This window comes from Dipodomys spectabilis, unplaced genomic scaffold (assembly GCF_019054845.1).
Source record: "Dipodomys spectabilis isolate Male_0828 unplaced genomic scaffold, ASM1905484v1 ptg000138l, whole genome shotgun sequence".
Lineage (NCBI taxonomy): Eukaryota > Metazoa > Chordata > Mammalia > Rodentia > Heteromyidae > Dipodomys > Dipodomys spectabilis.
Window position 1 is genome coordinate 2,643,972 of NW_024870815.1, and position 254,337 is coordinate 2,898,308.

The 254,337-nt window shown below is 43.8% G+C and overlaps 3 protein-coding genes across 3 annotated transcripts; 2 read left to right on the top strand and 1 right to left on the bottom strand.

Annotated features, from left to right (window-relative positions):
- The first annotated feature begins 95,861 nt into the window (after window positions 1-95,861).
- LOC122116939 (PDZ domain-containing protein 2-like) lies at window positions 95,862-186,785 on the top strand. The gene is made up of 19 exons (XM_042690526.1): window positions 95,862-96,364; window positions 106,075-106,217; window positions 110,263-110,395; window positions 112,768-112,923; window positions 141,112-141,208; window positions 147,863-148,008; window positions 150,862-150,981; window positions 151,849-151,963; window positions 156,118-156,191; window positions 156,316-156,541; window positions 157,965-158,082; window positions 160,158-160,290; window positions 166,752-166,833; window positions 168,199-168,233; window positions 170,078-170,252; window positions 171,730-172,493; window positions 177,185-177,329; window positions 184,371-186,540; window positions 186,647-186,785. Exons 1-19 carry the CDS (start codon window positions 95,909-95,911, stop codon window positions 186,783-186,785), a joined length of 5,427 nt encoding a protein of 1,808 aa, XP_042546460.1. The 5' UTR covers window positions 95,862-95,908.
- A 92-nt stretch (window positions 186,786-186,877) lies between these two features.
- On the top strand, window positions 186,878-202,186 carry LOC122117029 (PDZ domain-containing protein 2-like). The gene is made up of 6 exons (XM_042690641.1): window positions 186,878-188,364; window positions 189,353-189,470; window positions 193,363-193,464; window positions 194,247-194,517; window positions 197,047-197,181; window positions 199,451-202,186. Exons 1-6 carry the CDS (start codon window positions 186,962-186,964, stop codon window positions 199,615-199,617), a joined length of 2,196 nt encoding a protein of 731 aa, XP_042546575.1. The 5' UTR covers window positions 186,878-186,961; the 3' UTR covers window positions 199,618-202,186.
- Window positions 202,187-208,889: 6,703 nt separating this feature from the next.
- On the bottom strand, window positions 208,890-241,983 carry Golph3 (golgi phosphoprotein 3). The gene is made up of 4 exons (XM_042690642.1): window positions 241,428-241,983; window positions 222,738-222,869; window positions 219,554-219,668; window positions 208,890-210,831 (listed from the first exon to the last, which is right to left on the bottom strand). Exons 1-4 carry the CDS (start codon window positions 241,653-241,655, stop codon window positions 210,407-210,409), a joined length of 900 nt encoding a protein of 299 aa, XP_042546576.1. The 5' UTR covers window positions 241,656-241,983; the 3' UTR covers window positions 208,890-210,406.
- Window positions 241,984-254,337: the final 12,354 nt, after the last annotated feature.

Consider the following 254,337-nt stretch of genomic DNA (forward strand, 5'->3'; position numbering starts at 1 on the left):
GGTGACTGAGAACTTGGGGATCGGGGATCCCAGGGTGGGGATGCACGCAGGAAGCCGCGCTGGATGTAAACACCGCAGGGTCTGAAAGAGAAACCCAGCCTCCCGCGGGCCTGGCTCGGGGCGGCTTCCTCCTGCGCGCCCCGGGGCGGGGAGGGACCGGGAGGGACGGGGAGGGGGGGCTGCCAGGCCGGGAAGTTTTGACAAGTGTGGCCGGGAGGGACGGGCCGCCGCGGGATTGCATTACCATCTTTTCCTAACCTCCCAACCCGCCGAGGAAGGAGGGAAGGGGGGAGGGAGGGGGCCTCCGCAGCCCACCCCGGGGAGCACTCGGGGAGTCCTGCGGGAACCTCGGGAACCTCGCCGGCGTGCGCCCCGGGGATCGGGAGCCCGCCCAGCCCGGCCTCGCCGCGCCCCCTCCCCGGGGCCTGTCCGCAGGTGATTAGGCAAATGACCCCCCCCCCCCCCCGCCCCCGGGGAGGCCCAGCCCAAGCGGATTACCCACCCCGAGCCTGCTGCTCCGGGAAACGCGCTGGAAGCCCGGGCCGGAGCCGCTTCCCGAGTGACTTCTCCGCTGGAGGTAGGGCGCGGCCCACACCTGGAACGGGGGGGGGGGGGGGGGGGGGGGGGGCAGGTGTCACCCCGAGGGCTGTCACGATCTGGGTTCATGACTGTGGGCAGGTGGAGACCCAGAGCAGCTGTGGCCGGACCCCTGAGGTGCCTTCGTCCCAGGCCCCGGGGGGGGGGGGGGGTGACCTGGTTGGGTGCTGGTTGGTTTGTGATCGTAGACTTTGTGTGTTCGGAGGACTGGTTTGGATCTGGAGCGGGTGGGTCTCCCTTTGGACGGAAGGAGGCGCCTGTTGTGTGTGAAGTTTCTCCGGTGTCTCTTCTAAGAGGGGCTGTGGCGCTGGGTGCCCAGACCTGGCGCCCCCCCCCCCCCCCCGCAATCCACACATCTGCCCCCTCTGCCTCCACATCTGGGCCTGGCTGATCTGTCCCCCAGCCGGAGGGACCCCGTTCATGGCCCCACAGAGGTGGCTCTCTCGTTTGAGCCCGGGGTCTGTACCGCAAACGACCCAACAGTCGGCTTGGACAACAGCCCAGGACTGTTGTACAAAATGTTGTGATTAGATTACCCACAGATCGAAAGAGTTTCAAAAACCAAAGATGCTTGGTAAGGACTGTCTCTCCCCCCCCCCCCCCCCCCCCGGCCCGGGGCAGGCTATCATATTAGGATAAAATGGGGAGAAAAGATTTTTGTGACTGCAAACGGTGCTTTTCTCAAAAACACATATCAAGCTAAGCCTGATACAAGGGTGAGAGTACGAACTCTGGAAACGACGCCGGTGTGTCTATATTCAATATGCAAATACTCTTGCAAATGAATTTCTTTAGAACATTGAAGATGAAAGGCTTGGCGTAGGAGCGGCTTTGGGACAGAGTGTCAGGTCCTAGAGGAAGTGTCTCACATGGACTGGGAAGAAGGAATAGGCCCCAGGAATTGGACAGGAAGAATGGAGAGCCTAGCATAGCTGTGCTCAGCCCTGCGCTCTGAGCCTGCACTGCTAGATGTAACCAGTCCAAGTTTTCAGCCTCCCCTCATCTGTCATCCATGGTGAGAGGAAGACACAGGGCAGCACTTTCCAAATGTGTGTGTGTTTGTGTGCGTGTGTGTGTGTGTGTGCGCATGTGCATGCAGGTCCTGGGGCTTGAACTTAGGGCCTGAGCACTGTCCCTGAGCCTCTTTTGCTCAAGCTAGCTACCACTTGAGCCACTTCTAGCTTTTTCTGCATAGTTTATTGGAGATGAGAGTCTCTCAGACTTTCCTGCCCAGGCTGACTTTGAACCATGGTCTTCAGATCTCAGTCTCTGGAGTAGCAGCTAGGATTGTAGGCTTGAGCTACCAGCACCTGACCAAGTCCTGTCTCTGTTTGCCTTTCCCTTCCATGAATTATCCAATGCTGTGCCTGTTCCAGGCAGGAAATAGTTCAGTCATTTGTTGATGGGACCCCCTGCTCCACCCTGTCTCCTGAGACATCACCTGTACAACGGCCATGTTGCTGGACCCTGTTTCACTCAGGCTTTGCTCAGTACCCATGCTCTCCTCTCTAGAGAGAGAGTTCACCAAGTTGCCACTTGGGAATCTTTTCCTGGGTATCACTCTGGCATTCAATTTATAGCCTTCCTGTTCTCTATCTCAAAAATACACGTATAGGCTCAGTGGTTCACATCTGTAGTCCCACCTACTTATAGGTAGAGACTGGGAGGCTCAGGATTTGAGGCCAGTCTTGCGGATGGGGGGTGGGGTGGAGCTATTGAGAACTTTCCTCCATCTCAGTCAGTTGGTGCACACTTGTTGTCCTTGCCATAGGTGGGAAAAATCAAAGACTGAGGCTGACCCTTAGCAAAACAGAGATTCAAGACTGATAACCAGTGAGAGCAGGCCACTTCCCGGCCTCTAGCTCTACTCCTGTGTCCCAGAGACTCTCAGCTCTGATGATTGCTGCACGACTTGTATCTCCCGCCCTGGGGATCCTCACTGAGCAGCTGGTCACCCACACCCTGGAATGGCCACTGCTGAGGTCAGCCCCAGGGTCCCCAGCGTCACACTCAGTATTCATTGTTTCTCCTTCTCATGTCGTATCCTCTGTCTTCTAAACCTCCATGTCTTCCTTTTTAAGTTCTCTTCCTGGTAAAATGTATCTTCCAGAAAGAACTTCCTATGAAGACATAACAAGGGTAGTACTTAAAAAATATTCCCTCCAAGGTTGATTGGCAGTTTGGGCAGTGTCTGACGTCCATGGTGAAAACCTCTTTCTCTTTGAACTTGGGAAGTAATGTCTTAAGGTTTCTGCACTCCTGATGAGTTACCAGATGTCCTTCTAGTTCCTGATGCTTCCAATCCATTTCCCACTCACTGAAGGACTTCAGGATTTCCTCTGTGTCCCTTGTAATATCCCTTCTCTTGCAGTGAAACTTTATTACATCTTGAATGGCAGCCTTTTTTCTAAAAAACTGAACAGTTTTCCTTTCTTTCTTCCTTTTTTTCTTTTTGCTGTCAATTCTGGGGCTTGAACTCAGGGCTTGGACACTGTTCCTGAGCTGCTTTTGCTCAAGGCTAGCACTCTACCACTTGAGCCACAGCACCACTTCTGGCTTTTTCTGTTTATATGGTACTGAGGAATCAAACCCAGGGCTTCATGCATGCAAGGCAAGCACTCTACCACTAAGCCATATTTCCAGCCCCAACTGAACAGTTTTCTACAGAGTTTAAAAAATAAAATTTCTTTATACATATCACCTTATGTGGAAGAAATAACTGTATTGTCAAAGCTCATAGAACTCATAAACTCTATAGACCACGATAAAGACAATTTACCCCATGAAGGTTAGAATGTGTTTGTGACTTTAAGTGTCACTATCCCACAATACTCTGAAATTTGTGAAATTTATGTAATCACTTAATCACAATAAAAACTGCAAATAAATAAATAAGTTCTCTTCAAGCCCCACAACCAACAAAAAATAAAACTAAAACATTCATTGGAAGATGGATCTCAGGAACTTGATCATTTCTTTTTTTTTTTTGGTTGATTGTGAGGCCTGAACTCTGGGCCCGGGCGCTGTCCCTCAGCTCTTTAGCTTAAGGCTAGCACTCTACCACTTGAGCCACAGTGCCACTTTCAGCTTTTTCTGCTTATGTAGTTCTGAGGAATTGAACCCAGGGCCTCATGCATGCAAGCACTCTACCTCTGAGCCACCTTCCCAACCCCAGGAACTGGATCTTTACATATCTTTTCCTTTAATACTTTCTATTTCCTTTTAAAATAATTCTGCTTCCTGGAAAATGTCCTCATCTTGTCTCAACCTATATATTCCATTTTTATGTCTGCCTTCAAATTTTTGACTCTGGAAGAGTTCCTTGAAATTCTGAGATTTTCTTTTAACCTCCTGTTATTGTTTGGTGGATGCAAAGCTTCTCAGCTCTGCAGAACTCATTAAAGCTTCTTTGAAGTATTTCTCTCCTCCCTGCATTGTTTCTGTTTCCTCTGATTTCCCCTTCAGTTTTGTTTATTTTTGTTTTGGAATCTCCTCCATGTTGAAAGGCTTTCCTCAAATGTCTGAGGACCCTTGACCAGACACTGGAAAGCTAATTGGAAGGTCAGCAGGGATGGAAACCTGCACTCAGGAATGGCTCCTTCTTTCTGACAAGGACCCCCAAGCAGTGTCGCACACCCCAGAACAATGACTGGCACCCAGTCAACTTTCCACATGTAGTCCTGAGGTTGGACAACCTTGCTGAGGCCAGGTACTGATGAATGTTAAGAGATTTGTGGGTGACTGGAACATGCTTTAGTACTCTTAAGATTAGCTGGCTGGTGTCTCATTGGAAAACTCCTATCATTGGAGGCAGCCCATTCTTCTCTGGGGAAATGCCCAGGTGAAGAAAAATCTTGGAGAGGAGATTGGTTGCTGTTAGGTTTTTAAAAAGAGGTGGCTGAGTAAGAACAGCACCATGCACATGGTAATCAGGTAAGGGGTAGGTTTATTCAGTAGACCTGCTGGAACCAGGCAAGGTTGGCACTCCACATGGCTGGCAAAGACCTGGGAAAGAGAGCTGGCAAAGACCTGGGAAAGAGCTGAGAAAGAGACCCAGGAAAGAGCTAGAAAAGAGCTCATCTGGGCCTGGGCTAGGCCTTATCTAGGGTATGGGCTGAGAAAGGTGTGGCCACATCAAATTCAGACGAGACCTCAGTGGATGCAGATGTGACCTTCCAGGTGTGCGAGTTGCCTAGGTAACGCAGGTACTGGGCGGAGACTTTGCTGTGAGGAGGGTGGAGTCTGCTTGCCATCCAGGAGCGGACCTTACAGTTGCCTGTAGCACACTAAGACCAGATAGGAGGAAAACCAAATCTAACCATTGGTATGGAGACTTTCTTTTTTTTACCCTGTGGGGTATGTGGGTTTGGGTGTGTGTTGGTATTGAAACTTAAAGGCTTGAACTCATGGCCTGGGCAGTGTCCTTGAGCTTTTTGTGCGTAAGACTGGCAACTCCTGGTTTTTTGGTTGTTAATTGGAGGTAAGCCTGGGCTGGCTTTGAACTGCTGTTCTCATATCTCCTGAGGATCACAGGCATGAGTGACTGGTAACTGGTTCATTTCTGGCTTATTGGTAGTTAAGCACCCGCTGCATGCTCCTTAATCCAATGCGACCTGGAGCAACACAATAATGGGAGACCAGACAGCGCAAGTGAGATTTGACCTGTAGCCTTCTACCGGCAACAGAGCTCAAGGTTTCATTAACCCAGGTTTTTACTGGTCTTGTGCTGGGAAGTAAAGTATGAACTTCAACTTGTGACAATATTTTGTATACAAATGGTAGGTGACCTTCTTAGTCTGAGGAGAACTAAACAATAAACAGCCTTCAATTTGCATAAACCTAAGTGTACGTGTAGGTTCACACAGGGTTTAGAGTGGAATCTGAGCTCCCATTAAGCCAAGACTGATTGACCTTTCCCGAAAAACTCTCAGTGTTTCTAGAATGTATTGGGAGAAGGCATTCCAACCCCCCCCCCCCCATCCTTTCAGGGTCTCACAGCTTGGATTTTCAGGTTCTCACAAAGAAGGTAAGAGCCTTACAGATTTTCCTGCTCAGGCTAGCTTCGAACCTTAGCCTCCTTAGTTAACTGCTAGGATTATGGGTGTAAACCAGTGGTGGCCAGCTCTTCCCTTGTTTGTTTGTTTTTGAGTGGTTCTGCTTCGCCTAGCTATGGCCTAGCTTGTCTTTGTCCAGAGCTGTGGTGACTTAGCAGAATCTTCAGGTAACAGAATACAGTTTCTCACCTGAAATCCAGAGTGAAGGGAGATGATTCAGGGGTCTGACTGTCATACACAGACCCTAGGCAAGCCCTCCTGATTTGGGGGAGTCTCACTGCACCTTCAATGTATGGTGCTCCCAATTCCAGGAGGACCTAGGACTCTGGGCATGGATCCTCCCTACTTCCAGCCTCGTGTATCCCTGGGCCAGGTTTGGAACTTCCTCTTTCTCATCAGCAAAGTTAATTTCCATTTCGAGTGCTTGCCAGCTTCCACATTTTGTTGGAACCATCCTTTCTCTTGTTTACTTTATCTTTGAGTTGAACTTCCTGGCTTCTCCCCAAACTTTAGAAAATCCTTATGAATCTCCTTTTAGTCCATCATATTTACTAGCAAGTGCCTGATGCCTCCACTTTCCTTTGCCTTAGTTCTTCCTGCTACTACAGGTACCTGCTGGGGCAGACATGCAGGTAGACCCCATTGCATATTGTACTTTGATCTCAGCCATGTAGAACTGCCCAGTGCTCTGAACAGAGCGGCTGTCAGCCATTTATATCAACGTGATAAAGTCTTCTCCATCCAGTCCTTATGCTGCCACTGGGCACAGGGTGTTTGTGAATGCTTGATGCTGTGGCTAACAGGCTTCCATCAGTGAGGAGAGCTGGATGTGACATTAACCTCTTGGAAGTAGATTCATGTTGGGTTCCTTCTTTGGTCCTCAGCACCTGCCCGCTGTGTGGGCTTGGAAGCTTTGCTCTGGGATACTAGCCCATTGGGCTTACCGTGCCTCCATCTCCACTCCTGAATCAGGTTTAGAAAAGAACCTGCAATGAAGATGGGTGACGAGGTGTGAAGACAGATGTGGAGTTTTAGAAAGTTTGTTATTCCTAAGGGGGAAAACCCTTCTGGCCTTCTGGTTTCTTCTGCATGCAGCTATATGGAATTGCTTCTGGCTGCTAGCCTCTAGCCTTAGCACGAAGCCTTCATGTAGGAGAGAGCCAGTAGCAGAGAGCCCTGCCCTTCCTCCTCACTTCTGGTCATGTGATCCCATTCATTTCCTCCCTGTTTAGGCCATTGGGAGTCACTGTGGTATCATTTGCTGCCAAACTGATAGCCAGGTGGGGGATTGTTTATGGATGGCCATATGACTGAAAAGAGTCTAAAAAAAACACAGGGTGGCTCAGGTTTGTTATTTGCTTCTTGTTTTGATTCTTCTCTATGTTGCCTACCTGCTTTCTTTCCTTCTTTTTTCTCTTTCCTTCTTTTCCTCCCTCTCTCCCCTCCCTCCCTTCCTTCCTTCCCTCCCATTCTCCCCTCCCTCCTTCCTTTCCTCCCTTCCTCTTTCTTTCTCTTTTCTTTCTCTCTTTCTCTTTCTTTCTCTCTCTCTCCCTTCCTTTCTCTCTCTCTCTCTCTCTCTTTCTCTCTCTCTCTCTCTCTCTTTCTCTCTCTCTCTCTCTCTCTCTCCCTCTCTCCCTTAATTGCCAGTCCTAGAACTTGAATCCAGGGCCTGGGCACTGTCCCTTAGTTTCTTTTGCTCAAGGTTAGCACTCTACCACTTGAGCCACAGCACCGCTTCCAGCTTTTTCTGTTTATGTGGTACTGAGGAAACGGACCGGGGGCTTCATGAATTAGCAAGCACTCAACCACTAAGCCACATTCCCAGCTTATATTGCCTATTTTGTATGTAGATGATACTAAGAGACATTTAGAGGCAAAAGGAGATTCTTTGCTTTGGAGATTGCCAGCTGATCCCAGTCCCCTGGGATATCCTGGGCTGTCACTGCAGTGATGTCTTTTTAAATGACATTTCAGTGACATAACCTCATGCAGGCTAGCCTGTGAAAAGCCAACCACTGGGTTTGACTCCTGTTGCCCACTGTTGTCTCTTTGCATCCCAGACTCTGAAGATGACATGAATTCTAGAAGGGCTCTGTGGTGTCAGGAGACAAGAATGTAGGAGAAAGGAGACCGCTGTTTCTGTGTTTCTCTGTTTCATTCAAATGGCCATGATGCAGTCTATTTTTATGAATGAAAAACCTGTCAGAGCTGTTCAATGGCTACATAACAGACCGAAGGGAAACCTTAAATTACTCTTAGCATTATGTCCTCATTGTCCTGTTTAAATCTGTCTCTTTCTAAACCAAGACCTTACGGAGCAGTGCTCATATCATAATACAGCTAAGATGCATTGAGCTCTCATTATCCACGAAGCACTGTATGCGTGTCATATGTGAGCTGATGCTCGTAAGAATACTGGACAGAAGATGCTGTTATTCCACTTTGCAAAGGAATTCACTGAGACACAATGTGTTTACAAGGACCAGGGTTTTTAACCATCTCAGGAATAGAACAGAGATTCAGATACAAGCCATGAACTTCCAGGGCCCATCCTGTACTCTATAACTTGTATACTTTACACTATCTGCCTCATCCTTGTAACCTAAACATCTTATCACCTGTGCTTAAAAAAAACAACAACCAGGAATTAAAACACTATTTGAATAAGAAACCACCAAGACTTCTCATGTTATTTCTATAGACCCGTTAATTCCCCCCTGCTCCTCTCTCACCCTGCAACTCCTTCTGCAGAATTGGACATAAAAGTAGTATGGGTTAGATTATCTGAGGCTGTCTTGAGAAATCCCAGACATGGGAAGCCTAATTGGGAGGTGATGCTGAGACATTTTTTATTTTTAATTCTCTTCCTTCTCCTCCCTCCTGTCTCTCTCCAGCTAACCACCAAGAGAGGTTGTCCAGATTCCTGTCACTGTCAGTACAAACAACACAAAAGCAGACAGCCTTTGCAAGACACTAATATTTGGGGCACTTGTTGCAATGACGGGCTACAGGTTGAACATGCACTGGCAGAGAATTGCTCTTTAAAATGGGGTTCCCTGAAATGGTGCTTGCCAAGTAGTGTTTTCTAGGTAGTTGTTCAATGCCTGTCTGGTTACACTTTGGAGTCTAGAGGTGCTGTGATTCTCTTGATCATTCTTTAAGACTTTGGGCTGACCTCTGAGATTCTTGTCTTCACTGCTGTTAGAAAATGTCAGTGAACAAAAAAAGGGCAGTAGTGTGCAAGCTTTGAGAGTTTCTGTTTGGAACTCGGGGGATATTTGTGGGGATGGAGAATAAAGGAAAAATCTACAGGGCCATTTTGTCTAGTTCAAGGGCTGTGGGCTTAACAGTTTCACTCATTAGTCCCTTTGTAAACAAATATACAATGTATAAACATTCTGGAGAATTTTTTTTACCTTAATAATCCCCATTCTCATATATATCACCTTACTGTTTCCATTTCCATTCATCCTGCAATGAAATCTTTTTGCAGAATTACAATCTTTTTTCCAAAGGTCAGATGTATTTGGGACGAGTACATATCTAATCCATGTATGCGTTTGTGTATTCTCATTCCTCTACTATCTCCCCAACTTATTTTACTCCTTGCTCTACCAAGAGGATTGCCTCCATGGCCTGCAGCATCTGCTTCTTTTTGCCTTTTGCTTCTGGCTGGACTCTGCTGGTGGAGGCAGGGCATCACAAAGCAAGGAGAGAGAGAGTTGGGGTGTCTATCACCCCCCTGTCCTCCTCCCTACCTTGTAGAGGTTCTGCCATTGCTGATTTCTCGAAGCTCTTGAGGAGCAGCTCACTTTCAGGGTTCCAGCCATTATGTAGTCTAATAGCCCTGCTACCTCCTCTCCTTGCTTTTCAAACCTGGAGGTACTAATTGCTCTCCCACAGTTGCTAGTCTCCGGATGCTGCACCCTGCTGGACTCCTGTCTTCACCTCTAAATCATCCTAGTATGAAACATTTCAGTTAAACCTTTGAGTGCCCTTCTTATTCCTGATTGACCAGGCCTCGGTCATCTCTTCCCCATATATAATCTTAATTGACAGGTCTGACTGCAAGATGTCAGGGACATTACTTGACCATATCTGAATGTATCTTGTGTGAAAGTTGTATGTGTTCTTCTTGTGTGTCTCTTCTGTCTTTCTTATTAGATTAGTAGGCCCGTGTTTCGGGGAGAGGGAGATGGAAGAGGATTATTCTGACCTCTGATCTTGTTTTCAGTTTGAGGTACACAGATCTTAACAGTTTGCTATTCTTGAGAGAAAATGACATGTGCATAGTAGTGTGTGCATGGGTGTGGATGTTGTGTATCTGTTATTGCTTAGGAATCCTCATAACCTTATCAGTGTTGGTTCATTAATTTATTCAGTCACCCATTGCCAGGTACTAGTTAGAGACTGCATACTATGGCTGGTTCAGCACTCATGGTTTTTGTTTCTGTTTTTGTTTTTTTTTCTTTTATGTGCTGGTCCTGAGGCTTGAACTCAGGGCCCAGGCTATATCCCTGAGCTTCTTTTGCTCAAAGATAGCAGTCTACCATTTGAGCCACAGCTCCACTTCCAGCTTTTTGCTAGTTATTAGAGATGAGAGTCCCATAGGTTTCCTGCCCTGGCTGGCTTTGAACCGCAATCCTCACATCTCAGCCTCCTGTAGCTAGGATTACAAGTGTGAGCCATTGGTACCCAGCTCATCCATCTTTTTAAAGGGCTGAAATAGAACTTTTTTTAGGCTAGAAAGAATCTCCAGGTGTATTTAACCCAGTTTCATTCTCCCAAGGTGATGAAGCCCAGGCTAAGAAGTCCACGGCTTGGTCTGGAGCACATGTAGAAGGTGGTGAGTCTCATACCAAAGTTGGTGTTGCATGACTGCTCCCCTCTCCTTTCCCATCATCCTGCAACTGTACCACATCTGGATGCTTTCTGGTGCTGCTGTCCTCCACCCAGTGGCCTTCAACATCCCCCCTGCGGGCCCCCGCTGCTTCCCACTGTGCTGCAGACACTATCCAGACACCCACCACGTTCTGTGCTCATGAAGGGTCTCATGGGGTTGCAGATAGTGGAGTCCAACCCTAGCCTCAGGGATCTCCACGTGGCCACGGCTGGGGGAACATTCAGTCACTCTTGGACCTGGATCTCCACCAAACGTAAACTTGGAGGAGCATTTTATATGTGTGTATGAGGTACCAGGGTTGGATTGGCTTAGGTAGCTGTGGGGTCTGTGGTTAGAAGAGCTAGAGACTCTGCACTCATTTGCAGGAGATGTGGCCAGGGCTGCTGGCTGAGGATTTCCCTGAATCCCTGTGTGTCAGGGGTGGAGAGGGTCCACACTTAAAGGATCTGTGCTACACCAGTAATGATGGCTTCTCATGGGTCCACTTAGCACAAAGACCAGAATGTGAGGTCTTCCTAACAAAACCAAACCTCCAGCTCTTCTGTAAAGACGGGGAAGACAAAACACCTTTCCTCAGACAGCTCATCCGAGAGCGAGCTCAGGTCACCGTGAGACGAGATGAATGCTGGTAGGTAGTTAGTGTTGCACGCTCCCAAGTGCTATGGTCTTTTGAACGTGCAAGGCAACCCAAGACCTGAAGAAGCAGGACACACACCTGTGAGACACAAGTCAGAAAAGCTAGGGAGAGGAGGCAGGCTTGGCATCCTCAGTGACTTCCTCTTCCTTGTCAGGCTTTGTGCTGGGTTTGTTTCCTTGCTTGCTTGTGTTTTGGCGTGTATGTATACACACCAGCTCTGGAGCTTGAACTCAGGGGCCTGAGCTCTGTCCGGGAGATTTGTTACTCAAGGCTAGCACTCAAGCCTCAGCTCCATTTCCAGCTTTTTGGTCATTAATTAGAGATAAAAGTCATCATGAACTTTCCTGACTTTGAACTGTGATCCTCACATCTTAGCCTCCTGAGTATCTCAGATTACAGGTGTGAGCCACCAGATCGTGGCTTGTGCTGGGTTTTAACTGGGGGATGTCATGCTTCAGTAGCTCAGTGTGATCCCCATCTGGACCTTAGCCTAGACCGTAGAACCTAGCCCAGACCCATAGTGACATACCCAGTTATGCAGGAAGGATTAAGGTGATAACTCACACTCAGGCTCTGACATAGGGCTTTCCAAGCAGGAGTCAGCATTCAGCATCCCTGCCTTACTTGTCCCAACTATAATGTGAGGACAATGTGAGTCAATACCTCAGAAATACACAGGAGCTTTAATAAAGTGCCACTTCTAGGCAGGTTAAGTTGGGAGTTCTGCCTCTTCCTTCTCTGATATTCTTAACCCTTCAGATCTGTAAGTAAGCTCCCTCTACAGGTTTTCTCATGAAGAGGAAGTTGAGTTAAAAGATCTTTTGTCTATTTTTTTTTAAGTTACAGGGATTTGAACTCAGGCCTCGTGTGCTAGGCAGGTACTCCACTGCTGAGCCGTGCTCCCAGTGCTGCTTTTTGCTTGTTAGTTTTGACATAAGGTCTTGCTTCCTGCCTGGGAGTGTGGCTGGACTACAGCTTGCCTATTCTAGGGTCCTGTCATCGCATACCACTATATTCAATTCAGATGTAGTCTTGTGGACTTGATCCTCCATCCTCCCAGCCTCAGCCTCCCAAGTAGCTAGCATTACAGGCACATGTCACTAGCATCTGATGAAGATCAGTTTTCTTAATGGAGAAAAACCAAAGACAGGGAAGCCAATTTCCATCTCTCATGCTGAAATAATCAAACCTTCATACACCGAGGTCTGTATGTTACTTTAAAACAAAATCCAGTCATGTCTACTGGTGAGAATCTATATGTGGTCAGTCTCTCTGATAGGAATTTTTTTTGTTTCTAGCTGTCTCAGTCCTTTTTCTGTCACTGTAGCAGAGACTCCGATATTGGAAGGCATTTTACTCTCCTTTATGGTTCTGTGGGCTGGGAAGCCATGGGCCTTACGCTGTGTCCGCTCATGGTGGAAGTGGAAGGCAGGTGGACCCGTGCAGGGGAGAAAACAAGATGTGGGCTCACGTTTGTGTCACTCCTATGAGGAAGGTGTTAACCCATTGCTGAGGACTCCACCTTTGTGACCGGAACACCTGCCACTTAGCCACACCTCCAACAGTGACATGTTTGGGACCTGGCCTCATGTGAGTTTTGCTGTGGTCAAATCATGTGCAAGTGTTAGCACTAGCTAAATTTCAGCAACTCCCCTCAGTTCCTCCTGCGTAGGTTGCCTCTCCTTCCTGACTCACTGCCCTGCTGAACGACCGCCATCACGATTACCAGTCTCATTCTTCCCTTTGAACAGAAATGTATTGGCTGTCATGCACATCATGTACAGCGTGTGGAGTCTTGTGCCTTGTGTCTTCCTTCTTTGGTCACTGACTTAGGCAATAGTGAAGCTCCCAAGTTATTTAGACCCTTCTTCAGAACTTTCTAGAAAAGTTCCCATTTTTCTTCCATAAAATCTTCTCTGGCTTATGGTAGTGTTGGTTATGCCCTCTAGCAGTGCCAGGGCTGAGCTCAGATGGTTAGTCCCGATGCTGTAAGATGAGGCGTCTGAGGGCAGCATGGGTGGGTCAACTCATGATGGCATTGGGAGGATTCAGGGCCACATTGCTGCCCAGGGCTTCTCCTCAGCATCACCCGCCGCAGGCATCACCGGCTGCACAAGCCACTTGAAAGAAAGAGTGGGAAAAGGGGAGGGGAGGAGAGAGACAAAAAGAAGGAAGCAGGATGGGAAGAAGAGAGAAGGGGAGGGAGAGAGAGAGAAACAGGGTGGAGGGGGGGAAGGAAGGAAAGAAAAAAGAGAAAAGGAAGGAAGGAAACAAGGAAGGATGGATGGACGGACAAGGGCCAAAATTCAGTGGCCCTCAGCCACTTGGGTGGCAATACCCATCTTTCCTAGAAAAGAGGTGGTTTTTTCTGGATCCTTGTATACCCAACATTTGGATTCCCATATAGTCCCCTATTTTGGATTTCTCAGTCCCCCTGAGAAAGTCCACTTATAATCTTGTGATTTTGTGTTGTGTTACCATGGCTATCTATTTAACAAGGACAAGTGAGAGGAAATATGGGGAAAAACTATACAATTTATCACATATGCCCAGAAAGAAGGTAGGATCTTACACACACACACACACACACACACACACACACACACACACACATCAGAAATGAAAGGGTTGCCTTACGTAAGTCTTCACAAATTCTCTCATGCTGTGGGAAGATATTACACTTATTTTATTTTGAACATCAAAGTATTATTTGGGGAACGCACATTAGCCTGAGATGACCTTCCCCAGTGTTAGTTTTGGATGCTTGCGGAGGTCAGCTGGGGCAGCCATATTTTGAAAAGAAGACGGCTTTAAAAAAAATTGAGTAATATTCTAGGGCATCTGACCTCACAGTTACAAGTGTTAGATTTCTTTGTAAACAGACTTTTAAAAGATCATTTAAAAATGGCACAAGAAACTTGAATAGCTTATATCAAAGTGAAGGGGATATGTTCAGGGAAACTCTAAATGGAACTGTAATCACAAGAACAGGTGTAAAAATGCAAGGACACCGAAGGATTGCGTAAATGTTCTCTTGGTAGGGTGGGAACATCTGGCCATAGGCCATAGAAGGCCATCTAGTCACTGGGTACATGAACACACAGATAAATATTCTTCTCACTGGCTTGCCGAGGCCTGTCTGCCTGTATTGGTACTTTTTGTGTGGCATTCGAATGATGTTATAATATCCAAACGACCTTTGGCAGAGAGAATGTTCCCCATCCCTGTAAGTGTACATGGAGATAGAATGAAACCAGAAATCTTTCTAAATTAGCATTAATATAAATGTTTTTATATATATTTATATACATACAATTTTGTGTGTCGTTATATTGTGATCCCAAAGTAAATCTATTAAATAGAGCCTATTTTGTTATCTCAATATTACAAGTGTGTATACTAATATACATTCTTGCATTTACATCATTTATCTGATCAAATTGTCCATAGAACTTTCTCAGCTATTATCTTCAGGAGACAGTAGAGGACCACTTATGTTTCGAGTCACCTTGTGAGCCAGTGGAGACATCTTTGATTTGCCTCTAATAAAAGGGAATGAAAACTGATGTCAGGAACTTTCCTCTGCCATCATGAATCATTATGTTAATAATGGCACTCTTACTTCTCACTTGAGCTTTCTTGGTTTGCAAGAGCCAAGTCAAAATTTAAAAATGAATAAAAACTCTTAACAGAAAATAAAATGAATTAAAGCTATAACAACTGAGAGAGAAGCGAGGTAAGGGGGTGACATTGTCCAAAAATAGATGTCCTCATTACCTGAGTTATGTAACTGTAACCCCTGTTTATTGCCTGCATGATAACATAAAAATTAAAAACCAACTATAATAAACTAGCTAAAATGAAATAAAACTAAAGTAAAACCTAAAGACAAATGAGTAGAAATTTTTTTTAAACTGCCAGGAAAAAGAATATGGAGTCGGGCGCCAGTGGCTCACGCCTGCAATCCTAGCTACTCAGGAGGCTGAGATCTGAGCATCGTGGTTCAAAGCCAGCTGGGGCAGGAAAGTCTGAGGACTCTTATCTCCAATAAACCACTAGAAAACCAGAAGTGGCACTGTGGCTCAAGCGGTAGAGCTCTCACCTTGAGCTGAAGAGCGCAGGGACAGCGCCCAAGCCCAGAGTTCAAGCCCCACGACCGACCAAAAAAAAAAAAAAAAAAGGTACTCAGGCAAACATGGGATTTAGAGGTGTGTCTAACAGAGTGAGTGGGTTATGTTTTTCATTTTTTGTTTTGGTTGGTCATGGAACTTGATCTTAGGGTCTGGGTGCTTTCCTCAAGCTCTTTTGCTCAAGGCTAGCACTTTACTACTTTGAGCCACAGGGCCACTTCTGGTTTTCTGGTGGTTCATTGGAGATAAGAGTCTCACAGACTCTCCTGCCTGGGCTGGCTTTGAACTGCAACCCTCAAATCTCAGCCTCCTATCTAGCTAGGATTATAGGCATGAGCCACCAGTGCTGGCTTTGAACTGCAACCCTCAAATCTCAGCCTCCTATATATAGCTAGGATTATAGGCATGAGCCACCAGTGCCCAGCCTGAGTGTTTTCTGTCCTGTGCAACCAGTCTCCTTGACACTTTTGGTAACAGGAGGATGAAAACAGTGAGCAGGACTTGCAGTACAAGACAGGTCCTTTACAGAGTGATCTTCTCAGCCGGCCAACCTGTGGTTTTGGTGAAGAAGCAAGCATGGAGAATTTCTCTGTGGAGCCCTCCTGGGCACAGGCACAGGAAGGACAGGCTCCGTGTCTCTAGCTCTGTGCTTCATGGGAATGTGAACTTCTCTCCTCCCCACAAGGCATTCGGCCAACAAGTAATCACAGCGGACAGAGAAATTTCCACTAGGAAAAAAAAATCCAACTAGAAGCTACCTCATTGAGAACCTTATTTTCTCCTAAAAGGTATTATTTGTCACAGGTCTATCACTGACCTTCCCTCCCGACCCACTGCGGCTGTTTCTGTCCTGGTCAAGTTGTACGCCATTTTTATTCATGAAAAACTATAGCCTGCCCAAAACTTGCCACATTTGGTGTATTAGGGTTCTCTTGAGAGACTCAGCCAGATTGTGTGTGTGTGTGTGTGTGTGTGTGTGTGTGTGTGTGTGTGTGTGTGTGTGTGTGTTGTGTATGTGTGTGTTTCCACGCACACACACGTGCACGAAAAGAGAGAGAGCATGCCAGCATATGAAAGAAATAGATTAAAATTTATTATAATAAATTGGCTTTCAGGGTTGTGGAGGCTACTAAGTCCAAAATCTATAGAGCAGGCTAAGAGGCTAGAAATAATTTATTGAGAATCAATGTTCAATTCTATAGGGCTGGGAGACAGCCAGAAACTCAGGCGGAGCGTCTGTATTAGAGTCTTGAGGACAAGTCTATCTCCTTTGGGAGCCTTTAATTTTTTCTTAAGAGTTTGAACTACTTGAACAAACATTTTATGGAGCTGAGTGCTGGTGGCTCATGCCTAGAATTCTAGCTACTCGAGAGGTTGAAAGCTGAGGTTTCCAATTCAAAGCCAGCCCTGGCAGAAAGGTCCATAAGAACCATCCAAAAGACAAAAAATGGATATGTGAGTCACATGGTAGAACACCGGCGTTGAAGAGAAAAAGCCAAATAAACTCAAGGCCCTGAGTTCAAGCCCTATTACCCGCACAGCTGAATTAGGAGATCAAGAATCTCAAGCCAGATTTGGCTGCTTAGCAAGTTCACTGCCCCCTATTTTACAATAAATAATAATACTATAAATGTACATCAATCTCATCTATGCTAGTTTCATGTAAAATATACCTTTGTAGCAACATCTGGAGTGGTATTTGATTAAGCAACTGAGCACCATAGCCACATCACAGTAACAAACAGCTTTTACAGTTGGGTCAGTAACTATTTGCACTGTTGTTAAGCTGCATTTTGAAGAGTGAGATTATAAATTCTGGGGCTTGAACTCGGGGCCTAGGCACGGTTGCTCAAGACTAGCACTTTACCACTTGAGCCACAGCACCACTTCTGGCCTTTTCTGTATATGGAGTACTGAGGAGTCGAACCCAGGGAGGCAAGCACTCTACCACTGAGCCACCTTCCCAGCCCTTTTTTATTTTTTAAATCTTATTGTCAAGGTGATGTACAGAGGGTTACAGTTCATGTGTCTTTTAATCTTGTAGACCCGGGCTCCGTCTCACCCCCATCTCATAATTAGCGGTCCCATTTAGAGTTTTGATGATTAAGATCTATGTTACTCAGAGGTAAACATAAGCATTTGAAATATATTTTAACTAACAAATACTATTACATTGCATTTTGATTTTTTTCTGTGAACCCTACTCTTCTTGGAAACTTGCTCATTCATTTTACCATCTTTTCTATCTTAAGACAAAAAAAATCTCTGCTTCTCCTATAGTTTTCTTCTAGAAATGCTTTTGAATTTAGGGAGGATATTTTGCCTTTCATATGGAAAAGATGTAATTAGACCTTTATCTCATTCTGAAGGGAAAAACTAATTTAAGATGGATTAAAAATAAGTTTCAAATAAATTAAAAATCATTGCAATGATTAACATGTTCTCACCTAAAAATATATAGGTCACTGTTAAAGCTGCTGTTCCCTTCTGGGAGTTTTTCTTCCTGTAGTTTTCAAATTATTTTTATATCTGATAAGGCTAGTCAGCCTTTTTGAACTTCTTTTTCAAAATGGTCTTATTCCCATCTTATACTACCATATAAACATTCAACTGTTTTCAAGTTTCTTAGAAAGTCTTACCGAGGGATTTGTTGGAATTTCAGTGAAGACATTGGTTAGGAAATATTAATATCTATTAAATAAATATTAAATATTGATTTTTAAAGTATCCCCCCCATCAACATAAATAAGGCTTATCACCCCATTATCCAAGTGTTTGATGTGCTTTGAGGATCGCAGTTCAAAGCCAGCCCAGGCAGGAAAGCCTGTGAAACTCTTATCTCCAATAAACAACCAGAAAACGGAAGTGGTGCTGTAGCCCAAGTGGTAGAGCGCTCGCCTTGAGCTGAAGAGCTGAGGGACAGCGCCCAGGCCCAGAGTTCAAGCCCCATGACGGACAAAAAAAATATACTTTGTCATTTCAATTACTATGATGACCGTACCTTTTTTCTAACCTCTATTTGATTGCTGCTGGTATCCAGGAATAAAAGTGATCTTTGAATTTGGAATTTTGTTTTTGTAATCTTGTAGTTTCCTTGAATTAATTCTAACTGAATGGAGGTTGGTTTTGATAATTGATTATAAGCAGTTGACTGCAGGTCTTAAGTATGTTTGAAATGAAAAATTCTATTTCTCTTGCCACACATTGAGCATGACACACAGAACATTGCCTCTAAGGCATATAAAGGTAAAAACAGCAGTGTTCTGGTAGTGGGAGGTAACCAGGTAGGCTGTCATACTCAGTTCTGGGTTCTGCTGACAGGCTGTCCAGGTAGCACTATTTTCACCTCTGTATGATCTTGGAAACTACGTTGCAGATTGTTCTACAACATGGTAACAATGGTAATATTTGCTCATGGGGGTGAAGATTTAATGAACTGTTTGCTGTAGCTGGCCAGTTGAAGCTTTCAGTGAATGTTAATTACTATTGTAGAGTAGTGCTGCTGAATTTTAAGATTTAGATTTATTAGTCCTTTACCAGGAAGCCAACTCTTCCCCTTTCAGAATCTGACTTAAGGTGTTGTGCTTTTTTTTGTCGGTTGTGGGGCTTGAACTCTGGGCCTGGGTGCTGTCCTTGCACTCTTCAGCTCGAGGTGAGTGCTCTACCATTTGAACCATAGTGCCAGTTCAAATTTTCTGGTGGTTAATTGGAGATAAGAGTCTCAAGGACTTTCCTGCCCAGGCTGGCTTTGAACTAAAATCCTCAAATCTCAGTCTCTTGAGTAGCTAGGATTACAAGTGTGAGCCACCAGTGGCTGAGAATTTATTTATTTGTTTTTGTCTGTCTTAGGGCTTGAACTTGGCATGGGCGCTGACCCTGAGCTCTTCTCAAGGCTAGTGCTGGACCGCTTGAGCCACAGTGCCACTTCCAGCATTTTCTGTGTATGTGGTACTGAGGAATCAAACCTGGGGCTTCATGCGTATTAGACAAGCACTCTACTTAGGCCATATTCCCAGCCCGATTTATTTATTTTAGTGTTGTGTTTTTTGTTCAGTGATAAAGGTCATTTCTAGTATCTACACACTGGGTAAAATGCAAGTTGTTTCATCATAGTTTGCTTTAAAAACTTTGCTGAACAGCCTCTTGTTATTGAGGGTATCTTCCTGCTCTGTATTAATTGGCACTATCCCTAGTGTCTGGTTAGAGTGATAAACTAGAATCCAGAGATTTGAAGTGGTTCACATCTAAGTTTTGGAGACAGACATAAAAACACCATGACTGCCGGGCGCTGGTGGCTCACGCCTGTAATCCTAGCTACTCAGGAGGCTGAGATCTGAGGATTGCGGTTCAAAGCCAGCCCGGGCAGGAGAGACCGTGAGACTCATATCTCCAATAAACCACCAGAAAACCGGAAGTGGCGCTGTAGCTCAAGTGGTAGAGTGCTCGCCTTGAGCTGAAGAGCTGAGGGACAGCACCCAGGCCCAGAGTTCAAGCCCCACGACCGACAAAAAAAAAAAAACACCATGACTGTGATTTGTGGGCCCCACAAGTACCCTAAGACCCCTCCTCCCTACACACACACACACACACACACACACACACACACACACAGATGGCTCAAGACTTTAAAAACACCATGACTGTGATTTGTGGGCCCCACAAGTACCCTAAGACCCCTCCTCCCTACACACACACACACACACACACAGATGGCTCAAGACTGTGACCAGCAGAGCTGCCCAGGCCCCTTCTCCATTTGCTGAAAGAAAAATGCTCATGGCTTCTGCTTCCTACTAGTTAGTGTCTTTTATCTTGGTCCTGAATAACTGGCTCTATTCCTTCCTAGTATCTTCTCTCTTTTTTGTTTTTGCTTTTGTTTTTTTTTTTGGTTGGTTGTGGGGCTTGAACTCTGGGCTTGGGCGCTGTCCCTGCACTCTTCAGCTCAAGATGAGTGCTCTACCACTTGAGCCACTTCCAGTTTTCTAGTGGTTTATTGGAGATAAGAGTCTTACGGAGTTTCCTGCCCAGGCTGGCTTTAAACCTCAATCCTCAGATCTCAGCCTCTGAGTAGCTAGGATTACAGGCGTGAGTCACGAGCACCCAGTTTGGTGTCTCCTCTTAACCAGCCTGTCTTTTAAGAATTCAACTTCTAGGAAAGCACTGTTGTCCTTCTTTTCTGAACCTTAGAAGAACACGGACTAGCCCAAGACTCTGGATGTCATGGCTTGTTGGGAAGTGTCTGTGCCTCATGTTAAATAGGGGCCATGGTGGGAAACCATGGGAGAAGAAATCTGAAGTCGTCATTTCTTATTCCTTTGTGGTTGAGTAGGCTTGGTTTACTTTACAGTTTGTTATTTAATAGATACTTTAAAACCCAGTATTTAAACATATCAATTTTATTTAGCCCTTCATTCCATTTATCAACTCTACAGACATGGCACCATCTGGTGATAAATGTAGAGCAGTAGTTGGACTTTGTCATTGATTGGGTCATTCCTGAGGAGTGGCCTCCATTTATATCTCAGTTCTTGTCAGTGCTTAAGTGGGTAGTTAGAATTGACACATCTCCACTATGACCCAGCAAATTGTCAGACACTTCATTTTTTAGATAATAAAGGACAGATTGAGAGCAACTAGATATCCTGGCAGTTTTCTCCAGTTTCTTCTAAGCAGCAGGAAATGCAAAGCATCCAGTGTCCTTCAGAATGGTGAAATCAGGTTTTGTAAGAGACAAGCTTGGTTTATCATCCTATCAGTCTTATCTTCATGAGCCGAGGCCTCAAGCATTCTAAGTGAACCCTTTACCAAGTCTACCCCTTCAGCCTTCCATATGAAGTTTACACAATATTTCCTGCTTGCAATTTAATTCCCTTCTTCTTTTCTTCATTCCTATTCTGTCTTCAGAGATCTATAAGGATTAGAATTATTTTTCAAAGCAAAATTTTAAATGTTCCCCCCCTCTTTCTCTTTCCTCTCTGTCTCTTCCTCTCTTTCCTCTCTCTGCTGGTACTGAAGATTAAACTGCACATCAGCTTTGCACTCAAGGCTGTCACTCTGACACTTGAACCACACCATTTCTATTTCCAGCTTTTTTAGCCTTAAAGGCTTTTCTGTCTGGGCTGGTTTTGATCCAGGATCCTCAAATCTTAGCCTCCTGATTAGCTGGGATTTCAGGCTTGAGCCACCTGTGTTCAGCTTCTTAGTCTTTTTTTATATCTTCAGTATTTCTTAGATTGAAAAATAAATTGCAGTTGCGCATAGTAAAGTGTTTTTGCGGCCATACTGATCTATGGGCTCCCAGGTGTGATTTTTCATTCTGTTGCAGACAGGGTTCTCGACCAATACCTGCCTCAGAAGCACCGGAATGATGAGACATCTTTCTGCTTATACTTTATATGAAAATCCATTAAGAGTTTTCAAGCTTGGCCTTTTTTTTTTTTTTTTAATCATTCATGGGACCTGAGCTCTGGGCCTAGACGCTGTCCCTCAGCTCTTCAGCTCGTACTCTACCACTTGAGCCACGGTACCACTGCAGCTTTTTCTGCTTATGTGGTGCTGAGGAATCGAACCTAGGGTCTCATGCATTCAAGGCAAGCACTGTACCACTGAGCCACCTTCCCAGCCCCCAAACTTGGCCATTTCAAAGAAGCATTTTTATTTTGTGCTGGTACTGGAACTTGAGCTCAGGGCTTCACATACACTCTTAACTTTTTTGCTGGTCCTATACCACTTGAGCCATGCCTTCAGTCTAGCATTTTTGCTGGTTAATTGGAGATAGAGAGTGTCTCTGACTTTTGTGCCATGCGGGCTTTGAACCATGATCCTAAGATCTCAGCTCTTGAGTAGCTAGAATTACAGGCATGAGTCACCAGTGCCTGGCAGAAGACAGTTCTATTTTTTTTTTTTTTTGGGTCCAGTCGTGGGGCCTGAACTCTGGGCCTGGGCGCTGTCCCTCAGCTCTTCAGCTCAAGGCTAGCACTCTACCACTTGAGCCACAGCGCCACTTCCGGCTTTTTTTCTTTTTGCTTATGTGGTGCTGGGGAATCGAACCCAGGGCCTCAGGCATGCAAGGCAAGCGCTCTACCACTGAGCCACCTTCCCAGCCCTAGTTTTATTTTTTAAATCTTCTTTGCTATATGGTCAGCTTATGCCTTAAACTGTCTACCCACAATGTATTTCACCATGGCCTTAGTAGCCATTTCTATGAATGAATGAAAGCAAAAAAAAAAAAATCCCCTAAATTCTCTGCACAGAGTGTTTTCTCTTTTGTGCTTTTCTAGAGTGGCTTTAGATGGTATCTTCATTTGCAAAGATCAAAATCTGATCTGCAGGAACCCTATTTTGATTGGCTCTGTGGTGGCCAGAGCTGTGTAACGAAATACCAATGTATGAAATGATTATCGTTCCCTGGGGTGGTAGGCTGGGGCCAGAACGCATTCTTTGTGAATTCAAGGGGGCCAAATGGAAGCTGTAAATGTCCTGGCAGTCAAGTCGGGTAAATAAGAGCTTGTATAACCTCAGACACAGAGATGGGAAGGTAGCTTTCTGCCTGTGGTTTATGACTGAGCTCTCTAGTCCACAAGGTGACATTTAACTGAAGGCTCTCTATAAATCTTGCCCTCTGTGATCCATGAGTTCTAAGACCCACATCTAATATTTGCCCGAGTGATTGGATTGGATGTGCTTTGTACAGTTATTCTCTCAGGAATGTGCTTTTAATAATGTTGGCTCATCTCAACCCATTTTGCCATCTTTTCTAGAGCTTAGTCTGAGTTTATCCCCCTCCTTCTGAGTTTGCAAAAACGCATCAAAAAAGCTTGACAGCTCTGTAGATCATCTTCGCTGATGAAACAAATGGTAATGGTTTCATTCATGCAGCAGTGTACTAAACAGTATAATCACCTGGGAGTGTCCTTCCTGCCGGACAAATGAATTCTTGTGTCCATTTTACAGAGGAAAACAGGACCACAGACAGGACTTGGTGGCCAGGGTCCCACTGTTCGGAGTTTGTACAGAAGCAAGTGCAACAAGGTACCACAGGAAAACACAGCAGCTAATTCCTACCCCAACTCAGATTCCCACTGCCCCGCCTCTCCTGGGGGCTCTACCAAGGGGCCTTACAGACCTGGGGAATTCCCTAAGGAGGGGGGAAAGGGGAGAGGAAGGGAAAGAGAGACAACAGGTATATTTAGCAGTATTGCTCTCCCTTATTCCTTTCAGCCTATCTAGACTGTACAGTCAGTTTCTTCCTGCACCTATGCTTTAGGCTGCCTTCAAAGTGGACAGCTAGTTTAGCAAATGTTACATTATTTTCATAATCAATAGCAATAGCAAGGTAACACATGAATAAGTAATTGCATAATGATTATAAATGTTTACTTGAGTTCTGAATGAAAGGACCTATCAGATTATTTCATTGGTATCTAGTTTTCTTTCCCTTTAAGGGGAGAAAAGTACACAAGTCAGATATTGAATTGTCCAGTTATATTTTCAGGTGAAACTGGAATTCAGCTGCTGTCTATAATTTAAGTAGTAGGCTGGTTCATAAACACAGAATAGAGAATTTACGTCAGATTAGGCCTATTTCTCTAGGAGGACTTGGGCTCATCTCTGTAGCAGCCCCTTTCCTGGATTTCCTCATTAATTACATGAGTGAGTGAGACAGAAATCTGATTTTGAACTACTCTTGGATATCTCAGAATCAAGATGAGTGAGTTGTGGGGAGCTGGGGAGCTCTGGGGACCCAAGAATACTGCTTCAAGTCCAGAAGAACAACGGTTATCTTTTGTGCTGTTGGAGTTGCCCTGCAATGGAGAAAGCATTCTCCTTGTGAAAACAGACAGAAGCCACTGTGTTGTCAAGAGAAACCACCCCCATCACTTGTGGGCATAAGATACCATGAGTAAAGTTTTTAAATGATTGACTGAGTGAACTTGGGGGTGTGGCCTAAATGGTAGATCACCTGTCTAGTAAGTATGAGGCTTTGAGTTCAAGCCCTAGTACAACCAAGAATATTTTTTAAGTTAGGTAAACAAAATAAAATAGGGGTTGGAGGCATAGCTTAGGTGGGAAAGCACCAACCAATGAACGGAAGCATCAGATACAAACCAAGTCCCATTCTTGGACAAAAAATTACAAACAAGCAAACAAGAAATAAAATAAAATGACAGATTGAGAGAAATGTATAAAGCAGAAATGAATAATGCAAAACAATAGATTATTAGCATATATAAAACCTGTGTAGGGCTGGGAAGGTGGCTCAGTGGTAGAGCGCTTGCTTAGCATGCATGAGGCCCTGCGTTGGATTCCACCACATAAGCAGAAAAAGCCAGAAGTGGTGCTGTGGCTCAAGTGGTAGAGCGCTAGCCTTGAGCTGAAGAGCTGAGGGACAGCACCCAGGCCCAGAGTTTAGGCCCCATGACCAAAAAAAAAACAAAAAACAAAACCTATGTAAATGACTAAAATAAACGAAGCAATAAAAACCAACAAAGGATTGATTTTAGGGCCTCTCACAGAGACCCAAATCCATAAACACTTAAGTTCCTAATATAAAAAGGTACAGTGTTTGCATATAATTGCTGCACCCCTTCCTGTACACTGTATTTAAATAATCTCTAGATGACCAAAGCCTAATACAATGTTGGATCCAGAGTTCTTTGCTTAGGAAATAATGACAAATAAAGATGGTACATGCTCATTGAAGATACACTTTTCTTCTAAATATTTTTGACCCATGGTTGGTTGAATCCAGAGCTACAGACCATGTAGATGTAGAAGGCCAGTGCTATAGCATATGAAAATACAAATTGCCAAAAAAGAAGGAGGAGGAAGAAAGAAAGGAAGGAAGAAAAAAAAACAAAACAAAAAAACCAAATGCTTGATTCTTCTGGGAAACAGAGAAATGCAAATCAAATCACCATTTTTTTTCTGCTACACTGTGCCATCTAGTTTGAACAACATTAAGGTTAAAGTTGGGCTTAGGTGAAAATTAGAAAATTATAGCCAGAGGCAGCAGTTCACACCTGTAATTCCAGTTACCTGGGAAGCAAAGACAGGAGGATCGTTAAGTTGAAGCCCAATTTAGGCAAGGTTAGTGAGAACCTGTTTCCAAAGCAAGCCAAAAATGGCTGGGGATGTGGTTTATGAGGTATTGCTTGCCTGGATGCACAAGGATCTGGGTTCAATCCCAAGAACTTCAAAAAGAGAAAGAAAGAAAGGAGGAAAAGGAAAGGGAAAGGAGAGGGAAGGAAATTTAAAAGGACAATAGAATCAAGTCAGAGTTTGGGAAATTTGAGTATTTGTGTACGATCAGTGGGAATAAAACTTGTCATGGGTGCTTTGTCAGTATGTATTAAAATAGTTACACATATGCTTCGACCTGAGACTTGCCTTTGTGAAATGACATTCTAGTGAAATGCTTGCATGTGAACACATATTCACTCCAGAAGTGTTTGAAATGGGGAAACAGGAAAATTAAACATTTATCAGTGTAGTAGAATGAATAAATAAAATATGGTTAAGTCTCCGCATTTTAGATTACCCATGTGACAGTCCTTAAAGGGCGAAGCGTGTCTTTGTGAATGGGAGCATCTCTAAAGTTGGTCAGTAGGTGGAAAGAGATGTGCAAGTACAACATACGGTCACCATGGTAAAGCGATGCATCCTTGCCTAAACTAGTGTAACAGTAAACGCTGCCTCTGGAAGAGTTGGGTGGAAAAACCATGATTATTTGAAAGAGAGTAGAATTAGGGAGAGGATTAAGCATTGTCTATGTAGTTTGAATTGCATACCAAAAGGATACCCAAATGCATGTGTCGAACAACCTAAGTATACGTGTGTTTAAAGTTCATTACGCTAAGTGAACTCCGAAAGCCCTAGCAACTAGCAGGTTTGAAAGCCCTAGCAACTAGCAGGTTTCGTTGCCCAGTTCTTTATCTGCCTATAGTGACGCCCCTTCCTCCCCTGCCACGCCTCCTTTCTCCAGTGAGCTTCTCCCTTCCTCCCTCTTCCTCCCTGCACTGAGGAGCTGCCAGCTGGATGAAGTCCCCCCTCTGCCCTTTCCACTCTTCTGGGAACTGTGGATTGGCACAGCCCAGTGAACACCCTTGATAGACACTGCTTCTGTGAAGGATGCTGAGAAACATGGACTCTGCCACTGCCCAGGACCTCTCCTTAGCTCTCATGCTGTTGCCTAGGGATAAGTTCACTCATCTGGGGTTGGGACGAAGTGACTCTCTCACACATAGCCCAGAAGCATGTGTTCATCCAGCCAGAGTCTTATCAGTGTCTGCCCAGTGTGTCCTGGCTACAGCCATTTATCTTACACAACCTCACTCCCCTTCTGCCTGAATCCTGGATGTGTTGATGGGCAGGGCTGGATTTGTGTACACTGACCCTCCCCCCCACCCCCCCAGGAGGCTCTGAAAATCCTGCCACTGGGAATGACTCTAACGACCAACAATTTGAGAGGCAGGGACAGAGTGGGGATTGTGTTGGGAAAGCGACTCTGGCCTCAGAAATTTGTGAAGCATTTGTTGCCTTGAAGTTAGTCCCACCCACTCCCTTTTTTTTTTTCTTTGTGTGAGTGTTTAGGCTTGTACTGGGTGCTGTCTCTTAGATTTTTTTCACTCAAGGCTGATGATGTTCTACCACTTGAGCCATAGTTCTACTTCTGGCTTTTTGTTGGTAACTTGGAGATAAGAGTCTCATAGACTTTTCTGCCTAGGCTGGCTGCAAGCTAGGCAAGCTTTGAACCTTGGATCTCAACCTGCTAAGTAGCTAGGATTACAGGTATGAGCCCTGTTACCCAGCTGTAGTAACCCTCTGTAGAATGGACTTAGTGGGTCAGCAGAGGACAGTTTCCTGTTGCTTTTGGGGGTGGAAAAACAGAATTGATGATGGATGATGGCCTTTTTTTCCCTGAGGAACCGTTTCAACAGCAAGAAAGTCTCCTCTCTGAGCTGGTTTCACTCCTTCTCCTTGTTACCAGTTGTCCATTGCTCTTTTGGAACAGTGAAACTGATTTGAGGCAGGAATCTGACAGAATACAGCTTCACCGAGAACTGCTCCTTCGCCTTGGATGAAGAATGCCACAGGCGCTAATGCACAGGGTCACCTCTCTCTTCTGGGAAGAGAGCCTCCTGGGGGGGTGGGGGGGAGGGTCAGAACTCCATCAGTTCCCAGGCTTAGATGGCTTGGGGGAAGGGGGAGAGAAGAAAGAAACAGATATTCTGAAAGAAAAATAGAGCTGTTGGCCCACTGGGTGCCATACCTAGCCTTGAAAGGTTGTTTAGCTGAAAGGCAGTGGGAGTCAGGATGGAGCCGTTCAGCACAATGAACTTCAAACACCCAGTGTGTGCTTGGGGCACATCAGGAGAAGCTTGGACTCCAGGGGTACAGTGCAGTGGTTTCGGCCCATTGAGAGTGGTGGAATGTGGAGGGAGCAGAGGATGCCTGTAGAAGCTTTTCTGAACAAGAATGTGGGTTGGTCAGGACTGTCTACTAGAATTTGTGAAGTAGTGGCCCCTTTGTATTGGGTTAGATGCTCCAAGGCATATTAACTTAGTTTAGGGGTGGGTGGGCTGAAGGATGCTTATCGAGCCTTCATTCTAATGCCTCCCCATGGCAGGTAGTCAGTTATCAAGCCTTGATAGTGAAGCTTTTCTTAACACCAAATCATGTACTGAGAAGCCACTAAGCTTGACTGGTTTTAAGTACCTGCTCCTTGAAATCTTCCCAATAAACTCCAGGAGGGATAGGGTCTATGATAAACACATAGTGCTAAGACCTCATCATTTGCAAGTGGTACCATTAGATGATGGATAAACACATGTTAGGCAGAGCCCAAGTTCCAAATTGCGACTCTGGTATTCTGAGCCAGGAAAAACTTGTAGACTATCTCTCCATTTTCCCCTATCACACATATTTTGTGAGTAGTTCTGTTGTTCCTCTTTGAAAAGATTGATTTATACAGTTGTACAAAAACAAAACAAAATCCCAGACCTTTTTCCTCTCCATGCTATGAAGTTGCTATTCAATAAAGCATTTGGAAGGCCACCCAGCCACTTGAAATCTGAAGTGTCACACTGAGGGGTTGTTACCAATACGTATTTACATTGGAGCCACAGTTTGAACTCTCTTCTGGCAATTGATTAATTTACTACGAGAGCCAATAAATCCTTGAACAGATGGGGAACAGATTGAAGGGGTGGAGCTTCTGTTTCAGGCTGTTTTCTTTTGGAATGCTTTTAACACTTGGATTGTGTCCTTTTCGTTTAATAGTTCATGTTGGTCATTTGGAGGCTGCACAGAAGGACCTGTCAGGCTGGTAGAAGGGAAGTAATTGAGTCTTCCCAAGACCTGGCGTGGCACCTACCTAACAGCTATAGGCAGAGAACATTTGAAAGTGCATTTTCTTAAAAGGAGGACTGTATAAATAATAGATGAGGTCTGAAGGAGCGATCTGTGTATAACCAGGCTGTGGGAGCCATGGGAGAAAAGTCACTCACTTGCCAGTGCCTTTTTATGTTTAGGGTAGAAAAACTGTCACTTTCTTTCAAGAGTTTGGAAAAGAGCCTGGTTGTGGTCCTGGCGTGTCACTCTGAAGGACTTCTTTCTCTGCAGGCTTTAAAACACACGTGAACCATTACCTCCTTCTTGAGTGTTGACAGGGCTGGAGCATTTGTGATTTTTTTTTTTTTTTTGGTTGTAGGGCTTGAACGCAGCACTTGGAAGCAATCCTTGAGCTGTTTTGCTCAAGGCTAGCATTCTACCACTTTGAGCCACAACTCCACTTCCAGTTTTTAGGTGGCTAATTGGAGATAAGAATCTCTCGGCCTTTCCAGCCTGGACTGGCTTTGAACCATTATCCCCAGATCTCAGACACCAGAGTAGCTACAATTACAAGCATGAGCCACCAGTACCTGGCTATTATTGTTTTGGGGTTTTAATACTTTTTGTATCTATCCCAAGCTAACCTCAAGCTTTAGATCTTCCTACCTCAGCCTCCCAAGTGCTGGGATTACAGACATGCACCTCCATGTCTGGTTTGCATACAAGGTTTTTTGAATAGAGCAATCTGAGGGAGGCTGTAAGAACAGCATTGTCCAGTGGAACTTTCTCAGTGATAGCAGTGTTCCTTTTCTGAGTGGACACTCAATCAGCCATGAGCCCCTGACATGTGACTCACATGGTTGGGGAACTGAAGATGTGTTTCTTTGATGTTGGCAATCAAACCTGAGCCCTCATGAATACTAGACAAGCCCTATACTCAGCCACACTTCTAACCCAGGAAACAAATTCAATTTTAAATTTCAGTAGACACATGTGCTAAGTTGAATATCATTACTGCCCAATACAGTGCTGTCCTTCTCTTTTTTTCCTATGCAATCTATAATAATTCTCTGTTTTTCACGGCCTCCTCTTGGGAGATGAAAATTCTGTAAAGTTTACTCCTGCTAGCGGAGGAAAAAAGAGATGAAGAACTTGAGACTCAAAGGAGCCAACTGAATGGCTCCAATAGTGGACTAATGTAAACATCGGAGCCAACACTGCAGCAGGGCCTCTTCTGCCCACTTCCACCTCTGACTGCCCCTCAGAGCCCAGCCTTAGATGTCAATTACAAGTACTACTTAGCAGGGGACCCCGTCCACCAAAGAAAGGCTTGCTTAACATCTGGAATCTTGGCTGCAGGCCACGTATTTAATCATCTGCTTTAAAATCAAACAGGCTTAATGAGGGGTGAGGGTTGGGGAATCTCTCTGGTCCCTTAAATCCAAGGAGGGGTTTCTCAGGAACCAGAGGAAGTGGGCCAGACAGGTGGAGGACTCCCTCCCCACCCCTCTGGTCTCTTTGGCGTGGCCCTGTCTGTGGCAATTACCAGCCAGGAAGGACCTGTGGAGACCTGTGGTTCTAGTTTCCTATCCCTCATGAGCTGTAAAAAGACCAGACCCCAGGACAAATGGCATACACTTGGATAATCCTGATTTTATCAGTGCTTCAGGCAGCAGCGTTAGCACACCTCTTGCTGCCACTGCAGTGTGAGCCAGAACGCTCAGTTTCAAGTGCTTTTATTGGCTTCAGCTTCTCCTTACATTCTTTGATTCTTGTTGTTCCACCTCATGCCTGAGGATTGGAAGGACAGCTGAGATATCCCCATTTCTAGGGGGCTCCTATAACCCCTAAGAACATGCTTCTCAACCAGGACTGAAAGCCTTGGAGAAGTGAGTCTGGGTTGAAACCAGGTCCCAGCAATCCTGGTGTGGATGTAGTGCCAGATTGCCTAATCATTCTGCCACTAGCACATTCTAGCTTTGCCAACCTCATGCCCACATCATGCTCTGTGCCCAAAGCAACAAAGGGAAGGAGAGATAGATATTGATGTTGAAGGCTTGAGTAAATGAGAAAGAAATCTGCTGGAACATAGCAAAGTTATTCATTATGCTTGAGTGTGTGTGTGTGTGTGTGTGTGTGTGCCTGCGTCTGCACACATGTGTGTGCACATACATGCACTGTATGCTGGTACTGGGCTAGAACTCAGGGCCTGGTCATTGTCCCTTAGCTTATATACTCAAGGTTGGTGCTCTACCACTTGAGCAACACCTCTTCTTCCAGCTTTTGCTGATTAATGGGATAGAAGAGTCTTTCAGATTTGTCTGCTCCTGCTGCCTTCAAACCCCATAGTCCTCACATCTCAGCATCCTGACTAGCTGTGATTATTGGCAGGAACCACTAGCACCCAACTCATTTTGTTTTAAACCATTTGTCAGAACTAATTTCTGAATTACAAGTCCTCAGTCAACTGAGGGTCTCAATCTCTGAGTAGTTAGGATTTACAGGAGTGAGCCAGGGGAGTCTGATTCTTCTCCATCCCTGTTCAGTCCAACATTGATTATGGTTTGTGCAAAGGGAAACACTGGGTGTGTGAGTGATAGATTTTAACTTTCCAGGTGAGTATAAAGGTACAGGTAAGATTGTGTGTGTGTTCTTTGCCTCCTTTCCTCCTTGTATGAGTCTATGTGCTTGGTTGTTCACTGAAACTTCAGACTAGTTAGAAAAAAAATTGGTATAGACACTCATTGGCATGAAGTGATATAGAACAAAGATTCCCAGATCGAGCTGCTGTCAAGGTACGCACAGTCCATTTCAGAGATGCTCCACAAGACTGAAATTTGAACTGAAGTTTTGACCTGAAGAAATGTAGTCATAGGCCGTTCATTCCACCAAGTTCCGGCCTCTGTGGCCCACAGTGATGTCTGGCCAAGTCTTGAATGGGTTGGAAGCCAAGCATGGCTTAGTGTGTGATTTAAACAGTGGTCTTGGGCCAAATTCTCCTAAGGCTAAGATTCAGGGACGGGATTGGGTCATGCCTGACTTGATGAGTTTCCACCTCTTCACTTTTATGCATTAATAAGATCATAATGATTTCTGAAATAAGTTTTAAGGGAAAAGCTCCCCCAGTCATACCATCCAATGCATATCAACTGAAGTTTGCCCTTCCAAGTATTTGTTTTTAGACCCGTCTGCCTGCACTCTCATAATAATATGGTTATAATTACAGTGTGTTCTGATTTTATTCCTTTTTTTCCCCCATGGCCCAAAATTAACTTTGGGGTAAGCTAGTGAGATCCAAAGGATTGGAAGAAAATAGCCTAAGTGTGGCTTTATCTCTAGCCCAAAGAACAAACCTTAATGATGACTGCAGGAAAGGTTCCAGAAAGGAAACCAGAAGGTAGCTTGAATGTTGAAGAGTGTTTCTGTAGCTCATTTATCTTGTCTCAAGTTCAGTCAGTGGGTTGAGTGTTTATGGGGGCCCCTGTCCCTGCTCCCCCATTGTAAAATCCATACATTGAAATGCTAGCCCTAAAGGTGCTGGTATCGGGAGGCATTAGATCAGGATGGTGGCCCACTCCTGGGTGGCATTAGTGGGCCTAGGGACCAGTTCCACTGGGAGGCCGCATTTCTCCTGCCACGGGACACGCAGCAGAAACGCAGCTTTCTAGGAAGAGGCTCCACCAGGTACTGCTGGTTCCTTGAACTTGGACCTTCCAGCCCCCCAGAGCTGTGAGAAATAACTTCCAATTGTTTATGAGCTGACAAATGTATGGTATTTTGTCACAGCTACTACAAGAAAGTAGGATAGCAAGCTAATTTTGTGTGTGTGTGCGTGTGCATGTGTATGCATGTGCGTGTGCACGCGCGCGTGTGCTGATCCTGGGGTTTGATCTCAGGACCTGGGTGCTGATCTTTTTTTGCTGAAGGCTAGTGCTCTACCACTTGAGCCACAGCTCCAGTTTGGCTTTTTGGTGGTGAATTGGAGATAAGAGTCTCATGTACTTTCATGCTTGGGCTGGCTCTGAACTATGATCCTCAGATCTCAACTGCTTGAGTGGCTAGGTTTATAGGCATGAGCTGCCTGTGCCCAGCTAGCAAGTTACTTTTGGTCCTGGACATTCTGACAGGATTTATCAGAGAAAGCATCTTCCAGTGTAACTAAGTTAATGGGTGTGTGTGTGTGTGTGTGTGTGTGTGTGTGTGTGTGTGTGTGTGTGTGTGTCTGTGTGTGTGTGTGTCTGTGTGTGTGTGTGTGTGTGTGTGTGTGTGTGTGTGTGTGTACCAACGCCAGTACTCTCATTTAGCTTTTTTACTCAAGTCTGGCGTTCTACTAGGTGAGCCATACCTCCACTTTCAGCTTTTTGCTGGTTAATTAGAATTTTTTTTTTGTCGGTGGTAGGTATTGAACTCTGGGCCTGGGTGCTGTCCCTGAGCTCTTCAGCTCAAGGCTCGTGCTTTACTACTTGAGCCATAGTGCCATTTCCAGTTTTCTGGTGGTTTATTAGAGATAAGAGTCTCACCATACTGTACAGAGGGGTTACAGATACATGAGCAAGATAATGAGTCCTTTTCCTATCGAGCATTGTTACCCACTCCTTTATTTTTCCCCTACCATCCCTTTTCTCCCCACCTCTCCAACTCCTCCCTCCCACCCCCCCACTGCACAAAGTTGTAAAGTTCATTTTCAACATACTGTCTTGAATATCTCATTGTTACAATGGGTCATCCTGTATCCTTATTTCAGCATTGTTATTTCCCTCCCCTTCAAATTAGAAAAATGTATATACAAGATGCAGGACACTGGAATCAAATACACTGACAACAGGGGTTTTACCTAGGGGGAAGAACATGCAAAGAAACAAAAAGAAAATCACATGATACATTATAAGTACATTAAAAAGAACAACAACGATGAAACCTCTTGTACCCCTATCTTGGGGTTCATTTCGCTTATCATCAGGTTATATGGTCATATGTACATAGCTTTTGACCTCTTCTGCTTGTCCTAGACATATACTAGTTAATGCAGATAAAGGAAACCATGGGACCTATATTTCTTTGGGCCTGGCTTATTTCACTTAATATAATTTTTTCCAAGTCTTTCCATTTCCTACTAAATGGGGTAATATCATTCTTTCTGATGGAGGCAAAGAATTCCATTGTTTGTGTGTATGTGTGTGTGTATCACATTTTCTTGATTTATTCATCTACTTAGGGGCATCTGGGTTGGTTCCATGTCTTAGCTATGATGAATAAGGCTGCAATAAACATAGTTGTTCTGGTAGCTTTAGTATGGCCTTGTTTGTGATTATTTGGGTAAATGCCTAAAACTGGATTGCTGGATCATAGGGGAGCTCTAACCCCTCTATATAGTATCTTTACAATTATGTGTGTGTGTGTGTGTGTAGGTATTTGTTAGGCAACTTCTTTCTATGAAGGTTCAGGCTACATTAAATTTGGAATAATTTTGAAATAAAAACTTAATAGCCTGTATAACATTGACATATTCATATCAACAAAATTAAGTTGGGAGAATATTCCTGTAGCTTTGTTGAAGTTTAATTGAAAATAAAAAGTGCTTATTTTATTTTGTCAGTCATGGGGCTTGAACTCTGAGTCTGAGTGCTGTTCCTTAGTTCTTCAGCTCAAGGTGAGCACTCTACTGCTTGAGCCACAGCGCCACTTCCAGTTTTCTAGTGGTTTATTGGAGATAAGAGTCTCACAGACTTTCCTGCCCAGGCTGGCTTTGAACTGTGATCCTCAGATCTCAGCCTCCTGAGTAGCTAGAATTACAGGCGTGAGCCACCGGCACTTGGCTTTAATTAGAAATATTTGTCTCTCAGATTTGTCTGCTTAGATTGTCTCAACCTTGATCCTTGGGTCTTAGCCTCCTAAGTAGCTAGGATCATAGGCACGAGCCACTGGTATCCATCATAAAGTGACTTTAAATCATCTCAGAAGTGGACATAGGGTACACCCGCTTCCTCTTCTCTACTCCACCACGGAAGGAACTTCACTATGGCATCACGGTCGGTCCCTCTACCTTTGTTCATCCTCACGGTCTGCGCTGCCCTCTCAGGAGATAACCGTGCTCGTGCCTGAGCAGCGAGGACTGGCGAGAACCTGTGTCACAACTGACTTCTTCCTTCAGGACTGTGGACCACACGCATCATCTTCCTGCCTCTCTTAGGCAGCTAGCTGTTAAACTGCAGCCACATGCCAAGGAAAGCCCCCTCCTCCATGCTCACTGAAACCCTCCCAACAGCACGGGCAGCTATTTGCTCCATTTTAATGGAGCTGGAATTCAAGCGTATAGACTCAGTACTGGTTGCATTCAGCACGGTTGACTGGACCATTTTCAATGACCTGTTCTCACACTTCCAGGTACCGACAGAAAGGTGCAAAACAAACCCCAACTACCTTGCTCTAGTGTAGGGGTGTGCATGTTTGGCAGAGTAGGATCCATGAGCCCAAGAGGGACCTGACTGCGTGCATCAGCTAGTCTCGTGGTGGTGAATGTTGGCCCACAGAGCTAGCCCATCCTGAGTGCTTTTATACCTCATCACATTCTCATGTCACACCCTCATGTGCTTCCTTTGTAAACCCAGCTGCCTCGCTCACAGCTTGATGCCTGCTTGGACCTGCCCACTTCTAGCCATGAGGTATGCTCCTCTCCCCAGATGAATTCATCCACTCAAGAAAACATTTATCTGCTGGGCACCGTGACTCATGCTTGTTTCCCAGCTACTTGGGAAACACAGATTTGGAGGATTGTCATTTGAGACCTGCTCAGGCAACAAGTTAGGGAGACACCATTTCAACCAATAAGCCCAGTGTGGTCACAAATGCCTGTCTGCTGCTCAAGAGGCCATCAGAAGAGCACTATAGTCTGAGGCAGCCACAGGCAAAAAATGAGACCCCCATCTATAAAACAACCCATGGTAAAAAAAAAAGGGGGGGAGGGGGATGCGGGGGTAGGAGGCCCAGGAGGGGCTGGCTTTAGTGGCAAGCATCCTAGCAAGTGCCAGGCCCTGAGTTCCAGCTGTATCTAGTGCATTGGTTGCAGGTGAAAATTAGACCACCTGGCTTCCCCCAAGAGGGATAGGCAAAGGACTTAGGACCTGGAAGGCAAGTGAGCTCCAGGCTGTCTTGAGAAGGGGTGAGGGGCTCCCGTGGGGTCTGGGCATCCTTTAACATTGCCCTTCACTCCTGCTGTGTAGCATCTGTCTTGGCCTGAGGAGGCCAGGCCCTGCCAGAGGAAGAGAGGAGTGTGGAAGTCGTACAAGGCAACAGCAACATGTGAAATGCTGTTGTTGTATGGGAATTCAGTCACGAGAAGCAGAGAAGCCGCAGTTTGAAAGGTCGAATCGGGTTCTTGTAGATTAGAATCTTTACAGACTTTTCAGCACAGGCTGGCTTCAAACTTCAAGTGTCAGCCTCCTGAGTGGCTAGGATTACAGGTATGAGCTACTGACCACCATCTCATGATAAGCTCTTGCCATTTTGAGGGGCCTTGACCTAACTTAGCTTCCTCGAAGTGGCCAAAACACTTGTATGGGGCATGGACGAAATGACAAGCGTTTGTTTTCATATAACACTGGAAGCTGGGAAGGACAGGGTAAACTGCCAACATGGGGCAGAATGGGCAGAAGAGACCCTTGGGTCTCTTCCAAGGGTACTAATTCCATCCTGAGGGCCCCACCAATTTGCCTCACCAAAATCTAGTAACCTATCAAAGATCCTGTTACCAGAAAGTCCACTTCCACCAACCTCTATCCTGGCATTCAGCATAAGAACTCTGGGTAGAATGTAGTGATAGTGACAGGAAAGGTCCTTAGGAAAGGAACACACTTTCAATAAACTGATAAGATATCTACCCCTGCTCCTGACTTCATTGGTGTGTGAGGGACTTGGAGTATTCTCCCCAGGCCCAGCCTGTGGGCAGTGTCTGTTCCTAGAGTGACTCCCTGAGGTTTCCTCAATTACATTTGACCATTTGGACTTGGTTGACTGGCCTGAGTCACAGAGCTATGGTTTTAAAACCAATGTTGTATCACCTTAGACTGGAATGAAGTCTATCATTAATCTTTAGATGGGTGGAGTACTCCAAAACCCATCTGTGACTTACTGTGACCTTCTTGAGTCTGTAGGATTGTTGAAGTGATTAGTGTTTACTCCAGCTTGAGTTCCCTTTGCATTTACTTCCTCCTGTCTGAGGGCTAGCTGCTACCCATCTATAACCATTCTAGGTACAGGCATGTACCCCACCAATTTGCCTCACCAAAATCTAGTAAAGTTACTTAAGAAACCTACCAGAGCTGGGCATAGTGGTACATGCCTGTAATCCTAGTTTCTTGGGAGACAGAAGTGTGAAGATTGAGAGGACAAAGCCAATCTCAAAAAAAAAAAAAAAAAAAAAAAAAAATTAGGCTTTTCACATGCAATCCTAGCTATTCAAGAAGTGGGGACAAGATCACAGTTTCAGGCAACCAGGCCCCATCTCAACCATTAAAACCTGGAAGCACTGGTACATGGTTGTTGGGCCCAACTGTTTGGACTGAGGCCCAGGCCAAACAAGGATAAACACTAGATCCTATTAGAAAAGGCAAAACATGGTGGGGGGCATGGCTCAAGCTGTAAAGCACTTCCTTGGGGAGTACAAAAGTCCTGAGTGGGGGGGGGGCAAGGGGACTCAAGTAGGAGAGTGCTGCTTAACCTGTGCAAAGCCTTGGGTTCAAATCTCAGTACGACCAAAAACAGAAAAGAAACCCACTGAAAACTTACATGGCATGGAATTATTCATCCTTTTCCAGTAAGTAGAAATGAGATAAGACATTGTGAAATATAATAATTTCTGTTTAACGTTCCATGCTTTATGAATTAAGAAAATCTTGTTTCAGTTGGATGTTATTATTGAACCCTATTGACTACATAATAAAAGCATCAGATAAATATATTTGGGTGACATCCAAATATATTTGTGTAAATTCAAGGCACATGAAAATATTTTATTATTTTCCCTCATTTTATTTTGCTTAGATCTGATCCATGTTTCTATTTAAATCTAAGTAAAAACCAGGAATAGGGACTATAAGAGGACTCTAAGATTTAGGGAAAAGGAACTTGTAGTTTAAGGTGTGTCTTGATATTACTTTGGATCTCAATGCAGATTAAAAAAGAATAAAGACATTTTCTTTTACCATATATAGTAGGGTATAAGCCCCTGACATAAGCAAGAAGGTCTACAGAAAGGTTTTAGACAACATAAATATTTATGACATTAGCATATTTAAAATCACATTGGAGATCGAAAGGACATTACCTTTTAATATTCCTTTCACCACTTGATAGGAGACTTATTCAGACTCACATCTACTTCTGGATTCCAGAAGATGATTCATCTGGGTTAGGTTTTGAGGGTCTGTCCCCTTCTTTTCCATCTTTATTGTACAGGGCTGGCCCTGGACAGATATTTTACATATTTTACTGTTGTGCCTCTCAAGTAACCTGTAAGATAAATGCCTTTAATGTCTCATTTGACAAAGGGGACTAAGGTCCAGAGAAATTAAGAACTTGCTCAAAGCCACACGGCTCATCAAAGACAAACTCAGAGTAAAGCTCCAGAGTTTCTGCTTTTAACCATCATGCCACTCTGTAGCCTTTAGGATTATAAAAGGGAGCATGGTGGTCCAGCCAACTACCCCACTCTGGGGGGTAGGGGCAGGAAGATCGGAAGTGTGCCCCCTCCCACCCCTGCACCCCTCCACCCCTGCGCTCTTCCACCCCTCCCTCCCCACCACCCCTGTGCCACCCAACACAAAGGTGATAGGTAATGAGACACTATCTTAGAAAAAAAATACAAACAAAAGAGTTGAGGTGTGTGGCTCAAATGGTAGATCACTTGCATAGCATGCTTGAGCTCTGGTTCAAGCCCCGGTACCACCAAACAAACAAGATCATTTCCCATAGGAATTACTGTTAAATGTAACACATTTACTACCACGTGTATGGTAAACGGATCTGCATAACCATTAAAAATTTGCACTAATGTGAGTCTAAGAGGATTGTTTCATCTCCAAACATAGTTGGTCATCCAAAATAAAATAGTCAAAAAAGAGATTCCACCTATAACTCCTCAGACTGAAATGTAGGAGAGTTTTCTCTTTGTGAGATAGTTTCAGGGAAGGAAAAGAAGACAACCTTATATTTTATTGATCTTAGTATATAAGTCCAGTCAGTTGGCATAGTTGTCTATTTCTGAGCTATTTACAAGCATTACCTCATTTTCTTCCTTGCACATCCTTAAGGAAAGTGGTGCTGTCCTAGACTCACAGAGGAGTAAACTGAGGCACAGAAAATGAGAAAGTGGCCCAGCACAATACAGAGATTATGTAGTAGTGAGATTTCAACTTTGCCCAGTCCACTTACAAATTCATGCTTCAAGAATTGAGGTTGACCCCTCTCTATATCAGCTTTATAATAACCACTGAAAAAGAGAAGAAGGAGGAGGAGGAGAGGAGGAAGAGGAAGAAGAGGAGGAGGAAGAGGGGGAAGGGCGGGGGGGTTGGAGCTCCCACCTTGTAACGCACGGACACTCCATCTTCAGGCTAGTGCCGCCCACTTCCTATCTCTTCTCTGATTTCTTCCTTTCTAAGCCTGGCCAGAGTTTTTGGCTGCAAGCAACAGAAATCTCCATAGTAACTTTAAGCAGAAAGGGATGAATTCAAGGATGTTAGTTGGTTCGTGAAATTTCTGAGAAGAACCAAGAATCAGGCTTGGATATTATAGAGACAGGGAAAGAGCCAAACCACACTGTTGGACTGTTCTAGAAGAAAACACACATGGCCTCTGCTTGCTGCTCAGGCCTCAGGATTTGAGGGCCTGACCGCAGAACTGTGCATTACCCACCGTGCTTGTCAGAAGGGCTGTGACAGGACTCCTCCTGGGTCCTGTTCATGCTGGAACATATCAGCTGGGTGAAGATGATCACCAATGCCTGCATTCCGGCTGCAAGGGAATATGGGAAGTGTGGGTGGTTTGGTTCCCCCCCCCCCCGCCCCCCCCCCCCAGCCCCGCCAGATTTTCTGCAAAATTGGGATTAGATGAACTACTCTTCAGTGTCCACCAAACTCAACTGGCCCCATTTCTAGCCCCAGCCTTAGCTCCTACCCATGGGTGGCTTAGAAATAGCAGAAGCTTTTGTGTCCAGTGTCTTGGAGGCTTGGAAGGCCACAACCAAGGCCACAGCAGATTGAGGGGCTAGGGGGCAGTTCTACTTTCCGTCTTGTGATGTCGCCTAATCTCTGTATCTCCCTTCCCTCCCCCCCCCCCCCCATGGTGAAAGGAGCAAGGCAGTGGCTCACCCCTGTAATCCTAGCTACTCAGGAGGCTGAGATCTCACGATTGTAGTTTGAAGCCAGCCCAGGCAGGAAAGCATGTGAAACTCTTAACTCTAATGAACCACTCAAAAACCAGAAGTGACACTGTGTCTCAAGTGGTAGAGCACTAGCCTTGAGCAAAAAACCTGAGGATCTTGAGTTCAGGCCCCAGAACTGACACATAAAAGGGAGGGGGCGACCAATCCCCTTAATCCTCATCCTGAGGCCTCTGCCTATAGGACCTGTCTGTCCAGTCCCACTACCTTGGGGCCTAGGATATTAGCATCTGAATTCCTCCATGGCTTGTGCCTGGATATCTAGTCCTGGGTAGATTTGGGTGGAAGTGTGGAGTGGCATGGGCTTGCCCGAGTGTACTCAGACCCCACAGTCTGAGTGTGCCCAAACCCCAGATTCCACAAGGAAGGCTCCTCCCGGCTCTGCCTGCCCTTCTGTAGCTCCTCCTGGCAACAGTGGGATCGCCTGGAGGTACTTCGTGGAAAATTCATCAAACTTCACAAAGGAAACGATTCCACTATTCAAAGAAAATGACCCCGTTTAAGTCTTCCTAGTATGACAGTATTCTATGAAGTTATGTTTCTTTTCTTAAAAGGCGTGAAACTAATATTTATTAGCATCTGCAGACATGAGATGCTTCAGCTACTGATGATTTTTTTAAATGAAAGTTATTTATTGGGAAGATTGACCGTACAAAGGGGTTTCATTGTGATACCTTATGTTTTGTTTTCATGGAAGAAGCTTTTCTTCTGCTGTCCAGCATACCAATTAGAATTCACTAAGCAAGGAACACAAACGCCTATTCCAAAATTTGTCTCTTAAATTAAGCTTTTATCTACTGGCTCCTACAGCCCAGCACGTGAATAATGTGTTAGCATCTTTCTTATTGGGTTTTATTTGTATACTAATAAATGTAAATATATTACTAAATGTATACTTCCATTATGCAAGGAAGCATTTCTACACATGTATTCAGTATTCAATGTACTCTAAAATCTTTCTCCTTTTTTGTGTACATGTCACTTGGCGTTTTTGCTTACAGCTGGTGCTCTTATCACTTGAGCTGCTTTGCTGGGTTTTTTTTTGGGGGGGGGGAAGGGGTTGGTGTTTTGTTTGTTTTATTTTGTTTTGGTTTATGTCGGTCATGGGGCTTGAACTCTGGGCCTGAACACTGTCCCTCACTCAGCTCTTCATCTCAAGGCGAGAGCTCTAACACTTGAGCCACTGCACCACTTCCTTTTCTGAGTGGTTTATTGGAGATAAGAGCCTCACAGAAGCCAGGCACCAGTGGCTCACGCCTGTAATCCTAGCTACTCAGGAGGCTGAGATCTGAGAATCGTGGTTCAAAGCCAGCCCAGGCAGGAAAGTCGGTGAGACTCTTATCTCCAATAAACCACTAGAAAACCAGAAGTGGCGCTGTGGCTCAAGCAGTAGAGCGCTCGCCTTGAGCTGAAGAGCGCAGGGCCAGCGCCCAAGCCCAGAGTTCAAGCCCCACGACCGACCACCCCCCCCCCCCAAAAAAAAGAAGTCTCACAGACTTTCCTGTCCGGGCTGGCTTTGAACCATGATCCTCAGATCTCAGCATCCTGAGTAACTAGGACTTCAAGCATGAGTCACTAGCCCTGGGCTTCCAATGTAAGAAATATATTGTGTCCTTCTTTAAGGCTTCCACTTTTCTGTTACTTTTAAGAACAACATTCCATGTAAGCCCCAAATCTGAAAATAATACACATCTGAAGAAAATATGCTAATTCCAAGACTAGAAGAAGGGGGAAAGGTACAGAAAATAAGGTTTAGCTGATGGTCAGCCAGTCTGCTTCAGACAAATTAATTCCTATGTCTGACTAGTCACCTAGTCTGTAAAATAGAATACAAATGCCAGGAACCTAAGAGTTATTGTAAGACTCTCATGCTCAAACCCTAGACACAGTGTCTGGCACATAATTTTATATGAACCTCTCATCCTTTCAAGAAACCACAACCCCTCCCAATACCACACACATACACACACACACACTCTCTCTCTCTCTCCCCCTCTCTCTCTCTCACACACACACACACACACACACACACACACACACCACTCTTGTGATCAAGATGGGTTTCTGCCTCTCACTTTGGTCATTACAATGAATAGTTTTCATCTGCTAGGTAAATAAGCAGATCAAAGTTTAAGTGATTCAAAATGGGTAGGAGAAAGCCAAATCTGTTTAACACACTCTCTCAGGCTAACTGGAGGGCAGAGCTTAGGCAGTATTAGAAATGAAGTTATCAGAATTCAGCCTTTTTCTGGTTGTCTTGAAGTCTTGACTTAGCCCAGGAGCTTGCTGTATATGTGTTAATTTTCCTTCAGGGTTCGTTTAGCAGAAATAAGCATTGAAATCATTTGCATTCTAATTGGGTCACTCTCCAGCCTTCCCTCGCCTGTGTGGGTTCTCTCTCCAGTGCTGGAACCAGGTGTCTCCCTGGGTCTCAGGGACTCAGATGTCAATGTCTGTAACTCTTCAGTGGTTTTCACCCCTGCCACAAGAGCGCCGCAGTCAAAAAGCTAAGAAAACCCCTAGTTCAAGCAACACACCCACGCGGCTCCAACAAGTAAAAACTTGCAGGTTTTTTAAATTAAAAGTGCTAATAACAAGAGTTGGTGGCATGCTTGTTCCCAGCCAGTCATACTCAGAACTCCGTTTCCAGCATTTGAAAAGAGAATTTAATGAGAACATAGTTCATCTCTCAGGGGAGACCTTTGAAATTTGGAGAGGACAGATGTAAATGTGAGAGAAAGAGACCCAGAGAAGTACAGATCCATTTCCTTTTTCTTTCTTTTTTTGGCTAGGGCTTGAACTCATGGCCTTGTACTTGCAAGAAGCACTCCACCACTTGAGCCACACCTGCAGACCTTTTTGCTTTAGTTTGCTTTTTAGATAGGTCTTGAACTTTTGCCCAGGCTGGCCTTGAACCAGAATCCTTTTGATTTCTACCTGCTGAGTAGCTGGGATTACAGATGTGTGCCACCATGTTCAATCCCTATTTTCTTAAAGAAACAACGGCAGTAATTTTTGTTCCCGTATAAATTCTGCTGAAATTGTGACTACATTGTACACAGACCTACTTCCTAACAGAGAATTGACATAGAAAGCCAGTGAAGCAGACTTGAATTCGGTCTAGCAGCCCCAGTAATTCTGACATGACTGTGCTTGTAGAGAATGGGGCAGCATGAAATATTTACGGTCAGCCTGGCAGGGATCGGTGTATCCAGAGGTTGAATTCAGAAAAATGTAGGGCACGGAGAAAGCCTGGCGTAAACAGAGAAGGGGCACCTAGTTGTCCCTGAGCGAGGGACCATTTTCAAGGGGAACTGCCATTTCTCTTTATAATTAGAATCTCTAGGGAACCTTCATTGAAAACCTTTCCTTCCTAAAAAGAAGAAAACAGCATGGGTTGCAGAACGAGTGATGTGAAGGAACATTGTAGGCAGATGGCATCTACTATTCTGTAGCACCCACCATCCTGTGCTGTCCTGTAATGAAACACCTATCATCACCAGATCCACTGCCAAGTCCAGGCAAAGACAGCCGTGGTTCTGGTTCACCTATCTTAGCCTTTACTGGATAGATTTAGCTCATGGTCTCCCTTAGATTGTCCCAGCTATAATTCTGCCAGTTACAGCACTCTTGTGTTGGATGATGTTCCTAACAGAGGCAAAAAACCCCAAGGCCAGAGGTTGGTCTCCTGTATGCCCTGCTACTTATTCCCTGGGATCTTGGACAAGAGTACCATCTTTGTCTTACAGGTGTTTTAGGTACACAGGAGGCATAGGTGGGAGGACCAAACTGACCTTGGGTAAAAATTTGAACCCCCTCCCTGAAAAATAACTAAAGCAAAAAAGAGTGATGATGTGGCTCAACATAGTAGAGCACTGCCTAGCAAGCCCAAGGCGCTCAGTGCTGCCGCTGGTGGCACCCACCTAAAACCCTAGTTACTCAAGAGGCAGAATCTGAACAATTTGAAGCCAGCCCACACAGAAAAATTCATGAGACTCTTACCTGAGCCAACAAAAAGCTGAAAGTAGAGGTGTGGCTCAAGTGGTATACCACCAGCTTTGAATGTAAAAGTCAAGTGAAAGAGCTCCAGTATCACGATAGAGAGAGAGATAGATAGATAGATAGATAGATAGATAGATAGATAGATAGATAGATAGATAGATAGATAGATAGATAGATAGACAGACTGATAGACAGACAGACAGACAGACAGATAGATAGATAGATAGATAGACAGACAGACAGACAGACAGATAGATAGTAGATAGATAGATAGATACCTGTACCTACATCTATACTATATTACTCCAGGATTGTGTGCTACATAATTCTATTTATGTATTAATTATTTTGTTCCAACATTGATCTTGTATACAGACAACATTACTCTGCACAGATGTGTTTTGGAAAAACAGATTACAGCAGCCTAGCAGAGTGCAGTCAGGTTCAGGAGCCCTTCGCCTCTCTCTCAGCCAGTCCCATTTGCTTGATAGCACAGAGTTTCCTCTACATATTTCCACAGAGTTTTGTTCACAAATCCTCCAGTCATTAGGGTAAAGAGGAGGTTGGTTTGGCAGGCGCTGAGACTATTAGAATGTGTATGTCAGGGGCCACGGGAGAGAATGTGATATATAGTAGGTTTCATTCTGGTTGGTGGCAAATGTTGAAGAAGTCGAAAGACAAATCCATCCAAGGCAAATGACTATTTGGGGCTTTTTTATATTAGAATTAATTTTTCTGGATTCCTGTCTCTCTCCCATCTCAACATTCTCTAGATACAGAGTACTAATCTATCTTTCTCTCTGTCTCTGTCTCTCTCTCTCTGTTTCTCTCTCTCCTTTTTTAATTGGCCATGGGGCCGTTCCTCAGTTCTTCAGCTCAAAGCTATTGCTCTACCACTTGAGCCACAGCGCCACTTCCAGTTTTCTGGTGGTTAATTGGAGATAAGAGTCTCACAGGCTTCCTGCCTGGGCTGGCTGAACCGTGATCCTCATATCTCAGACTCCTGAGTAGCTAGGAATACAGGCGTGAGCCACTGGCACCTGGCTGAGTACTACGTTTTCTAACTGTGAGACCATCATGGTTCTGGTATCCGTCTTGGAGGCTGTGGTTATCTGGTCCGGAGCAGGCCCATCCTCCTCGGGTCATTCAGAGGCAGCAAGCCACGTCCAAGCTTGGCTTCTCAGGGTAGCTGCACTGCGTGGACCCTGATCAGGGCGAGGGCCTCTGCGCACCCTCAGTCAGGTGTAGAGGCCTCATTTCTCCTCCCACTGGGTCCTCAGTTACCTTTGAACTGGAGGTGAGTGAGTACACCTGTCTGTCCTTGTATTGCTTCATACTTGAGGGTGTTGACTCTCCCAGCCCAAAGAGCAAGGCCTTGAGAGCCAGGTGTGGTGTTCTTTGTCTTCTGAGACCTTTGCATGTCCTCATTCAGATGCCTTTTATTTTTAGGCTGGGCTTGCCCTGATTGGAAGATCACTTTTGCAAGAATGACCTGCAGATGTTCAGTTGTTTTCCTTAAGGTTCCTTGGGTATTTGCTAATTGTAACTAGAGGCCTTAGAAATCTGCAAGGGAACAGTGCAGAAACCACTGGCTTAGCTGCTGCTAGACCAAGCATTTCATTCAACCTGAGGAAAAAGTTTCTATGTACCTTGGTGGGGGGGGGGGGGGGGAGGAATCGGGGGAGGGGTGGCAGGAAATCAAGGCTTTAGCTTGCATGTGAAATAGACTAGGAGACCTGAGCCTTTTGTTGTTGTTGGTGGTGGTGGTCATGGGCTTGAACTCTGGGCCTGAGCACTGTCCTATAGCTCTTCAGCTCAAGGTGAGCACTCTACCACTTGAGCCACAGCACCACTTCTGGGTTTTCTGGTGGTTTAGTGGAGATAAGAGTTTCACAGACTTTCCTGTCCAGGCTGGCTTTGAACTGCGATCCTCAGATCTCAGCCCCCTCAGTAGCTAGGATTACAGGCATGAGCCACTGGTGCCTGGCTAGACGTGAGCCTCTTTACTAACATCTATCAGTATTTACTGCAAGCTTTGTGCTAATTGTCACCATAGCAGACATGGACACTTTTAAGTGTCATAGCACTGTTTGCAAATGTGAAAAGCTCCTGTAGACAGGAGCAAAAACTGATGCAGATGGGATTCTATATTTGAACAGTGGGAACACTGCACCTGCTGTGAAAGGTAGAGGCACTCAGGTGAGCCACGTCAAGTTTGCGCGGGACTCAAAAAGACTTCAAGAGGCACAGGATTGGGCCAGTGATTGCACCTGGCACCTGCAAGGTAGAGTGTATTATAAACCTGTGGCCATGGAGAGGCAGAAAGGAGATTGGAAGTCAGAGTGTTCTCCACTAAGGAAGCAAGAAAAGAGAGATTCTGAAGGGAACTCTCAAGAGTTCAGAGTGAAGGTGCAGGGAGGTGAAGTTGTGTTGGGAGGGGAAGGAAGGAAAGGCGTTGGGTGAATTGTCTCTGACACCTTCAGAGGGAAATGTCAACTTCTCCTTAACCTGGAACAAATTGGAGTAAGAACAAAAGGGCTCCTGGGAGTGAGGCATTAAGATGAGAAAGAACTAGCTGGAAATTGTTGATGGGTAGCCTTCTGAGTGTTTCAGAATTCTTCTTCCAGGTTGTTAGAGTTGGCAAATGGAAAGAACAAGATGCCATAATGTGGTTCTCCAAGGTCACATTTTTTTAAATTACAGAGATAATCAGGCTCGTTAGTTCCACTTTCTGTTCTGATTTTTAGGATGATTTGAGTTTCTTTTTCTTCTATGTTTTTCCTTTTTTGGCAGTACTGGGATTTGAACTCAGGTATCACTTGATACCAGCCTGGACTGTAGTCTTCCTGTTTGTGCTCCTCTACTTCACTAGGAAGATAGGCCCATACCACTGTGTCCAGCCATTGGTTGAGATTGAGTCTTGAGAACTTTGTTTGCCCAGGCTGTTTATGAACCACTGTTGTTCCTCACCTCATCTCTACCTGCCAAGGAGCTAGAATTACAGGCACCAGCCTGGGGCTTGAACTCAAGGTCTCACACTATTGCTTAGCTTTTTCACTCAAGGCTGGATCTCTTCTATTTGAGCCACAGCTACACTTCTGGCTTTCTGGTGGTTAATTGGCAATAGTCTCTTAGATTTATCTGCCCAAGCTGGCTTTGAACTACTATCCTCAGATCGCAGGCTCCTGAATACAGTAGCTAGGACTGCAGGCGTAAGCCACCGGTGCCAGGCACTACCCACCTTGTTTTTAATTTTGTTTCACCAGAAGCAACACCTTGCCCATCCCTAACCAGGAATTCACTGAGGACAGAGGGAAGGTGAAGTTCAAGGTGCTCCTGAGAAGGAAAGCAAAAGGTCCCCATCTTGTAGATGACAGGGCTCCTGCCCAGGATCCAAGTGGGTGTTCTGTGGGGCTTTTCGGGGAGAATCCCAGGTGGCTTGTGTTGTTCCCTCCCTTCCCCCCTTGTCAGGTAAATGGTGGCCTGATCAGAACTGGCAGCCCTTTTGGGAACTGCTCTGCGCAGACTTCTGAGTCTTTTAACACCGCCACTAGCTAGCTGAGCGCTCTGCTTTCCTTCTCCCATTTCCCTTGTCACTTTCAATTAAGCCAGGAGGCTCTGGCACCAGGACAAACCGGCAATATGGTTAGCGATATGAGGAAGCCGAAACGGCAGAGAGACTGAAATGTGAAGACACAGAGGTGGAGCTGGTCGGTTGTGCCTAAAAGCCACAATGACCCCACTTGATAAAAAGGCCCCCGTGGGGCCAGCACCGAGATGGCCTAGAACATCCTGTGTCAGCACGGCCAGTGCCTCACACTGTCCCATCAGGAAACGGAGGGTGGCTATTGGCTTGTAATTGATAGCTCTAATAAGGGAAAGCTCTTATAGAGCCTGTAGTTGTATAACCTGAAGCTGGCTCTTTCATTTTTTGAGAGAAGTTTTAAGTGCACAGCAAAATTAAATGACAAATGTAGAAATTTCCCTATATATACCCCCCTTTATCCACACACATGCAGCCGGCCCCATCAACACACCCCCCCCCCATCACAGTGTTTATTTCTATTTGCTTTGTTTATTTACTTTGCAGGACTTTGTGCTCTCACTTAGCTTTTTGGCATAAGGTCAGCACTCCACCATTTGAGCCATACCTCCACTTCTGGATTTTTGTGAGTTAATTGAAGATAAGTCTCTTAGATTTGTTTGCACAGGCTGCCTTTGAACCAAGATCTTTAGATCTCAGTATCCTAAGTAACTAGAATGCTAATTGTAAGCCACATAAACTTCGTTTACAGTATTTTTATATTATTTATTTATTTATTTATTTTTGGTCAGTCATGGGGCTTGAACTCTGGCCTGAGTGCTCTCCCTGAGCTCTTCAGCTCAAGGCTAGTGCACTACCACTTTGAGCCACAGCGCCACTTCCGGTTTTCTAGAGGTTAATTGGAGATAAGTATCTCATAGACTTTCCTGCCGCAGCTGTCTTTGAACCACGAACATCAGCTGTCAGCCTCCTGAGTAGCTAGGATTACAGGCTCGAGCCGCTGGCGCTCTGCTTCTGATTTACGGTATTTTGTACAGGGGTGAACACCTAGGCGGACCGTATACTCTTTTGTTTTACTTTTTTATTGTTATTAAAAGGTAATATACAAAGCCAAGTGCTGGTGACTCACGCCTGTAATCCTAGCTACTTAGGAGGCTGAGATCTTAAAGCCAGCCCAGAGTTCAGGCCCCAAGACAAAAAAAAAAAAAACAGAAAAGAAAAAAGTGATATGCCAAAGAAGTTACAGTTACATACGCCAAGTAAAGAGTACATTTCTTTTTGGATCGTGACACCCCTTCCTTTGCTAGCTCTTAGTTTTTCCCTCCCTTCCTCACCCATAAGTTGTAAAGTTCATTTTCAACATAGCCTTTTATTTTTAATTATTATCTTAGTTGTTCAAGGGGCGATCCATTCTGATGGGTTTTGTTAGTAAGACAATCTCACCATATTCCCTACGCTGGCCTTGAACTCACTGTGTAGCCCTGACTGGCCTCCTACTCCTGATCCTCCTTAGCCTCCTGAGTGCTGGAATTACAGAAGTGCGTCCCATACCCAGCTTCTCACATTCTTAGTTAAAAACAAACTAGAGATGCCTCAAATCAGGCATGAGAAGTCTAGAAGTTTCGTGCCCTGCTTGGTGTTCTTAGTGTCAGAATTTGTATTGTTGGAGGTCCCTCAGGCACATTCTTGTGTCTTTTGTTTTTAAACTGTTTCAAATAAAAGTTTAAGACCTGGAAGTCACTATTGCCCGATTCCCATGGGAAATCTCCAATTATTTAAAGAAATTCTTCATGTGGGAAGAAAAGGGGGAAACAAATCACTGATTGTTTGGAGGCCCATAGAAAGAAGTTTCCATGGACGGCCCAACTTCCTCCTGTTTCTGAAAGCTGTGGTTTTGTGAGTTGAGTTCCTATAACCACAGAGCCATTTGTGATTCCAAGAGAAGATCCTTCATGGTAAAAATGAGAAATACCTTGAAAGTAAGTGCATCTCTAGGTCCAAATGTATCATTGAGTAAAATGTGGTGTTTGATTTCTTCAAGAGCTCACTTCACCCTTCCTCACTTGGGTAAGAAAAATTAAGAATTTTCATCTTAAAAATGGAGATATGCAAAACTCACAGGACTGAATTATTGTGAGAGTTATAAACTATAGACTGGATGCAGTAAGTGTTTCAAATGTTGAGCTTCAGTCAGGAGCTGGTGGTTCACACCTATAATCCTAGCTACTCTGGACGCTGAGATCTGAAGATAAAGGTTTAAATCCAGCCAGGGGCAACAAATCCAGACTTTTAGTTCCAATTAACAACAAAACCCAGGAAGTAGAGGCCTGGCTCAAGCAGTAGAGCACCAGCTGTGAATGACAAAGCCCTGAAGGAACTCTGAGGCCCTGAGATCAAGCACCAAAATTAATCAGTCAATCTCTGAGCACCACCTGGAACTGTGTAACATCCACTGTTGGGCTTTGGGAGGAACAAAGGGTGAACTCTAGGGAAAGGATTTCACTGGCTACAGAAACGATCCTCAGAAATAATAGAACATTCTAGCTCACAGAAATGACACTGACCCTTGGAAAATACTCTTAGAGCCGACTCACAGCAAGTGTGGAGGATTTGCTAAACATATGCTCTGCACAGGGCCAAGAAAACACCTACTCAGGACCTGCCTTGACTACCTTTAACCCGCCCAGCTGGGGTGCAGCGAGGTACCTGTCCGTGTCAGGTATAGACCAAATATCCATTGCATCTTAAGTTTCTAAAAGTCCAATGAATGGTACCACAGTCACTATTTCACTGTAAGCTATCCTCCCCCACCTCTCTCTCTCTCTCTCTCTCTCTCTCTCTCTCTCTCTCATTGGCGACCCTTGTGGAATTTTAGCAGGATTGTTTTGGTAGCCTTTGTCAGCCAAATCGAGAGGTGGCCAATCTCATGCTCCCCAATAGGATCTTGTCTCGGAATATTTTCAGGGAAACTCACCAAAGCTGAGCTTCAGAGATCCCAGGACCGTGAGAGGCAGTGGAGAGGATTCTCAACCTAAAGGTGGCTGGTGACAGGAATTTTCTTTTCCTCATTACTGAGGAGTATTAGTTACCACCAACTCTTAGAGCCTGTCACTGGACGTCACTCCCCGTGAGTTCAAGTAATGGTAGGGCTAGATTTAGTCTCTACACTCCAAACTGTTTCCACTTCTTCGATGTAAATTATGGAACCCTAGCTCAAAGGATTGCTTGGCAAGGCAGACTAACAGTGTGGACTAAGCCACTATGGATGACTGGCTGGTAGCCAAAGGACTTTGTTCTCTGAGGGCCAGAGAAGCAGTGACGCTTGTGGTGAGATCTAGGCTGGTCCAGCCGGTGAGATGTCAGGTGTGTGGAGTGGAGCAGGACATACGTCATCCGTAATCAGACTCTCTTCACCCATAGAAGGTGGCCTTTTTCTCCATGGAGGACTGGAAGAAACGTGTTCATCTTTTCTCTATGACCGACCCAGTCCTTGTTAATAATCCTTCATTCTAAAAAACACTGGCGGGAGATGGCCAGTGGACCTAAAAACACATGGTTGTTCAGGCCCAGGTACGTGAGCCACCGTGAAGTACGCCCCTTACTCAGTGGCATGCCTCTGCATCACGTTGCCCTCGTGGCCTTCCTCCACCCTTTCCTTGTTCAAGGAACCCTCTGCATGAATGCAGGAGCTGGAAGGTGGTGGCTCCTCCAGACCTGCAGGCCAGAACTCTCCCAGCTTGCACAATCAGCAGGGTGTTCCCGTCCCATAGACATAACCATCTCGGATCACCCAACAGGAAAACCAATGGAGCACCTGGTTGGCTTTCACAACCTACTGTGAGTTTCATCCAATTGGGGGATGAGGAAGGAGAAAGGCAAAGTTCAGTGCTTCTCATTGGTTTGAGGTCTTTTGTGCGGTTTATTTTTATCACATGTGGTAGAAGCCTTTCATTTTGCAACTTCAGCCATGAGAAACATGGCAGTCAAAGAACTGGCCAAAGGGAAATGATAAAGAAAAATGCACATCCTATTGGCTTTCTAAGAAATCCCATATGATAGCCGTTTGTATGTATTCACTTTCGTGGCATGAAGTACATTCACATTTTTATGAAACCATCACCAATATCTGTCTCTAGAGGATTTTTTTTCCTATAACCAAAAGTTTGTACAGTTAAACAAAATTCCCAATTGCTCTCCCCACCCAGTTCATAGTATCCAACCTTCTACCTACTGTCTATGACTTTGATGACTCAAGTATTTCTTATGAATAAAATCATAGAATATCTTTCCTTTTTGTGAATACCAAATTGCCATTGGCAATAATGTCTCCTCATGGTTTATCCACATTCTAGATTTTGTTGGAATTATCCCCATGTTAATGCTGACCACAATTCCAGTGTCCATATTTACCACATCTTGTCTGTCCATTCACCCATTGGTGGATATCTGGATTGCTTCTACCTTCCTGCTATTATGAGTAGTATTTAGTACATAGGTATGCGACATGCATACATAGGTGTGTGTCTAGTACTTTTGTGCATGTCCAGAAGTGGTACTGTTAGTCCTTTCTCTGCTGGAGATACTGGAATCATTTACTAACTGGCTGCCCTTTTTATGCTCCCTTGATTCCCCTTCTGTTCATGGAGAGTCTTCGGGATATCTGTAGGCTGGGCTTTGTAGGCTGTAGGCTGGAGAGCCATTAGTGGTCCATAGTCATTGGCTACAAAGATCCATATCTTACCTATACGGTACCATGTGAAAATTTGAGTCAGGAAGTTCCATGTTGTGACTTTAGCACTTCCTCCAGTGTACCCTGTTTGCTCACCTCTCTCTGGGCCAGTTTTTACCTGGGCACAATGAAGAAGCAGAAGCCCAGGAACTAAGGTGACCATGCACAAAGCCCCAGACTGCTACCACAGACAGCTGGCCAGAAACTCATCTTCCTGGAAATGGGATGGGGAAGTGGCCATGTCCTTAGAACATTCTAGCACATGCTATAGAGCTAGTATTGTGAGGGAGCACAGTAGAATTCCCCTTGAAGTAAGACTTCGGTTCTTTGTTGAGAGGATGTGCCAGAGAGGTGGAATAACTGGTCTGACCATCACTTTTTGGCAGTTGTCACAAACTAATACTGAAGAGAAAATGCAATAAGCAGATTTTACCTCTTCTGTGATTGTATTTGGTCATGGGCCAAAAAAATTTCAACCCTTCCCATCCCCCCTTCCTTTTCTCTACTTCTTTAAAAAAAATCAGACTTCATTCTCTTCACTTAAAACTCAGAACAGGCTTCTACTCTCCTTAGTCAGTAAAGAAAATTCCAGGGCATCTCCCACACAGTCAGCTTGCCAGCCTTGGGCCTGCATGTGGATGTGCAGCCTGGCCTGGGTTCTCTGCCTGGGGTGCAGTCTAGACGCTCATCCGCCTGCCATGCCCTCAGTCCCACCACTGAGACACATGTGTAACTGGGGGTGTGTCCTCCCTTTCTTGTCTAAAATAGGTGAGTGATCTGGGTGATGGTTTCAAAGGTACTGTGTGAGGGCTACTGCAACCTAGTTGGAGCATGGGTGAAAAATGTATACCAGGTATTTTTCAATGATTTGTTTTGCAGTTCTATCCATGTTTAATCTTAGGCATATATGTTTGCTGATGAGAAAGTCACTATTGTTGGTTCAAATGATGCATCTGCTAAATTTTAGTAAACATTCCTAGGCTATTCCTCAAGTTTGTAGCAATTCATTCCAATTCACAAAGTATAAAGACGTCCATTTCCCTCTTCCTGACCCATCTTCAGGTCCTTACTTGGACTAACTCTTTTTTTTTTTGTTAGTCATGGAGCCTAAACTCTGGGCCTGGGCACTGTCCTTCAGCTCTTCAGCTCAAGGCTAGCACTCTACCACTTGAGCCATAGCACCACTTCCAGCTTCTTCTACTTATGCAGTGCTGAGGAATCGAACCCAGGACCTCATGCATGCAAGGCAAGCACTCTACCACTGAGCCACCTTCCCAGCCCCACGGGCTAACTCTTGATCACCACTTGAGACTCGAGTCAGCATTACTTTTTCACAGAGTCCTTTTTATGGTGCAATGATGAAGAGAACAACCAGTGGTTTAAAATCCTTCTGGACAATCTTTTTTTTTTTTTTGTCGGTCCTGGGGCTTGAACTCTGGGCTTGGACACTGTCCTTGAGCTCTTCAGCTCAAGGCAAGTGCTCTACCGCTTGAGCCACAGAACCACTTCGGTTTTCAAGTGGTTTTTTGGAGATAAGAGTCTCATGGACTTTCCTGCCCCGGCTGGCTTTGAACTGTGATCCTCAGATCTCAGCCTCCTGAGTAGCTAGGATTACAGGCGTGAGCCACCGGCACCCGGCTTAAACAATCTTTTTGTTGTTGTTGTTTGTGGCATCTTTTTTAAAATTGTTATCATAAAAGTGGTGTACAGAGGGGTTACTTAACTATATGATATTTTAAAGTGCATGATATTTTTATATAACAAACAAGTTTAGGTGTCAAGTTGTTTGAATATACTAAACATGAAGAAAATAACGTTGAAGCCAGGTGCTGGTGGCTCATGCCTATAATGCTACTCAGGAGGCTGAGAGCTGAGGATCCTGGTTTGAAGCCAGCTCCAACAAACAAAGAGACTCTTATCTCCTTTAATTTCTTTAATGAAAAGAAAGTCCATTTAGTTTCCCGTGGTGTGTTAGTAAGTTAGGTTGCTAGTTGGGAAGTTCCTTGCCTCATCACAATTTTAGTTTCTGGGCACCACATTTTAAAGCAAAATATACATTTGGTACATATTTTTGTTTCCTCATGTCTAAAGAGACACAGCTAAGGTATATATCTCCTGCAGAGCCCTGCAGGAGAAAGGCATAGGCCATTTTTGCTAGGTTTAGTTTTCCCCTGGACTCCCCGAAAATTAAAGTTGTTTTTAAGCAGTCTGGATCCAATACGCTGGCAGAGCAAGGTTGGCTCATTCTCTTTCAGAAACAGTTGAGCTGAATGCACTCATAAATGAAAAATGATCTGAGGGCTGTGGGTGGGGCCCTGGAGCTTAGGAGTGAAGCAGGAGAGAGAGCGTGTGTGTGAGGGAGAGAGTGAGAATCTGTTCCTAAGCTCAGCAGAGCATGGGGCGCTGGAAAAAAGTCGGAGCACGCGCTGGCATGGCTCACATTTTTGTTGATAGTTAATAACCCACGACTTTGAAGAACTGAATGGAGAATGGAAATGAAGCCAAACAAACTGTGGAGTTTATCCTGTACATGTGACAGCTGATGCCCTGCAGAGAACACTCACCTGATCAGCTCACGAATCAGGTAGGAGAGAGACCTGAGCGGCAAAGTGAATCCTACTTCCTATCTACTCACAACTTTAATCTTCCAAAAGATTTAAAACAATAACAAAAAAAATACAGGAGGAAATGAGCAAATACTACTTACATAAGCATCTGGCTTAGACTAAATTGAGTTGCTATTTGCCAAAGCAAAAGATTTTGTTGTTGTTGTTAGTTTGATAAACACATGAGTTTTATTGGTTTGATAACCAAATGAGTTTTATTCTGAGGATTGCTTTTAAAAAAAAATCATTAAAAAACACCATGCAGCACTTAACATTAAAAATCAATTTTAAAGTTGGCAGATGATAAATGGACAGCAGACACTGTCTTAGAACATATATTTTAAAGATAGTTGACCTAAAATTGATTTTCAGGCTTGAAAATGTCATATTTCAGAGCCAAGGAGGGGCTCGCTAATTTCTGCCGGCTTTCGTAAGCCAGGACATGAATGTTTAACAGCTGTGAACTATCCCGAAATTGCCCAGCATCCAGAATGAGCTCCAATGCACTGATGTTTTCTCCATTAAGGCTGCCTGGCTGCTTCTGCCCAGCTCCCAAGTCAGGGAATGGGGAGGTAATGAGAAAGTACAGCAGGGATCCTGAATATGTGCCACAGTGTGGGATTAGTGCAGAGGACTGGAAATGGACAGGGTGACATCTTCGCCCTCAGAAGTAGCAAGTAATCTACTGGGGAGGACGATGGGTTGGAGCTACCCATGAGGATAATTTGAAAACGGATCTGTAGCTCCTGTGATCGTGGCAGAGTCTCAGAGCATCATCCTTTCTGTTGTCAGGGCCTGGCATTTGTGATAAGAGAGACAGGACAGAATAAAGACCATCCCTACCCAGGTTCCTGAGATAGTCCCAGTCTTTGCTCTCCCCAGGGGCTGAGATAACCCAACATAGTTTGTCCTTCTGCAGAGCTGAGCTGACGTGTACATTGGAGACTGAGGTGTGTGATTCAGGTGCAGAGAAAGTGACAGGGGAGCAGAGAACTTAGGTCTGTACACTGCCATAGCCTGGAGACTGGAACTCCTTGCTTTGAGCTTTGAGAAGGTCCTCATAGCCACAGGTCTGCCTGAGAAGGAGGATGTGAAAATCTTTTTATTACCATGTCCAGACTGGATATTTCTTTATCTTGCATTCACCAAATTCTGTGGCTTTATATTTTAGGCCAAGAGGGCAGGGCTTTGGCCAAGGGTAAATCAGACCTTATTGCTCTATTTTTTTTCTTAATTTCTCAGGGTCTGCAGCTGGACTTCTATAGGGACAGGAAAGAGCATCTCCTATGGGCTTTTAGAAAATTTCTCCATTGCCACCTAGCTCTCTCGTCTACTGTCCAACTATGGGAGGGTCCCTTTTGTCTATCATCCTTCAGACTGATCTGCCCTATGTGCTATGTGCAGTAAAGGGAAGGCCTTTGGAAGCAATTGGGCTAGTAAGCTATGGCCCAAGGGCCAAATCTAGCCTGCCTACGCTTGTTTTTATAGGACCTCGGTTAAGGATGTGTTTTATGATGGAAAGGATCGAAGAAACTGGAGGTATATAAGACAGAGACATGTGTGGCCCACAAAGCCTGAAATGCTGACCGTCTTAGCCTTTTAAAACATTTGCTAGCTCTTGATTTTTTAATATCATTCTTGTGTGAACATGGGTTCATACAGCTCTTTAAATCCCCAACTACTTGAATAGGCTGTTCTTGGGGAAGCATTTTAGTTTCTCAATCTGTGTTAAATGGCCTGTTAGCTCCAAAAGAGTAAATTCAGGAGCCAGGAAAGTTGGAGATTTTCTCCAGAGTTTAAACAGTGGTAAAGAAGCCATGCCTGTGGTTGATTTGTTCCCCCTTTCCCTGGTTTGTGAGCCTACAGTTACGTGTTGATTGTTTGCCCTACTGAAGAAACCCAAGGGAAAGCAAAAGTACTAACACATTAAAAAAAAAATTTCCTTTCCTCCTTGCTCTTATTTATTCTGTTGGGTTTTTTTTTTTCATTCATTTCTTCTTTCCCCTCTTTTATAATGGACTGAGTTCCAGCCAGATTTTCACAATTGGTGAGTGTTTGCTATTGTCACTGTGGGCAGGGGGTAGGGGATGGAAGGAAGATGTTTTCTATTATTAAAAATCAAGAGAGGGAGTTAACTGAATATCGTGTTAAAGGAGTGTTTCTTTATGGCTTTCTTAGGAAGCTTACCGGAGGCCTGCAAAACTTACTCCTGAACACACAGTTCTCTACCTAGCACAGTATTTCATTGTTAATGTCATTTCTAATAAGGGAAGAGGGAAATCTGGTGACCTTGTTTAACTTGTGCAAGCCTGGCACAGGGCTGACTTCTGTAAGTAGCTTATTGTCCATTGCAGAAGCACAGGAGAGCCTCTCACAAGAAGGTTGTAGTTGGAGGAGGGAAAAAAAACCAAAATGGGGAAGTGGCGCTGTAGCTCAAGTGGTAGAGCGTTCGCCTTGAGCTGAAGAGCTAAGGGACAGCACCCAGGCCCAGAGTTCAAGCCCCACGACCTACAAAAAAAAAAAAAATGGACCAAGACTAAAGTCTTTTCACCAGGCTAGTTCAACCATCTCTCCTTATATTTGGAAACTGGTCGCAATCAATAAAGAAAAATGGGGGTGGGACTCAGTTTGACAGATGAAAACAAGTGAGGAAGGGTGAAAATATGAGTAGTATGGTGCCTCATGGGAGAGAAGAGCCTGGAAAACAAGATGGCGCCTGTACACTTGACAAGTCAGTTTGTCAGAGCCAGGAGGGGTGGGTCTTTTAATCTGCCATGGGAGTCAGGCAGCCTGCCTCACTCATATTTAGTAAAGGGGTTGGCTCTGAATTTAGAGATTAAGCAACCTGCTGTTCCTGTATGCACTGGAATTTCAGATACAGTCAGAAACCTAATTTGCGTAACTGCTGAAACTCAATTGGAAACCAACCAGACTGAGACCTGGCCACTGCACGTGAGGGGGACAGTGAGAGCTGATGGCATGGAAGGGAATTCACTGTGCTTGCCCAAGAACAAGTGATCTGTGTGGCTTTACTCATTTGGTGTGGGGGGGGGGGGAGGGGAAGCATGTTTCAGGGGGAAAGGGTTAGTTGGGATTCCCAGGTCTTGGTGGAGGGTGAGTAACTGCCTCCTCTGGGTGAAGGTAATGCCTGGTGTCTCAGGGTACTGAGGGCCATCCCATGTTCTCCACATTTAGCCACACCAGCTTAAATGCACAGAAAAGAGCAGGCAGTTAAAGGCTAATTGCTAAAGTAAGAGTACAAGCCACCACTGCTTAGAGAGTCAGATCATTTATACTACGTTGAGAGGCTTCAGTGTTTGCTTCAAAGCAGGGATGCCTGTCCCCTTTCTTTGCAAAGAGGGTGAGAATCTTATCATGTTGTTGTTGTTGTTTTCTGATGAGTGGGATTCAAGTCTGAACATGTGTGTAGGTGCATGTGTGTTTGCAAAAGTAAGCCCGGAGGAGAGGAGCTATGATTTGGAGTTAGAGAAAACTTGCAACCATGTCCTTGAAAGGGGCTCAGTAATCTTGTGACTCAGTAGCTAGCAGAGTGTCCCATGGGTGTTGGATTCCTCTTAAAAACCAAGAGCAATACAAATGTGATTTCCTGCAGTGGGGGCCAAGAGGTGTAGCGCAAAATTCCTCCTGCTGTAGAGGTCTAGAGTCCAGCTAGTGGCCAGAGAACAAGATGGCAGGATGGTATCTGAAGCGGAGTGTGTCAGGTCTTCTGGTGGCCCGGCTGTCCCCACAAACATATTTGTCCCGGGTTGCCTTGGTTTGTGAGCCAGGTGAGCAAGGCCATGCTCAGCACCTCAGCAGAGCAAAGTGAGCTCTAAGCCTTTCATGGGGCACCTGGGTGATGAGTCAGGCAATTAGAATGACCTGGAACTCTGGTCTTCCTTCCTGGAGACTCTGTGCACCTGTATTTTACACGTGCCAGAGGAACTCAGCTCTTACAGGAACCAAAGGGATTCCTTGGGTCCCAGAAAAGGGTCAGTCTAGCCTCTGCATGTGTGTTGGTTCTAAGGTGTGGAAGCTTTCAGGCAGGCTTAAAGTGATAAACACTTGGGCCATTTCTTTGCCATTCTCATTTCAACACTTGATTTTTTTCTCAAATTAGGAGATGGAAGCCAAGCTGAAAATTGGCACAGAGGCATGATTGAGGGAGGCACAGGTCACCGTTGGGCAATGGTTTGGTAATGAGCCTCTGCTTCAGAGAGACTTAGACCAAGGGTAGAAGGCCGTGGCAGATTCCTCACTTTAGAAAGAGTTGCTGGTCTTCAGTTCTTACATTTTTCAAAAATGTACCCTTGTAATAAACACTTACATTTCCTTACACACTCACCCCCATACTTCTCAGAAGATAGGTCCTGCAGTGAGTAAGTTAGACTCCTACCCAAGCCAGGAGCAAGCAGAAGTGCCTAAACCAGAGATAAGTGAGCAGAAATTCAAATACAGTGTACTTGACTTTCTTTTGAGTGGCTGAAGTGAGCTTAATGGGACAGCATCTTTTCTTTTTTTTTGTTTTGTTTTTTGTCTTTGTCAGCCCTGGGGCCTTGAACTCAGGGCCTGGGCACTGATCCCTGAGCTTCTTTTGATCAAAACTAGCACTACTACTTGAGCCACAGCACCAATTCTGGCCTTTTCTGTTTATGTGGTACTAGGGAATCAAACTCAGGGCTTCATGCATGCTAGGTAAACACCCTACCCCTAAGCCACATTCCCAGTTTCAGGACAGCATCTTTTCTTCTTGCCTTTCATTTCACTTTTGCCTCTGTAGCAAAAAAGTTCCTCTGTTGTGCTACTGGCTCCCTCAGCAAGAAGAGGTTCCGCCCTTTGAGGCCCCTCGAGTTTGACTTGCCAACTTCCACCTCCACCTTCAGCTTGAACACTCAGATTTAAGTTCCCAGACGGCTGCCTGTGGGGTAGAGACTGGACTGTCGGCAGGGAGAGGCTGGCTTTGGAAAACATCACAGGTATTTTATTATAACAGAAGCAAGGCCGTGTTGGCAGGGGAGCGATAAAGACTGGAGGGGAAACGGCAAATTACCTCTAAGTGCTGCAGAGAAGATGCTGCTTGGGTCTTTTGTGCAATTCACTTGACAGGCTACAACTTGTTGGACTCCACTTTATCCCTCAAGCGAGTGAAAGAATGTGAAGAGAGAAGGAAACTGTGAAGCTGAGAACCATACGTACTTGGAGGCATGTTGATATATGAGAATTTCACTGGGGTTCCATTAGCCTGGCCAGGCCTTGTTGGAATCCTGCTACTTCCCTGAGACTTGGCTTTCTTTGATTTTTCTTTTCTTTGAATATTTCTTTATTATCGTTGAGGAGTTGTACGGAGGAGTTCCCATTCAGTGCACCTTGATCAATGTCCCCCTTTCAACATTTGTACCCACCCCTCCCAACCCCCCCCTTCCCTCATTATTTTAATTCTTAATTATGTATTGAATTTATTTTTGCCATTTAACAAAGCAGTTGATGAGCACAATGCATCTTGATCCGTGTCATCACGTCCCCATCTTTACCCACCTTTGGCCCACCCCTTCCCTTATTTTTCTCCATTCTGTGGTTTAGACAATGAATTCTTGCCTGTGTTTTCCCCTTCCTCCCTTCATTCTTCTACCCCTCTCCCATGGTCCCACCCTCCCTCTTGCAAGTACCCCTATTCCTGGTACCTATTTTCTTGTCCTTTGAGGAAGGCTTTTTTTAAAGAGTTCCACTAGTTGCATTCTCCACTCTCCGTCAATTCATTTGTAACCCTTTGCTTCCCACCCAGTGTGTTTGCTTACAGATTTAGAGGCACATTGAGCTACCCAAACAAGAGGGGAACTATGCGACCTATGACTTCCTTTTCTCTCTTTCTTTCTTCTCTTTCCCTCTCTCTCTTCCTCCCTTGTGCCTTCCCTCCCCCTCAATTTTTTTTACTCAGTACTGGTGATTGAACTCAGGGCCTCCTGCTTGCTAGGCAGTTGCTGTACCACTTGAACCATGTACCAAGTTCATTCTTCTTTTGTAGACTGTTTCTTAGAAACTCATGCTTTTGCCTGAGCCACCCCCTAACCTTAATCCTTCTACCTCTACCTGTAGCTAGAGTTACTGGCATGTGTCACCATGCCAGGCTCTCTAAATACAGACATTCTGAATGAATTCCTTAGGAAGGGTAGCAAAATGTTCATAGTAGACCATACACATGTATAATCCCGTTCAGAGGAGGAACCCCAGTGATGTCCATAGTTACCCGATCATCATTGCTATGTCACAGTGGGAAGAGAATGCTCTCGGTTTGGTTTTTTTCCCCTGGAGGCTCTTCATCTACTCTGGAACTAAACTCTAGATTATCCTAAAAAACAGTCTCAAAACTGCAATATCAAACTTTGGAAACAGTTGCCTTGCTAGGCCTGTGACAGTGTGACACTGCTGATTTCCCTGTGATAGGTTCCTGTCAGATCAAACCAGGAGAATATACTTGATTTTAAGACAGGATTTATCAGATTGGCTCACCCAGTCAAAAGCTGAGAAGTCTCACAATAGCCCTTTGAACCTGGACAGGGACATTAGAAGCCGCTCAGTCTGAGTAGCTTAGAACCTCAGAAAAAAAAAAAAGATAGAAAGGTCGCTGATGCAGCCCTAGTCTTGGGCCCAAGGCCCAGAAGTCCCTGGAGAGTGGCTGGGCAAATCTACCTTCAAAGAATCTGGAATCTGCAGTCAGTAGCAATAAGAGCAGAAGCGATTACACACCCACTTCAGAAGACTGAACAGAGCCAGAGAGATCATCCCCTCTTCCTCATTCTCCTGCCTTCAGCCTATTGGATGGTGCTGCCCACACTCGGTTCACTCACATAACCCTCCCCGACTCCCCACCAGTCTTCTCTGAAAGGTTCCTCACAGACACCTCTGGATGCATGCTCAACCAATTCTCTAGGCTTTGCTCAATCCAGTCAAGATGACAGCCCAAATTAAGCATCCAGATTATTACTTGAACCGTGATAGGCAGAGCACTAGGGTGTTTAAACCGTAGGGTTTAGCAACCTATTTTTAGGTGAGCAAACCTAAGTAGGGTAAGCATCAGAGCTATTATCCTGAGTGTGTGCTTATGTGCACGTGTGTGTGTGTGTGTGTGTATACATGGGTACATGTGTGTGCACAGCTGGGTTAGAGAGGAAGAATAATTGCAAGATGGAGCTATTTCATGACATTCATGTGAACATGGTATATGATTAGTTTTTAGCAATAGAATTTTGATATAAGGCTGCATCTTGGTTTGGGGCCTTTCCGTGCTTCTGTAAACACATGGTCTAACACACCCATGATGTCCTCATTCGAGGAACGCCTTTTTGTCTGGTGACAGCTGTCCTGTGGGAGTTCCAGTGTCCCAATGATCTCCCCAAAGCTGAGGTCAGTTTCCTGTTGATTTCCTGATACTTTGGTGGAGAGAGGAGAAAGCAGCCCACGGGGCTGTGGAGACAGGTCCTGTGAACAAACTTGAAATCCAGAGAAAAGCTGACCTTCGCTTTTCCTGAAAAAATCGATCCTATTTGGAAAGCCACGGTGGATATGGTCGGGGGAGGAAGTGCTGCTTCCAGTACAAGAATGATGCTCAAGACCTGGAGACAGGAAGCCAGCCCGGGAACCGCTCAGAACCAGGCGCACTTGTCTCAAAGCCATGATTAGTGGAAGGACCTGTGGGGGGGTAGAGGGGGAGGGCGGCTTCCTACCTAAGGCAATTGTTTGGGTTGTCCTGGGTGATGGGATGCTCAGTGCACAGCATGGCACATCTGTTTCAGGACTATTTAGAACCCAGGCTTTGATCCTCAGTACTTAGTGAACATCCAAGTGGTTGTCATGCTGGGAAGTTGTGAAGACACTACCATATGACAAAAGCCTGCAAAGCTAATGCAGTTCTGTCAGAGGAGGGAGTGATTCAGCCAATAGAGTCCCAGCATTCACTTTATGTGCACAAGATCTTTAAGCACCTCTTCCTTTGAACTTAGATTCTTTTTTTGGGGGGGGGAGGGTCCGGTCCTGGGGCCTGAACTCTGGGCCTAGGCGCTGTCCCTCAGCGCTTCAGCTCAAGGCTAGCGCTCTACCACTTGAGCCACAGCAGCACTTCCGGCTTTTTCTTTTTGCTTATGTGGTGCTGAGGAATCGAACCCCAGGCCTCATGCATGCAAGGCAAGCGCTCTACCACTGAGTCACCTTCCCAGCCCTGAACTTAGATCCTACTATAAAAATTTACGGGGCTCTGAACCGGGAAGGGAAGTAAACTTAATTCGTTTCTGTTGCTATTATTTGATATACACATACATATGCACGTGTGTGTGTTTGTGTGTGTGTGTGTGTGTGTGTGTGTGTTCAGCAAGTGAGTGCTGGAACTGGGGCTCAAACTCAGGGGATCAAACTTATAAGCTTACCCTCGGCATTTTTTTTCTCATGGTGAGCTACCATGTAAGCCATGGCTCCAGTCCAGTTTTTTGGTTGATTAATTGGAGGGAGAGTCTCATGGACTTTTCTTCCAGGGTTGACTTTGAACCAGGATTTTTCAGATTTTACTCTCATCAGTATCTAGTTTGAAGCTGAGCGCTACCAGTAGACCTGGCGGTTTGCGTTTTTTCTCATGTGTTTATTCTGTATAGGGGGATTTCATGTGAGCTTCCCGTGCACGGTGCCATATGCATGTGTGCCAGGCATTCCCACCGATCTTCTCATCACTCTCCTTTCTCGCCTCAGGATAATATAGTTTCATTGTTCTGTTTTCCTATTTGGCAGCAGTCTATTTCAGCCTTATCTATCTCCTTTTATCCTCATGAGCCCAACCCCTCTCTTGCGAGGGTCCCCCTCCTGTTACTCTTTCTTCTCCCCTAAATCTTTTGTAGCTCAACAGCAAAAAGATTAGTGGTTATTGTCACTAAACTGTTACTCAAATGTATGATTTCCTCCTATTTCCTTGGATGTGGGCAGCAAAGTAAGTACACCAGCATTTGCAGTCACGCTGTCTCAGTCTCCAGGGGACTAAGTATTACAGTGGGATTCATTGTCTCCATCTGACAGAAAGGACACAAGAAGATAGGGTGAGAAGTTGACAGCAGGCTCATCAGATAGTTACAAAGCAGGAAAAGTGGGAATAGAGGCAACTTATCTGAAAGTAAGAGTAAGATGCTAGGGGAAACAGGAAAAGCCTCTTGGCTATGGGCAGGTTGGTATAAACTCTCAATCCCGACTCCCTACTGGAAGGTCCACCTTATGCCATATGAATTCCTATGTACCTGCTTCCCCGGCAAGGAAGAGGAAGGAGGAGGAGAGTACAGAGCTCTCTGTGTAAAAGAGTGAGAAGTGGGGCCCAGAAATAGGTAGCGTTGATCGGCTTCAGAGTTGTCAAGGTCTTTGCTTTCTCACAGCCATTATCTGGACTTTTGCAGAGGGGTGCAGGCTTCACACGCCGCCTCCGGTTCCCCAAGGTCTTTTGGTGTTACCAACTCTCACTGTCTGCCTGCCCAGTTCCAAATCCCCCTCGGAAACCATACATACTGTTTATAGGGATCGTGTTCCAGTATCATCCATACTCATTGCTGTTTCAACATTGTCAGCAAATTGATTGCTAGGTCCAAAGAAGCACATTGAAGTTACAGTATTATACTTTCTTTTTTAATATCCAGAATACTGTATTACTACTAAATTGGGTTTCTTTGTAATTCTGTGCATTTTATATATTCAATAATATTGTGCTGACACTTTAGCAGATACCAAGACAAGTGCACAGAATAAACATTGAGCCAGAAAGAGACTCTCTATCTTAAAGGCTATCATATTCAATTCTTATTTTCTGAGTTGAAAAAATAATAATAACCAAGGCCGTTGTGGGGATAATCTTGCTATGAACCACCTGAGAACCTTGCTCAAATGCAGGCCGGAGATCTGGCGTAGGGTATGAAATTTTGCTTTTTTAAACAATTCCAGAGTAGTCAGGCTGCTAACCAGAGCAATCCAAATAAAGGATGATGTTTTGGAAACTCACTTCTCGTGATTTGAACATTTCTTAGAGATTAGCTTTATACTCGGGAAGAGAAAAAGGAAAAGGTCCCCCAGGCAGATCCACCGGCTTCATAGTGCAGAGGTGACTCATCTAGAGCCCAAAACCACTGGCAGGTTGGGAAATGAGTTGGGTGGGGCTCAGGCCTGGGAAAGGCTGCCCAGGTGGAGGATGGTGGGGTTAGGAGTAGGCACGAGTCTTGTCAGGTGACTACCCTGCCAGACTTTCCCTGGGAAGTTGCTGCAGCTTCGGAGGTCCTGTTGCTGAGCCCTTGGGCCAGTGGGCAGGCATCAGGTGCAGTTTTTTTTTGAGATTTGAGACTAGGATTCAAACTTGGTACCTGACACTTTTGCTCATTGTGTAACACTACCAACTGAGCCATGCCTCCACTCCCAGCCAGGTATGTTTTTAAATAAGTTCTTATTTTTTGCCTGACCAAGTTTGGATCATGATCCTCCTATTTTCCCTTCCAGGCTACATGGGAAGGCTTCCCCAGCCCCCTCATCTTCCCTCCCCCCTCACCCCCCCAGACATCAAACAGCCAAAATAAAATGATAGGAAGAGTTTGGGGAAAGAAAGCTACAAAGTCTTTTTTTTTTTTTTAATTTAAGGATGTCTATTTTTATTAAACACTGTGTTTTTAACTATAAAAAATGTTACTATAAAGGTGATGTACAGAGGGATTACACTTGCATAAGTCAAGTAATGAGTACATTTCTTTGGGGACAATGTCACTGCTTACCCTTATATTACTTAAAGGTGGTCTCGGCAGCAAAATATCTCCCAAAGACTTTATACATCTGCTGAGCAGCTCCAAATAGAATGGTGACTTTGTTATAACTGCAGGGAGAGCTGCTGGGGGCAGGGAAAAGGAACCCAGATTCCCACAGAAATGTATCACTCCTGCACTTCCAGAGTATGGTAATTGTGCTGGCCCCATTAGTGAGTCACTTCACACCCTCTGCTTTCTTTTGGGGCTGCTTTTCTACTGTACTGGAGCCAGGAATCCTTTGGGTGAGCGTGTTGGTACGAGTCAGAGGATACTCTGTCTGTCTGCTGGAAGGAAGTGACTTTACTGCTGTTCTAGGGTGGCAGAAATGCTTCAAGATTTGTCTTTTTGAGAATGGCAAGTTTTGACCTTGTGTTCCAGACTAGATTAAGAAACAGACACATTTTTAATATCTGTAAAGTGTTTCTACAAATATTCCAACAGAGCGATAGCCCTAAAATGGATAGTGCTTTGTTCTTCTTCCCGGGCAGTAATACTGCCTGACAAGGAGGGCGTCTGGTCAGTGGCAATTAACCTTGATGTTGATTAAGCATTAGACTGCTACACCTCCTTCCAGTTGCTTAAGGAAAGGGTACAGATTTGCAGAAACAAGGTATAAATCATATAATCCTAACAATTAAGGTTTGGGAATTGCAAACAATAGAAAAACAATCCTGGCTTATTTAAGAAAAAAAATAGGGGGGTGGATAAAAGGAAAACAAAAAGATAACGAAAAGAAAAAGAAATTTAGTGGTGGAATTTTAGGAAACTCACAGAAGTCTGTGAAAGTGCTAGGGTCTGAGCTTATGAGAGTAAGAACCAAATAAGAGAGGTGCCCAAGGACACCTTCAAGGTCATGGCACACACACAAAGCCTGCTTGAAGTACCCCCACCACGATGTCTTCTAAGGTCATTCCCTTATGATCCAGAATGCTAGAAAGGTCCTCCATGAGCCAAATCTAAATCATATGGCTGTAGACAGATGTCTGTGATCTAGGGGAGAGTATAGATGGCCCTCTTCCCATATAACAGGGCTTCTCCCAACCCCACGGGTTTACCTGATGCTTGATAGCCAGAAGAGATAACATTTTCCCTGGCACGAAGGCAAGGAGAAATGGATCTTCTCTTTGGCCACCATCTTTCCATCATGTTTCCCAGTTTTCTCTTTCTTGCCCTACCTCTCTTGTTCCTTTCCCCAATGCCCCCTCTTTCTCAGGACTTGCATTGGCTCGTCCACCACCAAGTTCAGTGTGACAAGTTTCCTGTGGGCTGTTTGTCTTCATGTCTAGGAAGTTCAAGATCAAGGTGCCAGCAAGTTCTACGTCTGGTGAGGACCCCTGCCTCATGCCTACTGCCTCCCTGCTATCCTCACATGTGGAAGGGACCAGCTATCCCCATCAGGCCGCTCAGGGCTCCATCCTCACGACCTCATCCATAACCTTCAGAAGAGCCCCAGTTTTTTTGTATATATTTTGTTATTGTAAAGATCCTGTACAAAGGGGTTACAGTTACATGAGTAGGTAATGAGTGCGTTTCCTATCGAGCATTGTTACCTCTTCCTTTGTTTCTCCACTACCATTCATTCCCTCTCCCCCTCCCCAACTCCTCCGCCACCCTGAAGTTGTAAAGTTCACTTTCAACAGTGTCTTGCACATTTGTTACAGTGAGTCATCCTGTATCCTTATTTCAGCTTTTTATTATTTCGCTTCCCCTCCCCAAATTAGAAAAATGTATATACAAGATGCAGGACACCGGAATCAAATACAGTGAAAACAGGGGTTGTATTATGGGGGAAGAACATGCAAAAGAAACAAAAAAATCACATAGTACATTATAAGTACATTAAAAACAACAGCTTAGAATCATCTTGTATGGTTGTATGTACATAGCTTTTGACCTTTTCTGCTTGTCCTAGACATATACTAGTTATTGCAAATAAGGGAAACCATGGGACCTATGTTTCTTTGGGCCTGGCTTTCTTCACTTAATATAATTTTTTCCAAGTCTTTTTCCAATTTTTTTTCTTTTTGAATTTTCTATTGTTCTTGTGAGTCGGTCTCTCTCCCTCCTTCCCTCATCTTCTTTCCCCTCCCTCCCCTCTCTCTCTCCCATCTCTTTCTCTGCCCCTCTCTTTCCCTTACTCTCTCTTCCCCCTCTCTTTTTCCATTCTCTCATCTCTCTTTCCCTTCTCTCTTCCTCCCCCTCTCCTCTGTTTCCCTCTCCCCTCTCTCCCTCTCCCTCTCCTCCTTCCTCCCCTTTCCTCTCTGCCTCTTCTCTCTCTGTGTCTCTGTCTCTGTCCCTTTCCCTCTCTTTCCCCCTCTCTCCTCCCCCCTCCATGGGAATCATGGTGTTCAGAGCATCTGAGTGGGAGGGAAATCTGTCAACACATGGAGCCAGCATGAGACCACAGCGAGCTCTAGGCTTAGTTGGGGCCAGCTCTTAAGAATATCACATTGGAAATAGTTTAAACACATGGATTTTGGTGAGATACTGACATTCAGACCACAATAGAGTCAGCCATATCATATGGAGCCATTAAAACCTTCTTTCACCTAGCATAAGGCCATTTGAGACGTAACCATTAACACTGATCTGCCCGTTTCAGTAGTCCATTTATTCCCTCTGCTGAGCAGTACATTTTTGTGTAGATGCGCCACAGTTGGTTTGGTTTATCCATGCCTTGAGCATCAGAATTCCCGGGATGCCTCATGCAGAAGAGGTTTGTGCTCATTCTTTGACACATGGTGGTCTAATGGACAAGAAAGTTTAGCTTTCACCAGAAGTCTGGTTGTCCATTTTCATAATGTTTCCTGAAGCATTGAGAAAAAAAATACACAAAATAATGCCGGGCGCTGGTGGCTCACGCCTGTAATCCTAGCTACTCAGGAGGCTGAGATCTGAGGATCTCGGTTCAAAGCCAGCCCGGGCAGGAGAGACCATGAGACTCCTATCTCCAATAAACCACCAGAAAACCGGAAGTGGTGTAGCTCAAGTGGTAGAGCGCTCGCCTTAAGCTGAAGAGCTGAGGGACAGCACCCAGGCCCAGAGTTCAAGCCCCACGACCGACCAAAAAAAAAAAAAAAATACACAAAATACTTGAGTATGTATGTTTGCTTTTGCTTTGCCCAAAAGTATCAGCACTAGATTTTTATCTGAGTACAGGTCTTATTTCCATCTCTTATTACACCTGAAAAAAGTGCAAATCCTTCTTGGGTTTTGCTTATTCCTTTTTAAAGATAGTTTTAAAGATACTGGTCAGATCCTTAAGGGAATTCAGTCATTGTTCTAGCATAATGAGGCTTCTTAAATTGCAATTATTCCACAAACAGGGATGCAGAATTTGAAGCCTCTTTTAAAGTACTGTTTTTAGTTTAAAATTGGGCTTATTCCAGTCAGTGTTTTGGGTTGTAATTTTGAGATATCCATGCCAAGAGATATAGTTATGACAACACTGCTCTCTAAAATTCAGGTTAGAGAAGGAACATAAAAGAGGGTGATTTGAAATAATTACGTGATGGGAATGTCTGAATTTGTAAACTCTGAATACTTTTGATTTATGATCTGGTAAAAATAACATTTAACGAAACCCTTCTTGGATTTCATAACCTCATTTGAACACTTGTGGGCTGCTGATTACAGCATAGAAATTCCCTCTAAAGATTCCAAGCTGACCACAAGAACTGGCTCAGTGAACCACTTGTTAGCTTTCAGTGGGAGCAAGCTTAACTTACTACATTTGTAACTAAAGAATAGTTGCTCGAGCCAGGTGCTAGTGGCTCATACCTATAGTGCTAGCTACTCAGGAAATTGAGACCTGAGGAACTTCAGCTTGAAGCCAGCCTGGGAAGACTATGAGATGCTTATCTTTAACTAACCAGCAAAAAGTCAAAAGTGGATGCGTGGCTCAAGTGGTAGAATGCAAGCTGTGAGCTAAAAAAACAAGAACTCAAGGCCTTGGGTTCAAACTGCGGTACCTGTAACTCCCACCCACTCCCCCCAAAAAACACTAGAAAACAAAAACAAAAAACAGTTTTTCAGGTTAGATACCTATTTTTTTTTTAACTAGTAAAGAAATTCTGTAGACCTTCTTTTGCTTTTGTTTTTACCAGTTCTGGGGCTTGAACTCAGGACCTGGCCACTGTCTCTGAGCTGTTTTTTTTTGTTGTTGTTTGTTTATTTGCTCAAAGCTAGCACTCTACCACTTGAGCCACTTTTGACCTTTTCCTGATTATGTGGAACTGAGGAATCGAACCCAGGGCTTCATGCATGCTAGGCAAGCACTCTACCACTAAGCCACATTCCCAGCCCCTGGAGACCTTCTTTTAAAGGATACTTGATTCTGCTATCTTCTTTGTCTACCTTTAAATAAAATTAGTTTCCATCAAAATTTGAACACAATGCTTTTGGAATTTAAATGTGTTAAACTTCATCTGGAAGGAAGAAAAGTTAGTAAGAAATTAAAAAAAATAAGAATGAGGTGGGCTGGGAAGGTGACTCAGTGGTAGAGCGCTTCCCTTGCATGCCTGAGGCCCTGGGTTCGATTCCTCAGCACCACATAAGCAAAAGAAAAAAAGCCGGAAGTGGCGCTGTGGCTCAAGTGGTAGAGCGCTAGCCTTGAGCTGAAGAGCTGAGGGACAGAGCCCAGGCCCAGAGTTCAGGCCCCATGACCAGACCCCCCCCACCCCAAAAAAAAGATTGAGGTAAAAATGAAAAAAATAAAGATAAAGGAAAAAAATCACAAAAAAATAATTTAAAAAGTAAGAATGAAGTAGGGTGTGTTCTCACCCACAGCAAAGTATGCGTTAAAGTTCTAATAATTAAAACAGTGTGACACTGGAAATGCCAAATAGACCAGAGGGCCAGGGTAGGAAACCCAAATAAGCATTTAGGTGTCCGGAAACTTTGCATATGAAAGGTAGTATTTCAAAACTGGAGGCTAAGTGACAGTTTATTGAATAATTATGTTGAAATATCTAAAACTTCGGGGGAGGGAGTGTAAAGTTAGATCCTGACTTAAGTCCTATGCAAAAATAAATTCCAGATGGCATAAAGAGCTAAACATAAATCTGGGAAATACATAGCAGACTATAGAATTTTTTTATTATCTATGTTGGGAAGCCACCTTAAGTAATACTGTAAGTACATGAAAGAAAGATCCACTAGATGCTTCGATGTGACAGTCTACAATGGAAGTCAAAAGTCAAGTCAAGAGAATGGTTTAGAGCGGGGCGTCAGTGGCTCAGACTTACAATCCTGCCTAGTCAGGAGAATTGTGGTTCAGAACCAGCCCAGGCAGACAAACACTCACGACTCTTATCTCCACTTAACTAGTCCAGTAAAAAGCTGGAACTGAGCCGGGCGCTGGTGGCTCAGGCCTGTAATCCTAGCTACTCAGGAGGCTGAGATCTGAGGATCGAGGTTCAAAGCCAGCCCATTCAGGAAAGTCCATGAGACTCTTACCTCCAATAAACTATTAGAAAACCAGAAGTGGCTCTGTGGCTTAAGTGGTAGAGCACTCACCTTGCACTGAAGAGCAAAGGGACAGAGCCCAAGCCCAGAGTTCAAGCCCCGCGACTGACAAAATAAAAGCCAGAACTGGTGGTGTGGCTCAAGTGGTAGAGCACCAGCCTTGAGCAGAAAAAGCAAAACAAGAACATGAGACCCTGAGTTCAAGCCCCAGTAAAAGATGATGGCTTGAAGAGTGATGGGAAGGAGTGAGGCTTATTTGACTCAGTATATTTCCCCACCATAGGAATATTTTTTACACAAATGTGTCCACAAATTGCATAATGTGTCAATGTGTTTGCCATAATGTGTGGACCATAGTAAGCACTCATGTAAATTATAGCATCTCTGAGTATTTTAAAACCACGCTCTCCACTTACAATGATTCACACTTACAAGAATGTAGTGCCATGTGCATATGTATTTTTGTAAAACTTCTCTTATGTTTTGAAAAACAATGCCTTTTTTATTATCGATACTTTGAGTGCGTTTAGAAAAATGCACTGGTGCCGGGCGCTGGTGGCTCACGCCTGTAATCCTAGCTACTCAGGAGGCTGAGATCTGCGGATCGCGGTTCAAAGCCAGCCCGGGCAGGAGAGACCATGAGACTCCTATCTCCAATAAACCACCAGAAAACCGGAAGTGGCGCTGTAGCTCAAGTGGTAGAGCGCTCGCCTTGAGCTGAAGAGCTGAGGGACAGCGCCCAGGCCCAGAGTTCAAGCCCCACGACCGACAAAAAAAAAAAATTAAGAAAGAAAGAAAAATGCACTGGTGTTCTCATTGAAGGGGGTAACAGATTATTTGATTCTGTTATTAAATGCACAGCAAACTTTGGCTTGCAGTGAACTACAGTGCACTCGGCACAAGGATGCAAGTATGACAGGAATAGGGGGTTAAAAACGGACCAGGAGGGGTGTACACTCTTTATTGATAGGATGTCCACGTAAAATCCACTCAAGCGCAGGTTGCCAGAGGTTTTGTGTGTGTGTGTTTTGGCAGGTTCTAGGCCTTGAACTCTGGACCTGGGTGCTGTCCCTAAGCTCCTTTTGCTGAATATTAACACTCCACCGCTTGAACTATAGTACCACATGTGGCTTTTTCTGTGATTAACTGAAGAGAATAGTCTCATAGACTTTACTGTCAAGGCTGGCAGCAAACTGCCTCCTGAGAACCTAGGATTACAGGTCTGAGCCATCAGCACCCAGCTCAGAGGGTTTTTTGTTTTGTTTTGTTTTAATTTTTTTTCCCAGTCATAGGGCTTGAACTCAGGACCTGCACACTGTCCCTGAGCTTCTTTTTCTCAAGGCTAGTGCTCTACTACTTGCGCCAGAACTCCATTTCTGGCTACTTGATAGTTTATTGGAGATAGTCTCACAGACTTTGTTGCATGGACTGTCTTTGAACCATAATCCTCATATGTCAGCCTCCTGAGTGGCTATAATTATAGGCATGAGCCACGGGTGCCTGGCTTGCCAGAGTTTTATGAAGTGCCAAGTTAAGCAGGCACTAGAGGATTCCTATGCCTTGTGCCCTATGGAATCAGGACGCATTTCTCCAGGAAAAGGAGGACCAGGGAGCCCAGCAGTGGTTCACAGATGCTATGGGAACATTCCCTGCCCTCTTTCCGCTCACACAGGCCTCTTCGCTGCTGAGCTCTGACATGATGATCCACAAAGGGGCTCTTCGGAATGCCTCTTGAGGGCTGATTGCTGTGTAGGCACATCACTTTTCCTGGGGCTGCTATAGAATTGCCTTTCTCTGAGCACATGGGCAAGGTCCCATTGCTAGAATCCAGCTGCCCAGCATTTTCTCCTGCTATATGTGGCTTCTCATTTCTTCCCTGCACTAGGGGGGATTTTACAAGTAGTTGCCATCTCTCCGTATGTCCATCAGTAGGTTTGGATCACATCATTGGGGGAGCATTTTTGTAATTTTATGTCTTTTATGTTTTACATGTAATTATCATTTACTTCTTCCATAACAACCCATTTCAGAAGAAGGAACTATAATGAAACTTAACTCCTCATCTCATTGATTTTTTTTCCATTGTTTTTTTTCTTTTTTCTTTTCTTTTCTTTTTCTTTTATTTTTCCTGGTCCTGGGGATTGAACTCTGGGCCTGGGTGTTGTACCTGAGCTTCTTTTGTTCAAGGCAAGCACTCTACCACTTGAGCCACAGCACCACTTCTGGATCTTTTGGGTAGTTTGTTAGAGATCAAAGTCTCAACAGCTGGCTCCAGCTCCAGCTGGCTTTGAACCCTGATCTTCAGATCTCAACCACTTGAGTAGCTAAGGACTACAGGCATGAGCCACTAGCAACTGACTCCATTGTTTTTCTAATCTTCATTTTTAAAAATTTATTTGTGCTGTGACTATTATTATTTCCTTCCTTCCACTGATGTGGGGCTTTGTTTATTCTGACTGTAGTTCCTTAAGGTATTGAATTAGATAGTTTGAGTTCCTACCTTTTTTGGATATAGGCATTTACCACTGTGAACTTTTCTCTTAAAACTGCTTTTACCACTTCTTTTAACTTTGGATATGCTGTTTCCATTTTTATTTGTCTTGAGATAGATGAGGTAAAAGATAGGTCATGTGCCTAATTATCTTTTTTTGTTTTGTTTTGTTTTTTTGTTTTTGTCAGTTGTGGGGCTTGAACTCTGGGCCTAGGCGCTGTCCCTCAGCTCTTCAGCTCAAGACTAGCACTCTACCACTTGAGCCCCAGTGCCACTTCCAGTTTTCTGAGTGGTTTATTAGAGACAAGGGTCTCACAGGCTTTCCTGCCCAGGCTGGCTTTGAACAGGGATTCTCAAATCTCAGCCTCCTGAGTAGCTAGGATTAAAGGCGTGAGCCACTGGTGCTCCAGCTTGATTATCCTTTTGAGAGCTTTGTTGACTCATTGATTGTTCAAAGGTGTGTTCATTTCCATAGATTTATGAGATTTCCAATTTTCTACAAGATATTTGATATGATCTCCATCTTCATAAATGTGCTAAGACTTGCTTTGTCGCCCAATGCCTAAATGATACTGAAGAGTGCTCTGTATGTGCTTGAAAATGATGTGTACCTGCTACTGCTCAATGGAATCTGTTGAACAGATTGGTTTGGACCATTTGGCCTGTGGTTCACATCTGCCATTATTGATGTTTTTGGTCTGGATGATCAATCCATTGTTGCAAGTGGCATTTTACTGTTACTGTCCATTTCTTCAGTTCTGTTTATATATGCTTTATATATTTAGATGTTCCAACATTAGATTAAAAATGAATTGCAAGTATCAGTGAAATTAAGAATTATCTTTAGAGACAAACTTAACAATACTGACTTTTTTAAAAAGAGAAAATATTTTAAAATAACATTGTAAATGAAAGAGGAGACCCTATAACTGACAACACAAAAATACAAATTCCACAAAATGCAAAGAATCAAAAGAGGCCACTAAGAACTTTTGTATGCCAACAATTGGAAATTAAACCAGTATATCAAAGAGATAGCTACACTCTTGTTGATTCTGCATTATTCGCAACAGCCAAGATGTAGGATCATGTCTTAAGTGTTTATGAATAGATAAATTCAATGTGGCATGTATACACAGTGGAATGATACTCAGCCTTAAAACAGAAAGGAAATTCAGTCTTTTGTGACATGGATGAGCCTGGAGGACATTATACTAAGTGAAATAAGCCAGACACAGGAAGACAAATAGCACATGATATCACTTATATATGGAAATGAAAAATGTTGAACTTTATAGAATTGAAGTAGTGGCTGTCAGGAACTGGACAGGGAAGCATGGAAGGGATTTGGAGAGAGAGATTGACCAAAAAGTACAATTTCAGTTAGAATGAATAAGTTCCAGATATCTATTTTATAGTAGGATGACTCTAGCTAATAATATATTTCATAATTAAACATGGCTGGGATGGTGGCTCACCAAGAAGATGTATGGGGGTGATGGACAACTTAGCTTGGTATGATCATCTCACAGTGTATATACACACACTCATCACTCTGCACACTGAAAATACAATTTTTATTATCTATTATACCTTAAGGCTTGGGAAAGGAAAAAAAGCAAATAACACACACACACACACATACATACACATGCGTGCACACACACACACACACACACACACACACACACACACACACACAAAGCATATAATATGCAATTTCCTTTCTAGTCATCCAGTTGTTATTACAACATGGATTCCAACCACGTCTTTTAAGTTCCAAAGCCTGTATTCAACCCAACTGGCTGCTGTTCCCCAGTAAACATCATCTATTTCCCACAGCCCAGAGAGAATTCTGGAAGACCTTCCTAGCTAGAGTCCTACAACAGCAACTTTACCTTGTTAATCCTCTCAGTGAGAAGTCTTCCTTACCTGCCTCAAGTTTACAGTGGCCAGATAAGGCTACCAGACAAGGCTACCAGTAGTGACACTGAAGAAATGTGTGTTGCCGTACAAGACTAGGTGCAGCAGTGAGGGCGCTGCACTTCCTTGTATGGTAGCTAACGAGCAGTTCTCAGACAGCCTGACTGCTACTGGGCCCCTGATATTTCCTCCACTCTCTCCTCTAGGTGAGGCCAGGAGTAGCACCTCTAAGCCCCATTGGGAGCCACTTCCCCTTAGCTGAAGGGGCTCATTAGAATGTAAATGTAGGTAGGCCTTATAGAAAATAGGAATGTGGACACCTCCCTTCATAAGAAAGAGTTCTCTGTGTGTGTGTGTCTGTGTCTGTGTGTCTGTGTCTGTGTGTCTGTGTGTATTCTGGGGCTTGAGCTCAGGGCCTAGTTGCTGTCCTTGCGCCTTTATACTCAAGGCTAGTTAGTATTCTACTACTTGAGTCACAGTTTCACTTCTGGCTTTTTTGGTAGTTAATTAGAGATAACAGTCCCACAGACCTTCCTGCCTGGCTGGCTTTGAACTGGGATTCTCAGATCTCAGCCTCCTGAGTAGTTAGGATTTTAGGTGTGAGCCACCAGGAGGCCGGCCCATCACATGATCCTAAAGGTGAGTTTCAGGCAGTGCGAATTCCTTTATGCAACATGTCTGCCCATGCTTAGCTAACAAGGTCAACATATTTCATGCTCTGAGGGAAGGAGGAAATAGCTACCACGTTAGCATTGTGCTCTGATAGCTTGTCAGTGCAGGCAGGAAAGAGGAAAGAGTTCATCCTATCACTTGAGCTCCATGAACAACTCATGCAAAGCCTGAGTAATAGCCTCTGACAACTTCAATGGGTTTGTTCTCCTCTTCCATGACCTCTGAAGTATGCTTGGTGAGAAGACAGGCTAGAATGACAGCGTAGTTAATGCCTCTTGGCTCTTTGACCGTCACTTCATGGTTTGGGCTGGAGGCTGTCAACTCTACCACAAGTCCGGCCCTTGGGTAGCAGGTGGTACATCATAAACCAATGGCTAGGAAATGGTCAGGAGTTGGCTAAGACATTCCTAAGTTCTTGGTATTAAAGGTGGTAGTGGATCATTGCGTTACTAAACATCAGAAAATAAATACTCACACAGCCATTTTCCTTCTAAAACCAAAAGATTTGAGAGTCTCAACGCAGGCAGTGAGAGTACGCTTAGTGGTCTTATGACTCACTTCACAGCTCATCTCAGATGATCTGCTATAGCATTCCTGGAGGCCTGGCCCATTATAGGATTTCAAAGATTTCCCCCTATGTGGTGAGACTTAAGATTAATGTCTCCTTAGGGATCATTGGTTACAAGAAGCATAAGGGACCCTGATGATTCAAGTTCACAAGCAAGCCATGATGATTCTCCACATTCCCCTCAATGTGTCTCCACTAGAACTAATCAACTGTAATTCATCCAGTCAGGTCTTTATATGCCCAGGACTAGGGATGTAGCTCAGGCATGTGATAGGACCTGAGTTGAAGCTTTAATACCACACTCACACACACACATTTTGTAACTTAACAGATCTCTTGTTCTATCCATGTAGCTGCTGTTTGTTAAAGTGAAGATGATTTATCCCTGCAATCCTGTAGTCCCTCATTAATTAAGGATATGTTCTAAGACCTCCAGTGCCTTCCTGAACCCACAAATAATACTGAACCCACTGTATACTGTTTTCTCCTGCACAGGTATACATAAAGTTAATGCTTTTTCCATTTTAACTAAGCATGTATCACACAATGTGTCTAGGTATGAAAGCAAAACTAGCACAGATTTCTTTTTCTCCTTCATAGTTATGTGGATGGAAGATGCATTCTTTTTCTTTCTATGTTGTTATTAGGGGCTTGAATTCGGAGCTTGCTGCTTAAGGCTGGCACTCCACATGAGCGACACCTTCACTTCCAGGGTTGTTTTTTGGTGGGGAGGAGGTGGGGGGGTGGTAATTGGATATAAGAGTCTTACGAATTTTTCTGCCTGCATTGGCTTTAGACTGTGATTCTCAAATCCCAGCTTTCTGAGCAGCTAGGATTATAGATGTGAGCCACCAGTGCACACCTATTCTAAACATGTATCTTAGCAATCTCAGCATAGGGTGCTTTTCTCTTAAGAACTTTTTACCCTTTCAATGAAAGCACTTTATGGCTTCTCTTTGGTATATCTGAATTGCTAGCATTTGCCCAATTGGCTGCTATATTAACTCTAATGGCTTTGATTGCTATTCTTACACTTGAGGCCATTATTAAGTAAAACAAGGGCCACTGGAACAAAGGGCTTCCATAGCATAGAATTGCATCAGATACCTGAAGTGGCTAGGCTACCAATGTAGCTACAGGTAGCCTGTACAACATGGATACACAGGACAAAGGGATGGTTCTTATCCTGGGCAGGACAGAGTCGGACAGCTGGAGATTGCATCTTACAACTTAGAACAGCAAGCACACTTAAACTTAGGAGTTATTTCTAGAATTTTCCATTTAATATTTTTCAGACTATGGTTGAATGTGGGTAACTGAAACCCTGGGGAGAGAAACCATGGCTTAGCAGGAACTACTACATGTAATTTGAGAAGTGATTACAAATCACAGCAGGAAGTTTTCTCTCTGATCTTGTCATTTAGACACTAAGCATCATAATTCTCTTAAATAAACCAGGAAATCTTAATATCATTCAAAGGCAAATTCCTTACATGCAAAAATTAAAAGTCCTGGGGTTTGGCTTCTTCTATTCATAACACATTGGTTATTTTTCTCTCTAGCTTAAAAATACATATTTCTATTTCATCGATTACTTAAAGTCTAATCAGTAAATCATTTTGGTTCTTATGGATTAATCTGAACCTAATGAATCAGCATGCATCATTTGTGAAGCAGGGAAGATTATCTTGCTATTTTAAAGATAATATTAAGTACATTCATAGACTCATGTATTAAAATGACTTTGTTTTCATGAACAACATGATAAAAATGTTTTGAATGGGTTGCAGCAGTTTTACAAGATATCTTTTTTTTTGTTTTTTAGTTTTTTGGGTTTTTTCTTGTCGGTCATGGAGTATGAACTCTGGGTTTGGGTGCTGTCCCTCAGCTCTTCAGCTCAAGGCTAGCACCCTACACTTGAACCACAGTGCCACTTCTGGCTTTTTTCTGCTTATGTGGTGCTAAGGAATCCAACACAGGGCCTCATGCATGCTAGGCAAGCACTCTACCACTGAGCCACCTTCCCAGCCCCTACAAGGTATCATCTTAATGAAAGAACTCAATAAGGCTTGGAAAAGTCAAAGAGAGAGAGGAAGACTGCTTTTATTTCCTACCTAATTGGATAGCTTAGAACAACAGAAACCTCTCTTTCAGATATGAAGCGTAGATGTCTGCAAATCAAGATGTCAGCGGGGTTGGTTTCTTTTGGGGACCTTGAGGGGAAAACATTGTGCCCCTCCCCTCTTTCTCAGCTTCTAGAAGATGGAGGCCCTCCTCACCCATTTCTTGGCCTATAGACCCTCCAATCTCTTTCTGTCTTCATTTGCCTTCCCTGTAGTTCTTGATGCCTTTTTTTTTTTACTCTTCCAAAGTCACTCCTTGGACGGGTCCAACCTCATGTAGGTTGATCCTTTATTACCTCTGCAAAGATGCTTTCTAAGTAAAACCACCTCATTCTGAGGTTCCAGGTGAACATGAATGGTGGTGGAGGAGGGGCGTCATTCAAGGCACAGAGACGTCCAGTCGCCACATCTCCAGAGTCTTAACTCCTGACCAGACTCTTGGCCACGAAGCCTGATGGTCCTCCCCTCTGTCTGCACTGCTGTTGCCTCTCTTCCTCAGACCCCATCTCTGCCTCTAGCCACCACCTCTGACTGCTCAGACTTTGCCCCTGCATGGTGTATGAGGGTAGTCTCCTAAGATTATAATAAAGCTGAGAATCACCTAGTGATGCCAGAAAGCTCTTATGAGCCTAGTGATGTCACTACCTACTACATCACATCATTCACATGTTTGTGATGAGTGGGGAAACAAACCTGCTGCAGTCATGTGAAAATATACTCATAGAGTTACATATAGTAGCTAATACGGGATAGTGATAATAAATGATTGTTTATGGGATTCTGTATTTACTAAGTATAGTACATTTTAATTTAAGAAGTATTGCTACTTAAAATAATGTGTTAAGTAATGCTGAGAACAGCCTCATAAGTCTTTCTACTGTGTGTGTGTATGTGCATGCACAAGTGCATGCGTGCATACGTGCATGCGTGCATGTGTGTGTGTGTGTGTGTGTGTGTGTGTGTGCCAGTGTGCCAGTACTGGAGCTTGAACTTGGGCCTGGGTGCTTTCCTTTAGTTCTTTTTCCTCAAGGCTGGTGTTTTACCACTTGAGCCACAGCTATTCCTGGCTTTTTGCTGGTTAATTGCAGATGAGAGTCTCACAGACTTTCTTGCCTAGGCTGGCTTCAAACCTCAATTCTCAAATCTCAACTGGCAGAGTAGCAAAGATAGGTACCTAGCTCCGTTATGTCTCTTGATTTATCAACAGGCCAGAGTGACTGCCTTAGACCATCTCAGCCTGTGTAAGCACTCAGTGACAAACTTGCCTACCCATGAATTTCTCAGGACATGTGGTCCTTGTTAAATGACTATAAATCTCACCTTGACTAATCTGAAAAGACTACAGTCAGTCTGTTAAGGAGACGATATCAGAAGAGAACTCAGAATATGAGTATTAACAACAGCAAGAATCCAGATGTGGACCTTTGCACATCCAGCGAAGTGGTGCTGTGGCTCAAACAGTAGAGTGCTTGCCTTGAGCTGAAGAGCACAGGGACAGCGCCCAAGCCCAGAGTTCAAGCCCCACGTCCGCCCCCCCCCCCCAAAAAAATTACTAGAACACATCCAGCCCCGTAAGCATCTGGTGAGTTATGTATCCCAGATCCTAAGCTGGGACGGCTGCCATCCTTACAAAGCTCCTGGCTGGATCCAAAATGTGGGGAGATGCCTCCTGTGATGCCAGTGCAGATGCCTCCTGTGATTACTACTCCACAGCTGTGAGAGGCACCCCAGGCTGAAGGGCTGCTGCCACCCTGGAGAACGCTCTCCTGTGTTTCCCCAAGAGGTTTGAGAACGTCCTCTGGCCAAACACTTTCGTTTTTCTTCCCACTTTCAGATGCTGCCACCTCCCACTCTTCTTGCTGTGCAGTTCGAAAGATAACTTTTCCAAGTGTTTGTTTTTATTTCAGGCAGCTCATGGCTTTAACTTGTGGACTTTTTTCCATTTTCTCTAAGGGTTTGAAGTCTACTGGGTGCCAGCTGCCAGTGATTGCCTGTTGACAGTACATGGTAAGGGAGCCAGTCCCTGAGAGTTCTACAACACGCTTGAGCCTCCCAAACCGACACCTGCTTGTATCAGCAAAAGCAGGTCAACAGAAAACAGAAGGCTGACTATCCAGGCAGAATGTGTTTTCTCCTTGAGTTGAAATGGTGTCAGGAGTAATCTTCTTTAAATAATATATACATATATATAAATAATTTTTTTAATATTCAAACCAGATGTCAGAGACTCAAGCCTGTAATCCCAGCTATTCAGGAGGCTGAGATTTGAGGATTTGGGCTCAAAGTCAGCTCAGGCAGAAAAGTCTGTGAGACTTTTTCAAAATTTTAACCTCCCATCAAGCAGCAAAAAGCTGCAAGAGGAACTTTGGTTCAACTGGTAGAGTGCCAGCCTTGAGTAAAAAAGCTAAAGGAGAAAAGGCTAAGCTGAGTTCAAGCCTAGCAGTACAAACCAAATAAAACAATCATGTGGACTCCCCAGTAGCTCATGACATTGTAATACGTTGAAATGATTAAATTAAAAATAAAACTGAATTTTTTGAATCCTCGCCTCAGAAAAAGTAGAAGAGGCTTTCCTTTAAAAGGAAGCAGATGAACAAAAAGGGCGTCATTCAGCTGTCCATGGCAACTGAAAGGAAGATAGGAGGACCGTTGTGGTACCCACAGGCCAGCGGCGAGGTGGATTCTGGGATAGGAGTGGCTCCCCCCACCCCACCCATACGATGTGTGTCAGACTGATATGTGGCAGTTCCTGCTTATATACGTTACTAAATATTCAGGGATGGTCAGCTGTTCTCATAGCCAGGCTAGGACAGTCAGCCTCCCAGACTCCACCTTGAATCCTGGGCCAGTTTCAGGACCTCTGGGACTGGCCTGAGTTGAGTCAGGCCAGGAAGCTTACAGTTTCTTAGGGAGTAGAGAAGCCACCCCTGGCCAGATGGATGAAGAAGCAGAGCAAAAGGCCACCATGGATCTGTGGTTTGAGGACACTGTCTCTTCTCTGACAGGAAGCATAGCCTACAGTCACCCAAACACCATTGCTTATTGTCTACCCTGAGCTGACACCCCAGCACCCACGTGTGCATGCACCACCCCGTCCCCATCCTCAGCACAATGGCTTGGGTCGCCACAACCCTTTAAATACCTCTGTGCCTCAAGGGACCAGCAAGGGCTCTGCCAGCTCCCTTTTCCTAGACTTGGCTCTGTTCCCTTGCCCCATTCCTGTTATAGAATCAGTCTGACTGCCTCCCCGTGTACCTCCATGGGGAGCTGCCTCCCTAGCTCATGTTCTAGATGGTCCTAATTAGGACAAAAGCAGTAGCCAAGCTCAAACCAGTTGACTTGTGGTTCTCAAGAAGCTTTCTGAAAGGGGAAGGGGCTAGCACTGATGGATATATATGATGTGTCAGGCAGCAAACCGGCCATCATAGTCCATTATTCCATTCATCCTTCCAGCAGCCCTGTAGATAGATAAGACCGAGGAATTAATAGCCAGATAGACAACTTGGAGATTTAAGTATTAAGTGCCTTGCTCAAGGTCCCAAGGAGTATTGCTGAGGCCTGAGCCAAAGGTCATCTTGCTCCAAATAGTTGATATTCAGATGAATTTTCATAAAGCTCTTTAGGAATAAATTAGAGTCTCAATCAGAAGGAGCCTTTGCTGTTGGGTTTTCCTACTACCAAGCCAATTTTTTCCCAAGCCAACAAATTTAAAGGGAATTAGTGTGCATGCCATTCATCTTATTTCTCCACTGCCTGCAAGGATGTGGGGGGGAGGGGGGAAGGAGGAGAATCGCTTCTCCACCATTGATGGTAACATAGATTAATGCAGCCCCTGTGGAAACCAATGTGAAGCTTCCTTTCAAAAACTAAAAGTAAGCCAGTAGTTCAAAGTAGCCTGCAATACTAACTACTGAGAAGGCTGAGATCTGAGGGTGGAGGTTAAGACTTGAGGATTGTGGTTCAAAGCCATTCTTTGTTTTTAGGATAGGGTTTCTAGCCAGGCTTTGTGTGCACACCTTACACAGCCGTGGGCCAGGAGTTGGTTCTGAGTGTGTGGCCTTGACTGAAAAGCTGAGGTGGACCCCAAGGGAGTTCACATCTGTAAGTCATGAGCGAGCCACACTCACCACCAAAGGGCAGCAAGGCCTACATGAAGAGAGCTCTGTGGGCTCTGGCCCACATAGCTCAGGCAGTTTGCCTGCCCCTCCCTTGTTCTGATTTCTGTGGCTCATGACCACCTGATAGCACGTTGCCTTTCCCAGGAACAGTGAATATGGGGTTTAGGCACTCCTTGCTGACAGGGGAGGTCTGGCCATACTCAGTAACAAAGGGCCCCTCACTGTAGAGGGAGAGGTCCTTATATATCTTGAGAAGGGCCCCAGGAGGCCGGCAATGAAGGAAGCAAGGGACAGAGATGACTAGCATTGCAGAATATCCTGTTTGCCATTTTATGTGGCCATGATTGGCCTGTGAGTTTGGGAGCAGGTTGGCTCCTTAGTGCTCTGATTTTGGGTAGTCTGAATAAGTATTGTGTCCATTTCTCTAGTATTCCTAGGAAGGGGGTGCATGCTTAGTTAGAACTGAGAAATGGAGTGAAGTGATTGACCATTTCCACCCGCACCCTGAGAAACCTCTGTACCTCCTCCATGCTGTGTGGACCTGCCTGGAAATTTCCTCTATGGCTATATTCTTCTGGGTGTCAGACATATTTTAGATGGAACACACCAATAAACAGGATTCCTTGCGGTTCTAAGGTGATTCTTGAAGTCAAGGCCCTTGTTCTGATACAACAGGCTGCCTTGGGGTGGGCCTCTGCCTTGGATCCCATGGTCACTTCCAGACAGATGAGGAGTTGAATCTCAGCTTCACTTTAACCAGCTCTCTGACCTTGAGCAAGTTCACCCCTGAGCTTTGATTTTTCCCAGCTGTCATTACATTGACCTCAGGAGGACTGTTCCAGATTGAAATGAGCCGCGGTACCCTGCACAGCACTGCAAAGAATATAGTTACAACTATGCAATCTAAGCTATGTGGGTACTTATCATTTATTATAAAACTCACATTAGTTTGGGGAACTTTTAACATAAACACACCATTAAAAGCAAGGTTTTCATTTTCAGTTACATGTTGTAATTTAAGGTTTCTTCAATGCTTTGCTTGCAAATTCTTAAAAATCCTAATAGAGAAATGCTTCTGCAATTTCCTTATCTGAACAAAATTTAGAATGAGTGGTAGTGCAGAAAGCTGACAGGTACTCAGCCACAGAACATTTACAATTATAGACAGACACTTGGAAACTGCACTAATCAGACACCAAGGTTTCCCTGTTCTGTCCACATCGGGAAAGTCATGTTTTATCTGTTTTCCTAGGCCAGCATTCTGTTGATTTGGCTTTCTTGTAATCAAAGTAAACCAAGAAGAGTCCTGGAAGATCTGAGGAAGGATGAACTATGGGGAAATTGCCTACTCTTTCCTCTCGCTTCTTAGAGGCACCCTTTGCTAGGGTGCCTCTAAGGAAATTCACAAAACTCAGCAATTAAGCCAGGCACTGATGGCTGATGCTTATAATCAGCCTCTCAGGAAGCTAAGATCTGAGGGTCAAGGTTCAAAGAGAGCCTGGGCAGAAAAAGCTCCTGGGAGACTCATCTCCAGCTAACTACAAAAAGCCCAAAGTGGAGCTGTGGATCAACTGGCGGAGCACCAGCCTTCAGTAATAACTCTTACGAAATAGTTTCATACCTAGGTTGAGTTCAGATCTTAGTAGCACATAGGCACACACACACACACACACACACACACACACACACACACACACACACACACACACACACACACACAAAATTTAGCAATTAGACTGCATGTACCTTACTAGATTAGGGGACCAGTCCAGCCCAGCCATGCCTACCAGAGAACAAGAAAAAAAAAGTAAACATTGAAAAAAATAACAAAAAGAAACAAAAAAAATACACAGTCTTCCGTATGCCATCTAGAAGGGATCGGAACAGTGCGTGGCACTAGCCAGAACTGCTGAGATGAAGCCAGCCACCTTGCGATTTCCTTTAATAGCTTTTCTCTGCTGACTCCAAACTAGAGAAAGTGATGCAAAGAGAGAAGCCCACTCTTGGACCGAAGTTGTTTTGACATAAGTGAAACCAGCCTTGGCACAAGGTGGGAACGGGCTTCAGCCAAGCCAGTGGGACCAACCCTGGAAGGATTGAGGGGAGCTGAGGAAATTGTTTCAAGATGGAGCTGGAGCCACTTGAAAGTCGGGAGACTGGAGGGCACAGACGTTTCGTCAATGTCTGAGAACCATCGGGTGCCCTCTGAGGTGCACACACCCACAGGAATCTCCTTGGTACAGCCACCTCTGCGGAAGGGAGAAGGGTGGGACACTGGGTACTGCAAGGGCTTGAAGATTACACTGCTAGCCTGGAAGTGGCAGAAAAGGAGATGAGAATTCTAGTTCTCAGAGCCGCCAGATGCTTTTACCCTGGGGAATCACGGGAAATGTGGCAGGAACAGGACACAGCTCAGTCCTGGGGTCATCGTGAATGTCCTTCAGATTTAGTGGCTCTAAATCTGCAACATAAATTGGACATAATCTTTAGGATCTTGCCAAGCTTCGGCCATCTTAGGTATTGATAGTAGTCTCATGCAAGGTAAGCCCAAGGGCAGCAACCTATGTGGGAAAGCAGGGGACATCCTGTAGGCAGGGTGCCTGTGGGGAGGGAGAGCTGGACCTCAGGCTAGAATTCTAGTCAGAGAGCAAGGGTGCTTTGGATGTTCCTCTTCTCAGTCCTATCCAGTCTTCCTTCCCTAAGGTGCCAGTCACAGCAGACACCCTCATGCTGTGAAATTAGGTGACTTTGTCGGGTCCAAAAGAGAGGGCATGGGAGAAGTGTGGAAGCTTGCTAGCACCTGATCCTACTAGAGAAAGAACACGAGACATTTGAACAAAAATAACATGGAATGAGTTGGCATGAATACATGGTTGGTGCGTCGATTCGCTTGCAACACTGTCTTGCAATATTTGGATCTCCCTCAAAATTCATATGCTGAACTTGTTCCCTAATGGCTGGTGTCTGGAGGTGCGTCCTCGGGAAGATGGTGAGGTTGTGGGGGTGGTGTCCTCAGGAATGGAATTGGTGCCTTTATAAAAGATGCTCCAGAGAATGTCTTTGCCCCGTCTACCATATGCGGTTTTTGAGAGGAAGTGGGATGTGTATGAATCCAGAAGCAAGCTCTCAACAGATGCCTGATCTTGGCCATCTCGGCCTCTACAACTGTGACTTGTTTATAAGTGACTCAGTCTATGGCAATGTTTCCTAGCAGCTGAGATGACAACAGATACATATCCTACACTATGATGAGATTAATGTGACGTTTGGATTTCTCCCCTCTCCTCCCTCCCTTTTTTTTGTCAGTAGGGGATTAAACTCGGGGCCTTGCTACAAGGTCACAAGGAGAAAAAAACATAAAGTAAAACGAGTCCCCCTAGCACATAGTCTGATGCTCACCAATTCCCTAAGGAGAGAGTGACTCATTCAAGTGTAACAAAGTCTCACTTTACTAGCACCCCATCTCCGCTTGCCCTCAAAAACTGGAGAAATGTGGCCAGTATCAGGACAAGTTGGTAAAACCCTGTGGCCAGAGTTGTAATTTGATTCTGTACGGACTGTAAGTTGATCTCAAAACAAAACTATGGTCCACTCAGAGTAATTGAGTCAAAATGAAATCATTTGAAAATGGAAGCCTAAAGATTCTCTTTTCAGACCCATTATGTCCTAGGATATCCATTTTCATTGTTGACCAGGCTTTTTCTACTTAGGTTGGCTGCCAAATTTGTATCTCCAAAAGGCAAATAAGTGCTTTGAAAGGTTTTTATTGATTCGTGCAGAAAAACCTTTGAGGAAAACAGAACCTTCTTTTGCTCACTGCTATGTGATAGAAAGGGCCATCCTTCCATGTCTTCCCTGTTGAAGTTTATTGAAGTCCCCTGGAGTAAAAAAGGTGCCATGTTTCGTAGCATTAGAGTTAATTTGCCATCAGAATTGTAAATATAAACTAACCTTGTTAGTTTGAGATGTGAATTATCGAGATAAATATGAAAACCAGTGGCACCTTGTTGCAAGGAATCAAAATAATTTTTCCGTTGACCCTGTGACTCAGCTGCTTTTTATCCAGGGTTCCCCTACAGCACCCCTATCCAGAAGCTCAGAGCAGGAAACAGAAAGGCTCAGTTCTGCTTTAGTATAGCCTGTCCAGTGGTTGCAGGTATGAGTTTTATCAGGGAAAGGGTAGAAGAGTTTGTACTTAATGTTGATGGACATAAACGTAGCTGTCATCAGTGTTGTGGACTCACAGGGAAAACACATGCCTCATTTTTTATCCCTCCTACTATAATTCTCTCTCTGTTGACTCTACCTTAAGAAATAATGAAGGCCAGGATACATATATCATATGCCTATATGGTATGCCTGTATCACAAAGAAACCCCTTTATACACTAATATATACACATTTAAAATGATATAAAATTTTTATTGTTATTATTAAGTAGTTGCAAAAAGGGGTTGCACTTCCATAAATCAGGTTATGAGTACAGTGCTACTTGACAATGTCACCCTTTTCTTCTTTGTCTGCCATTTTCTCTCTCCTGTCCCTACCCACAAGTTATATGGTTTACACTGAATAAAATGTAATAATGTAATTACAAGTTACATAGTATACATTGAATAGAATGACTGAAAAAATAAATTTGTGAAGCGGACGTATATACTTTCTTGGCTTTAAAATAAACATTTTTATTTCTAGCTACTGGTGTCAATACTAAAATATTGACCTCATTGTATAAGTTTGATGTTGGGAAACAAGACCAAATATAAACTGAGTTATTTTGTGCATTACTCTGCTATATGTCAGTAAGTTCATTTTTACTTTACTGGTGATCTGCAAAGTTAGTCTACTATAGTTTCATGGATTCTGGAGGAAGTTTTGTGGGTCAGAAATCAAAGACAAGTTTATTATTCACATGGAGTATAGTATGTGGTCCCATTTTTTGAGCTTTTACTCACTCAAGTCTCCCTCAGCCTGAGAATATTAAATGGAAATTCAAGAGATAATCCGTAGATGTTAAATTGTATACCATTGTGAGTAGCATAGTGAAATCTAACACCATCCTTCTCAGAACATGTCATCCCATGATCCAGTGTTTACATCTTGTGCATACTTCTCATCTGCTATTCATAGATAGGTATGATTTAAATATATGATTTAAATGCTATCTGATGTCAGTTAGCATGTGTGTGTGTGTGTGTGTGTGTGTGTGTGTGTGTGTGTGTGTGTGTGTGTGTGTGTGCTGGTTGTAAATATACGCTCCGGGGGGGGGGGGGGGAGTCACAAGCACACAGAAAAGGGAGGCTGCTCCCCCATTTATCCCTAACACAACAGGCCCCACCCCTCTTATCCAATTGGTTGAGATCATATTCACAATCTGCTTGTGATTAGTTAATTTGAATAGAATAGAATTATTTACAGGAGGTAACTTTTTTTTTTGTTTTTTTGGTCGGAGGCCTGAACTCTGGGCCTGGGCGCTGTCCCTCAGCTCTTTAGCTCAAGGCTAGTGCTCTACCACTTGAGCCACAGCACCACTTCCGGCCTTTTTCTGCTTATATAGTGCTGAGGAATTGAACCCAGGGCCTCATATGTGCAAGGCAAGCACTCCATCACTGAGCCAACTTCCCAGCCCTGACTTTAAAATAAGATTATCAGTACAGAAGTAATCTCAAAATATACCCTAACTCCCTTTTTTTTCTAGAACAATCTGAGGTGTATGTCTTAATTCTGTCTTGAAAAGAAACCAACTTAAGACACAACCTTACATTTCAAAAATCCTTCCTTATCCCAGAGCAGTTCTTTTCCTTAACAAGAGTCCAACCACCTAGCCAAAGCAGGAACTGTTAAGCCACCCACTTGGATAGAAAAGACCGCTGGGTACTGTCCCTGAGCTTTTGTGCTCAAGTGCTCACCACTTGAACCACAGCTCCACCTTTTTTTTTTTAGGTTTTTTTTCCGGGGTGGGGGGGAGGTTAATTAGAGATCAGAGTTTCACCGACTTTGCTGCCTAGGCTAGCTTTATTGAGCTACAACGCCACTTCTGGCTTTTTCTGCTTATGTAGTGCTGAGGAATCAAACCCAGGACTTCATGCATGCCAGGCAAGCACTCTACCATGAAGCCACATTCCCAGCCCCTGGTTTAGTTATCTTGAGAGCTGACTATTATTACTTTGCGTCTACCCTTGTGTTCTCTCTCTTCTTGTGCCCAGTTGCCCTTCCACTTTCTGGGGCTTTTGTTTGTGTGTACAGGTCTTGCTAGCTACCCCAGGCTCTCCTTGAAATTCCCATCCTCCTGCCACTGCCTCTGAATGAGTGCTGGGATTACAGGTGTGCACCACCCAGCTTCCTGTCATGAGTTAAAGTTGTATAGGACCAGATGTGACCTTCTCAACTGGAACTTCCCAACCTCTAGAATCATGAACCAAAAGAACTATCTTTAAAATAAATTACCCAGGCTTATATTCTGTCACAGCAGACTAAGATATACTAACTTGGGAGTTTAATGTAAAGATTCTAAATCTGGGTAAGAATTCCACTGAACAGAAGGAAAGGGGGTTAGATGTATGCATTAGCCAGAAGATGCTATAAAATGTAAGTAAATCATTTAAATACAGATGGAGAGAAAATATAAAACAGTTAGGTTTACAGTGATGCTAAGAAAATTACTCTACTGGAAAGTCTCTTTGATCACCAGCTTGCTAGTGTCCATCATTCATCATTCTTCTTTGTCTTTGGGATGACCTTACAAAATTCAGAGTCCAGGAAGGAATAAAACAACCTGTCCTACAGTTCCTGTAAGGTGTCAAGTTCTTATTTATTGCTAGGAAGCCAAGAGAGGACAGGGAGATGGTGTTAACTGCAGATAAACTCTTGGCTTTGTAGTTTTGCCAAGAATGGACCCTGAAGAAGTAGTAAAATACTGGCTCAATCCCTGGCACCTTCAAAGGTTCTGGAGGATTCCATGAGATTGCAGATGGGAAAGATATTTAAGATCTTGAACTTCACTCAATAGGCCAGCCTTTGCATGTAGCAAATGACTGTGCATCTGACTCTCCAGGCTAAACCTTTCTTCCATTTGATGATAAGTATCTAAGAGGCCTGTGTTAGTCCTCTTTTCATCACTGTGACAAATATCTGAGGTAAATCAGCTTAAAAGGGGGGAAGCTTTATTTGGCTGGCAGTTTTGGAGGATTTGGTCTATGGTTGCCTAGACATACTGACCGTGGGCCTGGAGTGGCATAATGGCAAAGGTTTGTGGTATAGGAACTCACTCGATTCATGGCACGGACACAAAAAGAGAAGAAAGGGCAGACTGCCAATATCTCCTTCAAAGACACACCCTCAATAGCATCACAACTTCCCTTTAGTAGACCTTGCATTGTATACATTCTTATGCATTCCATCTACTAGCAGTGCCACAGGCTGGCAACTAAGTCTATGGGGGACATCAAAACCATAGAAAACCCTAAGCCAACTCAGACATAAAATAAATATTTCCATTTTTCTTTTATGTTCTATCCTTGGGATTAGATCGATCCTATTGGGATGGTCTGTGCCTCCTATTCCTAGAACTCTGTCTGGGAAACTGGCAATCATGAATATTAGAATGCATATGTAACATAGCCATTTAAGGTTCACTTCATTTACAAGGAAACCAAAGTGCATAGTTGAGGATGGCTTGAAAAGCAGAAGTGCACAGTGGGCGTCACACAGAGTTTGGAAGGCAATTGAATTACACCTGTCACTTAGTAGCTATATGACCTTGAGCAAGCTAACTGATATTTCTTTTTCTTTTTTCTTTTTTGGTTGCTCATGAGGCTTGAACTCTGGGCCTGTGCACTGTCCTTCAGCTCTTCAAATGTAAGCTAGTGCTCTACCACTTGAGCCACAGCATCACTTCCAGTTTCCTGGTGGTTAATTGGAGATAAGTGTCTCATAGACTTTCTTGTCTGGACTGGCTTGGAACTGCCGTCCTCAGATCTCAGCCTCCTGAGTAGTTAGGATTACAGGCGTGAGCCACTGACACCTGGCGCTAACTAATATTTTTAGCTGCAGTTTTTTCTGAGAGAGTTCTCAGGGAAATAGTATCTATAAAGAACCTACCCAAAGGATGAACTCAAAACCTGCTCAGGATTATAATTCTGGCTACTACTTTAAAAAATGAGACATTGCCAGGTGCTGGTGGCTCATGCCTATAATCCTAGTTACTCAGGAGGCTGAGATCTGAGGGTCACAGTTTGAAGACAGCCCAGGGAGGAAAGTCTGTAAGACTTTTATCTCCACAAAACTACCTAAAAAGCTGAAAGTGGAGCTGTGGCTCAAGTGGTAAAATGCTAGTCTTGAGCAAAAAGTTCAGGGACAATGCCTTAGACCCTGAGTTCAAGCACCAAGACCAACACCAAAAAGAAAAGACAAAGTTCAAACCATGGTTGGATAAGTAACCTCCAGAAACCATGTATTAAAAGATGGCACTACCTAGCCCATGGCACTGTTGGGAAATGGTGGAACCTTCAGGGTAGAATCTAGTGGGAGGTCTTCTAGCCACTGGGACTCCAATGTATCTTCTCTCCTTCACATCCCAGCCATAGGTGAATGTGTTTGCCATGCACTGCCACCACAAGGTGCTGTCTTGCCACAGGCCCAAAAGCAACCATGCCAACCAGTCGTGGGTTGAAACCTCCAAAGCTGAGAGCCAAAATGTGCTTTTGTTCGCTAGAAGCTGATTATATTAGTATTCGTGACAGTAGTGGAAAGCTAACGCAATTCCTGTAAAATTTATTCTAATACAATGTATAATTCAATGAGTTTGATTATGTGCATGATGCTATGCAACCATCACAACTAGTTAATACCAGAACATTTCTCTGAGTGCCCCCCAACCCTTCACCTTCCCAGTCTTCTACCTGTTGGTCCCAATTCTCATTAGCTTCTAGAAGCCACTAATTGTTCTATATATTTGCCTACTCTGGCTATGTCATATAAATGGGATTATACAACATATGGAATTCTGTGGTCTGGCTTCTTTCACTTACCATAATGTTCCAAGTTTCACCTGTATTACAGCATATAATTCATTTTTATTGTTGAATAATACTCCATTATAAGGATAAGCCACCATCTGTTTATTTATCAGTGAATGGAAATCTTTTATGATTGCCATTACATGGTTGGGCCCAAACCAGAATGAGAGCTGGGATGTCCAACTTTCCACCTGGTTCTGTTTTTACTCTCCCATATTGTATTTTATAACATCTGAGCCTATATATTCTTTTAAATAGTAGTTATTTGTCAAAAATCAATTTTGCTACCTTACTTTAGGATTTTATACCTTTACAATCCAAAGAAATGAAATCTAAACCAGGTGCTGGTGGCTCACACCTGTAATCCTACCTACTCAGGAAGCTAAGATCTGAGTATCACAGTTCAAAGCCAGCCTAGGCAGGAGTCCGTGAGACTTTTTTTTTTTTTGTCGGTCGTGGGGCTTGAACTCTGGGCCTGGGCGCTGTCCCTCAGCTCTTCAGCTCAAGGCGAGTGCTCTACCACTTGAGCTACAGCGCCACTTCCGGTTTTCTGGTGGTTTATTGGAGATAGGAGTCTCACGGTCTTTCTTGCCCGGGCTGGCTTTGAACCGCGATCCTCAGATCTCAGCCTCCTGAGTAGCTAGGATTACAAGCGTGAGCCACCAGCGCCCGGCTTCCGTGAGACTCTTATCTCCAATAAACTATACAGAAACAGCTGGACGTAGAGCTTGCTCAAGTGGTAGAGTGCTAACCTTGAACATAAAGAAGCACAGTCAGAGATAGCACCAGGACTCTGAGTTCAAGCCCCAGGTCCAGCAAAAGGAAAGGAAGGAAGGAAGGAAGGAAGGAAGGAGGGAGGGAAGGGAGGGAAGGGAGGAAGCAAGCAAGCAAAGAAAGAAAAATCTAAACTTGTGTGGAAAATTGTGCTAAAAGACAGAATTAATCTTAATTTTCTAGACTCTACTAGTGGTCTCTATCCTACAATGTTTCACTGAGATCTGTCATACATTTTATTTACATGTGTGTGTGTGTGTGTGTGTGTGTGTGTGTGAGAGAGAGAGAGAGAGAGAGAGAGAGAGAGAGAGAGTTCACATGCTCATACACCATGGCCCAGAATCAAGGTAAATTTTTATTAGGCTTGGCTGATGGTTGAGTTTTCTTCTTGCTTGTTCACTTTACTCTGTGACAAAAATAGAGAATTATTCTCTTGTCTATCTAATAGTCACTGTCATTGCCCTGATCTGAGCACTAGACATGAGGAATCTATGCCTTGGGCCAGAATCTGGTACTTTTCAATTACAACTGATCATCAGTTCTTCCCTTTTCATCCTTAAATGCAGGTCCAGGGTGAGGTGAGAGGAGGACTCTGAAGGCCTGTCCTCCTTCCCACGTTCTGAGGGCGCCAGCTCCCAGATCTGATTTTTCCTGGTACTGAGCTCTCAGAGGGCATCTTAATGTCTGTTTACCCGCATCCCTCATCTCCTTAGAGTCAGCACTGTGCCTGGAGCGAGAACAGCTGGCTTGGCACACTCACTCACTGAAGACATAGGCACCATGGCTTCGGGCCTTCTATGTGGGAGTAAGACCAAAAGCAAGTGTGATTCGTGGGGCTCGGATGTTGACACTCTTTGCTTGGGAACTAGTGATGTATAGCATGTGGCAAGATTCCAGTAATGAAGACATCTCCCTGGGTTCTTTAGAGACCTGTGCTTCTTTGTTTGGAAGGGCCAGCGTGGCCTGGTTTTCCAGATTCAGTCAAGTGTCCTGTTTGATGAAGCTTTCATGACTTAGGCGTCTGAACACTGCCAGTTAATTCATTTGCTGTTCTATTAAGATCTTTGCTATTGTTGTTGTTTCCATTTCATGGAGTTTAATTTACAGCAGCTCTAACGCATCACACTTCATATACATCATCTCATTTCTACTACCTCCTGCTTCTCAGGATTTGCCAGGCCTTAACTCCCTAAGAAGCCACTGAGCCTGACCCTGTTTTCTCATGCTGATTATCCTCTACGGCTCCCACTGTCCAGATTGGCACAGTTCCTATCCTGTCCATTTGTTTCCTTCTCTGTCAGCATTCCTCTTAATATGGTGCCTGTACTAGCTGTGACAGCCTACATGTGCAGTGAACAGCCCAGGCTAGCACCTTCCCGGAGAACAAGCCTGGCATCCATTCTGTGCAGCCTACAGGAACTGGAGCTTACTTAGGCAGAGGCTCCTGATCACCAGCCAGCTCCCTGCTCCCACTTAGTAGTGCATCTTTTTTTAGCTTAGCCTCTGAGAGACAGACGTTTCTATTATTCTGTTGGGGTTTTTTAAAAATTGTAAACACAGAGCTTCAGGTCTCCTCCACTCCATTTAGTCTATTCTTTACCTCGGGAACATGTAGAATTGTTTTATTGGCAATATATGGGTGTGATCATTCTGATGCAAGTTATTGAGGAAGTAGAGAAAATTTTTCTGGTTTGACCTCTCTGTCTCTTTAAAATCTATTCTGTCCACTGAGATATAATTTATATGTGTTTATGAAATGCAGTATGGTTTCAGTGTATGTGTATAATGTGTAGTGATCAGATCAGAATAATCAGCATCATCTAAGATATTTATCATTTCTTTGTGTTGAGAACATCTAAAATTAAATTCTCTCTACTAGCTATTTAGAAATCTAAAATACTTACCCTCCTGTATTACTAAACAGAACAGTTCTTGTTAGAACTGTAGCTCAATAGTAGAGCCCTTGTCTAGCATACATAAGGCATTGGATTCAATGCCCCAGAGCTGGGGGGAGGGACTTGGACATGGTGGCTAATGTCTATAATTCTGGCTTCTTGGGGAGGAGATACAAGGACTAAGGTTCAGGTCTAGCCTGGGCAAAAGGAGATAGCAAGGCCATGTTTCAGAGTCCTTGCAAGCCAAGTATTATGGCCTACAACTGTAGCTTCAGCTACATAGGAGGTATGGGCAGAGAGATCCTGGTCCAAGGCCATGCACAAAGCATGAGACCCTACCTGAAAAATAACTAAAAAAGATTGGTGGTAGCATTCAAGCAATAAAGCACCTGCCTGACAAGTGCAAACCCCTGAGTTCAGATCCCAGCATCATCAGAGAGAGAGAGAGAGAGAGAATTTTATATTTTATTATTTATTTATTGTCGGTCCTGGGGCTTGAACTCTGGGCTTGGGCTCTGTCCCTCTGCTCTACAGCTCAAGGCAAGCTCTGTAGTGCTTGAGCCATAGCACCACTTCAGGTTTTCTGGTGGTTTGTTGGAGATAAGAGACTCACGAACTTTCTTGCCCAGGCTGGCTTTGAACTGCAATCCTCAGATCTCAACCTCCTGAGTAGCTAGGATGACAGGCGTGAGCCACCGGCGCCTGGTGAGAATTTTATATTTTAATGATTGGTAGAAGTGGCTCTGTTGCTAGAAAAATCTTATGCTGATTCCGTGTCATAGAAGATACAAATTAGTAATTTCTAGTTCATAGTAACATTGTCTTACTTGGGGGAGGTTGGGGTCATTTTAGCAGCAACAAATTACACAGATCACAAGTAGGAGCTGTGTTTTGAGCTTTCTAGAAAGCCTAAGTACCTCATTCCATTGGCCAGGTCATCAGCCACTGAGTCCTGGGATCAGAGGGGTGGGGAGCAGTGGGTGCTACTTGTCCAGGAAGGGTGTTGGCGGCTCTAATTGGCAGTTGTCTCTCTCTGCTGCAGTTACCTGGCTGAGCAGTGCTGGAATGGCGGCTTCATCTACCTGATCATGCTGCGGCGCTTCAAGCACAAAGCCCATCCTACTTACAATGGCCACAGCAGCAACAGCTCTGAAGCGGGCGACATACCTACCTTGGAGCTGGGTGACCAAACTTCAAAAAAGGGGAAAAGAACAAGAAAATTTGGAGTCATTTCCAGACCTCCTAGCAACAAGGTCCCAGAAGACCCTAAGAGCAGCGCTGGCAGTGAGTTGGCTGATGATCCCAGCTCTGAGCAGGAGAAATGTACGGACCCTGAACTTGGAAGCGGGCATGGCTTGGAGCTGGAAAATGGCCCACATTCTCTCAAGGAGGTGACTGGGGCTCATGTAGAAAAGACAGAGGCGGACAGAGGAGCAGAGAATAGAGTTCCAAAGACAGATGCACCTCTGGCCACCAGCAATGACAAACGACGCTTCTCAAAAGCTGGCAAGACGGACTGCCAATCAAGTGACTGCCTGGCACGGGTAAGGTTTGGTTCACTTACACACAATCGATTTTAAAGGAAATTTTGTTTGCAGTTACTTTTCAAGTTTAGAAAACCCCTAAGATATTCAGAAACCAAAAACCCACCAAGAGAAATGATCAGGAAGAGCCGCTTCTACCAATCATTGAACTCAGGGCCTGGCTTACATGGTAGAGCACCTGCCTTTCAAGCAGATCATAAGTTCAAACTCCAGTATGACCAGAGATGGGGTAGGAGAGGAAGATAGCAATAACAAGAAAAAGGTTTGTGATTTTTTTGTGGGGGAGGGTCCGGTCATGGGGCCTTAATTAACTCAGCCTGGGTGCTGTCCCTCAGCTCTTCAGCTCAAGGCTGAAGATACAAACAAAAGCAGCTGCTTCTTTGTCTGGTGGACTCTTCCTGTGTGACACTGAAGCTGGGATGTTTGGGCTATCCAGTGCCAGCCCGAATTCTTGGCCTTGAAGTAGTAATTGCACTGTGTCTGCAGTGAGGATTAAAGAGGCAGCTCAAGTACTTTATCTGCAGCATTTATGGTACTTTTTTTTTTTTTTTTTGTCTGTTGTGGGGCTTGAGTTCTGGGTCTGGGCGCTGTCTCTCAGCTCTTTCAGCTCAAGGCTAGCACTCTACCACTTGAACCACAGCACCACATCTGGTTTATTGGAGATACACATCTCATGAACTTCCTGCCTGGGCTGGCTTTGAACCTCGATCCTCAGATCTCAGTCTCCTGAGTAGTTAGGATTACAGGTGTGAGCCACCGGCACCCCGGTATGATACAAATTTTACAACAGCAAGCCTGAACTTTTCCCCTTCTGATCACTTGGCTAGCTCCTTATGTAAGTAGAATAAAATCACAAACCTTGGGGCTGGGAAGGTGGCTCAGTGGTAGAGCACTTGCCTTGCATGCATGAGGCCCTGGGTTCGATTCCTCAGCACCACATAAGCAAAAAAAGAAAAAAGCTGGAAATGGCGCTGTGGCTCAAGTGGTAGAGCACTAGCCTTGAGCTGAAGAGCTGAGGGACAGCGCCCAGGCCCAGAGTTCAGCCCCACAACTGGAACCCCCCCCCCCCAAAAAAAAAAAAGAATTTCACAGACTTTCCTTCCTGGTCTGGCTTTGAACCTTGATCTTCAGATCTCAACCTCCTGAGTAACTAAGATTATAGGCATGAGCCACCAGCACCCTGCACCAGTACTATTTTTATGAGATTATGTCATTGCATTGGTAAATTCCAGTGAAGTCTAGAACCTTCACAGAAACCTCTGGTACTGTGGAATCCATCTGTGATGGTCAAGGTTGGTCTAAAGGCAAATGGATGTGAGATATTCTTATTAGTGATGGGTAAGCTTCTTGCCTCAAATTATCTTCCCTGGGGTAACTAACATTCTTTTATATTTCTTTAGGATAAGTGTGCTTGTGCTAAGAATTCTCTTGGCAGATACTTCTTTGGTCCTTTTAAGGAAATAGTAGGTGGGTGCTGATTGGTTTCCTCTCTGGTTCAGGACACCCCCCTTTCTAAGGATGAAATAGAACATTGAAAAGGTGGGAAATAGCCATAAGCATATCATGTTCAGCTTGGCCTCCTGGGGAAAGATGCCCTGGGAATGAATGTAATTTCTTGTAGGACTATTGGATGCAGTTGTTTCTGTAATGTTAGCTAATCTGTGATAGGCTAGATGAATCAAAATAACCTCTCTCACAAGGGACTATGTTGTTTCAGAATACATCATTTAGCAGAGACTACTGTAACTGGATATTAGATTGTGAATTTGCAGAAAGCCTAAAGTGAAAAAATACAAAACATAAGAAATATTAGCGTCCCTACTCTCAAAGTTTATGGGCACCAGAGGACGTTGAATCTTACATACAAACCAAAAAAATAGGCTTTGATTTTTTTCCTAGGACACAGGTTTGAAATTCTTTTAACAGAAGAAAAATAAAACTCTAAATTTCTCAGACAGTACCCACCTTCACTCACCATACTTGAAAGCAACAACAAAGAATTGAGTTTCTGGGTTAAACTGTATGAAGAATGAACATATGTGCGTTCCTTTATGTGACTTTTGTGCTCAATGCCAAATAGCCTAGAATTGTAAATGAGAGGGTAAAAAAAATCCAAACTTTGGAACTATTATTTAAAGATCCATTCTTAGAGAAAGGAAAGACTTGCTGTCTGACGTTTGAATTATCTATAACTGTTGATAATTCATAGACCAATTGCTGGCTCTGTGTTATACTTTTGAGTGTTTATAAATGGGAATGGACCATAGACCTTCCCAGGTATGTATATTTCAATGCCATCAACCCAGAACTAAATTCAGTAGATGGATTTGCTCATAGTTGGCAGGTAGTAGAACATTACGACGTCTTCAACATCCTAGTGTCACCAAAAAAAGGGAAACCATTGACAATATTTTGTTGTTGTTGTTGTTGTTGTTGGTCATGGGGCTTGAACTCTGGGCCTGGGTGCTGTTCCTCAGCTCTTCAGCTCAAGGCTAGCGCTCTACCACTTGAACCACAGTGCCACTTCCAGTTTTCTGGTGGTTTATTGAGATAAGTCTTACAGACTTCCCTGCCCAGGCTGGCTTTGAGCCTCGATCCTCAGATCTCAGCCTCCTGAGTTACTAGGATTATAGGCGTGAGCCACTGGCACCTGGCCACCATTGACAATCTTAAAAAGGTTGCCTAGGAGCCAGGCACCGGTGGCTCATGCCTGTATTCCAAGCTACTCAGGAGGCTGAGATCTGAGGATTGCTGTTTGAAGCCAACCCTAGCAGAAAAGTCTATGAGACTCTCATTTGCAATTAACCCCCAGAAAACTGGAAGTGGAGCTGTGGTTCAAAGTAGTAGAGTGCTAGCCTTAAGCAATAAAGCTCAGGGACTGCACCCATACCCTGAGTTCAAGCCCCAATTAAAAAAAAAAAAAAAGGTTGCTTAGGTTCTTGGGCTAAAGTGGATTTTTTTTTTCCTTCAAGATGGTTGAGACCCAGGTCATAATAAAAATAGAATTTACAGAGACACAGAAATTAGCTATTTGCCTCTTAAGTCATTGGGAGGAAAATTCCATTCCGGTTGAATAATAGAAGATTAAACATGTCAGTGTTGTTCCGTTTCTGCTGTATTAATGATTTAATATATCTACAAAGACTTAATAAATTAAACAAAAGATCTGTAATGCTCATGCAGACCCTTTTTGTTGTCAGGTACTTCTTTTTCTTAGACTTAGTTGTCCTGAGAAGATAATACATTCAAATAAATCTTCAGATTTTGCTTTCCTGTTCTATTCTCCCTTAGCAAAGCAAGGGGAAATATACTTCCTTTTAACAAATACCTTGGTTTTTTAAATTATATGTTTGTGTAAAGTATAAAAATAAAGATAAACACACAAGAAATTTAAAATTACAGTAGGCCCAACTTCTGAAGCATTAGAATTTCCTAGGTCGTATAGAAGCAATTTTAGAGATAAGCTCAGATACCTTACTTAGCTTTTTAGCAAAGACCATTAATCATTCACAATGACAGTTTTGTTATATGTTGGCTTACATGCAGTGTGGATTTTGGTGATAATAAGTAGTAATAAACAAATATAACCAAGTGTATTCCCATAGCAAAGGGACAATTCTACCATCTTCCAGGCTTACAAATTATTCATGGCTGGTATGTTTATGTCTGTGGGCACATTTGAGGGCTTACCCCATAATTGTCATCCACCCTAGACCTTCCCCTGGTCCACCTCCAAAAATGTCACCAACGTACCCAAATCTTAACTCCTGTAGGTATTCCGTAGGTCTTTATTAGTAAAGACACCCAGGAACACCAAGCTTGGGGGATGGGACAAGGGGTTCTACCCTGGCTCTGTGACCTTCATGTAGCCATGTCTAGGCCTTTCTCACCGAGACTCTGAGTACTTTGGTTCAATGACTAAGAGAATTCCAGCTCTCACACTTTTTTCCCCACCTCTTACTGATCATTCTACATACAAAGGGATAAGCAGGCTCAGAATAGTTTCCTAGCAAGAGCCAAAGCATCTACTGCAGTGAAATTCTAAATGGACGATGTGTTTTCTCACATTTGAGGCAAAGATGCTGCTGTGTAAAACATTATTTTGGATTCCAGCAGAAATGAGGTCATTTAACCGCTTCAAGACGAGCCCCTCAAATGCACCACCCATCTTAGTGAATAAATCCCCGAGCTGGCTTCAGTGCAGAGATGCATGTGTGAACTCACATTAGATGGTGGTTCACGGAGAAGGGTAACACTCTGACAAAATTAAGACAGAACTCTGTAACATCCCATTTTTTGTGGTTTGGCTTTTTCTCAATAGGCTGACAATGTCTCTTACAGTTGTCCTTTAAGCCATATCTAACAAGATTTCTGTCTCAGTAGGGTCTGTCTCAGAACTCAGTTGTCTCTCCAACTAGATCAGCAGCCATGCGATGAATGCTGGAAAACACACAGGTATCCCCTGTCTGTGGAATTTGTGCTTTTCTGACGGACAGCTGTCCCTTCCTGATACAGCTATTAGAGTGGTGTGAATAGTTCACTACATTCCAGGAGCATCCTCATTGAAATAACTCACAGATGACTTAATAAAGAGAAAATGTGTTCTCAATTGAGATAACACACACACACACACACACACACGTACACTCACCCACACACTGGTGTCCCATCTGGATGAGCTTCTTGATATTAGTCTCAGAGACATCAAAGAACTATAAGATTCATGGATAAACAATCTATACTTGTTAATTCTTTGATACTTTTGGAATTGGCTATGTAATAAGCTCTATTCTAGTTACTAGAGAACCCATTGGTAAATGAGATAGAGTTCCTGTCAGGTGGGATTTATAGCCTAGGAAGGGGCTAGACACATGAAACAAATAAACAAATTAATCAGAATGTCGGCTGGTGACAAGTACTATAAATGAACTAAATGAGAGCGAAGAGGAAGATGGCAGGACTGTGTTGTAGATAGGGGGCAGCGGGCTATTGCACGTCAGCAGAGAAAGAATGCACTGAAGAGGTGTTTCAGTTAAGCCCGCATGTTAGGAAAGAGCAGCCTGCAAAATCTTGGGGCAGAATGTTCTCAGAAAAGAATTACCAAAAGCAGCTTCAAGAGGCAGCAGGAGAGGCCATGGACAGCACCAGCTTGGGTGAGCAAGGACTTGGTTCTCAGTCTATCGGGAACTGTGGAAGCCATCAGAGAACAAGCTGATTGTATCACGCCCTGTGCTTTTTAAACATTCACCTTGGATGTTGAATGAAGAACAATGAACTGTAGGAGGTGAAGAATAAAAGAGACTAGATCAGAGGCTATTGTGTTGACAAGAGTACTGGTGGGGAAGAAAGTCATGGATACAGGACCTATTTTAGGAGTGCTGTAAAATGTGGAGATCTCACATGGTTCAGCTATGGGAAATGAGATAGAAGGAGGGATCAAAGATCACTCATGGCTTTTGGCTTATTCCTCTGTAGTGTGATATGGAAAAACCAAGAATAGGAGGGAGAAGAATTCAGATTTAATCCTGCTGAGGTATGAGTTATATATACCCAAGTGGAATTGTAAGGTAGCTGTCTGCATACTGAGATATTTAAGTTAGCTTATTCGCTTTTGGCCAGTACCCTTTAGCACTAAAAGCTTCAAAGGAGCGCATTTAGTTTTTAATTGAATGTTGTTTTAGCCATATCTAACTAAATTTAATACTGATAATTGTGCAAGAAACAGATAAAATTTTCTTCTTGATGTCTGTCTTTCTTCATATTCCTCTGAACTTTTTTTTTTATTAGATGATGGAGAAATTTCAAGACAGGGAAATCTACGTTGATTCCTTTGAACACTTCTCTTATAATTCCTACTATATAGGGAAATCAGATAATTTCCCTATACAGCTATAGGGAAAAAATCATATTATTAGATAAAAGAGGAGGGAGGAGATAAAAGTGAAGAGGAGGCATAGAGGAGCAGAGGAAGAGGAGAGGAGGGAATGTTTTTTGACAAGTGGAATTGGCTCTGTGGACACAGTGGTGTGTACTTGTAGACCCAGCACTTGGGGGACCAAGACCAGAAGATCCTGTCCCAGAATTCAAGACCAACCCAGAAAACATAGTCTATGTCTTAAAAAAATAATAGGGGTCTATATTACAGACTGTCATTTCTACCCTCAGAAGCCATTTGCATTAATTAAGTAGGTGTTTTGTTAGATTTTTGACTGGCTGAATGTGTGTCGGGTTCTGGTACATTTGAACTATGTATGTGAATGCTGTTTGTGTAAGTTGTCTTTAACTTGTCTGTATCTGAGGATTTCTATCTCCATGGGCATTGTTTTACAAGTTTCTTATCATAATTCTTACCTCTACAAGCATTTAAAGCTAAGAAGGAATGTATCTGGTACTGTCACACCTCTGTAAGCCATTCTTAGATGTTCAGCTTAACAAAAGATGACGGTAAGGGCCCTGCACTGTGGTTTTTGCCTGTAATCCTAGATACTCAAGAGGCTGAGATCAGAGGATTGAGATTCAAAGCCAACCCAGACGGGAAAGTCATGAAACTCTTTCCTTCAATTAACCACCAAAAAGCCAGAAGTGGAGCTGTGGCTCAAATGGTAGAGCATTAGCCTTGCACAAAGTAAAAGTTCAAAGACAGAGCCTGAGTTCAAGCCCCCTGAGGAGCACACACACACACACACACACACACACACACACACACACACACACACACACACACACACACACACACACACACACACACACACACACACACACACACACACACACAGGATGGTAAAAGAGAAAAGAATGATGGTATAAGTTAATAATTTGGCTAAAACCAAATGAATTTTCTTATTTCTGAACTCCAATGGTAGACCCTGTTGCTCTTGGCAAAGAGATCTACAGCTTTTCTGTGCTGAGGAACAAAACAGTCCTGTATCATCTGCTAGAACCCAGGAATCTTGGCATGGCATCTCTTCCATGAGAACACAAGTCAAGCCACTGTCCTGTAATGTAACCCAGGGAGGCAGTGGGGCCTGTCCAGGATTTGCATGTAGGAGACCAGCCAGCCAGGACAGCAGCTCTTCAGCACATCTTGATTTGTTCTTTCTGGTGGTATTTGCTAGGCCATCGACTCTCCCCTATTGAAGCTGCTGAGAGCTGCCATCTTGGCCAGATACAACATTTCCCAGGGTGGCTTTTATGGAAGTCATGGAACTGTGAGAGACTCAAGGCCAGGAAGGGTGTTTCTCAATGGGGAAGAAAAAGGTGTTCCAGAGGTCAGAGGCAGCAACCCAAAAACCATGGAGTCCAGAGAGAGAGAGTTGGATAAAATAGCAATCACTGACAAGCTCATGAGCTACTGTGGTAAGCCAGTGACTTCTGAAGTTACGTTTGGCCAGACAGGTTACATTTGTCTGTGGTCAGCGGGTGGAGGAGACAGTTGGCACCACTGGATGTGGCTGGAATCGCGAGACCCCAGCGAGCACGCTGTTCTAGAAAAAGTGAGGGTGTCTGGCTGGTAATAATTTCCCCAGACATTCCTATTGCTGCACATCAGTGCCTCCTCAACATCTGGCTTTTTTATGATTGCATAAAGTTTCATTTTAGTTTCTGACAGTGTGTTTCAGATTTTCTAAATGTTTCACATTCTTTTTCCTTTGCAAGCAACTTGAATGGGCAAATTGCCTATGTCTTGGGAGCTGATGGCTTTGTCTTATTGGATCTTCATGGCTGCATTGGATGGACCTTCATGATGGATGAGAAAAACAGATGGCTTTTGTTTTATGTCTGGAGGAATATCTTGTGACCCATGCCATATATCTAGGACCAAAGAAAATGACAGGGGTGAACCTAAAGTAACCTCCCCCCCCCCATCACTTTTTGAAGTAATTTCTCTGACCAGCCTAAATCTCTAAAAGAATCCATTCATTTTACGTTGAACATGTTTGTGTTCTTGGGAAGAAATAAGGATTTAAGTGGAAGATGAACCAGAGTAGAAAAGCCAACTAGTAACCAAATGGCTTCAAGACATTAATTAGCTGATTTTTTTTCTATTTTATTTCATTTACTTTTATTGTTATTCTCAAGGTGACTACAGAAGGGTTACCATTTCATAAATCTGGTAATGAGTGCATTTCTGTTTGAGCAATATCACCCCTTCCTTCAGGCTTTCCAGGTTTTTCCTTTCCATCTTTGCCCACAAGTCGTATAGTCTATTTTCAATGTAGTGTCCAGTGAGTGCCACTGCGGCATTTGTTCACCATTTGTCCCACCATTTCTGTAACTTTCCTTACCCGCCCCGCCCCCCAAGACAGATCAACTAGTTGGGGTTTTGGAGTTTTTTGTTGGTTTTTATAGGAGTTAAAGCATGTTTTGAATGTTTTGAAAGAGCAGGCAAACAAATGGTGTTACCTGTTCTTTTCCCCCAGCAGTTGACATTCAGTTCATCAATTTCTGCTTTGATTTCTCCTACCAAAGATCTTATTTATGAGTTTTAGGACATTTGAAGTTGAAATTAGTGTTTTAATGTGTGTGTGTGAGTGTGTGTGTGTGTGTGTGTGTGTGTGTGTGTGTGTGTGAGAGAGAGAGAGAGAGAGAGAGATAAGTATCCTAATCTGAAAATCCAAAATGACCAAAAATCCAAAAATTATTGAGCCACTGACATGATGCCACAAGTGGAAACTTCCACGTCTGACCTTATGTGATGGGCCACAGACAAACGTTAGAAGCACTAGAAAGAGTGTATAAAATTGCCATCAGGGTTGGAAATGGAAGAGCACTCAGGAGGCTGAAAATAGTAAATTTGAGGCCATCTGGGCTACATAGGGAGATGCTGTTTCATAAAAACAAAACAAAATGACCTTCAGGCTGTGTATATACGTTACCTATGAGACATAAATGAATTTCATGTTTATGTTTGTAACATCCCCAAGACATATCATGCAAGTACAGATATTACAACATCGGAAGTACTTCTGGTCCCCAGCATTTCCCGGAAGGGACACCCAAGCAGCAATGCATGATACCTGTGAGCATCCGTTACGTACCTTCTGGGTGTTGTCATGCTGCTCCTTTTCCCATGAATGTGTCATTTACCCCTGACTGCAGACTTCAAAATATTAATGATGATTCCCTCTTTAAAGGCAAGGAAACCAGTATTTTGTATTAAAGTTATAAATGGCACAGCTTGCTTCAGACTAACTAGTCGAAGTCTCCTGGCGCCAAGACCTGAGCGTCCTTCCTTTCATCTTCTTTTATTAATTAGTAGCTATGCAGAAGTGGAAGGATCTCAGACTCAGTCACTGTTTATATACATAGAGGTACTGGGATCTGGCAGAAGATGCTTCACCTAACAGGATTCTGGGCTGTCCAGAATCATAGCCACTCGCCACAAATAACTATTTTCTTAGTATTCAACAAAAGTGAATATTCTGACCCTCAATTGTTGGCAGCCATTTTCAACCACTACGCAAGCACCTAAGGCCAAGGGCTCCAGATTGGATGGCAGAAACGGAACATTGCTATTAGTCTACTTTTTTCTTCTTGTTCGTGGGACAGCACTTCCAGCCAGAGATGTTTGTTCAGTCCGTGAGACTTTGCTTCTCTCGCGATCTGTGATGTCTGTTGATAGATTTGGACTGACGTACTAACTCTGCTCTCCAGTGTCGGTGCCATCACCCTCTCACACCCTTCATGCATGCTTACTTTTCTCTTCCAAGGAGGAAGTTGGCCGAATATGGAAGATGGAGCTGCTCAAAGAGGCAGATGGGCTGGGAATTCAGGTTAGTGGAGGCCGAGGATCAAAGCGCTCACCTCACGCTATCGTTGTCACCCAAGTGAAGGAAGGAGGTGCTGCTCACAGGTGACTAGATAATTCCCTCCCCACCCCCTCTTATCTTCCTCCTACCTTTCCCTTGGGTGATGGGTACTTGCCTCTTCCCTGTGGTCAAAACCCTGGTAATTATAGTTCATAAAGTTTGTGTTGAGCACAAAAGGAAATGGGGCAAGAGCAATTCTAATTAAACCTATCTCTGAGCACAGGAAGTAGGTAACTGGGGAGTATACTACAGGAACGTCCCAGCCCTGGAGGAGATACTGGATTTCTGTCTAGTCTTAGATTTAAGCAAATGTTACTAATCCTAACTTTTAAGTTGCTAAGATGATACTATGACTTATTAAGAATTAGGTAAATTTTTAAACAATTAATATCATTATTTCTGAAGAATATGCCACTAAACATAACCACATTCTTGACATTCTTAACTCCTTAAGACCAAGACTAATGACTTGGCTGCCACAGTTCACATTTGCCTGTCAAGTTTGTCAAGGTCTTGCACACACTTACACCTGTGTTAACAGGTGTTAACACAGGTGTGAAAGGGAACAAAGCATTTTTCTCCATGGGCTCTCCTCTCTTTTTTTTTTTTTTTTTTTTGCCTTCCTTGGATGTGGTAGCTGTTCCTCTCTTATTTTTAATATGAACAATCATGTAAGTAGTAAGAAAGACAGTGTTTACTTACAGAATGTGAAAAAAAAGAAGGAAAGTCATTTTGAGTATGTAAGACACAGCTCAAAATGATCAGACAAGCTCTTTGCCTTGCTAATTGCTTGTGAACACTGCTGCTTGCAAGGCATTATTGGTCACTTATGTGTATTGCTTACCAGCACATACCTGGTCTATAGTCTATAGAAGGAGGAAGAATTTCACTGATGTAGGAGATGAATGTCTTTTGTGTAGTCTGAAATTTTTCAAGGCCAAGTACCCTGATTCTAAGAACAATAGACAAGCCAAAGTAGTATTGGCCTGCTCACGATCAAGAAGGGACTCAAAAGTATATCTTAAGTAGTATAGTTGAAAGAACTACATTTACATAGTTAGACTAAAGAATGGAAAGCAGCTGGGCATTGGTGGCCTATAATCCTAGCTACTCAAATGGCTGAGATCTAAGGATCGTGGTTCAAAGCCAGCCTGGGCAGGAAAGTCTGTGAGACTCTTATCTCTAATTAGGTAGCAAAAAGCCAGAGGTAGAATTGTGACTCAAGAGGTAGAGCACTAGCTTTGAGCAAAAAAAAGCTCAGGGACAGCACTCAGGCTCTACATCTAAGGCCCAGGACTGGCACCAAAAATAAAAAATGAAAGAATGGAAAACTTTGAAGACCAGCAGAAAAAATAGCAAAGCGTTTCCTGTTTTCAGTCCTCTTGGAAAGCAGGATGCTAATAACTAGAGATGTGATTAGCTCCAACTGTCAATTATCTAGGTGACAGTAATTATTAAAAGATTAAGACTTCAGATGGTTTTAGCCCAGCTGAGCATTATTAAACTTCCTGAATGACACGTGCCTTAAGGAACTCCCATCAGGTAGCCTTTCTTTCCCATTATGCTTAGGCCTTCCATTCTAGTCTATTTTGAGCACATTGGCAATTAGGAAATTTCTGTGCCCAGAGATAAGCTTTCTGTGGAACTGTTCCTCCCTATTTCTCCTTGGAGACATTCCTCACAGGTCTCATCATTTTCTTTGCATTCCCTGCCTGCAGTGGTGTGTCCCTGTCACTGTGGTGTGTGACTCACAAGTAGGGTGTCCTAGCTGATAACAGGAGATAAAAGCCAGGGAATTAAATTGCAAATAGGAAAGGGGCTGGGGCTTGCCTGGTCTTGATAGTATTGTGGCCGAGTAAGTCCAGAGACACTTCCCAGAATCATTTCTTTTTCTTTTTTTTTTTGGGTCCAGTCATGGGTCCTGAACTCTGGGCCTGGGCACTGTCCCTCAGCTCTTCAGCTCAAGGCTAGCGCTCTACCAGTTGAACCACAGTGCCACTTCCGGCTTTTTTCTTTTTGCTTATGTGGTGCTGAGGAATTGAACCCAGGGCCTCATGTATGCAAGGCAAGCGCACTACCACTGAGCCACCTTCCCAGGCCACCAGAATCATTTCTTTTTTTTTTTTTTTTTTTGTCGGTCGTGGGGCTTGAACTCTGGGCCTGGGCGCTGTCTCTCAGCTCTTCAGCTCAAGGCGAGTGCTCTACCACTTGAGCTACAGCGCCACTTCCCAGAATCATTTCTTTATGCCAGCATCACTCTCCCCCTGCAGGACCATCTCCTTGAGATGCCAGTTACTTCTCCCCTCTGATTTTCCCATTTCCTTTTTCTCAGCATCTAAGCAACAAGTGGGGCCCTTAGTAGTTCTCTGCTTTGGGAACTTTTGAAGGACAAGAAGCAGAGGCTATTAGAAGTCTCTGGTGCATCCAGGCTTCAGTTAAAGCCTAGATTATGATTTTCTCCCTAGAGAAAGGGAGACAAAGAGTTAGAGATAGAGAAGCTGTTGAAAGCAGGACGATGGAGGTGAGGATAAAAGGAGTGAGGCTGGTTAGTTTGTTGAAAGCATGGGAGGAGAAAGCAGATTGGAGAGAAGCTGGGCTGGGTAGGCCTAGAAGGATTGGAGACATGTCTGGCTTCCATAACAGCAGTCTGTCATGGTGCTGAGGAGAAGCCTTTGAAGGAAAAATAGAGCCCCAGGTCCAAAGTCTTTCCACATCACCTGACTTCCTGTCCACATATAGCAGTCCCTGGCTTCCTTTGTGATTCAGGGAGACCACACCAAAGAAGGCTTAGCTGGAACCCACCTAAGGGACCTTCTAGCCAGATGTGATGGCCCAGAAGTCTGCCATTGTGTGTCACTCAAGGGCCATGGCCTGCCCTGGGAGGGAGTCAGTGCCGGCAGGGTCTCCTGCCAACCCAGCAGGAAGGAAGCCCAAATCAACCATCATGTAAGTTGGACAGAAATAAAGAACAGCCATGTTTATAGGTCAGGTCTGATAGCTACAATAGTACCATTCTTATTTTGTGGATCCTTCTTGCCTGTGAAGCGTGGTTACAACTGTGGACATGAGAATGAGAAAAACACTAGGTGGCTTTATCCTTAGACATACACACAGGGAAATGTCAGGCACAGGTGCCTCCAAGGAGGTCTGGTGAGGGTCCTGTGACCTGGGAAGAGAGAGGGCACAGGATTAGGAGTGGACTTGAGTGGGCTGTCTCTCAGCCTAGCTCAGAGAGTCATTTCTGTGCTGATGACTTGGTCATCAGGCAGAATGACAGGTTTTAAAAAAATTACTTAGTCTAGCATCGTGGTGGTACGTGCCTATAATCCCAGCACTTAAGATTGAGGCAAAAGGATGGTGAGTTCAAGGCCAGCCTGGTATACCTAGTACCATCAAGGCTAGTCTGAGCTACATAATGAGACCTTGTCTCAAAAAACAAGGACTTGGCTAGGTGCCAGTGAATCACACCTATAATCCTAGCTACTCAGAAAGCTGAGCTCTGAGGACTGCAGTTCGAAGCCAGCCCAGGCAGGAAAGTCCATAAGACTCTTATCTCCAGTTACCTACCAGAAAAGCCGAAGTAACTCTGGCTCAAATGGTAGAGCACTCACTTTGAGCTTGAGCTGAGGGACAGCGCCCACGGCACAAGTTCAAGCCCCACAACCAGCAACAACCAAAAAAAAAACCAAGGCCTTGGGACATAACTTAGTGGTAGAGTGCTTACTTGGTACGTGCAAAGCCTGGGTTCAGTCCCTAGCAACACACACACACACACACACCAATATTCCTTGAAAACTTCTGGGTCTTAGTTTCTCTACCTGGGTAGGAGTTCTATTGCCACTCATACTGGATATGGGGAAAATTAAGAACGTGATTCTTGCTGAAATCCTGAAGCTTTTCACTCTTTGTAGGAATGTGGACACCAGAAAGAATCAACCTTGTCCCAAACCATTTCTAGCTGTCACCACTTCCTCTTTTAGCCCAATTTTAACTGTCCAGTCTCATGACCTCCCGTAGCCCCTTGAAAATGTCCCCTCTCAGGCACAGACTGTCTTGACACACGGATTTTTTTCTGTCTCTGTTTGTTAGGGATGGCCGACTGTCCCTAGGAGATGAGCTGCTGGTCATCAATGGTCACTTATTGGTTGGCCTATCCCATGAGGAAGCTGTGGCCATTCTCCGCTCAGCTACTGGCATGGTGCAGCTGGTGGTAGCCAGCAAGGTAGGTCATGTTGGCTCGTTTTTAAATATTCTTAATGGAGGTAAGGAGGTTGGATTGGAACCCTCCCTCTGCCACATGCCAATGTGTATCGTACCTGCATGTCTACCCATTAAATATCCATGACTCACCAGGTACCTGTGGCTCACACCTGTAATCCTAGCTGCTCTGAGGCTAAGATCTGAGGATCATGGTTCAAAGTCAGCAGAAAACTCCATGAGACTCTTTATCTCCAATTAACCACTAGAAAACTGGAAGTGGCTCTGTGGCTCAAGTGGTAGAGCGCAAGCCTTGAGGTGAAGAGCTGAGGGAGAGCACCCAGGCCCAGAGTTCAAGCCCCACAACTGATATATGTCCATGACTCCTCAGGGTAAGCCTGCATGAAGACCCTTAGCTAGAATAGGTTTAATGATTTTGGTTTTTTTTAGAGATATGTTAGGGAATGAAAAAGAAATGTTAGAACTAAGAGCTGGGAAGGTGGAAGGCACACTGTGAAGGAAAGAGGGAAGAGGAAGTTCAGAAGTGAAGACTGGGGAAGAGGAAGGCAACTGTTGGTCAGTTTTGTCAACACTGGCAAAATACCTGAGATGAACAGCTTCAAAGATGTTAGTTTAGTCCACGGTAAGGAGATTCTGTTGCTTTTAGACCTGTGAAAAGGCACAAACAACATAGGGAAAGGCATGGCAGAGGAAAGCTTCTCCTCAGGGTTTCCAGGAAGCAGAGACACAGAGCAAAGAAGAGAACCCTTCAAAGCCATGTTCCCAAAATCCACTTCCATTGCCTCACCTTTTGGCTTCCATCACCTCCTAGTAGTTGGATTATGAGTCCTTCAATGGATTAATTCATTATGGAGTCAGGGTTTTCAGGATTCAATCACTTCCTAAAAGCTCCACCTGTGAACCGTGCACTGGGGCCCATTGCCTTCAACTCACGGGCATTCAGGAGACATTTCCTTTCCAAACCCACAGCAGTGGAGATTGCTTCTCCGTAGACCACAGCTCCTTTCTTCCAATAATCCTGCAGCATTGATGTCACGGACGTGAACTCTTCTGTCTGATAACTTTTTTATGTCCATAGGTAGGGACTAACAATGTAGTGGTCACAATTAACAATCAAACATGAAAATTCTTCAGGTTCCTGAAGTTGAAAATAAAACTAATAATAAATACCATCACTAAGTGCCAACTTAGAAAGTTTGTGAAATCCACTGTTTAAGATGGACATTTCCTGGGTCGTCTGGTCTGTGAACTCTCAAGCAAAATGCTGATTGAAACCTTCCATGCATCCCTGTCCCTATGGAAGAGGTTGGCATGGGTGGGTGAGGAGACACCACAGCTATCTTACTGCCACCAACTCACAATCCTGGGCCCCTCCCTACAAGCCCCTGGCCTTATGTTGAGCACTTGAATCTTGTGTGTTTCTCAGTTGCACTTGGGCTTGTCACAAGCACTTGATGATCATACCTGCCTCCCTCACCTGCTCTGCCCTTCTCTGTATGTACTTAGGAAGCCAAGGGCTGAGTTAATTGCACTTTCTTGGAGTCTTTCTAATCCTAATGGCATGTGGTTCCATGTGTTGCTGTTGACCTTTCAATGTTGTTCAAGGGCTGCTTTCATTGTGTCTCCAGATTGACATTTGATTCAATAAACAATCTCATCTCTGGCTAATGAGCTGAAGCTAGTGAGGTGGCCCCTGGGTGGGAGAGAAGGGCATTGTGGGTATTAAAGCCCTGTGCCAGGCCTGGGGACATGGGAAGAAATGGCATTAGATGGGAGGGAGGGCAGGGAAGAAACACAAGGGATGTTAAGTGTGTACTGCAGGGATGAACAGCAAGGACATTAGAGATGAAAGGCGGGGCAGTGGATGATCCAGAAGCAAGTGCACAGGCTTTGCAGGCCAGAGGCTATGTGTGATCCAAGCAATGGGTGCCGCTGAGGGAGAAGGCAAGGGACAGGCAGTGTGGGGAGGATTGGAAATGGCTGGAGTGGAAGGTATGGGCTGCAGAAGAGGAGGTGGGAGGAGGGTTCAGAAAGCCAGGCAAAGGCTAGATCTTCAAATGCTGACCTGCCCATAAGAGAGTTTCACCTGTGTCCTGAATGTAAGACCAGGGAGGCCCACAAAGGATCCAGAGTCCAAAAGCTGGAATTGCCTGTGCAAAACCTGACCCCAGAAACCCAGATTCTTCAGGGCAAAAGAATAGTGGTTTGAGCTTTGGGTCCCCAACCCCTGCCTCTGACGGTAACCCCACACATGTAACCCTGCCTAAACTCCATGTGCTTCTGGGGTTGGGAGCCTGTAGGTTGACTCCATCAGGTTGACTTTCAGAACTTGTTGGCGTCAGAGGCTAATTGCTGGGTCTTCATGTGTCCCTACAGGAAAGCTCTGCAGAGGACCTGCTCAGGTTAACGTCTAAGAGCTTACCTGATCTTACCAGCTCGGTAGAGGATGTGTCCTCCTGGACTGACAACGAAGACCAGGACCCAGATGGAGAAGAGGAAGAAGGGACAGGTTCATCTTCCGTCCAGGGAGCAGTAAGTGAGCCTCTGGCTTTCCTAGCCTGCTTGATGTGGGACATGGTTGACAGGAGCAGAAGAGAAAAACTAGAGACCATAGCACATTCTTTTATGTTTTCCTCAGCATTTTCTGTAAACGTCTGTAGATGAGGGTGATGTGTTTAATTGAAAAAAAAGTTGGAAATTGTAATCAAGATAAGAGAGCAACTGGCTATTGGTTGGCTAATACATCACTTTTTCAAATGCTTTTTGTTTTTTAAGTTCTAGCAAAGGTTTGTTTTAATGTAACAGTATAAGGTAGGGAGAAATGGAAAACGAGAGAATTTCCCGCTCCCCATGCAGGAAATGGGAGATAAAGACTGATAGGATTCTTTTCTTTTTTGTTGTTTTTTGTTTTTTGTTTTTTTCCAGTCCTGGGGCCTGAACTCAAACCTGGGCACTGTCCCTGAGCTTCTTTTGCTCAAGGCTAGCACTCTTAACCACTTGAGCCACAGTGCCACATCCAGTTTTTTCTGTTTATGTGGGATTGAGGAATCAAACCCAGGGCTTCACAAGCACTCTACCACTAAGCCACCTTTCCAGCCCTCATAGAATGCTTTTATAGTATACATAAGGATAGAGTGAAAAATGGTTAATACATTTTAAACATATACCTCAGAATTTCTGATTGGGCTGGGCGTGGTGTCTGATACCTGTAATCCCATGTGCTCAGGAGATGGAGACAGGAAGATCATGATTCAAGGCCAGCCCAAGAAAAAAGTTAGCAAGACACTGTCTCAAAAACAAGCTGTGGCGGTGCATACCTAAGGTCCCAGCTATGGGAGAGGTTTCTGGTTGAAAGTAGGAAGGTTAACATAAGATGAAAAACACTCAGACCAATTTGTGTGAAATACACCTTCCAATTTTACATCAAGCAAGGACTTTCCTCACTGTCACCCTTCCCTTGTGGGAACACAGTCAGCCAAGGAAGGCTTCAGTTGACGGGCTTTAATGTGGCCGATGGGCTCCTCTTTGTATTCCATATCTGAAAATTGCATCATCTTTAGTGCAAACTTGTTAATCCTTGTTCCCAGTCCAAGCAGCATGAGGATACACCTCTTTCTGCCACTTGGAATCCACTCCTCTTTACCAAGGGCTCCGAACCTAGTTAGTCTGGGTAAGCATTGGAAAATGAGCTTGACTGATCATAAGGACTTTGAAGGCTAACAATCTTGTTCTATTAACCATAACATACTTTATTACTTTAAGGAAAAAAGCTGACTAGATGTGTCAAAGTACATTTATAACTCAGCACTTGAGAGACTGAGGCAGGAGGATAGTGAATTCTATGCCAGCCTGGATTGTATAATGAGATCATATCTTTAAAAAGAAGGGGGGGGTGCTGATATCGTTCAGTGGTAGAGTCTTACTCCTTTCCTTTGGGTCCTAGAAATCCAGGGCCTCTTAGTATGGTTGTGCAGGTGGTAGACCTCACAAAGCTATCACATCTAAGGGAGCACCATTCATATCATACATGTCACAAGCTTTTACATTTATGGTAATAGTTTCCAGAGCTTGACAGTAGTGATTTTCACATTGACAAAGTTGGCATATTATGATGGGGGTTTTTTGTTGTTGTGTTTTGGGTTTTTTTTTTAATCTTCTTGAAGAATCTATCCTGGACCCACAGTATATATCCCTGGGCTGGTTTAGAATCTGCCCAGTGATAGTCTGTGGGCCCAAAGTTGATTTCACTGCTGCTTTTCCTCTTTGGAAGACCCATCTGTAAAAGCAGGTAAACCTGATCTGGATAAGTGGAGTTAAGGTGAATAAAGTAAAATAATTCTGTAATTATTCCTATCTTTACACTCGTGATACCATTCAGCCCTTTACTTTGACTTGCAGTCAATGTAGAGACTATTCTAATTTGCCTGGCCCTCGCTGCCTCCATGACCATCCCCTGCCTGCTTCTCTGGCCTTCTTTTGCCCTAAGCTTTCCATCAGTTCTGTGCCTAGCCATGGCCCATGGTGGCTAGACATTGTCTGCCGGGCCTTAGCCAATGCTCTGCTGGCTCTGTGGACTCCTCGCACAGTTGGCTCATATTCGTCTTTCGGATCCAGATTCTTAAGAGGAAATAACCAGGCATGGGGCTCTCCTGTCAGCCGCCTGCCGCATGCTGTGTGCTGAGTATTTGATCAGGTGTACTTCCCCCTTCCAGCTATAGGAGTGGCAGGAACATGCCTGCTCTGATGGATCTGTACGATTCTGCCAGTGTATCTGCTGTTGACAGGATGAGTGCAAGCCCAAGCACAGCGGAAAACTCACCATACAGCATCCCCAGGAGATGAGGTTAAACAATGCATGCATAACACACACAGCCAGCAGTCATTGAAAACCTGCTGTTTTTTAGACGCAGGTAACAATAAAAACTGACAACAAAATCGAATTCCAGTTTTCTATCAGCAGAGCTGATGCTCACTCCCCTGGCCCACAGCTGCCCACGGCATGGCTGCCCCCAAGGGCCGGGGGTGATACCACATTCTAGTCTCAATGGCCTGTGAGGACACTTTGGAGAAAGCTTGGACAGGCCTGAGCATCGTAATCTCACCAGCACCTTCTCCCTCTTCTCTACCCATCTTCCAAGGCCAAGATCTTCTAGGAGTCTACTTTTGCTCTCTCATTTCTCCAGCCCCAGTGCTACCGGCACAGACTTAATCTCCACTCCTTGCATAGGATGCAGAATGGACTCCATGGCTGTCCAGCCATATGGTCCAGCTCTATGTTGTGTCCAGTGCCCTCTTCTGATGGCTCCTTGAGGCTCAGAGGCATTCCCCATATTCTCCTCCCCTGCCCCCTCACAGCTAGACAAGATTCCTTGCTTAGCGGTCCCCCAAGTGTTTCCACCAGCTTTCAGTGGAGTTGAGGGCCTCGGGGAAGGAGAAGCCACGGTGAAGACCCCCCTCTGACAAAGCCCCTGGCCACTGAGACAGCACAATGGCTCTTTGTGGGGAAATCACAGACATGGTGACTTTTTTTTAATTTTTGTTTTTATAAAGGTAATATACAGAGGGTTTACAGTTATATACGTCAGGCAAGGAATACCTTTCTTTTTGGACAGTGTTACCTCTTCCCCCTCACTCTCCCAGTTTTTCTCTCCCATACCCACCCACAAGTTGTATAGTTCCTTTTCAGCATAGTGTCTAGTGAGTATTACTGCTGCATTTGTTTACCCTTTGTCCCACCCTTTCTGGGCTCCCTTTACCCCCGAAAGGACTCATAAATTAACAAACAAGACAGGAAAGAAACAAAAACCGTCATAAAATTAAAAAAAAAAACCTCTTGTTTCCATTTCCTGGAATTCATAGTGATTTCTTAAAATTTCCTAAGTCACATTCTCTTGCAAAAATCCCAAGTGAATATTTAATTGTCTGGGAGTTTTCTATGCTAAATACTGTTCTGATAAATGACCTATTTCCCATATATAGTATATATATCCATTATGTTACATCTGTTACATGTTTTACTTGAATTGTAAGAATAAATTTCATAAATGTGCTTTTATAAACTTACTACAATTCAAATATTACATATAATTGTGTTACATATAATTTAATTTAAATACCTTTTTCAGATTACAAAAGCAATATTTCACCATATAAATGGTTATGACCAGAAAAACCCACAAAGACAGTATACATAGCATTTAAAAATAGCCATCTTTGACATTTAGACATTTTCCTGTCATTTTTATTGAGTTTTGTTTTGTTTTTGTTGGTCGTGGGACCTGAACTCTGGGCCTGGGCACTGTCCCTCAGCTCTTCAGCTCAAGGCTAGCACTCTACCACTTGAGCTACAACGCCACTTCTGGCTGAGGATTCAAACCAGGACCTCATGCATGCAAGGCAAGCACTCTACCACTGAACCACCTTAATTGAGGTTGTTTTTTTTTTTTCCTTCTCATATCTATGGGTATTTTAGTTGACCTTATGAAAACATACCTAGGAAACTTACTAAGGTCTTAGTTATGTAATAATGAACATTTCCCCAGGTCACTAAAGGAGCTTTTTGAAATAGCTTATAATAGCTAATATTCTTCAGCATGGGAGCACCATAATTTGTGGTGCTAATTTATATCACTCGTGTTCATCCAATTTTTATAAATTTGTTTTTAAAGAGTTCTCTATACATACATATATATATATATATATATATATATATCCCCTATGCCTATGTATGTGTGTGTGCATGTATGTATGTACGTTTCTTAGATGCTTAGTTGTAAGTTTTCTGCAGAAAGGTTATACTGACAGTAGCCATAATCTGTCTCCATTGTCACCAGTAACATTATCTTAATTTTTAAAAAGAGCTTACCAATTAATCTCACATTGTTCTGTTTATTATTGGAGTTTTCCTAAAGGAATTTTAGGAAATAACACACTTTCCTGGGGAAAGTTTAGATTGCCCTTCATGAAAAGCAAATGAAATCCATCAGTATTTCACCCAAGTGAGATTACCCTAGCTGTCAACACAAATCCTAAATCCATTGTTGTTGCTGGACAAAGCAGAAATGGTCTGACTTGGATGATATTCCTTCTCCACTATCTTCCTCCACCCCTCACCCACCTCCCATGAGGAGGGGTCACAGGGATTCCGCTCCCCTGTCCCCTGAGTCTGGACATCCACCATGTTTTAGTCATGCTCTCTAGCTCTGCTTTAGCCAGAAAGATCCCATGCTGAGATGGAGTCCTGCAAGGGGCAGGCACAGTAGACAGCCAGAACCACCTGCCCAGCTCTGCCCTGCTGTGCCATATGCAGATGCTCAGCTATTGAAACTTCTTTTAGTTATAGATTCACAATCCAAGACTCCTCTTAAAAATAATGTCATTGAAAGAACCTGATACCATTCCAGCCAGCTAAGTTATAAAGCCTTTTATTTCACATTGAATGATGATGAAACCTGCCGCCCAATTCCACCCAGGCATCGTGACTGTTTTTGCACCTGTGAGTCATGGTATGCTCCAAGCATTTAGGTTGAGGAAATGTAATATAAATGCAAAAGATCTGCCGTGTATACCCTCGTGATTTATTTTCCAGGGCTACAAGAAATAGCGATGAGATGTTTCCTTTCCAAAAGCTCCATCTCTGCTTAGAATAAAACCATATGGCGAATATCAAGTTTGAAGAGTAGTGGCAGGAGAAAAATACCAATTGCGTCTATCTCTTGGCGGTTCCCTCTTTACTCTTCACCTCTACTGTCACTACCACCACCACCACCACGTCCACCAGTACAGCCTGACAGCCAGGCCACAGAAGTATCTTCAGTCCTGGCCCCTCTTCTGTCCTACCTGTGGCTCTGGGCCACTAAATCAGACATTCTTTTAAAGTCTCTCAGCTCCTCCATGTCTTTTGCTTTGCACCAACAGCATTTTCCAGGACAATCTGGCGTGTCACTTAAGTATTTAGTATAATTCAATGGCTGTCAATCACCCCGAGGGTTAAAATCCCAACTCCCAAATGTAGAATACAGCTAGACCTCTGCCTCCATAGGTTCTGCATCCAGACATTTCAACCAGCCCTGAAGTGCAAATATTCCAAAGCAGAAAAACTGTGTCTGTACTGAACATACACAAACCTTCCTTCTTGTCATCATTCCCTAAATAATACCTGGAACAACTTCTCCCCTAGTACTTACAGGGATATAGCGATGATTACATAGATGGAAATGACATGTGTAGAATACAAGTACTAAGACATTTCATATGAACACTTAATATCCATAGATTTTTGTTATTTGAGCTGGGGAGGGGATCGTAGAAACAAAGAATCCCCTAACAATTCCAAGAGACAGCTACTGTCAATGCCAGCCTGCTGAGCTGCCTTTCTATGTATGCTCCCAACAGTTCCATACACAGACAGCCCTTTCTGTCACTAGGAGCTCGATATTCATCAGTGATCTAGAACCCTTTGTACTTTGTGCTTTGGCATGATCATTTTACTGCCCAGAAGTTCTCCTTTACTTCCCTGCTGGGGTCCAAGAGCCTGGGCAACCCAGCTCAAATGTCACTCTGCCCCTAATCTTTCCTTAACCCCCCCCCCAAGAGTTATCTCATCTGTTTGCTGCATTCCCAGAGTACTAGATATATATTTATGTTGTAGCACTTATTATCTTTCATAATTTATCTTCTTCATTAGATACAATGAGTGAGCATAGACAGGTGTGTTTGTATCGCTCAACAATGTTATCATTTATGGAATCACAATAAATATATAAATCACGTAAGACTGATTGGCTTTAAAATTTACCATGAACTCCTGATTTCATTTGGTATTCATGACCATTGGCAGATGCAGGTTTGTGTGAGGGTGTGTGTGTGTGTGCGTGTGTGTGGTGTACGCATGTGTTATGGAATTGCTATAAAAGGTTAAAGGCAGAGAGCTGATATCGATTCAGGGATTCTGTGTGGAAACCAAATAAGATTTCCCAGCTTCAGGTGGGTGCAGAGCTGTTGAGGCCACAGCTGTCAAATACAGGTGTGAGTGGCAAGTGGGTTCAAGTGTCAGTGGGAAGTGGTTATAAGGCACAGGCAAGAAAAACTGTGCTTGAGCTGGTGTTAAGAGACAGACAGAGGTCCTACAGTGTGACACGTTTCCTAGGCAAGCCTTATACAAGTGACCAGGTGATAAGTTAGTGAGCCTACTACGTCTCAGTCTTGGTGTCATTTATATCCCCAGGTGTGAGAGGGATGAGCTCGTGTATCAGGTGTTTCTGATAGGATTTAACATCTTTAAAGATGGGATTATTTATTAGAAAAATAAACTATTACTTTGTGCCTCATGTTGTACAGGCAGGTGGTGGTTATTGACTTGTACAAACAAGATGTAGAATTGCTGTGTCTTAACACTTAAATTCAAAATGGAGTAACTCATGTCAAAGTGTTGCCTTATAGAATGGACTAACTCAAAGGTAGGCACAACCTGAAAGCTCCTTTCTCTACAACCTGGAACACTTCAGGTCCAGCCTCCTCTCCTAACCAGACGTAAATGTTTCAAGAGCAAGATCTGTGGTGTATGAAACATCTCTCTATTCCCAGACTCTTTCCTTAAAGCTCACTTGGCTCTCTCACTGCCCTGAGGCACAGGCCCGGGTCCCTGATCCTCTGACTCTTCTTTCCAACTCTCACAGCACCCATGTGCCCTCCCTGAACAAACATCACCCGAGAACTTGCACAAACACAGAACCTAAGGAACCACCCCAAACCTGCTGTTTGAATAGCATCCAGCATTCTGGTTTTGTGGGGGGGGTTGGGGCGAAGGGTCTTTGTCTGTTTGTTTGTTTTCAGTACTGGGTATCAATCCCAGGGTTTCATACATGGTAGGCCAGTGTCTGCTAAATTACACCTCAGCCTCCCAGAAATCTGTTTTTAACCCATGTAGGCTTGGGCTTAAGGTTTGAGAACCCCCACTGCTAGAATCTCCAGTAAAATGAGTGGCATGTGGGTTGTTATCTCTGTTACTGTGTCCTGTCCAGGTGTAGACAATTAAGAGTTCATCTGGGGATGGGAGGCAAAGACTTTCCAGAAGAAGTTAAGATGACGACCTCTGAGAGACGGTCCCCGTAATAGACCAGGGAGAATTTCAACATAACAGGGCCCAAAAAGAGTGATTTGTGATTCCTGCTCAAGTGATTGGGAGCCCAATTCCCTTTTTATATTTCTTAACAATTAAAAGCCTGATTCTCAAATAAAATAAAATAAAATTTAAAAAAAAAAAAAAAAAACAATTAAAAGCCTGAAAATGGAAGCAATGGTTATCTCTGCCAAATCCGCAATTGTCACAGCTCAGCTAGGAAGAGTCTGTGTGGCCCATCCATCAGGAGACCTGTCTCCGGCTTCCTTTGGCTTCAAGGGATTCGTCCTAACAGCTCTGGAATCATAAGCCTGGACAGTCGTGGAGAGCTTTGAGGTGATTAGAGTTTGGGGAAAAACAGAGGACTTCACCCCTCAAAAGGACCGGAGAGAGCAGCCAGACCTCACCCTCTGTAAGTCTGACAGGTGTTTGAGTCTGTTCTTGGTGGACAGTCATGGGGATCCTGGAAGTCAGGTCCCTACAGGTTGGATGTTCATTCTCTGGACGGAAAGGAGAGAGCCCCTTGTGTTTTATTTGAGTTGAATAATTGGTCAAGTGTCTGCTTTAAGTGTTTCTAGACGTGTCCAGGCATTGAATGCTTTTAGAACTGAATGTGAAAGTGTCATTTCTAGGTGACTAATGCTGCTCTAGGTGAGAAACTGTCTCTTCTTCGAGGCCTGAGCTAGACTTTTCTAGTGAATTGAACTTGGAGTCTAATACAAAAACAAAACAAAACAGTGATCACCAACTGCATATAGCTGTGATTCATATTAAAACGGGAAGATGCTCTGTCTGACTGGAAATCAGATCTTCACAAAGAAGCACCAACATGGGGGTCCCTTACGCTCCACCCAGAGCATACGTTTGCTCCCCAAAGCCTGGAGGGTGGGGGTAGGCCTTCGACTGCTCCTGTAGGCAGGGGTGGGCTGTGCCATGCTGCTGGTCTATACCCAAAGCATTTGCAGTCTTTGCTTAGAGTCTCCCTGCTCTGCTCTGCTCTCTGTGTGTCCACTTCCTCCTTGTCTAAGTATGAGATGGACAAGCAGTTGCCAAAGGACAGACCAGGTAGACAGTTGAAGTGCCCTCCTATATTCCTACAGTGCCCCCCACAAACTTCTTGTCATGAGAGTGAATCATCTTATACTCACTTGTCTGTTTTCAGTAGCATACAATGAATTTAAAATGGGGAGACCTACAATAGGAATTTTATTGTTTTTGTCCCCAAACTACAAAGCAAATCTGCTTCTCTGTTCTAGGAATTCTCTCTCTCTCTCTCTCTCCTCTCTTTCTCTCTCTCTCCTCTTACCTTCTCCTCATTCTTTCTTTGCTTTTTCCCTGCCCAAAGCTGGTGATCTACCACTTGAGCCACACCTCCACTTCCAACATTTTGCTGGTTAAATGGAGATAAGAGTCTCTTGGATTTGTCTTTCAAAACTGGCTTTGAACCTTCACCCTCAGATCCCAGCTCCCATTAGCTAGGATTACAGGTATGAGCCACTGGTGCCCAGCTATTCTAGAAATTGTCAATTCTGTATTGGGGATATAGAAGTTGTTTTTCCAGGTACAGCATTGAGAGAATATAATATCCTTTCCTTAAAGTAGGATAGTCTTAGTAGTACCTCATTATTAAATAGGTTTTGTACTCTCTATTTGGTTAAGGTTAGAGCAAACAAATTGAGAATGGGATTTGGGACTTAATTTTTAACCTATTAAATGCAATGACAAAGGGTTGAATATCTCAACAGAAGTTGGCAAAGTAAAAAGTGGAATGTAGGTGAAAAGACTTGCTTAGAAAGGCATCTGGAAAAAGGGCCCTAAACTATAGGAGTGGAGAATGCAAATTCTGCTACATAGAATGTGGCAGAGGGGCTGAGAAGGTGGCTCAGTGGTAGAGTACTTGCCTTGCATGCATGAGGCCCTGAGTTCAATTCCTCAGCACCACATAAACAAAAAGAAAAAAGCCAGAAGTGGCGCTGTGGCTCAAGTGGTAGAGCACTAGCCTTGAGCTGAAAAGCTGAGGGACAGCGCCCAGGCCCAGAGTTCAGGCCCCACGACTGGACCCAAAAAAAAAAAAAAAAAAAGAATGTGGCAGAGCTACAAGGAACTTTGGCAGTTAGGTGGTCCTAACTTCTTAGGTTGGTCATGGGGCCTGAACTCTGGGCCTGGGCACTGTTCCTGAGCTCTTCAGCTCAAGGCAAACACTCTACCATGTGAACCACGGTGTCACTTCTGGTTTTCTGGTGGTTTATTGAAGATCAGAGTCTCATGACTTTCCTGCCCCAGATGGCTTTGAAACACAATCCTCAGATCTCAGCCTCCTGAGTAGCTAGGATTATAGGCATGAGCCACCGGTGCCCAGCCCCTAACTTCATTTTTTATATAAGCTGGGAATGCATGATGAGAGAGAAGACCATTGAGCCTCATGGATATAACAAACTTGTTTCCTTGGCAAAATCACAATCTATTCAAGGCAGTATCCTCCTGTTCAAGAAAAGAATTTAGAGACTTCACAGAAATGCACAGGAGTCACACAAATGGCACTCAGATGACTCCACCTCTGTGTAATGGCAGCAGACAGTGTAGCTTTGGCTGAGGTCAGATCTCTTGCCACCTATGGGGATCATTCAGCAAGTGTCCTGGGGTGGAACCCAAGAATCTGTTCTCAGAAGCTTCCATGATGACTGATGCTCCCAGGTGTGTAGAAAGCAGACTGTAAGGGCCCTGAAAGTCATTTGATGAGCTGGAGGAAACCAAGGGACATTACAGTGTAAGTCTTTGAAATAAGGATAAGTTTTAGACCTCCCCCTCGCAATTGCTTCCTTCCTCAAGTCTGCTCAGATAAGGTTCCTGGTATATAGACAAGTGCTATAATATAAAGGCAGAAACTGTTACCCATACACTAAAACCAGCTGATTCATAGCTCCTTGAATTGTCTGTTTTCCTTTCCACTGCCTCCAACTATAAACTACTCTGATTTTTTTCTCCTGGAGTTTTTTTCTTTCCCAAGTAAGTGTCAGTTTACTGAGATATAAGCAACACTTCCAACAGATACAAGAAATTTTCATGCAACTCAGTGCTGTATGCAGAATTGTCAAAGCAATATTTAAAAAAAAAAAGGTTTCCCATGACTGCTGGTTGAAGAAACTAAGATTTAAATTTAGGGGTGGTTTTGATTTGGTTTGATTTCATACTTAAGAAGATGAAGTGATTATTTAAATGGGTTGAAGGAAAAAGAAGATAAGAATAATTATTTGGCCAGAATGAATCACCCAGAAAACTGCTGACATTTGGCTTAGGCTTATTCTTGGCACACATTTTCAGGGACTTGTTCCAGCTTGCCAGTACCTGGCTCTGAACTGCAGTTTTACTCTTGCAGTTTGAAGTTCTCAAGGAAGTAAACAGGTCATGTTATTTGCCTAGAAAAGCAAATACTGGATTCCTCAGGGAGCTTCCTAGTGTATGGGAGGGGGGGTCTCCATGTTGGACTGGGCACTGGGAAGGGAGAACAGGTGGGCTGCGGGAGTATGGAGAAAAACGTAATTCATATAGATCATGTCTCCTTGGGGATGGCTTTGTGTTATAGATAGCATGTAGGCACTAGTATGAGAATATAGGTTTAGGGCTGGGAAGGTGGCTCAGTGGTAGAGCGCTTGCCTTGCATGCATGAGGCTCTGGGTTCGATTCCTCAGCACCACATAAGCAAAAAGAAAAGAGCCGGAAGTGGCGCTGTGGCTCAAGTGGTAGAGCGCTAGCCTTGAGCTAAAGAGCTGAGGGACAGCTCTCAGGCCCAGAATTCTGGCCCCACGACCAGACCCCCAAAAAAAGAAAAGAATATAGGTTTATAACTTACTTATCTATACTGGAAACAATTGGAAACTACCCAGTTTCCCAGGATAGACATCAAAACATGGAGCATCAGCATTGAGTTAAAGAACTCCTCTCTTTAACTAAGAAGTTCCTCCAAATTCTAGTGAAAAATAAAACATGGACCATTAGAGCATTAATAAAGCTTTTGTGTCTTTAAGTTAATTTTTATATAAAAATAATACATTAAGAGTCCTGTAGTGCCAGGTGGCTGGTGCCACACACTAATAATCCTATCCTAACTACTCAAAAGACTGAGATATGAGGATCAAGATTGGAAGCCAGCCCAGGCGGACAAATCCAAGAGGTTGTTATTTCTAATTAACCAGCATAAAGCCAAGCACCAGCCTTGAATGATACAGTGGCCCTGAGTTCAACCCTAATACTGCACCAGAAAGGTGGGGGAGGGGTGGGAGGAGGAGGGAAGTGATTTATATCCTGACTTTGTTAGTTTAAGGTAAAGTGTTCCTCCTGCCAGTACAGAATTCCAACAATCCGGGGCTAGGAAGGTGGCTCAGTGGTAGAGCGCTTGCCTTGTAATGCATGAGGCCCTGGGTTCGATTCCTCAGCACCACATAAGAAAAAAGCCAGAAGTGGCGCTGTGGCTCAAGTGGTAGAGCGCTAGCCTTGAGCTGAAGAGCTGAGGGACAGCGCCCAGGCCCAGACTTCAGGCCCCACGACCGGACCCAAAAAAAAACAAAAACAGAATTCCAACAATCCTCTCAATTCTTTGCTTTCATTAATGATTTTCTTAAGTTAGTCTAATGTCCTTTGGGAGTTTAAGATCTATGGTCTACACGTAGAAATAGAATATATTAAGATATAAAGGAAGGGTAGCAGTTCAAAAAATGAGACTGAAATAAAAGTGTCTTCAGCCAGACAAAAGATGGTGGTAAATATGGGGAGAAACTCATTTGTGCACACTGTATCCCAGGATTACTTTCCGAGGTTTGCTAAGTCTTTGAGGCAGGAAGAATCCTTAAGATGTGTGTGTTTTCTGAGATGACCGGGAGAGGTGATGCTAAGTAAGGCATGCTCAGAGTCTTACTTCAAGAGTCTCCATCCCAGTGAACGTTTCGTTTTCATGGTGCTTGGGTAAATGAGATAGGTAGACATTATGCTCTAGGGAAAAAAACACACCTTGCTTGGAGATCGGGAGTTGCTTGACATTTTTCCATTTTAGCTTCATCTTATGCAACATGGTAATGCAGAGCCTGGGAAATCAAAAGAAAGCAAAGTGTAAAAGGTCAGAAGTTCCCCCTGCAGAATTCAGGGCAGAAATTTCTCAAAGAAGTAGAACTATTTATGACCAATAGAATTTGTTCCACCCCACCTCCTGGTGGTCCTGTTAACTTACCTGGCTTTTTGTTTGCTGTTTGGGTGCCTGTTTTGTTTTGTTTTGCTTGACTAATTTTTTTTTTGGGTCCGGTCGTGGGGCCTGAACTCTGGGCCTGGGCGCTGTCCCTCAGCTCTTCAGCTCAAGGCTAGCGCTCTACCACTTGAGCCACAGCGCCACTTCCGGCTTTTTTCTTTTTGCTTATCTGGTGCTGAGGAATCGAACCCAGGGCCTCAGGCATGCAAGGCAAGCGCTTTACCACTGAGCCAACTTCCCAGCCCCTTGCTTGACTAGTTTTATACATAAGTATTCACTGAGTTCTACAGATGACATTTGCTTTAAAAAGTTTTTTTTAAAGACCACTTGAAAAGATTCTAAAGCCCCTCATTCTCCCCAAAGAGATTTTTCTACTTAGTCTTACCTTCTGTTACCACTGACTTTTTTTTATTGTGAAAATACCATACAGAGGGGTTACAATTACATGGGCAAGGTAATGAGTACATTTCTTACCAAGCATTGTTGCCTCCTCCTTTGTTTCCCCTTCCCATCCCTTCCCATCCCATCCTCCCCCCTCATATCCCCTTTCCCCTTGACTTTTTTTTTTGATTGGTATAACTGTAAGTGTTTCTCCAGTTTAAAATCAACAAGCTAGTTCTCAATTTCTAAATGGACAAATGCTTTCAAAACTTTGTTGGTGACATTCTTGCTGGAATATTTCATTTCCCCTTGAAACAAATCTATTTACTTAAATACTTGTGGGTTTATCTTTAGTGCCCATCCCACCTCCTTTCTCCCAGAGTAGATATTCCTAATTCTTTCTGACTCTTTTCCCACCTATACCCCTATGCAGCCACAGACATGCCCCACAGGGGCCCACAGCTAAGCACGCTGGTGCCCTGCTCTTTAGCTAGCTTCACCCATGTGGCCATCCACACTGGTGAGCACCCTGGAAAGGGATTTCTTCCTCTCTTACAGCTGTTAGCATATTCCAAAATGGATTGTTATTTCTGTACTTTTCCCAGTCCCTTCTTCATGCAATAATACTTAGGAACCATATGCTCTCTACTGTCTCAAAGGCCATGTTTTCCAAGGATAAGGAAGGGCTCAACAAATGGTACTGATTTCAGCTGTTCCAAGGGGAACATAAACACATCCACAGAAGTGGATGAAATCTGGCCCAGAAAAATGGCATACATGGCGGTCCACAGATAGGAAATATTAATGTCTTGCCCAAGCTTTGAGTTCCAGACTAAGGGCTCATTTTACAAGGGATAGACTCATTGAGGGCTTTTCAGTAGAGTGTCAGACTGTGTGAGGCTTCTTCAGGCAGTGGAGCAGAGAAGAGACAGAGAGACACAGGCAGGCCGGCGCTGCAGAGGTAGACATGGAGGCCTTTGCCATAGTACCAGAGGGAAGCACCCAGATCCTCCCTGCTCAGAAGGGGGCCATGGATCTGGGAACCACAGTGAATGGGTGGTCAGTGGAAAGACAGGAGCAGAGCCAGCCAGTGTGGGCACTGCATTCTGGGAACGAGGGCTCCTGGGTAGGAGAGGGGGAGGTGAAGTTTCCTTCATGTTTTCCTCTGAATCAGTAGAGACCTACAGGAGGTCTCCTGGATCCTAGTGTGCTCCAGCTGCTCTCCCTTCCCTCACTGAGGGCCTCAGAATACCATCCTTTAGAAAGTTTCAGGCCCCCAAACAGCCTCTCCTGCCTTTGTCCCCAAGCTATGTTCTCTCCTCTTATCGCCACTAGTACTCACCCAGAAGAACAAGAAACAACCTCTTTCCATTTTTTTTCCAATGGCACTCAGCAAAGGATGTTTATTTAAAAAAAAAAAAAAAAAGAGGATACTTGTTATCTCAAATGAGTTTCTTCCTGGTATATTTGAAAATGGAACTTAAAGGACAAAGCAGGCAGCCTAGCTGATGGGTATTTCGAGCAGAAATACCAAGGTAGACCAGTTGGCCTTGCAGCATCCCCAGTTGGATAGCTCTAATCATTAGTCCTTCTTCTCAACTGGCTACAATGTATTTCCTAAAAGTGCTTAAAGTCCTTCACAAGGAACTTGTGTCTGGGAAGCTGGGTAGAGCTAGAATATACCCATTCCTGAAGCTGGAGAGAGAGCAATAATAAAGACCAGATGATAGGGGCTGGAGGCATGGCTCAGATTGTAGAACACCAGCCAGTAAAAACATCAGATACTGAGTTTGATTCCCAGTCTTGGGACAAAAAAAAATAGACCAGAGGGTAGACACTTGGGCTTTGGTGGCCAAATAGCCTTTGCCACTCAGCTCTGTGGTGTCCAAACAGCCATAGGCAGTAAGCAAACCAGTGGCATGACTGTGTGCCAATCAAGGTTTTCAGAGACAAGCACTGGGCCACATTTGGCCCGCAGGTGGGAATCTGGTGAGTCCTGCCATGCAGATGGTCATTAGTGAGTCTGGGATAGCCAGTCCCTCATTTCTGTTTGCTGTGGACTTCACATATCTCCACAATACAACTCTGCTTTCCTGTCATATTCTAAAAGAAATGATGCCCTTAGAAATGTATGGCAAGAGGCTAGGAATGTGGCCTGGTGGTAGAGGGTTTGCTACCATGCTTGAGGCCGCAGGTTCCACATAAACAAAGAGAAGGAAAATTAAAAGAAAGAGATGTATGGCAAGAAGCACGATACATGCTCTTGAAAGGAGTTCAGAATCCAGCTCATGTTCACCAGAAGGCAGCAGAAGGTCCTAGGCCTGACAGGGAGCCAAAATCGAACCATGATGATCCTTTCTCTGTCTAAAACCTGCCTTAAGGTATGTCTTGGTAGAACCATCTTTTTCTATTCTAATGAGCCACGTGACACTCTGACATTTGTGCATGGGAAGTTTGCTGGTAGGAACCCTGGCACATGTACTGTTGACACTGAATCAGGTTTGACTCACTACTTTTGAGTCCAACTTCTGACTTAAGGAAAGTCCTGGAAAGGCCTCCAGGGGTTCTCAGGTCTTTGAATGGAACTGGTAAGAGGGGAACTTGCACTGGTCCCTCTTCCATACAGATTTCAAATGGAGGAAAGGCAAGAACATCAATTACCTATGAGGTATGGCTCACTTACACTTGCCATGCCCTACTGTGAGCTGTGTGTGCCTGGTGCTCCGTTCTGGTGTGGGCTGGTGAGTGAAGGCAGATCAATGGATCGTTTCTCAGCTGAAGGTAGTTATTGGACTCACCTCATTGCTGGGTATCCAGGAGCAAGGCTGTATGTATTATGCTTTGCCCTAACTTCTGACAACTCATCCTTGACTCTTTCTTCCTCCTATATACTTCTCTTCAATGCCTTTTATTTTGCTATTTATTTATTTGCAGTGCTGAGGGTTGAACCCAAAGCCTTCTACATGCTAGGTATGTGCCCTATCCTTGAGCTACACCCACAGCACATGCCTTTCCTCTTTCCTTCCTCTTCATACCTTTATTTATTTGTATTCATACAATTAGGGGCAATAAAAATGTCAATATATGATGCCTTTTCCCGCAGTACTGGAATTTGACTAGCAAGTACACTTGCTAGTCAGGTACTGTACTGTGTGAGCCATTCCACCAGTGCTTTTTGTGTTGGTTACTTTTTTGAAAGAGAATCTCACTTAATGCCCAGGCTGACCTGGCCTTCCATCCTTCTGTATGTGTTTTCCAACATCACTGGGATGGGAGGCATGTGCCATCTTACCCCGCCAGTGGTCCATGGAGTCACACACAATGGAGTCACACAAACTTTTTTTTTTTGCATAGGCTGTCCTTCAACTTTGATCCTCTATTCCCAACTCCTTTCTGCTGTTGTTGTTGTTGTTGTTTTGTTGTTTTTAACAGCCTCTCTACCTCTCCCTGTACATTTTGTATTTCTTGTGATCTTTTTTCCTTTGTATGCATCTACATACACATGTGCACACAAATTTAATCATTCTGGAGTTAGGGTCAAGCATATCACAGCCTTGCTCCTGGATATCCAACAATGAGGTGAGTCCAATAACCACCTTCGGCTGAGAAATGATCCATTGATCTGCCTTCACTCACTAGCCCACACCAAAACAGAGCACCAACCACACACAGCTCACGGTAGGACATGACAGGTGTAAGTGAGCCATACCTCATAGGTAATAGATGTTCTTGCCTTTCCTCCATTTGAAACCTGGAGGAGGGACCAGGGTAAGGTTGCCCTCTTACATCCACATCCAGTTCCATTTAAAGACCTGAGAATCCGGGGAGGCCTCTCCAGGACTCTCCTAAGGAGACACAAACCCACCATGAGCTAATGACGAATGACATTCCTAAGCCCTTAAGGGAAAGTTCTGTGCTTCAACTTTCTAAGCAACCAAGAGATTGATTGAATTTATATGCGCAAAGATCAACCCACTAATCATCAACAAAGTCCATTAAGCCCATTCAGATTTGAGGAGTTGAGGGGTGGGGGGATGATGAATGGGAGGAAACTGGAAACTGGCTCAACTAGAACAAGGGCAATATTATTCCATGTGCAGAGCCACAGCCTGAACGTCTCCATGGGCCTCCGCTTTGGCCCTCCCCATACCCAGCTGCTCTGATCATCTCTGGCTGTGTGCGCCAGAGCATGCTGGGTAGGAGAGTTTTACTATGTTCCTTCTTCAGCCCTGAGTTAACGATCTTTAGAGAAAACAGTGAGTCCCAGCAGAGTGGTTGATGGGTGCTTTAATTTTTGCGTGCACTTCTAGGCTTCTTATTATATTGGACTGGGTTATCGTTGCTCTGATTTCCTTTTTCTGAATGGTTATTCATTCCCAGCGCTGGCCTCTGGGATGGCCATCTGGTTCTCTTTTGGTCACTCACACATCTGCCCCCAGAGCTTTGGAAAACGAGCTTCCTTTGGCAGCCTAAAAATAATCTTAGTGTGCCTGGAGTATGAAAGGGAGTCACCCTGCCCACTGTGGATCTGTCCCGTGGTGGCGGACAGGGGGAGGCCAGGGTAAAGATGGAGATGAGCCAGCAGAGCTTCCTGCCGATTCCTCACTAGAATGTCTTCTGTCACATCTGCAGATTATTTTTTTTTCCCCTGATGCTGGGAACCATAAAAACATGGTGTGAGCTGGGTACAACCAGTCCCCCTGAAGTTTTCCCTGGGTCTAGATATGCTTGCCCAATGGGAATTGTTGGAGATAAAAGCTCTGCGTTGCGTGGTTTGTTTATAAGGCCTCAAGAGCTAGCTGAGAAGGACAGATGCCGCTGCTGAGGAGTTAAACATTCGATTAGTCACAGTATGTTCAAGATCTCATAAATGCTTTGAACAGCAGTTACGGACATTTCTTAGCACTACACTTCAGGCCTGGACCTCCGGGCCCTGGCTCACGGGTAATGATGCTTGGCCTCCCTTTCCCAGGCAACTAAATTGTGCCACAAGGCAAAACTTAGTCCTCATGGCGTTTTGCATCTCAAAGTGCAGCTTTTCAGAGGTTCTGCAGTGAGATAAAATGTCAATATAATAACCATAATGCAGTAAGTGCCAAAAAACTTAAATCCTCTCAAGTCAAAGTAATCAGAGATAATAAGATTAAAGTAATTCTCATCCAGACCTAAATTTCCTTAACCTTTAGAGGTAAAACCAAAGTGTATAATGATCTCCTTTGATCGCTCCTATTTCTTTTCTTTTCCTTTTTTGTTCTTGTCAGTCATAGGACTTGAACTCAGGGCCTTCGCATTGTCCCTGAGCTTTTTCCACTCAAGGTTAGTGTGTGTGCGTGTGCGTGTGTTTGTGCGCACGTGTGCATGCGAACGTACATGCTCACTGATATTGGAACTTGAATTTAGGGCCTGGCATTGTCCCATAGCTTTTTCACTCAAGGCTGGCACTATATCACTTGAGTCAAGAACCAGACCTGCTGATTCCATCCCTAATGAGTTTCTGCCACTAATGAGCAGAAAGAGACTAATACCTCCACTTCCTCTTTTCTTTTTTAATTTTTTGGTGGTTAATGAGAGCTAAGAGTCTCACTGAGTTTCCTGTTCAGATTGGCTTCAAATCTAGATACTTAGATCTCAACCTTCTGAGAAGCTAAAAGTACAAGCATGAGCCACCAGCATCTGGCTTCTATTTCTTACTTTGCTCCATTTTAGCTAATGAGAATCTTAATGCTGAGTGCTGGAAAGAGATTGTGTTTTTCAGCCTCTGCAGCCTGGGATGTTTTCCCCTGGAACAAATAAGATTTCTTCAGCTCCAACAAAGTGGAAGAGTACTTGCCTGGCAAGTGCAAAGCCCTGAGTTCAGTCCTTGGCTCTGAAAAAAAGAAGGAGAAGAAGGAAAGAAGGGAAGGAAGGGAGGGAGGGAGGGGAGGGAGGGAGGGAGGGAGGGAAGGAAAAAAGAAGAGGAGGGAAGGAGGGAGGGAGGAAGTGCTAGTTGAATGCATTCAATAACAAGTCTCATATTTTTCAGTAATTTGAAAATGAGCAGATATTAAACAGTATCAAAATTTTGGCCCTGCATCCTTGACATTTATAAAAATAGCCAAACCCCAACCCACAGATAGGCAATGTCTTGTTCTTAAACTTTTATTTTTTCCAAAGACAATGTCAAGAACTATTAGAAGTCTGAGATGGTATAATTTGAAAGTGACACAAGATTCTCGGGTCAGAGGCAAATGACTTTATTACTCATGGCTCAGCATCTGCCTTTGGCTTTCTCTAATGGCAGTTTCATACTCAATTCTAGTTCCCAGTTCTAAGCTCCACGTTCCTATCATCCTCCTTCCACACATACAAAGGAGTGGACGGAAGGACTCAGGGAGCTCCACATACCCTGGATGTGTATCATAGGTGAGGAACCCTGAGCAGAGGCTCCTGAAATCTTTCCAAGTGAACTAGAAGCAACTTGACTAATCTTAGCTCCAGAGAGAGACATCACTGAATAATAAACATTCCCACGCCTTCCTCCTAGGACACTATGTCTAACTTTCAAGGCTGTTCACTCTACAATCACCCTTGAAAAGACAAAAAAGCCCAGAATAAAACAAGCTGATGCAATGTCTGCAAGCCATACAGAAATGGAAAAGACTCACGGAGAATTATCTCTCAATTGGTTATAGCGGAGAGATTGGGTAAATCAAGCATAGAGAGGTTGACAGTGAAAATCTTCTTGATTTGCATTTTATACCTTGAGACCAATGTAGAGGGCTTATGGTGTACTGCATTTAGTGTAAATGGTGCCTGTGAGTCTACGTCCTTCGGAGCAGGAGTTTTCAATGCAAGGCCATACATTTCTACTGCTTCTGGGTATAGAATTGCTGCAACAGGAGAAAGGCATCTCCCCTCCCCTCCTGCTCAACTGGGAGAACACCCTGTGCAGATTGGAGAGCCAGATTTGCTGAGTCTGTGCCTGATGGGCCTCTGCCCCTAATGAGCTGGAAGAGACTAATACCTCTGCCACCTGCTCCTTGGGGTGAATTTCCCCCTCAGGTTTTAAGTGTTATGAGGGTCAAGCAGCATTGCTTTCTGCTACATATTTTTGCCCAGTAATTGGATATGCCTCTCGTGTTCTCTATCCTTCACCTTTGGGGAAAACTCACTTGAATTTCTTTTTCACCTGCTGCATAAATTGGGTTCTTTTCTCTTTTCATAGCCTTGCTTGCTGGAATTTGGCTTTTAAACAGTTTCTTGGGTTCCTTTGCTTTCTGACTCAGAGGATTTGGGTTTTTTCCCCTCAGTTATTAATCACCTAGTTTCTTGCAGATAGAGTCTGTCATTGTGAAAGGGATGGAATCAATCAGCCTTTTACTGGTTGTTCAAATGTATCTTAGCCATCACCACCAGCTCATAGCTAGCCAATTCCACCTAGAAAATAGCTGGTCCACCAACGTCTCTGCCCTCTAGGCTCCATGTTTTTCTCTATAAGCTTCCTCTGGCTCATCCTGGTATTTGCTGTGTTTAACTCCTTTCGAGGTCTAATTTGATACATCTCTCCAGCCACCTCCAGAGCAATATTAATAATTGCATCCTTTAAAGTACATGCAGGGTTTTCTGCTCTCTTTCTGGTTTTCCTCACCACTCATCTTGAAGTCTGTCTGTGCTTCCTGAGCACTTTTTAATATAGCTAATCCAGAACTGCTCACTGCACTTCATGTGCAGCTTTAAAATCACTCACTTCTCTAGCCAAGCCCTGGTGGCTCAGGCTTGCTACTCCTTGCTACTCAGGAGGCTGAGATCTAAGTATCACAATTCAAGAGCCAGACCAGGCAGAAAAGCCTGGTCTTCTACCCAATAATCACTAGAAAAGTATAAGTGGAGCTGTGGCTCAAAGTGGTAGAGTGTTAGGCTTGAGCAAAACAGCTCAGGGACAGTGCCCAGGCCTTGAGTTCAAGGCCCACAACTGACCAAAAAGAAAAAGAAAATCTCTAGCTAGGCACTGTGGCTCAGGCCTATAATTCTAGCTACCTGAGAGACTACAAATAGGAGAAATGCAATTGAAGGCCAGCCCAGACAGGAGAGTTGATAACAGCAGTTCTCAAGCCATAGTTGGGCACAGTGGTGCATGGCTGCCATCCCAAACTCTGTAGAAAGCTGAGTTTGAGAGGATCACAGTGCTAGGGTAGACCAGGCAGAAAAGACCACGAGATTCCATCTTCATGGACAGAAATCTAGATATGGTGGTAGACACCTGTGATCCCAGCTAGAACGGGGAGAAAGTTACTCGCAGGCTGATGGAGACACTTGGTGTAAAATGAGACCCTGTTCTAAAAATAACTATCAAAACACCAGGCTGGAGGTGTGGATCAGCAGTGTCAAACCAGCCTAGCAAGTGTGAGGCCCTGTGTTCTAACTCTGATACCACCAAATAAATAGATATGTATGTACATGCATATACATATAGATACATACCACATACAATTATTTCTGCTTTACATAAGGAAAACTCAGCCTTGGACACCACTGCTCTGTTAATATATTATGGACACAATGCATGCTATACACTCTGCCTCTACTTCATGTATTAAGTAAAACAGGTTTCCTTAACTACTGAGTAAAATGCACATGTATTTTTTCTTTCTTACTGCTGTTGTTAGTTGTTATTGGTAGTGGTGCTGAAATTGAATGCACAGGCAGTCTACCGCTTGCAGCCCTCTTTGTTTTTTTTCTTTAGTTTCCAGATAGGATCTCAATTTTTTGCCAGGGTCAGTTTCCCTACTTAAGAGACCTGGAATCACAGGCGTATACCAACATGCCTGGTTTTTAATTGGTTGAGATGGTGGTCACATTAACATTTTGCCCAGACTGGCCTCAAACTACAGTCCTCCCAATCTCTGCCTCCAAGGAGCTAGGATTATAGGTGTGAGCTACCACACCAGGCCGTAAAATATTATGTTCTAAATATTAAAATATATACATTCTAGATTCTAAATTATTATCCACATGAGAGTAATCCTGTTTTTGTTTGTTTGTTTTTGCTTGATAATCTAGTCAAGGCATCTGAGAAGCTTCTGTGTTCCCATTCTCTGTCTCTTAAGGTGAACTTGGGAGGGCAGGAAGTACTAGGGGAGGTGCAGCCCAGCCTGTGTCTTCACTTTGTCCAGTACTTCCCTTTGTCCCAGGAAAGGCATAAATTCCAGAGTCCAGCTCTGTTCTTCCTCCACAATTTGGTCCTCTTTCTGCTTAACAAAAGCTCTCCAGATGACTGGATGTGCCAAGATTTGTCTAGATTATACTACATCTCTAGGAAACACCTTCAGAATCAAACTACCACCAACACTTGTGAATCCATTTTAATTCTCAGCTGCTTCTTATCCCCTGCCCAGCCTTGCCTTCATGTCTACTTCTAGAGATCTCTCAGCCTTCCCTTCATGTCTACTTCTAGAGATCTCTCAGCCTTCCCTTCATGTCTACTTCTAGAGGTCCTCTGTGGGCAGCTTCTGAGCCTTGAGAAGCTCTCTGGCAAGTTCATCTGGGATGTTGTTACACTTTCTCTCATCTTATTTAGAACTCAACATAAATCAGATCTATCCCCACACATTTGACTGCTTGACTGTTCTCCTGAATGGCTACTCTTCCATTTTCCATTGGATGGGAGGATGTCTACTTTAAAAAAAAAAAATCAATTCCTGGTCTCATTTATGTGGTTTCCCAGAGGAAATATGCCACAATTAATCAGAAACCAATATTATTTCTTGGGGGGGGGGGGGGGCGGGCAGGAGGGCGGGCATGAGGCTTAAACTCTGGGCCTGGCTTCTGTCCCTCAGCTCTTCAGCTCAAGGCTAGCACTTTACCACTTGAGCCAGCACCACTTCCAGTTTTCTGGTGGTTTAATAGAGATAAGAGTGTCACGGGGGCTGGGAAGTTGGCTCAGTGGTAGAGTGCTTGCCTTGCATGCCTAAGGCCCTGGGTTCGATTCCTCAGCACCACATAAGCAAAAAGAATAAAAGCTGGAAGTGGCGCTGTGGCTCAAGTGGTAGAGCGCTAGCCTTGAGCTGAAGAGCTGAGGGACAGCGCCCAGGCCCAGAGTTCAGGCCCCACGACCGGACCCAAAAAAAAAAAAGAGTGTCACGGACTTTCCTGCCCGGGCTGGCTTCGAACCGTGATCCTCAGATCTCAACCTCCCAAGTAGCTAGGATTACAGGCGTGAGCTACCTGCTGTGATTTCCTTCTTAAGGACAGATCCTTATTGCTGATGAGGACACTGAAGCTTAGCAGGGTACCTCCTGTGCCTATGCTGTGAATAATATGGTACCACCAGGATTTGTGCCCTGGATACTTAGCCACTCTGACTACTACCCTCTGCAAAACCAGAAGCTAAAGCTGCTGCTTTATTGAGAGAGAATTTCACAGGATACAAACACAGAGAAACATGGCAAGGACCAACCTGAACATGGAAATTGGCAACTTTGTTAGATTCTAAGGGTATCCTGCCATTGTTTTATGACACATGAACTAGAAGCTGCTTGTGAATAATAGAACATATCAACTGCTTCACTGGTCTCCCAGGAGAACTTTCTGGAATGTTCATTTTAGAATAACTAGATGGTATTTTCACACAGTTCCGTTTGTTCTGTGCATGGGGGGAAAGTGCACACAGCAAAGGGGTTCTCAGAACATAGCCATTCTCAGACAATAGTGTAAGACTAAAGAAAGGCTCGTTATAACCACAGTTACACTCAGTATGCTGCTCTTTCCTGTTATAATCTGGAACTAATGTGTCCAAGCCATCCACTTCCTGCTTGTTGGCTTGCAAGCCTCCTGACTGCTCAGCAAACCAGTTTGGCTCAAGAGGAAATCGTCGCCTTTACATTCAGAATTCTCTTGCTGTGGTTTGAATAAATTCATGTGTGGGAAACTGAATCCCAAATCCAATAGAGTTTGGGAGATGAGGCTGTAGAAGGTGATGAGTATTAACTCTGTCCTTGTAGGACTCGATTATGTATTGCAAGAGCAAGCTGGCAAGTTTGGCCTTTTTGTTCTCACACTGTCTGGGTTTCTTGCCCTTCCGTCTTCTGCCAGGGAATAATGCAGCAATAGGGCTCCCACCAAAAGCCGGACTTCTCAACCTCCAGAATTGTGAGAGATTAATTGCTTTTATTAATGACCCAGTCTGTGGAAGTCTGTTAGGGCAACATAAAATGGACTAAGATACCTACTCTAGCTCTTTTAGTAGGTTTTGATAGAAGATGTCACTCCCATGTTAATCTCCGCTATGTGGACTTTTCACTACCTTAAGATAACTCAGTTCATTCTTACTGGTCTAGTTATGAGGTTAAATTAGAACCATGCCCTTTCCTGAGATTCCTTTGCCAGGTGCCATGCCAATGGCTCAAGTCTTAATCCTAGCTACTTGAGAGGCTGACATCTGAGGATCTCAACTTGAAGTCAGCATGGGCAGGACAGTCAGTGGGTCTCCTCTCTCTCTCTCTGTCTCCCCCCCTCTACCCCCTCTAGCTCTCTTTCTGCCCCCTCTCTCTCTCAGTTATGGGGCTTGAACTCAGGGCTTGGACACTGTCCCTGAGCTCTTTTTGCTCAAAGCTAGTACGCTACCACTTTGAGCCATAGCGACACTTCTGATTTTTCTGGAGGTTAATTTGAGATACGAGACTCACAGACTTTCCTGCCCGGACTGACTTTGAACTGTGATCCTCAGATATCAGCCTCCTAAGTAGCTAGGATTACAGGCATGAGCCACCAGTGCCTGGCTCTTATCTCCAATTAACTAGCATAAAGCTATAAGTGGAGCTGTGTGTCTCAAGTGGTAAAGCACTAGCTTTGAGCAAAAAACTCTTAAGGGGACAGCATTCAGACTCCAGTACTGGAACGCATTACTGGCATTATTTTTTTTAGGGGGGGGGGGGAGAGCGGGTCCGGTCGTGGGGCCTGAACTCTGGGCCTGGGCGCTGTCCCTCAGCTCTTCAGTTCAAGTCTAGCGCTCTACCACTTGAGCCACAGCACCACTTCCAGCTTTTTTCTTTTTGCTTATGTGGTGCTGAGGAATCAAACCCAGGGCCTCAGGTATGCAAGGCAAGCGCTTTACCACTGAGCCACCTTCCCAGCCCCCATACTAGCATTTTGTAGATCAGAGAAATCAAGTTTCATTTTATTCTTTGGTGCCCTGAGGGATTAATAAGAGCTGTGTTATAAAGACTGGGTAATGAGTACTCCATAAATAGAGACAGGAGGCAAGATCGGAGTTCCTCCCCAGATATGAACATCTTAGACAGACTATGTCTGATGGGATCATCCTTGGCTGCTGTGTAATAAACGGCTCATTTAATGGGTACCAGGAGAGATAATGGCATTCAAGCTGGGGAATACCTTTATCTGAAAGTTGGCAGCCTAGCAGGCCAGGTGGTATGACCAGGGGGAATAAAAATAAGAAAGAAAACCCACCAGGCGCTTTCCTCAGCCTCCGGTAATCACTGTTTACAGTCTGGAGACAGGTTGTTCTGTAAAGTTTTTCAAGCAAGCAAAACAGAAGTCCTGCCTTATTTCTGTTTGCGCATCCCCGGGTTGGCACTGATCTCTGACATGCCTCAAAAACAGCTCGTATTCTCTGGGCTTGCCTTGGTCTCAGGAAAGATATCCTTGGAGAATCTCTAAAACTATCTTCAGGATTCCATTCTTGCTTTTCCTTCAACCTGGACATTAAAATCTGAATGCAGTAAAGTGACATTATCATCGTTTCATGTGTCAGAATTTCTTTTCCCAGTTGCCCCTTCCTTAATGTGACCTGCATCTCCCCCATTCTCAGACCTTTCATCCTTTGCCTTATCCGGCAAGATTTGAATTCAAGGAAGAAACAAGATGCTTCTCAATGGCATGTATGCTATAAATTACTTCATAAGAGAAGAGTTACTAGAGGATCACTTTACTTTTTTATGCATTGTTATAAAGTGTATTTGATACACAATGAATAATTTTTTTATCACCTGTTAAAATCAGGTGGGATTTTCTCTTATAACATGATTGCTTGAGTTTTCAACAGATGATTACTGTCAAAGGATAATTCATGTGTCTTTTTTAAATGTTTGTATGTTCTATAACGTAAGTCTTATCTATTTTAATGTAAAGCTTTTTTCCCTCTGAAATCTTGAAAGAGGAAATGCATTGTTTGTTGTGTCTCAAAGTTTGATACCCCCCCCCCACACACACACACAAACACTAAAGTTTAACGAACACTTTCCAAACATGTAAGTTTCCGTTTATAATCTAAACATTGTAGTTTTGAGCATGTTTGGCTTTTTCAGGATGAGGACATGAGCCATGGGGTTGTCTCTGGGGTCTGATTCTATGGACACACAGCCTGTGTGTCTATAGATATGACTGCACCTCCACAGAACCTTGGCGATGCTCGGTGCTTAATTGCTATTCAGGCCGAATGAAGGCTGTTCAGACCCATGTCAATTGTCATTGACAATGTTGTCGTTGACAGACGACATCGACAATGGTGGGCCCATAAGATAATAATGAGGATTGAAAATTCCTGTTGCCTAGTGACATCTTAGTGAAATCAATTACCCATGAGTGTTGATACTGGTGTAAATAAACCTGCACCAGCAGTCATATACATGCATACACACACACACACACACACACACACACACACACTACAGTTACATACAAGACAAAAGAGCCAATAAGTAACTGTGTGACTGGTTTAGATTCTTACTATACTTTTTAATTATTGTTTTAGGGTGTATTCCTTATTTTAAAACATTCACTGCAAAACAGTATGCCCTGAATGCCATGTTCTCTCACATACGCAAAATCTAGACCTTTAAAAAAAATGAGTGTGAAGAATATAACATGGGCAAAACCGACAGGTTGAATTGAAACTCCTTCGGATGACTTTTAAAAAATAATTTTTAAATTCTATTGGTTTAAAAAAAAAACAGGGACCATCGAGAGATGGGAACAAGGGGGAAGGAGAGAATTCAGAGAGTGAACATGATTGAAGTACTTTATATGCATATATGAAAATAGAATAAGTGAAATTCATTAAAAATTGTTTGCCAAGGAGAGAGAGCAGATAAGGAAGTAAGGGAGCAGTGAGTTTGACCAAAGCACATTCTGTGGTTGTATGCAAATATCACAATGAAATCCCTTTTTAAGATTAATATATGCCAATAAGAAAATAACTGATGGCTGGGGGATTACTCAATTGGGAAAGCTCCTGACTTTCACACTCAAGGTCCTGGGTTCAGATCCCAGTACCATCAAAATTAAACAAAGGGAAAATAAACAATTGAAGGACAGAGATTTGCATTAAGTTTGAATGTTCTGTTCCCAAAACACAAAGTGGTGGTGGCAGCCTCCGATATCTCAAGTTCATCTCCTCTCTGGTTGGATCCCAAGGGTTTGCAGGATCACTGGCCTAGACCAGCCAGGGCCTGACTGAATCCCTTATGAAGTTGCACAGTGACAGAATTGCCTCACATTGCATTTCCCAGAACATATTCTAGTCATTAAGCAACGCATGCCTGTAGTTATTTGCCACAAAAATCCAAGTTTGGCTGTATTTTAGGAACTGTAGAATTGGGTTTGATTAGTTCATATTTGTTGCATTGTAGCCAAAGCCCTGAGCCACTAGCTGGGAGACCTGGCCTCTAGCTGCGGCTCTGCCATTAACTCCTGATGGCGAACTCGACAAGGTTCCTCCTATGTCATGAGAGAGGAAGGAGCCCAGGGGTCCTTTCCAGTTTGGAAGCTTCGTGGTCCTGGCGGCGTGGGGGATGGTGCTGGGGAGGCGGTGCTGTCTAGGCAGGTTATCTGAAGGGCTGGGTTATGAGCCGCTGAACCTTTTTCTCCTCACATGACACCTGTGTGGCTGCGCCTCCAGCCTCACTGTGCTAACCTCTTGCAGAGGGTAGCACAAGGCATCGGCATGGACCAGCCTCTCACCAGCTCCATGCCCTCTGCCTTTCAGATACCCGGGATGGAGGAACCCCAGGAAGAATCCAAGGAGAGCTCAGAAAGCCCCAAACAGAACAACAGTAAGCTGAAGCTCAAGAGTCGCCTTTCAGGTAAGTGAAGACATTGACTTGGTATATAAGAGTCCAGGCTGGTCTTGAACTTGCCATCCTACTTCAGCCTCCTGAGTGCTGGGATTACAGGTATTCCTGCCATCCCAGGCAAGATGAGCCCTTTTTTTCCCTTAAAATCTCAAAATTGTCTCTCCCTACATGACGCTTACCTGTGTCATAACACCTCCTTTAAAGACTACCTGCCTAATGAATATTTTTATTGGAGCCATAGCAAAGTGCATGTGGCCATCTGTGTAGGTTTAAGTTAAATGCTCTTATAACAGGGCTTCCGGTGACCCTCTATGGAACAGCCCATCTATCACAATGCATAGTATGCTACTATCCATAAAAACACCCAAATTGGTAGGGTAGGCGGTGACTTGACTGCCAGCCAAAAATATCTCTTTCTCTAAGTGTCCAGACTTCTTCTCAGGTAGCCATCAAATACATCACCAAATTCATCTGATACCAGGATTTGAACTCAGGACCTGGCAACCCCGTGGGCTTGCTCTTAGCTGGATGACCTTGCTCTTAGCTGGTGCCTCACCAGCTTGAGTCACACCTCCAGCCTGGCTTTTCAAACCAATTGATAAGATGAACTGTTTCCTATTTGCAAGTCTCAGAATTAGGCAGAATGAATGATTGAAGATGGATTTGTTACAAAGAGCATTAATGATGACTGAGACAAGTGAGAAGTCATGAAGGTTCTTACCTGGAGACAATCACCAACGCTTCTCCAGCCCCAAGGAACATGCCAGTGGGGGTGTGGGTGTCACGCTGGTATAGAGGTCAGCTGTCTTGTCAGAGCTGATCACCACATTATTAATGGTCCCAAGAGAGACTCACAGAGCTCTGAGGAAATCCAGGACCTTTGGAACCAGTATGGCCACATTCCTTATTTTATGGATGACAGCAGAGAACTTAAGGAAATCCCAAAGGTCACTCTGTCCGAGCCAGGAAAAAGACTCTCAGGGTTTTTCCCACCTTTTACCTCACAGGGATCTGGGGAACACTTCTCTTCCCTCTCCTGGTACTTCCTAGATTCGGATGAGAACCGATCAGATGTGGTTTGCTCATTCTGTCCATACAGTGAGTCCAGGACCAGCAAGTTCAGGGGAAAGGGAGAATTATACATTTATTCTGCCAGTAAACAAGGGGCGGCTATATACAATGCACTATTGGAACTTTAAGGCGAGCAAATGCACTGGCCGTTCAGAGTCCTCCTGGCCTCTTGGTGGCTGCAGTCATCAGTGTTCTATGATCTTCACCATCATGAGTTGCATTGCATCCATATTGTTCTTGCCTTTTTCCTGCTCTAGAGGGGAAAATGTTTGCAAAGGTTTAGGCCTTTACGAAGGCCTTTTCCAGAAGCTGTGTTTCCAGCACACACAAACACAACCAATAAGCCCCACACAGGTAGCAGGGCTGAGAGCCGGTCCTGCTTGTGACCAGAGGACCATAGCAGAAGAAGCAAGAACAACGAAGCTTCTGGGGGGAGGGAGGGGCAATGGTCTAGACTTGGAATAAAAACTAATCTAGATTTGGGGGACAATGAAAAGGGAAGATAATTAGTTTTCAGAAACTCATGGTATTTTTGTTTCCTCTTCCACTATTTGCAGAACAATCTAATCTGACAGCCAGAATGATGTGATCTAGCAAAGCTTGTCAGAGTACTGGGGGAGAGACCCGGGCAGCTCAGGCAAGGCTGGGTAAACCTTCACGAGATGTTTAGATTCCCCATATTTATGAATGGAGCGGCGGTTGGGGGGCAGGGGAAATGACAAATCCTTTTGACAGCCATCAGGATAGAGAGGATTCAGAGAGCAGAGGAAGGGAGAGAGAAGACTAGGAATCTAGACTGGAGACGTGTTAAAGAGGTTTAAGGGATTGGGTCTTGATCTGGTGCTGTAGAATGTGTTTGCTCTAAAGACATTTGCATAGGAGGTTTTCATGGAATCGCTCTTCATTTGTCCACCCTGTAAAACCCAGATGTTGATTTCATAATTTCTTAAAATGAGTCGCTCTGGTACTCAGCATCAGGGTTTATCTACATACATGTGGGCTCCCTGTCTGTGGCAGCTGCCTCCCTGTCAGCTCAGGAGGGATTTTCTTCTAATAAATCCTTTTTCAGATGAGTAAGCACACCGAGAGAGATTAATCTAGTCATGAATTATTAAGTCAGGAATTATTTTTTAAAAGTGTCTGTTAAGAGATTCCAGCCATTTCCACAGGGCTTTGCCCAGCCTGGCTCCAAAACTGACAAGAGCAATGTCATCTGCCATTCCATGGAGTATTTTTCTGATAATCTAACCCGTCTTTCTTACTTTCCTTACAGCAGGGTTCTCCTTTAGTTATGATACTTTGGTTTTATCTGTGTTAATCCCTTAAGCGTATGATCTTTTTAAATGCAAATTGTTTTCTTGCTGGCAACGAGACTTCAGATATTTGAAAATCTACTTCCCAAAGTTACTATTGAGCTTCTGAAAAGATAAGCCTGTAATGGCAGCACTGTATTTGCATCACTATTAAAAACAAATCCACATATTCTTTTAAAAAGTACAGCTATCTCATCTTATTCCATGAAACACTTTTAAAGAAATTTCTAGGTAGATTAAAATTCCAGTTATCAAATGAATCATTACACAGATCTATATGTATATCTAGATATTCAAGCAACTTATGCACAATATTCATAGCATATAAAACATCATAGTGGCATTATAGCTATACTTATGTAACTGAGCCGTCATTTAAGAGTAAAATCTTTTAAATTCTTATTTTATTTTTATTTTTATTTATTTTTGGGGGGTCAGTCTGATTGTGGGGCCTGAACTCTGGGCCTGGGTGCTGTCCCTCAGCTCTTCAGCTCAAGGCTAGCACTCTACCACTTGAGCCACAGTGCCACTTCCGACTTTTTTATTTTTTCTGCTTATGTGGTGCTGAGGAATCGAACCCAGGGCCTCATGCATGCAAGGCAAGTGCTCTACCACTGAGCCACCTTCCCAGCCCTAAATTCTTACTTTTAAACAGTGTACAGTATAAGGGATTGCTAAAGGTGCCATTAAAAATCATGACTAGAAGCCAGACACCAGGGGCTCACACCTGTCATTCTAGCTACTCAGGAGGCTGAGATCTTAGGATCAAGGTTCAAAGCCAGCCTGGGCAGGAAAGTAAATGAGACTGTTATCTCCAGTAAACCACCAGAAAACCAGAAGTGGTGCTGTGGCTCAAGTGGTAGAGCACTAGCCTTGAGCTGAAGAGCTGAGGGACAGTGCCCAGGCCCAGAGTTCAAGCTCCATGACCAAAAAAAAAAAAAAAATTAAGACTGGGAGTTCAAGATACCAGTTAGCAGTAGAGCACTTTCCTAGCCATCGCCAGGGCCTTGCCTTGGTCCTCAGCACCAAAACAAAGCAAAACTATACTAAAAAGGCTTGCTAAATAGGACACCAAAGTACTAACCACAGAAGTGCAAAGTGGTACCCAGGTATAGCTGTAATCCCAAGTGATTGCGTTGCCTGCTTCATGTACCTTCTCTATGGTGTCAGTGCAGAGAGAAAATTCCCTAACAGTGCCTTTTTTTTTTTTTATCCGGGCCTTTTGTGTGTTTGATGTTGAGCTGAGACAAAGCCAATTCTGCAGTCCCTAACAATGTTACCATCCTATGGCTTTTTTTTTATATATATATATTTTTTTTTTTATTGTAAAGCTACTATACAGAGGGTTACAGTTACATGAGTGAGGTAATGAGTACACTTCCTCTTGAACATTGTTACCCCCTCCATTGTTTTCCCCCTACCATCCCCTCCCTCCCTCCCTTCCCCAGGTTCTTTTTTTTTTTTTTCTTGATTGTGATTAAGTGATTACATAATTTCAAAGTCACAAGTTCATTCTAACTTTCCTGGAGCAAATTGTCTATCACAGTCTGTAATATATAACAGTGTTCACACGTTATATACCATATTTGTGATCAGCAGCATGTGGATATTTAGTAGTGGTTCAACCAGATGAGCGGGAGTTCTTCTAACAGTGCCTTTTGCAAAATATATCTGGTCATTAAACCACATGACTGTATTGTACTAGGTTGAAACTGAACATCTTGCTAATCAAACAACACCATTAAGCCAGGCATCAGAGGCTTCTGCATAGAATCCTAGGGACCAAAGAGGCGGAGATCTGAGAACTGTAGTTTGATGCCAGCCCAAGCAGACAAATCCAAGATACTGTTACAGAACCCCAGAAGTAGAGGTGTGACTCAAGTGGCACAGCATCAGCCTTAAGCAGAAAAATCTAAACAAAAGTGTGAGACCCTGAGCTCAAGCTCCAGTACCAGCATATGCACACACACACACACACACACACACACACACACACACACACACACACACACACACACACACGTAAGACAGTGAAAAGGGAAGAAGAGGTGTGGCTCAGTGTTAGAGTGCCTGCCTAGCAAGCACGTGGCCCTGAGTTCAAATCCCAGGACCTCCATCACTGAAAAAAGGTAAGGCACAGATATGGAGAAAACACTTACATAGATTTCAGCAAGACTTAGTAACCGAAGATATCCATTAAAAATAAAAACCCCGGGGCTGGGAAGGTGGCTCAGTGGTAGAGCGCTTGCCTTACATGCCTGAGGCCCTGGATTCGATTCCTCAGCACTACATAAGCAAAAAGAAAAAAGCCGGAAGTGGCACTGTGGCTCAAGTGGTAGAGCGCTAGCCTTGAGCTGAAGCGCTGAGAGACAGCGCCCAGGCCCAGAGTTCAGGCCCCACAACCAGACTCAAAAAAAAATAAAAATAAAAATAAAAACCCCAAGCCAGGCACTGGCTCATAGTGTGCTAGCCTTGTGCAAGATAGCTCAGGGACAGCACCCAGGCCCTGAGTTCAAGCCACAGAACCAACAAAAAATTATATATATATATATATATATATATATATATATATATATATATATATGGACCAATAATAAAATGACAGAAACCTGAGCAAACATGAACAGAACAAGCACTTTGCCAAAGAAAAACAGCCAATAAATATATGAAAAGTAGCCTCACCTCATTAGTCATTGGTAGAATGCAAATTCAAAACCAGAATGAGATCTCACGAACCTACTAGGATGAGGAGAATGTAAAGAAACTAGAACTCATCATGCTAATGAGCAGCACTACAGAGGTGAAGCGTGTGTAGCAAGTGCCTCCACTCTGGGTGTCTCCCAACGGATATGCACCTGCTACAGACCGATAGAAGAATATTTAATACGATAGATTCTAGGTCAGAGGTCGGCTAATTGCAGCCCAAACACTGTATGTGTGTGGCCTACAAGCTAGAAATACTTTCTACATTTTTTTGGTGTGGTACTGAGGCTTGAACTCAGAGTCTAATGCTATCTAAGCAGGTACTGTACCACTTGAGCCATACCTCCAACCCAGAATTTACATTTTTAGTGAACCATTAAAAAAAAGAAGGAAAATAGAAAAGAAAAACCATGCATAGACCTCAAAACCAAAAGCATATACTGTATGGCCCTTACCAAAGCAAAGTTTGCATGCCACTTGTTTTAGATATAAAGCTGCAAACAAGGCAAAATGTCCATCAAGAATAGCACAGATAAACAAATCGCAATATATTTATATAATGGAATATTACACAAGAGGGGCAGAAGCAAATTATTGGCATACAATAATTTGACTGATTCCCACAAATAAATATTAAGAACAAGAAGCTGGACACTCAAAAAAGTGCATATTGTATATGTTTTGTCAGGGGCAATACTAGAGTCTTACACTTGCTAGACAGGGTAAAACACCTGAGTCACAACTCCAATCCTTTTCTGCATTAGTTATTTTTCTGATATGGTCTTATATGTTTGTGTGAAGCCAGAAGTAGACCACAATTCACCTACCTGTGCTTCCCACATAGCTGGAATTACAGTGTTGTCAATTTAGATGGAAGGATCTCGGTAATATTTTGCCTGAATTGGCCTCAAATCATGATCCTCCTGTTATCTGTCTCAGTCTGAGATCGTTGAGATTACATGTAAGACCCAATCTAGCCTATGTTAATCTAGCCTATATTCATTTATATAAACTTCAGTAAATAGGCAAAAGTGATTTATGATGTCCAAAGTCAACATCATAGAAAGAGAGTTGGTGAGGTTCTGATTAATATTGTATTTTTTAATTGGAAAATAGGTTAGGGATATGTTCACCCTGTAAATTTTCATTCACTGGTACACTTAAAATTAGTGCACTTTCTCTTAAGTTGTTTTAATGTACTTGAACAAAAAGTTTCTTTAAAAGTCATTACTTATCTGGTCATGGTCATACCTCCAGGAGTTGGCCGCAGATTTTCAAGTTCATAGCAAACCTGGTTTGTAGACTTTCTCCCCACATCTACACCTAACCTTGAATGAATATAAGCATTGCCTTTCTCCAGTCTCGTCATTTCTTCCTAACTTGACATTCATAATTGCAACAATTCATCACTTCAAACCTTGGTTTGATTATGGCCTATTGGGTCTCTCGGATGCCAGGCCTTCTGAAACTCCCTATTTGGCTATAAATGCCATGTGTTCATGCCTGTGGATGGATGCACTGAAGATTCTTCCCGTTCCTTACCAAGCCATACTTTTCCCACTCTCTTTATCTCCAGGAGGTGTCCACCGCCTAGAGTCTGTTGAAGAATACAATGAGCTGATGGTACGCAATGGGGACCCTCGAGCCAGGATGCTGGAGGTCTCCCGAGATGGCCGAAAACACTCCCTTCCCCAGCTGCTGGACTCCTCTGGGTCATCTCAGGTCAGTTCTGGGCCTGGGTTCACTCACAGCCACAGTTGCTTGGTTAGGGAGAGAAGAGCAGGCCGGATGCCAACCTCCAGGTCTCCAGGCTCGTTTCATTTATTTCTCCTTTTAAACACCAGGATGAACCTTAGTGTGAAGGACTCCCCATCTGTGTGGACTGTGAGCAGTTGAGGCCAGAGAGTAGAGACCAAGAAGACAGTAGAGAGAATTGCTGTCTACCCACAGGACTAGAAGGAAGTCAGTTTGAACGAATAGGGAGACAAGAATCTTCTATTGGATCTCAACATCTTGATTCCCTTCCTTCTGTGTGTTTTGGAACTAAGAAATTGCGCTCAACTGCCAGGAGACAGTGGCGTCTTCTAGTCTGTGGTGAACCACCATTGCTTATTTTATGCGAGCATCGTGTGTCAGTGTAACAGCGTTATGGGTGGGTGGGTTGAACACGCGCCTCTGCCATGTCTGGGATCCTACCTGCTGTACAGTGACAACTCAGACAGACAAGATCAGCTATGTAGAGAAGAGCTGTTCCCATCAGAGCCCTGGCTCCATAACCCTGCACGAGGCTCCTCCTCAGACACACTGTCCTCAACTTTTGCCATCTGGTTTTCAGGCCTATGAGCAAGAGAAGGCTGGTTGAAGTGACACCCACAAATCCTTGGGGGACTTGGGGGCAGTAGTGTTGTAAAAGAGTTGGCTCAGCCTGTCTTGACTCGGCTTTTTGATATGGTATGAGCATTGCAGATGTATCGATTGAACATCAAGGAAGTTAAAAATATTTTGCCTAAGGCACGGTGTAATCTCTGTGAAGAGACATGTGTGAGTATGGTTGGTATAATGCAGGAAAGTATTGGTAATGTTTCTGGTGCTCTTTACCTGGCCAGGGCGTATCCTTGTTTCAAAGACAGGGTAGGGGATAAGGCTGTTTTGTGTTGTCTTCACAACACAATCTCACAGGTGATTGTCTATGGTCTGTTAAAGCTGCTTCCAGAAATAAGGAAGCTCATACTAATATAAAAGTGTTAGAGGTCTGGGAAGTTGGCTCAGTGGTAGAGCGCTTGCCTTGCATGCTTGAGGCCCTGGGTTCGCTTCCTCAGCACCACATAAGCAAAAAGAAAAAAGCCAGAAGTGGTGCTGTGGCTCAAGTGGTAGAGCACTAGCCTTGAGCTAAAGAGCTGAGGGACAGCGTCCAAGCCCAGAGTTCAGGCCCCACAACTGGACCCAAAAAAAAGAAAAAAAAGTCTTAAAAACAAGTTCTTTCCCTCTTCAAATTATTTCGCTTATTTTCTGTCCTTTATTTCCCCCATGATTGGCCTTGATTTTTTCTGTTCTCTCTCCCTCCACTAAAAAGTCATGCCTAGATTAGAGTTTTCCAATAAAACTTTCTGCAGGGATGGAAGGTTGTTTTTTTTTTTGTTTTGTTGGTTGTGGAGCTTGAACCCAGGGCCTGGGTGCTGTCCCTGAGCTTCACTCTACCACTTTGAGCCACAGCGCCACTTGTGGTTTGCTGGTGGTTACTTGGAGCCTCATGGATTTTGAATCATGAGCCTCTGATCTCAGCCTCCTGAGTAGCTAGAATTACAGATGGATGAAAGTATTTTGTGTCTGTATTATCTAAGACGGTTGCCTTAGGTGACTACTTAGCACATAGAACGTGACTAGTGCATTTTAATCTTTAACATTATGTTTAAACTCTAGGCAGCCATTGGTGGTGAGCAGTCACTATATTAGACCACACAGCCTGGAATGTACAGGTGAAGCCCGGCACTCTGCCGTGAAGCATGCTTCGGCTGCTTTCCACAAGGAGGAGTGAGTAAGGCAGGGTCAAAGCTTAGTGATGAGAGGAGTTCTCTCATGGAGATCAGACTCGAATCCGTGTCTGGTCCTCTCTGCAGTGGTTTCAGTAAAACTGTAGTAACCTCGCCAAGCCTTCAGCATTGATGTTATGAGACCAAGTCTGGGAGGCTCAGATTCCTGGCAGATTTGGTACCACTTCGCAGTGTAATTGCTCTAAACTGCGTGGGATACAAAAATATCATTGGGGGACATTTCTATATTTCAGCATAGCAGGCACAAATTTAAGGATAAAATCTATTTTGTGATTTCTCTTTTTGTATATTAAACATGAAATGATTTATTTTTGGCTCATGTTAGAATATCTAAGCCCCTAAGACATTTACTTTTTTTCCTAAGAGTAGCAAAGTACAAGGCTGATGATGTTTAGAATACATAACCTGATCTGACTGCTGTGGTCCAAAAAGGGAAAGTGTGGCTTAGGGAAAAGATTTTATTTTCCAAATATGAGGGATTAGAGCTGAAATAGCTACCATGTCTCAGCAGGATATTTCATGTGGAATAATAGTTGTCTGGGTCTGTGGTTTGCCATATATAAGAAACAAGGATTACTGAGTTTTTGAATGAGCAAATTTAGTTTAAAATGGTGAGATACTTTCTGACCATGACTGTGAAGTTGGGAAGGGGATGTGGTAGGAGAGTGATTTCCAACTACCATCCAACCACAGGGTGGTTATCTCATATCTTTGAGGCCTCTTGGTTTCTGGTTCCTGACTCCATTCCAGAAGGATCTGTAAAATATGGAGAAGGAAAGAACAACATGAGTGCTCGAGGTTGCTAAGTAGTTCTTTATGAGGGTGGGGAAGCATGTAGATCTATAACAGCAGAGGGTCTTTCTCCAAAATTATTCATAGTAAACTTCCTTTAATTCACTAGACCAGAGATGGAGCAGAGAAATACTGTCATCTCAACAAAAGACTGACATTTTCATGCCTGTGCATATTTGTGTACCTGGGCCCCCAACAGATATCTTTACTCTTACCTTACTCTGGCTTTTAGGAATACCACATCGTGAAGAAATCCACCCGCTCCCTGAGCACCACCCATGTGGAATCTCCGTGGAGACTCATCCGGCCATCTGTGATCTCCATCATTGGGTTGTATAAAGAAAAAGGCAAGGTGAGCTCTTTTTCTGCAGGCTCCCTCCTGGCCTTCCAGCTAATAGGTGGCATTATTCCTTGGATGGTTAATTTCAGTTTTTAGATTTTATTATCTGTTGTTACATGAGATTAAAAAACAACAAGAACAAGAGAGATAGAGGGAGCGGCTGTAGGATGAGTTTCCCAGCATTCTTTCCTGTGGGCCCCAGTGTATGCAATGGTTACCTCCACTTTGCCTTTAGGATGCAGAGTTACAGCACTCGGCTGGCTCTAGGGAAAATCAAAAGTGGAATGAAAGGTCCTCAATCATTTCTTCTTTTTGTTGTGAGTATTGCATCCACTTTTCCTAACTTCTGCTTCCAGTGACAGAAACTCAAGACCCTGTAGCTTCAGGAAGTACTCCCAGTTATCCTTGAGTAAAGTTCATGGCATGGCTATTACTATAAAAAGAATGATATGCATAACTTGACACTACTCATAGATCAAAATGTATCCAAAAATGCAAGTACTGAAGCAAATATGGCACCTTTCATATGGCAAGAACATATGATTCCCAAGACCTATGTGGTTGATCTGTGTGAAATTTCAGTTCTTGGAGGTCTGAGATTGTCAGATCTTAGCTATTTCATATAAATCAGCCTCAACTGTCTTCCTTTTAATGGAATGCATGACTTAGACAATGTAATTAGATCTGAGGAAGGAAATAGGGAAGGGATGAACATTGGAGCTTATGGCTCATTAAACAGAAGTTCTGCACCTGATTAGGCAGACACCTTAGTCACACACAACAGCAGGAAAGGTGCTTGCAGTTATATTCTGCGATAGGAAAGGTGCCCTCTGTTAAATACTGCAATGTCAACCTGACTCATATCTGCTTTGAATGTAGGGCCTTGGCTTTAGTATTGCTGGAGGTCGGGACTGTATTCGAGGCCAGATGGGAATTTTTGTCAAGACCATTTTCCCAAATGGATCAGCTGCAGAGGATGGAAGACTTAAAGAAGGTAGGAGAAAGCCTCTTGGTGATTCTTAGGAACACTGAGCTTCAATTCCATGAGGATCTGCCCCTGCCCAGGTGTAATGTAAAAGGCACAATAACTAAGGCTGTGGTAGGCGTAGGCTGAATCTAGCACTCATCATGGACAGCTGAGCTTCTATTTCCTCAGCTGTAAATTTAAAATGGTATCATCTACCTGGAAGAGCTGATGATCAGATGATCGGATAGTACATGGAAAGTGGCTTGATATTTTTATTGGAGACTTGGGCCCTTAGTCCTTGATCATGTTCTTTGCCTTAAAAATTCCTATGAGTGCTAAACATCAGTGGTTCAGACCTATTATCCTAGCTACTGAAGAGGCTGAGATCTGAAGATCATAGTTCAGAGCCAGCCTGGGCAGAAAAAGTTCCCCAGATTCTTATTCCCAGTTAGCCAGCAAAAAGCTGAATGTGAAGCTGTGTCTCAAATTGGTAGAGTACTAGACTTGAGCAAAAATTCCTAAGAGTTTTGTGATCTATGCTCATCTCAGAGCTGGTAGGAAAGCAGAGTTCCTGGTCATTCCTTAGTAGCCACTCAATATCTTCCTGTCAAAATCAACCACCCTGTCATTTGGTTCCTAAATGACCCCAACTCCATAGCACCTGCCTTTTTTTTTTTCTTTTTTTTGCCAGTCGTAGGGCTTGAACTCTGGGCCTGGGCACTGTCCCTGAGCTTCTTTTGCTCAAGGTTAGCACTCTACCACTTTAGCCACAGCGCCACTTCTGGCTTTTTCTGTTTATGTGGTACTGAGGAATGGAACCCAGGGCTTCATGCGTGCTAGGCGAGCACTCTACCACTAAGCTCAGTACCTGCCGTTTTATCACACATAAGAATACTCAGCAAGTTCCTTTGAGTATAAATGAAGGTAATATTGAGGTGCTAAGTTATACTTGCAAGTCCAACTTTTTAAATGTCTAAATATATATCACCTTTTGTGTGGTGCTTAAAATATTTACAAAGGCTTTCCATCTATGTATCCCGTTAACTGTGTTTACAAAGCTGTTGTAGGCACCGCTAGAGTGATTTTACAGGTGAAGAAAGGGACACTCCGAAATGTGAGGTGACTAGAAACTATCTCACTCTTTTAAATACTAACCGGGAAATTCTAGCACTGTTTCTGATGCTGAGTTCAGTTCACCTCCCATTTTCCTACTGCTGCCTCATTTGAATGCAAGAGGACTGGACAATCACAGTTCATCTTCCCTCTTGAATATACTATGATAGTTGAGTGAGATAAAAACTGAATAGCCCAAAACTTTCCTTCCAATACTGACATAATATCTGCCTTTAGTAAAGAGAATCCGATGTTTGTGTTTGAAATCTGTGTATTTACTATGAATTAGTTCTCTAATTTGACTGTATGCATATTTCTTATGACAAAATTAAGAAATTCTGAACAAACTTTTTTTTTTGTCGATTGTGGGGCCTGAACTTGGGCCTGGTGCTCTTCAGCTCTTCAGCTCAAGGCTACTTCCGGCTACAGAGCCACTTCTGGCTTTTTCTGTTTATGTGGTGCTGAGGAATCAAACCCAGGGCCTCATGCATGCGCAGCAAGCACTCTACCACTGAGATACCTTCCCAGCCCCTGAACAGACATTTTATTTATTTTTTTTCTTCTTCTTTTTTTTTTTGGATGGGGGGAGGTCCAGTCGTGGGGCCTGAACTCTGGGCTTGGGTGCTGTCCCTCAACTCTTCAGCTCAAGGCTAGTGCTCTACCACTTGAGCCACAGCACTACTTCCGGCTTTTTTCTTGTTGCGTATGTGGTGCTGAGGAATCGAACCCAGGGCCTCATGCATGCAAGGCAAGCACTCTATCACTGAGCCACCTTCCCAGTTCCTGAACAGACATTTTAAATAACATTTATCAAAGTGTGAATCTTGATTCCCCCACACACTTTAATATATGTCTTCCATAAGAGTATTTCTAGTTGTCTTGGGAAATGATGTGACACTTCAGTTCTGTTGGTCCAAACTATAGGGGCTGTTGTGTTATAGAAATTTACTTTAGGAAAATGGTAAAAGTGCAGGGGGCCATCCCTTCTTACAGCAGAGCAAGCACAGAAGCTTATCTGCTAACAGTGGCATGACCGGCCGCCATTCTTCCAGGGCAGGTGAAGAGTTAACCCCCAGGTGGTATTTGTGTCTAGTCTTAGATCCACGTAAAACTCCAGCAGAGCACTTTCACATGACTGAAATTCATCCTGCAAGGTTAAATTAGTGGCACTTGATTCTCCTAAATACTATTTTTCATATGTGTTCATTTATGAGAAACATAAGCCATTGGCATTGATTTTCAACTCATTGAGTGAGATGCCTTTTAAAAATCTTACATAAATTTTTATCAGCATGGGCAGTCATTTTAATGTCTCCATGCTTTTCCCGTGTGGACACAATTGGTTATACTAGGTGATTTTTAAAGAAAGATTTTTTTTTTTTTACTTACTCTACAACTTCTGAAATTTCATTAAAGATAAGGCACGTGATAAAATACTCCGAGCATTGCTACAGGATTTCATGGTCTACACAACAGGCTGCTGGAATTGGCTGGCTGTGAGAAGTGAAAATGTGTGCTTTGCTGCTGCTCTGCATTTTCTTGTAGGTGGTGGACAAGGTCTCTCTGCTAACGAAAGTTCATCTGGGCTTCTCTCTGGGGAATCTCTGTAGGGTTGATGAACTGTTATTCAAAATAATAAAAAGAAAAACAGCCCATGCAACAAAAGCACAAACCAGAAACAAGTTTTTATAAGTCAACAGGATGTCCAAGTTCTTTTATAGTCCCAGCAGACACTATCAGCAGCTTGAAAAGATTGACCCAACGTCATTATTTTCAATCCTTCTTAGGATTGAAGGTGACAGGCTAACTCGAGGTGGAGGAGAGGCAAGTGGGCATGTGCAGGACCTGCTGGCACTCTGTCATCACCCTGCGGTAATGGGAAGTGACCCTGTATAACGTCTGAGACAGCAGCTTGCTAGCTTAACACTGAAGAGCCAGGCATCTAGACTGTTTCTGGAAGAGGAGCTGCCATTTCTCAATCATAACTTGGGAGCCTTCATTCTGCCTCTGAAGCTCTTTTCCTTGAGCTGGGGAAACCTGTCTTTCTACAAATATAGGAGTGGTATCTCAAATTCTGTACATGTTTATACTTATTGCCAGTGGATTTAAGTTTTTAAACAATGAATCAGGAAATATTTGCACTAAGTGCCAATGGCTCATGCCTGTAATCCTAGCTACTCAGGAGGCTGAGACCTGAGGAACAATGTTGGAAACCAGTCCAGACAGGAAAGTCTGTGAGCCTCTTTTTTTGTATGTGTGCCAGTCCTGGGGCTTGAACTCAGGGCCTGGGCACTGTCCTTAAGCTTCTTTTTGCTCAAGGCTAGCACTCAACGACTTGAGCCGCAGCTTTTTCTGTTTATATGGTACCGAGGAATCGAACCCAGGGCATCATGCATGCTAGGCAAACACTCTACCACTAAGCCACATTCCTAGCCCCTGTGAGATCTCCAGTTAACCACCAAAAATCTAGAAGTGGAGCTGTGGCTCAAGTGGTAATGTACTAGCTATAAGCAGAAAAGTTCAGGAATAGTACCCGAGCCCTGAGTTCAAGAGACCCCCCAAGCCCAGCAAACAAACAAAAAGAAAGAAAGAAAAAAATACTCAATATTTGCAGTTTGATCCCTCTACATAGGATATCTGTTTTCAAACTTGATAATGGCTAAAGAAAGAATAAGATGTTTTCCTTATTTTTGTTTGGTTTCATTTTTATGTGCATACATTTTGCTAGATTTCTAGATCCCATAATTGTTTTGAGGATGGGATTACAGTGTTTATTTTACATCTTTTATTATCTTTAAGTAGTTGTACAAAAGGGTTTCTATTCAGCGTGTCAATATATAGTGCATCTTGATCAGTGTCTCCCCTTCCATTAGATGCACTTTTATTATTTGTCTCACTTGGGGGATGTGCCTAGGAGCTATATCACAAAGGTACATTATGACAATAGAAATCACTTTATATAGTAGTAAATCAGGAACCATAAACAGCCCAGTCCAGTACTAACCAAACTGTTCAGTTTCAGCAAATTAAAGCTCAGTGTTCATGTAATTCTCCTATTTGGTCACCAGGTGATGAAATCCTAGATGTAAATGGAATACCAATAAAAGGCCTGACATTCCAAGAAGCCATTCACACCTTTAAGGTAACAGCTTCTCCCTTGGTTTCTCTTCCTTCCTTCTTTCAATTTGAGTTTGTGGAGATTTTTGTCTCTTCTTTGCTAGATGATGAGTGAATGTTTTCCCGTGCCTTCCTTCTTGTTTCTGCAGCAAATCCGGAGTGGGCTGTTCGTCTTAACAGTGCGCACAAAATTGTTGAGCCCCAGCCTGACGCCTTGCTCCACCCCGACGCACATGAGCAGATCCAGCTCTCCAAACTTCAACACCACTGGGGGGACATCAGCAGGAGGCTCTGATGACTGTGGGTCTTCATCCCTGGGTCGGAAGACTCCTGGGCCCAAGGACAGGATTGTCATGGAAGTCACACTCAACAAAGGTGATACTAGCTATGGCTCACTGTCACACTATGTCCTCCTGGGGAACCACTCAGAATCTATTCTTACGTGAACTTGGTTATTATTGTTTTTTTCCAAGTTTTCTTTGTTTTTCTTTTTCTTTTTTTCTTTTAGAACCATCTGTTCTTAACTTCAAAGCAGTCATGTCTACGTGGACAGTGAGATTGAATGTAAAGCTTTTTAGTCATTTGATAGAAGGGAAGAAAAAGAAGTTAGCAGAAGCACAAGGCTCTTTGAGCCCCTCCCAGATGAATTACTTTGTATCAGAGGCTCATGTTTAAGACAAAAAAAAAATAAAAGTACTTCAAGTACAGGACTCACAATTTTTTATTGTGTGCGTTTCCTAGGGCTTGAACTCAGGGCTTAGGCACTATCCCTGAGCTTCTTTTTTGCTCAGGTTTAGTGCTCTGCCACTTGAACCACAGTTCTACTTCTGACATTTTTGGTAGTTAGTTGGAGATAAGAGTCTCAGCCTCCTGAGTATCTAGGGTTATAGGCACGAACAACTGGCACCTGGCAGGAATCCATAAAATTTTAAAGAATTCGATCTTGTAGTTAAGCATATAGTTAGCTGTTGGGAACTAATGGCTCACAACTGTAATCATGTCTACTTGGGATGGTGAGAATGGGAGGACTGCAATTCAAGACCAGCCTGGGCAACAAATAAATAGATAAATAAACATAAAATACAAGACTTCCGTGGGAGATGCGCATCCCATCTGGTAAAGGCTAAAATCAAAGAATTGTGGTTTCAGACCAGCCCAGGCAGGAAAAGAAGTCCAGGAGTTACTGTCTCCCTGGAGGGAAACCAGACAGTGCATGTCTGTATTCCCTATGACAAAAGGAAGCCCGAAAGAGTCATTATGTAGGAGCATGCCTAACTGGGAGGGAAGAACCTATTCTAAAATTAACCAGTGGAAAACAGGTTGGTGCTATGCAGCTCAGTAGTATTATGCCAGCCTAGCAAGCACGCAGACCCTAAGTTCAAAGCCCATTACTACGAATAATAATAACAATGACAACAACAATATATAACCCAACAATTAAAAGTGGGTGATGAGCAAGTCTTACTGTTTTTCATCTTGGTTTACTTGTCTTCCCACTTGGTGAAAACAGATGATCAACAGTTACTTATCAAGAGATTAGTTGCTAAAAAGACAGACAAAACAAGCCGAAAGCCTATATGTCTAGAATACAAAATACTAATTATATATTCTTCCTATTTCCAAAAACAAATTTATAGACTAAGGAGAGAACAAACCACTGGATGAAAGAAAAGCAGGAATTTCCATTTTGAGCCTAGACCAACACTACATGGTTTCCAATAAAGTTTCTGATTGGTTGTCCTTCCTTTTCTGCTTCCTGTGTCATGTTTCCGTTTGTGTTCTGACACTCCTCTCACAGAGCCAAGAGTTGGACTAGGCATTGGTGCCTGCTGCCTGGCCTTGGAAAACAGCCCTCCAGGCATCTACATTCACAGCCTTGCCCCTGGGTCGGTGGCCAAGATGGAGAGCAACCTGAGGTTGGTTGATTCCCTAATTGGGTTGGGTTCTGGAATGTTCTTGAATATGTGACTATCCACTCACACACGAGCTAGTTGTTGCTCCTTTGCAATCCTTGGGGAATTCTACATTTTTGAATATAGATTAGCCAACACTACAACTAATAGCACCCCCAAAGATGAAAAGCTGATGAAATTTCGGTGACTCTGAGAATCTGGCTCTTAACTTTCCCGGTTTTGTTCCATTTGGACTCAGAAGTTCACCCTCAAAGTCTTGACAAAATAGAGCCTGTGGTAATCTCAGCATCTACTTTCACATTTATGATTGGTGAAAGATACTGGAACTGCTAATGGTTCAGAATCTATAATGATTCAGAACTGCAATGGTTCAGAATCACTGGACACAAGAGTTCTGAAATGTCACACCTGGATGGGAGACATTTCTACTATTATCTTTGGAACTTTTTCTACTACATGCATTTCTGCTTGAGTGGTGATATCTAGGTGCTGTTTGTCTAAAATCCTGGAGTGTCTTAACTTCTTAATCCAGAGAGCTTTAATGTGATTGCTCTGTTTCCACAAGCCATGTCTAAGGATCCCATTCTGTAGTAATTGCAATGGGTTGGTGCCCGCCTAAACTTCACAAGAATGTACACACATTATGCACAGCCCTCTGAAAACAGTATCACCTTTCTCTCCCATAAGCTTCTAAGTCGTTCAGCACTTGAATTGACAAAATGGTATTCATTGAGGTTGCCATTTTGGGGCTCTGAATACATTATATTACGTTTTTAGTTAATCATCAGAGTGAAATTCCATATGAAGAAAAAAAAACACCTAGCAAATCATCCAAAGTACATTAAAGAAAATATACTTTTAAAACCCAAGGAAAAAAAATCCTTTAATGACATCCCAAGATGATGTTTCTTTCTTGAATGGTTCCATATGTGTGGCGCTTGCCAAATGAACATTCTTCAACCCATGTAAAGCGCCTTTGTTCTCTCCTCCTGAGGTCTCCCTGCAATCTCAAGTTGAAATAGGCAAACTTGTCCCAAATTTCTCATTTGTTCAAATTTGAAACGTTTTTAGAAATTCTTGAGTAACCTTGAGCTTTAGATAATTCCTCCTCAAATTATATTAAAATAATCATTTCAAGATGATGAGGATAAAGGAGAAATGGGAGGTCTGCGAGATCATCACGAATCAGGGCGGTGTGAGCTCCGCAGTGTGATATCTGGGTGACCACTGAGTCTCACACACAGTGGGAAGACTCTGAAACACTATTACATCATTGTTCTGTGCCTGGCCTGACATAGAGTAGGTACTCAGAAATGTAGCCTTCGTTGTTGTCCTTATTATCAATGTTAACTTAACTACCATCTCTTGAAAATGCCAGGCCTTTGTCAATATAAAATCTGATTGATATATTTGTATAAATGTGTTGCTTTTATATATGTATGCAAGGATAAAAGGATGTCATTTACATCTTTAAAATATCCAAAAAGATTTTAAATTATAAACCTTTCCCAGAGGAAAGCTTGCTTGCTTGCTTGCTTGCTTGCTTGCTTGCTTGCTTTCTGTTAGTTGTGGGGTTTGAACTCTGGGCCTGGGCACTGTCACTCAGCTCTTCAGCTCAAGAATAGCACTCTACCACTTGAGCCCCAGTGCCACTTCCAGTTTTCTGAGTGGTTTATTGGAGATAAAAGTCTCAGGGATTTTCCTGCCCAGGCTGGTTTGGAACCACGATCCTCAGATCTTAGGCTCCTGAATAGCTAGGCATGAGCCACCATGTTTGGCTGCAGAAAGCTTTCTCAGCTTTTAAAAAGCTTGATGTTAGCCAGTTGCTGGTGGCTCACAGCTGTAATCTCAGCTACACAGGAGGACTACAGTCTTAAGGCCAGGTATAAATGAAAGGATGAGACACTATCTGAAAAATAACTAACTCAAAAAACACTAGGGGCTGTGGCTCAAGCGGTTGAGTACCTCATATAGGTTGTAGATGCAAGGCCCTGAATTATCTAACCTTAGCATCTAAAAACAAAGAACAAGCTGACTGTCACAACAATGCAATGTATTGATTATGTCTTCCTCCCCAGCCGCGGAGACCAAATCCTGGAAGTCAACTCAGTCAACGTGCGCCATGCTGCTTTAAGCAAAGTGCATGCCATCCTGAGCAAGTGCCCCCCTGGACCAGTTCGCCTGGTCATCGGCCGACACCCTAACCCCAAGGTGAATGATTCATCTTGTCTTGAGTACAGGGAGATGGTCTGGCTGCTTGTCCCGCAGCACAGCCACAATACACACTCTCGAGTAAGACAGCTCAGCCAGCTGGTGTGGGAAGTCAGCCAGCAACTGACACAGGTGGAAAATGAACCTTTGATCTCACCGCTTTATCATCATGCTCTTAGAAATTTGTATTAAGAAATTTGGACAGTCTTATTTGGTGAATTTGAATTTTGATTTGGTGGAGGGTAGGAGTTCTGGGCTCTGAATAACCCCCAGAACTGTTTGATTACTGGTGGGATACTTAATGTTTGCATCAAGAAAACTAGAGCACACTGGTCTGGGTAATAATCTCTCTGACCCTTTTTTTTGAGATAAATACTTTCTACAGGCTCACACCTATAATCCTAGCTACTTAGGAGGCTCAGATCTGAGGATTGTAGTTCGAAGCCAGCTTGCATTTTAAAAAAAAAAAAAAAAAAGTCTGTGAGACTTATCTCTTTTTGTTGTTCTTGTTGTGTTTTGTTTTGTTTTGTCATGGGGCTTGAACTCTGGGCCTGAGCGCTGTCTCTCAGCTCTTCAGCTCAAGGCCAGCACTCTACCACTTGACTACAGCACCATTTCTGGTTTTCTAGTGGTTTATTGGAGATAAGAGTTTCAGGGACTTTTCCTGCCTAGACTGGCTTTGAACCGGGATCCTCAGATCTCAGCCTTCTGAGTAGCTAGGATTACAGCGTGAGCCACTGGCACCCGGCCTTGAGACTCTTATCTCTTAACCACCAAAAAGCTGGAAGTAGAGCTGTGGTTCAAGTGGTAAATCACCAGCCTTGAGCAAAAAAAGCTAAAAATCAGCACCCAAGCCCTAAGTTCAAGCCCCAATACTGACAAAAAAAAAAGAAGTCATCTTTTCTTTGATCATGTTGGAAATTCTCATCTTTAAGCTTAATGCTAAATAATAGATTTTTAAATCAGGTTCAGTGAATTTTAAGTTTTCTTAAAGTAAGAAATAAGAAATAGGTGTTATAGGGGTACTGATGACATGGCTCAAATGGTAAATCGCTTGCCTACCAAACATAAAGATCCTGAGTTCAAACTCCAATATTGCCAATAGCAATAGTGGAGAAATATAAAGCCCAACACTTTAAATACACTATAATGAAATTATCTGTTGAGTTTATTCAACATTGGGGAGGATCCTGTTTTTCTGTCTGATGAGCCCAGTGCTCAAAGCTGTTTCTTTTTAAGTCATTCATGCTAATTTTTTTTGACCACAGACTATTTATACAACAGTTCTCAAATCTAGTTCCACAGCATAAATACATTTGTAATTCTCCTGGCCATTTCTCTTAATTTCACTTTGTTCAATACTGGATTTGCTTGTGTTACAAAAGACACGTAGCAGAAGGCAAGAGTCCTTCCTTGCTTCGTCTCATGTGGATCATCCCATAGGAAAGAAAAGGAACACACATAATCTGCTAACAGGTTGTAAATCACTGGTGTGAAGATGCTCATGGTATCTTCCATTGAGAATGAGCCATCGAATGTCCTTTTCTACCTCCTTGAACTGCGATCCTCCTAATCTAAGCCTCTCACATAGCTAGGATGATGGGCATGTGCCACCAGGCCCAACTCTGAAAGGATTTTTTGTTTTGGTCTGACTGGTGGTGCTCTACCACCTGAACCATGCCTCCAGCCCCTCTGAAGGGATTCCTAACTTGACGGTTACAGGAACCAACGTGGAAACACACTTGTATTTGTCGATGAAGTCAATTGGCTTATCTCAGATTCTCTTTGATAGTGACCCCAAGAATATTAAGAACCATTTCACTAGGATTGTGGGGCAGATGAAAGAAGAGTCTCCTCCTTCAGGCCATCCTTGGCCTGATCAGAATACTTCTGTAATGAAAGCCTAAGACCCCTCTCCACTTTTCCACATCTGTATCACACTGCAGATGTGGACTGGATTTGCAAATGATCGTGAACTTCCAATCACTGGCCTCTGCTGTAACAGCTCAAAAGCCTCATTAAGAACATTGTCTCGGGCTGGGAAGTTGGCTCAGTGGTAGAGCGCTTGCCTTGCATGCCTGAGGCCCTGGGTTCGATTCCTCAGCACCACATAAGCAAAAAGAAAAAAGCCGGAAGTGGCGCTGTGGCTCAAGTGGTAGAGCGCTAGCCTTGAGCTGAAGAGCTGAGGGACAGCGCTCAAGCCCAGAGTTCAGGCCCCACGACTGGACCCAAAAAAAAAAAAAAAGAACACTGTCTCTTCTAGGCAGGGACTTGTGCTTAGACCCTTAGCTACAAGGAAGGCTGATTGAAAGGACTGAAGTCCTTAGCTAATGCGGGGAAATAAAAGTATCTGTAAGGCCCCTTCTCAGCCTAGGGCTGAATGTGCTGGCACACATCTTAGTTATGATGCCATGCCAAAAGTCACAGATCGCAGGCCAGGCCTATACCTGGTCAGGAAGAAAGACCGTATCTCCAGAAAAATCAGCACAAAAGGACTGGAGTGCATTCTCAGAAATGTCTTGTAAAGATCTAATAAGTATCATTAATATCAAACCAAGTCCTGCTTCTACTTTGGTCCATTTTTTTCCTACTTACTTGCCACTCTTCTCCCACAAGTTGTAGTCCTGAGCCTTGTCTCTGACTCTCTTCTACTTTGCAGCATCTCTCCACTGCTGAGCTGCCCGGGGTCAGGTTCAGTTCTGTTCTCCTGGTTACAGTGAGAGCAAATCTGCACAGGGACTCAACCTCACAACACACACACACACACACACCTCCTCCTCTCTCCTCAGGAAGCCATCCAGCGAGCTGTGGTTGACCTAATATTTCCCTCAGCGACATTATTGAACATTTAAGTTTCCAGTGGTTAGCAGTCATTGGCTCAAGTCATGTCATGCCTGGCTTCAGTTTTGCAGTATAATGCCGAGGGTGATTTGTTTATCATCTACCACATGTTGGCCCAAAAGCTTAGTTCTATTCTGCCAACATAGTCAAACATCAAAGTTGCATTTCAGCTCACAAGAATACCCCTGGATGGGGGCCATGAGATCCTGTTGAACACACAGGTGATTCGTGGTTCCAGATCCAGGAAAATGGTCTGAGATAGGGTTGTAAATGCATCCAGCAAAACCAAATCTCAGTATCTGGATTTCACCTTTCTTCCGAGGTCAACATGGGGGTCTTGGTGGAAAGCTCATATGGTATTTTTCTTTAGGTCAAGATTCCATTTTATGTTTAATGTATTTTTGTACCACTTAGCCAAGCTTCTTGTGCCAGTAGTGCATTTTGATACTGGATGTATGTGCTCTTTAGTTTTGTGTTGTTCCAAGAGAAATACCACAAGGCTTTTCATTCTTCTGTTTCTCATAATGTCTGGAGCAGTGGCTGCCCAACTGGGTTATTCAGACCTTCCAGGTCTAGACAGGCAAAGATTTAGAGCTGCTAAGATAGCAGCTTCCAGCTTATGTGAAGTCCAGGAAAGTCATAGAAATCTGGTGTTCTCCTACTCAGAAAAACAACTGCAAATATTGAAAGTCAAAAATAGCAACTGCTGTTTAAGCTGATCCTTTCTCTGACTCATTTGTATGTGTGAATGTAAATGTGTGAGTGTTTATGTACATTATTTCCCATGAAACCTACTACAAATATTACATAGATTCTATGATGGTTATGATTTATCTGTTGGGTTAAAATGTAATGCCAAATCTTTTGTAGAAATACTTATTATTTAAGACAGATTACTTTGCTTATCCAAGTAAGATTTATGCTAAATATTATTTTAGTGAAAATATTCTTTTTTGGGGGGGGGTCCGGTCGTGGGGCCTGAACTCTGGGCCTGGGCGCTGTCCCTCAGCTCTTCAGCTCAAGGCCAGCACACTACCACTTGAGCCATAGCACCACTTCCGGCTTTTTTCTTTTTTGCTTATGTGGTGCTGAGGAATCGAACCCAGGGCCTCATGCTTGCAAGGCAAGTGCTCTACCACGGAGCCCACCTTCCTAGCCCCGTAAAAATATTCTTATCTTTAAAAAAGAAACTCTGAGCCAGGCGTCAGTGGCTCATGCCTGTAATCCTAGCTACTCAGGAGGCTGAGATCTGAAGATCATGGTTCAAAGCCGGCCTGGGCAGGAAATTCCATGGGACTCTTATTACCAATAAACCTCCAGAAAACTGGAAGTGGTGCTGTGGCTCAAGTAGAAGAGCACTAGCCTTGAGCCGAAGAGCTGAAGGACAGCGCCCAGGCCCAGAGTTCAAGCTCCACAACCGACAAAAGAAAAAAAAAAGAAAGAAAGAAACCCTGCAAGTGTTCTAATTACCTTTTGAAATAACATTTTTTGAATGATGACTAGTATAACAACTAATTGGGGAAAAATTCCATGACTCTACCAATATATTATTAAATTCAGAAGGAATAGAAAAGATATGAAATCACTGTTTGAAAGCTTCATGGTAACATTTCAGAATAATGATGCTAAAGCCAAAGGATATTGGGATACAGGATACTAGCATAGTTTCAACCTGTCGCCTCACTCATTATTCATTAGTGACCCTCAAGTCCCAGAGAAATCTGGTACATGCTATTCTAACCAAGAGAGCAGTGTTATCATCGCCAGTTATGAGACACACTGCCTCTGGATAGAGAAGGAAATCATGTTTGTAGTTTTTTTTGTCTCTCCCACACCCAAGAAAAAACTAATTTGATTTAAACATGAGGAAACTAACAGATAGATGCTAATTGAGGCTTTGCACTGGCCTAGATTTCTTCTAAAATACCATACCATGAAAGACAAAGAAAAACTCAGAACTGTTTTGTATTAAAGAGATTTAAATGGACATGTCTGTAATCCTAGCTAAGAGTTGAGGATCACAGTTTGAAGCCAGCCTGGATAGAAAAGTCTGTGAGAGTCTTTCCTCCAGTTAACCACCCAAAAAAGCCAGAAATAGAGCTGTGGCTCAAGTGGAAGAGTGTTAGCCTTGAGCAAAAAGCTCAGGAACAGCAAGCACCCAGGTCCCAAGTTCAAGCCCTAGAACTGGAACAAAAGAAACAGAGACAGACAGCCAGACAGGTAGGCTAAAGACATACAGCTAGATCCTGGATGGCCAAAAATCATTTTTTTAAATAAAGTATTACCATGTAAAGAAATTGGGGCATGATAGTCCACTATAGGTCTGAAACAAGATGAAAGTGAATCATTTGCATTTCTAAGCACACTATTTAGTTCAGTTGAGATTCTTTCCCTACCAAGACTTCTTTGATGAAGGAAGCCATGCTAATTTGCAATCTGGAGGAAAGTCTACATCTTTGAAGGCTGGCAGCAAACTTTGGAACTAGTTGTGCTTATAGACTTAAAAGGATGGTAGTAGAACAATTGACATAGAATGTGAAATGTTCCTTAGCTAGTCATCAACAAATAATTCTCTGAGTCTGTTAATCGTATGGCTGTTTTGAGAATGTCATCATTTTTAGGAGATACTAGTTAAAATATTTGTTAGCAAAAGATTATGATACCTGTAATTTGCAAATGGTTTTACAAAAAGGATAGCAATATGTATGCACGTATGCAGCATACACGTAGATAAGGCATACAAGTAACTGTAGCAAAGATGTGAAATTAAAAAATTATCAAATGTAGGTACTCTTCTTGTACTGCTCTTGCATGTTTCTGCAGGTTTTTAATTAATTGAATAAAGTTTTAAAATGAAGAAACTGAGGTCCATAGAAACTGGGTCACCCTATAATCCTAGCTACTGGGTAGGCTAAGATCAAGGTTCAAAGCTAGCCCTGATAAGAAAGTCTATGAGACTCTTAATTGCAATTAACAACAACAACAACAAAACTGAAAGTGGAGCTGTGGCTCAAGAGAGCACCAGGCTTGAGAAAAGCTAAGGAAGACCACAAGCCCCAGTACCAGCACAAAAATAAGCTGTTGTAGAGAAAAAGCAGGTATTCGCCAAGCTCCAATGGCTCACTTATGTAATCCTAGCTACTCAGGATGCTAAGATCTGAGGATTGCTGTTCAAAGCCAGACCAAGCAGGAAAATCCCTGAGACTCTTATCTCTGATTAACCACAGAAAAAGACAGAAGTGGTGCTGTGGCTCAAATGGTAGAATATGAGCCCTAAGCAAAAAGGAGCTTAGGGACAGTGCCCAAGCCCAGAGATCAAGCCCCAGTACCAGCAAAAAAGAAAAAAGAAAAAGCAGATTATAGCCATATTGGTAGTGATGACAGTGCGTGAACGCTTTGCTCACTGAACGTGGAGAGCAGTTGAAGGTCTTGTTATCTGTCTTGGGGTTAACCCAGCTGCACTGGTACGTCCTATGTTACTGCTTCGGATGATGCCCATCATCTTTAACCCTGTGATCTGCCTCTATCTGGATCAACTCTGACTTTGGTCCTCACTATTGTATTGGGGTGGGGAATAACTAAATACAACTATGTAATTTTTCCTTTCTGCTAAAAATCAGGTTTCCGAACAGGAGATGGATGAAGTGATAGCAAAGAGCACTTCTCAGGAGAGTAAAGAAGCCAGTTCTTCTCCTGGCTTAGGTATGATCATTGTGCATTTTTATTTAACATTAAGAAGCTTCTTGTTAAGTTCACCCACAGGGCACTACCCTGTGTTAAATTCTTTCTAATTGTCAGGACTGGTGCAAGTAGCTGTCAGAGAGCATCTCTGCTTTCTCTCAGTGGCTACTTTTGACTTCCATGGTTATCTAGTGTAATTCATCTCCGGTCTAATCATGCATGCTTATTTTCCTTTCACATAATCTACAAAAGTGAGTTAACAGCATTTCATGTATTGATGCGCAATTTATCTGAAATGCCATAGGTAAACGTGACATGATCTGAAAATATGAATAGTTCGGCAGATAGACTATTATCTTCCAAAAGCCTGAGCTTTCTTGGCAGAAATTAGAATATGTCAATGCAAAGTGTGTCAGAGAGGGAGCAAATAATACGATTTCCCCCTCTAAAGGAAGAAGATTGAGATCCTACAAGTTTCTAATGAATTTATATTTTGGATCAAGTTTTAAAATGAATGTTTCCTTCTGAGCTTTAGTGGGGGTTTTTTGTTTTGTCTTGTTTTGTTTATTTGTTTTTGTTTTTTCCAGTCCTTCAGATTGATGTCCATAGTGGGGAAAAAACCTGAGATATGAGTTACTGGTTGTCAGAGGAAAAGGAATCAGAGCTTTTTTTGGCAACCACGAAATACTCTGATTATTTGCATCCATAATTAATATATTTCAATGGACTCAGCCATAATAGGCTCTTTATATAACCTGACCTGCCTGAAAGCTGTGCTCTTCATCAACATTTCCACTAGATCACTTAGCAAAGAGTTTAAGCCATGATCCTCATGCCCTAAGTTTCCTTTACTTATGGCATATAATTTAAAGACTAAATGCTCAGCCCAGCCTTCTCCCCAGCCCTTCCATGTATTTATTGGAGGTTGTTCCTTTGGCCATTCATTTTCTTAATCCAGTCAGAAAATACCCCTGGACAATTATTGGACAGCACTTGGGGTCTAGTCAGTCAACATCTCTGCCCTACGGATTGCTTTAAAGTTGAGGAGGAAGGAGATGAGACTCACTATTAAATTATCCTATGCATACAGAAACTGATGTGTGGGACGATGAGATACTGTGTAAATTCAGAAGGAGAAGTTATTTCCATTTGGATTCCTGTTAGAACCCAGGCTTGGAGTATAAGAATGGGTTCAGGTCAAGTTCCAGCCCGGGGGGGTCTGTGAACTTGTTCTGTCCACACACACATTCTGTCAACACCTCATAAGCAAAGGGAAGAGTTGTGTTTCATGCCCTTGGTTCCTCCTTTTCTGGTGAAATCTGTGAGCCTGCTTATGATATTAGCTTAATTATATTGACAGTGTGGAATATTTCCTCCCACCTACAGGCACTCCCTTGAAGAGTCCCTCTCTTGCCAAAAAGGTAAGTCCAAGCATTAACTGTCTCCTGCTTAAGCTGTATCACAAGCTGATTCCTGAAGCCCATGAGTCATGGCTTAGTCTCTTGCCCATATTTCTGCCACAATATACAGGCAATTGCAACCATTGCTAATTTTATTTATGCATTTATTTTGTCAGTTGTTGGGCCTGGATGCTGTCACTGGCTTCTTTGTACTCAAGGCTAGTGCTCTACCACTTAAGCCACAGCACCACTTCCTGTTTTTGAGTGGCTAATTGAAGATCAGAGTCTCAGCCCTGGCTGGCTTTGAACCACAATCCTCAGATCTCAGCCTCCTGAATAGCTAGGATTACAGCATGAGATACTGGTGGCCTGCTAACTCATTGCTAATTTTAAGAGGTTTTTTTGTCTTGTTTTGTTTTGTTTTGTTTTATGGGGCCAGTACTGGGGCTTGAACTTGGGCTTTGTACCCTTGCTTAACTTTTTCTCTCAAGGCTGGTGCTTTACTACTTGAGCCACACCTCCAGTTTCTGTAACCACACTAATTTGACAACAAATACCCAAATGTGTTTTTCTCTTAAAATATTTAGTGGTACAGCACCTCCCTAGCAAACTTGAGGACCTTGACTTCAAAGCCCAGTATCCCCTGCATACAATAAAAGGAAAAAATAAGAAATGAAAATATTTGTCCAGAAAAGAACACAAAATACTGGGGCTGGAAAGGTGGCTCAATAGTAGAGTGATTGCCTTGCATGCATGAGGCCCTGGGTTCGATTCCTCAGTACCACATAAGCAGAAAAAGCCAGAAACAGTGCTATGGCTCAAGTGGTAGAGCACTAGCCTTGAGCTTTAGAGCTGAGAGACAGCGTCCAGGCCCAGAGTTCAAGACCCATGACCAACAACAAAAAAAAAGAAAAGAAAAAGAAGGAAGGAAGGAAGGAAGGATGGAAGAAAGGAAGGAAGGAAGAGAAAAAGAAAATAAACAGAATAGAGCTGAACTGCAGTAGCTTTTTAAACTTGTTCTGTAATCAAGCCAGCCTGAGTATTTTTGGACTCTTCAACTTTAAGGAAACGGAAACACTGTATCAGGGCACAGGATTCAAACTTTTTGTCAGTCATGGGGCTTGAACTCAGGGCCTGGAGTTCCTTTTGCTTAAAGCTAGTGCTCTACCACATTGAGTCACAGCACCACTTTAGGTTTTCTGGTGGTTGATTGGAAATAAGAGTCTCATGGCCTTTTCTGCACGGGCTGGCTTTGGATCTGAAACTCTTGAGTAACTAGGATTATCGGTGTGGGCCAACAGCACTGGGCCAAACTTCCAATTTTTAATTTATAATCCCCCATCTAGCTAGTCCGTTTGGCTTGGAATTTTATTCTAGGATTCTGTGGCTTTCTAAATATTGCCTAAAATGTAGCCACTTTTTTTTTTTGTCAGTCGTGGGGCTTGAACTCTGGGCCTGGGCGCTGTCCCTCAGTTTTTCAGCTCAAGGCTAGTGCTCTACCACTTGAGCCACAGTGCCACTTCTGGTTTCCTGGTGGTTAATTGAAGATGAGAGTCTCACAGACTTTCCTGCCTGGGCTGGCTTTGAACCTCGATCTCAGCCTCCTCCTGAGTAGCTAGGATGACAGGTGTGAGCCGCTAGCACCCGGCTTTGTGGCCACCTTTTCTAAAAGCAATCTCTAAAAACAGTGTCTGGCAGCAAGTCACCTTTGTGTTCACTAATTATCAATCTTATTACTGATCTTATTTGATCTTTGTATGCATTAATTATTGGAGATAGGCACTTACCAACACTGTAAAGCTAGGAAATCTGCCTTTCAAGCATCTTTCCCAGAAAATGGAGACTTCTTACTTCTTTCCCAGCAGGACTCCCTCATCTCTGAATCTGACCTCTCCCAGTACTTCACCCAAGATGTACAAGGTCACTTGACGGATTTCCTGGTTGCTGGCTCTGAGGATGAGGACCACTCTGGAAGCGGCAGCACAGCAGAGGACACCGGCCTGCCTGGTGGCCACCGAGGGTCCTGGGCTCCACCCTGCAGTAAGCAATGCTGGCTCTCACCATCGCACTGTGGGCCATGAGTAGCACAGGGCCACTTTGCCTGGTTTAGTAAAGTGATGAGACCACACACTGGGTTAAGTCCAGATCATCAGCCCACCCTGTCTAAAAGGCAGAGTTTACCACTGGTATCAGATGCAGCTGCTCTTGCTGACATGCCACTGGCTCAGGCCGTGAGCAGGCTGGGCAAACCTTCTGTCCTCAGGTAGTAAGGTGGCTAACTCTAGTCTGCTTTAGATGCCATTTGTCATATGCAGTCTTGAATCAGGCTGGGGTGGCGTTCTGTGGGTTTCTAACATGTGTGAGGCCCTGGATTCAATCCCTAGTCCTGGAAAACAAAAATTGAAGTGGGCATCCTGAGTCTCATACTTCATGAAATCCCAGCCAAATTCCAGGATCAAAACTGAATTCTTAGAAGCCAATGAGTGAGTCATTTTCACACCTGTAATCTTAGTTCCTTGGGAGGTGAGCTCTGAGGATCACGGTTTGAAGCCAGCCCAAGCAAGAGAATCTGTGAGACTCTTCTCTAATTAATGACCCAAAAAGCCAGAAATGGAACTGTGGCTCAAGTAGTAGAGTGCTAGAGACAGTGACCAGGCCCTGAGTTCAAGCCCCAGGGTAGGCACAAAAGGGAGGAGGAGTGGGAGAGGGAGAGAGAAACAAAGAGAAAGTGATTAGCAAAAGGTTGGTATTTAATCTCCTTGTCAGTCTTTTGCTATTGGTAGTGGTGGTCATGGTACACTCAGGGCCTGGGCACTGTTCCTGAGTTCTTTTGCTCAAGGCTAGTACTTTGCTACTCCTGAGTAGCTAGAATTACAGGCATGAGCCACCCATGCCCAGCTCTTGACAGTCTTCTAAAGATGAGATGATAATGTGACGTGAACTATAGCGACTTCCTGAACATCTGCTGGGTTAGGTTCCTTTGGATTTCCACTGTCTGAACAAGAAAATGCCCTGGTTTTAGAAGAGGCAGACAATGACTCTTTGGAATTGCCAGGCACGCTCTGTTCTCTGGGACACAGGTTTCAAGGTGTGAGCATGCGTACTTCACACTTGGGAAGTAGGCAACTCAGACGTGGCTGGCCCCTGCCCAGGAGCTGAGGGCCTGTTACTCATCACCGCAAAAGAAAAGAAGGGCTAGGTATGTGGGACATTGTCTTGGTCCCACCCATCTTGAGAGGAATTCCCAGTCGCAGTACTTAGGTTGGATACCAGCAATATAGGAGATATGCTACAGAGGAAATAAAATAATCCTTTCTGTGATAGGCTGGCTGTTGACTCTGTATAGCCTTCCCGAAGCTCTATCACTTAAGTATATCTTCCAGCGGCTGGAGGTTGCGTGTCTAGTGTTTGTGACTATGGAAACGCCGGTGTCGTGATGGAGTTATAGGACCAGGCCAAATGTGGGGGGGAAGGGGGAACTCATTTTATGTGACTTTTCTCTCTCCATCCCCTTCAGCTCCCAAGGAGCCAGGAAAAGCCAGAGCCAACAGCCTTGTCGCTCTTGGAAGCCAGCGAGCCTCTGGGCTGTTCCACAAGCAGGTGACCGTTGCCAGGCAAGCCAGTCTCCCTGGCAGCCCACAGGGCCTGAGAAACCCCCTCCTCCGCCAGCGACGGGTACGCTGCTATGATGCCAACGATGCCAGCGATGAGGAAGAGTTCGATGGGGACGCAGACTGCATCTCCCTCCCGGGAGCCCTCCCGGGTCCCGGCAGGCCCCTGGTAGAGGATGACACTGGCCATGTCATAGAGATCCCTTCCAAAGTCACGGATGTCACCAAGCAAGAAGAGCCCCCTCGGAAGGCGCAGGTCAGCAAGGCCTGCTCCGTGCCGCTGCTTGGCAGTGCGCTGGACGCAGAAGAACGTGGCGCAGAGGGAAGGATGGAAGCTTCTGCCCAGGCCGCCAGTCTGCTGGGCTCCACAGGGGCCTCCAGGAGTGATCCTGGTGGTGCCGGAAAAAAGGAACTGTCAGGATCAAGGAGTTCGCCCAAACTGGAATACAAAGTCTATACAGCAAGCCCAGAGAACCCCACATCCCCCCAGTCCAAGAATGAAAACCTGGCGTCTAAGCACAAACCTGTGGCCAGGATCAGTCCACACTGCAAGAGGCCTGAGGCCGAGCCCAGGCCCAGCTGCTCAGACCCGGGCAGGGCCAGTAGGACATGTGGTCAGGATTTGAAAGCACAGAGCATCACCAGTCTTCAGCCAGGTGGAATGGAGAAGGTAACTAACTAGCTTTCCAACAGCAGGGAATCCTGGTGAATGGCCCTGGTCTGTTGTAATGCACAGGGTAATCTGCGTAAGAGAACAGTGATTGGAGGATTATCTTCACATGGTCATTTAATGGCAAGCTGTTAGTCATAAGATTGTGTAACCTTGCCAGGCACTGGTGGTTCACACCTGTAATCCTAGCTACTTGGGAGGCTGAGATCTGAGGATCATGGTTCAAAGCCAGCCTGGGCAGGAAAGTCCATGAGACTCTTACCTCTACTAAACCACCAGAAAACCAGAAGTGGGGCTGTGGCTCAAGTGGTAGGGCACTAGCCTTGAGCTGAAAAGCTGAGGGACAGCGCCTAGGCCCAGAGTTCAAGCCCCATTACCAACAAAAAAAAAAAAAAAAAGATTGTGCAGCCAAAAGATAGAATGGCTCAAGCCAGACGCTGGTGGCTCACGCCTGTAATCCTAACTACTCAGGAAGCTGAGATCTGAGGATCACAGTTCAAAGTCTGCCCAGGCAGAAAGGTCCCCACGAGACTCTTATCTCCAATTAACCAAAAACTGGAAGTGGCACTCTGGTTCAAGTAGTAGACAGCTAGTCTTGAGCACAAAGAGGCTCAGGGACAGCACCCAGACCCTGAGTTCAAGCCCCACAACTGACTTTTAAAAAAAAAAAAAAAGGATGGCTCTCTTACCCGTGCACAGGGCCTGTGGTGATGTGGGAGGGGAAAGCCTCAGGCCACTCATTCCTTGGCATGAGTGCAGTGATGCTTTGGACAGGTTACTGAGCTCTCCTGAGGCTCGGGTCTCTGTGCTGAGAGATGGGGATGGTGCTGACCGACTCCTCAGCTCAGAGTGGGAGCGATAATCCATATGAATAGTGATTCTCTCCACTTACAAGGTTATTAAATGATCCTTTTTCAAAATTTCTATGGTGATGATGTGTAATGATAGCTGCTGGGACCCTTAAACGTCGCATGTGCAAGCCGAGCGCTGGTGGCTCATGCCTGGAATCTTGGCTGTTTAGGAGGCCGAGATTAGAGGATTGCAGTGTGGAGCTAGCCTGAGCAGAGAAGTCTGTGAGACTCTTATCTCTAATTAACCATCACAAAGCTAGAAGTGGAGCTTTGGCTCAAGTGGTAAAGTGCTAGCCTTGAGCAAAAATGCTCAGAGACAGCATCTAGGCCCTAAGTTTAAGTCTCAGGACCAGCACATTTTTTTAAAGTAGCACATGTAGCTGGGTGTGATAGTGCATACCTCAAATCTCAGCTCTCAGGAGAATGAAGAAGGAAAACCAAGGGAAACCTGGGCTATATAATAATAACCAATCTCAAAAAAAAAAGAATAAATACAAACCAAAATTCAAATAAAACTATCCCATGAAATAAGGGTGATTTCAGTCAAGTTTATAAATTATACTATGTGATAGTAAACTTCACCATGAGTTGGCTGTAAGTATGCTAGAATTATCTAATTTCAAGGTAATTTTTAGCAAGGAGAGAGAAGCACAATTAGTATTATTTACTTCCTCTTCAACATAAATTTCCAAATAACTCTTGAGATGCCATATAGGTCATATTTATGAAGATGTGTGTTTAAATCACTATTATAAACATGTATAAATAGATCCCCAAAATGATATTCAATCACTAAACTCAGACTGGTATTTTTCTTTTGCATTTTTTTAAAATTTTTGTGCTCTTACTGGGGCATGAACTCAGGGCCTCGGTGCGATCCCTTAGCTTTTCAACTCAAAGCTGGCATTCTATCAGTTGAGCCGCACCTCCACTTCCAATTTTTTTGGTGATGAATTGGAAATAAGAATCCCTAAAAATAGCATTTCCTGCCTAGGCTAGTTTCAAACATCTGTCCCTAGATCTCAGACTCTTTTGAGTAGCTAGGATGTACACATGAGCCACTAGTGCCCAGCCACAAATCTTTTTAATCTTGTTGTTTTTAAATTTGGTGCCAGTATTGAGACTAGAACTCAGGACTCTTTTTGTTAATGGCTGTGCTTTGCTACTTGAGCTACACTACTACTCTGTCTGTTTTGCTACTTAGAGTCTTACAGACTTTTCTTTCTGGGATGGCTTTGAACCATGATTCTCAGATCTTAGCCTCCTGAGTAGCTAGGATTGCAGCTATGTTCTACTGGTACCTAGCAATCTTCTTTTTTTTTCCCCCCTTTTTAAAAATAGAAATGCTCATCTTTTTTTCTTCCTCAAAAGTAGTGTTTTACCTCCACCATTACATATTTTATAGCACAAAGTTCAGCCAAAGGGTACATTCCTTCTTTAAAGACAACAGTAGGATTTTTGTTTATAAATATTATAAGTAACAGTTTTTTTTTCAGGTGTAGTATCACACACCTGTAATGCCAGCACTCAAGAGGCTGAAGCAGGAGGATTGTGAGTTCCAGGGCAGTCTAGGCTACATAGCAAGCCCTGTCTCCAAACAAACAATACTCCATGAAAATAAGAGATTTTGTCATTTTGAATTTATATTCCCAATAAGAACTTTTTTTTTTTTTTTTTGGGTCCGGTCATGGGGCCTGAACTCTGGGCCTGGGCGCTGTCCCTCAGCTCTTCAACTCAAGGTTAGCACTCTACCACTTGAGCCACAGCACCACTTCCGGCTTTTTTCTTATGTGGTGCTAAGGAATCGAACCCAGGGCCTCGAGCATGCAAGGCAAGTGCTCTACCACTGAGCCACCTTCCCAGCTCCCAATAAGAACTTTTGACCAGCATTTAAAACGTTCATATGAGTCAGGCACCAGTGGCTAATGCCTGTAATGCTAGCAACTCAGAAGGCTGAGATCTAAGGAACGTGTTTCAAAGCCAACCTGGGCATGAAAGTCCATAAGACTCTTATCTCCAATTACGCACCATAAGTAAATTAAATAAATAAATAAGCAAACTGGACACGGGGCTGTGGCCAAGTGGTAGAGTAATAGCCTTGGGCAAACAAGCTGAAGGACATTACTAAGACCTGAGTTTAGATCTCAGAACTGGCACACATGCACACGCATGCACACACACACACACACACCCCCCACACACAAACTTTTATATGAAATAATTGATTTTTCTTGTAAAAATTTTAGTTTAAAATTTTGGTTTAATTTTTATGTGAAATAGAAACTAGAATGCATTGATGTAAAATCCTCAGACAGTGGAAGACAAAAAATATCTAATCTTAGTAAATGAGGTTTTCTCTATTACCCTTATTTAGTATTTTAGGTGGTGTTTAATAGCTTTATTAAGATGGAATTCATATAAACTTACCCATTCAGAGTTGTACAATTCAGCACTACATGAACAGTACAGGGCCATCACCATGTGGCTACAGTGTTCAAATTCCTTCTCTGTTTTTGTTTTATCTTATAAATATATTACATTTATGTTTCACCAGTAAATAGAAAATGAATGAAATAAAGCTTATTGAGGTTTCCCTGATCAAGTAACTGACACTTTACCATGCCACTTCCTGTGAGAGAGCTTAGCTGAGAGCATAGCTTTCACCTCTGTCCTCTGCTGCCACCTGTAGGCCACTGGAGGGATGGCTCAGTACTCAATGGATAATTTTTTTTTAATTAATTTTAAGTAGTTGTACAAAGAAGTTCCCACTCTACAAAACAGTATATGAGTACAAAATGTCTGACAACATTGTCACCCATCAATAGATAAATTTCAAATAAACTGATTTCACATAAAGACACATATACCCTCAATCAGTCCTGGGCTTGAACTCAGGGCCTGGGGGCATTGTCCCTGAGGGTTTTTTTGTTGAAGGCTAGTGCTCTAACACTTGAGCCACAGCTGCACTTCCAGATTTTTTGGTAGTTAATTGGCCATCAGAATCTCATGGACTTTCCTGCCCAGCTTGGCTTTGAATCACCATCCACAGATCTCCGCCTCCTGAGAAGCTAGGATTACAGGCATGAGCCACTAGTGCCTGGCTGATTTAACTTTTTAGGAAGGTTAGAAATCTTCTGATGCATTAGGTAGAACAAAGTAAGAAAAAGCAAGCCACTGACATAAGGCCCAAAGAAAATCTTGACACCTTCAATGTCAGTTTCATTTATCTCAACTTGCCCTCTCCTTCATTACCAAAGTAAGGAACTGATCGTATAGCCTTTGAGATCTGTGTGAAATATTGTAACAATAGTACCTTTCATCTCTATAGCCTTTCATATGCTGTTTTTATACCTACTCTATCATCCTTTATTTAAAATTATATTCATAAGCCAAGTGCTGATAGCTCATGCCTGTAATCCTAGTTCTCAGGGAGGGTGAGATCTGAGGATGGAGATTCAAAGCAATTAGGGGCTAAAATGTTCATGAGATCTTATCTCCAATTAACCAGCAAAGGTGGAAGTTAAACTATGGCTCAGGTGCTCACTAGAGTACCAGCCTTGAGCCAAAGACCAAGTCAGAATATGGAGCCCTGAATTCAAGCCCCAGTGCCACCAAAAAATATAAAAATAAGATAAAATTATATGCATGATACTGGGCAGACCTCACCATCCACATTTTAAAGTTAAGAGAAGGGGACTTGGGAAGACTGAAAAGACTATGGTTTTCAGATCCACATCTGCTGGCTCCTAGTCTAAGGAGCATTCAGCTTTTCCCAAGCCAGCTGTCCTGTGTATGCCTTATGATGCTATTCACAGTCCCTGCTCCTCCTCCTTGTGCCAGGGACCTCTAGGAAAGCTGACTCTTGGGGATGGGCGTGTCTCCACCAGCTGTGGACCAGCCAGTTCTCCATCCCACCAGGACCCTGGACACCTCACAGAGAACCTGCCAGGAACTGCAACAGAGGGGGAGCAACACCATGCAGCTAGTAAGATGTTGTTATTGTTGTTGTTGTTGTTACTGTTAATTTTGGATACAGAAGCAGACCCTAATCTAAGTATTACACGTAGATAATGTAACCCTGAGTACCATTTACCCATTCAGTAACACAGATGAGACAGGAGAAGTAGAACTTCCCAAGCCAGGCCCTGGAGGCTTGTACCTATTATCCCACCTGTGCAGGAGGCTGAGACTAGGAGGACTGAAGCCAGCCATAGCAGAAAAGTCCATGAAATTCCATCTCCAATTGACCCAGCAAAAAGCCTGGTTGGGAGTGTTGCTTAAGTGGTAGACCACCAGCCACAAGTAAGCTGGGCAAAAGCACAAAGTCCTGGGTTCAAGTCCCAATACCAAGATAAAAAGGAAAAAATAGTATTTCTCACTTCCAAATCTCAACTGTCAGCTAATATGCAATCAATTGCATTAAGAAATAGTAACAAGCTGGGCACCGGTGGCTCACGTCTGTAATCCTAGCTCCTCAGGAAGCGGAGATCTGAGGATCACAGTTCAAAGCCAGCCTGGGCAGGAAAGTCCATGAGACTTTTATCTCCAATAAAAACCACTAGAAAACCGGAAGTGATGCTGTGGCTCAAGTGGTAGAGCACTCACCTTGAGCTGAAGAGCGCAGGGACAGCACCCAGGCCCCAGAGGTCAAGCCCCACGACCCGACCAACAAAAAAAAAAAAAGAAAAGAAATAGCAACAAAAACCTCCAGGAGGATAAATGCCCAGGAGTAGAATTGCTAAATTATTACCTTTTAGTTTCTTTAAGGAACCTCCACACTACTTTCCAGAGTTATTAAACAAGTTTACATTCCCACCTACAGTGTACTGGGGTACCCTTTTACTGCATCCCTGCCAGCATCTAGTATCATTTGTTTTCTTGATAATGGCCTTTCTGGAATGAGCCGGAATCTCAGTATTGTTTTGTTTTGTACTTCCTTTATGGTCATGAATTTTTAGTATTTCTTATGTGTCTGTTGTCTATTTTTATTTCTTCTGAGAAGTCTTTAGGTTATTAGCTCATTTATTAATTGGATTATTGGTTCTTTGAGGGTTTAGTTTTTTAAGCTGTCTGTATATTCTGAATCTTGGGCCATTGTCTGATGTATAGCTGGCAAAAATCTTCTCCCATTCTGTAGTCTGTCTTCTTGGTTTGCTGGCTATGTCCTTTGCTTTACAGAAAGTTTTGGGTTTGATGCAGTCCCATCTATCATCTTTGACTTGCTATGCTTCTGGATGTTATGCAGTTCCTGCCTGTGTCAAGAAATCCTAATGTTCATCCAATTCATTCCTGTAATAGTGTCATGGCTTCAGGACTTACCTATAGGTCTTTGATCCATTTTGAATTGATGCTGGTACAGATGATATATTAGGATCTAGTTTCATTTTTCTGCATGTGGATATCCAGTTTCCCAGTACCATTTGTTGGAGAGGCTGTATAGTATAGCCACAGCACAGCCATGCTTATTGCAGCACTGTTTACCACAGCCACAGTGTGGAGTCAGCCCAGATGCCCCTCAGTGGGCAAATGGATTATGAAAATGTAACACACACACACAATGGATTTTTTTTTTTTTTTTTTTTTGCCAGTCATAGGGCTTGAACTCGGGGCCTGGCTACTATCCCTGAGCTTCTTTTGCTAGCTATCTACCACATGAGACACAGCACCACTTCCAGCTTTTTCTGTTTATATGGTACTGAGGACTCAAACCCAGGGCTTCATACATGCTAGGAAAGCACTCCACCATGAAGCCCTACACAATGGAATCTGTTAGGAAGAATGATATTGTACCATATGCAAAAAAAAAAAAAAAATGAGGAAGTTGTGCTGTGGCTTAAATGGTAGAGCGCTAGCCTTGAGCTGAAAAGCTGAGGGGCAGTGACCAGGCCCAGAGTTCAGGCCCCCCCCCCCCAAAAAAAGGAAGGACTTAAAAAAATTACATTAAGTGAAATAAGTCAGGCCCCAAATGATAGATTGCATCTTTTCTCTCATTTGTGGAAGCTAGAATTTATTCATAAACATGAATAAATATGTTGGGTGGTATGCAAGTGTATATAAATATATTAACTGAAATATGGTAGATTCAAAGGAGAATTCAAACAGTGTCATTTCTTAGAGAGACTAAGTTCAACAACATAAACACCAGGAAATGGGTACTTGAAAAGGGTAGGGTGGGCCAGGCGCTGGTGGCTCACGCCTGTAATCCTAGCTACTCAGGAGGCTGAGATCTGAGGATCGTGGTTCAAAGCCAGCCCGGGCAGGAGAGACCGTGAGACTCATATCTCCAATAAACCACCAAGAAAAACGGAAGTGGTGTTGTAGCTCAAGTGGTAGAGCGCTCGCCTTGAGCTGAAGAGCTGAGGTACAGCACCCAGGCCCAGAGTTCAAGCCCCACGACCGACCAAAAAAAAAAAAAAAAGGGTGGGGTGGGGTCAAGGGGAAGAGAAAAAAGAGAATGCAGTCCAGAATTCAATATATATCCTACAACATGAAAAAAGTGAGGGAAGGAATAGGTCTGGAGGGATGAGTGAGAATATTGAAAGAGGTGACATTGATCAAGACTTGTGTTTTGTTGAATGGCAGCACCTTTGTAAAGATGATAATTTTTTTTAACCTCCAGAAGGAAAAGTAAAAGGTTAATATTAGAAAACTTTAACTCTTAATAAGAGATAAAGAGACATAATGACAGCAGGAATTCTGTCCATATTGAGATTTTTTGTCAAAATGAATTAGTGAGCCGAGCAAAATGGTATGTACCTGTAATCCCAGATACCGAGGCAGAGGCAGGTCACAACTGAGGCTAGCCCAGGCCAAAGATAGCGGGACCCAATCACAACAACAAAATACAGGCTAAAGGCTTGGTAACATGGCTTTAAGTGGTAGCATGCTTTCTTGGCATCTGAGAGGCCCTGGTTTCAATCTCCAGTTACTACAAAAAGATCTGAATGAAGTCACTTGTCACCTTGTTAACAGAGATTGAAAATCTGTATTATTTGAAATGTGTACTTAGGCAAGGAACTCTTCTCTCAGTAGCTGGCCATCACCGTGACTGCTGAGAGGTGGGCGGTCTCCTACAACTGTTGGCAGGTTCTCCCATATTGCAGGCCCTCTTTCTGATTGGTCAGCAAACTGTGGAGGTAGAAAGAAATGAGGAAGGCACCCTTATTAGGGGTGTCCTAGGAATTACTTGGAAACCCAGGGGATCATCACCATGTTCTCATGGCTACTTCCAGAAAAAATAGTCCCCTGGTGTGTTTTGTGATCCATGGCTCTTTGTTCCTCCATCAGCAATGATGTGATTACCATGGTTTCTGCCCATCTTTCAGAGTCATGTTTACTCACTGGCTGACATTAGCAGGTGATTCTCATTAGCAAAGTGACTTCATTGCAAAGTGGTTGAATTAAAAGGAAGATATGAAAGTCACACAGAAGCAGCTATCAGTGTCATATCTCAAAGAATCCCTTTCAGGCCAGTGTCTTTAAGCATTTTAAGAGTCTGTTTGTTTTTTGGTAATACTAGGGATCACACTAAGGGTCTTCTGCCTGATAGGCAGGTGCTCCATTGCTCTTACTTTGAAATCAGGTCTCGCTGTTTTTGCCTAGGCAGGCCCGGATCATGATCCTGCTAATTCCTAACATAGATCCGATCTCTGCCTCCTCAGTAGCTAGGATTACAGGCATAAACCACTGTATTTGGCTTTTTTTTTTTTTTTTTTTTTTTGCCAGTCTTGAGGCTTGAACTCAGGGCCTGGACACTACCTCTGAGTTTCATTTGCTCAAGGCTAGCACTCTACCACTTGAGCCACAGCACCACTTCCAGTTTTTTCTGTTTATATGGTACTGAGGAATCAAACCCAGGACTTCATGCATGCTAGGCAAGCACTCTATACTAGGCCACATTCCCAGCCCTTGACCTTCCTTTTTAAATTTTGAAAACACTGTGTATATAGCATGTCTTGAGGTGCCAGGGGTACCATCTATAGGCTGCGTGGATTCAGATCTGAGTTCTAAACTTTGACCACGGCAGTAACCGGGCAACTCACTCAAGTCCTAGACTGCCCATCTCACGGGGACCTCATGAGTCAGAAGTCAATGAGGTTGAGCACCAGTGGCTCAAGCCTGTAATCCTAGCTACACAGGAGGCTGACTCCTGAAGATCATGTTTTGAACCCAGCCTGAACAGACAAATCCAAGAGACTCTCCAGTTAACCAGCATAATGACAGAAGTGTAGGTATATGTAGCTCAAGTGGTGAAGTACAGCCTTGAGGTAAAAATGCAGCGTTGAGCAGAAAAAGTTAAGCAATAGCCCCAGGCTTTGAGTTCAAGGCCCAGTACTAGTACCAAAAAAGGAACAAGGATGAACCTGCTGTTTCACACAGAGTGTACGGCCCCCCAGCCGGGTGCAGATGTCTGACTTCTCCAGAGGTTGTCCAAGGGGTGCAGGACCCTTGTTTGCCAACAATATTTTAAACAGTCCTGTAATGAAAAACACACATGCTTAGAATGAAAGCTCAGAAGCCATTGGCTCACACCTATAATCCTGCCTACTCAGGAGGCTGAGACCTGAGGATCGGGGTTCAAAGCCAAAAGTCTATGAGACTGTCCCCAGCTTAAGAGCAGAAGAGCTAGACTTGAGGCATGACTCCAATGGTAGAGCACCAAGCATGAACAAAAAACCTCTATCAAGAGCATGAAGCCTTGAGTTCAAGCCTTGGTTTCAGCGCTACTACTACTAAGAATAATAACATTATTATTATATATAATTCGTAATATATTTTTGTTATATATTATGTATGTATAAGACAATATGCATATAATATATCCTAGATATAGTATATAATATATGAGACAGAAGAGACGATTGAAAACAGGTTTTGGTTTCAGACCCCCTCGCTGCACACATTCAAGCAGGTAAGTCTTGTTAGGAGTCTGACTCGCTGCAAAGCATGTACCATCCAAGAGTTCATTTGAAGGAGGTGAAGTTACATGAGACAGCCTTGGCATCACCTTTCAGCAAGCGCTTGGCTTGGAAGCTCACAGCAGGGTCCCCGCACAGCCCTGACACGCAGTGGGGTGGGCAAGGGGCCCCAGGGCTACAGGCAGCGCCCGTACCAGGGCGGGCAAGGGCAGTACTGTAGTTGGCCGGGGGCCCACTTTCTCTCTTTGTCTCTTTCCCTGGGCAAGCAGAAGCAGGACAGGGGACTCAGGAAAGGCAGAGCAAAGGAGACCATCAACCTGGATTGAGCAGATACTTGCCAGGCCCAGCCCTATCTATCGCCTTGCACTCTGGGCACATGAGCCACCAAGTTCCCTTTTGCTTAGAGCATGGGCTGAGGAAGCAGCTTCCTGGGGTGACTCCTGGCTCCACCCCTTCCCAATGGTGACCTGGGGCATCTCTCCCCCATCCCTCGCCCTCCCCACACAGAGATCTCAACAGCTTGGTGCCCGATGCAGGGAGGAAAAGGAAGTGCAGAAAACTCTCAGCATGGTCCTGACCTTGCATTACTAGAAAGCCTCTCAGCATGGGGCTAAGTCCTAACAGTTCTTAAATATGGACAGAGAACTCCAGAAGGAAAAGGTGCAGGACATTACGATGCCATTACGTGAGAGAGAAGGGATGGACGTGACGTTTGGGGTAGGACTCATGTCAAAACAAGAGCACGCCATCCTGGCCACACTCGATGCTCTGCTCTTAGACCCTAAGGACATGGCTGACCTGGTGTTGGTTTTTTTGCCTTCTGCCCTCTTAGGAGGTGCTGGGTGCCAGGGGTAGGCCCAGGAGCCTGAGGGCTTTCTGAAGACAACAGAGGGCCTATTCCATGGGCCACTCTATCTCCCACTGTCCCCTGATCTTACCACTTCTGAGCTTTCAGCGCCTCTGATTTCATTCTTGTGGTCTTCCTCATCGTTTTTCTCTTCTCTGACACAAACCGTCCCCCCAAGAGTCCCATTCAGCCCCCACCGCCCCATCTCGCTCATGGCTCGCTGGAAAATCCCAGCCTCCCATCTCTCCCACTCCCCCAGCCTAGTAGAAACACAGCTAAAGCTCCATGCACCCATGGATGCCGCCTGCATATCTCTCCGGCTTGGCCTCATCTCCTTAGCTGCAAAGGAAACCCCTTAGTGGATATGGTTGTGCATGCCTGTAATCCCAGCACTCAGGAAGATGGGAGTTGCGGGCAAGCGTGGGATACATAGTGAGACGTTATCTCAAAAAGGAATTAATCTGTTAAGTTTGAAGCAAAAACTGTTTTACACTATAGTGAATCACTCAACATTGTAGAGCCTGAGGCTAAACCCCTCATGGGAGCCCCCCAGATGCTGGATAAGAGATCTGAGAGAGCTCTCCCTTGTCACAGCAAAGTGAGGAATCAGAACCACAGTCTCCTCTTCCTGCAGTTTCTGCCCTTAGAGAGCAGACCATGTAAAGAAACCTAAGAAGTGAAAGACTTCTTTTAAAAACTGTACTTCACTGAAAACTGAACAGGCTTCAACAGCCAGCTTTACTTTAGCTAGTTAAAGCAGGGTAGTATTGGTTAGAAATGAGTCTACATGAAGTCTACATGAAGGCTGTCCTTTCTGGAAAAAAAAAACTAGTGTGTGTGTGTGTGTGTGTGTGTGTGTGTGTGTGTGTGTGTGTGTGTGTGTCTGTGTGTGTGTGTGTGTGTGTGTGTGTGTATTCACTCCATTTCAGAGGCTTGAACTGAGAGCCTGAACGCTGTCCCTGCACTTTTGTGCTCAAGGCTAGAGCTCTACCACTTGAGCCACAGCTCCACTTCCTGCGTGTGTGTGTGTGTGTGTGTGTGTGTGTGTGTGTGTGTGTTTAATTGGAGATAAGAGTCTCACAGGCTTCCTTGTCCAGATTGGCTTCAAACTGTGATCCTCAGATCTTAGCCTTCTGAATAGCTAGGATTACAGACATGAGACACGGCACCCAACAAGATGATACATTTTTTAAAACTTGAGGGCTTGTGTTTCTCAAATTGTCCCCTTCATCTGCCTTGCCTTTTGTTACTCTCTGTTCAGGACAGGACAGCAAACCGGACCTCCTCGCTTCCCCTGGGAGAAAGGGGACCACACATCCTGACGGCAGCGAGACCTCCACAGGGCCTGGGCCCGGCCCCCGGCCCCTGAGCCCCAGCCAGCCCGCACCTCCCAGGATAGTGGAGCCCAAGTTCCAGGCCGGATCTGCAGCGAGTCTCACCCTCGAGGGCACCATGGCCCAGGAGAAGAAGGCACCAGATTCCCCTGACTTGGGCAGGACTTGGGCAAGACCTGGAGCCAGCTCACCCCACACCACTGAGGGGGAGGCCACCATGCCCAGGGGTGCAGGCCAGCGTACGGAGGAGGTCACTCCAGCCAGTGTCATCCAGCCCCAGGACCCCCTCCCATCCCAGGAGAGGAGTCAAGGAACTCCAGGGAGCCATAGCAAGGCCCAGGAAAAGCCAGGAGTCCGTGTCGCTAGAAGCCCCCAGGAGATCACCGTGCTAGAGGACACGGGCGCTGTGTCTGCAAGGACACCACAGGCCAGCACTTCCCCGACAGCCTCCACAGACAGGACCAGAGATGTGTGTGGCAGCGTATCCTGGCACTGCTGCCCGTCTGGGTGCGGAGACAGCACTGTGACAGACATCGACAGCTTCATCGAGGAGTCAGAGCGTGCTTGGGCAGGGGTCTGCCGGGGTCTGGAGGGCGGTTCTCAGGCCCAGCGGGCAGCAGGAGACGGAGGGGGCAGTTCCCATGAGGCCCCGGCAGTGGCCAGGGACCTCACACCCCTTCCCAGGCAGGCCTGTGCTGTGGACGCAGCCCCAACCGCACAGTGGACCCCCCAGCCTTCCATCTTGGACTCCATTCATCCTGACAAACATTTTGCTGTGAACAAAACCTCTCTGAGCAACTACTCGAGGAATCTGAGCAGTTTTCAGGAAGACAGTGCCCCCCTGTCAGGCACGGGGAGCAACACAGAGCGGTCACTCTCCATGTACGGCGGTGCGGAGGACTCCTCCTCCGACCCCGAGTCTCTTGCAGAAGAAGCCCCTCAAACCGCCGCCAGAAACAGCTGCCCGCCACCCCGTCCACCCGGCTCTCCTCACAAGGAAGATACTACAGAGTCAGAGGAAGAGCACATCGAAATCTGTTCCACCAGTGGTTGCCCCAACACACCCAGGGGGATAAACCCAACCCAGCCTCGCGGCCAGGCTCTGCCCTGCCCAGCACTAGCCAAGGTTTTGCCATTGAAACACAGCGCTCTGAGTGAATCTGTGGAGAAGCCCTGCGAGACAGCCTGCTTCCTGCTACGAGGTTCACACCCTTGCATCCCAAACATGCCCCAGACATTCTCAGTCGTCCATCAGAGCTCTCTGGAGCATGAAACTCACACCGGCACGTGTGGTTCACAGCACCACAGGCCACTGTACACAGGAGAAGCAGAGGCCACTACTAGTGTTGGCTCTGCTGGGGTGCACAGCCAGACTTTGGGCATCACCAGATTTCATCATCCCCCGCCAGTCAGCCTCAGCAACCCCGACATGGTAAACGGTTTAGGACAGGACCCACTGGAAGATGATACCCCAAAGAAACAAGAAACAAATGCCAATACAAGTGACCCCCTGTGCGCCTTCCGTGGGCAGGTCACTAAGAATGCAGGGTCCACTGTGGCCAACCTCCACCTCTCAGAAAGCCAGGACCTGGGAGACTTGCTACAGAAACCCAAAACCATCTCCAGGAGGCCTATCATGGCCTGGTTTAAAGAAATCAATAAAAATAACCAACTGCAGAGCAAAACTGAGAAGGAACACACCACAGTGTCAGCCAGAAGTCCTGACTCCAAAATTCAGATACTGAATTCAAGCCACAAAAAGGGGGTGGCCATCCCCAACAGCCCCCCTCTGCTGAAAATGAATCTAGAAAATAAAGACACCTCTAAAAAGAGCTCTGTGGAAACACCCGTCAGCAACGGTCAGAAACCCAAGTGTGGCCCTAAGCTGAAGAGACTGAGCAGCAAAAGCAAAAGCAAAGTTGGCTCCGAGGTCCCGGCTACAAATTCTGCAAAGGTCAGTGGGACAGACCACAGGAAATCCCTGACGTCACCCCAGGCCTCCCACAAAATGCTCTCTAAGGTGGTATCCCACCAGTACCACGCAGCTGACCGTGAGGAACCTGACAGCAGCTCCGGGGACAGCCCTACGTCCCCCCAGTGCGTACCAGATTGCAGGCCACTCGTAGCAGTCTGTGGGTCACTGAAGGCCTCCTTGTCAGATACCAGCATCAGGACGTCCACGTCACCCCTGACCTCCCCCAAGTCCCTGCCTGCACACGGCTCATGCAGTAGATTCCACGTGGCTGTCCACGCGGAATCTGACCGAGGCTACCCACCGACTCCCAGGTCCCCTAGGTGTGGACCGGAGGGCCGAGCTCGCCAGGCTGACGCAGGGCCCATGAGTCCCACGGCATCCAGGCACAGTGTGACGCATGAGCAGCGCACACCCAGCCGAGCAGACGCCACGTTAGAGGAGACCCAAGTGAGAGGGGCCCGTGGTAAAGAAAGCCAAAGAGTTGCCGGTGAGCCCTGGGAAAGAACGAACCAGCTCAAAATCGTGGATGTTTCTTCGGAAAGGATGCCGAAGAACTTGCGTGGTGACAAGCCAGCCGAAGGTGGCAGACAGGGAGGGGTCTTGGCCCAGAGCAACTGTCAGGAGAAGGGTGAGATCAGATCCCACCCATCAGTGGCATCACTGTCCCCCAATTATCCATCCTCCCTCATGCCCCAGGCTCCCCAAGGCCAGCAGGATATGCGACGGTCCATCAGCATGGCCAAACTGACCTCCTCCCCACAACTGCCTGCAAGAAAGACAGATTCCACACAAAGGGGTTCCAGCCAGACATCAGACTCCCTCGGGGCATCCAAGAACGGCCCGGTGACGGGCCCTGATGGGGAAGAGCACCCCTGCTTTGCACCACGGCCAGCCACCCGGACGTACTCCATGCCAGCCCAGTTCTCAAGTCACTTTGGACGGGAGAATGCTTCCTCCCACAGCCCCAGCCACTCCTCTCAGGAGAGCCTGGTCTCCATGGTGAGCGAAACAAAGGCTCCCAAAGGCTGTATTCCTGGCCTGGCTAATGGACAGGGTGTGTACGGTGCGAAGCCTCTCCAGGACACGAGGACCCTCCCAGCGACGGACCCAGGGGATGTCACCGCCGTCACAGACAAAATCAAAGTCAGCAGGCGGCATTACTACTACGAGCAGAACTGGCCCCACGAATCTACCTCATTTTTCTCTGTGAAGCAGAGGATCAAGTCTTTTGAAAACTTGGCCAATTCTGATCGGTCCATCGCCAAATCTGGGGCATCCTCATTCTTATCTGTAAGCTCCAAGCCTCCCATTAGCAGGCGGTCATCTGGAAGTATGGCTTCGGGGAACCCGGGCCACCCCAGTGACACAGCAGCGAGGTCGCTGAGACGCAGCTTGAGTTCGTGCAGTGAAACCCAGAGTGAAGCCGGCACCCTTGTCCCACAAATGACCAAGTCCCCGTCCAGCATGACGCTGATCATCCCCAGGCCGGCGGTGCCCGAGACCAGTAACAAGGGCCCTGATTCCAACTCAAAGAGATCACACGTTCCTTCGGGAATCCCCACCCCGACGGTAACGCCGGCCTCTCCGGTCAAGAGGAACAAGTCCTCGGTGCGCCACATGCAGCCCTCGCCTGTGTCCCGCTCAAAGCTGCAGGAGCTACGAGCCTTAAGCATGCCTGACCTGGACAAGCTCTGCAGTGGCGAAGACTACTCCACAGGACCCACTGCCGTGCTCTTCCGAACCCAGCTGGAGATCATCCCTAGGAGATCTCTGGGCTCCAAGGCTGGCTTCCCTCCTGGAGGCCTGACGGGCCTCAATGCATCAGCTACCACCACCTGCCCAGCAAGAAGCTGCCCAACGTCCAGCGCGACCACAGCGCCTCCTGTGGCCAGTGAAGGAAGGGAGCCCGGCCAGGACCTGTCGTTGGGAAAAAGCTGGTCAGTTAGGTAAGCATCTGCCTCCCATTGTATGTCAAATCAGCTTGCTTTGTTTTGTAGCTGCTTTAGGCTCAGAAAAGTGAGAACCATAGTACCAAGACCTCCCACATCGCTCTCAAGCTGTAACATTATCACCTAACATTATCAGCCTGATGTGATCACCTCCTGTAACAAAGGCCCATTTGCCGAAAGGAAGAAATTAATGTTGCACCATCCTGTCAACTAAACTATAGCCTGTTCAGATCTTGCTGAATGCATTCTAATAATGTTATCAGTAGCAGTAGAAACTCCAGGGTTCAACCCAGATACCACATTGCATTTAGCTCCCTCTTGTTTTCAGTATCATGACTGTAAGGACAAAAATGCCAGGCAGGGAAAAGCTTGCCAGTATGTGGCTCTGAGGAGCACCTTCTACAGGACGGGGCATTCAGCAAGAACAAGGGAGGTGGAAAGGAAGAGGAGGAGATTGTCCCTCAGAAGAGCATGGGCCTTTGAAAATGACCAGAGTTAAATGAGGGGACTTCTAGAATATTTGAGATGTTTCACTTCTATAATCCTAACTACTCAAGACACCGAGATCTGAGTATTGCAGTTCAAAGCCAGACCAGAGCCCATTCGACTCTTATCTCCACCAAAAACAAAAGAAACCAGGAAGTTGCATGGTGGCTTAAGTCAGAGAGTGCTAGCCTTGTGGGAGGCAGGCCTCAAGACTGGTGTGTACACACACACACACACACACACACAGACAGTCTTGAGCCTATATACTACTTCTAAATGCTCTGTTGGAAATGTGTATTAGACTCCCACGCTGGCCTTGAAAAGATCCTCATGACTACCGCCATGAGAGAAAGGCATTCTGTTGGGTACACAGGGTTCTTCCATCGGTTGGAAATGAGTTAGGCCCCATAGAAAGCACGATCAGAAATACAAATGCATCCTTATAAAATGGAGCAGTAACTTTTCTCTTTCATAGTCTTCAAATGTGTTTGTTATTTAGTTTGGATCAACTTCTCACCTCTGAGGGAGACCATCAGAGATTGCAAGCAGTTTTATCGGCAGTGGGGTCTACATCCACCATCCCAAATCTCATTCAAGAAGCGAAAGCACAATCAGAGGTGAGTGAAACTCGGAAAACCCAGGAAGAGGCAGCAGCGCTGGCAGTACTGGCTCCAGGTGCCACCCAGCAGCTCGGCCATCGAGAGCGTGTGCTCCCCACACCCTGGAAGGCTGCCGTGGGGTGGGGTTTTTATAGCTCTGGCTCAAATGCAGCTTTGGGTACTGCCCGCTGGCTTCAGAAGCTAGACATTGCCATGTCAATTTAAGTTAATGTCACTAACATTTTAATCCCCCAATAGCATCTAGTCCCCATCCTTCCTTCCCACCTCCCTGTTTGGAGTTTGTCTACAGAGTGTCCTCTGAGCAGAAGAAATGTTGGTGAAGGAACAAGTACACCCGTCTACTTAAGAAGATATCAGCTAGTGAGGAGGGCCACCTAGTGGAGAAAGAGTTCCATGAACTGATGCTCTGGGATTGATAAGAGCTCCTAACACAATTGTTTTTTCATGAGAGCATCTTTAACTTCATGATTCAAGGAACCAAAAAAAAATTTTTTTTTTCAAAAAAGGAGCCATGATAGGTGGAGTAATTTTAGCCAGGCGCCGGTGGCTCACGCCTGTCATCCTAGCTACTCAGGAGGCTGAGATGTGAGGATCAAGGTTCAAAGCCAGCCCGGGCAGGAAAGTCCATGAGACTCATCTCCAGTAATTAACCACCAGAAAACCAGAAGTGGTGCTGTGGCTCAAGCAGTAGGGCGCTGGCAAGGACAGCGCCCAAGCCCAGAATTCAAGTCTGTCTCACAAACTTTCCTGCCCAGGCTGGCTTTGAACCATCCTCAGATCTCAGCCTCCTGAATAGCTAGGATTATCGGGTGTGAGCCACCAGCACCCGGCCTGCTGTTAATTTTTAAGAATGTTCTATCATAGTGATAATGAAACACTGTAATAGAGAAATGGACATTGTTTATAAAAAGTAGTTTTACAAATGGATAATAATGCGTATAATGGCTTTAAAAAAAAAAAGAGCTCTTAAAGCCCAGGGTACAAGACAAAGCTTATTAGTAATTACAAATAAGAACTTTATAAAAACCATATGTGATGGTGAATAACAAAAGGAAAGCACAACTCATATCTAGAGAGTTTCTCTGAAGATCATTTCTCAGGAACATTCATAGAGATCTAAACCACAGCAGATGGACATAGAAAAAAAATAAAACCGGTATTCCTTACTAATAAATCTTGGGTGACTAACATCATCCATGGGCAGTATTCCAGAAATTACCCTCAAGGTGATAGGGCTTCTCAGGCGCAGTCTTAGAATCTACTAAGTTGGCCAGAGTTTGAGGATTTAGGGGAGAATAAAGGAGACCGAGATCCTTTAGCTTTCACTCCCTTCTGATCCCAGGCCCACTGGTTCCAGCTCAAGTGCTGGGGACATGGCTGCAGTAGTCTAGTGATTCCCTAGCAAGCTGAAGTCCTGGGTTCAAATCTTTGTTCTGGACAACAACAACAACAAAGCACTCTCTGTAAAAGGTGCTATTCCATCACCTTCCTCCTTCCTCCTGTTTCTTCCATACAATAAACATTTCCTGAGAGAATTCTGGTGTGTGGGGCTGCCATACTACCAGGCCCCTTTGCTCCAAATGTGTGACAGTATTGCCTAACATGCAGATGGAGAAAACTAGAAAGTCTCAAGCACCCTCCGGAGGTGATAGACGTTCTCAGGAACTAGGTACAAAGTGGCCATGTTTTTATGTAGCCAAGATGCCAAGTGCTGTGCTTAGGGGCCGCTCTGGGCCTCCCTCACCAGGGGAGGCTTGAAGGTTTGGTATTCCCCAGGAGGTGCAGTTGGATGTTGCAGCTCCTCCTGGCTCCCACCAGAACGCAGCTTGCTTTTCCGCTTCCTGATTCACAGAAGCACAGCAAGCACACAACCCCAACCCCCCCCCCCTTCCTGCCATCTTTATAGCAGCACCTTGCTTCTGCCCCACTTTTTCTTGCCAGTGAGTCTAGCTTGCAGATGCTAAAAGCAGAACTGCACAGCCTGACTGCCCCCCAGCCTTCTTTTTGTGGTGGTGAACGATGAGTGTACCCAGGTTTTTCTGGCCACGGCACAGCCCTGGGGAGCGTGCTGACTGTACTTCCGGCTCCCCCGTGCCCTGCCAAGCTGTCACACAGCTGACCCGGTCAGTTGCTAGCGCATGTTTCCCCAAACACCCCAAAAACAAAACTTTCCCATCTTCTAATATTCTGTTTACTCGATAAACATCTAAAGGTCTGAGATGTGTTCATGGTGTAGCATGAAACCTCACTTACCAGAGGCTGCAGGACGGTCCTGGTTCTGGGAAAGCCCAGTCCTGCCCAACTTGTGGCTGAGCCTCGTACAGGGATGGCTGGAGATGCCCCTGGCAGCATCATCCTATCCGAAGGACAGTCTGTCCACACAGGGGGCTTTGGTTTGAATGAACTCTTTAGAGGAGGTGTAAAGTGCTCATTACAAATAAGAGCTTTATAAAGATCAGATGTGACGGTGAATAACAAAAGGAAAGCACACCTCATATCTAGAGATTTGTAAAGTCCTGTAACTTACAGAACTAAACACTTTTTTTTTCTTTGTCAGTCCTGGGGCTTGAACTCTGGGCCTGGGTGCTGTCCCTGAGCTCTTCAACTCAAGGCTAACACTCTACCACTTGAGCTACAGCACCACTTCTGGTTTTCTAGTGGTTAATGGGAGATAGGAGTCTCACGGACATTTCTGCCCGGACTGGCTTCAAACCACGATCCTCAGATCTCAGCCTCCTAAGTAGCTAGGATTACAGGCCTGAGCCACCGGCACCTGGTTTAGGACCAAACACTTTCATATGCTGAACTCTCTTCCCTGCAGAGACAGGGGTGGGTTTTCCCTCTGTTTTGTCTTAACAAGGCAATCTTTATTATTTATTCTTACAATATTTATTATAATCTTCCATTGCCATGTGAGGGACTGTCAGTCACTTCATGTGGAAACTCACAGTTCCTTGGCTTTAAAATGTCCAGCTGATGTGTCAGATGCAGTGGCTCATGCCTCTAATTCCAGTTAGTAGGGAGAAGGAAATAAGGAGAATCGTGGTTAAAGGCAAACCAGAGCAAAAGACAGTGAGGCCCTCATTTCAGTCAATAAACCAGGCCTGTGATTACAGGTTACACAGGTGGCATTAGGACCACAGTCTGAGGCCACCCCAGGCAAAACCACAATACCTTGTCTGAGAAATAACTGAAGCAAAAATGAACTGAGGATATGGCTCAAGTGGTATAAAGTACTTGCCTAGAAAATGCAAAGCCTGAGTTCAACCCCAGAACCACCATACATATATGTGTATATATAATACATAGTTGAGTCATATACATGGACAAAAGAAGTCAAAATTCAGATTAGCCCAGCTAATTCTTTTATTCTAAGATACTTTTTGATTGATGCTTAAAACACTCTGCTGTTACTTCTCTCTAGGATATTTCTAAGAATGCTCTAGTCTTGGTATGTTGTTTTTCCAGTATAAGTTTACCATTAGTTTTCACATACTTCCTATTTGATGAATCACCTGCCCAAGAGAAGTGGGGTGCATAAAGCAGTATGGCTAATGAAGCTGACTTCACTCAACAGAAGACACACAGAACTACAGGAGAAAGAATTCTCTTCATAGTAAAATAATGAGCTCTGGTCAGCTGAGGGAAGATGGAATCCGCTGCCACAAATAGATCTTGGGAGGCTTACGGATTTTTAACAGGTCCTTGGTGCTGTCCCTGTTCCTGTTCACCTTGCAGACCTGAGGCAGAGACTCCTCCCACACTTCTGTGACAGCTGACAATCCTGTGCTCCTCATCAAGCACCTAGGAGAGGATTTAAGTCAGCTCTTCTCACTCCCAGCACAAGTAACTTCATTTTTTTTCTTGTTGTTCTCTTTCTCTTCTTCAGGACAAAGAAGATATTTTCTTTGTAGTCTTGAATAAAAAAGAAGGCTCAGGACTGGGATTCAGTGTGGCAGGAGGGACAGAGGTGGAGCGGAAACCAATCATGGTGAGTGACAGTGTCCTGAGGCTCTCTGGAAATCACTCCTTAAAACAGCCACAGGCTTCCACCAGGACACAAACTGCAATTAGAGCATTTAGAGACCACTGAGTTCTGTTCCCTGCTCCAACATTCCCTTTTTTCATTGACAACACCTAGCTGATGTGTAGGCCAGAGGCCAAGACATAATACAGTTATCTACATCCTTCTAATTTGCCTAAATCTTATATAACCACTGGGGGGGGGGGGGGGGGGAACGTGAGACTCAACGGAGCAAATTCCTATTTGCTTATAAAATTACGTCTTCCTCAAGAACAGTAACGTAAACTGTGCATCATTCAAAGCTACAGAGATCATTGTTGCACCACACCCACTGGACCAGCCTGGTTCCATTGTCTTGTAGTCCTTGTGCCCAGTGGTTGCCAGGTATGTATTACATACTAACAAAAAGCTGAATAAAAAAAAAAAAACAACAAGCTGGGCACCCTGGCCTATAATCTCATCTACTCAGGAGACTGAGATCTGGAGAATCACAGTTCAGAGATAGCTTGAGTAGAAAACTCTGAGAGACTTTCAGTGAGTCAGCAACAAACAAAAAAGTGTTGAGTAAAAACAGAAGCAGATACTAGTGCTGACATTTAGATTCTACACACATACACACTAAATTAAGTGCTTGTGTGAATTAGAAAAGGTTCCATGAGGAAGTCTTTACTACAGAGTTACTTACTCTTGATATCACAAAGGTCCTAAGTGGATTTGGCTTTTGTCCCCTTTTCCTTGCTCTGTCTCAGGTCCACAGGGTGTTTTCTCAGGGGGCAGCTTCTCAGGAAGGGACTGTGAACCGAGGTGATTACCTTCTCTCCATCAATGGCTCCTGGCTGGCTGGTTTAGCCCAGGAAGATGTCTTAAAGGCTCTGCATGAGGCCCAGCTGCACAAAAGTGCACTCATGGTCATCAGGAAGGGGAATGAGCAGCCCAGGCCCACCCCCAAGCAGGAGCTGCCTCTGGCCAATGGGAAGGGCACGCTGCCCGGAAAGCATACCATGCTGGATCCTGGAAATGGTAAGGATGCTTAGCTGGCAGAATCCATCCCACGCGGACGTAAAATAATGGCTTAATTCTTGACTCAGAAAATAATTTTAAAAAAAGGAAATCTGGTGGGTTTTTTTAGAGGCTTCTTGAAAAACACAAAGCAAGCATTTTTTTTTTAAATCCTGGTAAAGCCACTGTTGAAGATTTCAAATGAGGGCTAAGAAGGAAGTGTCTTTCACAGTTGTAGCCTCTTGCTGAGACTTCCTGGCTGCCCAGTAACATAAGGAGCTCTTGTGATAGAAGGATCCACATTGAAGGAGAATGAGCCTTGTCCTTGGGAGCCTAAGGGAGGTCATCTCTCCTGTTTTTGGAGACATAAGGAATGGAGAGCGAAGGTGTTTGTGTTTTTAATCAGACTGCAGCCTTCATCCATTGAGAAGGGGTTCAGAATCACATTTCCCATGAAGTTTCCACAAAGTTCCACTCCGAGCCAGCCTCTACACACAGCACACTAGTTCCACACAAGTCTGTGGACATCCTGTCAGGGACTCCAGACTACACAAGTTCAGGCTGGGCAGGGAGGGGAGGGAGGGAGGGAGGGAGGGAGGGAGAGAGGGTGCTTCCATGGTGGCCCACACTGCAGCTGCTGAGCGCCACAACCCCTCCTTGTCCACACACCTGCACTGTGGCCTGGGTGTCCTTCAGCTCTGCAAGGTCATTTCCTTTAAATCACCACACTGTCACATTCCCCTGTCCAAACACCACCTCAGCTCCTTGGCATACCTTTTAATGGAACTGTGGGAAGTATGCCTGGCAAAGGAATTACTTAGCGTGGATCCCATCAGCTCACAGAGCCTCGAGCTTCTTGATGTCAGATACAGAAGGCTGTCTGAGCCTGGCACCGGTGGCTCACGCCTATAATCCTCCTCAGGAGGCTGAGATCTGAGGATCTCGATCAAAGCCCGGGCAGAAAAGTCCATGAGACTCTTATCTCCAATAAACCATTAGAAAACCGGAAGTGGCACTGCAGCTCAAGCGGTGGTAGAGCGCTCGCCTTGTGCTGAAGAGCTCAGGGACAGTGACCAAGCCTAGTTCAAGCCCCACCACGGACCAAAAACAAACAGAAGGCTGTCTGTCCTCCGTCATCTGTGATCATAAAGTGGTTCTGTGGCCCCTCATACCCCTAAGTACCATGGTAGCTTCGTTTTCACCTATTTCTTTTCTTTAGGGACTCCGGGAGCTCTGAACTTATTCCTTCCCCTACGCGTCAGCACATCCGACTTGCGGCTGACACGGAAGACAGGAACAGGCTTTTTGTTGGTGGTGGTCATGGGGCTTAAACTCTGGGCCTGGGCGCTGTCCCTCAGCTCTTCAGCTCAAGGCTAGCGCTCTACCACTTGAGCCACAGCACCACTTCCAGTTTTCTGGTGGTTAATTGGAGGTCAGAGTCTCACGGACTTAATTGCCCAGGCTGGCTTTGAACCAGATCCTCAGATCTCAGCCTTCTGAGTAGCTAGGATTACAGGTGTGAGTCACCAGCGCCCAGCCAGAGGCTTTTTAAAATCCTCCTGCCCAAAGAATTCCCCTGCGCAATTCAACCAGAAACAGAACAGGAATGTCCCTGGATGCCATGTGGGAGCTGGCATTAAGAGCGCTGTGCCAGGCATCCTTTAAGCAAGTCACCTACTGAACAATCCTGCCACCCTCAGTGTTAGGAAATGCCCTTCAGAGCACGTGGGCTGGCTTTCTTTAAACCAAAGTAAAGGCCTGGCCTTTATAGTCTGAGGCAGGAATGTTGGCTCCGTCCTCAGCCTAATGAACAAATGAAGGGAGCAGTATTAATTCCTTTATCCTTCCACTGCCTCCCGAGCAACTAAGTGTGCCTTCCCATACCACTCCCCACATCCTCGGCTTGGCTAGCACTTGGCAAATTTACCATTCCTACAGACTCCAGCCTGGGCTCTCCAAACAAGCACAGTTTGTTCCTTGCCATGGAGCAGGCATCACCATGGCAACGCTTCTCCCCACCAGGGCAGCCAGGCCCTAAGGCTGGGTTTTGACTTCTCCCAGAAGCACTTGGGGCACAGGGTAAGGAAGGCAGTGCACCAGTTCCAGGGAGCTTCCAGGACAACTGTGAAGCTGGGCACTCTGGTGCCATGGATTTCAGTAACAGATGGTAGCACAGTTGCCATGGCAGCCAGGGTTGGCAGGAAATTGGATTTGATTTCCTGCTGTGACTTTCATCCTCCCTGGGATATGTGTTGCTAGAGGGCTTGACAAGGGCCGCCTGTCTCCTGAGGATTTCCGTCTGGGCCTAGCCACATTCTCCTTACCTCCACACCTGCAGAAACGCATGGAATGCAGAGGGTGCCCAGGCAGCTGGAGCACTGCCAGGCAGGCGGCTCCATCCTGGGAGACCAACCGTCATGCTGGCCTCAAAGGCCACAGTAAACACTTCAGGCCGCAAGCAATCTGTGGGGGCTGGAGATACTGCCTCTGGGGGACCTGGGACAGGTGAGCCATGTGCTAGCAGCCTTGTCATTTCCATCTTGACGAAAGGGAGAAGCGGAGCTGCTCACGACGCTGTGTGTGTGGAGATGCTGAAGACAGCCGCTGGGCTGGGATTGAGTCTGGATGGAGGAAAATCATCTGTGTCTGGAGATGGGCCGCTGGTCATTAAAAGGGTGTACAAAGGTAAAGTCCCCAAAAATTCAGTCAGCTTCTTACTACCTGTCTTCTTTCCACTTGTACCGCCATGAAACATCGATGTTTTCTGTTTGGAAATCAAGCTTTTTAAAATTCTAAAGTGCTTTTAATGCTTTATGACATCAAAGTTTATTCCATGTTAGACCTGCAGTGTTTTGCACTTATCACATAGCCCAAAGCCAGCCCAGGCAGAAAAAAGTCTGTGGGACTCCATCTCCGAAATAAACAGCAGAAAAAAAGGTTGAAGATGTGGCTTGAGTGGCACAGTGCCAGCAGTGCAAGCAAACTGAAGGCCCCAATTTCAAGCCCCAGTGCCAAGAAAAAAAAGAAAAAAACCCACCCACATTATGGTCAAGCAGCATGATATATCCTAACTATGGGAGGCAGTCAGGAGGATCACAGGCCAAGGCCAGCCCAAGCAAAGTGTCAGCAACCCTATCTGAAAAATAACGAGTTAAAAAGAGTGTGTGTGTTACAGGGCATGGCTCGGGTGGTAGAGTACCTTCCTAGCAAGCATAGGGAACTGAGGTAAAAGCCCCACACTGTCTAGGATGGAGGCATTTAGCAGGTACCAAGCTAAATAATGCTGCCAGGTCAGCTGTCAGGAACACAATACCAGCCAATCGCTCACAGAACTAAAATACTAGACAGTAAGTAAATGGTAAGATATCACTGAGATGGGGAAATATTTCTTTTTACCATCTTGGGCAGTTTTCAAATTCTCTTCAAATTCCTAAGCTGTATTAATGAAACAATTTTAATTAATGATACAATATTAACACATAATTATACTTACAAATAGATCAGAGGGGCTGGGAAGATGGCTCAGTGGTAAAGCGCTTGCCTTCCATGCATGAGGCCCTGGGTTCAATTCCCCAGCACCACATAAGAAAAAAAGCCAGAAGTGGTGCTATAGCTCAAGTGATAGAGCACTATCCTTGAGCTGAAGAGCTGAGGGACAGCACCCAGGCCCAGAGTTCAGGCCCCACGACCGGACCCAAAAAAAAAAAAGATTGCACCGGGCTGGGAAGGTGGCTCAGTGGTAGAGTGCTTGCCTTGCATGCTTGAGGCCCTGGGTTCGATTCCTCAGTACCACATAAGCAGAAAAAATTTTTTAAAAAGCTGGAAGTGGCGCTGTGGCTCAAGTGGTAGAACGCTAGCCTTGAGCTGAAGAGCTGAGGGACAGCACCCAGGCCCAGAGTTCAGGCCCATGACCGGACCAAAAAAAAAAAATCTGTCACCAAGACTACCTTTAAGAGTCCCACCTAGTTCCTCCCAAACCATCCCTGTTGGTCCTTTGCCCTGAACCTGTCCCATTCAATTCCAGTTCAGTTCTCAGTTGCAGCCAGCCATAACATGTGAACAATGAATCATATCTTTTGCTGTCTTAACTGAAGAATTTTAAAACAACTTTACAATCAAAAGTGGAAATGAAGCCCCAGTAAGAAGTAAAGCATGCAATGGAGGCCAGGAGTGCCATGCGCACGCAGAAGAAGGGGCTGCAGCCTCCTGATGTTGTGACAACTGCAAGTAGACATAACATGATGGAAGGGCTTGGAGCTTGCTCTGCCGGTAAGGTGGGGTGGAAATAGCTATTTAAAGCTCTGAGTGGCAACCAAAACAAGCCACGACCACCAGTCCTAAGCCTGTACATTGTACATTCGATCTTCTTGAAGGGGAGTGAATCGAATGCACTTAGAAAGATGGCCAATGACATTTTCTTACCTTGTAACTCCAACTCACTAATGCCTACAGGTGTCTCTTCATTTTCCTGTGTCTTTTACTATAAACAGAAAACAAAACAACAGTATAGCCTGAGCCTCCTAATATGAAACTTGAAACTTTTAGGGTTTTGAGGCACTTTGGTTTGAATTTCAGAGCTTTTTGTTGTTTTCAACCTCTGGCCTAATCCTTGGACCAGAAATATTGGCTTTTAGGGCAAGGAAGGGGTGCTTACTAGGATTTGAACTCAGTCTCAAGCTTGTTAGGCAAGCACTCTACCCCTGAAGTCACATCTTCAACCTAATGTTATTCTTTTAGTCTGCAAATTAACTCTTTGTTCATATATTACAAGTATCTTCCCCTGGGTGGTTGGTATTTGTTGTGTAACTACAGGGACACAGTGGAGTATTTTTGTGTAGCTCAACTTGTTTTTATACGTCTGTTTATGCAATCTGTACTTCTCATTTAGATTTCCAGTTTTCTTGGATTTATTCTGTGTAGGAGCCATGCCCTTATTTTGTATTTGATCTCACAGGTGGTGCAGCTGAGAGAGCGGGAACAATTGAAGCTGGAGATGAAATCCTTGCTATTAATGGAAAACCCCTTGTTGGGCTCATGCACTTCGATGCCTGGAATATCATGAAGTCTGTTCCAGAAGGGCCTGTGCAATTAGTAATTAGGAAGCACAGGAACTCTTCGTGAATTTCACTGAGCATCTCCTTTCCTCAGTTCTTGTCTTCTAGCAAATCAGAATGACTTCAAGTGATAGGTTCTTGAAACAATAGACAATGGTAAAGAGGACTGTAACAATCTTCACTTGTACGTACACCTGAAGCCTAACCTATTGTGTCCTGGCAGCAATGAGGCTGAACTCTTGAGGACCTCCACCTGGACATCTCAGCTGGTGGTCAGTGTGCTCCAGTGCCAGCCCCTTATATTTGCAGCAGGGACACAAGAGGTGACTTTGCACTTCTTCATCTGAAACACCTAGCTACACACCTTCATATCCCTCTTGGCACCTCTCCCAATATACAGTACTTGGTGAGTAGGAACTGGAGGGGTGACAGAATGTCACAGTTAAAAGACTTATCTAGTTTTATATAATTTTGTAACTAAATGACACAGTGCTTTTAGGCATATTCAATGGAAGAAGAGAGCTGTAGGTCTATATATGTTACCCTGAAAAGAAAATAAGACTTTAAGATAAAAATAATTATGTCCTAATTATTAGGCTGAGCTCAGGAATTATCCCAAAAATAAAAAAGCAAAATTCAGAAAGTATTTTTTAATGAGTATAATGTATAGATGCAGAGTTCAACTCAATCTAAGAAATATCAATCATTTTCTATTTCTATCAGTTTAAGTCACGAGGATGTTTTACAGAATAACTATTCAATCAACTGTATTAAATAGCTGTGGGCTTTGCTGCTTAGCAGGAGTAGAAGTTCCTTATCTGAAAGCACCTTGCATCTAGTTTTCAAACTTGCCTTGAGTAAATGATTCAATTCCAGGCTGATCAACAAAGAGCAAGCAAAATTAGCAAATCACTGGGTTTCCCATGTCTACATGTCATGCACTCCAGCCACTAACTTAAGTTTTTAGAAATTAAGTACCTTAGTGTACTTGGATTTATAAACGTAGTCCAGAGGCACTTAAAGGAATCCTCCCAGAGATTTTTGTTGGTTGGGTTGGTTTCCTCCTATTTCCCAACACACTGATGAAATGTAGCATTTCTAAGCAATGGGTCTTCATTTGATCCTGTTAAATGGCAGCGCCCTACAGTGATTGAAGTTCTTGCTGTTTTCTTGCTTTGTAAACTCTTCTAAACGTTTTGCCAAAAAGCGTCAGCCTGTAAGACAATTGCTGCCGCATGCTGCTTGTGTCAGGTCCCCAGCTGCCATGCGCTGCTGCAAAGCATTCCCATTCGACATGCCATCCCTTGTCACAAAGTTGGCTTTTCTGCCCTCGTACTGTATTTTCTTTTCTCAAATTCCAAAGCCCCTATCAGCTTCTTTTACCAAAATGTCACCAGGAGGAAAATGGAAAAACAGGGTGAGAAACTGTCAAGGTGGATGAGTGGGTTAAGTACTGAACCCACATCCTCAGGCAGCGCAGTCCAGCCCGTCAAGTCCTGGGAATACGGACAGAGACTGCACTTGTCACACTTGCGTGCATGACAATATTTTATGTTGGCAACTTCTTTAAACAACCTACTACTGAGCTCATGTAGGTGCCCAAGCTGTTGCCTTTGTCATTTTTCTGAGCAATCCCGCCAGCCATCAGGAGTCAGCTCCCTCAGATGGGAATCATTACCTGGCTCATTCTCAAGAGATTATACAAAGGAAAACATAGGACAGGGGTTAGCTAGAAAAATCTGCTTTAGCTTCTACTTTTCATTGCAGTTAGAATAGTGTAAGAAGTCAGTGCAAGGTGCATGCTAGATTTTCTTTAAGTCTCTGGGGACAGTGTTATGGTTTCTGCTTTCTTGCCTATATGATAAGAGACTACTTGGAATCAACACTGAAAACATTTTTTTTTTTGCCTCCACTCTTCAAGCTGTGCCTGTTAAGAAACACACAGTCCTATGTAGGGAGAGAGCAATGTGGGGCAATGAAAGGGTTCCTTCTGATAGTCCTTAATCTTCATCTCAAGAACTCAAGGGTGGACCTCTGGCTTACCACACTGTCTTAAAGTCATCAGCCATTTCTCCTAGATCTTGCCAGAAGGATTCTGTAGTCAACAGTAGGAAGTTAAAGGAAGAAGCAAAAGCTAAACTGTCTGACACTGAGATAGAAAGCTATTTATTTGTCTTCAGCGTTCAAAGCATGACTAGTATTTCTAATTAGTCTAATAAATGCCCACACTTCTTGACTTGAACACTAATGGTATTGTCCTACTAAAATTTTCTTTGTTTTGTTTTTTTAAAACTAGTCAGTCATTCACCGTTAAGCTATGACAGTAAATATGTGTTATAACATGTACATCGTAGTTGCAAGAAAATACCGTGAAGGCTGAAGTAGTAGATTGGGTTCCCTTTTCATCCTAACACACATCTCATTGCATTGTATGGTTGACTTAATTGGCACATCTGTTGTACAATATTATACATTATCCTTTATTTATGTAAAATAAATGCCTTATATATTAAAGAGTAAGTGCAATAATGAAATAGTCTGTACATTTTTAAGAGGTTGTTGCCAAGTTATGTAAATCCACATCTCTGTAAACAATTTTTTAAGTAATTTTAAAAATAAACACTCCTTACTACTTGGCTTTTTTCACTGTTCTGTATTTATGGAGTAATATCAAGGCACACACACACAAAAAAAAATGTCCTGTTACCTAATGATTTGTAAGGGAGAGGTACAAAGGCAAGAGAACTCAGGACAGCTGTTCTCTTCCACGGCTACAATGTCTCACAGAGCCTTTGGTCCCCATAGTCTATCTTTCCAATATCCAGCCTCTATACACTGATTCCTTAAACAAAAATCCCACAATTGCCGGGTGCAGGTGGCTCATGCCTAAAATCCTAGCCACTCAGGAGGCTGAGAGCTCAGATTGTGGTACAAAACCATCCCAGACAGAAAAGTCCATTAGATTCATCTCAATTAACCACCAGAAAACTTTGAGCTGTGGCTCAAAGTGGTAGAGTACTTGAGCAAAAGAGCTCAGAGACAACTTACAGGCCCTAAGTTCAAGCCCCATGACCAAAAGAAAAGTGGACAATCTCACAGAAAAACATTAAAAAATGCATGGTTTCTAGCTTCACCGGGACTCTCTATGCTCCTCAGCACTGTTTCCTTGTTAATCATTTCTCATTTTTCGTAATGACTACTTTAAGTTCTTCTTAGATATCTACTCTCCTTCCCAGCTCCTAATTAGCACCACGGTTGCCAACCAGGCCTTAAAATATGAGCCTGAAAAAAACAAAAGTACAGGGGGCTGGAGGCGTACTCAGGTGGTTAAGAGTGCCAGCCAATGAGCAAAAGTGTCGAAACTGAGTTAAGAGTCCTGGGGGGGGGAGGGGGGGGGAGTGACAGACAGAAGATAATTTATGTTAAATCTTATTAAAAGTTAATTAGCTTCTTCCTATACTGTATACACAGATCAAAACATCACATAATACTCCAAAATATATACAAAATTCATGTATCAATTATAGATAAGGCAAACAAGCAAACAAACAGCTTGTTCCTATAAGTTTGTTGGAGGATGCCAGAACTCTAAAAATTGACAAGTAAACTTAAGATATCCTCCTACCTTTTCTTTTTTTTTTTGGTCGGCCGTGGGGCTTGAACTCTGGGCCTGGGCACTGTCCCTCAGCTCTTCAGCTCGAGGCGAGCCCTCTACCACTTGAGCTACAGCGCCACGCCACGGTCTCTCGGTCTCTCCTGCCTGGGCTGGCTTTGAACCGCGATCCTCAGATCTCAGCCTCCTGAGTAGCTAGAATTACAGGCGTGAGCCACCAGCGCCCGGCTTTCCTCCTACCTTTTCTGTATGAACTATACTCCCAGGCAACGTAGATATAATAGAATTTCTTTTTATAAACTTTTTATAAAACTTTTTATAAACTTTTTATAAAAAAGAAATAAGAAACTCACACTCTACAACCTCAAAAAATCATAGCATTTGAGATTTCAATAGCAAGGCAACTAACATCACAAAAGGAGAGAGAGGCAGTCTATGCTCCCTAATGGAAGCACACAATATCACTTAGTAGTACTGCCTGCGCACAGAAACCTGGTTCTAAGCTTCTAGAGCCAACTACCAATACTTGGGAAATAAACATCAAAAAAAGCATAATAAACATCAAAAAAAGCATACAAATCTAAATTTTGGAAAACTCCAAGGACTGAGGTCCAATTGCATCAACTTTACATACCTTGAGTATTTCCCAAGGGAAAAATAATATAAAGATTCGGGGGGAAACCTAGATTAAAAGAAATTGAAAAGAGGTGGCTCACCCCTGAAATCCTTAGAAGGATTTCAGCCTCCTTACTTAGGAGGCTGAGATCTGAGGATCACGGTTCAAAGCCAGACTAGGTAGGAAACTGTGAGATTCTAATCTTCAAGAAACCACCAGAAGGGGCTGGGAAGGTGGCTCAGTGGTAGAGCGCTTGCCTTGCATGCCTGAGGCCCTGAGTTCGATTCCTCAGCACCACATAAGAAAAAAGCCAGAAGTGGCGCTGTGGCTCAAGTAGTAGAGCGCTATCCTTGAGCTGAAGAACTGAGGGACAGCGCCCAGGCCCAGAGTTCAGGCCCCACAACCGGACCCAAAAAAAAAAAAAAAAAAGAAACCACCAGAAAACCAGAAGTGGCACTGTGGCTCAAGTGGTAAGAGTGCTAGCCTTGAGCTGAAGAGCTGAGGGACAGCGCCCAGGCCCAGAGTTCAAGCCTCATGACCAACAACAACAAAAAAAAGAAATTTAAAAGATCTATCAACTTGCTAAGCATCTGGCTCATGCCTATAATCCCAGCTGTTCAGGAAGTGGAGACAGGAAGATTACAGACAAGGCCCACCTAAGAAAAAGATAGCAAGACCCTGTCTCAAAAACAAGCTGGGCGTGGTGGTGCAGTGGGTAATCAGGACCCCAGAGTTCAAAGCCAGCCAGCCAAGGCAGAAGTTGTCAAGAGACCTTATCTGAAAAAAACAAGTTAAAAACACAGAAATTGAAATCTGAGGCACAAGTAGTAGAGTACTTGACTAGCAAGCACAAGGCAAAAAGAAAACTGTTAATGATAGGTCAGGACAAGTATTTTAGAGGTTAGGAAGACTATAACTGGGAGGAAGATTCAAATAGTTTCTGGATGCCAGTCAAGGTTCTAACTCTTGATCACATGTGTAATGGCTGTAGGCATATTTGTCTTAAAATAACTCATTAAGTTATAATTTCCCACCACCCCTAGTACTGAGACTTCGACCTCAAGCTTGTTCACCTTGCTTGCTCATGAATGGTCTCTACCACTTGAGTCATGCTTCCAAGTCTGGCTTTTTGCTTCGTAGTTGGAGATAAAGAGTCTATGGTCTTTTCAGCAATGCTCCAGGTCGTAGCCTAAGTAGCTGTTAGTCAAGAGCATGACTCTAATCTACACTATGGTTTTTCATTTGTACTTCATAGTTGTATACAGATATGTTCATAACCTATACATTCCATTTTTCCATTTTCCCCAACTTTATAGATATTTCAACTCTAACCACGAGGCCCATCTCTTTAGTAGGACAATTAAGATCTCTACCAATTCCATACTTAAGCACCATATGTTACACTTCTGATTACAAAAGAAAGCATAAGAAAAACTTACCACATGCCACCTCCAAAGACACAAACACAGGGCCAAGTCCTGCCAAAACATATAAAAACCAATGCCATTTACAAAAAATGGATAAAGAACATAAACAAGGAACAGTAACAAATTATCAATAAATATACTAAACATAATCAAGCTCTTCACAGTTAAAACTTCATAATTATCCCTTATTGAAGATACTCTCTTCAATACTGCCCAGGGATAGAGGCCAACATTCATGTTGCTGATGAGAGAATAAATCAATATGAATTTTAGAAATTAACTTGACTTTGTCTTTTATATATGCAAAGTATGTTTTTTGGGCAACTATGTTTCTATTCTTCCTATAGAGGGAGAGGGGGAGGGGGAGGAAGGAGAGGGAGAGGGAGAAAGGGAGAGAGAGAGAGAGAGAGAGAGAGAGAGAGAGAAACCAGAGCACCAATAGCTCACAACTGTAATCCTAACTACTCAGGAAGCTGAGATCTTAAGATGGCAGTACAAAGCCAGGCTGGGCAGGAATGGCTGTGAAACTCTTCTATCCAAGTAAGTATCCAAAAAGCCAGAAGGGGAGCAGTAGCTCAAGTGGTAAAACACCAGCCTTGAGCAAAAAGCTTAGGGATAATGCCCAGGCCCTGAGTTCAAGCGCTAGGGCCACCCCCCCCCCTTATAGACAACATGTATAAAAACATGTTTTACTGTTTGTCATAGTCCAAATGTTCATATTGGGAAATCTTAAGCTACACAATGAAGCCATTTAAAAGAATAAAACTGAGCCAGGCACTAGTGGCTCACCCCTGTAATCCTAGTTACTCTGGAGGTTGAAATCTGAGAATTGCAGTTCAAAGCCATCTGGATAGGAAAGTTCAAAAGATTCTTATCTCTAACTAACCACTGGAAAGCCAGAAGTGGACCTGTGGCTCAAGTGGTAGAGCACTAGCTTTCAGCAAAAGAGCTCAGGAGCAGTGCCTAGGCTCTAAATTCAAGTCCCACAGCTGACCAAAAATTTAATATAGATAAATAAACAAATCTCTCTACAACTTAACTGCAAAACACAAATGGCATGTCAGTGATGTTAGAAACAATCACATTATGTCAGCATTCTATTAGGAGTAAATACATATAGGATTCTAACAATGGCTAAGAAGGTGTGCACATTAGGAGTAAATACATATAGGATTCTAACAATGGCTAAGAAGGTGTGCACAATGAAACTAAGTTACCACTCATACCCCTTTGAAAGATAGTACGCATGGTTAGTACCCATATTTTGTGGTACTACTAGTGAATAGATGGCATCTATACAGAACTTACCCAAGGCAGGAGCATAATTCTGGGACTCGATGGGCCAAGTTTGTTGATTATCTTGATATGGATGAAATGCAGCATATTAATTGACAATATAGATTAACACAAAATGGAGAGGCCATAGAGGCAGAAACTGAATGAACTTCATAAAGATCTCACATGAGCCAGAAGGCTGAGATCTACCTAGCCAGAAAGTCCATGAGACTACCAGAAAACCAAAGTGGTAGAGCACCAGCCTTGAGCAAAAAAGCTCTGGTATCGCTCCCAGGCACTGAATTCAATCCCCATAACCAACCAAAAAAAAACAAATCTTACACAAAAGGGCAGTGTCCATGCTGTTGGAGTAAGAGTAGCCATGCTTGGCAGTTAATGGAGTTGTGTCACTATCAGGGGAGGTGTCACCACTGACCCTGTATTGTCACTTAAAAGGTCAGGACACTAGCCCTTCTTTTGAGTAGTGACCAACTCCAAGGGTTTACTATCTTATATAGATTATTTGTACCCATCTTTCTACAATAATGAAAAGAGTTACAGAAGCCGGTGCCAGTGGCTCAAGCCTGTAATCCTAACTACTTAGGAGGCTGAAATCTGAGGATCACGGTTCAAAGCCAGCCCAGGTATGAATGTCCATGAGACTCTTACCTATAATTAATCACCAGAAAACTGGAAGTGGTGCTGTGGCTCAAGTGGTAGAACGCTAGTCTTGAGCTGAAGAGTGCAGGGACAGTGCCCAGGCCCAAGTTCAAGCCCCAGGACCAACAAAGAGAGAGAGAGAGAGAGAGAGAGAGAGAGAGAGAGAGAGAGAGAGATACAGAGAATAATCAGAAGTCACTAGTCAATCTTGCCTCTGTAGGCCAGTGGTATTTTCTGATATAAGTGAGTGGTTCTTTCCTCTAAAACACATATATTAGTCAAGTTTTCATATTCCAAATTAGTTTATTCAGGGGCTGGGAAGGTAGCTCAGTGGTAGAGTGCTTGCTTTGCAGGCATGAGGCCCTGGGTTCGATTCCTCAGCACCACATAAGCAGAAAAAGCCAGTAGTGGAGCTGTGGCTCAAGTGGTGAGCGCTAGCCTTGAGCTGAAGAGCTGAAGGACAGCACCCAGGCCCAAGTTCAGGCCCCACAACTGACAAAAAAAAAAAAAAAATTAATTTATTCAAGTTATCCTGATAGCTTTATTTGCACCACCAAATACATTCTTGCTCTTCTGGTTCTACTTTTCCTGGACAAAAGAAGCCTCTTCCTAGTGCCCATTTAAAAAAACACTGTAGCTGGAGAGCATCTAAGTAGCTTGAGCAGCTACTAAATAATGTGAGACTGAACAATCACCCTAGGCTTTTTCTTCATTAAATGAAGATTACTAACTGGAGTTCAAAATGAGATATATATTTAAATTTTAAAAAAAAGCAACTCCACCAGGCCCAAAGTATACACTTAGATTTAGTAAGCTTATGTTAGAGTATTGCACTAGATCAGGTTGCTTTCAGGAATACTGCTAAGTTCAATATATTAAGCTGCCAAAAAGAAATTCTCTGTACAGAAGATTAACTCACCCCCTCATACAAATCCACTGCCTGATTGCTGGGTTTGATGGCTTTTAACCAAAATGCCATTAAGCAGTGGAATTACTGCTTATTTCCATGGACACAATCACTCCTGCTTTAAAGAGGATAAATAAACAGCCTTTGTGTGAAAATGAGTCCTAAATAACTACCACCCTCCAAAATATACTATCATTCCTCCCCTCAAGATGGAGAAGTATGTCCTGAATCAGGACCACAGGCAAGCAGTGCCAGTGTGCACTGTGTTATATGAAACACACATGAAGAAGTATGGGCCAGGCTCTGTCCCTCAACCCTTGCTCAAAAATACTGACCTGGCTGTCAAAGTGAATAACTTAGAAACATCCATTACTTGGCTTCTTAAACCTTTTCCAAAGAAAAACAAACCATTTCCACCTGCAAAGAAATTTTATTATACCAGTACCTGTTTCCAGTATTCATCTCATGTGAAGAAATCTTACATTAATAGTTTCTATACTACATTACCAGAGACAAAAAGGAGGTTGTTCTAATGGACAGAAAAATCTCTTTCCCCATGCACTACCTACAGAGGCTAGTCCACGGCCAGCTGCCTGTTTCTGTAAAGTTTTATTGCAACATAGCCTCACTCTTTATCGTTATTGTCAATGATAGCTTTAATTCAGTAGAGGAAGTAGAGCAGTTGCCAACAAACACCATACGTGGTTCACAAAACCTAAAATACTATTCTGGTTCTAAGAAAAAGTTTGCTGAGCCTTGCACTGAAATATTATAATGTTAGACAAAGTAAAATTTCATCTGAAAGTAACTGACAACACAAAAATACGAATGACAGGCTGGCTGTGATTCAGGCACTTTCAAGATCATAGTTTATTTATTACTTCAGATAAAAAGATAGTATACATATTAGAGAATCCCTTAAATTCAATTCTAGAGTTATACACCATCTAGTTCTTTTGCAGTGAATGTTAACCAAAAATTTCTAAACACCTGAAAGCCCCACTATTAACATGAACTATGGTAATAAAAAATTTGACTTTTAATTTGTTCAATGTATAGTATTTACATTACGAAACCAATGGTGGTACAATAGCAGTGATAAAGAAATCATAAAAATAAACTCTAAAAAGCAAAGGTTTATAGCCTTACAATGTGCTAATTATAACTGCATATAAAAAATTAAAACAGCAGAGCTTTCTATTACAAAATTCTTAATCATCTGAGTTTGTAGTCATTACTCGCTACCAATTTACATGCAACATCTGCTAGGACTGACATTTGATTTTTTTTTTTTTCCTCCAAGAAAGCATGAGTAGATAAATGATATTTCAGAGCAAACATTAATTTACTTCTGGTCAGAAAAAGAAAAAATTGTACTCAAGATTAGTACTGGTCACAGGCCTCTTCCCTACAGAAATCAAAAAAACAATTAAGACCAAAAAATTTTTTTAAAAATTAAAAATCAAAAAAAAGAGATGCATAGGTAAAAAGTACCATGAATGGCACAGCTCAAAAACTCCTAGAACTGGTCAGGCATACATCTTTTTCTCTCTCCTTCAATGAGAGGACTATTTTTGCCATCAAGTAATAATGACCAAAGTGAGGGGCACCAGGTGTAAAACTAATTAAATCTTGCAAAACACTAAGATGGGGACTGGGTGGCCAGAAGGGGCAATTTATATATAATTCAAACTATATACAGTGTAAGTGGAATGCAGCCCATGCCAAACTGGCTCTGTGAAACAATTGGACCTTTATGATTTAATAGTTAAAATTATAACAGGTGTAATAATACAAGAAATTTACATGGGAAGCAAAATCCAAGGGGCATTTTATATTAAGTATCTACTGTGCTGTTTCAATTTAAAAATAATTTTGCTAAGTATACATCTCAACTGAGGTCTATGTATAAAAAATGTCCTAATAGATACAGATATTTACCTTTGGTGAGTTGAAGGCCTTGTTGTGACTTCTGTCTGAATTGCAGGCAGAATGCCAGAGAGATGCTCATGCACATGTGGGAAAACTCACGCTGAGGTAATCCAAAAGCTGTGCATGCGAGGTGACTGGAGGTACTTTGAAAGTCAAAGTATACCAGAAACCCGGAACAGGTAACAGTGAGAATGGCAACAGGGAATGGGATGCCAATATGGCAGTACATTTGTTAAAAACAGAAAGAGGAAGGCCTCTCGTACCAGCAGAATCCTCCATACATACAAAAAAGAAATAGCCACCCACTATCTCTTAAAACAAAAGCCAATTATAGTGTGGGAAAAGTACAAACTGCAGAAAACCAGAAGTCAATAGAAGAAAAACTACTGGTTTACATGAGAAAGGAAACACTTCATTCTAACAGAGTTACTTGGTGAAGGCTGCCACCACTGCCCACAGAACCTCATTGGTGTTGGCCTTCAGACATTCCACTTCTGGGTCTAAGTCGAGAAGCTGCCGTACTCTCTTGGTGGCTAAATCATACTGCTCGTCCAGAAGAGGAGCAAAAGCATTCTCCAGAACATCTGAGGCATGGGCTAGGTAAATGAGGGCCAGCAAGCGCTTGTCCATGCGGTGAGGGTCATTCACCCACTTGTCAAGAACAGCTTCTTGTACCTTCTTGATGAGACGCTGCTTAATATTGTTATTGGTGAGAGGATGTGTCGTCATGTCAAATAGTAGGAAGTTCTGTTTCTCTGTTGTCAGTACACCCTTTTCTACCAGGTTTTTAGCTAATCGTTCCCGTACATTTCTTAACTGATAATGCAGTTTTAATGGATTCCACGTCTCACCTAAATGAAAGATTTCAAAGTTAGAAATGATGAGTATTACACTTCCTAATTTACCAAAGTTTTGTTCTATAAATATAGGCAAGGCTGGGAAGGTGGCTCAATGGTAGAGGCTTGCCTTGCATGCATGAGGCCCTGGGTTCAATTCCTCAGCACCACATAAGCAGAAAAAGCTGGAAGTGGCACTATGACTCAAATGGTAGAGCACTAGCCTTGAGCTGAAGAGCTGAGGGACAGCGCCCAGGCCCAGAGTTCAGGCCCCACGACCGACCAAAAAAAAAAGCAGTAAAATTTGATTCTTCTCTCGAAATAAAAGCTTTCTTCCAAAACTAGATAGTGAAATTCTTAACACTGGTCCTTTGAATTCTTAAAGTACCTGGACATTCCTGAAAACAGTAGCCATCACTCAAAAGTCTCAAAAAATATTTAAGGGGCTGGGAAGGTGGCTCAGTGGTACAGCGCTTGCCTTGCATGCATGAGGCCCTGGGTTCAAATCCTCAGCACCACATAAGCAGGGGAAAAAAAAAAGCCAGAAGTGGTGCTATGGTTCAAGTAGTAGAGTGCTAGCCTTGAGCTGAAGAGCTGAGGGACAGCGCCCAGGCCCAGAGTTCAGGCCCCACAACCAGACCCAAAAAAAAAAAAAAATTAAGAACTACTTGTAAGTGGTCTTCAAACCAAAGCTGCCCTTAACCTAGTGAAGAAATGAGCCAAATAAAAGATTATGTTCTCATCTCCTTCCAGATGCTGTCAAAAGACAGCCAATAGAGCTAGGCCCTCAAGAGGCAGAGGCAGAGCAGTGACTCAGGGTGGTAATCCTATCTTGGAAGATAGAGATTCAGAACATCACAGTTCCACACTATCCTAGGCAAAAAGTTTGCAAACCCTCACCTTAATTAAAAAGCTGGGCATGATGGCATGTGTCTGTCATTCCAGCTATATGGGAAGCAGAAATAGAATCAAAGCCCAAGCTTCATAGGACCTAAACACAAACCCTATCTCAAAAACAACCAAAGCAAAAAGGGTTGGAGGCAAGCAGATGACTCAAGTGGTAAAATACTTGCCTAACAAGCACAAGACCTTGAGTTTGAACTACAGTATACTGCTCAAAAAACAAGAGGCAGAAGTAGCAGACAAACCATGTATTCTAGGACAGTGTGGACTGCACAGCAAGATCCTGTCTTTAAAAATGACAACTATGGAAAGGAGGAGGCTGCAATGCTTGATAAGAAATGTACTCATTATCTTGTCCATGTAATTGTAACCCCTCTGTACAGTATTTTCACAATAAAAAATAAAGTGGCTGATTCTACTTAAAAAAATAAAATAAAAAATAAATAAAAATGACAATTATGGCCAGGTGCCAGTGGCTCGTGCCTATAATCCTAGCTACTTAGGAGGCTGAGATCTGAGATCATGGTTCAAAGCCAGCCCAGGCAGAAAAGTCCCTGTGAGTCTCTTATCTCCAATAAACTGCTTTAAAAAGGTGGGAGTGGCATTGTGGCTCAAGTGGTAGAGCACTAGCCTTGAGTACCTAGAGACTCAGGGACAGTGCCCAGGTTTTGAGTTCAAGCCCCATGATTGGAAATACATACATACATATATACATACACACACACATACGTAGATATGTATATGTATATATAAATGCAATGATGAAGATGAAGATGATGCTAAGAGAAGCAAAATAAAAGGCTTTACTATAAAACACCAATCTGTAACAAATTGACAAAAGAGGAAAAGAGCTTCCTTGATTATATGCTATTCCTGAAACTGTCACACATACAGCCACACACAGAAAAAACACGAAACACATACACAGACAGAAAAATCAATGTAAACAATGCTATTCTTTGATGAAAAGTAACAAGAGGACAAAAGAATTTCTCAATTTTCGTTTTATACACACTTCCTTGAAACAAATATTTAAAATAAAACAAGTTTTTTCACTAAAGTTTTTACTTTATAAGAAGATTGGAAGAAAAAACATCAAAACATTAGCTATCTGAGTGACAAATATTATTTTGCATTTTCTGTATTTTTAATAATCTCCAATAAACATAAACTATTTTTATAATTTGGAGGAAAAAAAAACTCAGCACTTTCCTAAATTAGAACATGTTAAATATCAACCACAGATACCTGATTAAACACAAAAGCTCCAAGGCTGAAATTTTTGTAATACTGAGGGAAAATCTGAAACTGGTTTTTCTTAGTACTGAAGCCATTAACTACATGGAACTATTAAACTTTAATTTAAAAGTTTAGTTCTTCAGCTGCACAAGTCACATTTCAAGTACAAATGGCCAAATGTAGCCATTAGCTACTGGCTACATAGCACAGGAACAGAACATCTTATGCATCACAAAAATTCCTAGTGGACAGTAACGCTTAAAGTACATTACTGTTCAGATGGCCATAGACAAGTACTTTACCACATGACTTAGTACTAATGCACACAGGGCTATGATATAGTAAACTGATCAATCTGGGACTTACCCCCTAAACCATAATTAAAAATCTGAAACAACTAGTTTAAAGTATTGGTCATAAGGCAGCCTGAGGGGAACCTAAGTGAGGCCTGTGATTGCTCAAGCTTAATACCTGAAGGCATACCAAGAGGCCACAGAGCAAGAAAGACGCAGAGCACAGCAGTCACTGTGCATTAACAAGTTACAGACAGAGGTCAGAGGTCGGGTCAGCTAAGGCAGCAGGAATGTGTATGGTCCAGTTCTATCACATGGGAAAAAAAGCTTTACAGAGAAAGGAAGTCTAAAACCCTATATGCTGTCTCCTGGAGTCTCTGGCTAGAAAGTAAGCCACATGTTTAAGATGAGACTCCACAAAGCTAAGCAAAGAACAGCTATCAGAAAAGTTGTAAGAGTTCACCTAAATGTGAGAAAAACAAAACTTTTGAGTGCCAACTTGTCTGAGAAGCAAGGGTCCACTGAACACCCAGGACATGCAACAAAGACTCCAGGGGAGCATATTTCCGTAGGAGCTAAGCTAGCCCTGAATACTGACCACTCTGATCCTACCCTAATAAAGCTTTAAAACAAAGTGCTCTACAAGCAACTTAGAACTGTCTGCCAAAACACTGCTTCTCCCCCCCCCCCTTTTTTTTTCGGTTGGTCCTGGGGCTTGAACTCTGGGCCTGGGCACTAGGTCCTTGAGCTCTTCAGCTCAAGGCAAGCACTCTACCACTAGAGCCACAATGCCACTTCCAGTTTTCTGGTAGTTAATTGGAGATAAAAGTCTCATGGACTTACTGTTCAGGCTGGCTATGAACCACAACCCTCAGATCTCAGCCTTCTGGGTAGCTGGGATTACAGGTGTGAGCCACCCGCACCCAGCTTATCTACCAAAACAAATTCAACAGCTCTTCTTTAAAAAAGACCACAAAGTCCAGTATTCAATAATCTAATAATCACAATGTCCAGCACACAATTTAAAAAACCGTAAGACTTGTAAAGAAAATGTGACTCAAAATTAAGGGGGTGGGGGGAGAGACAATGGAAACAGCCCTGTTAGACACAACCCAGAAATGACTCAAATAATGGAATTAGCAGACAAGAACTTAAAAACAGCTATTATACTATCTATGTAATTCAGGAAAATATATATACATTGAAGAGAAAACAGGAGCTTTATTCTTAAAAGGTGGCCTGGAACTGCCATTTTACAATTTATTTTGAGAAAGTTAGGACTGAATTACAGTCAAAAATCATGTAGTACAAAGTTATAGATTACTATAACCAATCACCTCATGGTTGTTTTTTTTTAAGTATATTTCCCCCTCAAATGAAAAGGCCAGAAAAATAAATCTCCAAAAAATAAAACCAATAGTTGTATTCAATTTCCTCGCTAATTTCAAAAAGGAAAGAGCTGAAATGTATCTGAACTCATGAGATTAGCCAATCAACTTGGGTGAAATGGAATCTGAGTTGTTTTGATTTGCATTTCCTTTACGGTCAAGGAATTTGCCATCCTTATCTCTTCTGATAAGTTTCTCCTTATCTCCTTTAGTGCTCAGTTTATTCGTTTGGGAGGGGTTATTTTCTTGAATTCCTTGTATATTTTGGATTTTAGGCCTTTGTCTGATTATATTTGTGATAAGTATCTATTCCCAGTTAGTTAGCTGTCTTTCTAGTTTAGTATTATGTCCTTTGCTCGGCAGAAACTTTCTAGCTTGATGTAATCCCATTTGTCAAGTCTCTCTCTGCTGTGCCCCTGGGACTCTTTTCAAAAGAGTATGCATGCCTATGAGATCTATGTTTCTCCTACTCCCTCTTGCAGTAGGTACAGTGTTCTTCCTACTCCTCTTCAATAGTTCCAAAAGTTTCAGGTCTGACATTGAGGTCTTTGATCTACTTTGAGTTATTTGTGCAAAAACAGTATTCATTTTTAGTTTTCTGCGTATGGATGCCTGGTTTTCCCAATACCAACTACTGAAGAAGCTATCTTTTTTCCCACTGTGTATCTTTGGCTCCCTTATCAAATAACTGTAAATATAAGGTATATTTCTGGGTCTTCTTGTCTGTTCCTCAGTCTTTGGGTCTATTTTTGTGCTAATACCAATAAATTTGGAAGGAAGGAGATTTAAACTTACAACAAAAAAATAAAACAACCAAATTTATTGAAAAGCCTATTTTAAAATTAAGTTTAATTTTAAAATTAATTAACTGTGCATTTCTCCTCAAAACTCTAGCTAATTATGTATTGTTGCCTTAGTATGTTTGTGTTGGCACAAAACTAAAGTATAGCAGAACAAATGACAAGTGGCTTAACTATATTCTAATTTAGTAAAGGTCAAATATGAAAGGCCTTGTGTTCCAGAGAACAGCTTGACCATCTATTGTTAAATAGTAGAGGAAAAAATAACGAAACAGATTACTTTGAGGGACCCTTAATTGAATTTCCACTTGCAGGCCTTAAAACATAACATTCCTTTAATGCAACTACAAAAAAGAGTTGTTTTTTTTTTTCTTCTCATGGGAAGCTAAGTAGGATTGGCAGTTTTCTGTCTACTGTATTGAAGTCATACTAACACATACTAACATTTACCTTCATCTTGGCCTTATTAAATCTTGAATAATGTAATGAATATTGACTGTGAAAATTTTCACAGTATCCTAAGTTTAATGTTGCTACTAACAATGAGAACAGCCTAACACAGACCCACCTTTAACTAAGGTGTTCCACTTATGACTGGACTTCCTTATGGAAAACCATTTCTGCCTCAGAGGAAGTAATAAAAAGGGATCAAGCCATCATCTTCTTTTGTAGCAATTCCCTGGAAGAGGGCAAACCATGTCTGCTCATGCCAACAAAAGTGGATTATTCCAAAGTCTTCATATATTAAAAAAAAATGAAGTGGTTATTCAGATTTCCTCAGTTTTTTTTTGTTTGTTTTTGTCATTGGTTATGGGGCCTGAACTCTGGGCCTGGATGCTGTCCCTCAGCTCTTCAGCTCAAGGCTAGCACTCTACCACTTGAGCCACAGTACCACTTCCGGCTTTTCTGCTTATGTGGTGCTAAGGAATTAAACCTAGGGCCTCATGCATGCAAGGCAAGCATTCTACTACTGAGCCAACTTCCCAGTCCCTCTTCCAGGTATTTTTAAGAGTTATTTGGATCTCTTCAGGTATAAAAATAAGAAAATCTTAAGGCTAAAAGAATGTGAGAAATATCTCAAATGTTGAATAATACTTCCTGTGGTATAGGGGGAAAAAAGGTCCACAGAAATAACTGAGTGGGGGCTGGGAAGGTGGCTCAGTGGTAGAGCGCTTGCCTTGCATGCATGAGGCCCTGGGTTCGGTTCCTCAGCACCACATAAGCAAAAAGAAAAAAGCCAGAAGTGGTGCTGTGGCTCAAGTGGTAGAGCGCTAGCCTTGAGCTGAAGAGCTGAGGGACAGCGCCCAGGCCCAGAGTTCAGGCCCCACGACCAGAACCACCCCCCCCCCTCAAAAGAAAGAAATTTCAGCGTATCAAGATACTTTGGCCACTCAGTTTTTTTTTTTTTTTTTTTTTGGGGGGGGGGGGTCCGGTCGTGGGCCTGGGCACTGTCCCTCAGCTCTTCAGCGCTCTACCTCTTGAGACACAGTGCCACTTCCGGCTTTTTTCTTTTTGCTTATGTGGTGTTGAGGAATCAAACCCAGGGCCTCAGGCATGCAAGGCATGCAAGGCAAGCGCTCTACCACTGAGCCACCTTCCCAGCCCCGAAATTTCTGTTTTTTATCTTTAAAAAAGTAAATAAATATAATCCAAAGAATGTCACTCCTGAGTCTGGCATAATTATGGCACCAATATAATGCAGGATTATGGAAAGACTACCAAAGGCACAATAAAGGTTTGAATAATCTCCAGAAGCTGTAAAAGATTTAGTTACTTTAAGACCATTGAAAATCTTTAAGGAACTAATAAATACTTGATAAATGAACAGCGTTTAAACACTAGGTTAAAAAATGTTGCTATGATTCACTGTTTTTCCTAAGACTAAATTATTCGCTGTGTATGTAGAAAAGACCAGCTAAGTTAAATGTGCAAATTTAAATACACAATATTTATATGTACTTTTTTTTTTTTTGAGGGGAGGATCAGTTGTGGGGCTTGAACTCTGGGCCTGGACATTGTCCCTGACCTCTTCAGCACAAGACAAGCACTCTACCACTAGAGCCACAGCATCACTTCCGTTTTTCAGATGGTTAATTGGAGATAAAAGTTTCATGGACTCTCCTGCCCTGGCTGGCTTTAAACCAGATCTCGGCAGGAGCCACCGGCACCAGGCTTATACCTTTTTTTTTGGTAAAAGAAATCCTAAAAAGCATATATGAAGAGTTCTTCAAAGCTAAGGTCCACTGTCCATTAATCATGCCAGTGGACAATGACATACTGATAGGCATATAAAAATTTCACTGAAAGAATCATCTTCCTGGACATCATGTTATATAACTATAAACAGCTTCCTGCATCCAGTATATCTAAAACTTCAGAAATCCCTTTATTTGGAAGGGTTGGGGGAGGAAAGATGGTACTAAAGTTTTACCTCAGCTTTGTGCTTGTTGGGCAGGGGTTATAACAACTGAGCCACACTTCCAGCCCTTAAACATTAATAGCTTTTTAAAATTTTTGTCTATGTGCGTGTATGTATGCCAATCCTGGGCTTGAGCTTGGAGCCTAAGCATTGTCCCTGAGCTATTTTGCTCAAGGCTAGCATCTATCATTTGAACCAGCCACAGTTCTACTTCCAGTTTTTTGTAGTAATAAGATTCTCAGACTTTCTTGTCCTGGCTAGCTTTGGACCACAATCCTCAGACCTCAGCCTCCTGAGTAGCTAAGGACTACTGGTACGAGCCTCAAGTGCCTGGCAGCTTTTAAACCTTTTTTTAAATAACTCTTTAATAATTTTTTTCTTTTGTAAATTGTATTAAACTTATTTATTTCTTGTTTTATGTGGTACCAAGGAATCAAATGGGAGAGCCTCATATATGTGAGACAAGTACTCTACCACTAAGCAACATTGCCAGCCCAGCTTTTAAACTTAAAAGAAGATTTTAAGGGCTAGGGCTCAATTGGTAGAACACTTACCTAGCATACGCAAAGCCAAATTCAAACCCCAATACCATTAAAAAATAGAAAAGATCTTTCTTTTGAACATGTACCTTTATTAATTCTTTAATAAGACTTAATATGTCTAAATTGTATAAAACTTTAGCACTGTAACATATATCTACATTTAAGTAATAAAATGACCCACTGTATATCCCTTCCTCAAGAAACCTCTTTCTTTATTAAAACCCTTTGTGTTAAAAACCTCTTATTTCTATATTGTTTCCTGTGTGTCACCTCTGCCTCAGATCCATGCTAATCACTCTTGTTTTCTTCACATTTCCCTTAATAATACAGTACAGCATACCAGACTGACCAACTTTACCATACTACCTCTACTCCTAAAAGGTAGGCTTCCTTTTGTTCAGTTCTTACCCTTAAGGATTCATTTTATGAGTTATCTAACTTGCAGAGAACTATACTGCTAAATTTTCATCTTTTACCAAATTATTAGACAAACGTGACTCTTTCTCAAATTGATTTTAAGGTTCTTTCCAGACATCTTTGTCAGAACCAGGTACAGTGTCCCATACCCATAATCCTAGCTACTTAGGACACTGACAGAAGGATCATGGTTCCAGGCCACTATGACAAAAAGTTCACAAGACGTCACTTTCAAACAATAAAAAGTCAGGCATAGTTTTACATACCTTTCAGCCCAGCTACAAAATATGTATAAATAGGAGGTTGTAGTCCAGGCTGTCTGGCAAAAAACAAGACTCTACTTCAAAACTAACTATAGCGAAGATGTTAGCCCTACCACTTGAGCCACGGTGCATGTCCAGCTATTTGTGTGATTAATTGGAGATAAGACTCTCATAGACTTTCCTGTCCAGGCTGGCTTCAAACCATGATACTCAGATCTCAGCCTCCTGAGTAGCTAGGATTATAGATGTCAACATTGGTATCCATCTTTACTACAGTAAGCCCAGGCAGAAAAGTTTGTGTGTTCCCATCTCCACTTAATGAGCAACATACCATGAACCTGATAAATCTAAGACTTGTTAAACCTTCAAGTTAAATAGCAATCTCCTGTTTCATAGGTTCCTTTCAAAAGGTTTTTAAGTTTTTATACTCTTTTAAATGGGATTCAATGTCTAATTTTTACATAGCAGCTTACCACTAAGTAACTCAATCCAATTCTGGACTGTTTCTGGAGGCTGAGTCTCCTTAACATGCTTGAGAGCTTCATCAAGAAGAACATCCCCTGTTGGAGCATCTGATTTACAGATCACCTAAAATGGAAGCAATAAGAAATGACCCATCAATGCCTCTTTTCTGGTACGAAATCAGTAAATAAAAAAACATTAGTTAGGCAAAAAATTAATCATTGGCATTCCTGCAACGCCAATGTTCAGATTTTTAACTAATCCTGTGAAGGAATTTGATACTTAAGCAAACCAAACTAGTTACAACTGAACGAAAGAAAATAAAACAACTACATCTTAAGTCAAAAAGCAAAATGCCAGTACTGTTTACTATAATTCCACTTGGTCTGTACTTTCTGCTATCTGATAACAGAAATTCATTTTAACACTTTAGTTCCAAAAATAGACTCAAATCATAAGGTAAAGTTCAATATATATTAAAAGTGATATTTCTGCCAGGTGCCAGTGGTTCTCATCTATATCCTAGATACTCAGGAGGCTAAGATCTGGAGGATTTTGGCTCTAACCTAGCCAGGTTAGAAAAATCTGTGAGTCTTCATCTCCAATTAACCAGAAAAATACCAGATTGGAGGCATTACTCTAGTGGTAAAGTGCCATCTGTGAGCAAGAAAGACAAGAGACAGCATTGAGGCAGAGTTCAAACACACACCACCACCACTCCATGGGGGGGTGGGGGGGAACCTCATGCCACAAATTGTCACTAGGCATTAGTAGAAAAACAGACTTTTCCAGTAAGAGTCATTAAAGCAACTAGCTAGCAAGTTGGCTGCTCTGAGTTTTTGCCTTGATAAAAGACTTTAAAAGAAAATATTGTTGGGAATGTGGCTTAGTGAGTGGTAAGAGTGCTTGCCTAGCATGCAGTGAAGCCCTGGATTCAATTCCTCAGTACCATATAAGCAGAAAAGGCTGGAAGTGGCACTGTGGCTCAAGTGGTAGAATGCTAGCCTTGGATCAACAAGTTTGATTATACAAAACTTCAATCAGGCCTGTTTGCTCACACCTGTTAATATCCTAGCTAATCAGGAGGCTGAGAGATCTAGAAATTGAGGTTTGAATCCAGCCTGGGCAGGAGAGTCCATGAGACTCTTGCCACCAATTAATCACCTTGGCTTCTTTGTTCAAGGCTGGCGCTCTACCACTTGAGCCCACTTAAGGATATAATGAAGCACACTTTTTAAAAGTGCAAAGAAGATTAAAAAGGGAACTAGGTAGGGGGATAAAAGAGTAAGGGGGTAAAACATATTAGAAACATGTACCATTGTGACGTATCATTGTGAAATTCTCCACTCTGTATAACTAAAATACTCTAATAAAAATATGAAAAAAAGGCTGGGTGCCGGTGGCTCACACCTGTAATCCTAGTTCCTCAAGAAGCTAGCATCTGAGGATCACAATTTAAAGACAGCCATGGCAGAAAAGTCCCTGTGAGATTTTTTTTTTTATCTCCAATTAACCACTCAAAAAACAGTAGTAGAGCTATGGCACAAAGTGGTAATGCCAGCCTTAAGCAAAAGAGCTCAGGGACAGTGCCCACGCCCCCAGTTCAAGCTCCACATCCAACCAAAAACAGGGGGGAAAGTACAAATTCCAAAATAAAACTCCCATGCAAAATATTTTCTATGGCACATACCCATAATCCTAACACTAGGGAACCTGAGACAGAAAGATGGGAAAGTTTAAGGTCAGACCTGGTTTACAAAGCAAGTTTCAGTCTTGCTTTGCACTATAGTCACATCCATCTCAAGGAGTGGGAAGGGGGAGGGGGGGAAGGAGACTAAAATACTATGTTTTGGAGGAATTGAACCCAGGGGTACACATACTAAGCACACACTCTACCACCGAACCACCTACTTACAATCCACTAATGCTTACTTTTTGGCATATAGTTTTTCATGATTACATTAATGCTTTTCTTTCCTACAAGATAATTATTCTCTATAGCATATAAATTAAAAGTATGAAGTGGTTTATCCCTGTAATTTCAGCTACCTGGGAAGCAGAGATCTGGAAAACACTCCATAGCTGGGTATTGTGGTACACACCTATCATTTCAGCTACACAGAAAGAATTTGTCCAGGCTCTCCTAAGCATAAACACAAAATCCTACCTCAAAAATAACTGAAGCAGCTAGGTGCCAGTGTGTGTCCCTGTCATCCCAGCTGCATGAAAGGCTGAAATTAGGAGGGTTTAAGTTCCCAGGACAGCCCAGGAAGAAAAGTTATAAGATTCCATTTCAAAAGAAGGTGGATGTACACCTGTCCTTCTACCTACATTAGGAAACCTTAAACAGGTGGATCAAAATCCAAGCATTCACTCCAATCTCAAAAATAACTAGGTGCAGCCAGGTACTGGTGGCTGTAATCCTAACTACTCCTGTGCCTGAGATCTGAGTACTACAGTTTAAAGCCAGCCCAGGCAGGAAAGTCTATGGGACTCTTATCTTCAATTAACGACCAAAAAGATGGAAGCAGATGTGTGGCTCAAGTGATACAGCACTTGTCTTGAACAAAAAGCTCACAAGGATGGTTGCCCAGGCCTCAAGTTCAAGCTCCAGGGCAGGCAAAAAAAAAAAAAAAAAGAGTAGAGGGGGCTCACCAGTACAGTCACTGCCTAGTTTATTTATTAGTATAATGTATTAGAGGAAAAAAAAGTTTAAAACACCATACCGCTAAGAAACACCATTGATAGAAGGAGAAACAGTCTTGAATATCTGAGATTTAGATTGAGATTAAAAGTTCTAAGAACTAGCCAATATCACCTATATTTTACCACAAACATTACCCACCCATACCTTCACAGTAGAGAAGCAGCCTGAATTACAGTGTGCCTGTAAGATCAACAGCCTCTGGATACCTAATTTGCACAATAACTGTTTTGGGTTGTTTTTAAGTTTTGTCAAGTCCTTCAAACTTAAGGCTTCCAAAAGCAGCAAAAGCAAGTTGAGCATCTTTTTAATTATGTGAGTTTGCAATGGTCAGTAATCCCAACCGTGAACTACATACTCATCAGGGATGAATGCAAGAATGCAAAAAAGGATATGGAAACAATCCACCAAATGCAGTTGTAAAATTTTCCTTTAAGGATTATTTTTCATTTTAAGCAGTATAACCTCCTTTTATTTAGAAATCCTCTTACCTTTCTTGTTAAAAGACTTTTACGTCTCATTCCACAAGCCTCTAGTTGTAACCTTCCTCTCAATGCTAATTCAATTAACATACAGCCACGTAATCCAGATGATATACAGTCATTCCAAAATGATGTGTAACCCTATTTAAAAAGAAAACAAGCAGTTCATTTACCTTGAACCTAAAATCAAAAATAGAAATGATTTTAGCTAAAGTCACGTGGTGTCTTCCATTTTTTATGTTTTCCTATGATTAAATACTGAAAAAGTACAGTAAGTTTTTAGCTTTGTGTGTTTTCAATGTACTCTTACAGAAAAGACCAAATAAATAAGTTTTGAAGTCAGTTTTAGATACAACCTACTTTATGCTTTACTAAGCTGTGGTAATTTTATAGCTAGTAAGCTTCAGGATACTCAGTTAATAATCACAGATTATAGCTTTTTTTGTCAGTTGTGGAGCTTAAACTCAGGGCCTGGGTGCTGTCCCTGAGCACTTTTGCTCAAGGTTAGTGCTCTGCCACTTTGAGTCACAGTACCACTTCCGGTCTTCTGGTGGTAAGTGGTGGTTAAGAGTCTCAGAGACTTTCTTGCCCAGGCTAGTCTTGAACCACAATCCTTGTATCTCAGCTTCCTGAATAGCTAGGCTTACAGGAGTAAGCTACCAGTGCTAGGATAGATTATAGTGTTTTAATAAAAGGACAAGTGAGCAAATTAAGGAACTCAAGAAAAATAACCTAACCAATGTGGTCTTGCGGAGAATTAAAACATTCATTTATCCCTTGCTATCAAAATTTAAAAACCCAATTTTTTTTTTGATTGGTTATGGGGCTTGAACTCAGAGTGTTGTCCCTGAGCCTCTTTGTGCTCAAGGCTATCTAACATTCTAACACTTGAGCCACAGCACCACTTACGGTTATTGAGTGGTTAATTGGAGATAAGAGTCTCATGGGGACTATTCTGCCTGGGCTGGCTTTGAATCACAAGCCTCAGATCTCAGTATCCTGAGTAATTAGGATTACATGCATGACCCACCAGTGTCCGGCTAGAAGCATATATTTTAAACACACATACAATGTACAGGCCACCCATGAACAAATGGAATGGCTATGTTCCTAAGGTATGGAGAAACAAGTAGTAAAAGGATCATGTCTGGCCCTGAGAAAAAGAATGGAAGAGAATGGATGATCAAGAACAGCTAGAGGAGGGGAATGTACACAGCTAGGCATTGAGAGATACTGGTCAACCAGTCATTACACCAGAAGGCAAATTATCTGTCCAAGTTCGGAATCTGAAGCTGCTGCCAACAGCCTCAGAAAACAGAGACTGTAACAGGTTCCCAATACAGTTCAAAAGAGGGTAACAGGGTCTGGAGGAAAAAGCACAGCAATCCAATCTCAAAAGAATATAGGGCTATAAACAGATCTCAACTGAATTCAACAGATTACACTGTTCTATTTCCATAGTTACAAATAATCTATTTCACATTATTCATATTTTCAACCTCCATAGTTTAATCCCCTCCACCTAGAGTCATAAAGGGGTATGATTGGAATGCAGTGCAAACATATGAAAATGTAATAGTAAAATCCCCTACCCCAAAAAATAGGTACAACATGGGGAAATGCTCATGATATATATTTTATATGAGATATAAAGTAGTACATACACAGTATGATCTTCATTTGGAGTCAGAAATAAAGGTGTGGCAAAATGGCCAATTAGAAACCATGGATGCATCTGACTCCATGAATAAGTCAGGTAAGGAGAGACTATAGTCTGTACAGAAATAAAAAATAGCAGGAAAGTAGAAAAGCCTAGAGAAATGAGCAACAGAAAAAAGCAGCAAACAGTTCCAAAGCCTGTCACAGCTTCTCAGAAGGAGAGAAAAATGGAAGACACAATCACAAAGTAATCCAGATGGCCCTAGCAACAGACTGGCAATTCTAGTCACAAGAAAATCCCCACACCTCCCACAAGCCTTGAACTGGTGTGAGGATTTGTTAAGAAAGTGACTGCTTTGTTATGGAAAGCTAGACTCAGTGAAGACATTCTGTCAAGTCCCCTACACTGGAGACCTACAGAAATGTCACCTTGAGAGACAGCCTACTAGCTGAGACTGAGAAATCCAGGAATAATCATGCAAGACCAGGTCATGGAGTATGGGTGGACGATGGTCTCAAGAGGTGGAGAGGGTCTGCTGTGGTATTAGAAGTTCAAGCAGCCAGAAGTCTGGCAATAAAGTTCAATTACCTAAGGCTGCAACTGAAATAAAGCATGAAGCCTCCAGGACCTGCTTCCCACCCCTACCCCTCCTTCCTCCCTGGACAAGTATGGACTGCTAGGTAAGTCTGAAAGTCTAAGTCCAAACTTGACTTATCAGGACTTATCCAAACAACAGAGAGAGTAATCTCTAGGAAATGTAAACTAGTGTGTATTTGCTACCAGGCAGAACTGATAACCTAAATCCTCTGAATGACAAATTTCCACAGCCTCCACCAGTTATAGGGAAGTAAACTGCTGGACGTGCTTGTAAGCACTGAGATCACCAAGTAGATTGCCTAGGTCCCTGAGTTCTTTACCTAACCAGTACAGAACTCAGTGCTCCCCCTACCTGCTGATATATTCAGGGACCACCCTGAAGGTTGGCCACCTGCTGCCCCTGGGGACACAAACTAAAAGGCCTGCTGGACAAATGTGAACTTGACAAGTCGTTTATAAAGTTCTCTGTGGCTGCTCCCAGTACACAAAGAAAAAGAAGAGAATCTTCTCTAGTAAAAGCATGCCAGGGGCTGGGAAGGTGGCTCAGTGGTAGAGTGCTTGCCTTGCATGCATGAGGCCCTGGATTCAATTCCTCAGCACCACATAAGCGGGGGGAAAAAAGCCAGAAGTGGCGCTGGTGGCTCAAGTGGTAGAGCGCTAGCCTTGAGCTGAAGAGCTGAGGGACAGCGCCCAGGCTCAGAGTTCAGGCCCACAACTGGACCCAAAAAAAATAAAAATAAAAATAAAAAAACTAAGGAAACACAATCATGCAAGACCTCTGTGATTATCATTAAAAGACTAAATTTATGAATCATAGGCATAGAAGGACTAAGAAACGTATCAACAAAATAGTAAAAAACTTACCAAATCTCAAGAGATGGCATGTGGCATAGAGCAGCTTTAAGACTCAGAACAGACAAGACCAGAATACAATCTCCCTACATAGTTAAACCATCACACACAGAGAACAAAAAAAGAATAATAAAAAATCTGTAAGAGAAGATACCAAGTCATCTGTAAAGGGCACTTCCAACAGAACAGCAAGATTCTCAAGGACAGGGAATGATGTATTTCAAGTCCTAGAAGAAGAAACTGCCAACTTACATTACTATAAAAAGAAAAGTTATCCTTCATAATTAAAGAAATAAAAACTTTCCATGATAAACAAAAACTAAAGCAATTTACTATCACTAAAGCAGTGCTGACGATTGAAGAAATGCTGGACACAGAAGAGGAAGATAAATGCAAACATGAAAATGTGGGAAGTAAATCTCATTGGATGAATAGATAAGCAAGTAAGAAGTAATGGCAATTCAAACACTACACAAGACCAATATAATGGCAAGAATTATTACATACCTTTCAATAGTAATTTTAAATATTAATGGTCTTAATTCACCACAGAGATTGGTACATTAGATTTAAAAGATCTGACCATTTGTTGTCTAAAATAAATTATCTCAGTGGTTCACACCTGTAATCCTAGCTTCTCAGGAGGCTGAGATCTGAGGATTGCAGTTCAAAGCCAGCTTAGGCAGCAAAGTCCATGAGACTCTAATCTCCAAGAAACCACCAGAAGGCTCAAGTGGTAGAGCACTAGCCTTGAGCTGAAGAGCTGAGAGACAGGGTTCAGGCTCAGAGTTCAAGCCCCATGACAAACAAAAGAAAAAAAGAAAAAGAAATGTATCTCTCTGGCAAAGACAAACATAGGCTTAGAAGTGAAAAGACAAAAAAAGATTTCACAATCAAATACAGCCCAAAAGCAAACAGTAACAAATCAGTAAGAGACAAAGAAGGTCATTTCATATTGATAAAGAGAACAATCTATTAAGAGCTATCAATAAAGGTAGGCCACAAAGGGGTAGAAAGAACAATGGTAGTATAACTATTTTTATATATTAAAAACAAAAAAGTATTCCTATATAATGAAAATGAATCATTAAGCATATTGTCACTTAAAATATAATCACAGAGAAATTAAACTACTTTACCTTACTTTAGAATACATTATTTTGAATACACTTTTTTTTTTTATGAAATAGGATCTCATCAGCCCAAGTTGTTCTTAATCTCCTAGGCTCATACAATCCTCCTACCTCTCTTCCAGCTAAGAGTCTTAGGGCATGAGCAATGAAGCCCGGCTCTTGACTGTGTATCTTTAAATAAAAACACTACAAGGAAGTTGTAAACTGAAGTCAAATTAGCACTAACTCTTTTAACACATGTGGTAAGCCAATGCAAATGAGTTAATATTTTAAGAAACCCAATGAGACAGATATGAATAGGGGAAGGAAGAGAAAGAAAAATGGAAGCAAGTGAATCCGATCAAGATTCACTATATACATAAATGGACATATGAAAATTGCATGCACTTGTACAACTAATTGATAGGTAGTGTTAATACTCGTACCTTCTGCCATCCCAAAAATACTTTAAATCTCTTGTATACATACCAACACCTATTGACATTGAAAAATTCCCAAGTTTGTCCATCATGTAAGAGAGAGACACAGGACCAACCCCTGCCCTACCTCCTTAATACTAATGGCAAACTACAGTCAAAACCAAAGAATCTACTACTTCCCAATCCAGGACAACCTGATTCAGTGCTCAAAAATACTTCACTTATCTGCTTCACAAAATTAGATGCTGCTGACATTCCCGTCCCCTTGGCTTCTACACAACTTTCTACTTGCTGCTCCTGCTCAGGTTCACTGATAGCTTCCTCTTCAGCTAAATAGTCCTTCAATGTACTAGTGCTCACTGGCTCATTGGCTAATTTACACACATCCTGAGACATCTGAGGCACTCTGTTTAGGAAAAATTAAAGCAGAAGTACATAAGGGAAAATAAACTTACCTTTTCCTCCACTCCTATCCCTCTCCTGTTCCCTCTTCAAGGTAAATTCTATTTTTTTTTTTTTTTTTGCAGGGGGAGGAGAGAAGTGAGGGGGGGGTCCTGATACTGTGCCTTGAACTCAGGGTTTCATGATCTCAGATTTTTTGCTCACAATTGGTGCTCTACCACTTGAGCCACACATCCACTTTTCTCTCAATTTATCTGCTTTAGACTGCTTCAAACCATGATTCTTAGATCTGAGCCCCAGAAAAGCAGGGGTTACCGGCTCCTACCTTCTATTAAGTTTTTTTAAAAACTTAAAACCAGTCCATTCAAACATTGGGGGCTCATACCTGTCATCCTAGCAACTCAGGAGGCTGAGATCTGAGGATCATGATTCAAAGCCAGCGCAGGCAGGAAAATCCATGACTCTCATTTCCAATTAAGCCACTTCTGTAGCCCAAAGTGGTAGAGCATTAGCCTTGCGTGAAAAAGAGCTCAGGGACAGCAGCCAAGCCCTGAGGTACAAGCCCTAAGACCAACTAAAAAAAAAAAAAAAATTTCATATACAGAGGACCTACCCTGTCTACCCAATGTAAAAAACTGCTAAGCATTTGATGCGAATCATGTCTGATTCTTAGAACACCTTGTAAAGTAGATGTTATTTTTCCCAATTCACAAGATAATGAAACTTAAGCTCAGGGATGTCACTACATGACCTATAGACAGAGGTGAAACTGGTCTCTGTAGCCCCAAAGCCCTGGCTCTTGCTTCCCAAGATCTAATTGCTCAATGACTGATCTTGTCATGCTGCATTTCAGCCCTCTGAAAACACAATAAAGCCTTATGCATATTCTTTCCACCTTGGCTACTGATCACTTCACTATACAAGACAAAGTATAAGCAAACACTGCCTGTCAAGCCAATAAAAAAAATTTTTTTTGGTCCGGTGGTGGGGCCTGAACTCTGGGCCTGGGCGCTGTCCCTCAGCTCTTCAGCTCAAAGCTAGCGCTCTACCACTTGAGCCACAGCGCCACTTCCGGCTTTTTTCTTTTTGCATATGTGGTGCTGAGGAATCGAACCCAGGGCCTCATGCATGCAAGGCAAGCGCTCTACCACTGAGCCACCTTTCCAGCCCCAAGCAAATAAAATTTTTAACCATTGTGTTTTTAAAAGTATACTAACAGGGCTGGTGGTATGGCTCAAGTAGTAGAAGGTTGTCTTTCGAGAGCAGGGTCCTGAGTTCAATCACTAGCACCATATAAATACATTTTTTTAAGTATATTAACAGCATCATGCCTTATCTCTCCTGGCTCTCTCAGGTCATCATGGTGTCCCATTTCGGCTGTCCACTGGAGTTGATCTGGTTTGTTGGTATTGTTTTTGTTCTTTCCTCTCCTTTTCTCATGGCTGTTTTCTTTTTTTTTTTTTGTCAGTTGTGGGGCTTGAACTCTGGGCCTGGGCACTGTCCCTCAGCTCTTCAGCTCAAGGCGAGCGCTCTACCACTTGAGCTACAGCGCCACTTCCGGTTTTCTGGTGGTTGATTGGAGATAGGAGTCTCACGGTCTCTCCTGCCCAGGCTGGCTTTGAACTGTGATCCTCAGATCTCAGCCTCCTGAGTAGCTAGGATTACAGGCGTGAGCCACCAGCGCCCGGCTTTCATGGCTGTTTTCTAGCAGTGCTAAGTGTATTAAGGGTTGCAAGTTTTTTAAAGATATGTGTTGACCTGCAGTTGCTGTCTTTCTAATAAAGACTCTTGATTCAACCTTCTAAAATATAACCTCTTTGTATCTCACAATTGAACTCCCGTATAACATTTGGAGGCCCCAGAGAGATCCCAGTGCCAGGGAGGTGACACTTGGGGTCCTTGAAGCCACAATGGCAAATAGCCTCGGTAATCTGGGCTGCTAGAGGACAGGAGACTCCATAGGGCAGCTGCCCTCTGAGACTTTTCTCAGGGCCCAATGGCTCTTCTACCACTCTAACAGTCAGGATCATGGACACTGGACATGCTACTAAATCTTTTTGGAGTCAATCTTCTTGGAGTCACTTAAGAATCTTCTGGAATATTTCTTTTTCTGTTTGTCTGGTTTTTATTTTTCTATTTTCTGGGGGTCCATCCATCTCTAACTGTTGGTATAAGAAACAAACATGCTCAAGACACCCCTCCACTCCATCAGGCCCTCAAGGTTTGTGACAACAGAGGGGTTTGGGGTTCTGTTGAGGAAGGAGATCCAGTGTTAATCAGGCCTCCCAGCAGAATTGGGGCTCTGCTAAGGAAGGAGATCCTGGATGAGGACAGCCAGCAGACTGGTTTTTGTGTTTGTCTTGGTCTTGTCTCATTCTGTTTGCTTAAGGACTGATACCAGTTTGTAATATACAGCCTTGCTTTCTGTGTCATTGTTCCTTATTCTTTAGATATCTCTTTGGGTGAGGGAGTCAAAGTTCCAGCATACAAATGGGATCATGGGCCTGGGGCTGTATATCCTGGGCACAAAGGCAGTTGGAGGCAGGGCATGGGCTACTGCAGTGCTGGTTCTCACCCCTAGTTAACTTTGGCAGTTTGGAATTGGTAAGTAAAATGCTCTAGTTCAAAATGTGTTTAAAACAGAATAAGGCCATGTGATGGGCTAAGGATTTAGCTTCATGGACACCTACCCTTCCCTCTAAGTCTGCTTTTCCTCCATCTAAAAGGTATTCAAAGGTTCATCCGTGCGCTCATGTGCCTTGCTAGCTAGCAAAGCATCTAGATCTTGGTTAACTGTATGAGTAAAAGTTGTTTGCTAACAAAAGTATTTAATTTTTCTAACACTGACTACCTGGTTCTATAGTGCAAAAGTATCTCTTGCCACTGGAATTCCAGAAAACTTACAGCCAGTATTGATTTTTGCATGCTGTAAGACCTCTGGGCAAGTGTGTGTGTATGAGTATGTGTGTGGGGGGTGTATAAATGTGTCCAAAATCTGGCATTTTAATATGCAAAAACAGCATGGTATTTTAAAAGGGGAGGGGGACCTTAAACTTAATCCACATAGTAAATGAGTGGATTTAAACAAACTACAAAGAAGGTCATCTGATTTGGGGTTACCAAATGTCTCACAGGATTATTACATTGCATTAAAGAGGAACCTTAGTTAAGTTTTGTAGAGGTTATTTTAAATACAAACTAAAGGGGCTGGGAAGTTGGCTCAGTGGTAGAGTGCTTGCCTCGCATGCATGAAGCTCTGGGTTCAATTCCTCACCACCACATAAGCAGAAAAAAGCCAGAAGTGGCACTGTGGCTCAAGTGGTAGAGTGCTAGCTTTGAGCTGAAGAGCTGAGGGAGAGCGCCCAGGCCCAGAGTTCAGACCCCACGACCGGACCCAAAAATAAATACATAAATACATACATACAAACTAAAGCAATAGGAGTATAAAGCAAAAAGAAGTTAGCAAAGAAAATCTTTGGAAAGTGGATTAAAAATGGCTTTGTCTGGAGTCTGGCTTTGAAGGGGGATTTCAAATGGCTTCCTGGATGAAGGAAATTTAGGAAGTAAGAATAGTTCTAAATGTTTCAAAAAGGAGAAGGGAGAAATTAAGACTACCAAAGTCCACTTAAGCATTTGTTTATGTCAAGGTCTTCCAATGAACACCTTTTTAACTCGAATGCCATTTTTGCTATCTAATGTCTGTTTCCCAAGGATGTCAGGTGCCTTTGATACAGAGCCATTTTCCTGCATTCTTCCTTGAATCACAAAGATTTGGCTTAGTAACATTGGTTTCAATTAGTACCCTAATGTACTATATTTAGTTAAAAATTAAGAAAAGATAATTAATTAGCTACTGTTTCACAACTCAATGGGTAGACAGTTTTGCCTTTTACAGATTTGATCTTATAGCAATTACAACCAGGCCCACAGTGGGATAGATAACTCTTACAACTTTGTCAGATTTAATCTTCACTGTTCCAGAAAAGCCCGCTCTAAAAGCTATTTCTATTGATCACCTTGTTGTTTCAATTGGGAAATACATTCACCTCCCCTCCATCAGTGAAATTTGGCCAACGGGGGGACACATCATCCCAGCAACAAGCAAAAATGCCTGGCTGACCATGGTGGTACACACCAGTAATCAACAAGTTCACAGTTCAAAGGCAGACAGAAAAGTCCCTGTGAGACTCATAGCTCTCATTAATCAGCAGAATGTTGGAAGTGGTGATGTGGCTCAAGGGACACAGTGCTAGCCTTGAGCAAAAGAGCTCAGGGACAGTGCCCAGGCCCTGAGTTTGGGCCAGTGACCAACAAAAGAAATGTCAACTGGAGTATCATCCCAGCAAGGAAAAGACACCCCTGGGACAAAGCCTTGTCCTTGCAACACCCAGAGGCAGCTAGAAAAAACTGTTCAGAAGCCAGCCCAGGCAGGAAAGTCTGTGAAACTCTTATCTCCAATAAACCACTCGAAAACCAGAAGTGGTGCTATGGCTCAAGTGGTAGAGCTCTCGCTTCGAGCTGAAGAGTGCAGGGACAGCACCCAAGCTCAGAATTCAAGCCCCACGACCGACCAAAAAAAAAAACTGTTCAGATAAGGAGGGATGGTGTAGATCCTAAATGGGTCACTTGTGCTTGGTCCTTCAAAAGTAATCAAAGCCAGGACTTAATTTAAAAAAAAAAAAATGGTTCATAAGCATGCCTATCTAATAACCCACAGGATACCTGTCTACTTTGAAACTGGGTAGAAACTTACACCCTTGCCTACCAGTCAGCTTTTCTAGTGGGTAGTAAAATGCTAGGGTTGTCAAATGGGGTATAGTTTATAAAATACAAGAACCCGGATTGAGAAAGATGAAGAGCTCTGCTGAACCCAACAAGTGTTCATTATTCTAGTCAAGAAATGTGCAAACTCTAGCCTGTCTGTCAACCTGTGCTCATTCTGCTGTTGTTGCTGAACATACCTTTGCTCAAGGGGTACAAATCATCTTAAGTAGGCTTATGAGCTAGATGTGGCTTTCCAAAAATACAGGAAAAATTTGACTTGACCTAGATATTATAGTTGATAACAAAGGAATATTAAACATACTTATTTCTTATTTCACTCACTATTTTGCTTTGTGGATAAAATATTCACCCATAAAAATCAAATCAGTATCTGATCATATAAAATAATATTTATCAAAATGAACTCCTGGGAATGTAAACAATGAGGTTTTTTTCATTGCTGTTTTCTTTTCTTTTTGTCTTGCTTGTTCATTTATCTGTGAGGGGGGCACAGAAATGGAGGAACAAAGGGTGAACAAATGCTGCAGTGGGACTCACTAGACACCATGTTGAAAATGAATTGTACAACTATGGGTTGGGGACAACAGGGAAAAACTGGGATAGAGCAAGGGAAGGGCTGACATTGTCCAAAAATATATAAATTACCTGACTTGTGTAATTGTAACCCTTCTGTATATCACTTATATAATAACAAGATAAAAAATTTAAAAGTTTAAAAAAAAATAAAATAAAATACAAGAACCCTAGCCCCCTGGTATTTGCCAAAGACCTTAGCTGATAGTAAATTTTTTATATGCTCCTAGTTTTCTATCACTAATCCTTTCTAACTCAAAAGAAGTCTTCCTAAATCCAATTTATATTACAGGTACATTTAAAACCCAAACTGGGAGCTAGGAATGTGGCTTAGTGTTAGTGTTAGAGTGCCTGCCTAGCATGCATGAAGCCCTGAGTTTGATTCCTCAGTACCACATAAATAGAAAAAGCCGGAAGTGCTGTGGCTCAAATGATAGAGTCCTAGCCTTGATCAAAAGAAGCTCAGGAACACTGCCCAGGCCTCGAGTTCAAGCCCAGGACTGGCCAAAAAATAAATGACTATAAATAAATTTTTAAAAAGTAACTGCTTTTGTTTATAAAGTCCTCTGCCAAGACTCATTTTCCCTATTCTAGACAATTTTCCTCTAAGTCAGCTCTTATTAGACAACTCTGATTTTACTCTTTGGTTGAGCAAATAATTTTCTCTCCCATATGTTTTTCTTACATATCCTGTCTAGAATGTAAGTTTCATGTCTGTCAAATCACAACCAACTTAATCCAAAACTGTGCTCAAAATTTTTAATCTCCAAATAGGCACAGAATGCTTTAAGCATTTGGGAGGCTGATGCAAGGCTATCACTTAAACCCAGGTGCTCCAGACTGGCCTGGACCTTGTCTCAAAAAAAAAAGGGGAGGGGTGGAGGGGAAATGTGGCTTAGCGGTGGAGTGCTTGCCTAGCATGTATAAAGTATCACATAAATGGAAAAGGCCAGAAGTAGTGCTGTGGCTCAAGTGGCAGTCCTAGCCTTGAGCCAAAGAAGCTCAGGGACAGTGCCCAGGCCCTGAGTTCAAGTCCCAGAACTGATCCAAAAAATAACAATAAAAACAGTATCTTCCCCCCTAGAAATACTCTCTATCCTTTGGCAAGGTTTTTTTTGGCCATCCTTCATTCACAAATTCCACTCCTCCACCGATAGACATGTCTGTCCCTTCCTCTCAAATCTACGCTACAGATCAAGCCAAGAATCTCCTCCCTTCAGAAGAACTCTGTCCTCTTACCAGATAAGATAGCCAGTGAGTAAAAACAACTCAAATGCCTGTAAATGGATAAATATGTGATATAAACTTACCATGGAATATATTCAGCCTTAATCTGATGTTACAATATGAATAAGCCTTGAAATACTATGCTAAGTAGAATGAGACACAAAAGGGCAACTCTAATTTGATTCCCATGTATGAGGCAGCTAGAAATCTAGAGGCAGACAGCAAAATAGTGGTTACTAGAGACTGAGGGGAAGAGAGAACAGAGAATGACCAGAATTTTAGTATGAAATGATTTAAAAAAAAAAAAAAAAGCCAGGCACCAGTGGTTCACACCTATAGTCCTAGCTACTCTGGAGGCTGAGATCTGAGGATTGTCGTTCAAAGCCAGCCCAGCAGGAAAGCCCATGAGACTCTTACCACCAGAAAACTTGAACAGATGCTGTAGCTCAAGTGGTAGAGCACTCCAGGGCCTAAACCCAGAGTTGAAGCCCCTGAAACTGACAAAAAAAGTCTCATAGGCTTGGAATGAGATAGATAGATGGATAGATAGATAGATAGATAGATAGATAGATAGATAGATAGATAGATAGATAGATTAGACTCACAGGCCTGGGCTGAAGATCTTCAGATCTCAGCCTCCTGAGTAACTAGGATTAGAGGCATGAGCCATGAGCCCCCAGCCATACCTTTTTTTTTCTTTTTTTCTTTTTTTTCCCCCCTTAGCAGCTCAGGAGGTTGAGACTGGAGGATCAAGGTCTGAGGTCAGTCCAGGAAGAAAAGACTAAAGAACTAACAAAAAACTGGAGGCAAGTGGTAGAGCAACAGCAGAGAAAATTATCCCAAATTCAGATCCAACCCTGATACCAAGATGGGGGGGAGGTGGAGGATCAAATCTCAATCTCTAAATCAATTTCCAATCAAATCAGCTTCAAAACTTCTGTGGGCTAGGGATGCAGCTCAGCAGAATGCTTGCCTAGAATGCATAAGGTACCAGGGTCAATGCTCAACACTGCCAAAAAAAAATTTTAACTACTCTATGACTCTATGGCGACAATTCCCTGGAAGGTTTTGTTCCATCTCCTACCTTCCTTCTACAATTAATGCAATGCTCAGCTAAACTCTGCTCCCCTCAGGCCTTAGCATAAGTGGACACTTCCTCTGAAATGAACATTTACCCTTTCTACTAGACATGGCTAAGGGTAATGCTAGACTTTTATGAATTCTCCTGTCTTGTTTTTCCCATAACTTGCAGAGACTAAGACTTTTCATGTTTCTTGTGGGTTTTGTTTTTTTTTTGTTTTTTTTTTGTTGTTTTTTTTTGGGTCCGGTCGTGGGGCCTGAACTCTGGGCCTGGGCGCTGTCCCTCAGCTCTTCAGCTCAAGGCTAGCGCTCTACCACTTGAGCCACAGCGCCACTTCCGGCTTATTTCTTTTTGCATATGTGGTGCTGAGGAATCGAACCCAGGGCCTCAGGCATGCAAGGCAAGCATTCTACCACTGAGCCAACTTCCTAGCCCTCTTGTTTTTATCTCTGCACCCACCAACCTTTAACAAAAAGCTTTTGTATAAACATTTCAGTTTTATAGTTTTGTACCATTTTCTTAGCTGTTGTTCCCACATCCTGCACTACTCTCAGCCTCCTCCAGGATATGGTCTTAACAGCAAAGACCCAACAATAAAGAAAAAAGTAATCAGGCTGGACATGATGGTCAGTAACTGCACACAGGATGCAGAAGCAGGATGTCCTAAGTTCAAGGTTAGCCTGGGCTACATAGTAAAATCAAGAGTGGGAAGGCAAGGGGAAGGGAAGGATAGGGTGAGGAAAAGGGAATTTAAAAGCTAAAGAGGAAGGTAAGGATGTAGTCAGTGGTACATGCCAGCATGTGTGCAAGGTCTTGGGTTCAAACCTAGCACAAAAGGAGAAAAACAAAACAAACATGGCATTTTTGTTGCAGTTCCTGACCAGATAACTTCCCTATTTCCCTATTCCACACAACATTTCCACTAAAGTCAGTAATTTTACTAAAATTATTTGCCAATCTGTTTTTTTAGGTAGACTGAAGGGTAAAAACATTTTCCTCTGGCACCTCAGCATCTAGCAAAGAGACTGGCACTAACATGTTCAATACGTGGATTACAACAAACATAAGTAACACCTATAATCCTGGCTACTCAGGAGTCTAAGATCTGAGGATGTGGATTTAAAGTCAGCTCAGAAGGGCTGGGAAGGTGGCTCAGTGGTAGAGCGCTTGCCTTGCATGCTCGAGGCCCTGCGTTCGATTCCTCAGCACCACATAAGCAAAAAGAAAAAAGCCGGAAGTGGTGGCTCAAGTGGTAGAGTGCTAGCCTTGAGCTAAAGAGCTGAGGGACAGCGCCCAGGCCCAGAGTTCAGGCCCCACGACCGGACCCAAAAAAAATAAATAAAGTCAGCTCAGACAGACAAATCTGCCAGAGTTTAATCTCTAACTAACTTCCAGCAAAAAAATGGAAGTTGCCAAAATGTCTTAGAACCCTAGCTACTGAAAAGGTTGAGCTCTGATGATCACAGTTCAAAGCCAGCCCGGGCAGGAAAGTCTGTGAGACCCTTATCTCCAATTAACTACTAGAAAACCAGAAGTAATCTGTGGCTCAAAATGGTAGAATACTAGCCTTGGGCAAAAGAACTCAGGGACCAACAGTGCACAGGTCCTGAGTTCAAGCTCCATAACTGACTTCCCTCCCCTCTTGTCGCCCCCCCCCCCCACCCATGTTCAAGCTCCACAACCAACTCTACCCACCCCACCTCTCAAAAAAAAACTACGCAAAATTAATCTATGCTGAATTCTAAAGCTAAATTACTGATTACTCTTGAGGGGTGAGGAGGGAAGGAAAAGAAAATCTGTTGAGGCTTCTGGATAGGTGGGCATATTCCATTTCTTGCTCCAGAAACTGTTTCAACAGCATTTGTAAAAACAGATCACAGAGACTGGAAATGTGGCTCAGTAGTAGAGTGCTTGCCTAGATGCATGAAGCCCTGGGTTTGCTTTCTCAGTACCACATACACAGAAAAGGCCAGGAGTGGCACAGCTGCAGCTCAAGTGGTAGAGTGCTAGCCTTGAGCAAAAGCAGCTCAGGAACAGTGCCCAGGCCCTGAGTTCAAGCCCCGAGACTGGCAAAAACAAAAAACTGATCACAGGCACATGTTCTGCAGGTTTATTATTTTCCAAAAGAACATTTTTAAGAGCCAAAGAAATATTTTTTGGGGGGAGGGGGTCCGGTCGTGGGGCCTGAACTCTGGGCCTGGGCGCCTTCCCTCAGCTCTTCAGCTCAAGGCTAGCGCTCTACCACTTGAGCCACAGCGCCACTTCTGGCTTTTTTCATTTTACTTATGTGGTGCTGAGGAATCGAACCCAGGGCCTCAGGCATGCAAGGCAAGCGCTCTACCACTGAGCCATCTTCCTAGCCCTGCCAAAAAAATATTAATAGGGCTTTTTTTAATTAAAATTAATTCTACCACTCAGCATTTTCTTAAAACTGATGGTTGATCACATATCAAATAACATTATATATGTATAATATACATTATACATAAGTGTATAGTGTATTATACGTTATATATAATAAACTATACGTAACATATTATATACGTATATGTAAGTATATACTGTGTAATTTTACATTACATATGCATGTATGACCAATATTAATTACTTGCCTAAATTTAAAATTAACATCTTAAAAGTCTCTAAATAGCCAGGCGCTGGTGGCTCATGCCTGTAATCCTAGCTACTCAGGAAACTGAGATCTGAGGATCGCAGTTCAAAGCCAGCCCAGGCAGGAAAGACCGTGAGACTCCTATCTCCAATAAACCACCAGAAAACTGGAAGTGGCGATGTAGCTCAAGTGGTAGAGTGCTCACCTTGAGCTGAAGAGCTGAGGGAAAGCATCCAGGCTCAGAGTTCAAGCCCCACGACTGACCAAAAAAAAAAAAAAGTCTCTGAGAATATGGCTTAGTGGTAGATTGCTTGCCTAGCATGCATGAAGCCCTGGGTTCAATTCCTCAGTACCACATAAGCAGAAAAAGCCAGAGGTGGGGCTGTTGCTCAAGTGGTAGAGTACTAGCCTTTAGCAAAAGAAGCTCAGTAACAGTGCCCAAGCCCTGAGTTTAAGCCCCAGGACTGGCAAAAAAAAAAAAAAAGTCTCTAAATATTACAAAATGAATGCTGTTAAAATAATTTATTAGGCTGCATATTAATGGCTAAAGTTTAGAACCTGTTAATAAATTTAGTAAGTTGGACATTCTGTTAAGAGCCTAGGGCTATGGTTAAAAAAAAAAAAAAAAGTTCCAGCCCCCTAAGAGAAGTGATATAAGCTGGGAACCTCCCAAGGAGAGATAAATTGGTTACTATTACTTAAATATGTGAGGAAAGGAAAAGCACAAAGGCTAAACTCTAAAGCCAAAATCTAAGGCAATGCAAAATCCCAACCAAGTCTCTGGAATTGGGGGGAGGGGGCCTCAGGAAAGGGGGGGAACCCTATGCAGTTGTTGAAATCGGCAACAAAAACAAGTCTGATTTAGCTAGTGTCTGGACCTTGGCAACAACTAGCTGTATAGCCACTATTGATACAAAAGGAACACACAACAGATGGTTTCAATTACCTGCCATCAAAGAACTTCAAATTGCTTAAATTGTTCAAGTACCATTAAACTTCAACAAATTCTTTATCTCCCTGAGATCCAATCACAGAAATATCTATTAACATTAGATTAATCATTTAGAGTAACACATTTAAAATCAGAAAGGTACTTTCTCATCATAATTCCTTACTTAACACTAAGAGCTAATTTAGTTTTTTGTTTCTTTTAGTTTTGCTATTTCATCCACATGGAAGTACCAAAAACTATCAAGTACACTGTTATTCCAGAGGCCTTTCTCCATTTTGTTTTTCTCATATTTTCTCAAAGGTTTCCATAATCTTAGTAATGTTGCTTCATCTCCCTCAACTCCCCAAGAAACTCTTAAAACATGTTTATTACCAAAACTCCACTATGGAGCATTAAAGAAAAAAAAAAAAATCAAGTCGAATACTTTTTGTCTGAAACCAGGACTCACTCAAACTGTGTTTTTCCACCCACAGCACAAAAAACAAAGTCACACACAGGCTGCTTTCATCATCACAACTCAGAAATTAAACAAGTAGTGGGGCCTTTTGTTTTTTTTGGCCAGTCCAGGGGCTTGAACTCAGGGCCTGGGCACTGTCCCTGAGCGTCTTTTGCTCAAGGATAGTGCTCTATCACTTGAGCCACTTCCACCTTTTTCCGTTTATATGGTATTGAGGAATCAAACCCAGGGCTTCATGCATGCTAGCCAAGCACTCTATCACTGAGCCACATCCCCAGCTTCTTTTACAGCCAGAGGTACACCAACTTTTTTCAAGTTGACTGTTATGAAAACCTGAGAAACTGAGGTTTTTTTTCAGAAGGCCCACGCATCAAGGTAAACTTCAGTACATTAGATTTCTAAGCATCAGGTGGCCACAAAGAGCCATATAAAAATAACTGTTGGTGAGTTTTATGGAACTAGGAAGATATGTTTTATAGAGGTAATTTTTTTGTCAGAAGACAAAAAATTTAGAGGATAAAAGTCTATAGACCAAACAAGTTTCTCACTGGCTATATCATGTGTTAATTATATAAAATGTCCAAACATGGGGCTGGGAAGGTGGCTTAGTGGTAGAGTGCTTGCCTTGCATGCATGAGGCCCTGGGTTCAATTCCTCAACACCACATAAGCAGAAAAAGCCAGAAGTGGCGCTGTGGCTCAAGTGGTCAAAGCGCTAGACTTGAGCTAAAGAGCTGAGGGATAGCACACAGGCCCAGGGTTCAGGCCCATGACTGACAAAAATAAAAATAATAAAATAAAATGTCCAAACATGTCTGTCCACAAGCCTGTCTTAATCGCTCTTTTGGGCTGGGAAGATGGCTCAGTGGTAGAGTGCTTGCCTCGCAAGCCGTACGGCCCTGGGTTCGATTCCTCAGCACTACAGAAAAAGGCAGAAGTGGTGCTGCGGCTCAAGTGTTAGAGCACTATCCTAGAGCTGAAGACAGCACTCAGGCCCAGAGTTCAAGATCCACGACCGACAAAAATAATAATAATCGCTCTTTGTAGACGGAAGGATATGTGAAAATCAAACAGCATAAAACGCTAACCATAGAGTCAAAGGCTAAGTACGGATGACCAACGTACTCATTTTTTTCAAATTCTTGTGAAATTCCTAGATGAGGGAGGGATTGTAATTATTTTCAAAAGTCAAGAAACAAGTGTCTACGAACTTAAACCTGGGATATCTTTGAGACCTTCTAGCAAATCACACCTGGTATTTCGAGCACTTCAAGAAAAACCGTTTCCTTAAAACAGCAAAACAAGACTGAACTTCTCAAGACAAGAAACTCAAACTGATAAACTTTAACAACAGGAAAAAAATCATCTCTCGCCTAAAACCAAGCTCCCATAAAAAGTTGCACTGAGAGTTAAGAGAATTTCGAGTTTTAACTTCACTCAGTAAAACTAACTTTCTCCTCCAAATTTTTCGAGCAGGATGCTTTAACTGAAGTGATGATAACTGCCCAGCAAGCAAATCGGAGGTTGTAAAACCTTTGGAACTCAGTAATTCTGGTGGTCCTGGCGTTTCGATCGACCCGCCAGTCTCCAGGTTCAAGTTGAAACCTAGAGTCTACGTGAGATCAACAGGAGGAAAAAGCGAGGAAGAAGTAGAGACAGTCGGGGGGGGGGGGGGTCGAAATAGGAAGACTGTACACCGGGAAAAGGGAGGAATAGGAAAAGAGGAGGAAAAGAAAGGAAATCCACGCAGTCTGCTGCAGGGCGAGGGGATCTGGGAAGCGCCAGGGCCCCGCTGGGAAGCAATGAACTCCAGCACTCCTCGGGTCAAGAGCGGCGCTCCGAGGCGCGGGGCCCGGGAGCGAGGGGGGCAGGTGCGCGGGCCCGCGCCCCCCGGAGCCCGCCCGGGGCGCGCCGCCGCCCCGCCGGCCCGCCCCGCCGCGCCGCGCCGCACCTCTCGGTCCTTGAGACCCAGCAGGAGCACCTCCTCCATCAGGGTCAGCCGCGTTTCCTTGGAGTCGCCCTTGTCGTCGTCGTCCGGCTCGTCGCGGCGGCTCGGGGCGTCCTCCTCGCCGCCGCCGCCGCCGCCGGCGCCCGCCGCCCGCTCCTTGTCGGCGGCGCTGCGGGAGGCCTCGGTGCGCCGCTGCACCAGGCCCGAGCTGCGCTGGGTCAGCGAGGTCATGGCTCCGGCCGAGGCGCCGCGCCGGACCCACGCGGGGTGCGCGACGCGACCCGGGCTCCCCTTCCGACGCGCCCCCGCCCCCCGCCGCCCCGGCCCCGGGCTTCCGTGTTAGATCCGGGCGCCGGAGCGACGACCTGCGGCGCCGGCAGTCATGGGGAGACGGGGCGGGCCGAAGCAGGCGAGCCGGACGTCCCTGCAACGGGAGAGCAGCGCCTTCCTGCCAGCGGCCGCGGCCCGACGCGACCGGAGCGGTGGAGCGGTGGAGCGGGGGCAGCGGCGGCGGCGGCGGCGGCGGCGCCTTTCCAATATGGCGGCCCCGGATGACGTCACCGGGGATGTGGCAGCGCCGGCCCGGGGCGGGGCGACGGCGCCGGAAGTGGTCGAGAGGGAGGGGGCGGGTCGTCCGGCCGTCGCCTACGCTGCCGGCCGCTCTTCCTTCCCAGGCTGGCGAGCGCGCACTTCCGCCGGGAGTCCTCGGTCCCCGGTCCCCGCACGGTGACGTGTCCCCCTCTCTCGTCGCCGTCGCCGTCCCGGCTGCACCCAGGGCCAGGCCGCTCCTCCCGCCAGGCGGACGCCATGCCCTGGAGGACCCCGCTCGCTCGCTCCCCAGCCTAGGCCGTGTGCGGGCCCCGCCCGGGCGCCGGGGTCCCCGGGACCGGCTAGAGGGCGTCGTGGGGCGGAAGAGCGACTCCGGGCCGGGGAGTCTCAGCGTTCCCGTGGGAACCTTGCCTTCCTGGCCGGCCCCGGGCGCGTCCGCGACGCACCGGCTCGCCCTCAACTCCAGTTAGCCGTTCGCGGTCACACCCGGGCCCGGACAGCGAATCCGGGGGAGGAGGCGGCGTGGAAGAGGAGAGAGGCGGACAAGGCAAAGCATTATACAGAGCTGGCACTGTGAGCCGTCCGAGACTATTTAAAGTCGTGATCAGGCAGTGTTTAGACAGGTTTTTCCCCTTCCAGTCCACTGGCTGGAACTTCCCCTCAGCCCAGAGCTGGACGGTGAGGATGCTAACTGACCCCTCCTCACCCCCCCCCCTCCCGCAGGGTTCCAAAAAGCGTATAAAGAATGTAATGAAAATCTCCCCAGCACTGTCCCTGTTCATCCAGATGTTCCACGCAGGACTGAAGATACGCCAGCAAATTCTCAGCCCTTCAAATGAGAGGGCTCATCCCCCCACCAACCACCGCCCCGTTTGGGGCAAGAATAGAATGTGGCCCGCCTTCTCAGGTTAGGTCATAAAAGTCTTCGCAGTCCCCCACTGCCACTTCCCCCTCGTTCATTCTGGGGGAAGCCACTCGAGAAGCCTAAGGGAGAGATCCAAGTGGGTAGGTATTGTAAGCCTCGGTCCATAGTCCATTGCAAGGTCTGTCTGGGAAACTCATCTACTAGCTGTAGCAACGTCTTCGGTTAGCTACAGCTCTGGTCAAAATCGCAAAACCCGGTGAAAGATTCTGAGCTAGTACCTCCAATGAAGTCATTCTCAAGTTTCTAACCTGCAGAAACTGAGGTAGAACTTGTTTGATGTTGCTCAATTTGGAGTCATTTGTTAGGCAGTGATAGATACTCAAGTGTCTGCCTGCACCCTCACACATGGATTCACAAATAAGCACTAATGCTGCTTTCTTGGATATCCTTCCACGGGTTTTTTTTACACATATATAACCAAATGTGAAAGTTTTTTCTTCTCCATTATGCTAATAATAACGTTATACATACATAGCCTTATACCACTGACTGCCTATCTTTCCTTCTCTCCTTCCATTCCTTCCTTCCTAGTATGGGGATTGAGTTGGGTAAGTATGCATTGTGTCACTGAGCTACCTTCCTAGCAACACAGTTTTGCTTCTTAAGTTTGTCCACTTAAAGGATGTTGGAAAGATTATGCATCAGGACTATGGAATTTCTCCCTCACACCCCAACCCCGCAAAAAAAAAAAAAAAAAGATCATGCTTGTGGCCCTAGGTTTGATTCCAACACACACACACACACACACACACACACACACACACACACACACACACACACAAAGCATTTTCCTACTGTTTCAGCTGCAGGCAATCTTACTGTGTAAACACACTAAAATCCCCTATTAATGGGCATGTAGGTTATTTCCAACCACTTTACTTTTACAACCTGCTATAATAAATGTATGGTCTGTCTATACACCAGTACACACTTCAAATTATTGAGATTTTGCATAACTTTGCTGGGGTTTTCACCTTTTTATGCTTATTTTTCTAGATAGATTTCAAACTCCTGCCAAAGAAAAAAGTAAAGAAGCCAGGTGACTCACACCTGTAATCCTAGCTACTCAGGAGGCTGAGATCTGAGAATCATCATTCAAATCAAGCCCAGGCAGGAAAGTCTGTAAGACTCATCTCCAATTAACCACCAGAAAACTGAAAGTGGTACTGTGGCTGAAGTGATAGAGCTCTAGCCTTGAGCTGAAGAGCAGAGGGACAGTGCCAAGGCCCAGAGTTCAAGTCCCATGACTGACAAAATATAAAGAATTTTTTTTGGGGGGGTCCGATCATGGGGCCTGAACTCTGGGCCTGAGCACTGTCCCTCAGCTCTTCAGCTCAAGGCTAGAGCTCTACCACTTGAGCCACAGTTCCACTTCCAGCTTTTTTCTTTTTGTTTATGTGGTGCTGAGGAATCAAACCCAGGGCCTCATGCATGCCAGGCAAGCGCTCTACCACTGAGCCACCTTCCCAGCCCCAAGAACTTTTAAAAGGAAGGAAGGGAGGGAGAGGAACCTGGGAAAACAAAGTATCTATTTTTAATAGTAACAATGAGCTTTTATCTATTGACTGCTAAATATGTGTCAGGCATGTTCTCTAGTGACCCCACCAAAACCCTACCGGCTGTGCCACCACTACACTGGCAGTTCCACAAGGACACCAATTAGCTCACCTATAGATACCAGAGGATAGCACACCTTACATCCACCTGGAGAACCTAGAAGCCAGGGGAGTTAACACGTCAAGCCAGTGTGTATGTGTGTGCCAGGTGTATATTTGACAGATCCCCTTCTCCCTACAAGGATTGTTTAGAGATAGTACACACACCTCAGTGGTGCTTGGCTACAGCAAGCTCACATTCATCCCTTCCTCCCTCTGCACCCATAAAACAGCACAAAACCCTTTTTCTTCAGCATTGTTTTCTAAGGAACCATAAGACACCCATTTTATCTGTGAAAAGATAGTTTCTGAGAAGTTAAGTAATCTGCTCCATATAACAACATCTGGCAGTTTGCAACTCTGGATCAGAACCCTCAATTCATTCAATAAATATTTATGTTCACACATACAGTATGCTGTTGGCAGTCATTGTATTAAGCAATAAGGATGTAATAGCAAGCCAAAATAAACAGGGTCACAAACCTCCATGAAGCTGACAGTTTAGTGGACAGCATAGACACCAAGCAAATCAGCTCATTAATATATAAATTACAGCTAAAGTATATGTTATTCTCTGGCAGAGCACTTGCCTAGTCTATGTGAGGCCTTGAGTTTGATCCCCAGCATCACAAGAGAAAAAAAAAAGATATCACTTTACAACACTACGATGTTATAATGAAAAAGACAATCACAAGTGTCGCCAAGGATATGGGGAAATCAGAACCTTCACATACTACTTGGAAAGCAGTTTGACAATTCCACAGAGGGTTAAGCACAGAGTTCTGGTGATCTAACAATTCTACTTTTAGGTATATACCCAAGAGGAGGGGAAACGTGTTGTTTACACAGAAACCTAAGCCTAAGTGTTCATGGCAAAGCTACTCATAATACTAAAACAATGGAAACAACTCAGTCGTTCCCCAGCTGAAGAACTGGTAAATTAATTGTGTTATACATACCACAGAATATGATAAGGCAACGCTAAATGGGAGGGTGGGGAAGACACACAAGTTCACATTTTGTGTAGCTCTGTTTATTTGAAATATCCAGAAGAAATACATCTTTTTTTTTTTTTTTTTTTGGTCAGTTGTGGGGCTTGAACTCTGGGCTTGGACCCTGTCCCTCAGCTCTTCAGCTCAAGGCTAGCGCTCTACCGCTGGAGTCACAGCACCACTTCCAGTTTTCTAGTGGTTTATTGGAGATAAGAGTCTTACAGACTTTCCTGCCCGGGCTGGCTTTGAACCATGATCCTCAGATCTTAGCCTCCTGAGTAGCTAGGATTACAGGCATGAGCCACCTGCGCCCAGCTTAAGAAATACATCTTTAGAAATGGAAAGCAGATTACTGAGGGCCTGGAGTTTTCTCTTGGAAGTAGAAAAGTGTTTTAACACTGATTACAGTGACAGTTGCACAGTTGTGGATTTCTTTTTTATGGTTGAGTCAGATGGTAGGCCTGTGACCCTAGCTACTTTGGAGGCTGAGATTGGGATAGATGGAGGATTGAGGCAAGCCAATACAGAAAAGATTGTAAAATCCCCTCTCAACTGAGAACTAGCAGAGGGGTGGTATGCATCTGTTATCCTACCTAGGATAGCAAGCTTAAACAAGCAAATAGCGTTTCAAAAATAACCAGGTTTTTTTGTTTGTTTGTTTTGTCGGTCATGGGACCTGAACTCCAGGTCTAGGCGCTGCCCCTCAGCTCTTCAGCTCAAGGCTAGTGCTCTACCACTAGAGCCACAGCACCACTTCCCACTTTTTCTTCTTATGTGGTGCTGAGGAATCAAACCCATACATGAGAGGCAAGCACTCTACCACTGAGCCACCTTTCCAGCTCCCCCCCCTCCAAAAAAAAATAACCAGTTTTTAAAAAATGAGTGGAGATATGGCTCATTGGTACTTGCCTACCCAGGAGTGTAGGGCGCTGAGTTCAAACCCCAGAGCTGACAAAAAGGGGGGGAAAGTTGATTTCTGCTCTTACCAGGAGTGGATTACATGGTACCTCAATTACATTTTAATAAATCTGTACTTAATAAAATTATTCATTTATGTTTGGCTGTGCACATGTCCCAAGATAATATACTATTGACAAAATACTTGATTTACAAACTTTTTGTAAAATATATGTGAACATGTGTGCTTGTGTTCCAGTAGGGAGTTGTTTAAAAAAATTATACTTGCGGGACTGGGAAGGTGGCTCAGTGGTGGAGCGCTTGCCTTGCATGCTCAAAGCCCTGGGTTCGATTCCTCAGTACCACAAAAGCAAAAAAGAAAAAAGCCAGAAGTGGCGCTGTGGCTCAAGTGGTAGAGCACTAGCTTTGAGCTGAAGAGCTGAGGGACAGTGCCCAGGCCCAGAGTTCAGGCCCCATGACCGGACCCAAAAAAAAAAAATTATACTTGCAAGGTTAGAAATGTTACTCATTTTTAAACCAATATATTTGGACTAAAACTTCTTTTAGTCAGTACTGGGCTTGAACTCAAAATGAGTTTTTTTTGTTCAAGTGGCTCCACTACTTGAACCATTCTTCCATTCTTGGCATTTTGGTGGTTAAAGATAAGAGTCTGCACCAGGTACCAGAGGCTCACACTTGTAATTCTAGCTACTCAGAGGCTGAGATCTGAGGATCATGGTTCAAAGCCAGACCAAGTAGGAAAGTCTATGAAACTCTTATCTCCAATAAACCACTCAGAAAACCAGAAGTGACACTGTGGCTCATGTGGTAGAGTGCTCACCTTGAGCTGAAGAGCTGAGGGACAGCACCCAGACCCAGAGTTCAAGCCCCACAACCGACTAAAAAAAAAAAAAAAAAAGTCGGCAACTGGCTTCAAACCTTGATCCTCATTTCTCAACTTCCTGAGAAACTAGGACTGTGGGTGTGAGCCACTGGCACCCAGCTAAACTTTACATTTTGAAACAAATGTAAACCATCACATTTTCTACACCTTCACTGAAGATTAGAGTGAGGAAGCAATATAAATACTGAAGGACTATCTGAAGATCATAATTCCAAACCTCCTTGGGCAGAAAAGCCCTTGACACTCTTATTTCCAATTTAAAAAAAAAAAAAAAAAGGCTACAAGTGGAACTGTGGCTCAAGTGCTAGAGTGCCAGCCTGTGAACAAAAAAGCCAAGAGAAAGCACAAGATCCAGAGTCCAAGCCCCAGTGCCAGCATAAAGAAACAAATGAACAATAAACAGCTGTAGTTCTCTGCTTACACAGCCATCTTTCACGCAAATTCCAGAATTACATAGTTTAAGGGAATCTTAGAGATCAATCCATTCACAATTCTGGAACTCTTTCAACTGCCTACTCACTATTCCTAGAAGTCTGGAGGCAAGATTTCATAGTTTTGCCAGGGAAAGCTTCATCTCTGCCCACCATGATCATCCAGAAGTCTTCTGAATTCTTGGCAGAATTAGTCTTATAAATTTCTATGTCAGGATGTGGCGAGCCACTGACCTGGAGACCAGGCAGATAGCTCCCTGCTTCTGAGGGTGCCCACTGTCAGCCACAGGTTTATGGTAAAGCTATCTTGTTGGCCTTTACTTCTGGCTTATGCTGGATCCTTTTCTCTTTGTTGCTCTCAAGTCCCTGTTTTCCTCAACTCAGTGGAAACTGAATAGCTTACTCATTCCCTCCTAGAAAATCCCTCCTTGCATATGTCCACAAAGTTAATTTGTTCCCTGCCCCACCTTCTCTGGGTAAATGATCCTCCATTCCTTGAGTCAACCATTAGAACAAACACTCTCCTGTCAAGGAGTTTAAATAAATCATGGTGTGATAAGAAAGAAATGACCTTCTAATGGTATTGAAGGCCTCCCTCTTCTCACAAACCACACATTTTTCTTGGAGAAGCCAGTGTTGCTTTACCTTCAAAGGAATGGATGCTTCAGCTTCCTGAGCAGCAGCTGTGGCATATAACACATAGTTGTGTTTTTAAAGTATACACAACAGGACTCATATAACCCAGGCTGGCATCAAACTGGTGACTCTCCTGCCTTGGCATCTTGTTTTTTTTGTTTTTTTTTTGTTTTGGGTCAATCATGGGCTTCAACTCGGGGCTTGGGTGCTACCCTGAGCTTTTTTTTTTTTTTTTTTTTTGCTCAAGTCACTAGCTGTACCACATTGAGCCACAGCTCCACAGTAATTTTCTGGTCATTAATTCAAGATAAGAGTCTCAGGGACTTCCCTGCCCAGGCTGGCTTTGAACCATAATCCTCAGATCTCAGTTTCCTGAGTTAGCTAGGATTACAGGCACAAGCCACCTATGCCCGGCCTGCCTCAGCGATCTTGAGTGCTAGGATTTCCTCCTCGCCCCTCCCCCCCCAACTCAGTCATAGGACTTGAACTCTGGGCCTGGGCTCTTCAGCACAAAGCAGGGGCTCTACCATTGAGCCATAGCACCACTTCTGGTTTTCTGGTGGTTAATTGGAAATAAGAATCTCATGGACTTTCTTGCCGAGGCTGGCTTTGAACTGGGATCCTCAGATCTCAGCCTCCTGAGTAGCTAGGATTACAGGTGTGAGCCACCAGTGCCTGGTTGAGTGCTGGGATTTCTTATCTCATGGTTCTGTACATCAAGCATAACATACTGTATAGTTGGATCCTCCAGTGTGACAGACTCAAAAGGCTGCCATGGAGATGGCAGTTGGGCTTCATTCTCAACTGGAGTAGCAGTGGGAAGAGCTGACTTCCAGGCTTGCTTGGATTATTGTAGAATTTATTTGCTGCCTGGTGCTGGTGGCTCACGCCTGTAATCCTAGCTACTGAGGAAGCTGAGACCTGAGGATTAGGGTCAGTGCGGGCAGGAAAGTCCATAAGACTCTTATCTCCAATGAACCACCAGAAAACCAGAAGTGGTAGTGTTGAAGAGCTGAGGGACAGTGCCCAGACCCAGAGTTCAAGCCTCACAATGGCCAAAAAAAAAAAAAAAAGAGTAGGCAACAATGCTTGATAAGAAATGTACTCATATCTTGCCCATGTAATTGTAACCCCTCTATACGGTATTTTCACAATTAAAAAAAAAACAAACCATGCTTCATTCATTTTCTGGTGCCTAAAGGACTGTCTTTGTTGACTGTGAGCTGGAGGGTTAATAGTGAAACTGCAACACCTGGATCAGGTCCTTTGTCTCTATGTTCCTGAATAAAGAGTTTAGGGCCACAGAGGGAGGAGTAAAGCAGCGAAGACTTATTGAAGAAAGTGATAAGCACAGTGCCAGCTAGACAGAGAGGTCCTAACAGAGGACACCACCCGGGGTGTGTTGTGCAGGGGTTAATAAGGCCTCTGTAGGAGAGCGCTGCATGACTCCTATGGGCCAATTCAGTCCTCAGAGTCCTCAGAGCTCTTTGGGCAATGCTTAGTCTCTCTGCCTTGGTTTCCCTTCTGGTGCACACTTCTGGGTCCAATCAGTCCGCTGTTCACGTGCAAGCCTTCCAGGGGCAATGGGCCATGATGTGATGCTCAGGCCTGCACACAAGACAGCTCAAGGCGGTGGGAGGGATGCAGAACCTGTAAGAGAGCAGGCCTTTGCCCTGTCCAGGCAGGCGCTTCTCCTGCTGTCAGAGAGACATGGCTCCTTGTGCTTCCAATACTGCTGGCAATGGCAGACGAGCCTTTGAGCTCATCCTTCTCCCATAGCTGGAATAGCAAGCATGTACCACTGCATCCACCCATTGATTGGTATGGAAACTTACAAACTCCTTTTTCCCTAGGCTGATTTTGAATTGCAATCTCCTGGTCTCTACCTGCCAGGATTAGTCTTCAGACACTAGGCCCTACACGTACGCATTTTTGAAATACTAGAAAGGCAACAGGAAAACCAGGCACTGATGGCTCATGTCTGTAATTCTAGCTACACAAGTAGTTGAGATCTGAGCATTGAGGTTCAAAGCCATCCCAGGCAGAGAAATCAGAGACTTTCATCTCCAATTAACCAGCAAAAATTTGAAAATAGAAGTGTGGCTATGGGACAGTGTGAGGTTCTGAATTCAAGCCCTAGTACTAGCACAAAGCCAGGAGGGAAAGAAGGAAGGAAGGAAGGAAGGGAGGGAGGAAAGGAGGGAGAGAGGCAGGCAGGCAGGCAGGCAGGCAAGAGAGAATGAGAGGAGTTACAGATTTGGAAATTTGCATAGGGTGGTACATTAACATTTACAAAGTATATCAGTGCTATTGGTACATCAAGGTTGTTTTTTTTTTTGTTTTTTTGTTTGTTTGTTTTTGCTGGTTGTGGGGCCTGAACTCTGGGCCTGAGCACTATCCCTCAGCTCTTCAGCTCAAGGCTAGTGCTCTACCACTTGAGCCACAGCACCACTTCCAGCTTTTTCTGCTTATGTGGTGCTGAGGAATCAAACCCAGGGCCTCATGCATGCAAGGCAAGCACTCTACCACTGAGCCACATTCCCAGCCACAGCAAGGTTTTTGTTTTTACATTTTTTATATATGTCTTTTTATTTGTATTTAATTCTATATTTACTACTTCAAAATGTCAGCTCTACTGAGACAGAACTCATCTACCATGCAATGCATCTATGTAAATTATACATATGGCTTGCAGTGTATTCATAGAGTTGCACAACCATCACCCCAATTTCAGAACATTTTCACCACCCACTCCCTGCAAAAGCGCATATTTACTAGTAATCATTTCCCTTTCACCCACTCCCCAAGTTCTGGGCCACCACCAGTTTGATTTCTGTTGTTAAAAGATTTTCCTGCTCTGTAGAGATGAGGGTTCCTCTTTCTCCATCATGCGCAGATTTGATCCATTTGTAGACACTTTCTATCCAGTGAATACATTTTTTTAATCCATTATAGACAATTTTGCTTATTTTGCACCAATCCAAACAGTTCCCCCTCCAACTCTTACCATACATTACTTGGTGGCATTTCTTTTTTTCCCCTCTTTTAATTAGGTATGCAGAGGAAAGTTGCATTATTACATTTCTACATAGGTTTATGATCTATTGTAATCCCTCTCAATCTCACCCCATGTCACTCTAGTGACATCTGTGTGTGTGTGTGTGTGTGTGTGTGTGTGTGTGTGTGTGTGCTGGTCCTGGGGCTTGACTCCATCCCTGAGCATTTTTGACCAAGGCTAGTGTTCTACCACTTGGGCCACAGCTCCACTTTCCCATAGCAAGAGAAAAGGTCAGAATCTGTTACAGATGTAACATTTTTTCCACTATTTTTTATCTGAGGTTAGTTGAATTTTCCATTTCAGAACCTGTGGATACACAGGGCTGATTGTGTTCGCTTAAATACTGAAGTATTCTGCCTCAGACCCAGTAACCAAGGCTGTTTGTGCTACATGCTCTCATAGACTCTTGTCTCCTCCCCCACCCCAGTCAAGAGGTCCTCATTCCTTGAACCTGAGCAGGCCTTGAGTCTGGCCAGGCAGAGGGGGGTGGAGGAACTGATGTTATGTAACTGATGATATTAGGTCATAAAAGTATACCTGTGGAGAGGCTGGCTGTTGGAGCAGAGCCCACAGCCCATAGCCCATGGAGAGGCCCACATGGACAGGAACTGAGCTACCAGTCCACATTCAGCACCAATTTGCCAGCCATGTAAGTGAAAAGGGAGTCTTCAGCTCCCAGTTGACTTATTCCAGTGGATGCTGCACAGAGCAGGTTTGAGCCATCAATCTGTGAGGAATAGAAAATTGAAAGTGTAATCAGAATCCAATAGCAGAAAAACTGTTAGAAAAGTTAGAAAAACAAAACAGGAAAGAAAGTCAGTTTAAAGTTTGTTGGAGCTAGGCCCAGTGACTCATGCCTGTAATCCTAGCTACTCAGGAGGCTGAGATTTGAAGATTAAGGATCTAAGCCCAGACAGGAAAGTCTGTGAGACTCTTATCTCCAATCAACCACCAGAAAAATGGAAGTGGCCCTGTGGTTCAAAGTGGTAAAGCACTAGCCTTGAGCAAAAAAAAAAAAAACACTCAGGAACAGCACCCAGGCCCTGAGTTCAAGCCCTACAACCAACAAAAATAATAAAAATAAAACCAAGAGTTTTCTGGGCTCAAGCTTCTCTAGATCAGGGTCAGGCATCACTTAACAGTTCTGTGAAATTCATCATTAGGCGATTCATCTTCATGGGGACATCAGAGTATAGTTAGGCAAACTCAGCTTCAGTATCATCAAGGTTATACAATATTATGGGCTTACCTATGACATCATAAGTGACTCATTTTTACTGAACAAGACTTTGAGATGCTATGTGTGACTATTTACATGTAAAGAACTTCCCTCTACTTGATGCAAATCAGCCAAGAATTGAGAACTTGTTATTTATTGTCGTTAGGACTCTGAATTCTCCATCAGCTTTCTTTATCCAATTAATCAACTGGATAAAGCTGAGATACCTACACTCATTTTATAGGCTGGAGACTTTAGGGAAAATGAAGCCATCGGTGGACACAAGGGCCAGGAGCAATCAGGCTGGGAAAAATAATCAGGTTAATGCAACTCTCATGAAGAAGAGACAAGAGATCTGTTTTTTAAGGAAGGAAGCTTTCTATGGTGAGAGTCAGAAGAAATAAAGCTAAACCTGAGCATGACTTTGAGATGTCACAAAAATCATCTCTTCTGGTTTTTCAACTCTTGCAATGAGATAGGATAAGGTCAGAGGCCAAAGAGTTACTCACACAAAGAGTTAGCATTATAGATCTTGAACTTTGTGGGGCAAGGAGGAGAGGGATGGGATGTATCAAATGATCTTTCAAAAGTAACAGTCAGGGGAGGACACAGAACTCCAGGGGAAAAGGGTGAAAAATTACAGCAGTGGAGTTCACTGGCCACTGCAGAAAGTGAGCTGTACAACTCATGGGTGGAGACAGGAGGGAAGGACTGGTAGAGAGTGAGTGAACAGAACACACTGTACAAACTAAGTATACTCATTATCTGACTCGTGTAATTGTAATTCCTCTGTGTATCACCTTTATAATAACAACAAAGTAAGGTGCACACCAGTGGCTCACACTTGTAATCTTAGCTACTCAGGAGGCTGAGATCTGAGGATCATGGTTTGAAGCCAGTCCGGGCAGAAATGTCTGTGAGTCTCTTATCTCCAATTAATCACCAGAAATCCAGAAGTGGCACTGTGTGTGGCTCAAGTGGTAGAGCACTCATCATGAGCTGAAGAGCCTAGGGACAGTGCCCAGCTCCAGAGTTCAAGCCCCACGACCAGAAAAAAAAAAAAAGTAGAACTCCTCTGAGCTCTTGATTCAGGTTAAATATTTTTTGAACATTGTACCCTTTATTTTGAACATTATGCCACATTTTTTAAAGTATTCTCTTTTTTATTTAACTATCTATATTATTTCTTGTTCCTAAACCTATAGAAGCTGTAAAGAGCATAGTTTGATCACATTTTATTGTTTCAAAGTGTAGTTCCTGCAACTAAACATGTTTGTTTGCTTATTTTTGTTTTTGTTTTTTGTCTTTGTTTTTGCCAGTTCTGGGGCTTGAACTCAGAGCCTGTGCACTGTCCCTGAACTTCTTGCTCAAGGATGGCACTCTACCACTTGAGCCACAGTGCCACTTCTGGCTTTTTCTGTGTATGTGATACTGAGGAATTGAACCCTGGGCTTCACACCCACTAAGCCACATTCCCAGCTCCTAAACATATGTTTTTACATCACCATCACCATTGTCAAACCAGGAAATTCAACCTTGATGCATACTTTTGTCTACTCTGCATACTCTACAATCCATCCACCTTTCTCTGTTATATCAATAAAGCTCCATCATACTGGACACCAGTGGCTCACACTTGTAATTCTA

Excerpts from the sequence above, each read along its gene's own strand:
- LOC122117029 (XM_042690641.1), top strand. The coding sequence starts at position 186,962 with ATGCCGAAGAACTTGCGTGGTGACAAGCCAGCCGAAGGTGGCAGACAG. Across the intron at positions 189,471-193,362 it reads AAGCGAAAGCACAATCAGAG|GACAAAGAAGATATTTTCTT; the intron begins GTGAGTGAAACT and ends TCTCTTCTTCAG. Across the intron at positions 194,518-197,046 it reads CATGCTGGATCCTGGAAATG|GGAGAAGCGGAGCTGCTCAC; the intron begins GTAAGGATGCTT and ends TCTTGACGAAAG.
- Golph3 (XM_042690642.1), bottom strand. The coding sequence starts at position 241,655 with ATGACCTCGCTGACCCAGCGCAGCTCGGGCCTGGTGCAGCGGCGCACC. Across the intron at positions 222,870-241,427 it reads TGGGTCTCAAGGACCGAGAG|GGTTACACATCATTTTGGAA; the intron begins GTGCGGCGCGGC and ends CTTTTTAAATAG. Across the intron at positions 219,669-222,737 it reads AAAGTCTTTTAACAAGAAAG|GTGATCTGTAAATCAGATGC; the intron begins GTAAGAGGATTT and ends CTTCCATTTTAG.
- LOC122116939 (XM_042690526.1), top strand. The coding sequence starts at position 95,909 with ATGCTGCGGCGCTTCAAGCACAAAGCCCATCCTACTTACAATGGCCAC. Across the intron at positions 96,365-106,074 it reads CAAGTGACTGCCTGGCACGG|GAGGAAGTTGGCCGAATATG; the intron begins GTAAGGTTTGGT and ends TTCTCTTCCAAG. Across the intron at positions 141,209-147,862 it reads GCTCAAGAGTCGCCTTTCAG|GAGGTGTCCACCGCCTAGAG; the intron begins GTAAGTGAAGAC and ends CTTTATCTCCAG.